At 38.1% G+C, this 281,535-nt stretch overlaps 12 protein-coding genes across 19 annotated transcripts; 4 read left to right on the forward strand and 8 right to left on the reverse strand.

The window, feature by feature from the left end:
* The first annotated feature begins 997 nt into the window (after positions 1–997).
* LOC139149653 (nephrocystin-1-like) lies at positions 998–29,982 on the forward strand. Of its 2 annotated transcripts, XM_070721502.1 has the most exons (28): positions 998–1,145; positions 7,829–7,911; positions 8,683–8,743; positions 9,277–9,351; positions 9,533–9,594; positions 10,635–11,270; positions 13,357–13,656; positions 13,889–14,051; positions 14,322–14,416; positions 15,095–15,164; positions 15,334–15,379; positions 16,137–16,170; positions 17,247–17,289; positions 18,119–18,203; positions 18,520–18,611; positions 19,209–19,284; positions 19,460–19,512; positions 19,698–19,772; positions 20,128–20,200; positions 20,392–20,429; positions 21,341–21,426; positions 21,599–21,675; positions 22,087–22,186; positions 23,054–23,166; positions 23,338–23,411; positions 24,031–24,075; positions 24,513–24,629; positions 28,742–29,982. In XM_070721502.1, exons 1-28 carry the CDS (start codon positions 1,083–1,085, stop codon positions 28,892–28,894), a joined length of 2,988 nt encoding a protein of 995 aa, XP_070577603.1. In that variant the 5' UTR covers positions 998–1,082; the 3' UTR covers positions 28,895–29,982. The 2 variants fall into 2 exon arrangements, with proteins under 2 accessions (XP_070577603.1, XP_070577604.1); XM_070721503.1 differs by lacking the exon at positions 10,635–11,270.
* Positions 29,983–37,788: 7,806 nt separating this feature from the next.
* Positions 37,789–58,450, reverse strand: LOC139149654 (TNF receptor-associated factor 3-like). Its single transcript, XM_070721504.1, has 6 exons — positions 58,310–58,450; positions 51,231–51,432; positions 48,047–48,344; positions 42,101–42,554; positions 39,024–39,157; positions 37,789–38,281 (listed from the first exon to the last, which is right to left on the reverse strand). Exons 2-6 carry the CDS (start codon positions 51,374–51,376, stop codon positions 37,925–37,927), a joined length of 1,389 nt encoding a protein of 462 aa, XP_070577605.1. The 5' UTR covers positions 51,377–51,432; positions 58,310–58,450; the 3' UTR covers positions 37,789–37,924.
* Positions 58,451–65,462: 7,012 nt separating this feature from the next.
* LOC139149655 (TNF receptor-associated factor 3-like) lies at positions 65,463–108,069 on the reverse strand. 4 transcript variants are annotated; one of them, XM_070721505.1, is made up of 9 exons: positions 107,984–108,068; positions 86,138–86,379; positions 84,456–84,792; positions 82,659–82,736; positions 81,934–82,008; positions 79,281–79,556; positions 78,539–78,743; positions 77,204–77,547; positions 65,463–70,662 (listed from the first exon to the last, which is right to left on the reverse strand). In XM_070721505.1, exons 2-9 carry the CDS (start codon positions 86,338–86,340, stop codon positions 70,435–70,437), a joined length of 1,746 nt encoding a protein of 581 aa, XP_070577606.1. In that variant the 5' UTR covers positions 86,341–86,379; positions 107,984–108,068; the 3' UTR covers positions 65,463–70,434. The 4 variants fall into 4 exon arrangements, with proteins under 4 accessions (XP_070577606.1, XP_070577608.1, XP_070577609.1 ...); XM_070721507.1 differs by lacking the exon at positions 107,984–108,068 and adding an exon at positions 96,131–96,262; XM_070721508.1 differs by lacking the exon at positions 82,659–82,736 and having other exon boundaries at positions 107,984–108,069.
* On the forward strand, positions 101,825–102,826 carry LOC139150617 (uncharacterized). The gene has a single exon (XM_070723052.1). The coding sequence runs from the start codon at positions 101,825–101,827 to the stop codon at positions 102,824–102,826; it is 1,002 nt and encodes a 333-aa protein (XP_070579153.1).
* On the reverse strand, positions 104,286–106,565 carry LOC139150619 (uncharacterized). The gene is made up of 2 exons (XM_070723055.1): positions 104,831–106,565; positions 104,286–104,617 (listed from the first exon to the last, which is right to left on the reverse strand). The coding sequence occupies exons 1-2, from the start codon at positions 105,921–105,923 to the stop codon at positions 104,286–104,288; spliced, it is 1,425 nt and encodes a 474-aa protein (XP_070579156.1). The 5' UTR covers positions 105,924–106,565.
* Positions 108,070–117,852: 9,783 nt separating the features above from the next.
* Positions 117,853–130,609, reverse strand: LOC139149660 (enolase-phosphatase E1-like). Its single transcript, XM_070721516.1, has 6 exons — positions 130,253–130,609; positions 127,319–127,420; positions 124,131–124,342; positions 123,542–123,674; positions 121,718–121,841; positions 117,853–120,248 (listed from the first exon to the last, which is right to left on the reverse strand). The coding sequence occupies exons 1-6, from the start codon at positions 130,361–130,363 to the stop codon at positions 120,094–120,096; spliced, it is 837 nt and encodes a 278-aa protein (XP_070577617.1). The 5' UTR covers positions 130,364–130,609; the 3' UTR covers positions 117,853–120,093.
* A 329-nt stretch (positions 130,610–130,938) lies between these two features.
* On the forward strand, positions 130,939–183,475 carry LOC139149656 (ribosome-binding protein 1-like). Of its 4 annotated transcripts, none has more exons than XM_070721510.1 (22): positions 130,958–131,184; positions 132,153–132,873; positions 143,428–143,564; positions 144,945–145,017; positions 145,788–145,945; positions 146,650–146,801; positions 152,688–152,862; positions 153,099–153,260; positions 154,436–154,540; positions 155,405–155,574; positions 156,143–156,254; positions 156,823–156,918; positions 158,608–158,700; positions 159,134–159,208; positions 160,074–160,169; positions 160,373–160,465; positions 160,936–161,007; positions 168,953–170,647; positions 172,795–172,977; positions 173,812–173,976; positions 176,329–176,467; positions 179,654–183,475. In XM_070721510.1, the coding sequence occupies exons 2-21, from the start codon at positions 132,171–132,173 to the stop codon at positions 176,425–176,427; spliced, it is 4,614 nt and encodes a 1,537-aa protein (XP_070577611.1). In that variant the 5' UTR covers positions 130,958–131,184; positions 132,153–132,170; the 3' UTR covers positions 176,428–176,467; positions 179,654–183,475. The 4 variants fall into 4 exon arrangements, with proteins under 4 accessions (XP_070577613.1, XP_070577611.1, XP_070577610.1 ...); XM_070721509.1 differs by having other exon boundaries at positions 176,329–176,391; XM_070721512.1 differs by lacking the exon at positions 154,436–154,540 and having other exon boundaries at positions 130,939–131,184; positions 176,329–176,391.
* Positions 183,476–198,596: 15,121 nt separating this feature from the next.
* LOC139149659 (carboxypeptidase B-like) lies at positions 198,597–208,234 on the forward strand. The gene is made up of 10 exons (XM_070721515.1): positions 198,597–198,920; positions 201,078–201,153; positions 201,613–201,813; positions 202,175–202,276; positions 203,659–203,763; positions 204,017–204,133; positions 204,747–204,837; positions 206,126–206,334; positions 206,697–206,781; positions 207,959–208,234. The coding sequence occupies exons 1-10, from the start codon at positions 198,856–198,858 to the stop codon at positions 208,165–208,167; spliced, it is 1,260 nt and encodes a 419-aa protein (XP_070577616.1). The 5' UTR covers positions 198,597–198,855; the 3' UTR covers positions 208,168–208,234.
* A 6,355-nt stretch (positions 208,235–214,589) lies between these two features.
* LOC139149658 (carboxypeptidase B-like) lies at positions 214,590–223,991 on the reverse strand. The gene is made up of 10 exons (XM_070721513.1): positions 223,837–223,991; positions 222,067–222,148; positions 221,164–221,391; positions 219,565–219,666; positions 219,073–219,177; positions 218,060–218,170; positions 217,239–217,329; positions 215,614–215,816; positions 214,952–215,036; positions 214,590–214,831 (listed from the first exon to the last, which is right to left on the reverse strand). Exons 1-10 carry the CDS (start codon positions 223,911–223,913, stop codon positions 214,644–214,646), a joined length of 1,272 nt encoding a protein of 423 aa, XP_070577614.1. The 5' UTR covers positions 223,914–223,991; the 3' UTR covers positions 214,590–214,643.
* A 4,775-nt stretch (positions 223,992–228,766) lies between these two features.
* LOC139149662 (carboxypeptidase B-like) lies at positions 228,767–238,692 on the reverse strand. Its single transcript, XM_070721518.1, has 10 exons — positions 238,462–238,692; positions 236,032–236,107; positions 233,641–233,868; positions 233,105–233,206; positions 232,618–232,719; positions 231,340–231,450; positions 230,875–230,968; positions 230,297–230,502; positions 229,604–229,688; positions 228,767–229,046 (listed from the first exon to the last, which is right to left on the reverse strand). The coding sequence occupies exons 1-10, from the start codon at positions 238,524–238,526 to the stop codon at positions 228,859–228,861; spliced, it is 1,257 nt and encodes a 418-aa protein (XP_070577619.1). The 5' UTR covers positions 238,527–238,692; the 3' UTR covers positions 228,767–228,858.
* Positions 238,693–242,562: 3,870 nt separating this feature from the next.
* Positions 242,563–252,201, reverse strand: LOC139149661 (carboxypeptidase B-like). The gene is made up of 10 exons (XM_070721517.1): positions 252,073–252,201; positions 249,801–249,876; positions 247,915–248,142; positions 245,960–246,061; positions 245,643–245,744; positions 245,033–245,143; positions 244,426–244,519; positions 243,875–244,083; positions 243,359–243,443; positions 242,563–242,836 (listed from the first exon to the last, which is right to left on the reverse strand). The coding sequence occupies exons 1-10, from the start codon at positions 252,135–252,137 to the stop codon at positions 242,646–242,648; spliced, it is 1,263 nt and encodes a 420-aa protein (XP_070577618.1). The 5' UTR covers positions 252,138–252,201; the 3' UTR covers positions 242,563–242,645.
* Positions 252,202–261,331: 9,130 nt separating this feature from the next.
* On the reverse strand, positions 261,332–279,378 carry LOC139149663 (carboxypeptidase B-like). The gene is made up of 10 exons (XM_070721519.1): positions 279,207–279,378; positions 274,011–274,092; positions 273,190–273,432; positions 271,891–271,992; positions 270,702–270,806; positions 269,427–269,537; positions 268,968–269,058; positions 268,447–268,658; positions 267,368–267,452; positions 261,332–261,964 (listed from the first exon to the last, which is right to left on the reverse strand). Exons 1-10 carry the CDS (start codon positions 279,287–279,289, stop codon positions 261,768–261,770), a joined length of 1,311 nt encoding a protein of 436 aa, XP_070577620.1. The 5' UTR covers positions 279,290–279,378; the 3' UTR covers positions 261,332–261,767.
* Positions 279,379–281,535: the final 2,157 nt, after the last annotated feature.

The following is a 281,535-nucleotide window of genomic DNA, read 5'->3' on the forward strand; positions in this document are numbered from 1 at the left end:
AGTTGTCCTTGAATTGGGGTGGTTTTTAGGTGCAAATGCACAGTAAGAAGTGTTTGGTGATTTAACATCTACGCTTCTTCATACACAACTTTCAAACCATGAATTAAACGCAGCACATTTATATTGATTGTCATGGTGGAAACTTACACAAAAAGCTTTTCTTGCAATGCGTAAAAACTTTCAAATATGCATATTTAGGTTCCAATGGAAGGTGTTAATTGGAAAAGGGGTAATTGTTTACTGGTAAGGTCAGTGTGTTACCTACTGTCATGAGATTAATAATTCCTAATGCATAGTGCATTGGAATTCTGCTTCCTGATGAATGAAAATATAAGATAGAAATGATGGTATGAAATCTGTTGTAACTAAATTTTTAAAAATGTATTCGCTACAATTCGTCCAGAACAAGCTCCCTATGTGGTGTACCTCTAGGTATTTTGTTATGGCCATCATTAATTCATGCAAGATTTTAGAATATTTCAATTGTTGAAAAATCCTTCTTGTCTCTGCTGCTTCTGGCAATGTGAACAGCTTAGAAAATATAACAACACAGTTATGGTGAACAAGGAACTGTGTTTGAGTCTTTTTTTTTTGTTCATTACCTGAAAGTAACAGCCGCAGTATTGGAGACATTTTTGGCATTTGTATATGTTATTATTTATTTATGTATTTAGCCGTGTACACATATGTGACATTGGCATAAAATGAATTATGTTGCAAGATAAAACAACAGCAAGAATTGTTAACAGAAGCAATATCATTTAATCCCATATCCCTGTGCTTTTTTGCCCGCATTTTCTGAGTGTACATGCATTGGCGATATACTAGTAATATTCCGTAAAAATTCACTTTCATGTTCCATCTGTCCATCTACTACGAGAACGTTTTGTTCAGAGGCCGTTATTATAATTTGATTAGTGAAAAAAGTTTTACACTATTATTCCGCGTGAGGGCGTCCTTTACAGTGAATTATTGGAGGAATGTAAGAACAAGCGGACTTACAATTCCTGATTCAAAAATGATCGTGAAAATTTGACTCCCTACCATTGACGTTCTCGAGGTTATTTTTCCGCTTAAAGAAGATGGCCAAGGATAAGGGCCCTCTGCATACTGCTCAAAGAGAAGGAGACGCACTAAAGAAAGAGGTAAAATCGCTAAACTATGCAGCTGCTTTTGACAGCGGAGCGAGGAGGCTGACACTGACCTCCTCTGCTCTGGCAACTATTCAGCGTTCATAACAACCAAGATGGACGACAAGATTTGTATCCAGCCTCCGGTTCCCAGACACTTCGCACCAAAACCACTTCGCACCATACCATCTCGTCCCATACCATTTCGCACCAAAACCACTTCGCACCAAAACAACCTCGTACCAAAACCACTTCGCCCCAAAAGTAATGTCCCCCAAACCACTTTGCCCGAAACTTATCGCTAACTGGCAGAGCTGAAAATAACCACCTTCCTGTCATCCTGGGACTGAAATCTTGAAAGTGTACGCATTTCGCGAAATTGACATCGTGCAATTCCGTGCACGGCACCTGAGTTGTAGCATTTACGTGTTTCTTTTTTCTTATTCTATCGTTTATGGTTTCATGCAACAATAAATGGTTCGTGGTAGCCAAAATGTCCTATACATTAAGGCCGTGGCTATTGACAGGCGCCTGTCAATAGACAGAATCCGGCTATTGACAGGCGCCTGTCAATAGACAAAAAATGGCTATTGACACGCGGGACGTTTTTCGCCAAAATTCACCACATTTTAACGAAAGAAACTGCCCCATGCTTGTTGGAATGCTTTGCAAAGCCTTTTTTCACTGAAATATTGACAAAGTCGCCGCATTTTTGCGTATTGCACAAGTTAACCTTGCACGATGTTGCCTTAACACCGCGCCTGTCAATAGTCAAAATCTGGCTATTGACACGCGGAACTCGTTCGTCAATTTTTAATGGTTTTTAAAGTAATAAACTGGACCATGCTTCTCAGAATGTTTTACTTAGCCTTCTTTATGCATGAAATTATGGAAAAGGCGCCGTAGACTTCAACTTTAGGCCGCAATTTAACGTACACACGTAAACCCGGCATGTCCGATGTTACCACACCACACGTGCACCGCGCCTGTCAATAGTCAAAATCTGGCTATTGACACGCGGGACTCATTCGTCAATTTTTACCGGTTTTTAGCGAAACTAAGTGCCCAATGCTTCTCAAAATGTTTCATATAACCTTCTTATGAATGAAATTATGGACAAGGCACCATACACTTTACCGTATACGATGTTTCATCACCGCCTGTCAGTAGACAGAATCCGGCTATTGACAGGCGCCTGTCAATAGACAAAAATTGGCTATTGACACGCGGGACTGTTTTCGCCAAAATTCAACTCACTTTAACGAAAGAAACTGCCCCATGCTTGTTGGAATGCTTTGCAAAGCCTTTTTTCACTGAAATATGGACCAAGTCGCCGCATTTTTGCGTATTGCACAAGTTAATCTTTCACGATGTTGCCTTACAATGCGCCTGTCAATAGTCAAAATCTGGCTATTGACACGCGGGACCCGTTCGTCAATTTTTAATGGTTTTTAAAGTAATAAACTGGACCATGCTTCTCAGAATGTTTTACTTAGCCTTCTTTATGCATGAAATTATGGAAAAGGCGCAGCAGACTTTACCGTATACGATGTTTCATCACCGCCTGTCAGTAGACAGAATCCGGCTATTGACAGGCGCCTGTCAATAGACAAAAAATGGCTATTGACACGCGGGACGTTTTTCGCCAAAATTCACCACATTTTATCGAAAGAAACTGCCCCATGCTTGTTGCAATGCTTTACAAAGCCTTTTTTACTGAAATATGGACAAAGTCGCCGCATTTTTGCGTATTGTACAACACGCGGCACTCGTTCGTCTATTTTTACAGAATTTTAGCGAAACTATAGGCTAATGGCTATTGACAGGTGCCTGTCAATAGACAGCCGGCGATGTTGATCGGCCCTACTGACAAACATAATTTTCGCTCTCGATTGCGGTTGACAACATTTTGATCTTTCTTTTTGTAATTCGCCGACCTAGCTGCTCAATAACACATCGGCGTGTGACAGTACAAAGGCAGCTTTACACTGTGATTAGAACACAAATTTTCATAAACATGAGTCGCTGCGCTGCGGTATAGGAATTTTCATCAGTGCTATGTTTATGGTTTTCGGTAAAAGTTGCAAGGCACACTGTGGAAAGGCATTCACATGTGTCAGTTCAGTCACCTGCTCGAAACTTTCAACCCCGGATACCCTTACGGGCCGCAGTCTTGAACTAGGGCTTCCCGACTATAACGGCCTCGTTATAACGAAATGACCTTTGACCGCATGTGGTTGTTACAAAGGCGAAGATCTGGAGGCAAAACGATGTCGTCGATGTCAGTGCTGAGGTAGGTTTATTAGTTATTTCCTGGCAAAAGTAAATTATAATTTAAAGTTCAGCCATCAACTTTCGTTACTTTGTTTTAGTTGTACAATTGGGAGGCCTGCGATGTAGGGGGGACTTAGAGAGTGAAATGACACAAAGGCTACCGAACTGTCAAACGTGTCAAACGTACAGCAAGTAATACTTTGAAGTTGACCGGTAGCGGCAAGTGTTTGTAGGAGTGGGAGGTATGATAGGATGTTGACAGTTTAAAAGTGTATGAATAACCGCGGCCTGTTTATATATTGTTCAAGTTTGGATGGAATGAGCTATTTGAGAAACTTGTCATGGACATGAAGGTACATAAATGTTTCTAAGAATTATCCATCTCCATAATTAGCAGTGTATAATTAAGTATGCATATTAGCTGGAAAGTGTATATAAGGAGATGCATCAGAGCATTCTTTCCCTCTCTGCTGCAGATTCGACTGAGTATCATACTGGTCATCTCTAGCCGTGATAATTCCAACTGCTTGCTGTGATCCCGCTTGACAGACCGAGAATACCAACAAGTATATTTGCAATTTGTGAATATTTTCATTCTTCAATAATGGCTACCTTTTCCTGTCTTATTGTAGGTGATTCCATGGTCAAGTATCTGCAAGACAATGTTTATCCTGTTGCAGGTATCACACCTGTTGTTCTTTCCTTCCCAGGAAAACGTGTTGAGCAGATTTTTGAAGAGATAAGCGACATTGTTCATCAATTTGATGTTTTGATTTTTCATGCAGGTATCAATAACTTTGGTGAGAGCCCTGTTGCAGTAGCTTCCAAAGTGAAGATGTTTTACCAACAGGTGAAGGCAGTGTCCCCAAGTACTTACATTCTCCTTTCTTCTCTCTTGTTCAGGTGTTGCAGTGCATACACCAATCTTCGGCTGGATTTCATTCAGAGTGTTAATTATGAGTTTGTCATACCTCTTAACCGACTCTTGCGAGATTTGGGAAAGAAGGTTACAGACCTAGGCTTTATTGATTCACTTTATTATTTCTCTAGGGAATCTGTGGAGATGAAGAAACTGTTGGCAAGGGATGGTCTTCATCTAAACCGACGTGGTGCAGCTTTGTTGGCCTCTGTCTTTTGCAGCGAATTGTCAACAGTGAAAAGAAAGGTGTTAGCTGACAAAATAATGTCAAACTTTGATTCTGTTTGCAGATCAGATGGTAGCAGTGTCTCCAGGCCTAAGTCTAAGAAGTCAGAGGTGAAAGTGGCTTTGCCTGAGAAAACTAACCATGATTTGTTTACTTGCAGGGAACCTGAGAGCAGTGTCTCCAGGCCTAAGTCTAAGAAGTCAGAAGTGTTAACTTTGCCTGAGAAAACTAACCATGATTTGTTTACTTGCAGGGAACCTAAGAGCAGTGTCTCCAGGCCTAAGTCTAAGAAGTCAGAAGTGAAAGTGGCTTTGCCTGAGAAAACTAACCATGATTTGTTTACTTGCAGGGAACCTAAGAGCAGTGTCTCCAGGAATAAGTCTAAGAAGTCAGAAGTGAAAGTGGCTTTGCCTGAGAAAACTAACCATGATTTGTTTACTTGCAGAGAACCTAAGAGCAGTGTCTCCAGGCCTAAGTCTAAGAAGTCAGAAGTGAAAGTGGCTTTGCCTGAGAAAACTAACCATGATTTGTTTACTTGCAGGGAACCTAAGAGCAGTGTCTCCAGGCCTAAGTCTAAGAAGTCAGAAGTGAAAGTGGCTTTGCCTGAGAAAACTAACCATGATTTGTTTACTTGCAGGGAACCTAAGAGCAGTGTCTCCAGGCCTAAGTCTAAGAAGTCAGAAGTGAAAGTGGCTTTGCCTGAGAAAACTAACCATGATTTGTTTACTTGCAGGGAACCTAAGAGCAGTGTCTCCACACAAGTGGATAGCAAAGTACCTAGCCACGTACAAGTGGGCGGAGGAAATGCAATCGCTGTAGGCTCAACATTTTCCACTTATTCAGACTTTGAGGTTTCTTACAGGCAGTGGTGTCAGGATAATTGCCATCCAATGAAAGTGTCGACGAGTCACAGAAATAAAGGCGCCTTGGATCCCAAAAACTTTCTGATTCTGCTGGCTGACCCTAAATAAATGAATGTTCCTTTTAATTGCAAAGGAAAAGATGATGAGAGGTAATGCTATTGCAATTGGCGAATCAGGAATTTCTCCTGAATGGTATCATCTTTTAAGAATAGTTCTGAGAATAATGTTACAAAGTAAACAAAACATTTATTAGGTAAAGACATCAACTTTGTTGGGGCAAGGCGACTAATTGCTTCCCTAGCAAACTTGTTTTCCAAGTATTGATCCATATTGAAGAACTTTTTTGCACATTGAGAAGAAAAGGCATGATGTTAAAAGTGATAGCAATATTTACTACGATGTTCGAAACGAGAAAAAATTGTGACCAAAATGTTTTAATTTCCGGGTACAGTTTTGTCGTACCCAAGGCCATTAGCTTTGCTATGCCACAGAGGCAGCACAGCAGTGCTGACCCGAACTGGGGGGTCAAAGGTTACAATGTCGGCTCCCCCGTACATTGAGACTCCTTGTATCTTTCTCTCTGGGTCTTGCTTCGCGCCGTTCTAGGTCGTGAAGTTACGCTTCGGGTATGTTTTGCTTGCTATTTTGGATTATGTGACGACGATATAGAATGTTGTCACCATCGTAATAGTCGTTTCTCAATGCAGGCATGGCATGCGGAGCTATGTTGAAAGCGATCAAGCTGTCAATGTCGCGGCCATCGGAAATCGCGATGTCTGTCATGACAGTTTTCTGACGTGAACTACTCAGATTTTCCGACTTTTACACTGCAAAAACGGACTTCATCATCACTAAAGAGTGCCATTGTACACAATAAGTATCACCAATCGGCAAAAATACGCGTATGCAGGGCCGTTGTTTTGCTAGAGTGACACGGTGAACGCGTACGCCGAACGCGTGCGACGTACCGTGCGTGACGGCTTTCGCTAGCATTGCAAAATGCTGATTTTCCGACGTATTAGAACTTATTTTGTAATTACTACATGGCAGAACAATGTCTTCTTCATTTACATGGAAGAAGAACAGTTTATTTCGCTAAAATTTGGTGAAATATGGCAAAAAAAGTCCCGCGTGTCAATAGCCAACTTTTGTCTATTGACAGGCGCCTGTCAATAGCCTGATTCTGTCTATTGACAGGCGCCTGTCAATAGACACTCCGATACAATTAATGCTTCCAAGTTGTAGGTAAAAACAACCTTATGATACGTCGTAACATCGTTGTTTCGGACGAGTTGACGGTACTGCACTTTGGGCGAAGTGGTTTTAGTACGATGTGGTACTTGGGGCGAAGTGGGGTTGGGCGAAGTAGTACTTGGGAAGAGGTGGTTTTGGTACGAAATGGTTTTGGGACGAAGTTGTGTGGGGCGAACTGGTTTTGGTGCGAAGTGTCTGGACCCCCAGCCTCCTATGGGTAGACTTGCTGCGAATCCGTAGCCTCTGCCACTCGGGTAGGTTGGTCATTGGAGTGCACTCCCAGCAGAACACGTCAAGGAGTGGCAGGGCTCGTTTTCGCAGCAATGGGTAGACATACTCAGAGAAACTTCATATTTCAATCATCCTAATGCTTTCTTATGCAATACTATTGATCGTAGGCTTATTGTGATTCGATACACGACGAGGACCCCTATAAGCATTACACCTAATACTTACAGGGCCCTCGCCGAGTATCAAAAGACCAGCTCAGTGACAGTAGCTGCAATACTGTGGGTATGTGGTTCGGAGGGTTTTGCCGTCCGACCCACATTCCCCGGGGAAAATCTCGAGCTACAGTACTGCAGCTGCGCGATGCGAACGACAAGCAACTGTGATCGTAGACTCCTGTACCGCACAATTATTACAAGTTATACAACCCCTCTCTCTGAGACAACAGAGCTGGGAGACTACTGAAACACCCTCGGATATAGCTGCAAAATTGAAATTTGTTCAAACACGTCGATCGCTTTCCGAAAACATTTCTTGGAGCAGCCATTACAAAATTCCGGTAATGGCGGCTCCCAGTAACACGGATGCCCCACGCTCAATGTTTATGGAATGCGATCGACGTGTTTGAACAAATAAACATAAACATAAACAACAAGGTTAAGTGTAGTATGTGTTTAGTCTTCAGAAGTGATAAATCGGTACGACCAAATGCAGTAAATATGTAGCATTTCACATCAACACGTCTAGTCCAGTGGGATGCCGTATTTTATACTCCCTAAGGCCATCGGCATTGTACCGCTACTGGTGAGCAAAGTCGCAAAAAACAAAAATCACCGACCGCCTCACCGTAGCACTACAATTTTGCAGCTACCTTGGATATCACAACAAATCTAAAATAACATTCACCATATAAATATTTCTTTATATCATACAGGTTGATACATTTCTAAGCCACTATCAAACTGTTGTTGAAGACTCAAGTCATGACCAGAAAGAACTCAGTAATCTTCACAAACAGTGAGTAAAAGTGAACAACTGTAACTGATGAATTTATTACACACAACTACAGTTACTTCATCTACCCCCCGGAGGATGTCAAGATATACAGTATTCAGCCTGTCAACTCAGCCTGTACAAGTGCAAACCGCATTATTATTGTTGAATGTTGTGAAGTGAATTCTTGTCTGGACTGGAATTCAAATGTAAACAATGATACTGCATTTGCACATACAAAGGCTGTGTTGAAAAACTAAATAGTGAGTCTTTTAACATGCTTTTTGGGAGTAGAACAAAATCTTGCAATTGACATACAAAACAAATACAGTGAAAATGTCATCAAAAGCTATAGCTACCAGCCTTTCAAATTTTACTTCAGATGTTTACGTTCTTTGCCTAACTTTCTGCTCAAGCGACTATTTTTCAACAAATACATTTAGATACAGTGACATTAAATTAATCTTCATTCAGCCTGGCAAAAGACTTTTCATGACTTTTACCTGCCTAAGCACTGCCTTCTTCATGAACAAATTATCCTGGTAAATTTTGTTGACAAGCAACTGTACAAATGAGAATATAAAAGAACATTCCCTTGGGTCAACAATAAACATAATTTCTTGTTTTCTGCTTTTAAAGAAAATCTGTTATGTTTATTTTTCCAATTTGTCAACATCATAACCTAAAGTTATAAACCAGACCGGTATATTCATAGCAATTTTAGAAAAAGGAAATCGTATATAAACTCGTGAATACTTGAGTCATTAAACATTTTTGTCTTTGCTTCTTACCAAGATCTCAAGAACTTACTAAGAAAGTGAAAAGTCAGAGCAAAACGGTATCCAAGCTCCAAAAGGTGAGAAAATTATGATCTGTTATGATTTGTAATGATACTGTTTCATCTTACTGTTTATGCAAATGCTTCTTTGCAACTAAACTACCACTAAAGAAAGAAAGAAAAGGTTTTGTTTCTCCTCCATTGGTCACAACTGCGTGCGTTGATCTTAACTAGCTATGTAGACCTTTTTTGACACTGCCTAAAAACATTTAAACAAAAAAAATGAAAGTAAAACACATACGTCAGAAAATAATAGTACCTTTAGATGTATGCTCTGTACGGCTCCAAACAGTGACCTTATCACTGTCATCATGCTGCTGTGCATGTTAGAATTGCTACTGCAGGTCCCAGTTTCATAATTTTCATGTCCGTAGTTTGATCTTGGGAGTTAGAAAAAGAATAAAAAAGTCCATATTTCTGAATTATTTTTACAATAAACCTAGGATGAGAAGCAGACTAATGGCATAATTTGTTGAGGCTAACACAATAACATCATTTCCAATGTTACAATCAGAAGTGCTATTCGATAACTTTTCATACTGAACTTTCAGGGTAATGAGCCTCAGAGTGTGAAAGACTTTGATGGTAAAAAGGAACAAGAATTGTCAAGACTAAAGAAAATACAGGTAAGACTTACGTGAAGATTTTCCCTCATTGCCAAGGACAGTGGGTAGACTTGAAGGAACACACGTGCCATCAGTTAACAATGTCTGGGGAAAACTTTCAATGAATCATACCCCTCCACATTTAGAATATTAAGCAATTCAAATCAGAATTCTGTTTTTTCTATTTCCCTTTTTTGTGTAGGATCAGTTGTCAAAAGTCAATGATAAATTGAAACCTGACCAAGTTGAGGAAGACTACCTCAGGTAAGTTATTTACCTACATTGTTTGAATTTATTCACTGAAGTGTGGATTTTTGTGAGTCGTGAGTGCATATTATTTGATACTAACTCCAGTTTTATGGCCACTTTGGTGTGTTGTGCACTGGATTTTCATAATATTGCAGTGGACCACATGGTATGGACATTGCTTGATGACCTCACCGGTGACGTTTCCCATCCATACCTACATACATTTTATACTAACTCTGATTTTCTCAGTTTGTCATGATTTCATTTGGAGAAGACAATGGACACTCCCCAACCGGTTCTGTGACATTTGCATGCGACATGCATACCATATTTGCATGCTGTACTTTCATAAAAGTCATATGCATGTGTACACTTAGGCATCATTTAAAAAGAAAGCAGGCAAAAGATACATTCAAAATTTTTCATTTCCTCATTGGGGCTGCGCTTTTGTAAAAATTTTCTCAGTTTGGTAAATGTGTCAGATGTACGTGTATTCTTTCAAAGCCTGGCTTGTATGGTGTCCTGATGATTTTAAAATGGTTAGGATTTTCTGGGGTTTTTTTGCCACGTGTGTGTTTCATTTTCATGTGTGTCGCTTGCAAGATTGATTTTACTTGACCTCAGTATTAAATCAGTGGACATTGTGACATGTGTATAGTATGCAATGTGGATACATGCAATTTGGACACAAAATGATCACAAAAAACTCCACACAAGCATTAGATCACTGTCCATCCACTGTACGGACCAGGCTAAAGACACCACCCGGTGTGTAAACATTTTGACCCATTCATGATTATCTGCGGCTTACAGTATGCATGCATGCGTGCAAACTATCTGTGCACCAACCAAATTCCAACACAACTCACACTTGAAATTACACCGAGTGTTGTGCTTTTAAACTGGTATGGCTTGAAACTCTGTCGTTTGTCTTTGAAATAGCTTTGGCTGTAGCCGCTGCATGATTGTAGTGCTGTATACTGCGTGAGTGTTCTGCATGTCTGTAACAAATGCCACCAGATTTCTTTGCATAACTGGCATTTCCCCCTTCTCAGAAGAGTATCCCAAGAAGGTATTGATGATGATGATGACCTCCCCATTGAGGATCTAGAAAATGAGGAGGAGGATGAGGAGGAGAGTGATGAAGTTTCTGATCTTGAGGACACTAACGAACACGCTCGAAGCGAAAGTCCTGATCCTAGAGACACAACAAAATCTGATGAGAAAAAGAAAAAATTTAGCATGTTTCATAGGTCCAAGTCGCCAGAGAAAGAGGCCAACAAAAAGGCCAAGGAGGAGGCTAAGCTAGAAAAAAAGAAAGAAAAGGAGCGAGAGAAAAAAGCTAAGGAACAGGAAAAGAAAGAGAAAAAAGAAAGAGAGAGACAGGAGAAGGAAAAGCAGCAGAAGGAAAAGGAAAGGGAAAAAGCGGATAAGAAAAACAAAAGCAAAGAGAAAAGTAAAAATAAAGATAAAGGTAAAAAGGGCAAAGTTGAGGAGGAGGTTAGAGAGAGTGATGATGAAAATCAAGAGTTAAACGAGACAAACGCTGACACTGAGAGTGAAGGATCAGAGGACGATCAGGAGGAGGTGGCCGAGCAGAGAACTGACGCTAAGAGCAAGAAGTCGGACAAGTCCAAGGAAGAAAAGAAAGAGAGGAGTAGCCGATGGAGTATGTTCAGAAGGTCTGACAGGTGATGGAAAAAAAAAGAAAACATCATCTCTTGCATTTGTTCTTACATAGCAAAAATGTGGCTTGTATATAGATGGCTTGCGAGAACTCTATACACAAGTGTCTCTCTCTCTACATTTTTGTTATGTAAGGCTGGGGGACATTTTGTGTGAAGGTAGCATTAGACGTGCATGGTGCAGTTTTATTTTTTTTAAGGGACAAGGCACGCACACACATACATGTGCACACACATCATATTTTCTTCATCAGTCAACTGCACTAACAGGTTACCATAAATGCTGTGTGGATCTCATTTTATACAACTTGGTGTCATCAGTGGAGTTATTGTACATGTGAGATGTCTGTCATTGTGCTCATGTTGGTGTCTCATGTTTGTTTTTCTGTGCGGTCTCCAATTGTGAGGGTCTTGCGTCAGTAACTGCATGTGGTCAGGTGCCAGCTGTTGCCGTCGGCTGCAGTGCTTGGGGTGTAAACCTGAAAAATGCCACAATTGTGTGCAACAAATGTCTCGTCAATATACAATGTTGTATATCCTAATATATGTGTGTCATCATGTATTCTAACAATGTGGTTGTCTGAAACCCTTTTTGTATTACCTTAAAACAAAATAATAATTTTACAGCTATTTTAGCTTGTGTTCTTTAAAATAATAATGTTTTGTGTACTCACGACCATATTCTTGTATCATGCATACTAAAAATATCATTCTATGTCATGACTTTTTCTCTTTAAGGATTTAAATTTCTGTTCAAATATCATCCCGTTTTCTGTATTTATTCATATTACTAACAGCTCTCCATATTTCCTTTCAGACATTCTGTGTTTAATCGTAAATTGTAACTTTTCTCTTGTTAAGACTCAGAATAAGATGATGTATTTTGTGTTTTCTCTTCTTTGTACAGGAACGCTCTCTGTCGTTAATCTCAACAAGTATCTATATTCAAAACTAAATGAGGTCATTTGAAAAATGTGAATTTCTTTTGGTGAAAACAAAATTGCAGTACTTATTTTGAGCTGTCACAATGATAGTTCAACAGCAGGGCCAACAATTTTGGAATATCGTCATAATCGGTATATGGTACCATGATGTAATCTTATCTGAGATCACTACAAAATTTTTGTGGGTAACACTATTTTTGTTTCAAAAAGCTGAAGGTGGTATTCTGTACACTATTACGTTCAGTACCTGAATCTGGCCAAAAGTGTTTCTGTTTTCCAGAGTTTGTGCAGACATGTTGTTTTACAAATTATCAGGGACTGGGTACTAGTAAAAAATTGGCAACCTTCTCCATGCTGTCCCTGAACTCAATACGACCTCATTTGTTCTATTTTCTCTCCATTCCTTCCATCATTATGAACTCATTTTGCAATCATTCCGTCTTAGTGAGATTTGCAGGTAACAGAGTCTCATTTTAATAATTATGTATTTAGCCCACTGGCAGATGCTTTCCTTGCAAGAAATCAGTGGGCATATAAGCTTGAATAAATGCATTGATCCTTTGATTTAAACACATGAACTGAATAAGTTGGCATCTGGCTGATCAAATTGTACCAAAACACGAAAAAAATAAGGTCAAGGGAAAACTTCATGACAATCGAAGAGGAGACACTCAAATTGTATGTCACTGAATAGACAGGAGCGAAATGAATTAACATTCCCAAATTTGTCATTTTTGTTTGAAATTTCAACAATTGATTTATGAATTGCATCTGGCCATTCAGATCACAGGCACTTACCTGCAAGTCTCCTTTCGTAAATATGATAATTCTCTTGCCATTTCAGATTCTGTTCTATCGACATTGAATTATATTAAGTAGACTCTTCAATTTGACCGTTGAACAGTAAATGCAAATTCTCTTTCTTTGAGTTGAAATAATCATAATGTGTAAAATCATAAAACATGAAATCTCAGTAATCTTAAAGGATCTTCACCAACATTTGATCTCTCTGTCATGACCCTGAAATCCTCAATCATGACCTTGAATTTGCTGCCAAATGGATTGCAATCTTGATGGCTTAGATTCTCAGTTATCATGGCCTGTGCAGCACTACCTTGAGTAATACCCTGTAACCTGGCTTTCTGTAGGAAGGCGAAATCAGGAAAACATGTAGAGGAGAAAAAAGAGGAGGAGGAAGAAGAAGAGGAAAGTGAGGAGGAGGATGAGGAGGAGGAGGAGGAAGAAAGTGAAGAGGAGGAGTCAGCAGTACAAGCAAAGACACAATCAAAACGAGGGGGACAAAGAGATGATGAGGATGAGGAAGAAGAAGAGGAGGATGAGGAAGAAGAGGAGGAGGAGGAAAGTGAGGAAGAAGATGAAGAAGAAACACCTGTGAAAACAAAAAGCAAGAAGAAAGTGGTAGAGGATGAGGATGAGGATGATGAAAGGTAAATTATTTTCCTTGTAGTGTTACAATCAAAATCTTTCAAGCTGCAAAACTTAATTGGCCAAGGCGTTGTTCTAATCAATGTGTATCAGCCATTTTACAACATTACCACAGTAGGGCTGGATGTAGTCTTTACATCTAATCAGCTACATGCTCTCAGTTACACAACATACTACGACAGTAGGTTATCTACTTCATTACATTGTGATTCCACGTGTCTTCATTTTCAACAGCTATGATGATGAGGAGGAGGAGGAAGAGGAAGAAGATGAGGAGGAGGAGGAGGAGGAAGAGGAGGAGGAGGAAGATGAAGAAGATGAGGATGAGGAATCTGAAGATGACTTTGATCATTCCAGGGAGTCAGATCATGATGATTTAGATATACTTGATGAAGGAGTAAGTTTGGTACCATGAAGTTTATTCACAGTTTGTCAAATTGTAGATTTCTTCGAAAGGGCACGTCATTTACAATTATTTCCATAGTGTATACCAGTTGTTTCAAATTGCCTCTTTCATATGTATACCATATATATGTACTACAAAAGTTACATAAGTAACAAGTAGATTTATTGAAGATGTTGCCCTAGGTATTATTTTTATCCATGTCTGTCTGATATCTGAGGAAGAATATGCAGAATTTTGTTGATTTTGGGATCTCTTCTACAGAAGAAACAATTTGAAGCTGTTTGTGACTTTAAACGTGAACAAAAAGAAGACTTGGGTTTTAAAGTTGGAGATACACTGACCGTATTGAGTACAAGGTAAGAGAGCTGCTGAAATGTATTCTGTTGTGTGCTAGTATGGTGTACATAGCATGTAGCATGTATTTTCCTTTTTTCAAGATACATGTCTGGAGAAAACTGAAGTGAACAATATCAATGGACATAAATCCCTGTATTGTTTCTGTCTCTTTGAGTTAAAAATGATAGCAAAAATGACAAAGAGTGAGAAACTCTTTTCAGAGTGCACATATCAATGCCAACATTAACCTTTGAGCGCTGTACTGTTTCCCACCAAAATTTTGCTGCCTCATTTTGCCAATTTTTATGAAATTTTTTGATAATTTTTGACCAAATGGACATCATATTTCATTGGCTACAGTTTTTTACCAAAACTTTGGCAAAAATCTGAGAAAAATTGACTAGGGTATAGTCTGTAAGAGGGTGAAAAATTTACTTTGGCACTCGAAGCGTTAAATAAAGATAGCTGCTGAACATAAAATGCTTGTAACAACTTTGCCGATTTGATTGATTCAACAACAAGTACTACAAGTAAAAACCATATTCTGTATCACAAAGTAAAGTCCAGAGTTAGCTATAGTGGTTTGTGATATCTTGATGTTCCAAAGGAGCAAGAAAAATACTTCTTGCTTTGAAGTAAATACAGTAAAGCATGGACATTAGCTAATCATACAAGGATCTTTTTCTTTCAACTCTCAGGGAAGATGGCTGGTGGCTGGCAGAGGATGAAGAAGGAAATAAGGGTCTCGTACCGAGTACATATTTGAAGGTTAGTTGGTTTTGTCTGTCAAACATGTCTCTGTTTAAGACCCCTCCCCCAATCTCTCCATTTCTATGTCTGTCTCTGTCTTTCTCACTCTTTCTGCTTTTTCCGCCCCATGCCTTTCATAACCTCATCATCGTTCCAATTTTTTTTTTTAATTTCATACTGTTCATAGTTGAAGAAGGATTATTCTGATCATAGGGATTTGCAGTCTCCAGAACGTGAGTATAACAGCAACAATCATGGTGCCACCATTTAGAATTCAATACACAGTTAATAAGTTTTATACTCTTTTTTCCTCTGTCATGAACATACTTTAGCTGTTACATGTTGAAGCAATGAAACCCATCAGAATTGTCTTGTATAGTGCTATGTTACATTACTAGTACATGAAGCTGACAAAGCAGTGCTCTAGATCTTATAATAATTCAATATTTATTGATCACATTTTCTTTCATCCAAACTCAAGGTACACATTTTTTCAGGTTCCTCTGATTCCAGACTAGCAAAGTATATTCTTAATAAAGTCACACTGAGCCATCTGTTAAAACATAAAATCGCTAGTGTACATCCATACTTTACATCACACAACTTGGTATTTACGTTAAGGTATTGCTTCATAAGCTAAAAAATTAAACAAATTGCCAGCATGTCTTTTTATATTTGTGGGATATCAGCACTGGGATGGTATAGATCTTGCTTCACTTGCGATTGCATGTATGATGCCAGATAAATGTATGGAGTTTGTATCATATCGGCTTGAAAGCATAGCATGATAGAACAATCAAGGGATAACATTCCATTAGAAGGACCTCTCCCTGCTGCAAAGTTCAAAATATGTATTCAAATATATCTTAAATGTGCATTTTTGTCAATAATTGTAACCAACCCCCATACATACACATCACATTACAGGAACATTGAGTTTTTCTGCCTGCACATCACACCATATCATGTTTAATTTTTTTTTTCGCGTAGAGCCTCAATCACCAGAGCCAACAACACCAAAAAGGTCAGAAATGTTTGAGAAAGGAAATCTTTCTCCCGACCAACATTTGAAAAACCGTTTTGAATCCGGAATCATCCATTCAGCTTTTGGGGGATCATGGTAAACAATTGCATGGGGCATCTAGCATCAATATATATATATATTATTGAGTCACAAAGTCGTAGCATGTGCATTTTGCATGTACTGTGAGATATGCATGTTCTCAAATCGCATTATGGGTCATAACATTTGATAATTATGTATGAAAATATATCAGTAAAAGCTGTCATATCCCACCCTCAAAATTTATCAATTGCATACTTCCCACCCCCCTCAGCTGAATGGATGATTCCAGCAATATCAGAAAATAACAGCAACACCCTTTCTTTTTTTCATTTTCTTCAGTTTCATCATCGAGCAAATCATATTTCTGACCGCACTGTTCAGTTTTGACTTCTCTCATCCCAGTTTAATCCCACAACAGCACTTTCATTACTAACCAATTTACGTTATATCCTTTCTCTTTTTTTCTTTCTCTTATCAACGTGTTCATTTCGTCCTACTCTCTTCCTCAAACCCTTTCTACTGGATCTGCAATCTTACATTATTATTTTGACGATGGTTGGCACGACTCGAGTAAGACCTTCTATCCTTCTAAGCATGGTTGTATCATATCACTCTGTCCTCTAATCAGTCAATGGCCATATAATTTATTGTTCGATAAAATAGACATTTCAGTAAATTCTATGTACTTTTATCGTATATACATTTTTATTTTCATATGTTCTTTTCACAATGAGTTGGTATCCTTACATATTTATTTCATAAGTTTATGTCATATATTAAAATATTTATTACAAGCATGCTTTTGTCACCAGTTCATAAATATTTTGTTAAACAGCTAGACATTCAAGAGCCGTATTTCTCCATACTCAGTTTTCAGTACATTGTTGACTTATTTTAGCATTTCTCATTTGTTCTTATATTTTCCTTTTAAATATGTTTGGATTTTAAAAAAGGGGAAGGATTATGATTTTGTGGAGAAGTAGGTAACAACTTCGTGAGTTTTGATGCATCTACATATCTACTTTGTCTTTCAGTGGTAAAATGTTGTGGAAAGGTCTCAAAGCTGCAGTTGCAGAGGTAAACCTTGGAACCTTGGATTTTTATCACGATACATCCAAATTGGGCTAATATGCAGCGTCTCAGAAGCTGTTATCCTATTGGCTGAATCTGACCATTATAATTGAATAACACAAATAGACTCCCTAAGCTGCTGTGAATAGGGACAATCAACCAATCAGATATAACCTTCCGAGCATGCTGCACATCAGCAGTCCAAATTCAAAAATCTCACACCTCAAGACGCAAAGCAGACAAATCTTTAGGCAAATTTAATGTGTCGGAACTAGTGTGAAAACTCCGTTGTGTCTATAAAAATGAATCATTTATCTGATACTTACTGTTTTATCAAGCACAGGTTGTTTACACATCAATACATATGATGTTTATGGTTTATATTCACTTATTTTTTTTGGCACATATGTGAAGCAGTGTGTGTGGAAATACATTTTATACAGTTAGCATGAAATCAATCCTTTGTGAAATCTGTAAGAATAGGTTTTTGTTTCCAGCTGTAAAGTATTGCCCACTGTTGATAATGCTGTTGATAATAGCATATAGTTTCCCCACTACCCCATAATGCCATGGGGTATAATGCCCACTGTTGATATTGCCATGGCCTATATTGCCCACTTCAAAAGTACCACTTTAACGTGAAAAGATTACAGGAATTGTTATGATCATCGTTAAATTTTATGTGTTTTTACAGTACACTTGGAATGTAAATGGCTTCATTGTAAGCCCTCCCTGAATTACATGTAATTTTAGATGTAGGAATTACATTGCATGACGTATGTACTTCAGAAATTCTAACAAACCATTGTTTATCTTATGCTATTTGTTTCCTCAGACCAGCGTGACTGACGTGTTGACTGCCATGGGTGCTATACCAGCTGGGTTCAGACCGTCAACAACAGCCAAATATGTGAAAGATCGTAAGTACTGGAGTACCCTATACCCTAGTGATCAGTGTACATGAAGGCCAATGGCCTATAGTCCTGAATGAAATATCACTTCACAAGTTAGTGATCAGTGTGCCTGGAACACGGAGCATCAATATCTAGATTCTTTATCTTCCATTGAAAGAAATCATTCTTCAGGAGGACACCTCTTCCTTAGGAATCAGTGAACAGGAGGAATATTCAACAATGGATCTTCATGTCACTGTATAAATTACAAGTTGATAATAATTGGCTTATATACACCAACATGAAGTAAATTACAGCACATTGCATTTAATCTTTCTTACAGCTAAGTACAGTACTAGTTGCTATTTGTTACCAAAACTGAGTAAGTCCAAGATGTGGTTTTCTGACTTGCATTGGAGTCCAAAAGCTAATCAGGTACGTAATTTATGTAATATGTCTACTCACATTTCACGTCTTGAAATCAATTTGATAAATGATTGTGTTAAAAGAAAATTCCCAGTAGTTTGTATTGAAGAGAATGTTCAGATAACTGCAACCATGTGAAATGTTCCCCACCTAACGACACTGCAGTTCCCTGTAATACTAATAGGTATTAATCTTGCCACAGCTACGTATACAAAGTAATTATTCTCTTCAACAGCAGTACTTCGAAATTCAAGTTCCACCCAGTTGTTCAGTTGTAATACCAATCACATAAATAGCAATGTTTAAAATGCAAATGAAGTCAAGTGAACGGCATAGTCTCTTTGTCAGAAATGTCTCGCAAAGGCCTGACTTTCTAGTAACTTACCAGAACTACCCCTGTATACAGGGGTTTAGGTCTGGAAGGGTTAATTTATGGCACTACTGTGTTTTTGTAATCTTGTAGAAACATACTGTCATTTACATTCTTGCTTTCCTTTCCTGCAATGACATTGTGACCATCTCAGATATTTGAGTTTAATACTTATTACCTTGGTTTAAATTGTGTACTGACAGATACTGTCTGACGTTCCTTTTTTCCACATTCAGATCAGAGCCAAGGCAGTCAAAGTACAGAGAATGGTAACACTATGGGCAGTCAGAAACATGCCAAAGGTTGGAGTAGGTAAGTATATACTCATTTGCAGACTTTTCATAAAAGAAGAAGCTGTCGATGTCCCTAAAAATGTTTAGATTGCTTCCATTTAGGTGACAATCATAGAACTTTTATCAACTAATAGAAATCTCTGTTTTCTAAAAATTCAATAATGTCAGTGTATTTATTTTGTTTCCATCCGTAGGTCTAGAGGTTTTGAGCAGACATGTTAGGATATGTATATTTGATGGTGAAAAGGTAATTTATTTTTTGACATCTTTCAATACATTGTCAAAAAATCTGTGTGTGTCTTCTTATGTCTTCTCCCTCCTATGTATTGTGTCAGACACTCTGTAGAAATACTTCGTCATCAGTATTTGTTTATTTACATGTAACATAATAGAGAAGTTTGTCTTTTGAGTGTAAATTACCTCTATTTTCAGATTTTGAGTAATGTTCACACAGTCAGAGCCACAACAACAGGTCCTGATGGACGAGAATGGAAGTTTTCACCTAAGGTAAATACACGCTCTGTATTCTTTGGAAAAAAATGTCAGGCAAAAGAGTCATATACTCATATGCACTCGGTTTGCATATAAAGAGAGAATAGTATCAGCCACTATGTGGTGTGTCCTGCAGAGTAATCCACTCTGTTATTGTTACCTGTTTTAACTGACAGCAGTAATACCATAGACCACAGAATGTAACATGCCAAGACTCTTTCATAATTTCTTTACCATTTTGAAAAACTCTTATCTCAACACTAATAATGTCTGAATACATTATGACTTGTTGGTTGTCAATCTTTCCACATGCTCATGTATTTAAAAACAAAGGCAAAGTTTCTGATTGTTTTTCTTTTTTGATGTGAAGGTGACTGGAATTTTGCCCAGTTTACTTGATGGAGACTGTTTTGTGAGGTCCAATGATTCTGAAGAGAAATTAGGTGAGAATACCAATGACTTTTAACTATTTTTCGACGTCTGAACAGAATCAATGTCCATAATGTGATGTTACAGTTAGACATCCACCCAAGCATACACCATTGCTATCTGAACAAAATATTCCTGCTTATTCCAAGTGCACATGGAATTTCATGGTTTTTACATGCTCTGTTTTCTGCCGTTACTTTTCCAGGAATCTTGTTTGAACTTTGCCTCTTCTATGTCAGGACAGTAAGTACCTTGTTTATTTTCATTCCATCAAAGACTGCAGCAGTCTTTATCAACTTCAGTATCAATGTTTGTTGGGTATTAAAAGGGTTCTCACAAGCAATTATCAGTCACAAAGGCAACTCATTGTCAACTTGTGGTTGTTGATTTGTGTTGATATTTGCCAGGGTCCTATATTTAAAGCCACAAGTTACCATAAAAAGATAAAAATCACCATAATAGAGGAAAGAAATGCATAAGTTTATCCATAATTATTAAAATATTTGGTCCTTTAATTGGCACTGAAATATTCATTAGAAAAACAACATATGTTGCAAAGGAATATGTACAGACCTGAATGCATTGAAATATGGGCATGACATTTCAGAATTATGCGGCTCCGAGACTTGAAATTGAAAATCTGATCTGAAACTTCTGCTCAAACTTTCCGTAGGAAACTTTCAACCATTCCCTTTTGAAATCAGAATAAAAAGTAGGGGTTATCATCCAAATATGGTACTAGAGAAACAAATTACTAAATTTTTACTGACATTTGAATTTCAAAATGGCCACCGTCCATGTTTTAATTTTGTATTGGGAAAAATGAAATTTTTGATTTTCACAAAAGCCAGTGAAAACTCTTTCTTTGCTATGGGCTTCAAAATGAACCCCAACAAACAGTATTGTAAAACTGAGGCAGTCTGGAGATATGTCCCCAGGCTACATTCTATCCTAATTTTGTAGTATAAACCAGGCATAGTACTGAAACATTTGTTGATTTGTTACAGCTTAATCCTCAGACGACACAGTAGCTTTGTTATGTCCATGTTATGAAGTAGCCTGTCATCACACAAACTGTTGCAGTATACTTTGTGTGTCTACAGCATTCACAGCTGTGTAGTCTTACACCGTACTCTTTTATTGAACTCCTTCAGAAAACTGGAGAACGCGGAGAGTTCTGCTGTGGATGGCATCATTTACCATTGTTTGATGAAGAGACAGGTGCACCTATCTTCAGCAAGTAAGTCACCATCAAGACAGCTGACTGCTACTGTCTATGCTGGCATGCGCATCTTATATCAGTCTAAAAGTGAAACCAAACTCTGTATTCTGTGTAACTCCCATGTCCACTTTCTGATTTCTTTTACATTTTATTGATTGTATCAATGATCTACTGGTCATCACACTTGCAGGACTTACGAGTTGATTGTAAAAGGAGGTACACCGTATGAACAAGATGTAGAGGTGGATCCGTCAATCAGCAGAAAAGGTAGGAATTCTCTCTTACCCATTTACATATGTAAGTTAATTGTTGCACATCGTCATGGAGTGACTACTGGTAACATGGGTGACTAGTGTGTGGGATAAATTAAAACCGGTGGTCAGCAGTCAAGGATACACCGTGTTTCTGTGCCTGGATCAGTTGTTAATTTGGAACAGTATTGATCAAGAAGAGTGATAATTTGCAGAATGTGATACAGAGTGAGTGAAGTTCAAGGACCAGCTAACCTAGGTTGAAGCACCAGGTTGAAGAACCATGGGGGCTACCCTTGATATTTGTCCCTAGACCTCTAAATGTTAACTGGATTTGCTCAGTCTGTCCAACTGCACATGTTATGTATACAGACCTGGCCCTGTTGCATGAATGCTAAATCAGCAGTTTTCATTCATATTTTCACAGCCTCTACAAGTAAACTACGGTCTATGATGTCAGCCAACAAACAGCCAAGACTCATTGTGAAAATCATAGCTCCAAACAAAGATCAGAAGACATATTTAGAGTAAGTTGTGTTATATCACTTCACCATCAAGCATGCTTCATGTTGGCTACTTGAAATGCTTGGTTAAAACCTAGCTGCCAATACTGAGTCTTCACGGACATGTGCACTAAAAATATTAAGTTCATAATATGGAGAGTTGAACAACTTTTCAAAGTCATTTTGAACTTCCAGCAAACAATACATTTGTCTATTGCAAGAATAATGTTTGGGTCTAATCAGTTCATTGATTTATCATTCTATTCTGTGAAAATTCATTGTTTTTTTTGTACAGAAATACAATGAACAAACAGTGCTAGTGAATTACCTTTGTGTATGTCTGTGTGTGTGTGTGTGTGTGTGTGTGTGTGTGTGTGTGTGTGTGTTGCGATCTTAAGATGACATTCATAAGGAATATAAGTGAGTCTCCTGTAGTTACTGGTAGGGCAGTAGTTGACTAGTGGTAACGGATTCCATACCATATCCTGCACTATAACTGTTTCAGAAATAATCACAATTGTTGTCATTCCTTGGTCTGAAATCAGAGAAAATACTGAAGCATTATAGTAGTGAGTGTAACACATGCTACACCACAGTGGGCCTGGCATAGACTAAGGCCTTGTTGATCATGATTAAAGCAGCACTGGGTGACTACCAACAATCTAAGACATACTTTTGTTTCATAATTTGTTAACATATTTTCACTTGTGTGAAATTTAAATGTCAGTGATTCAAAATTAGAATGAAAATAAAAGATCTTGAAACTCTTCAATCAGATCCTGATCAGCTGTATTCCTTAAAGACAGTGTAGTTTTATACTGCCAACTAGATGTGCAATGAAAGACAATGAAAGATAACTGAGTTTGTTGGCTTTTGTCCTTTCTTTTCCAGCCATCTGCCAAACACTTTGGTCAGCAGTGCTGGCTATTTACCGTTCTTGTCATTTTACCGTAAAGTACTTGCCGACTGCGTCCTTAGAGATCGAATCAACATGGACACTACAGGTAAGTGATAGTGATTCACAGAGAATTGCTACGTCACAGAAATACCTTTTTGCTGTTCACACTGTATGTTTTAAACCTTGACCTGACAGTATGGTATTTTGGGATGAATATTTACAAACTACCCCAACTGCCTGCAGAAGGATAACTTGGTGGTTTATTTTTCTGTTGTAGATCTGATCCACCATCCTGTCCTCTCATCATTCCCAGAAGCCATCAAATATCCAGACATCATGGATGCACTCAGAGTAAGTTGTTGAGCAATTAAAGAATTCAAATCCAGGTTACATAACAGAACCCATTGAAAAATTCAAAAAAAATGTTGTGCTCACTTTTTGCATGCATGTCACCATAAATTAGGATGCCGCTGTTGAATTTGATTTTAAAAAGTGACAGTTTGAAGATAGGTGAAATGTAGGCAAGGTGATCTCAATGTCGTAATCATACTGATCTTATAGACCTTGCATTTAGTTCGGTGCAATTTTTATTTAACCCTTTGAGCGCCAACATCAATTTTCCTTCTCTTTACAAAATATACCCTAGTCAATTTTTCTCAGATTTCTGCCAAAGTTTTGATAAAAAACTGTAGCCAATAAAATGTGATGTCCAATTGGTCCAAAATTATCAAAAAAAAATCAGAAAAATTCAGAAAAATTTGCAAAATGTGGCTGTAAAATTTTGGTGGGAAAAATTACATCACTCAAAGGGTTAATAATCAGATCACAAGTTGCAACACGTGTATGTATCTATATGCATTGTAAATCCTGTTGCTGAGATTTTTTTTTTTCAGTTCAATACATATCGTAGAAAAAAATAAAATGCATCATTAAAGTTAGTTTATTCAAGTTTTTCCATTTCATCTTACAGAGTACATGGGCAGATAAAATGAAAAATGTGAAAAAAGCTGACAAGGTAATGCACAATCTCTTATAATCTTTCTCACATGTTCCTCTACATCAGAAAAATACATTTCTAATAAAATCATATATTTCCTCTTTTATTGTCATCTAAATGTGATTGTCTGGCTTTTATGAGCATGCATATTATTTTTCATTATTTGTGATTAGAAAGGAGCTGACTGGTAAACTTCAGATAGAGGTTTTACATATAAGGCAGTCTGTGGATTTGAATGAAATTAACTGTAAAAAGTCAAAAGAAAGTATGTGTTGCTCTGGTTCTACTTTTCACACTCATGCTTTGTAAATCATCTGCCCCATGATTGCCTTTCTACCAAGTTGCCTAGTGGCTATACCAATACACCATGGGTATACCTGTAAACACAATGCTAAAGATTGCCAAACTACACAGATGGGCATAGATTTCACATACTCTTTGTGTTGGTATTACAGCGTGATGGCGAACACATGAAGGAGTTTTTCTGTCAAATGTTCATGGAGACCTGCTATCCTCTCCTGCACTCACCAACATTACCACCGCCAAAGTGGGCTGATGCAGGCACAGAAAATGTAAGAGAACACCGCAATTTTCTTGAAACTTAGGTCAGAGGATGGGAAAAGAGATTCAATATCCCCATAGCTAGCAATGAAATTAGTGTGTGATCCTTGGCTGCTGTTAGGAGACTCAACAGACAAAATTACCAAAGACCTGTCTTTTATTTTTGGTGCAAGAATGAATACACAATATGCATGTACATGCTTGTATGCATGTGAATCTGACGTGTGTGTGTAAGAGCGTATGCATCAGTGCTGTAGGTTTATTAGTCCCCACGGACACCGTCCGGGGGGACTTATAGGTTTGGTCATGTCCGTGCGTGCGTGCGTGCGTGCGTGCGTGCGTGCGTGTGTGTGTGCGTGCGTCCGTCCGTTCACACAGATATCTCAGAGATGCAAGAAGCGATTTCATTCAAACTTGGTACAAGGATTACTTCATATGTCATACAGATGCGCGTCGATTTGTTTTGGGATACGATCCAATATGGCCGCCAGGCGGCCATTTTATTACAATTTTTTCATGTACAGAGCCATAACTCAGACATGTTTCAACCAATTTTATTCAGAGTTGGTACAAGGACATTGACCAATGTCATAGATATGCACGTCAATTTTCTTTGTGATACGATCCAATATGGCCGCCAGGCGGCCATTTTATTACGATTTTTTCATGTACAGAGCCAAAACTCAGACATGTTTCAACTGATTTTATTCAAAGTTGGTACAAAGACATTGACCAATGTCATAGATATGCACGTCAATTTTTTTTGTGATACTATCCAATATGGCCGCCAGGCGGCCATTTTATTATGATTTTTTCATGTACAGAGCCACAACTCAGACATGTTTCAACCGATTTTATTCAACATTGCTACAAGGACATTGACCAATTTCATAGATATGCACGTCGATTTGTTTTGTGATACAATCCAATATGGCCGCCAGGCGGCCATTTTATTACAATTTTTTCATATACAGAGGCATAACTCAGGCATATCTCAACCGATTTTATTCAAAGTTGGTACAAGGACATTGACCAATGTCATAGATATGCACGTCAATTTGTTTTGTGATACGATCCAATATGGCTGCTGTGTGGTCATTTTGTTACGATTTTTTCATATACAGAGGCATAACTCAGGCATATCTCAACTGATTTTATTCAAAGTTGGTACAAGGACATTGACCTATGTCATACATATGTACGTCGATTTTTTATGTGATACGATCCAATATGGTTGCTAGGCAGCCATTTTATTACGATGTTTTCATGTACAGAGCCATAACTCAGACATATTTCCACCAGTATCATTCAAAGTTGACATTGACCTATTCATACATATGCTCGTCAATTTGTTTCACGTCATGTAGCAGTAACATGTCAATTATTGAAGTTTCGTAAGTAGGCTGATATGTCAAGAAATATGTACTGCATCAAATTCATGAAACTTTATACAGATGTTAACCGATGTTAAGCTCACATTGCTTTAACATTGAAAAAGACATTTATCAGTGTCATTTTAATTAATTTGTAATTGCATAAGTAATGAACTTTCCTAATTAGGGTGATATAGCCAAATTAATACAACGTCAAATGTGATGAAACTTGATACAGATGTTGATCTCATAGTGTTGTAAATACTGCATCAAACTTTATGAAATATGGTACCAGTGATAATCTGTTAAGTGTTAGAATTGTATGCAAAAATGTTTTGCAACATCCTGTTGATTAATTCCTAGTTGACTCATCTTATGAACTTTAGGATGGTGGCCTACATTGGTTTTATGTTTTCATCACCATGGAACTCATTCTTGGCCATTGAGCGCCATCTGTATCAAAGTATTTTTATCACAGACCTAATTAACCCTTTTCCTGCCGAGCGCCCTTGTCCGTTATTCTCCCAAGTCAGTAGAAAACCGCCCCATAATATGTGCCTGCAAAAGATTGGCTCTCCTGCATGTTATCCTGCCAGGCATTTTGGCAGAAATCGCCCATTTTCAGGGTAGTTTTAGCCGTACTTATACGTGTTAGACTTCGATAATTTCTACATGCCCGTAGACAAGGGAAGGAGCTCAAGGGTTGCTGCAGAAAAAAATTGAGGTCACCGGCTTTGTTTGCCCCTGGGAGTGCGTCATTTTATTGCCGTTTCATGTTTATTTTTTCGGAAATAAACTCCTTCAGTATTACGTACGTCCGCTAGGCACAAACATCACCTCACTCTTCTGTTAGTCAGAGACCCTGAGGGTCGTGCTAGGGGTGCAGCAGCACCGTCAAACCTGTCCTGTTTCCCCAGGGTAGGGTCAATTGAATACGTACCTCCAACGACTTGGCAGTGTAGCACAAAAACTACGTTTTTGCCGTTGTATTAACGACATGGCTGAGCCATTGAAGCACAGCTTTACGTAGTTTTGCCAGCTCAGTTGGGAGTTGGCTTACGAGTGTTACCGTTCATTACTGACTTAATCGAGTGGTCCTCAGTCAGGTACGGGTTGTACCGACATGGCTTGGGCTGCAGCTAACCAGTGATAACCAGTCACTACCCCAAGTCTTCAGTTCACTTTTGCGATGCACGGGTGCAACGCAATATGCTTCCATTGTTCTAGCCATCGACGTGTCCACATGCTGGCAGCCATATTGTACTGCTAGCTGGTTTGCATAACAAAAGCAGTCCCTGCTAAATGCAGGCGGTATCCCCGTACATGTAGCATATTGACCTCATGTCACCTTTTGAATTCTCTGTACGAAAACAGCGTACGTAGTTACCAATGCGTCGGCAAGAGGATACGTTTGCCTGCAAACCAGAGCCAATACTTCGGACGATGGAATAAATAAAAATCCAAAGCTACGTCCATTGAATGGCATGGCCAAGGCGGTGAAGGACGTTGCCTGGCTTGAACTTGCAGAGCTGAAGCCCAGCTTAGTACGTCGGACACCAGTTTGTAATGGTATTTCCGAGTCGTTCATATCCGTTCCATGGGAGGAACAAGTCAAGCCGTCCCGTCAAAAATACGCTCTCATTTTCAGTCACGCACAACTGAATAAGTGACTTTCGTCTCGCACCATCGGCATATCTGCCAAGTCGTTTGCAAGAGGTAGCCTTCTAGATTAGCATTGCCGAGTTGGTCAAGTTCGGCAGCAATCTCTATAGTGCCAGGCAGCCAAGTACGTCCAACTCCGCCAGAAAACGTCACCATGCTATCCTGCCAAGTCCGCTAAAAAGCGGTAAAAAAAAACCAGCCCCCCTCGGGTGTGGGGGACTGGCGGACAGGTTTCTGCACCTTTCCCTGTCTATCGACTCCCTGCGAACCCATTTCGAGGGGAAAAGGCGTTCCTTGTCAGAAAACCTGTCCTCGGATGACCCCTAAACGCACAGGGGATAGCAAAACGTAGTTCCGTCGACTAGGCAGGAAAGGGGGTACCAAAAAGTAGCCCGATTTCCACCGCCTTAGGAGGATAACGGCCGTGGCTGCTCAGCTTCTAGCTACACCGAATTTCAAGCGGATTTTCACCCGCTTGGCAGGAAAAGGGTTAATGACGAGGACTCTATCCTCTCTGAGGACATGTAATCAAAGTACCCATTATTAACAAGTGGGGACTGTGTCATCAACGATGACTTGTTAGAGTGAAAGCTTTGCTATCACACCTGTTTATTGCATGCATGTGAAGGTGTGCCTTTGAAAGGCAAAGGAACTCTGGAGGAAAGTGACGTAACACAAAGAAGACCCCCAACTTGGCCATATGGGAACTTGATGAGATAGGGCATAATTTTGAAATACAATATTGATAAACACAACCCAGTGGCTGTACACAACCTGGGAAGGTGGTGCAAATGCAAAACTGGTGCTGATGTAAAACCTGATATTCACATGTCAGTGTGTTTGTGTATGTGTGTGTGTTTTTGGCAAAAGATTTTATTCTAACCCCTTCAGAAGGTGTCTTTCCATTCATGAATGACAAAAGTTCTAATGGGAAAATAGAAGGCCAAAATTAGTCAATTTGTCCAATGTATAGCTACAGATGAACACCCTTGACTGCTGTTGTATGTACTTTTATCATGTATTTATCAGGCACCAAACCGCAATCAATGCTATTCATTGATGATGTACTGTTTTGTGTTGTATTACAGGCAAGGTGGGAAGAAATCGCGGGATTTTTGAAGAGAAATCGGGAGCAGGGTGGAGTTATAACACAGCTTCTGTCACCAGACAACATGCACGAACCTTTCAATGTCCAAGAGGTGACCTTTGACCTTTTGGCAAGTTACCATGACTACAGATAGAAACAGAAAGAAAGTATAGCTATGCCAATAATGTTAAGTTTTTTCAACATTTAGATTACTCAAGATTTTGAGTTTCTGAGTTTCTCATGAACCAAAACTGAAATTGCTGAATTTATCAAGGTCTGTTTGCTGTTTGTCGGCATGAAACAGCATTGGTAGAATTGACCAAGCAGTAACAAGCAAAGGTAAAATATACAAACAAGATCATAAACGGTTTCTCTACTTCAATAATGTACAGTGATACAAAATTTTAGGGTTTTTTTGAACTGAAATTGAAGGCATATGAATAATATTTACTCAAAAAGGAAAACGAAACTACTACATGATCACTGAAAATTATGAATAACTTGATAAAGTAAGTTATTTTTGTAAAACCAAAATAATGGTTAACTTGATTTGCAAACTTGATTCACAAGTTCACATAATGTAGCAAATTTTTAATTTAACGCAGTTTGTGAATATTGTCAGTGATTATGGCGTAAATATAAAATAGAAATAATTTATTATATCAGTATAGTTAGCTAATTTTTGTAAAACTTAAAAAATGTGACGAGATTTTGATGTTCCTGTTTGTTTGATCAATTTTTTTTTATAAATTTATTTGTTCTTGTACTCCCAGTAATTATCATCAATATGATTTTCCATATTTGTGTTTTATGTGAAGGTTTATAAATTGTAATTTATTGAACCATATCTGTACAATATCTGCAAGGCTTGGCCTTAGCATGTCTGTTTCCATTTTGATGGTGTTTTTGGTTCTCATTCCTGTCCTTTTTTGTCCGTCCATCATTTTCTTTCAGCCTTTATGATCAAAATGCAAAAGTGGTTTTTTAAAGTTAAAAAAGAATGTCACAGAAAGAACGATTTGTGATTAAAACTGCGTGAATTGAATGAAACGTCCGTAATTCATAGTCATTCGAAATTCTTTACATGCCCATAAAACATGTCAAATAATTCTGGTGATGGTTTTTCCTTGCCTAAATGCTCAATCAGACATCTCATTATTACTATCTGTATTTTTATAATGTATATGAGGGTATTTTGCAAATAGCCGTCCATGATAATAAACTGACTTAATTTTTCAGAAAGTTTGGCTGTCTCATTTGTTAGCCTGTTAGTTTTGATGTAATCTTTTCGACAGATGAAAGCAAAACGGTGTCATTGGATTCTACAGCAGTAGATATACATTAGTGTAGGGCTGTACATTAGCTACAGGTTTCGATTAAAGGAGATAGAGAAAACTAGGCATGGTCAAAAGTTCCATGAACGGCCTGAATAAAAAAAGCCGGCCAAAATATTGCCCTCCTACACATAACCAAAATGTATTTAGCTCATTTGTCATCCAGGCTGTCTATGCCAGTGTAATAATTCCCATGTCTGATTCCTGAGCCACTTTCCAGTGATAGCCTTCAAAAGTGTCAGCATTTTTGGGCCTTCATAGTTCTTAACAAATAGTACCATAATCAATATAGGGCTAGATCTGGACTGAAAGTGTTGATGATTCAGTTGCTGATCGCAACTAAGGTGACCTTGAACTTGTTGTATCCAGAAACCTTGGATAATGGAAGTGGAATGTTCCTTTAGTTTATAACGTTCCTTTCCTTGCAAATCTTCTGTTGAACAACTAGACATGATCTTTCCATTGACTCTGCATAATACCCATCTATCATGATTGTTTCTCTAGTTGGTTTGTAAACAATCATCAAACTCAAATACATCATCAGTTTTGGAATAAACTTGAAGTCATCCCGGGGGACATGACTATTCAAATATCAATCTATCACATTTTCTACATTCATTTCCTTGTTTGTGGAACTAGCATATTCAATTGGACGAAATCTTATTCCAAGAGCATGGTGCATTTTCATATCAAATGGCACGTGATGCACACTGCAGTTTTCAAGTTTATGAATGGATGGACAAACAGGCCCTGCATGTGTACATTCATAAATACTGATACATCACTTCCTCAGGAAGCTGAAAAATAACCACATTTACACCATAATTGGCAAGAGAGGAGCATTTTATTTATTCGGCAATATTAACAGATGAGGTATGTTTTGTGTATTTTTGAATCCAGTTGATATTGGACCAGAAGAAATAAATAAAAATACATTTTATGAAAAAAAATAGAACACTGTACACAAAAATATATACATATTCTGCTTGAACTCTCACACATGTGCAACAATATTTCACAATATTTTGATGGTGTCATGACTAGCTCTAGTATGCAACATAAACCACACATCATCAGTTTAATAGTAGTTTCTGTGGTTCAAATGACAACACTGCTGATGACTATTACAGTTGCAGTATGCAGAATACAGTGAGCCTCTTCTCAAAGCACCTTGACAACAAATCTCTAGAGATAAAATTCAGTCTCTTCTGTGAAAAAGATTGTAAACTGACAATTACAATACATTGCTCTGCAGTATGTACATTTACATTTCAAGGTTGTAAATGACGATGATAGCTGTAATGTTGAATTACAAAGGTTTAACATAAGCACAAGGTTTCTCCATAGTTTGGAAAAACAGAGGGGTGGTCAATTCACATATAAAAACATAATTTGCATATTCTTTTGTTGTGAAAATATATTCTTTTGTATGGTTATGATTGCATTGCTCCAAAAAAAGGTGTATCACACCCCTCAAAATTCCTTTGTGGAGAAGCTGGTAGCATTGTACTATGTTACACAAATGTTCATCAAAAATACCACACTTTCATGCTACGATTCCAAATTCACTCCATTTGATGGAATTATTCTTTGTAATCCAAACATCAGCTGCTATCAACATACCATATAGGAAATAGCGTCATATGAAAAATATATCATACATTGTTACAAATTCTGACTATCAAATTTCTAACATTACATTGTGATATGCTGATCAAGATGACTGTGGTATCAAAGTCAAAAGTACCATGCATTGCAAAGTGATGTTAATCATTATCTTCATATCATCTGCCTTTACAAATATAAATACTTTCATCCGACACTGTTCATAAATAATCCTGTCATTTGCTGTGGTGACCTCTGACCTGAATGGAGGAATGGACAGACCTTCTAGCAACATGGCATTTTGTGCAAAAGTCATAGAAAATGTGTAAGTTTTAAATTGAAAATACCCTTTCAATGATGGCCATGTGAGATATTGCGGTATAGTTGAGTATCAACTAGTCATATTTCAGTTGTAACAATGTATCATGTATGATCAAGTTGAATGTTGCAAAAGCATGGGCCAAGGATTGTAACTTGACGTGAGTACATACTCAAACAATTGTTCATTCAGTTCATATACACTTAGAATGCCACAACAGAATTAGACCTTGCAATACAGTGTGGTATTGATTGAGAATGAGTCGGTTAAACAGTGTCAATTTGTAACAATTAAGAGTTACATTGTTTGAGTAATGCTACAAAATGGTTTTCTGTCTCATTTCTGAAAAGGGCAGCTGACTTGGCTGTTCCAGTACTGTATGACGGACTGGAGAAGTCTTGCAATTGACTGGTACCGTTCAAGCTGTAACCAGCACTCACTGTGGCTGCCATACCCAGAATATAGTTCATGGTAAAGATTATCTGAAAACACACTTTAAAACTACAGTCAGTGAGTTTCTAATAGCATGAAATTGTCACCAGAGAAACTGATTCTATAAAAGTTGCAAAATCACTGTAGAGCTGCCATTGAAGTACTATTCACTGTTCACAGTCCCTTGTGCCTGTCATATTTGTTAGTTAATAGCATCTTTAGTCGCACATCCCCAGTGGGCAAGTACCGTCTGTATATATGATTTAGATAACACAGTCTAAGTTGCTGTGCCTTACAATGCAAGTAACTGGCAATGCTAAGTACAAATTTAATGCAATATAATATGCCACCTGCTGAAGAGCATCAAGACGGATGTCATCATGTACTTTTAAAGACTGGACGAAACAGTTACAGAATTATCCAATGCATTTCATGAATACGCATACTGGCACATAATGTATTATTATAATTTTGTAGTATTGAGTTACGACATAAGTACAGCTGACTGGGCACGTATCCCCTTTTAGAGGTGAAGACAGGTCGGGCAATGTAAGTCATTCAAGTTGTTCACACCAATAGACAGGCAAAGTTGGGTCAAATAAACACAGTACAAGGAAGTACAGTACAAAGAACATTTTTTGCCAACAAAATATCACAAGGAGTTGCACCGAACAACAATCATAAAGACCTGTATACTGAATAAATGTAACTTTACCCTGCAGCTTGAAAATTGCATCATAAAATATTCCTCTCTTGCAAATTTTGATCTATCTTTTACATTTTTTATTTGTTCTTTATTATAAAGGAGGAAGGAGTTTTCAATTTTTCTGCTCTGTGGTTTTTATATGGTCTCTTGACAGGGTTTAAACCAAATTTGTTTCATTTTTATAAAGAAAAAGTCATCTCTGATGACACAGTCCCCATCGCACCATTAATTGACATGCACATCCACACTACAATACAATATCTGTTTGCCAAGTTTGAATGAAATCTGTTCAGGGATAGTTGAGTTATGGTTCAAAAACATGAAATATTCGCAACAAAATGGCCGCCCAGCAGCCATATTGGATCGTATCGTGAAATACATTGACGTGCATATGTATACCATATAACTTTATCCTTGCATACAGAAAAAAAATCGGCTCAGGGATGACAAAGAAACGTACAGCCAGCTGCTGATAGACAGACAGATGGACGTACGGGACCCAATATAAGTTGATCCCTGCCGGAATGTGTTCGCGGGGGACTAAAAGAACATCAAAAGCGATACTTGGTGATACATATCATCATTCATCATGTCAATAGAAGAGAGAAGATGATCTGTTTCATTTTTCATATTACCATCAGGTTATCGTTCATGTATCGTGATGTACTATTAGCTGAGCTGGAAACGGCATATTTTATGCAAATAACACACTATACTGATGTCACAGTGTACCAAATTGTGATATGCAAAGTACACTTAGCTGAGATGGAAAGTAGCATATTTTATGCAAATAACACACTATAATGCAACTGTGTAGCGAATTATGAAAGCTGTGCTGGAAAGTGGCATACCGTATGCAAAAATCACACTGCTGATATCAGAGTTCCACCAAATTGTGATTACGGGCCTGATACAGCTTTTGCGGCCTGAGGTACGTCGTATGGCGGAAGTGCCCAAGCGTGCGAGGGCCAGTACGCCATACGACCAAGGCCCGCAAAAGCGGTATCAGGGCCATAAAGGTTTTATCATATACCTTATGGAATGATAAATATGTAGTTTACACAATATCCAACATTGTTTAGGAGATAAAAATGCGTGCGACATCAAAAATTCATACGATGAAATGGCCGCTTCCCATCGCAGACTGACATACATAATGATGTCATTTGTTTACCTGCAGAATTCTAGAACGTGCAAAGCAACATGCGTACTATTATGTGACCAACAGAAATCCAGGCTGACATCAAGGTGTAAGAAGGACAAAAGCGTCATGTCAATTTATTGTAATTCATACTGTACAGGCACGCACTAAGTATACACAGGATTTCACAAGAATTTAGAAATAAAACCCGATGTCACCGGCGCGGCTCCACTGTCACCACGCGCAACTACAATCTGAGCGTTTTCCTAATCTCGCGCTGGCTTAAAAATTTGTGAACGAATGGAACATTTGCAGATAGCAACGCGCGTAGCGATCAGAATTGCGGTAGTTCAGAAATGCACACGATTGCCCATATTTGGGCACCAGTGATACGTAAAAAAAATGCACGGATCTGAGGGCGCTTTCTGAGCCATAGCTTTACAGTCAGGCACGTGAATGTAGGTATATGATAATGCAAAGTGATGTATTGTCAGCTGAGCTGAAAAGTATATTATATGCAAATGACACTGAGATGACACAGTGATGACACTACACATTAAATCACTATGCATGCCATACCCACCAAAAACTAAACAGTTCTTGCCATTTCCGAACAGAATACGTGCGTACTAGATTTCATGCAAATCCTATCCATTCTTGAGATAGCATGGCTTCAGACAGACAAACAGATAGCAAGACAGACATCAGTGACACATCTGCTAACGTATTTGAACACACAAGCTAAAAAGACACTATTTCAGATACCATTGGAATTTCACTGTAAAAGTTTGCAATAAGGCAAAACAATGATTATAGTGAATCTTCTTTTCATAGTTAATTTTCTTCCAAATATGAAGATAAAGAAATAGTAGAAAACTGCAATCAAGTAAAACAATGATTATAGTGAATTCAGGGATGTAGAAAATTTTGGTTACTCATAGCAAACATAAAAATATAGGAGGTTTATACAAGTGGTGTGTGAGAGCACAAACTGTCTGCAAAATGTCTTGATTTTTTACTGAAACTAAATTTTCACAGCCAGCAAATTTTAGCTAACAGCTGGTGGTTTTTTGCCGGCTGCCAGCTATTTTCTACATCCCTATGAATGATAGTATTTTTTTGGTGTTTTGGGGTTTTTTGGTTCTTTTTTAGTTAATTTTCTTCCAAATATTATGAAGACAAAGAAATAGTAGAAAACTGCAATCAGGCAAAACAATGATTATAGTGAACCCTGTCTAAACTGGAAACCTGTCTAAACTCAACTCTTTTCCCAGTCCCATTCCAATAGAACTCTATGTTAAAAGGACCTCTATGAACCAAACACCTCTCCAAACTGAAAAATTTTCTCAGTCCCTGAATGCGTCAGTTTGGACAGGTTTCACTATATTTAATTTTCTTCCAAATATTACAAAGATAAAGAAATAGGAAACTGCAATCGGGTAAAATATTGATATATAGATAATGATTATATTTTTTTTCTTCTTTTTAAAGTTAATTTTCTTTCAAATATTATGAAGGCAAAGAAATAGTAGAAAACTGCTATAGGGAAAAACAATATTTATGGTAAATCTTCTTGTTCGCTTTGCTATGACCATAGTTAACCCTGGAAAGAGGCATGAAGACAAAGGCCAAGACCACTGAATGCCACCACACATTGATTCGCCTTATCACTGATTATATTTACCCTAGCTGGGTAAAGTTGGGTCACTGTAATAGACCCATTTTCGCTGCAAGATGGCCCAAAACTATCTGTGGCAGGGTTGACCTTTTGATGACCCACATAGACACACGCTACCCCGCCACAGATAGCTGCATTTCCATAGCTACCCCAGACATAACACAACCCATGCCTGATCCCTTCCATCATTCATTGCTATTTATCTACTTGTGTCATATCCTATGAATCATAATAATCTATGCTGTGAATTCAAAAAAATTGTGCAACTTCCCCAAAAGTTGCATTGTCTTCATTTACATATATATATATTTTTACATTTTTATAAACATTTTTCATTTTTATACTTTTTATATTTTTCCATATATCTTATTTCAATGTCAGCAGTCAATATTTGACCCTGATATCATTGGACTGAGTGAAATTGACAAACTTTGGATGCCATGGGGAGCAACCCTAAGATCTGCCGAGGTCTCATGACTGCATTTTTCTAAATTTTGAACTGACACTTTCAAGTTGACTGATATACTTAGCACTAGGAAGTCAAAGGAAGTTAGGCACATATAATGCCACAACACAGTGTTACACATTATGCTTCATTGGTCAATAGATTACAAAAGATTGATCAAGTGACAAATGTTCAACTTACTGAACTTAAAATTCCATTGGCAATTAAGATGCAAACTTCACAAAAAACGCTATCAATTTTCTTCAAATTTCCCAAGATTGTTGCAAAATTGAAAGGTAAAATACTAAAGCCCCACTAGCTGTATCTTTTAGCATTATTTTTATGATTTTACTTTCAAGCTAAAAGAAGTTTCAATTGAGAGAATGTACTTTTAAATTTAGGTGCGTGTATATATTGTGATTACATTTTCCTCGCTATGTAATCTGTGTTAATGAAGGAAGGGACGCTGTACACGTGTCATGTTTTTGCAGCCTCCACCAGCGTCTCTTTGCCATGTTTATGTTTGAGCTTTGCATTTTTACAGTGGACATTGAATCATAGTCGCTAATCCCTTCACTTTATTACATGCAAATGTATTCAACCGTGACCTTCACCAAGGTTTCCTGTTGCCGTTCATTCCAAAACTGAGCATTCACGTGCTAGCTGCCGCACTGAGCTTTGCTTTCCCACCATCCCACCCTTGTACACAACATTTTTTTTTATTATTTAATAAAGAAAGGGGGTTGCCATCACAGAGCCTGCTGGGTCTGTCATGGTACCACGCCATCTGTCACGTGACTTGAGCCAGTGAACTTCAGGCCCTCCTCATGTGCCAGGCTGCTAGCCACGCCGGACAAACCCACTGTGTTGGCAGGCTTCACTCCGACACCACGTCACCCCTCTTCGATGCCACTCAAATCTGCGATTGCCACCGCAGGGGAGGTGCACTACGACGTTTGTGTGGAGTCCACCCCCAGATTTCTGCAACGCCACTCTCGTGTCACTGGGTCTTCTTTCATTAACACTTATTATTAACTAACCATGGACTGTATTAGCAATTTTGAACAAGACAAAGATAACACTGTGATTAAATATTTGCCCAAACATTAAATCGTAGCCCCAAGCGGAAAAGCAAAAACCGTGGCTATTGTGCATATCTGAACTGAAATCTTCACATTAACTGCAAACAGTAGTCCATGTAATGCATAGTGGTGAATGTTTTCAACTGTGACATGTTCCATTTCCTTTGTAGTACTACAAATGTTTGAAAATGGTGGAAAATCAGAATGACTGTTAAAATTTGAATTTACTTGTCAAATGTTTACAAAGGAATTTATGGTTTCCTAATGCACTGAAAGCCCATATCCCTTTTAAAAGGTAGAATTCGGAGAAAACCAGAAGAGAATAGACAGATATTTTGAGGTCAACAAATTTAAAAAGTTACAGCTAGTGGGCGCTTTAACCTCTGGTATTAACCCTTTCTGATTCAGAATAACAACAACATGATCAAAGACAACAATCAAATCATTTTTTCTTTTGAGGACAGTTGGCTCTGATATGACCTATCTGATCACAATTGAAACAGCGTTTGTCTTGTCTAGCTCTAGTATTTCCCTTCTTTTGTTTGGCCATTGGTGGTCTTCGTACTGGCTGCAAATTGGGAGTTGATGACAAATTCAGTGTTAATGATGTATTTTGTGGATGGTTCTTGACAGCAGAAGAGTATGACACTGATATCTGTCTATTGGTGCAGGAGCTGCAAGTTGGAGGACTTTGTGGGTCATCACCTGCGGTAACTGAGACATTACACACTGACTGGTTGTCATTAGTGGAACACAAGCTTTCTAAATCATCCACTTTCCTTTCCAATCGTTGCATACGCTGAAAACCAAGAACAGACCATATTCATGGTTAGTTCAAATATTTTGTCAGATTTATGCCAGTTTTGGCTTAAAGTGATGGAAGGAAAATGAAATCCCCATCTAAAACCCCTTATTCATGAGTGTATAAGCAAATGAATACTTAACGGGATCTTAATGATCCAAAATACAGGTTTGGCTTAATATGCAGGATTTTCTAAAACAAACAGAGTTATTTCTATTTCATTCACTTTTCTCTTCTGTTCCTCTCTATATAGTATCTCTTTTCTGTCATCAGCAACTGCCAATCCCGTGACCCTTTTCCTGCCAGACAATAACTGTATCACTTCCCCATCAGCCAAGTCAGTAAAAAGCGGTATTGAGCCAAAACATGACGTATTTTCACCCACTTGGCTTGGTATGTTATAGCATCTTTTGTCCAAAAAAAAAAATCAACTTTACAGTATTATGTTTTCAACAGCCTTCAAATGTACAGTATTATGTTAAAATACGTCATATGGAATACGTCGTGTTTCATTAATTTTAACCATCTTGACCTGATGGTGAAATATGGACTTTGCAGGAAAAGGGTTAATTCTCATGAAGCCATATATACATATCATCACTTTCTTTTACTCTCCCAACCAATTTGACGGCAGTGACTTTCAGTTTGCAAACTCTTTGAAAATCATGCCCTGAAAAATAAATGACTTGCAGGTTGCTTGCAAATTTCATTGCTCACACCACAAAGGTGAATTACTTACCTGATCTAAATTTGCGTCATTTTTGTCAACACTTCTGGAAAGATCATTTCGGAAGTCAGTTCCTGCTGTTCCACTTGTACAGTAACCATCATTTGGACAGCATGCCCCAATGACTTGGTGTGATATGTTCTCACCTGTGAGAAACAGAAACATTATTGATGCTAGTGTTTGTTTTTGATATTCTATGTTCAGCAAGAGCTGAATCATGCTGACCACATTGTAACAGTTTGAAAGTGAAATTTGAATCTAAAAACCAACGGAAACACACTTGTTGACATCAAGTGTTAGTCCCAATACTTTTCAGATATTCCCAGAACCCTATCATCACTGTCCCAAATGGCACAGTCACCAAACTTAACAGCTATGAAATCTGAAGTTTTAGAAAGAATGAAAGAATTTGATCGAACATCTTATTTAAACAGATTTTATCATTTTACAAAGATAAGACATCATCCCTAGCAACTTACAAACCAGATTTAATAGCAATTTGATGAGTGCCTGTTAAGAAAATGGGGTATTTGACCAACAAGTCATCGTTGATAACATAGTCCCCACTTGTTAATGGGTACTTTTGATTACAAGCCCTTGGAGAGGATAGAGTCCTGTTAATTAATTAGGTCTGTGATTAAAGATGAAGTCCATGGTGGTGAAAATGTAAAACCAATGTGGGTTATACCCCCCTAAATTACAAAAGGTCATTAAATAAGTCAATTAGTAATTAATTGACAGGATGTTGCCAAACATTTTGCATTCTATTATACACTGACATCTCAACATCTGTATCAAATTTCATAAAATAATTGGTGAACCATTTCTCGCCATATCAGCCTAATTACGAAAATTCATTAAATATGCAAATCAGCAGTTAATTGACAAGATACTACTACATGTCAATGCATTCCATTACACCACTAAAAGATCAACATCTGTGGCACATTTCATCAAATTTGATGCAACATTTCTAAACATATCACACTAATTATAACAAGTCATTGACAATGACATAGTCCCCACTTGTAATAGGAGTATTAGTCTTGATGGGGAGGGGAAATGTGGTCATTAAGAAGTATCACTGGAGTGTATATGTTGAGATCTATGGGCACATAGGTCTATGTTGTTGTTCCCAATTTGAAACACATGAGGCATGTCTAAGTTATGGTTCTAAATCGGGAAAAAAGATCAGACCTCTTGCAGTATTGGCCAGCCAAGAAATACATATGCGCATAATAAATGAGGTACAAGATGTGAGATCTTAAGGTCTATTATCCTATCAAAATTGAAGCGTAAAGAACTTGTGGTTACTGAGTTATGGATATATATGCATAATCAAGTTCAAAGGTCATCAAGGTCACGTGACATTTTGAAAAAAAAATTGTATTGCTAATTAATCCATATATGCCAAAATTCAGACCTCTAGCTCTATTGGCTTGCCCACAATTATATATGTGCATAATTAATGAGGTAAAGCATGTGTTGTCATTAGGTCTCCCATCCTACTAAATATAAAGGACATAGCACTTGTGGTTTCTTATTTATTGACATAATCGTGTATTTTAGGCAAAAGGTTATCGAGGTCACATGACATTTTGTCAAAAAATTTCTATCCTATAGTCTATCCCCATATACCAAAAATCATACATCTAGCTCTATTGGCTCGCTCAAAATTAGATATGCACATAATTAATGAGGTACAATATGTGGCGTCATAAGGTGTCCCATCATACCATCATACATTAAGGGTGTAGCACTTGTGGTTCCTAAGTTATGGACAAAATATGTATATTTGAGGTCAAAGGTCACCAAGGTCACGTGACATTTTGTCAAAAAAATCGTCTTGATAAGTTATCCATATATACCAAAAATCAGACCTCTAGCTCTATTGGCTTGCTCAAAATTAGATATGCACATAATTAATGAGGTACAATATGCGGCGTCATAGGGTGTCCCATCATACCATATATGAAAGGTGTAGCGCTTGTGGTTACTGAGTTATGGACAAATATTTATATTTGAGGTCAAAGGTCACCAAGGTCATGTGACATTTTGTCAAAGTGTCTGAGATATCTACGTGAAAGGATGGACTCACAGATGGACTCACGGACGGACATGACCCAATCTATAAGCCCCCTGGACTTTATCTGTGGGGACTAAAAACTGTGTCACTGCATCCTTTTTGCAATATGAATTCGATAAGAAACTAAATTTTTATTTTTCTTGGCCTTATACATGGGAGTCTATGGACTGCCTTATACATGGGAGTCTATGGACTGCCTTATACATGGGAGTCTATGGAGGTGAAAACTAAAAAGTCCTCTAACACAGCCAAATTTGATCGCATTGTGAAACAAATCGATGTGCATCTGTATGAGGTAGGGTATATCCTTGTGGAAAGTTTAAACGAAATCGCTCAAGGCGTCTCTGAGATATCTGTGTGAACGGACGGACGGACGCACGGACATGACCAAACCTATAAGTCCCCCGGACGGTGTCCGTGGGGACTAAAAATTCATCAAATATGCAAATTAGCAATTAATTGACATGATACTGCTTAATGTCTTCACACACTATTAAAGTACTGCAAGATCAACATCATGTTTCATCAAATTTGATGCAGTGGTTCTGGACACAGCTCACTAATTAGGAAAGTTCATTAAACATGCAAATTAGCAATTAATTTGCATGACACCACTAAGCGTCTTTGTAAACTTATAAGAGATTGTGTGCTAAAGATCTGTACCAAGTTTCATCAAATTTGCTGCAGTATTCCTAGACATATCACTGTAATAACAAAAATTCATCAAATATGCAAATTAGCAATTAATTGATGCAATACTGACATATATGTCATTGTGTGTTATCAGAGCCCTGTATGACATCTTTCCAAAGTTTCATGAAATTTACAGCAGTCGCTCTAGAAACAGAGCTCTTTTTCAAAAAAGTCATTGTCAATGACATAGTCCCCGCTTTTTCAATTAAATGGCCGTCACACGGCCATATTTGGTTGGGTTGCAAAACAATTTGACGTGCATATGCATGACATAAAGAGTAATCCTTGTACCAAGTTTGAATGAACCTACTAGTTGTACATGGCCTTTCTGTTTCTTCAATGCCTGCTGCAACATCACTACTGACTGTCCTCTCTTCTTCCTTTGCATCTAAGTAATCACCTCCATCTTTCATCATCTGAAAGCCCAAGTTTTGTGGTGGTTGTGGTTGTAGTGGCGATGATGCATGGTTTATTGGTCTTGATGTTATCTCTTCCTCAAGATTGTGATTCTGCTCTTCCAGCCAGCCTATGTCTTTCCTCATCTCTCTTACTTCTTTCTGACACCTCTTCAGTTTGTCAGGGAGTTCCTTCAAACGTTGCAGTTCTTCATTCTGTTGACTAACCACCTCTTCCATTTCTTTCGCACTCTTCTTTAGTTTTTCAACTTCGTCAGCGAGTTCCCTCAGATGTTGAAGTTCTTTGCTCTGCCTATCAAGTGTCTCTCTCATCTCTTTTATGACCTGGTTTTGCGTATCGATGGCAGCCTACCAACAAATGCAAGAAAATTAAGAATCAAGCAACCAATGCCACACTGACATGCATGCAGACGCTCAAGGGCATAAGGTACATGCAGGAATTTGTTTTGTGTATTGTTTTACATTCTAGTGAAATATGGCATATGTACAGCTTGACTGCGACACATACAATACAAACTCCAAACGATATTCAAATTCAATGTGTATCAGATCTATGATATCTGCAGTGCATTATTGCTATGTGTTACAGGATGTATAACCTCATTCTGGTTCTCATGCAGTCAGCATGGTCTGAAAGTAATAAAAAGCATGTGTCTGGAGATTGAATTTTGAGTGGTACAATTCGTCTCATTTCTTCTGTTATTGCTTTGGAAATGAAGACTTCTTAGAAATGCTCCATATTAATCAAAAGATGAATGATAAACTTCCAGTCATAAGTATATTTTATACAACAGGTGTGAACTGAATATGCCTTTAAGCTTGTTTCACGAGAAACAAATGTCCTGCAAATTTCTTTGTGTACTCATAGGGCATAGTTCACATGTCCATCCCAAGGGACGGGGGTGGGGGAGGGGGAGGGTAGAGGAGTCTTGCACAGCACAAGTTTCTTGTTGCTATTATTTCATTTTAATACGTTTGATTATGATTTGTATTCCCTTGCTAATAAAGATTTATACTATCAACCTTAGTGTCTTGGTTTCATCTTAGCACTGGTTTTGCAAAGATTTCTTTTTCTCCTTCACTGATTGTGTTTGTCCTTCGACAATCTTGTTTTATCATTTTGTTGCATCTATTATTAATGCGTTTGATTGCTGAGTAATGTCCAAAAGCAAGCAAGGGTAAATTACTAATCTGTGGATGCTGTCATCAATTTTTCACCAGATTAACTTTCACAAGTCAACAACGAACGCACCCGGCCAGCAAGGGTATAACAGAGGGAAGGGGAGAAACTCTGAAAAGCCATGTACAGAAGTGATCTTTTAACACTGTGGACACTTTTATGCATTCAGATACAAAACAAATGTGAATATTCATTAATTTTGTAAACGAACAGGCCAGAAAGCTCAGGACCTCTCATGAATGCATGGTATGTGTTCAACGTACCTTGGTAACGTATCAGAGGTATTCAAACTATTCCAAGTGGCCAGGAAAAAATTGCGATGGTCAATGTGTCTAACACAGCATCGAACATAAATAGACAATAGGGGTCACAGAATTTTCTTACTAGTTAAACTAATAAAATACTGGTCATCAGTGTCTAATATTGTATTTTCACATTTTACACCCTTCGCTGTAAAGTTGTTTTTTTAAATACAAAAACACATTTTTGGGAAAGGAGACGTGCAAGAGAAAGACACCAAGACTGGGTCCGATAGCAGAGCAAAAAACTATTCACAATCTCTGCATCTGAGTCCGTGTCTGATGTGTACATCTCTGTAGGTGATTTCAGTTGCTCAATCGAACTCTACGTGAAATCGTAGTATAACTCTCAGCTCATTCCTGCATGTAATAGTGAGCCAGCTAGTGGCCATTGGATGGCATAAACCGTGCATGTAGTCCACTTTTTTCCCGACAGCTGAGTCAGACATACACTAGATAGTTATTATATTATGCAGTTTTTAAAGCATGTCTAAACAGTGACATAAAAAGATACGTCCAAAAAGTTTTGTTAAAAGATAATTATTATATTGTCATGCAGGTCTTAACGCACGCGCATGCCCAGGTTCAAAAACTGACATAAAAAGATATGATCTCAAAAAAATTTTGTTTTATTGAAATCACTGAATCATCATCGCCTCTAGGCATGATGTTTTCATTTGGAAACAGTCCAGGTAATGTCCATATAGAGGATAGTTGGGAAGAGCCAATGACGTACTGTATATGTAATGAAGGTTAAAGGTTACGTGAGTTCGCTTTGAAATGTTATTCTGAGATCGGATCTGACCTGACAGATCTGCCTATCGACTGAGACTGTTGGCTTCCCGGATGTGTCTCAGCCCGAGTCGATTTGCGACGTTCTACCATGCTAAAAATTGTAAGGATTTCTTCAGGAATAGTTTCCTGAGTAATTCTCTCCCCTAGACCATATTCGACAAAGATTGGATGCTTTTCATTCTCTTTTCAAGCTGCTGGTTATTTTCTCGGCGATTGATCCAGCGCGCGTGTTTTTTTGAGCGAATTCAGGGTCAATCGTACCGGGAAATGCATGGTGATCGAAAAAATCGTGCTCCATCCTGCTCCGATGACCGACAGTTGACCCATCGTTGCAAAGATTGAAACACTGTCCGTACTACAGATGGCAAGGTTAAATTAAAATTTGACCAAAAATAGGCAATATTTGGCGACAAATAACTTACATAAATTTACAAGGGTCAAATCCTGATTACATGGAGTTTGTATCAGTGTTGTGAAATTGCTGGACAACCTTTTGACTGATAAACTTACAAGCATGACCCATGGTATATTGGTGTGGCAGCTACAGTCTGAATGGCCTAGAATAAATGAACCTGGACAAGGGGCCTGAAACAAGGCTGGTGAGATCAAGTGTCGTGTGAAAGAAAGATGGGTAGCTAGATAACGGGTACTAAGATGTCTACATCAGAGTTGCATATTGGCTTCAGGACAGCTGTAGTCTAGCTCTGCGGACTTACAAACTAGATTTGTGTTATCACATAAATCTCTATATAAAATTAGTAGTATTATTATTCACTTGACTTTGGATCTAACAAAGAGATTATAATACTCGCCGAGAAGTTAACCAAATGCTGGAAGAGAGAATGAAAAGCGTCCAATAATTAGTATTATTGCAATAAAGTATTATTATTTATTATAGTATTGATAAATCGCTGTTGGATATATCACCTCCATCTTTTATTAGACTTGTTCCACGTTCCCTTCCCGTTTATTTATCTCAGAATATAAGGTCTTTCTTATTGTACTATTCTGGCATCATTTGCCAGACATTTATTTCACCCATTACTGCTTTATTGGTTGAAGGCATCCTCTGAAGACGACCGATAGAGGATAGAGGGACTGTGTTCAGACCAATTGCAATACGTGTGATTCAAAATTTAATAAAGATGCATTTACCGTGTATAAAACATTTTGTAGATGCAATCTTATTTGGAATATGAGCAATTCATGCATGATTGCAAACAATGAGATACAGTTTTTAAAGTGCAGTTCTTGTTTGAAGAATTACTTATACAACACTTTGCCATCACACTATTTCATAGACGTGCGAAAGCAATAAATTGTCTCAGCTCTATATACATTTAGTCTGCAGGATCAAATGGTTGAGCTTTTGTGGAAACGTGATACCACAAGTTAGCACGAGCAAAGTGTGAAATAGACGTAATTGCTCTCTCAATCTGTGGCAATTTCACTCCCTGATTTCTGACTTTAATCTAGCCATCTATAGATGTCAGACTGTACAATTAAGCATATACCCACAATTAATATACATGTACATATATATCTGACTTACACTCAGCAGTATTAGTTTCTTCACAATTTCTGACTTTGACTGCAGTCATCTGGTTAGTGTGCACAGTTAACCCTGTAATGATGAACTCTGGCGAAGACTTTGGCTATTGTAAAGTTATGTAGGTTTTGCTTATAAGTCTTGGAACTTGGTAAAGTTTTTTCTTACCTGAGGCATGTGCAGTAGGATCTGAGTATACGCATTTTAGTTCTTTTTTGAAACGATACTTTGTACAGGATCTGAGTATACATTCAATCTACTTTCCGTCATGTTTTTTTTTTGGTAAGGGATGTGAACTATAGTTTTAGCAATTAATTGACTCAATACTGCCTTATGTCTTTGTGCACTACGTGGAGCTCTGTATGACCAACATCTGTATGAAGTTTCATCAAATTTGCTGCAGTATTTCTAGACATCTGATACACTAATTATGAAAGTTTATTTATAGTCTTTTGTAGATAAGAATGGACAGTGAAATTGATCTAAATGTTATCACACTTGTGTAATTAATTTGTAAAGTTGTTTCAAAATTTACTACAGGATCGGTAATTGTAGTCAAGTTAATTGCAGCAAACAACAGACCGATGATAGTATTGTTTCACAGTAGGCTTCCTCTGTAATTGTTGAGATAGAGTGACAAAGCCTATCTGCCAGTAGGAACTGATTAGCGTCTGTGTGAGTAGGGCAAAGATTTCCTGACTTTCCATCCTGGTACATTTCAACAATTTTCTCACATACAGCTTCTGGCGTATGTACACCTCTTTTCCTGTGGATCATATTTTTGCCGAAGAACTTCATATCATGCAAAGGCAACTGGAGCCTATAATGACAACTAGGCTCTGACTCGGCTGTGATACAATCACAGGGAACCCAGGAAAAAACAAACAAACAAGCATACGAACAAACAAACAAACAAATAAAAAACAAAAAATAAACAAACATACAAACAAGCATACAAATAAATAATAGACAATGCGGCAAACATAAACAAATAGATAAATAAACAAACATAAATACAATATCATAGAATGTTGCATAAATAACAAAAACAAACAAATAAACAAATGTATACAGTATATATATATATATATATATATATATATATATATATATATATATATATATATATATATATATATATATTATATATATATATATATATATATATATATATATATATTATATAATATATATATATATATATATATATATATATATATATAACACTGTCACAGCTGTACATTTGACAGTTGGCCGGCACCAACTTGGTCTCTTCGATGTTTGTAACATGTGTGACATGAGTTGTGATTGGTGAACCAATTTTAAAGTTGCAACCCACTTTTGTCAGATGACATAGCAGCACAGGGTAGTTATAGAGGAAGTAATGGACCTGTGCCAGTGGACAATGAGTGTATATGTGCATGCAGGCCCCATGACACATAAAAACCTGATGATACAGTCTTGTGGCAAGACCATATGGTAAATTGAGAAATCATCTCTGCATATAGTTTCAAATTCATTTCTTCATTCTTAGCGAAAAAGTGAAATACACGCTACTGCTCCCTCAAGAATGTGATCTCATTTTGTCGCTGGATGATTAGATTTAATAATAATAATAATAAAGTACATTTGTAATGCGCCTAATCTCTGAACAGAGCTCTAGGCGCAATAGTGACAAAAATAAAATATAACAGAGGAAATGTTGAACCACTGGGACTGGAGACGAGGTAAACGAAAAAGGTTAAACTACTGTTTAAAGAGATAAGTCTTGAGGGAACGGCGGAAGGAAAGGGTAGAGCTGGAGTGGCGAAGGTCAGAAGGAAGTTTGTTCCATAATGCAGGGCTAATGTAAGAGAAAGATCTCTCGCCAAAAGTCTTTGTGGAAACTCTTGGAATACTGAGAAGTCGAGAATCTGAGGAAGCTGAGAGCCTAAACACAGAAAGGGGAGAATATTGTGTCATTCTGAATGTTTATATATATTGGTAATTTTGTATTTAAAATATTATAATTCCTAACCTTCACTTCCTGGAACACAAATTGTTCCTGGCAGTTACTGCATTTCACAATGCTATGAGGACAGTCATTCACACAACCTTTCATCTGGAGTCTGCTTGGCTCCATGCCACATCCATCATTGGTACAACACTGCACCTTCTCATGAGATTTTACAAAGACCTGCAATTCCCCTTCCCAGCTGTTGCACTGCTTGCATATCACGATTTTCTCCTGTATTTCTTTATGTGCATCTGGGTCTTCCTGGAGATAATTACTGGAGAGAGCTTCTTGGCAATTACCTGCTGGACACTTTTTCTCACTGCAATGGGTAAGAAAAAGAAAGCATTCAACTTGTGTCAGAATATAGTATCTGTTAAAGTTATTAGAATATGGGGAACAGACACTGAGATTTTCAAATGTTACAATGCTTTACTGTCCTGCTGCTTGTACTTGTTTTGCAGCCTAGGGAGTAAATGAAAATTTCACTTTTATATTATTGTTTTAGTACTGTAACTCAAAAATTGAAAATTTCCAGTAAGAGTTATCAAGGTATACATGAGGCATCTTGACTTGGAAATATTTGTTTCTTTCTATAATTTGTCTCTCTTATTACCAACTCTGCCAGGTTGCTCGTCATGTTTATTCTTGATTATGAAAGAGAATTGTTTTAGATTTCAATTTACACAGAGGAAACATGTACCCTTCTGTTTCAATGCAAATAGTCATTTCACATTTTCTCTAGTTTCCAAGTTTAATATAACCCCTATTTCTGATGTGCTTTCAAAACTGTTATTGTCCCTTGGCGAGGAGAACACTTCTACCCTAAGTTTACTCAAAGGCTTCAACAAAGCTTAATTTTTTAGATTCCCCTCATACCCTCAAAGACATTACAAATCTCCCTCTCTTAGATCAAAAAATTTGAAATCCCCAACCCCACACTATACCATGACTAAACATTTATTGAGCCAATATTTAACTAAAATTTTGATATCTTTTTTTCAGTAGTTTAAATTTGCTCTTTGTATCAACTCCAATCTCTTTTTCTACACCTTATCATGTTGAAATATTCAATATTCAGCATTTCAACACAGCCTGAACAATGTGTAATATACATTGCCATCCAGCCATAAATTATACTGTTAAAATATTTGCTTGCTATTGAACGCTGAAGAGTAATTTCATCAAGAATTGCCTCGCAAACGAGTGAGCTTTTTAAAAAGGTGAAGGTAACCCAAACAATAGACTGAAAGACTCAGTCGCGTGCGGGCGCTCCGGCGCACTGCGACCTACGACCATTTACCACGACTGAAGGCACACTGTTGAAATCCTGTTCCCCAACAAAATTTTGTTGGAACCAATCGTATTACAGAAACGAGTTAATTGACAGTATGTATAGGGTAACAAGACCGCCCACATCTCTCACTCAGACCACTGTGTGATCGTGATTAGCATATTCAAAACTGTCGTCAGGCTTTTGTCCCGCCTATATCATGTCTCGTTTGTCAACCAACACAACTAGGGAATCCCAACGTGTTTTCTGAAACTCAAAGTATTGACAAGCGAATGGCCAAAGCTATACTCATGTTGACGTATGTGTCTAGCGTTCCGATTTGATCATTATGGCCGAACAATCGCCGACTTGCATTGCCGAGGCAGTCAGTAAATGTTCTGATGTATATAATGTTATGTTGAAAACAGCAAAGAGACGCACTCAAGAGTTTTTGCGGCGGCAGATTTGCATGTGTTTGCTATTTTACCAACACGGTATGGGAAATCCATGATTTACACGCTGGCACCCAAAGTTACGGACGCACTTAAGAACCATTCAGGATCGATCGTTCTGGGAATTTCGCCCCTGATTTCACTCATGAAAGATCAAGTGCAGCGAAATGGGTGTGAAGGCGGCTTTGATCGGTTCAGATCTCCAAAACGACGTACGTACCAAGGAACACATTGTGCATGGTAAATTCCAGGTTGGGTTTAGCGAGAAAGACCCTATGGAGTTTTTTATAGGCGTCACTTGAACCATACAGACAACTGCATCTCAGTTTTCTCTCCAACATGTGGCTAGCTCTACACACAGGTGTCGTTGTTTTCATTTGCAGAGTAGAGCGATTATGCAATGTCGGCGCTGCCGATGCAGTTGATTGACATTAATTGTTGTCTTGACTACCGCGTGCTCATTATGTACGTAAACAGCCCACGTGAACAATATTCAAATTACACTACCGTGATTTACATATTTTAGAAGTCTATAAAGTCAGTTGTGGGCGGTACTTTTTTTTCTTTGAGTTTGCCGCGGCCAAGTACGGTGTACCTTCAGTCATGGTAAAGGGTCGTAGGTCGCAGTGCGCCGGAGCGCCCGCAAGCCACTGAATCTTTCAGTCTACCCAAACAATAGTACTCCAAGTGATGGCAATTGTGATGAGAATAAGGATGGTGTGATGAAGGTGATAAACTTGACAAAAAGGTTGATGATGGTGGTGATGATGATGATGATGATGATGATGATGATGATGATGATGATGATGATGATGATGGTGATGATGATGATGAAAGCGGAGGAAGTGATGGTGGGGACAGTGATGATGACAACAGTGCTGAGGGATCGAGCAGGAAGAGGATAGAGTTTGGCTGAATGACACTGAAAATGTAGATGAGGGTATTAATGTGTGAAAGATATGGAAGACAATATTCAATATTGTTTTACTCCCTATGAAAAACAAGTATTTGCTTGTCAATTGTATTGTAATGAGCACCAGCCTGGACTCCAATGTACTTGTAAAATAATAATATACAGCTTGTGATGATATCACATTATCAGTAATGAATACCTGGTAAATCAATACATGCTATAGAGACCAGAATAAAATATTCTGGTTTATAAACAGAACAAAAGTAAGGAAGATAAGTCTTTAAATTCCATTGCCAAAAATTGTAGACTTGCTTGATATTGAGTTTGGAGTCAATTGCTTCATGCTATGTTACAGAGTCTTTATGTTTTTATGTGTCAGTTTTTATGCATGTTAATGACTGCATGGCATATAGGAAAAGTACTCTGATTAACACAGAAACTTAAATAGCGTTGCTTGAAGGCATTTAGAGAATGAACAAGGACCATCAGATTCATATTATGTGTCTGTAGTATGTTTAGCGAGCATGTTAATCCTTTGAAAATCACATTGTTTCATAATAGAGGACAAACCTGGCTCTCTCATCAATACAGGTTTTACAAAATCTATGGCCGCAACAACTGTTGAGGTAAGGTTCTCTCATCGGCAAGTCACACAGAGGACACAGATAGTTATTATTTGCCGCTTCCTTGAAGACAGCCTTGTAACCACCAACCATGATGGTGTTACGTCCCCAGACGATGGCTGATATTCACAGGTGGCTTGATAAACTCTCTGGATAAATAAAGGAATGATTTTGTTAAATGCAATGCTTCCATAAATAACAAGTCATTGACAATGACATAGTCCCCACTTGAAATAGGGGAGTATTAGTCTTGATGGGGCAGGTAAATGTGGTCTTTAAGAAGTATCACTGGAGTGTATATGTTAAGATCTATGGGCACATAGGTCTATGTTGTTTTTCCCAATTTGAAACACATGAGGCATGTCTAAGTTATGGTTCTAAATCGGGAAAATAGATCAGACCTCTAGCTGTATTGGCCAGCCAAGAAATACATATGTGGATAATAAATGATGTCCAAGATGTGATGACATCTTAAGGTCTAATATCCTATCAAAATTGAAGGGTATAGAACTTGTGGTTACTGAGTTATGCATATATATGTATAATCAAGGTAAAAAGTCATCGAGGTTACGTGACATTTTGAAAAAAAATATATTGCTAATTAATCGCTATGCCAAAAATCAGACATCCAGCTCTATTGGCTTGCTCAGAATTAGATATGTGCATAATTAATGAGGTACAGTATGTGACATCATAAGGTCTTCCATCATACAAAATATGAAGGGTGTACCACTTGTGGTTACTGAGTTATGGACTAATATGTATATTTCAGGTCAAAGGTCATTGAGGTCACATGACATCTTGTCAAAAAATTGTATTGCTAAGTTATCCCTATATACCAAAAATCAGACCTCTAGCTCTATTGGCTTGCTCAAAATTAGATATGCGTATAATTAATGAGGTACAATATGTAGTGTCATAAGGTCTTCCATCATACCATACATGAAGGCTGTAGCACTTGTGGTTACTGAGTTATGGACAAATATGTATATTTGAGGTCAAAGGTCACCAAGGTCACGTGACTTTTTGTCAAAAAAATTGTTATGCTAAGTTATCCCTATATACCAAAAATCAGACCTCTAGCTCTATTGGCTTGCTCAAAATTAGAGATGCGTATAATTAATGAGGTACAATATGTAGTGTCATAAGGTGTCCCATCATACCATACATGAAGGCTGTAGCACTTGTGGTTACTGAGTTATGGACAAATATGTATATTTGAGGTCAAAGGTCACCAAGGTCAACTGACTTTTTGTCAAAAAAATTGTATTGCTAAGTTATCCCTATATACCAAAAATCAGACCTCTAGCTCTATTGGCTTGCTCAAAATTAGATATGCGCATAATTAATGAGGTACAATATGTGGCGTCATAAGGTGTCCCATCATACCATATATGAAGGGTATAGCACTTGTGGTTACTGAGTTATGGACAAATATGTATATTTGAGGTCAAAGGTCACCGAGGTCACGTGACATCTTGTGAAAATATCTGAGATATCATCGTGAATGGAGGGACATGACCCAATCTATAAGCCCCCTGGACTTCATCCGTGGGGCTAAAAACTGTGTCACCGCATCCTTTTTGCTATATGAATATGATGAGAAACTAATTTTTATTTTACTTGGCCTTATACATGGCATTCTATGCAGAGCTGACTTATACATGGGAGTCTATGGACTGCCTTATACATGGGAGTCTATGGACTGCCTTATACATGGGAGTCTATGGACTGCCTTATACATGGAGTCTATGGACAGCCTTATACATGGGAGTCTATGGATTGCCTTATACATGGGAGTCTATGGATTGCCTTATACATGGGAGTCTATGGACAGCCTTATACATGGAGTCTATGGCAGCTGCCTTATACATGGGAGTCTATGGAGGTGGAAACTAAAAAGTCCTCTAACATGGCCAAATTTGATCGCATTGTGAAACAAATCGACGTGCATCTGTATGGGGTAGGGTACTATCCCTGTGCAAAGTTTGAAAGAAATTGACCCGGGCATGTCTGAGATATCTGCGTGAACGGACGGACGGACGGACGGACGGACTGACTGACGGACGGACGGACGGACGGACGGACATGACCCAATCTATAAGTCCCCCCGGACTTCGTCCGTGGGGACTAATAAATAACAAGTCTTTGTATTAGTGACATATGGTCCCCGCTTAGTCAATAAATTTGGAAACCAAATAATGCCACAATGATGGGGAAGTGACATTGCAATTGGTCAAAACATATCCGGAAAACGGCTAAGAATTGATGAATGTACACTATTTAACATCATCATGTACCAAGTGTGAATGGAATATTAGTGTAGCTTACATTGGGTAATAGATGAGGCTATATGTGTTATGAGAGAGGGTATGAAAAAGTCAGAACAAAATGGCTATTTTGCAGTACATATAAGATTGTAATGCGGAGAAATTTCTATTTGTCACGCATACATAAGGGAAGTATTACATGTGAATGTCTTGCATGCAAATTAAGTATAATGAAATTTATCCGGGCATATGTGAATATATATGCCCTTGGACATGGAAAAATGATAACTAGTGGCTGCCTGGCAACCATTTTGGATCATATTGCTGAAAATATTTGACATGCACGTGTTTATCATGGACTGTGCTGTCCTTGTGGCAAATTTGAAAGAAACAGGTATGACATATCGTCTGTGTAATATTGGCTAAGTTGTGTAAAAATCTCAACAAAATGGCCACCTAGTTGCCATATTGAAGCATACTGTGCAATAATTAAATGTACACATCTGTGGAGCTGTCTCTGTCCAATTAAGTTTGAAAGGAGTCAGTCAAAGCATATCTGAGCATATTAAATGGCTTTGAAAAATGGAAACAAATGGCCACCTGGCAGCCACATTGGATCGTATAAAAAAATTAATGTCATGCCATAGTGTTGTGTCAAGCTTGAAAGAAGTTGACTGATGATATGTGTGTGGAAAGAGGGCTGGATGGACACAGCTAGTGTTAAAGTTCCAAGGACTTTGTCTGCCGCTACTAATTAAACATTCCCCATCATTTTTCAGTGGAAAGATTAAGTTGACATGTGGGTCACATCCACTCGGCTGAATTGCTGAAGCTATTATTAAGTAGCCAAGACATAACTATGGTAAAGAAGCTTAGCAGCCATTAACTTGCACGCTACTTTCCTCCATATTTTGAAGGCACGTGCACATTAATCTAATGAAAAAGGCTCCTTGTACATGTATTAATACAAACACATCCTTCATCAATTTCTTTGCATAGATTATGCAAATTAAACAACACTAATGGGTGCACAATGGTAATAACCTTCAGACTATAGTAAAACCTGATGCTGTCTGCTAGAACAAAATTAGGAGACTCAGTGTGCATCCATTTCATAGCCTGTCCTGCGCATACAACCAAACAGACTACACATGCCTAATACCTATGAATCCATTTCGTTGCATAAATTATCGCTATTATAATTAGCACCTATATGCCACCTCGTGCCTGTAGAACACAATTTGCATTGTCTGTTGGAAATAAATGAACTGTATGCATCGGTTTCATCTAGTCTGCAGGGTTCTAAAAAAATTTTAAGTAGGCGGAAAATTTAGAAAAGTAGGCAGCTATATAGCTTCTGTGTGCAACCTGAGGTTCCCTGGGTGGTGGGGGGGGGGAGGTGTTAAGGATTTTTTTTAATTTGAAGACATTTCTGAGTAATTTATGCGTTCTTATACAGTCTATGAAAGGCAACACCATGCATACACACTGGGGAGGGTTTCAGTTGGGGGGTCCCCCTCCCTGTGGGCAAGACACTTTAAATTTAAATTTTGAAGACTTTTGGAGTAATTTCATGCATTCTTGTACTGTATGAAAGACCATTTCAGCATACAGAATAATTATTACCACAATCATGATAAACAACGAACGTAACATGGTTGAAGAAATAGAACTGTAGCAATATATAAAAGAAAAAATATACTCCGGCATCAGCAAAGGGGAGTCACCAATTTTGGCACTTGCATAACCATTATCTGGTATATCATCCATCATCTCAAGGCCCAGCTGGTTCAGTATGGATTGCAAATCCTCCACCTTTTCCACCAATTAAATCCTCTGGTATGATCTCATCAGTTGTTTGAACAGCAGCATCACTCAACGATCGCGATCGAGTTCACATTGCATAAATTTCAATATGGCGGCGGCCATGTTGGTCGACGGGTTTATAACGTGTTGACATTGATACTGGAGTCGCGTGTGGTGCCACTCTGACACGTCCTCTGAAAGATTTTACACCTGATTTTCGAGGGATTCTAGTCGTACTTAGTTCATGTCTTGTGATCATCTTGGTGGTATTTTTAAAATCAAGAATCCGAACGACGATGTCCAGTGGCAGTGAGAAGTTAGGGGGGGGGGGGGGGGTTGAAATCTATCCCCGTGATGAAAAATTATTCACGGTGTTTGTCGTTCAAAAATGATATAAAACTCAATTACATTTGAATTGTGTAAAGCTTAAACTTGTGAATTTTCCTCTTTGTTGGCAAGTTTTGACAATTTATTAGCAATATATGTATTAATGAAACTCCAATCAGACGAACCATTTCTTGCTCTCAAAGTTTCAATCTGAATCTTCTGATTTAATTGCAATTGTAATTACAATACTGTGATGACTTATTTAAGTGTAATAAAGAGTTTCCATGATGTTCAAACTGCACACTTGTGTGTTACCATTGCATTTTGTTGTGAGTATACATGTATGTGTGGATGCATGTGCAAGCTTACATCCATATGCAAATATAAAGTAATGATATGCAAATGATTATGCAAATTAGCCACTACGCTTTAGCGCTTTAACTGACCCTCCTCCCTCCCTTGAGGAGGAGAAAAAAGAAAAAAAAATCCGCGTCGCTGCACCATTTTTTTAAGAAATTTAAGGCCTGACCAGAAACATTTTTTTTTTTGGGCCTTAAAATCTTCATCGCAAGAGTTACGTGGACATGGTTTAAGACATTGATGTTTGCAATGTAGCAGCCTGGCCATATGGTCTACAACGTTATAGTGTACAGAAATTTGATTGATCAAGTATTATACAAATGAGGTCAATTTTAACGCTAAAATCCAAGATGGCCACAAGAAAAAAGGGTCTAAATATTACTGATGTGGACTGTGACATGTAGGGGAAGGTCACTGCTGGTGTGCATGAAAATATAGGGGAGGTCACCAACACTTCTGAAGGGTCAATATTTTACGCATAAGCGTCATTTTGAAAAAATGCTTGCCCTCCCTCCCCTACTTTCTCTCACTTCCCTTACTCGCATGAGGGCGCTGTAATAACGGGACAATTGAGAGCTTATGGCGAAGTGTTACATCGAATAGACCATCTTTTTGCTGTTTGTCGGATTTGTTCATTCTATATAATATAGAAATAAAGGGCGACGCGCTGACCATTAACGTTTATTTGTGGGCAAGGGCGAGAGGAAAGCCAAAAATTAACGGGCTCGGCAAGCCTCGCCTGTTAATTTGGCTTTCCTCTCGCCTGTGCCCACAAATAAACGTTAATGGTCAGAGCGGAGTCTGTTATTTCCATTATATTATCAGCGAACCCAAGAAAACCGTCAAAATTTCCGAAAATTTCAGGAGCGAACGACAACTGGGCCCCAACTTGGCAAACTGAGCAATACGCGACGCACTGTCACGCGCGCTGTAAAATTGAAATTGGCAAATCCGGAGATGTTTTCAGAAAAAAGTATCTCAATTTGACCTACAAGTGCTCCATTTTATTTTGTGATTGATTATGATTTACGTTTGAGCTGTAAAGTTACAACACTTTGAGTTGTTAATCTTATTATTCATATTCACGGGGATGTAAACAAACCATTACTGTGTATTTGTGGTCAGTCACGTGGTTCAGCTCGCCCAATCAAAATGCGACGGGCAGGGAATGGTAATATAATTCAGTTTCTCACTATTTCTTTATAAATATTTGAATTTACTACTCAGTTTCTTTATTTCTTCATTTCGCCATTTCACAGTTTCGCTATTTCGTCGATTATAATTTGCGCAGACAGTGGGACTACACGTGCCTTTTTTCTTTGCATCAATTATCTCTATTATAATAAACACCTACATGCTAGCTTATGGCTAAAGACTACAGTGCATGGTTTGCTTGAATGAAAGAGGTGCATCCACTTTACCTAACCTGTCTTATACATCCATCCATCAATTTTTATGCATAAATTATCTTTAATTACTTAATTTCAATACTGAGCACGTAAAGGTTTGTCACGATATTATTAATTGATGCTGTTATGCTAGCATTCTGTTGCTGGTGTTGTTTCAATCACTATACTTAAGTAGGTTATTCATGGAGCAACCAAAAGTGTAGCTCCATTACATTCAAACAGCATTCACGTTTCTGATGCAGGTCGATATATACCACACAGCCTGCAGCAGCCGCCGTGTATTCACAAACGACTGTGATACCATCCTACGCCACCGTCTTGAGTGGGGTGAAAACACACGTAATTTTTCTCAAAGCTGAGATTTCATCATTCATAAAAAAAGTTTCAATGATCGAAGCCAGGGCCAGCGCACAGCTCAAAGCACAGGCGCTTTAACCGTCGCTACGCGAAGCCGGCCTGTATACCAGTAGTATAAAGGCCGGCTTCGCGTAGCGACGGTTAAAGCGCCTGTGGCTCAAAGAGCTATTGCAGCAAATGCGTTATGTGGATATCCCATCAGGCAGTTTTAGTGTAGAGTTAGGCCACGTTCCCACATTAACGTAGTGGATAGTCTACGTAACCAGGTAACAGAGGGCCGGAACGTAGCCTAACTCTTCACTAAAACGACTGTATGTGCAGAACATTCACGTCGCATGGCAAAAAACACAGGCTCTTGACTCAATGCAGGCGAACCGCTAGCCGTCACTGATGCAATAAAATAAGCTTGTGTATTTTATTTTTATTGCATCAGCCACCAGTGACGGCTGCATTGAGCCAAGAGCCCGGCCTGTGGCAAAAAAGCTAATGTACTTTACCTTGTGTAAAGCTACTGTGATTCCAAACACACTTCAACACGATGAACGGTTCAATGTGGTTTAACTGAGATGCGTGAAAAGTTTGGGAAAAAACGAGGAATTTTTTCCCGAATGTGACTGCGTCGAGCTTTTCGCTTCGCACTGCACTCGGGGGGGAATCCCCCTGTATTATGCATGACACTCCAGATGCCTTTTGAGATGACGCGTGAAAAACTTGCGGTGAAACCTGGGTAGAATTAAATTCTAAGTAGTTATAGTCCAGTCAAAATCGAGTTAGACCACCACAAATTGCAACAGTATTTTTTTTCTTCAGAATGCATTTTAAAGAGGTACTCAGAAAAAGTTTGCAAAGACTGGTCCCCTGCCCCATTTCTACCGCTGGCTGCGCTGCTCATGAAAATAGGCAGCGCAGCCAGCGGTAGAAATGGGGTAGGGTAGCAGACCATCTACCTTGGAGAATTACATTCCAGTTTTTAAACAGAAAGCCGTGTCCTCTAGTGCAATGGTTTATTTTTTACGATATGATTTATGAGTCTGACATTGTTTGCAATAGTGCTAAGTTTGTTGTTTTGTGTGTATTGTGGAATTTTGTTATTTTGGTCATATTGCATTTTTGTTTCTTTGTTCTTATTAGCTATTTTCTGTTTATTGTACTTTTGCTATAGTTATAAGTAGTGACTTCTTGTCTATCATCTAGGGGTGTTTACTTAAAAATTCACTCGTCCATACTAAGGGGGTTCAGTCTAAATAAAAAACAAAACATTCTGTACATGTCTTAAACAGTACACATTACGGATTACATTTTTTGTCATTATACTCGGAGTACATAACACCCATATGAATTACAAATAATTCCGTACACAGGTGAACCCGATGTTACATTCAGAAGAAAATATATTATTCAGACAAGTAACAATCATTAACAGTTGTTATATATAGAAAAATCACACAATAATTAAAATTGCATAACTTTCTTGCTTCTTTAATAGTAAACAAATACTTGTTTGTAAGTCATATATGTAAGTCTGTCAAATCAGCTTGAAAGTTCTTTTAAAAAATACAATATATTTACAGAGTGTTTAAACACATTCAGGTTCCACACTCACCAACTATATGATAAACTTTCATTCTTAAAAAGATCGTTATTATAAGTTATAGCATAGCATGAATGCTTTTAAAAATAAATGTCCAAGGACTTAACAGTTTCTTTTCTATAGATTCCTAGTGCTAAAATATACCAGAACCTTATTTATATAAGAAGCTATTAAGCAATGGGGCATTAATTTGACAGCCTTATTGGATTTATGTAAAGTACAAAAATGCATTTGTAAAGCATTGAGCCTCCAAAAGTGTTTCTTCGTGCCCGACAAATGTATTTAAAGTTTAAAATCTCTGAAATAGCTTGTTTAATACGTTGTATTGACCGAAAATGTTATTAGTAGGAATGTTAGCAGCCATATTGGATTTATGCATATTATCAAAATACCTTTGCAAAACATTGAACCCCCAAAAGCGTTTCTTTGTGCCCAAGAAATATACTTTAACTGTAAAATCACTGAAATGGCTTGTTTATTATGTGATCTACAGGCGAAAATGTTATTTTGTAGAAAGGTTGGCAGCCATATTGGAATTATGCCAATTATCAAAGTGCTTATGTAAAAGTATTATATATCCAAAATGATTCCCCGTGCCAAATAAAAGGCATTGAACGAGCTTGTTTAACATGTAATATATAGCCAATCATGTTATTTCGTTGAACTTCTGGCAGCCATATTTAATTTAGGCAAATTAAACGTATTTCCCATTGGTAGATTTCAGTAAACTTTTAATATGTAGTTCTGGGTTCCTCTCCAAAATGCATTCTGAAGAAAAAAATATGTTGCAATTTTTATTGTGGTGGGTTGGATGCCGAAATCTCGTAGACTGACTGGACTATAGTATCAGGCTTTCAGAACATGCAGGCCGCCCATAAGTTTTCGGGTTGGGACAAGATTATTATATTTTATCGTCCTTAAAAAGAGTTTGGTCAGTGATACATTTTAGGAGGAGGTCCATGAGCTACATGTGACAAACAATGTAGAGATTTGCCTCCCCTCTTCTTGAGAACTGAAATTTATGATCATATCATGTTTCAATCATTGTACGCTCGTACTCTTACCAGTAAGACAGCAGACACTCCACAAACATTATGTAAGATGTATACTCAGAGATGTTGCCTACTAAATAAAAAATTAAGAAAATTTGAAACTTAGCGCTCCAATCTACTCATTTATACATCCATACCTTCATTTACAAACAGTTTGCTGCGCGCTGCGCAAAACCTGCTCTACACTGCGTAAGCGAAATCATCATCCGAGCATGATCACTTCATTTGATAAGCTTAGAGATCTAGACGGAATGATAATTGTTCGGGATTAATTAACACGATTGGCACTTTAAATTTGGGGTAATTGGATATTCATATTTTTCAAATTTCTCAAAAGTGTTAGGTGACATACAACTGAGTGTTGCAATATATATTACAAATTACTTATAAAGACAAGTGTGTAACTCAAAAAGAAAAGTAGATGAGCGTACGTACATTTGCAGGTTAATACGACCTTACTTCACCATCCAATTATCCCAAATTAGTTTCAATCGTGTCAATTATTTTTAACCAGTATAACAAACCCTTGAGCACAAAAAGCCAAAAGCAAGAAAAGAACAATTACAAGTTATTTGAAATGAACAGTGTCTTTGAAAACGAGTTCATGCAAGTGATCGCTTAAAAACACTTAAAAAGGCAACATAGCCAAAATAACCAAAATGAGCATAATAGTCTGTACGCAGTAGTTTTCGAAACGGATTGAAAACTGGCGCTTAGCAATGAAAAAAGCGACAGCTCAGTAGAAGCTTTAGATTTAAGTATACCTGTCAGGCACGCTAGTCCCAGTTATGGGTCATTTCATAGAGTAGATGCTGCATCACTGGAGGTCGCATTAAATAACCGATCAAATTCCAAAGGTATGAAAAGAAAAGAAAATGATACATTTTTTATCGGAGGTTAATTATTATTTATCCAAACTCCAGTGGCAATAAGCTTACTGTATCGTGAATATCCTGGTTTGTAAAGGAGTGCGTTGGTTTGGCCCATGTCTATAGTCAACAATATGCGCAGTTGCGTGCAGACACATTTAAACCCTCCGAACTTCACAGAAATGCCACATTTTTTCAAAATCTTTGTTGTACTGCTGATGATACAGGATTAACGTTTATAACGCCCTCATGATGATCAAGGTCGTCTAAAATTCCAAGTTATGACAGTAAACGTCACATTGTTACAATTCTTCGAAGCTTCTTGCAGTGATACCGGTGTTCATAGTCTACAATCAGATCGGGGCAAGAGGATGAACAAATTATAGTACATGTAGTTTTGTAGTCATCGTCATACCGTGAGCAACCGCAGGTCAAAATACATCGGGACTGACACTATTCCGTTTATTTCTAAGTGAGTTAGCTATATATTACTTCGACACTTGACATGATGGATGGGAAATTAAACCGACTCCTTTGACTCTACGTATCATTCACTCATGCTGACATTGGTAGGGCGCTATTAAATCAAATCATATCATATAGAGTTACACATGGCAAACATTTCGAATTTAATACCTCGTTGGATTAAACAGGATTCAGGAAGTAAGCAGATTTGGTCTAGAAATTAAGTTACTAATCAAGGGGACATTGGGGAAGGAGTGAATGATCAAAGGGCTACTAGACCATTAATCGAACGACCTGGAGTAAAATCACGATTTTCGAAGCAGTTGGTTGATTTTCACATGTTTGCAATGTTTTGATAGAGTTTATACAAGGAACGGTTCTGTCTTTCCAAATGGTGTTTTTTTCGGGGTGAAGGAACGCATTTCAAGCTACTCTGGAGTGTAACAAATCAGTCTAGTACTGTACACCTTGGAAATAAATTAAGTGTTCACGATCTAACACATAGCAATGTCAATATTCCTATAGTATTTCATTTATATGTAGTGCGCATTTTTCTTATTAACAAACACGGGATCATTGAGGTGTCTTGCAGGGAATGTATTATTAATACGTCATCGGTTGATCTAGTTCTGTCGAGTGGGTTCGCCAAACAACAAAGTTTGACATCAACCAAGGGAACTCAGAAAACCGTATGTAAAATGCCTTTCGTCCTGACCAAGAAGGGTTCAAATTGGGATGAAGACAATTACAGAGGTATATTGTTGTGCGAAACCTTCAGGGATACAAAGTCCGATAACTGGACTGATTGAAATGGTAGCTGATATTTTCATCAGTGTGTGCGGCGTTATGAGTTTAATTTCAGACGAAAGTGCTATACCGTATGGCCGAAATATATCTATCATCGTTTGTCCAAAACCAGTTTGACGGTTCGAATTAGATACATTTATGTCATTGTCACAATGTGCTTTGAATGTTACGTCACCACTGGGAAGCTGATACTTTATCGTCAGTGGGGAGAAGATGTCTGTATTTGAGCAGTAGAACCTGTGTTCTGGTGATTCGGTTACAATTGTTAAGCTTATGGTAGAACCACAGGGCCTCATAAGTGCCTATTTAAGTCAATATTACAGCGTTTTTCTTTCTTTTTCAATGTCACAAATAATCCAGCTGAAGAGCACAACACTTGTGTAGCTGTCTTTTGTGTAGCGTGTATTGGCATGTATAGTGCGTCCTCGTAAATGTGACCTTTAGTTCCGTGACCTCTAGGCCCGGCTCTAGCCATGCCTACTTCCTGCCCTGCCCTCGCTATGCTTACTGTACTAATTTCACAGTAAACACAGCGACGTATGTACACGTGGCCAGAAGGCATGGCCAGAGGAATTGGCTAGAGGTCACGGAACTAAAGGTCGTATTTACATATGATCACATTCCCCATTGAGGGCGCACTATACATGCCAATACAAGCTACACAAAAGACAGCTTCACAAATGTTGTGCTCTTCAGCTTTATTTGTAACATTGAAAAAGAAAGAAAAACGCTGTAATATTGACTTAAATAGGCACTTATGAGCCCCTGTGGTAGAACGCGCCTCGGGGACAGAAATTCGGGCTGTCAAATTTTACCAATTCTCTTCTGACTTACCACTTGTGGGGGCTCATTTTAAAGCTCCTGACGAAAAAAAGTTTCACCGTCTTAGTTTTTCGAAACTTGAAAATTTTGATTTTCAAATATCGGGAAATCTTAGGTAATTCGTCTCTCTTGTACCAAAGTTTGCACGGTGACCCCCGATTTTTAGAGAAAGGTCGAAAGTTTCATTGAGGAAAGTTTGAGCGAAAGTTTAAGTCTTTCACTTTCGAGGTGCATATTACCTCAATATACTAATTTAAAGGGGTGGTCGTCGGAACTCCGCTCAAAGGTTGCCAGGGACCCCTACGCCCGCTGTAAATACTCTATCTAGGGTACGTTGGCGATTGATGAAAGTTGAAACATGTTTGTTAACAATGGATATCGTAAACTTTATAAGTTGCAGGTATGTTGAGGTGATGCATATAGATATGCATGAAATGCATTGTTTATGAACAAGAACGTCGCACACGCGCAGTTCCGACGACAACCCCCCCCCCCCCCCCCCCCCGCGCGTTGTCGTCGATATGCAGGGACTTCAGAGATGATCTTTAGAGGCATTGGTCAGGATGCCATCATAGTTTTTTTCACGTTCCAAACTCTTGACTATTTTTTCGTGTTTTGCACTATGTGCATTTACCCTTATTTTCCAAATCTACACTTTTTTCCGACCAATTCAGGTAACCTGGGTTTTTTCAAAATTCAACTTCTTGACTGAAAAATACTTCAACAAATATTTGTACTGCATTTATACCAATTTTGACACCCTAAAGATCTAATGTACCTAGGTCCTTGAGTAACGCTGCGCAAGAAACAGTTAATCGAACCTGCGAAGTAAATTTTACCGAGGGCACAATTTTACAATGTCTCTCCCGTTCTCTCAATTGCTGGTTACAAAATAATGTAAAGGCACATACAGCGAAACAGCCATAGTGTTAAATAAGAGTCACAGACACAGGTTGGTTGTAAAGATCTTGCCAACATCATCAGTATCAGAACAGAATGCACGAGACCCTCGGCTCTGAAGCTCTCAATCGGGCAAGCTATACATCAAAATTCATAGCATTCATGAACTCAAAACAGTGCAGCAGGCACAGGATGTCTCAGAGATGACCAGGTCTGTGTCTTTAGGAGATAAATTTTGTATCTCGAGAGGATTGTACATTTGCCAAAGTTTTGATTCTGTTGACAAGTGAGTTTGACTTGGTTCAAGTCTGTGATTTGTGAATGTTTAAGTGGTTGATTTGTGTTCTGTTATGAAACGCGTGAGGGGGGTAAACGAGTTTAGTGGGGTGAACCACGCGGTCCCTCTTAACTGCGGGTGAACGCTAAACAGGGGAGTTTCTCCATGAACTGGCAAAAACCGCTTACTCAGTACTGCGCAGACTCAAAGTTAATGCCTTCAATCGCTAGGAAAACCTGGCCTGCCAGATTCCAATTAGGTTCGTATGAAATAGGAGAGACGTAAGAGAAACTATTAAAATGATTTTTTTTTTTAATTCACCGACTTGAACCAAGTCTAAAATGAGTTGTATAAACTCATGGGTGGTGAGCTGGGTTTGTTCAAACTGTCAGATGAACTTATACATATGCACATCTTGCCATGAGATGGATCGATATCTCATGTGGAGTTCCAGCATATATTATCATCAAGATAAGTTATGTATTCACCCTGCTATGCAAATCAACCTTGTAGATGACCGAAAAAATGTGTATTTCACATTATTGCGAATATTTTGAAATGTTGGACACTATAGGGGGGGTTTATTAATTGAAAACCTAGACACTTTGAGACTGTTACAAATTGTTTATTTGAAAAATTATCTTTGCTCTTTGCTTCCACTAAAAACTGAACTCTTGTCTTTATGACTGTGTGAACTATAGTGAAATTCTGGAAAACAAATGAAAGAGATGAATACGTAAGTCAACTATCTCTAATATTAACTGGCATATTTGTCACTATAAGCGGGTAATACTTCCACTTCATACAAGGATAGTATATCATAACTACTATGAAATATGCTATAATGTAAGAACAATAACACAGAAATGTATTTAATGTCTTTATTTTGATAACAAATATTAATGCAGAAAAAAAAGATACATTAACTGAAAGGTCAAATAAACATTGTACCTAAATTACAAATAATTAAGAAGTAAAAAAGAAACTAAGAGGGAAAAGTTCCCCAGCAAAGACACAAAGCTAAACATTAGGTCAGTCTATCAGTTATCATAGCGCACGTCACTATTGCATACTTTGATTTACAGGTAATACATTTCAATTGTATATTTTTTGTCATGAAACAGACCATTCAAATATCCACTAAACTATGTGATCTCACTGAGTACACCTTTTCTAACAATCGTCATGAGGATGTGTATTAAACCTTGCTGAAATAGTAGTAACAAACATTTACATCTCACAAACCAGAAAGTCACATAAGCGACAGACACTGTACAGTTGTAGACTGAATTTGCTGGTCTTGTGTCTACTACTATGAAATTTTTGCAGCACTTTTTCAAGTTTAATGAGGCTCTTTTGATGTGACTCGGGCAAAACATTCATCCTGGCCTTAAATTTGGTTGAGAAACATCAATCATTGACTGGGATGAAGATTGAAGAGACTTGTAGATTATATTCTCCCAATTTGCTCCTGTTCTTGAGAAGGGTATTTTATCACAGCTTGAACAAGTCTGAATAAGACACCCTTAGGAACTGTACACAAAACGTCTATACAGGGACAGTAGCTGTAAGTTTTTGTTATTTTTCCACTATTTTTGTTATTAATATGTAAGTATATCAATTGTAGTTTTAGATTTACTCCCTATGTTAAAACTCCTATTATTTAGCTTATCAACACCATGTCAATACATGTAAATGGAAGCGTTTAGCCAACTTGTTGGCTGAAATGCATTGTTTCCCATTATTTCAAAACAGCCAATCAAGTCAAAGATAGCGCCAGTTTTAGACTCCTTAAGATGCTGTATATAATGACACTTTCCTTAAGTTGCTTAATATAATGACAATCTACCAATCAGATATATGTTTTCTAATTGCTGCACATTACCAGAGTATGTTTTTCATGGGGTTAAAGGTTTATTTTATCGACCCCTCTTTCAACAATTTGCTTTTGTCAAGCTCTGAGCAATACAGTTGCAATGTGATCATGCCAACAATTGACCAATATCACTCAATATCACTGACACTCAGACATGGTTTCACATACTCAGCTTGCAGCAAAACTTGATCAACCTTCAAAATGTTCAAGAATGTTTCCTCAAATACAAGTAATAGTGAGATATGGAAGCAGGGCCACCAAAAAGGGCTCTTTGATCAAAGCACTGCGCTGCAGGCTTCGAATATGTTCACACCATGATGATAGTGTTGTCATATGCTCACATTTTTATCATGTAAAATTGATTACTTTCACTTTATTTCCTTGGTAGTTTCGTTTGTTAATTTTTTTCTTGGTACTTTTATTTTGTATGTTTTTTTCCTTGGTACTTTTTTTTAATTGTTTTTCCTTGGTAGTTTTATTTTGTTTTTGTGGGAAGTTTTGTTTTTTGTTTTTTTTCCTGGGTACTTATGTTTTGTATTTGCTTTCCTTGTAGTTTTTTTTTTTAATTTTTTCAACCCCACTGTGAATTTTGGGGTTGGAGGGTAAAATGAGACTAGGTTATGTTATTTCAATATAAAAAAAAATTGTTTGGCATGTGGAGCTTACATTTACAATTCTGTTTCATTTTTATTTTCATAATAAAAATAGATGACAAAAAATACAGGGAGGATAAAGGTTGTAGAAATAAATAAATCTGATAACCTTTACTAAATCTGTTTGAAGCATATGATAATATTGTTTTCTAAGGGGGTATCCCTTGCAACACCAAAAGGGTGACCATAATGATAAGCAACATTTTGTCTTTGACAAGTAAACGCAGTGTTTTACAGATAACTTTAACATACAGTTGCATCTCCAATGAGAGAAATTTGTATAGACTACATCCCAGCACCAGCAAACCACATCTCTAAAACTTTGGTCGACACTCTAACGTGCTATCTTAGATACATGCTGAGGTGTATAAAGCATTTACACAAGTACTGGAAAAACTTCTTCACCAAAGAAGTCCCTGCAAGAGCTCCTCCGGCTCCTGTACATTGACTTTAAAAAATATGCAATTATGTTACCCTGTACTGTAATCTTACTTGCCTTCTACATACATTATGGCAAAAGTTTGTCATTCTATCAATTGACAGAAAATGATATGCTCCCGTCGACAGATATCATCGTTTACCCTGTGCTCTCATCATATTTTGATGACATTGTTTGTTTTGAAGTGCAAATATCACTTTTCTTATACTGTATATAACTTGTAAATGCAATGCTTTTTATTTTTACTACTAATACAACATGCGACCTAAATTACAGGATGAGATACCCATGAACTCACTACCCAATGGAGCAATGAGGAGTAAAGTGCCTTGCTCAAGGCCACAAGGCCATGCTGGAATCTTGAACTCAAACCTCTGACAGTGAGTAAGTCCGTTAGACTGGACCCACTGGGTTTCGAACTCACCATCCTTCAATAGAAAATCTCGTGCCCTAATCACTGCCCCACAGTGCCTCCTTTGTGCTCAGTTTTCTTTATTTTAATTAATGTTCAATATTGGTATTCCTTGCACTTGTATTGTTGGTAGGACCTAAAGCAAAAATATGTACAAATCCAGATTGTTTAGGCCAATCTACAGTATGTTCTTGCTATGGGCGACATATTACTCTCTCCATTGGCATTTAAGTTGCAGTCTAGCACAGGGTATAGCAAGCAATATTAGTCTAGAAGTTATGGATATGATCAATAAATGTCATGTACTAAACTTTCTTTCATTATACAAGCCTTACCTGTGTCTAGTGTGTACCTATTACTTTACCCTGGCTATCTGTGTATAGTATTTCAAAGAAAACAGTCTATATCTGTTAATTGCCCTCCCCAATCCCCTACATTAATTTGTTCTGCCGATCATCAATGTGAGGGTTTATCGCCCTGACCAAATAACTCGTTAGCAGCTCATAAGGTGGTACCTTATTAGCTGCTAACGAGTTATTTGGTCAGGGCAATAAACCCTCACATTGGTGATCGGCAGAACAAATTAATGAAGGGGATTAGGGAGGTCTACTACCTTATGGGCTGCTAACGAGTTATTTGGTCAGGGCGATGAGCCCCCACATTGGTGATCGGCAGAACAAATTAATGAAGGGGATTAGGAAGGGCAATTAGCAGATATGGACTGTTTTCTTTGAATTACTATACAGAAATAGCTAGGGGAAAGTAACAGGCACACACTAGACACAGGTAAGGCTTGAATAATGAAAGTTATTGATCACATTCATAACTTCTCCACTAATATTGCTTGCCATACCCTGTGGGTCTAGGATCACAAATTTTTGGATTAGGATCTACTCCTCTTCATCAAACATGTTTACACAAATTTATTCTGAACGTTTAGCACCTTTGGGAGAGTGTGAAAGAAATAGGAAAGTACACACAATATGTTTGGTATCGACTATCAGGAATTGAGAGCTGTCCTAGAAACCACTCAATCTAACGAAAGGGGTTTTCGTATGACAGAAATTGCACTCTGCTTAATTCTTCAGACTGAAAGTCTGCATGATCTACGGTAATCTAAAAGTAATAACATTGAAACATAAAAAGCAAAAATACCGTCAAGGACAGTGTGCTCATATTTGGTTTGAATTGGTCCATCAAGAAATATTTAAACCAGAAAAACAAGAATGACAAAAGTAAATAAGGTCTGAAACTTAAGTTACTGGAGGTCAACTTTAGGAACAGGCTTAGCAGAGGAATGTTTCAACACAGTCCTTCATGGTTTCAGCAGGTCTGCCAATATGTTATTAGTTCATGAACAATGACAGGAAATGACTCAAGGTCAGTGGAGTAGCCTGTTTAAGTCACTGCAACCACTCCTACAAATAATAGGTACACTGCATAAAAATAGGTTAGAGATTACAGAATCTCTAACTCAGATGTGTGGGCTGTTTGAGTTAATGCCACCACTCCTGCACATTTTCAGGATTTCCCCTTTTCATACCTCATTTGCATATTTTTGACACTGACATGTTCATTTGAACAACATCACATCTCAACCCCTGGGTCTACCTGTACACCAAATACTGTGATGGTAGCTGCGGCGGTTTGGGAGCTTTTGCGTGTGATGGACTTACATCCGCACATACATACATACATACATACATATAGGCGCCATCGACTCACCATATAAGCTCTATTTGGTATTTATATACATACCAAATATGAGCTAAAAAATGTTATAGCTTTTCGATTCTCTGCTGCACACTCTAGCGGTCAGAAAAATAATGTTGACTTGCGGTTATGATTTTCACAAATTTGCATGAATGTGATCATGGCACTAGATAAACATGAAAGAATATAGTAATTTTACATGGCACAAAGCAATATACTAAATATTTTTTTACACAAATATTTTCTGTGAAACTGCAACGTTAGATCACAGCATACACGTTACAGCTACTACTATAGCCGACTGATGAGCGCAAATGAAGATGAGCCGATCATTGTTTGGATCTGTTTACATAATCAACATGGATTAGGATAAATACACATCTGGAGATTCACCCTGTGCTTTGCTCAGCAATTTGATTGACAGTGATTTACGGTACAAAAGCGATCATTTCTTATCTAACTTTTCAAACAAAATCGATGAAATGTAGGTGTAGCACATGTCAAATTTAAATAATTCAATGATAATGATGACAACAACATCGGTTTTCGTAACTTTTTCATTGAAACAAACTCGATAAGCTAAATCTTCTGAAGCTCTGTCCCCCGTGTTGCTTGGTTGGGGGCATCTCGTATAATGAGTGTCGCCGTCATCTTGCCCATATTTATATCCTGCCAGTGCCACTTTAAACTGCAAAGAGTTGTGTTTAGTGACATCCTTTAATAACAACACAAGACTTGCATGCAGCTCATGGTCCATACAAGTCTGATGTATCTACGATCACTTTGATGTAGAGGGTGTCGTTCTTAACGTACGCTGGAGTCTCAAGAGAGGACTGTGATACAAAGAGTGGGCATCCAGATGCAATATTCATGTCAGAGGTTGGCTGCTTGAAACTGGTGCTCGTTGGATCAGGTCTGAAAGTATCGGACAAATTGCGATGACCGGTGTCTTGGTCTAGGAGTACCAATGTCACCTGAAAGATTGGTGAACGAAATAAAATGGCTTAGTAGTGCTGGAACTGATCAACAATTGCTTTAAGATGAGTTAATATTTGTATTTGTCTATCAGGCCATACACCCTGTGAAAGTACATCCAGGTCAATCCAACAGAAATACTGGTAAAAAAACCCCCAAAGCAAACAGGAGAAAAGACTGAACCAAACAGAACATGTTACTTTTGAATCGTAAATGAACCTTATACCCCAGTTTATACAAATAAACAGAAAACACAGGTTTTTCTGTATATTACACTACTGACTGACCATAACTGAGTAGTTAATAGTCGTGATAACATCAACTCAGCCTAAATTGCAGATGTTACAAGTGAGGAGGCTGTGAATAATTAAAGGGGACTATTACTGTATCGACAAAATATTACCTGGTTAATTATGCCATTTTGACTGTTTTTGCGTGATACTCAACCTCTTTTCGAATTTTGTTGAAATATTTGACAAGTTGTCATTTTTCATCAACTTGTTTCTGCAGAATTTAGGGATGTTAATAGATAAGTTCAAATGACAACTCATTTCCTGAGTTTCCAACCTTTTAACTTATGTCTGGGGGTGGGGTGGGTTGCATTTGGGGGGGGGGGGGTGGGTTGGGTTGGGTTAGAGGCCATATGCAATGAGCTTTGCTTGCAATGTGCATGTATTAATATCCATTGTCTGTAAAATGGTATAATTTCTGGTAATTAGAAACTGCGGTATGAAAGAAATTAATGTGTTACATCTACAATCTGGGTGACAGCCAGTTCTGTAAGCCAGTATCTTGGGATTACTAAATCAACAGAATAAAAGAAATCACTTTTCACAAGAGATGGAAATAATCATCATGGTAATCAGAGTTAAGGTATTAGAGATGTCAACTTTGACCCCATCACCGATAGGCTGTCAACTCTGAAGTGCATATGCATACCTTTTTTGCCAAATCTTAAAATACTCTTTAAGGTCCAAAAATGGAAGGTTTGATATAGACCAGCTGTGTTGGCTGTTGTTTTTAATGTTTACTTGAAAGAATATTTACAAGAACTTATGGTGCTTTTTACATAAAAAATGTTAATATCTGTAGGATCACATTTACACACAGTTCATTTCTCGGTCTGAACAGTAGGTGTACTCAGTGTCAAATTTCAATAATTTCAATGATTACGATGATGACATCACTGGTATTCAAAACGTCACTTTGTTTCATGTAAAAATTCCTGTCTTCTGTACGTAACTGCATTTTTGTTTTTACACATCAGTACTTGGATCCTGTGATCTCACATAGAAAACTGCATTGTTTTGGTATGGGACTGAGAGGTGAGAAATAAATCCATATATTTTTTGGCCTAAAGGAATTTATATTTCATAGAAAAAGTTGCTTGAAGGGAAAACAAAGACTGTCCAGGTGCAAATTATATGTACACACATGAGTAAGATGTCATGTGATCAACTTGGTACAGTTGAGAGCAGATATTTCTTAGGTTTTGTTAATTTGGTTTCAGTGTGTACGTCAGTGGCTTCCTTTGTCTTTGTGTCTAAAAACGGGATCAGTGACTGGTGCTTGTGAATATTGGTGCATTGATCAAGTCAAGTGTGAAATTCTGACATGAAGAACTACATGTAACAGCCATAACTGCACAGCAACAAAATCATATAACATATGAATATTGAAAACTTTGTTATTTGCGAATATTTTAATGTTGATGTGATAAATGTATAAAAATAATGTTCTCCTTGAAAAGTATTTTATTCTCGGCAATAAGGTAATATGCATAGGCACAAAGTACTTGAGGTTGTTGTTAATACACACACACAGGTCCACTTGGTGCGGTATAGGCATAGAGCATGACAGTTCACAAGAAGTAGACACTGTAGCTGAATACCCTATTTCCAATGTTTGATGCAGCACCAGTGTCATAAAACAGTCACAGATTCTTTTATGGTGATGGTCTAACTTGTGTGATGGGTAAAGCCAGGTATAGCCATGCATATGTTATGTTATTGACAAGCATACATTCTATCAAAACAAAGTAAAAGCAGATATCTGTTTGATAAGATCACGGTCCAATCATAAAACTAGTCAGGCTTTGTGTGATAGCAGGTGACGCATAATACCATGGTGCACATGAAGTAAGCCTTCCATAGCAAGTCTCCGGTACCAAAGACATTTATTTTACAATGTGGTGCAGACGTCTCACATGCATTACGTGTCAAAATGATTGCCTGTCCTCTTTAGAAAGTAAAGCTAGAAACTAAATTGATTTTTCTTTTCAACCATTCAGGATAGGCTGCCTTACGTACTGCTCATTATGGTTGTGTCCTGTGCCTAGGGTTGGTTTCGAGTCTGTGGATAATAAAAATCATTTGCATTCATGACACACTCAATCTGCTGGCCAATAAATGCACTACTGATAGCAGAGGTGAAGTCATTATTTTGTCTTTGTTCAGCTGAATGCTGATCCATTTCCATGACAATCTTGGTTGGTTTCAGGAAAGCACTTTCAGGAAATCATTGGCATCGATGGCATGTTCAAATAAACAGGATATGGCCATGCTCTCAAAACAGCAGTATGTTATTTCAGCTTAAACAAGAACTTCCCCTATAAAAGCCGGATTATCGTTAATCTATTCAAATGTGAAAAAGCCACACTGCTGATTGGACATGCCGTATTTAGTCCCAGAATCCCATAATTTTGCCATATTTAAGGCGTTCATTGTCATTGAATCTTGCAATCAGCATATGATGTCTGTGAATATATAGTGACTAAACTGGAGTTGAAAATAAACTAAAAAATGTTCCTTTTTCTTGTCGGAGAACGCATGTTTCAGAATGTGTTCTCTGTATGACCCTTTGACCCCTCTTTCCATATGTTACGAAAGTGCCCATCACGATTATTCAAATTTCTTATACAGTCAAAGCAATGCTATGAGAATTCAAAAACTCCCCCCCCATGTATGCAAGTGACTGCGTCATCAGTAATCCCCCTATTGTGCGCCCATGGTCCCGTAATTTCCCGTTTAAGGTAGAACGTGCCTCGGGGACAGATATTTGTACTCTCAAACTTTTACAATTCTTTTCTGCTATACCACTTTTGGGGATCATTCTAAAGCTCTTGGTGTAAGAAAACTTTTCACCTCCTCAGTTTCTCTAAATTCTAAAATTTTATTTTTCTCCATAGAGTTACAACAGGGATGGCAGCCATTTTGAACTTTAAATATCGGAAAATCTTGGGTTATTTGCCTTTCTAGTACCAAAATTTGCACGGTAACCCCCGATTTTTATTCTTGATTTGGAAAGAGAATGGCTGAAAGATTTCTTACGGAAAGTTTGAGCAAAAGTTTAAGTTCTTCACTTTCAAGGCACATATCTTCAAGTAATTTTCTTTTCCTATGGGAATGCATGCGACCAACTTTACCATTACTTCACGTTTTCGAAATATTAAGCAATCAAGTAACTTGATAGTAGACGGCACCCTAAGACATTACCTTGGATGGTGGACAAAATCCCAGAAGTATATTAAATAGCCTTTTGCTAATTAATGAGAACCGTTTCTATCTATCTATCCAACTAAATATAGTGTTTACATATGCATATTTATTTTTCACTGAGAAAACAGAGGATACAATTACAATGAAAGTTGATTTTAAAATCGTCAACTGTGACCTTACCCTTGGCCTAGGCTTTCAAGTTTGTTTACAAAAGTCAGCCTCTTTCAAAATTTTCTGTATTACAAATTTAAAGCCATTTTTTTTTGCTTTTACGACTTCTTCTGCCATTTAGGAAGACATTTAACCTACAAATAGACATGTTCCATACCAAAAAAGTGACTGAAAGCAATTTCATAGGCTTCATATCTTCCCTAGAAAAAATCACCTGAGAACAAAATGGCATCCATTCAGATTCTTGAACTCACATTTAGCCTTAACCTTATGCACATGTGACTTGGATATTACTTGGTTATCTTGGCCATAAGATATGCTGTTCCAGCCACAATCAGCATTCTTTCACATAAATTCACACAAAGAGTAACCGTCTATACTGAATAGGAGAATATTTTCAGTAGATCAGAAGGTAATGTCGACTAATCCTATAGGCAGTTCCATGCATCACCAGCACTCCCTCCACAAACTAACATAAGCAGTATTCACTCAGTCCAACTTCACACTGATGTCACATATGATTGTATCATGACATTTGCTACTCTGCAAGAATTGCCCCAAAATACAATCTTGCTAATTTTGCCTTAGCATGAACTGAGGTCATCCTTGTGATAATCTACACTAAATTTCAAACACACAGACATGCAGATTTTTGGAGATGATTTTTTGACCAAAAATGGTTAAAATTGTCCCAACCATACAATCTTGTCAATGTTGTCATTGCTGTACACTGAATTTCAAATTCATCGAGCCAGTAGTTTGTGAGAAACAGATGTTTTACCAATAATGACATTAATTGCCTTAACAAAACAAATTTACACATTTCATCACAATTCAATCAAACCTAAATAAGGTCATCACTTGGAACCTGTGTGACAAGTATTCATGCTGTTATCCCGAGGGTCCTCTGTACCAAATCTTATAACATGCCGAAGTTCAAAGCAATCAGATGTGTTGTTTCAGTTGTTTTTTTGACAAAAAATTGAAAATATTGCCCAAAAGACACAAAAATGCAAATTTTGACATAATTTAAACAAATTTAACAAAGGCCACCCTAAGGAGTCTGCAAATTATATTTTAAAGCAATCAGACCAGCTGTTGTAGAAACTTGGAATGTGTAAAGTTGACAGACCCCATTGTACCTGCTGCCACACACAATAATCTACCTGATAAATGCCATGTCATAGATAGTTGAGCTAAAAATTGTACAAGCGACCTAGCGGCCGATATAGCTCCGCTGTGTTTATGTAGAGAATAACTATTTTTGACACATGTTGATGAAGAAGGTGGAAATCTTTGATAGCTCAATGCAGTGGCCAGAAAAAAGTGGCTAAAATAGCTGCAAAAATACACAATTGAAGATTTCATCATACTTTAAATATATCACATCGGATCATCCCTAAGAACATGTCAACCAAAGCTATCTGATGAGTAGTTTTTTGAGAATAAAATTTTCTGACAAAAAATGGCAAACAATTGCCCCCAAAAATAAAAATTGCATATTTCATCATAATGTCAATAAATATCATTAAGTTAATCTATAGAAACCTTTATACCAAATTTAAAAGCTATCAGATGAGTAATTTTGGAAATACATATTTTTTGACCAAAAATGGCAAAAATTGCCCCAAAATACAAAATTACAGATTTCATCAGAAATTCAATATATATTACTTAGCTCATCTGTAGAAACCTGTATACCAAATTTCAAAGCTATCAGACCAGTACTTTTTGAGAAACACATTTTTTGACCAAAAATGGCAAAAATAGCCCCATACTTACAAAATTGCAGATTTCATCATAATTTCAATAAATATCATTAAAGTGATCTGTAGGAACCTGTATACCAAATTGCAAAGCTATCAGATGAGTAGTTTTGGAAATACACATTTTTTGACCAAAAATGGCAAAAATAGCCCCATAATTACAAAATTGCAGATTTCATCATAATTTCAACAAATATCATTAAAGTGATCTGTAGGAACCTGTATACCAAATTGCAAAGCTATCAGATGAGTAGTTTTGGAAATACACATTTTTTGATCAAAAACGAAAAAAATTGCCATACAAGTACAAAATTGCAGATTTCATCATAATATCAATAAATATCATTTAGTTCACCTGCATACCAAATTTCAAAGCTATCAGATGAGTAGTTTTGGAAATACACATTTTTTGACCAAAAATGGCAAAAATTGCCCCCAAAAAACTAATTACAGATTTCACCATAATTTCAATATATTTTACTAAGCTCATCTGTAGAAACCTGTATACCAAATTTCAAAACTATCAGACCAGTACCTTTTGAGAAATACATTTTTTGACCAAAAATGGCAAAAATTGCCTTAAAAATGCAAATTTGCATATTTCTGCACAATTTGAACAAATCTGAAATAGATCATCCCTAAGGACATATGTACCAAATATCAAAGCTATCTGACTGGTAGTTTTGAAGAAGAAGATTTTTAAAGATTTATTTACCAAAAATGACAAAAATTGCCTTAAAAATACAAATATGCAAATTTCACCAAGATTTGAACAAATCTATATGAGGTCACCCTAAGTAAACTGCATATCAAATTTCAAAGAAATCGGACAAGCGGTTTCAGAGGAGAAGATTTTTTTACCAAAAAACAGCAAAAAATGCCCAAAAAATACAAATATGCAAATTTCACCACAATTTGAATAAACTTAAGTGAGGTCACCCCAAGTGAACTGCATATAAAATTTCAAAGCAATTGGACTTGCGATATCAGAGGAGAAGGCAATTAATGACGGACGATGACGACGGACAATGACGGCAAATCAACCTATTTGATAAGCTCCGCGTTGCTGACAGTGGAGCTAATAAAAACTCACAGAAATTTCCTACCTTTTGTCTGAATGGCCAGGTGAGCAAGGTGTCATAGTCACCGCGCATCACAACAAAGAACAGTGACATATGGGTACCTTTACCCATGCCGTCACCATTCAGGTAAACCCTGGCACACATCTTGTATCCATATCTGCTGGTGTAGAAGGGCTGACTGTACAGTGACAGTGTCTTTCCGACCACTGCATCATGTTTTCTCCTTGTGTAGTCCTTGATCTTCCATATCAGTATGCCGTCGTAAGCCGATGTTTCAAGGACTTGAAATCTCAGGTCTTGCTCAGCCAGTCGGATGTCATGCAAGCCTAGCTGAGTTCCAATTTGAGTTAGAGTCTTCCTCATTTCCGCTGAAAACGTGAAAAAACAGGAGTGTGTGACAATCGTACCTTTTTGATAATGATTTAGATTCTTCATATTGTTGATGGTGTTTGTCTTACAATCTATAGCAGTTGAAGTTCTTTTGTGCAATCATTGAAAAAGTAAAGGTTATCAGTTGCATCAATCTGATTAAAATCAAATGTACAGACAATCATATTTCCATCTCAATGCTTACTTTTTGAAGTTCTCATTAGCTGATGGTGCCCTCACTACATCTCATCTGACACACCGTTCGTTACATGAGATTCCATTCAAATCTCATGCTTTACAGCAGCAAATCAAATTGTTTCAAACAAGATTCACACGTGAGTACGAGGTGAGATAACTTGGCAGTTTCTATTAGCTTATTTGACTTGATGCAAGCAGACTGAAAGCCAATCTTGTGTAATATGACTTAGTTCACATTTGTAGACTTTATGAAACACCTCAAAGTTGAAACTAAGTCAGTTGAGCAATTAAATTGCAGCTTTTATCGGTAGCTTCATTGTCAAAAAGAAAATGGTAGGTTGAGTTGTGAAAATGGTAGTTGGGCTGGACTGTCTAGAATTTTCATCAACAGTAAGCATGGTAACAACAGTTTTGGCGATATCAAACTTGCCACCATTCTGGATGCCACCATACTAGCATGATAAATATGTTTTGTTTTGTAGACAGAAAAATCCATTGGCAGACGCACTTTTGATAATCCATGCCTTTCATGACACCTACACAGCGATTATGTAAATTTTAAATGCAAATTTTAAAGTGAGCGATTGGTGACACTTGCAATTTTTCTGCTGTTGCAGTCATTATCAATCTAGTAAACATAATCCAAGGCTTCCTTTAAAAAATGTGAAATTCTCCAAAATCCATACATGTCGCATTGACATGTAGAAACTCTACATATACCAGTAGTCAAGTACATTTTACCTTTGATTCAGCAAATTTCAGTGTATTTACCGGTTTGGGACAGTATCTTACCTATCTCATCTGTATGCACGCTACTTCCTGTCCTGGCAGTCATTCTGTCATTTTCCATTCTTTCAACTCTGTCGTCCAACTTACGGCACGACTCCTGCACCGCCATAGTGAGCCTCCTGCATTCTACGATTTCGTCTTTTTTGGCCTTGTCTTTCAAATCGCGTTCAACTCTCATGACCCTGTCGTTTTGCGTGGCTACGATTTTCTGCCAAGAGAAATTTCATTAGAAATAAAAGATGGAGAGTTTGTAAAAAGGTATCAAAACAATCAGTCCTACTCAAAATTCAGAACCCTGAATTTCTTGAATGTTACCGATTTCAAGTTACCCATGTATCATTTACCAAGGTAGCGGCAAATCTGGGATATGAGAACTTAAAGCACTTGAAATGCCAGCAAATCAATAAACAAAGCAAATTTAAATTGACAATATTATGTAACTGGTATGAGGGAAAAAAGATTAAAAAAACGTGAAATTGCAGAATATGTGTATTCCGGCTTGAATGTACCATTTTCTTCAGCAGAATACTATCCAATGTTCTGTAAAAAGTGAAATATGTTAAGAATGCTGTTGTTCAGTGCAAAATGAATACTGAAAAAACAAAAAAACTCACAGTTGGTTCAGTTGGTTGGTTTTCGAGAGTTGTAGGAGATCATGATTAGCTCTCTGTGTTCATAGTATCAGTCAATACTGCAGGTATGTATACCCTTGAAATTGAAATTGAAAGTGTCAAAGGTAACTCACCTGTGCATCTCTTACTCTGACCTCTAATTTCTCACTAAGACTTTGCAACTTTGTCACTTTCTCTTCAAGCTTTACAACTTTCTGCCTTTCTGCTTCCAGTTCTGCACTCTGTTTTTCAAATTTGTTCTCATCGATCCTTTTTTGGTTTTCTAGTTCTACACATCGCCTGTCCAGCTGGACACACTTCAGTTCAAGTTTGGAGTGGCTACCCTCAACAAGGCGAAGATGATCGCTTGCGGCGATGTTGACATGCTCTTCGATCTCAGAACCAGTTCCCTTCAAGACGCAAGATCAAAACATGAAAGAATTGTCAGAAAACGAAACCCTGGAAGGTGCACTCATTGCAAGGAAACACATCTTGTACTTGTTCGTAAACTGATCCATTAACAATAAAAGCTATAGTTGGCATACACAATTACAGAGAAGACTTCAAAATTAAGCCACTTCTACATCACCTTGAAACAACGTTTTGTGTGACTTGGTCTCAAGCATGATATCAAGGATCAGTTGCTCCCAGGATGCATTGCTCTTGTTCATATCACACCATCTTGCACACAGATTTTTGAATAGCATTTCCCCAGACTGTCTTGAGGGTGGCCGGCTGAGAGCCCAAACGTACAGTCTGGGTAACTGAGATCAAATCATGTCATGCATGTCTGCATGCTCACAATGTTGCAAGGATAGTCATCCAAATATTGTCAGGATATTTTTGCCATGTTCAATTTTTATTTGACACAAAGACAGTTTTGAAAGTTGTTGAAAGTTAATGAACTAGGACTTCAGTGACTTTTTGAGTGAAAATTCCAATCAACTTATGTCCGTGACAATTATAAATAGAAGATCATTTGAGGATTGAGCAGGCCAGTGGTGAAAAACTATCGGTACAGACCTTGACAAGAATATATTAAGGTATATCAAATTCCACAGAGAATTTCCTTTTTTTGAGGTCTGTGTCCCACTTTTGCCAGTGTTTAGTATATTTTGACTCTTTCTGGGTGTTAAAACCTTTCAAATAGTTGGAACAATATTGCCATTGATAAGCGGCCTGGCAGTGAAGCGAAAAAGTTCAAAGGTGCATATCCCTTATGGATGAGAAAGTGTTTTATATGAAATAGACAGTCTAAATTAGTGAACAGGCCATCAATTCATCTGGTGTCTTGCTAAAAATGAAAACACATATACCGGGTATGTGACGGATGCTGTGTGATCCTTTAATAGCAGCTACTGCTCTGCAAGTATGGCATGTGTGAAAAATCTGGCTGTGATGACCAAGCGAAATCTGAGAGTTGTCAATCATTTTATACAAATGAAAATACAAAAAGGGTTCAGTTGATCTCATTTTATGAGGATAAAGATCAATGGGCACAAGTCTACAAGTTCATGGCCAGGTTATACCCATTTGGTTGAGAATTTCCTCACAAAGTTCAGATTGACATCCTGAGGAATCTGCATCTGTTTTATTTCTGATTTTGTGAATTCTATCATGGCAATATCATTTGCACATCATTTTATCGAGTTTTAAAACTGTGTTGTAGTGATGATGGCAAAAACTGTCGTATGCATTTTTGAAAGATCATTTTATACCAAAAATACAAAACAGCATTAAGCATAAGGGTTCTCTGTAGAGTTTTCACTCCGAAACAAAATTGTATTACAGTGAACTATGATAAATTATATCATACCAGTATATTGATGGTGCAAATGCAGCGATTTGATTGGTTGAGCCACGGAAAGAACCGTGGTATATTCGTGATATACCACGGCTGGCACATGCAAGAGCTGAAATCCTTTTTTTGACATTCTATGCCAGATTTTCAATATACTGTTATGATGTAATAGCAATAAATCACACCCAGCAAAGTTATACCACGAGATTTTGACCAGTTCACTTCATACATGCACTCGTTATCGCTCGTGCATATATGTCGCGAACTGGTCAAAATCTCGTGGTATACCATCGCTGGGTGTGCTTTATTGCTTAATTATTACACCTCACGTATTTTCCAGGTACTGTGATTGGCTGAGCCTCACTCACGTGATATAGAACAAAAAGTGATAGAACATGGCATAGGTGATATAGCCCTGTCGAGTGCGTTGATATAGCCCTGTACCGCGCATCCTTTCTGCGCATACAACATCATCGCGTACATTTGCTTGGGATTTTCTGTAAAGCAATAGCTTTTGAAAAGATACAAGAAATTAGCTCGACCTGAAGTAGACGACATTTAGCAAAACCTTAACAACACTGTCTTCAATTTTAGACGTTAAGTTGACCTTCAACTTCATGTAGCATTGCGATCGAGCAACAAATAGAACGTTTCACTGTGGCGAGTCTTGATCGACACTTGACTGCATTCTAAGCAAAGTTTCGAAAACAAAAATGTTTGTTCGGTGTAATGAAATTAATAACACACGCTAGCACGGGCAAGATCATGATTTGTTGCCTGCCCTCGGGCTGGTGCTCATGACGGTAATATTGATGATACCCTCGCCTTCGGCTCGGGCATCATCAATATTTCCGTCATGAGCACCATCCCTTGGGTGGGCCACAAATCGTGATCTTGCCCTTGCGTGCGTGTGTTATTATTTAAATATAGCCCACTGCAAAGGTAGGACAATTTCACCAGACTGAAGTATGTACATGAACACTTACTCTAACTGGACATCCATATTGACTGTAGGGACATGTGCTTCGCTGCAGAGGACACTTCAGCAGATGTTTTTCAATCTATTTGACAAGAAGACAACACTATTGGATATTTGTTTTCAAGTCTTCTAGTTAACGCATGCATTCAATGAAACAGGTACTTGTGCAAGAAATAATGAAAACATTTCATCTTCTAGTTTTTTTTACAGAAATGAACATCTACATTAGAAGGTCAACTTTAATTTCATTATCAAGGTCAAACTCTTCCACCTACACAGATTCAGAAAATTTATCTTTTCCTCATCATGTTCAATGCTTTTCCATAAATGACAAGCGTTTGAGGACACAGAAACACAAAACCACTGACTGTTGTGTGCTGGGAAAATGAGGAAAAATCATCTTCTGCATCGATGTTCATTTTCTCATGACAAAAGAAAGTCAACTCAGATGGTTTCTGCAAAATGCATGTCCGCAGTACTGATCTATCACCTCTCATCTATTTCAGTAAATTTGAATTGCAAATCATAGGGCTTGAAATTCATATTTTAGAAGTGTGGCTGTAAATTAAAAAAGGTACACTGCAGCTGTATAGGTCTCAGAGGTTTTCCAACATACTGAGTTACAAGAAAACAAGATCGATGTATGCTTCAGAGATAAATTGATGTTAACTTCAATTCATCTCAGACTGGGACGCTTTCAGTATTTATGAAAAAAAAATCATCTCCATTTACCTCCTGCCTTGTTAAATTTTTGACACTACATTTATTTGGACATTCAACTGGAGCCATGTAACACTCTTCTAAGTGATGCTGCAAATATAATAAAAGAAGGCAATTCCTAAAACTCTCTCCTCTCAAAATTAGTTAGTTTGTGATTATATTAATGTCCTACTTTGCCTTTGCACTGCAGAGATAGGGCATTGCTGATATCAACTGTATCACATGGTTTTCAAAGGCAGAATATGCATTATTTACATAGAAATGTAAATCTGCAAGAACTTTAAATGAAAAAAAAGTTGTTGATAAAAAATTGAGAATGTTGTGGCAAGAACATAGACTACGTGGATATTGTGCCATTTAAAATGATGACATCTATACAGTTCTTTCATTATTGAAATATGAGGCGTTTGCATGCATATCCACAGTGTCTATATTCATTAGAAGTAAATGCTGGGCAGCATTGAACTGCCATTAATACTAGTAATGGCAACACATTGCTAAGGTTTGGGAACTTTAGTGCTATAGGACTGCATCAATTGGCATTCCAAGGGAAATCAACTCAACAAAAACGATGTGAATGACAATATATACACACTTCAAGGCTTGCATATTTATTCAGGTGATGACAAATAAAAGCAGTGTCCGTGATGTAGGTAGGATGATCAAACCTAAATACTGCTCAGATCAGTCATTTTGAAAACATGAATGTAAGCACATTAAGAGAATGTGAATTCAGCTACTTCGGATTTTGATTGGTCAGATTACTTGTAATATTTCTATCTGTTGATACACCAGCCATTACACATTCACGGAACATCAAATTTTTGTAACATTTTTCAAATATATGATCTATTTCAATGTTATACCCTGCTTTCATGTTCACTGTAAAAAAATACGGTCGATTGTGTTTTGACTATGGTCAATCACTGTCATTTAACGCAATCATTTTCTGACCATTAAAATTTGAACGGGATCAACCGTAATCAATGACAAAGGGTATATAGAACTACATGGTCACTTCATTGTGAGATCGTGGTCAGCCATTTCATGGTCATTGGCAGTATTCATGGTTATAGAAAATGATCAAGAAAATGACATAAGTAGTCCATATTCATTGTCCTTTATGGTCATTGGGGTCAATTCATTGTCATTGGTACATGGTGGTCAAGTTGTCTTGTAGTTAGTTCATTGCTTTGTGTGGTCTTTGGCGGTCAGTTCATTGTCGTTTGCAGTCAAATGATTGTCATCAGTGCTCAAGTTGTTGTCGTTTGTTGTCATTCGTGGTCAATTTTTTGTCATTGGTGGTCAGTTTATTGTTATTACCAATGTTTTGGCCTGCAATTATGAACAGAATAGGGAAAATGAGAAAGAAACCTTGGTGCTACCCTCCTGATCTGACATTCGAAAACTGTGTCTAATTTTATGCTGATGTGCCCCAAAGGGACTTGTCATCATTCTTACTAATTCTATCAAGGGGAACTACAGTCCTAGCGCCCCTTTAGAAGCTACATGTAGGCATGCCACCATGGTACACACACTAGTTTTCAAATGAATCCTAACTCCCCAGCTGAGTTATTTGCAAGTGATTTTTTGAATGTTCCATCTTCAATTGGGTCAATCGTCAAAACTGAAACTCAATGGGTCAATTGTGAGCTTTTCCAGGAAGGCCATTGCTATGATTTTGTAAAATGTAAAATATTGGCTGTTAGAGTCATAAAAATATGTTTAAAAGATAATGCAAGATAGCAATGCAACATCAGTTCACTTGAAATGTGAATATGCCATAAATTTTCTAAATAATAAACTTACTTGTAACTCTTCATTTGTTGTTGATTCCCCACAGTATTTGCATGTCACCTGTCTGTACTGACATTCAGATTTTAAATGCTCTGGGAGATGTCTCCTCTCAAGCCGTACTGAGCACCCTCTGTTCTTATACATGCAGTCAATGAGAGCAAAATCACACTCCATTTGATGCTGTTGGAGTTCCTTCAGTTTGACTACAACAGAGCAACCACTGCTTTTCAAATCACAGTACACCTTCATCTGGTCAATTTCTCTACGTGCAGCATGGTCTCTGGAAAACCCTTCTTGGTCTATTGGCTCTTTGCAGTCATCTACACGACAAACTGGACTTTCTGACTCACTAGAGAAAACAAAAAAACACAACTTATGCTTGGGAAATGGTCACTTTAGATGGCATTATATTTGGCCTAGCTTCAAATCACACTCCTATATCTGTAAAATTTCTTTGTATAATGTACATGTAAAATATAGTGGTTTTACCAAACATATTAAAGACATGAGATGTGCTTCTGCTTTGACTGAAGAAATCTGGCGACTATGGCAGCATCCTCTATTACCGTAATATAACACACGCCTGCATTTTGATAGCCAGTTCACTGCGAGAACCTTCTTTGATGCATGCAAGTTCTGGACAAGACTAATTCATGTCTTGTATGATACTGATTCAATGAATCAAACTGTGATGCCCTCATGTTTATAGTCTTTCTAAGTATTACGAGCCATAAACTGTTCATAGGATGAATAGTAAATTTGTATGCCAGGAGAATATGGCATGTTATTGCCTCTTATTAGGTATGCAACACTTTCAGAGAACAAGTTCTCATCCTACACATTCATGATTCAAATTGTTTGATATTTATCCCTGTATATTTTGAAGGACAATAATGTGCTCATATTTAACATGCAACATGCAAGTGCCACAAACAAGACAGGGTATTTTGCCATGGAAATACAATATGTTATGATGTAATGAACAAACTGGAGTGGACAGAGAAAACTGTACATAAACTATGCCCTCTCCTACCTCCCCCTCCTGCCAACAAGCTCCATTAAACAGGAACTTCCCCTGTAAAACTAAAGTCAGATTATTGTAAATCTATACAAATGTAAAAAAGCCACGCTACTGATCAGACGTGCCGTGTTTAGTCCCAGAATCTCATGATTTTGCAATGCTTCAGGCGTGTATTGTCATTGAATCTTGCGAATATATAGCGACTAAACTTGAGTCGAAAATATACTGAAAATGTGTTCTGTTTTGTCGGAGAACGCATATGTTTCAAAATGTGTTCCCTGTACGACTCTATGACCTCTCTTTGCATATGTCACGAAAGTGCCCGTCATGATTATTCAAATTTATCACATGGTCAAAGTGATGCAATGAGAATTCAAAAACTCCCGCCCAGAGTATGCAAATGGCTGCGTCATCAGTAATCCCCCTATTGTGCACCCACGGTCCTGTAAGTTCGTGTTTAAGCCCTCTCCTTATTGAAATAATGGCGGCTTCACTTCTCTTTTCTCATCATCCTAATCAATCCCAAAGAGCATCTCTGAATCTGATGGACAAAATGAAAAAAACGTCCCACAATAGCTCTTCAAATTTTGTACTGACAATGTACAGATGGGCCATTTCAAACTGAATTAACATATTATTTTATCAAACTTATACTATAATAACTTACACTGACCTTATAAGTTTGTTGATGCAACCATAGCAATATCTGTGTCCACATTCCACTTGATATGGTGATCTGATAACTTTTTTACAGTATGGACATATACAGCTCTTTGGAGGCTTACTCACAAATATGCTGAGAGGGTATCCATCTTCCATGGAATCAGGGGGTATCAGTGATTGGAATGAAGATGCACTTCCAGACAGTGATGCCATTATACCATAATTATCAACACATTAAATCTGGAACAGAACCTGAAATCAAAGTATAGTGGAAAGCATTTTCTTTTTTCACCATCAGTAACTTAACTCTTTCGTACACTCACATGTCAAAGGTTCCTGAAAGCATTAGAAATATTTCTTTACCCTACAGAGACCGCCATGTGCCAGACAACATGCGAGGGTGGATTGTGATTAAAATGCAGTTGCTGCTGTGTCATTCATAGCATACTTACAATTACGTGAACAGCCTGCACTATCTCATGCTAAGTTTGAACTTCATCAGCTGAGGTAACATGACCTGTTTAAAGGGTGCTGGATGTGAAAAATTTCATGTTGCAATGGCTACCAGGCAGCAAATGTTGGATCGTATCACAGAATTATATGAATTGTATCCCATGTGCAATTTTATCAGTCTTCACGTTTGAATGGCAATATCTCAGAAACAGCTGTAGCGAGACAGACAAGTGGATCAGAGAACCTACTTAACAAGTCCCCGCAGACAAGTTAAAAATAGTCAATAGTGACGTACGAAGCCTCGTCTCAATGTATATAATTTTTGAGTTGCATGCATATGAAGCAGTGTGACATGTTAGGAAGCCTTATTTGTATCATTATTTTCTTCCTGTACTGATCATTTTGGTCAAAAAACATTTCCTTTGTCTAAACCTGACTACAAAAATAAACTTTGAAGTAAAAACTTGATAAAAAATTCAATTTTTTCCGTCAAAAATGGTCAAAATAACTTTCGTATTTATACCAATTTCCTTAAGCCAACCCTAACATATCCCATCATCGCTAAGTATTCAAGATATACAGTGGCAAACTTTATCAGAGATGTTTATTGCTAGTATGGATAACCTGTTCCTACTAGACAGCTAAGCATATTTGACTAATATAGTGTCAGGAGAACCAAGCAGGCCAGACAACAGACTCGATGCACAATGACATGATCAGAAACTCACCAATGCTTTAAGTCCCAATAGCTGCAAATGTGTGATAAACTGATCTCAAAATATCCTCAATTTTTCAAGAGTATTCAAGAGTATTAAAGACTGAAAAAGTGTAATATTATACATTGTCACAAGTGTCAAAAGTGGTATGTAAATTCAAACGTTTTAACATCATTTTAGATTTCCTGTCATTTTCAAAAACTAATCATATGACAAAGAAGAAAAAGATTACAACAACAAATGTTGGCCATCGTGTACGTGTGCGGTGCATTCAAGTAAATGGCATCATGTTTGTTTCTAGTACGATCACCATGTGGATGAGCAAGAAACTCTGCATTTTTTTTTTCTTTTATGTGGGGGCCCCATTTTATGAGTGCGGCACCCGTTTATTACTTAACTTGTTCAAACATGTAGGCATGGTCCCAGTCAGCAAGCAGTGATACTTCTATGCATTTCCTTCAGTTAGCACATTTACACAAACGAACTTTGGTTTGAAAATAAAATCATGAAAATATGCATAAAATTCGCAGCTATTGGGGCTTTAATGATTTTTAAAAAACACCAGTTTCCTTGAAATTATGCATCAAATATTATATTTCAGCTTTGACAATTCCTGTGAATTTTGTGACAAGTCCCCCCCCCCCCATTATCACTGATAATGTATCAGATTATTCAACATTGTGGCAAAAAAATGTTTACTACATCTACAAATTCACTGGCATTGCCAAAACTATAAAATAATAACAATGATGTACCTCAGTCTTACTGGTAGATAATGGATGAGAGCAAACTTTACACTCCATAATATACTCAGCTTTGCTTTGTACATATGTCATCATGCACTGTTTGCTTTTGTCCATTATGGACCAGTAGGGGGGTATATTATTGTATAAATTAAGGCCTAGACTTTTTGAACTTGGAAACTTTATTCTATCCATATAACCCATACTATCTCTGCAGGTTGCATGTCGAAAAGACCTTTACTGCAGCATCATCATCAAGTCATTTCAATGACACAGTCCCTACCAAATGTAATTTCTACCACTGTGTACTCAGTGAAAGTGTGCAAATCTGATTGTACACTCAGTGTGACAGTTTTCGGACAGGGTCATAAATGACGAGCAGTACGGAATCTTATTACCATACCCTTTGAAACTTTATTGTGTTTCTCCTTAAACTGTTAACATGACGGAAGTGGTATTTAAGGGTTCAAAGTTGCCAAATTGTTGACTTCATGCTGAGTGCGTAGAAATCGGACTGCTATCGTGGTAATCCGACGTCATATTTTGAATGTAATTATAGGGGCTAAATATTGATATTTTGAAACTTCAAACCCCTGATTTTCAATTTCGATGTGTTTAGAAAACTGTTTATAAAAATTTCATATAAATTAGTTATGTTTATTCCATGGACGACGCAACTATATTTCGATGTGTATAGCGCTTAGATATTGGACATGGGCTGTCTCTGTGTGTTGCTTTCGACACCTTGTATCGTACGGTGTTGTTAACTTTGCCAAGTTTGTAGCCCGAAATAGCTTCTACCGAAAAAAATTACTATTCAAAACAGGACAGCACCGTCACCTGACTTAATATGTGGTAACATGACTTGTAAAACGCTATCAATACAAAGCGAAGTGAGTACAACCAACAGCATGTCATTAAATGTCCGAAAACTGAGGTTGTCCGAAAACTATCACACTGAGTGTAAATGCACTTCATAAGTCCAGAAGTGGCTGGATACACAAATGCATATGCTTTGTCTGTGGATGAAGGCACTCAAATATGCTGAAACTGCCTTGTGTTCATTTGAATAGATGAGGCCATGATTGTGTGTTTGTGTATGCCCAATCTGATTGAAAATCACAACAATGTTGTGTCAGGGCTTGATTGGTGTGATAACAAGGTCGCAGACAACACCAAGGCTGGTGCTGAAAGCTGAAACTGAGGTATTTTTAAAATTCTAAAGCCTCAGAAAATATGATAAAACAATCATTTTAAGCAACGCAAGTTGCAAGATATTACTTTAATAGATTCTGCTGTGTTAAACATTTTACAACTTGATTTACAACAAAGTTCGGAAAAAAATATTTGTTTATTTATTTGCGACTACAGTGTAGGTTTACACAACAGCTTGAACAGACACAATCGATGAGTGCAGTACAGTGCCGTAGTCAGGCTACAGACACTACAGCTATGCAGAAATGCTTCAACACTGAGCAGTTCGGGTAATGTCCATATAGAGGATAGCTGGGAATAGCCAATGGCGTACCGTATATGTAATGAGGTTAAGGCAAGAACCAATCACGTACTTTATATGTACTGAGGGTTAAAGGTTACAAGGGTTCGCTTTGAAATGTTATGCTGAGAGCGCGATCTGACTTGCATGACTTGACAGATCCAACGATCGACTGAGACTGTTGGCTACCCGGAAGTGTCTCAGCCCAAGTCGATTGGAGACGTTCTACCATGTTAAAATTGTTTAATGTAAGGATTTCTTCAGGAAGTTTTCTGAGTTTCTTTCCCCTGACCATTTTTGGCAAAGAGTTATTGGACATTTTTCGTTCTCTTCTCAAGCTTTTGGTTAACTTTTCGGCGATTGATCGGGCGCGCGCTTTTTTAAGCGAAGGGTCAATCTTAGCAGGAAATGCATGGTGATCAACAAATCGTGCTCCGTCGTGCTCCGATCACCAACATGAACAGTTGACCCATCTTTGCAAAGCTTACATATCTAAGAAAGCCGCACCAAGTTATGGATTGATTACAATGTTTGCCATATTGCCGCTGTTAAAATGGCAGCCGATCTATCACAAGCATACCCACTTACCAAATCTAACACGCAATAAAAGGTCAATTAATCTAAGTTAAATATCTGCTGAATATTGAACAGGAATTACAAGCTGTATTGAAATCACATTTGATCATGATTTTCTTGAATTGGGCTCAGCTACTGTTATCTCTCAAGCGCACTTGAGAACACTTACCTGTACGTGTGTATATGCCCACACACTATCAAATGACCAAGATCTAGTCTACGACGTTGCTAGCAAAGACGAGAGCTTTTATTTCCAGAGGCCCAACAGGAGTCCAGTCAACAATAAGGCAAGCTACACAAATCTACAGCTTGCAGAGCAATGCCCACTGCATCAAGAAGAATCTGTTTCGTGGGGTCTGCGTGAACGTCGGTGTCAAGAGAACCGGGTATATGGTGCGCCCCACGGCTGTGGAGAATTCAACTCCTCCAGTTTGCCCCTGTGATGTGGAGCAAACGAGAATGCCGAGTACAGATATCATGTCAAGTGAAGGGCCTTTCATAGGTCTTTTAGTGGTGTATTTCATTTGAACGAGGATTCAGACCTGCCTGGCAATCTGAAGCTACTACAACAAAGTTTGCGTGGCACCGGTCGGTCTACAGTAGGCCGTTCGATCACTGTCATGACTGTTGTAGTCACAGGATATCTCGACATGTCCCTATGCATATAGCCGTGCAATTTTCCGGTCAAATGCCGCAAAAACCTGCTCGTTTTGTCTATTTTTTCCTGTCATTTGACTATTTCTTGCCACATACTACTAAAAGAAGTCAGCGATGGTGATCAACAGTGGGTCGTGGGTCAAGTCTGTCGCAGGCTGCTACGTTGAGGGACCGTATTCTCTTATATCCGTGTACATCACGCGGTGACCGTCTCCCTTATCGATGCAACAGCATCTCTCATGTCCAGCTCTGGCTTGCCGATCATGGTCTTGGGTGTAATTTTTGTGAGGCATTGTACTTGTTGCTGGCCTAAATATATATACAATGTTGATCATTTTAGTGTTGTTTTATTACTGTACTGTACATAGAATACCAACGTGAGAGATTGATGTGTGAAATGGTGCAATCTGAGAGGGGTTTCAATTCATTTTGCACCAAAAATTGAGTAACCAACCCCCTTCTTTCTCTCCACATTTTGAGTAACCCCCCCCTCTTTGTAGCTTTCAATTATTTTGAGTGACACCCCCCCCCCCCAAAAAAAGCCGTAAATAATGTCGGCTCCCTTTTAAAGGTTCATTCGGTATGTTGAATGAACAGACAGAGCCTGCCTGGCTTATGCACGTGGCAGGACTGTATATTACCGGCTACTAGAAGGCGTAGCCAGTAACCTGGCAGTAGCATACAGCCCAGCCATGCAGAGCTCAGCACACCCATGGTGTATCGATTATTCATCATGTCTGCTATTTTAGCTATGGCCAGGCATGTATTTAGTGAGCGGGCCAGCTGAGAGGCCTGAAGCAAAGTGCAGCACAGAGGGATGCTCAGTACACCATGGGTACGGGTATACCTTCCACCCCTGCATTTAGGCTGCGTTCAATAAAAATGCTGATTGGGGGAGGGGGGGGAGGAGGATTCGAAAATTCTGGGGGTAGTCGAGGGGGGACTTGGTTCTATTTTGGTTCTAAACATTTCCATGTCATCCAATGGTTCTAATGTTAGTAATAATTAATCTCTGGAACTGTTTTGTTGCATTTTATGACTTTAAAGAGGCATTCCCACTTGGTAACATTTTAAAAACACATTTTAATGCAAACGGTCAATATTTGACGTGGCGACTGCGCGCGGTTCGCGAGATATCGACAAAAACATGTCCTAAAAAAAGTAAGTTTGAATTCCGGTGGCCCACCTAAATTCAGCTTCCAAACATCGAACGTTCGGCACTGGTGCCATTGTCAACTAAGCTATGGAGTACGAGTCTACGCTGACGCTGCTGTACGCCACACTACCACTCGCGTCGGTGATCGGTGGTGGCCGGTGGGAGAAAGCTGAGTCTTACTGACTTGGCGAATAAACGAAAAACAATTTTTACTGATTCAACCAGAATTCGCATAGGTTACTAGCACAGTTACGTGCGGTTGATACATAGCGGCCGCCGCGTGGTATGCATAGACGCACACCACGCGGCGGCCGCTATGTATCGAACCACGCGTAACCCTGTGGCAGACGACAAAATGTAGTCATCAGAGGCGGCTAATATTTTACACGTAAAAACTGATATCTATGTGGTATTGGTTAAAAATATAATAAATACAACTGATTGAGAATAATACAAACGACAAAAACTAAGGAAAACTTTTAAAAAAACTTATCTGAGGTAAAGGCATAATGCTGTATATAAAGTCTTCGCAGTGGGAGGTAAACTATTTGCGTCATTCTAACTTATTATGGACTCCCTAGAATATCGTCAATCAGCACAACAACAAACCTTCGGGGGATTTCGGGTCATAATCAGAAACGATCGTAAAACTTCGGATGTGAAAAATACGCTCGGGAAACGACATGTTTCTATCTATATCTCGCACTCCGCGTGCAGTCGCCACGTCAAATATCGACCGTTGGCATTAAAAATATGTGTTTTAAAAATGTTACCAAGTGGGAGTGCCACTTTAATCTCGAAAAAAATCTAAAAATGTATGAATGCCATTAAATTTTCATAAAATCAAGTTGGCCTTGTAACGGGACAGGAGCTGCAATTGTTGTATAACTTTTTCAGCATTTCTGTGCAATGTATCAAATACAGTTTCTTGGTGTCTCTCTATGGCATGCTGAAAAACACAATATTCAGTTTGTCAATAAAGCCCGTTCATCTAAATATTGGTGATAATTGAATTAGAGTTCACACTGAAAGTCATTCGTCAATGATACAAATGTGCGGTACGTATTTACAGGCTGTGTTGGCAAGCTGAATACTGGACAGTTCAACATGCTGTAGGGAGTAGAACAAGAACGCAGTTGTATATTAAAACTGAACAAAAAATATTGCCAAAATACAAAGTTTGTACAGCTACTGCCCTGCTACTGCCTACGGTACGGGCAGTGTCACTGTCACTACATATCGGCAGTGACAGTGAGAGCTCTAACTCTGATGTAGTTGCCGAGTTGAAGAAGAGTTTGGGTCAGGGCGCTCAATTGACAGTGAAACATACTTGTACACAAGATCAGGCCAGAGAGCAACACATGGAAGACTAGGAGTCTTACAGTACATTTACCAATGATTTTGACGATGAGATACAGCTGGATATTGATACACTACCTAATTAGGTTTGTCAGTTTGCTCTCAAATTTAACCTTTTAGCGGTCAACTTTTACAACTTTGCACCAACATCAGACAGACTAAAACAGCAGGTGACGCAGCAAGATGTCTGTAAACTAATTTACTATGTAGTATGTTTATATCTTTACAGCAGCTATCAGTTTCAATGGTGACACACACAGAGACTGGTTGCCAAGTTTTACAAGCAGTTCAAATTCACGGAGAGGTGGTAAAAGAACAACGTTACTGCAAATTTAGACTCGGAGGACAGTGTTCTTTGTAGTTGAATATCAATAAAGTTCATGACTTCAAAAATAATAGAGTGATGTGTGATGTGATGCATTTTTTGTCTGGTTCAACGTCTGTTTGTACAAATGTACAGATCATTATGCCAGTGAAACTGATAGCTGCTAATTACGTGTCAGCGTATGTATACAAAGCCCCACCATGGCTGGCAATACCAGAACATCTCGTTGTCTGAGTTTTATTAGACTAGAAAGTTGCTGACTCGAAGCCCTGACTTCCAGACATTGCTATCGCTACTCAAATGTTCTGATTCTTTCAGATCGATTTGTGTTGTTAGTTTTAGATTTTGTTTGAAGTCATGAACTTTATTGATATTCAACTACAAAGAACAGTCTATTTTTTTGTGTTTAATAAAAACGTCGGATCAACTAGAAATGATAAACACTCTTACAATGTTGCAATGTTTTTATCGCTTGTCGCTACAATCTTGTCAATATAGAAAACAAATGACGTTCACGAAATAGCCTGAAACCCCTTAGTTCACTTCGTACTGAAGTAGGCCCCGATGTCAGCTCATTGAGAAATGTGGTGTCATTCATTTGTTGATAACCAAAGTAAAGTTTGTTCATTTTACACATCACTCTATTATTTTTGAAGTCATGAACTTTATTGATATTCAACTACAAAGAACACTGTCCTCCGAGTCTAAATTTGCAGTAACGTTGTTCTTTTACCACCTCTCCGTGAATTTGAACTGCTTGTAAAACTTGGCAACCAGTCTCTGTGTGTGTCACCATTGAAACTGATAGCTGCTGTAAAGATATAAACATACTACATAGTAAATTAGTTTACAGACATCTGGCTGCGTCACCTGCTGTTTTAGTCTGTCTGATGTTGGCGCAAAGTTGTAAAAGTTGACCACTAAAAGGGTAAATTTGAGAGCAAACTGACAAACCTAATTAGGTAGTGTATCAATATCCAGCTGTATCTCATCGTCAAAATCATTGGTAAATGTACTGTAACAGTTGCCATGGATTTTTGAATTCTGGCATATGAGAAAATTAGAAAAAAAAGATGGATCACCTTGCTTGATTTTATACAAATGTACAATGAAAAGTCAGTTTTTCTTGAAAATCACTTAAAATCAATATATAAAACCATTTATTTCAAGTTCATGCAGTGAATGAAATTTTCACATCTCATCGCACAATAACACAAAAGTAAACCTATGAACATTAAAGACTCTAATTTAAATGAAAAAATGTGTGACGAAGTGGCATAATTATTTATATTTTACCAAATTTGCCATTATTACACCCAAAATTTCTGAGATTAAAACATTTATTCCATGGAATATTTTAACCTTCCAGTATTGTCAATTTTGTAAAATATTCATAAGTAGTATCCAAATTGTACATGTCTTGTACTTTTGAATTTTTTTTTCCCGAAGGTCTATGTGCTCATTTTTTCACAATTTGGCAAAATGTAGCCAGGAATTCACAATTTGCATACTCTCTCATGATTGTCACTTTGTGTGCTCTTCAGCTGGTGTCATTGACCTGGCCAGAGTTGGATAAACTCAAGTCGGCTTAGACTGATAAATCCAAAAAGTCAACAGATACATTTAAAAATGAATGAATTTAAGGAACTGGCTTAACAACCTGCTAATAAGGTGTGTCGAACACATGCGTGCAGAACTACACAATGTTTATTTTTACTCTGTCTGCATTCCTAATATATATGTGGCTATATGATTATGGGGAGGGGAGAATTGAAAATTTTAGATCATATTAGACAGGGGGGGGACTTGAAAATTTTTGAGGGTATTGAGGGGGATCTGAAAAAAATAGGATTGTAATCGCGATTCCTCCAGCCCTCCCCCCTCCCACCATTATTTGAACGCAGCCTTGACATAGTAAACCCAACTTTACAATTTTTGTTCATATATAATATTTATTGAGTATGAATCTATTCAAACTGTTACATACAAATGAGAGCGTCCCCTCTGAATGTAGCCGAGCATCAGGAACCCACACAACAGGTCTCTCTTGCTATGCATTGAATATTCCAAAATCCAAAATTTAAACTGTAAGCTGTATACCGAAAGTTGACACCGCGGCCAAGCAGCTTCATATAAATGACGGGACGAAAACTATTATCATTGGCAAAGTTTAACGGTGACTGGAAAGCATGGATGGAGGTAAAAACACTGCTGCCACCTCCATGTTGGAAAGCTACAATACAAATCTGGAAAACTATGAACGTGCATCAAATCACAGTCCCCTGGGACTGTGATCAACTATTGTGCTGAATTTGCTCCACATCCATTGCCAATTTCTGGGATCGGGAAATAGCAATGCTTTATCAACAAGAATATTAATTGCTCTGCCGGAGACGGGGCGACACTTCTCCATGAGACGGCGAACTTGGCAACAAGCCCGAGCGCTTGCGTATTCAAGTAGGTAAAAAAGGTGGTGCATTCCAAGAAGTGTTATGGCCACAGACATGACAGATGACATCATACCTGCCAAAGACAAAGCAGTCTCGTATTGGCGGCACCGTATCCTGTCATAGTTGCGTACCACGTCTTGAATATTGCCCACTTTTCAGCCCCCAGTATCAGCCTAATTTGCAGATGAAATTTCGGAAACGGAGCCCGGCATGTTTACTCTCAGTCATCGAGTGTTACGTCGTATAAGCTTACAGCGTCACAGGTTTGCGTTGAGAGCGAGCACAGCGTACGTTATTTGACAAGTCTTATTGACTTATTCGTATTTTCGCGCGACAACAGATACCACTACTTCAGATATTGTGGGCTTTGCAATAGTCAACTTTGCCCCAAAATACAGTTTAGAAAATTTTAAAACAGCTCACAATTTATCAGTGGTGTTCTTTACATTATTGCTTGAAATAATCATGAGGAAACTGTGAACAGAAATCTTGAAATAGGCAGTCATCAATCTCTGCGTATATACTATCGCACGGTAAGCGTGATACTCCGTTTAATTTCTTGCAATAAACCTTTACAGGTGGTTAAAATTTGTTTTAAAAGGTACGTTTACCCTGTACAAATTTGTAATTAAAATTTACTTTTGTTCTCATTAAAAAGTAGTAACTCCACTGGAGTAACATCTCGATAGGCATATCGTGCGGGCAAAGTAGTACGTCCGATCCTGAGATACTGCGCATCGCTCGAGTATATTGAATTACGTAGCCAGCGAACGCCATCATCGACCAAGAATACCGAATTAAATACTTTCGTTTTTGTTTTCAAAATGTTTCTATCTATGGACGTGAGATCGAGGCCTGCTTACTTGAACAAAACTGTCGTATATTGCGACGATGGATATCGAAGCCTGCAGCCAAAATCAAAGAACTCTCTCGAAAAACTCCGAAAACTAACGTTAAGCAATTTCTTTTTCTGAGTCTATCCAGCAAGTGGAAAAAAGTAAGAAAAAAACATGTTCAGAAAATTGGCCAACTTTCATCATTATTTATACAAAACTGAATGAGCTCATCGTTTGAAACATATAACTAAAAGCTATTGATTTTGGATGAAAATATTTCCGAGGAATGCCTTCAAAAAGGGGCATCTTTTGAGGCCATCCCTTCCACTGTTTAATTTATTCGTAGCAACAGTAGATTTTAAGGCAGTGATATCTTTTAAAACAAAATTATGAATTTTTGAGATAGTTAATGTAATATCCTATTATTTATCTTCATGTAACATAGACAATGATGGTCTTTTACTACTATGCTGTAGCTTAGTAGTAAAAGGCTTATACTAGCCAAAATAGAGAGGTACAAAGAAAACTGGCATGTTTCCTAGGCGTAGTAATGGTGTTCTTGTCATTGTGGTATTTGACACTATACTTTTACTCATTTTGAAATATGGTTCAGAACTGTGGAGCTTCAATGAATATGAAAGCCATTACTTTCTAGGTGTCAATAAAATGCTCGATTGTATTAGTCCAATTTACGTAGGTATGGTTAAATAATATGTTATCAAGTTGACAAATTTTGCTGTTAGAAGACACCCTGCGATGGGTCTCTTAAAAATATATTATGTTACCCCATTTCATATCATATTGAAAATTCAAATATCAAGTCTAAATCAACATGGGAACATGGCGTAGAATTTCCTAAAAGTTGTAATGAATCAACTTGCTATGAACTATGGTGGCTCCTACATAATATTTAAAGGCATTTCTGGCGATCCCTGGGATCACCTTTGTTCTGGTCTGTAAGAGGATATGGAGGTGTGATAGCCTTTTTTGTTTTACATTTAAATTATAATCTTGTGGGTAAATTTTCTGATGAGACAATCTGGTGCCAACGCATGCCTTTAAGACTTTTGTTCATCACATTGACTCTATTGCAGGTTAAGCCAATCACATAATTGGTCTCATTAAACGCAATTTTAATTTGATTACTCAAGTTGCTGTCCTTCGACACCTGTTCATTACTATGGTGCGTCCAATTTTAGAATATAATAGTCATTTTCAATTCAATTTCTGACAGTCAGGCAAACTGTATTGAGTCAATTCAGAAACATTTTCTTAGATATTTACATCATAAACAGGGATGTCACAGTGACTCTTCATCTTGGTGTAATTGTGACTATAACTTGCTCTGTAATCTTTTTAAAATTCAACCTTTGTTCTTGTGTAGGAAACTATTCGATTGTATGTTTGTGCGTAAATACCTTTTATCTTCTTATGACTCTACAGATTGTACAGGTTTTTATGGTCTATGCGTGCCTAGATACTCTGCTAGACTTAGACCTCTATTACACATCCCTTACTGTAGAGTTGATGTTACAAAATGGTCTGATTGGACGTACATCACGACTTTTAAATGATTTGATGGATAAGGTTTGCGATGTCGATGTTTAGGATGAATCTCATTCAACTTTTAAAAGACATGTTAATTTGTTTTTGTCATTGTTTGATGTTTAGGGTACTTTTTTGTTTGTTTAAATTTTAGTGTATTTTATCCTTTTTCTTTTATTTGTCGTCTGTAAGTGGCTGCCTGATGGCGCTGTTGATGAGCAAATAAATCAATATGTAAATGATGTAAGCTTCAGAAAGACATTCGTCACTAATTTGAAAATTATTTGTCTGTAATAAATAATAAATGTTCAGTACAGAGATGTAACAGTGTTTTACTCTAGACAAGTCAAAATGTTGCAAAAAATGTAGGACTTCTCTGGAAACAGAATGATGTTTATTTATGTCTACTCATACATGTATCAGAGCATGAAACACCAGGATGTACAACAGAAGTCTGTGTCACCTTGGCGCAGGTACATTGCCAGACATGTGTGCGTAGGTGTTTTTGACCAGTAAAATTTTCACATTTTTAAAGTTTTGTTGAAAACTTGAAGTCCATTGATCAAACGAAGAGGTTTGATATGTATGAAGATGCCTGTGGCCCTGCAAGTACGCTGAGGTGCAAAGCTGGCAGAAGAGAACCCACAAAACACACAAAAAACAGCAAAAATTGAAAAATATGAATTGTGTAAGCATGGAAGAACAGAACTTGTGTGGGATGATTAGGAGGTAGCTCAATACTTGATATTGATACCTTTTGCATGCTTGGACCATGATAAAGTTTTTTACTGGTTCCATGATGCATTGTGTGCTAGGGTATACGAAGTGTACGTTACTCCTAGAACTGTTTACCCATAGGGTACACAGGGTATGTTACTCATAGAACACTATGGCAGGTTACACCCCAATCTATATTTTCATCGCCGATGGATACAAAACCACAAGGTATTTTTTAGCGTTGTAAATTTGTGTCATTCTTATATAACAATCCATTGTACAACACAAAATCGGTATGTTTTTGTTGTTTTAAGTGTGTACATGGTGTTTGATACAGTCACAGCAATGCATTGTGGGATAACCAAGAAAAGGTACAACCCAGTCAAGGAGGTTCAAATCGATGTAAACCTGACTGTAATGTACACAGGTCTGCAACAGTTAGTTTAGTTAGTTTTTTATTATAGTGATAGTTTCACATACCTAAATACATACATCAATAAACTTAAACCCTTACTACATCAAAAGTAATTACTGCTAATGTGAAACACCAGCTGAGGCTTATGAGTCGCTTTTACTTCAATGGGACAAGTTCCATAATGCTTTTGCATACCAGGGTGACAAACTTACTACATCTGTTGCCGTTGCTATCCCGCATGAGATATTTGTCGCAGATTGAAACTCAAGGCACAAAACTCTTTAGCATCATGAACTGCATAATAATGGATTAATACCATACGTGTACAACAAAAAACACCATGTTTCGTTTAAAATGCACAGTTTGAAATGGTTGCTGTCATGCATTGTGAGATAACTGGGAGGTCTATTTGTGTGGTTAGTACACAGTAAAACAGCCATTCTCAGAGTTTCATGATGCACATTGTCAAGTATGGTGTAGTCCTTGATGTTGCCATGATCTTCAGATGCTTTTTTCAAAGTTCATTTACCCTCTCCATTCCTGATGGTAATTTTCAAATTCCCTCATTTTTTCTGCACCTAATAATATCCTATTCAAATACCCCCCAAAAAATTGATATAAATGTCTTGTGCATGTTTCTTGGATGAGCTTCTGTCAAAATTTAGATATTAGAACAGTTTGTTCACATAGTGTGTTGAACTGCTCTTTCAGTGGCCTAGCCTAGAACCTCTCTGTAGTTCTGGTATTTTTGTACCCTAAAAAGTAGGTTTCAAAGAAGTCAAGTTTGCACTGCAAAAGTGAAAGACCTTAACTTTTGCTCAAACTTTCAACCATTCTCTTATCAAATAGAGGATAACAAAAACAGGGGTCACCATGCAAAGTTCGGTAGTAGGGAAACAATACCGTAAGTTTTCAATTGTGAAAACAAATTATAGGTCAGGAAGAATAAGAAATTGTTTCTTGAAATCTATTCTACTCAAGCCAATTCGGAATATGCTGAAATTGTGGCATGTGAGAACCTACTTGATTATGACTATATAACTTTGCTCAGATCACAGTACAGTGTAGCGAGACTGTGTAAAATTTGGAGAGTGGTAAAGAGGCTAAACATGGGATCAAAGTAAAATAAAAAAACACAAATGTTATTTCTCATCTAGGGCACGTTAAAAGACTATACTGCAATTGTTGTTGGGCATTTTTGTTGTACATATTTTTATTCTGGGAGCATGTGAAAATGCTCAGAATTTGCTATGTCATCACTGTTTGTATATGCCTCTTGTGGACAGTTTGTTTGGGAGGTGGATAAATTTTTTTAAAATTTTTTAAAAGTGGCTGACCTCCCATTCCAACTTAAAGGAAGTGTGACCCCTACCAAGCCAAAAGGTAATAAAAGAGGTGAAAAATTATATATTTATAATATTTATTACATGTTTTGAATATCAAACGTCGCATGCTTCATAGGATTTAATGGTAACTTGTCGATGATGTCATGGGCCGCTTAGTCATCTTTACACTGAAAGTGAGCCATAACTATTTTCAACATGACAACTTCTGGATTTCAAAATGATCTTTTTACATTTTTTACATAGAATATACTCCTTTTTCAAAATTATGCATAAAAATTCAATGTACCGTACAACAGTGATCTAAATATATTATTGTTATTTTACGACTTATCCGGACACCAAACTTGCTAATTACCCAGCAATGTCGCTGACGACATTGAGACTTTGATCGGTAATTACCAAAGCACTTCGTTGATTCAAGTTGACACTAGAGTGAAGATCGGGTTGCATTCGCTTCGTTGGTGGCAGGGAGCTGATAAGATAATTTTCACGATGGCATGAACTATTTTGTTACAGGGGTTTATGCACCCCTCAACACTTTTGTATTATACATATAGATATTTCAAAAAAATAACGACCGGTAATAATCAGAAAAAAACTAGTGATGTGTGATTTCCGTGGTCTTCTTCGTTTCAGTACCAAAGATAATACACACACGTTTGCTCTGCTTTATAATGTAACTATTTCAAATGGTTTGTTCGAATTGTCCACTGTGTTCATCGTTCTTTACGCGGCAAAATTCAACGGTTTTTCAGCATAGCATTTCAGCATAGCATTACACGCACCGTCTGCATTTGCCGCTCTCCACACGCTAGTACGCTGTCATTCGCGAGAGAGAGCGTGTGTGTTTGAATCCGTTATTTCCTAGTGCATGGACGGTGACTGCAGCTCTTGGTTCGAAGTTCAGTATGTCTAAGGAAACTGATATAAACGTACGAACGAAGATCGTTGAACTGTCCGCGGACGGAAACAGTATACGTAAAATCTCTAAACTGTTGCATATACCGAAGAGCACAGTGTATGACATCCGGACTCATTTTGAGACAACAGGTTTGGTTCAAGCTTGGAAAAGAGGTAGAAGGCGACGGTCTAAAAGACGACCAGACGTTGTTGAATTTGTTGAGTTTCTGAAATGGAACAAACCATCGATTACTTCCTCGGAAATCCGAAGACAATTACTTCGGCAAGGATTGTGCAATGACGAAAATCTTCCAGGAGTGTGCACGATAAGCAAAATCCTACGCGATGATCTCAATTACTCTTTCAAGCGGATACAGAACGTTGCCAGAGAACAGCAAACGGAGAGAAATTTGCAGAGAATTTTCGAATATATCGACGCGATGTCTCAACTCAACCCTCAAACCGTACATTTCTTCGACGAAACTGGTGTCAAAAAAACAACTGCAAACAGACAATATGGTCACAGTCGAAGGGGACGTCCCGCCGTGGAAGTTCAACGCTACACTTCCGATGTGAATTACACGATCAATCTACTGCACTGTGCGCGTGGAGTAGATCATTTCAATGTTCTCGACGGACCGTCCAACGGACTCGAAATGATTCATTTTTTCGAGGAGGCAATGGAAGTCACCGATGAAGATGGACAGCCTATTTTGATCCCTGGCGACACAGTTGTAATGGACAACTGTGGCTTCCATCACGGCAGATTGGCGGAACCCTATTTGCGCCAACTTTTACAGGAGCGGCAGGTTAATTTGGTATTTCAACCACCGTACTGCCCTGAGTTCAATACTTGTGAGTTGTGCTTTCGGTCCATCAAAGGATATCTGCGTAAACATGACATTTTCGCCGTAGAGTTCACCGAAACTGCCATCATTGAAGCAGTTTCTGAAATCACACCACAGATGTCTCGAAATTTGTTCAGATGTTGCGGATTTCCACTCTTTTGAAACCTGTGCAGACTTGCAGTGTATGTGTAACAAATAGTTAGGGCATATTTAGCCCTGCGTACGATGCTGTGTGTTCCGCTACAGCTAATAGCCCCGGGGCTATTCATATCGGGCTATTAGCTGTAGCGGAACACACAGCATCGTACGCAGGGCTAGGGCATATTTAGCCGCGCTATCTCAGGAAGAGACGAGAATGTGAACATGTTCCGTAATGCTCGCGTCACATACTGATTACGCTCGACTCGATGTTGTTTCAAAGCTTGTGATGAGAATAAAATTTGTCATTGACATGACAAAGTATTTTAATTGTAATAATTTCGTTTTGGTTTCGTTTTGGTTGAAATAAAGGCAGTGTTACTGCTTCACATTAAAAATGTTCCATATCTCGATCCTAAATTTGCACTCCCCTCCCACCTTGGATGTTACATGTATTTTACGTCCATGTCCATTCACACAGAACCACTCATCACATGTCATAGAGTACACTTATAAAGCACTTGATAAAATAGAGAGAAGGAACAACCTTTTAATGAAAAAAAAAAACCCAGACAAACATTGACTAATACAACAAAAAACTCCGTTACCAGTTTACAGGTAGAGAAACACTGGATTTACATCCGGATACTTTTGAGAATGTGGATATCTGAACTATGTAAAATGCCTATTGTAGTATTGTATACGACTACAAGTGACTCTTTCGGCAAGAAATTGAAAACGAAACACGCTTAGTAAATACAACATGTAAAAACTCCTCCAACAAACCTCAACAACTTCAATAATAATAGCCTTTATAAAGAAATGAACCTTGTCTGTCAAAAGCACATAACTGTCATCGTCTCAGCTCTCGTCCCACAAAAGTGCGACTTCGTTGAACAGTATATTACACATCGCGAACAACCACGTGAGAATGAACTTGATCAACTGAGACGCAGCGCTTGTGTTTGTCTATTTTGGTACCGTAGTTGGTGTCTGATTCTGAAGGAGCAACGCGGCCTCAAACAGTGCGTTCATATTTGACGTATTTTCAATAGCTCCATCACTGTTGTGAGATACATTCGTTATGGTTGGCTCTGGTTGGGGCTCTGGTTGGGGCGCAGTGTTAGTACGCGTCTCCGTCAACCGATCTCGTCCTAATTGTCGTTGATAATCACTTGACCCCACTTCGGACGTATTACCCGTGTTGTCAGTAAACTGACGAACAGCAGTCATCGTTTCGCTGGTGCGACTCTGAAGCTGGTTGTCGCGGGGACGGGACGGCATTGGAAATGAACTCAAAATTTCTGGGGCCCGAGGTTGGGGATTTTCGACAAACTGACTACCCATTACGTTCCCAGTATTTTGATGTCCAGTGACTTGTTGTGGCAAAAATCCCATTCCATAGCCTGGATAAATTCCCTCCCGAAAAGGCATTGGCGATGGTCTTGTGGGCGGGATAACTTGCATGGGCCGATGAAAGTAGTCAAATTGAGAGTGAATAGCTGTTGGCGGCGACATGTATCCTACTGGTGTATGGAGCCGTACGGATACCATGGTGGAGTGTAGGATAGAAATTGGGATCGTCTCGACTTGCAAAATTCCGATCGGGTTTCGATTTTCGCCGAGGTACAACTTCGTCTTCATCCGATGAGGACGGCAAATTGGCGTCATTTGCACAGGTCTTATCGCTGGGAGGCGGACGGGCGACGGCTTTGCAGGTACTCCTGAGACTTTTTTTGGTGCGCTTGCCCGTGCAGCTTGCTTTCATTTCAACATCAGAAACTACATTGTCTTCACCACTCTTCACAGGAGATGCTGATGAAAATGAAACATGTAAGCTTAGTTGAGTAATCTGTCAGACAAAATAGTTCTTGACAACCGTGTGAACTGACACATTCAAAAAACAAACATCTTTCCGAGGCGAGGCTGATATATACGTACAAGTAAAAATACACTTTCCGCGGCAGATTTGCCAACTTTTTTGCGTTGCCATCTAAAATGGTTATAAAAAACATGAAAGGTACTTACTCATTAAAATGTTGTAAATTTTAGTGCAAGACTCTTCATCCGATTTAGTAATAGTGTCGTTTTCTAACTTCATGAGCTTCATCTGTTCTTTGATAACTCTAGAAAATTCTTCCCGATCAGCTTGAATGGTCGAAGGAGCAGGAATGTTCTTCGCTTTGTTGTTATAACCTTGCCTCAAAATACTGATATCACGCTGGAGTGAGACTTTTCCCGACTGGGTTCGGCAACTGTAACGTTCTGGGAAGGCGGCAATCATTCTCGGTGTTAACGTGGTAGTGAACACACTTGTTGATCTGCTTTGAAAGTCGTGAAGTTGTTTTACTTCGTCTTCTTTTAGTGCTATGTCCTTCGTCAGTTGGCTTTCTTTTTCTTTGAGTTTCTTTAATCGGGCCATAAAGTCGTGTTTATGTTTATCCTGCCGGCCACAGAATATATATCCCTTGCATGGCTCGCCGAGAAGGCACCCTTCACTATTCCTGTTGCCGGTGGATTTGTGACCACGGCGATGACATAGGTTACACGTGCTCCTCAGGTTGCGTCCAACTGGTTTAGCTTCAGTTACCGGCCTGTTCATTTCATTTTTCTGAGCGATTACGGCAACTTTTTCATTCTTTAGTGAAGCTAATTCATCGAGAAGTTCATCTTCCTTTTTTTCCTTCCACTTTTTGGACTGAATTTCTTTCTCGAACTGAGGACCAAGTTCTCTAGCGCGTACACTTCGTCCACTTCCGCTTTCTGTGTGCTCGTCACTTTGATATTCACTGATGCGGGATCGAGCTTCACGTTTGTCCGTCTTGCCGACCATGTGACCTGCCGCTGGAGAACAGCCTTCACTTACGAGAAGTTTCAGTCGTAGATAATCCGCGTTTGGGATCGGTACAGCACATCTGTAAGCATCTTGCAAATCGTAATCATTGTCACTTAGTGTGATGACAGTTCCTTCGTCATTCACATACTGTAATTGAAAGGTCGCACCTTGGAGAGATGGTATTTTCTCGGCTATAAACGTCAAAAGATCGGTGTAACTTTTGAAATTTTCCTCAGTGTATACCTGCCGCGTTCTCCCACGATAAGATATTTGAAACTGATACATGATGTTTCCAGGAAATATGAAGTGTTGAAGTATGCATGCGATGAGTGTGAGACACACCAAAGTCAGACGTTTACCGCTCAAAATTTGAAGTGAAAGCTCTGTAGGTAAATCTTTGGAAACTTACCATTCTCAATGTAGGAGGTTTTGGGACAAGTTTGGCAGAAATGCCTTTCTTCGTTTTTTACAAAGTATTTCAGTATCAAAATGAGGACACAAAAACAATTTTATACGGATGCAACTACTTTTATTTTGTTTTTACAATGTTATTACTATTATTTAGTGCATAAAACTATCTCGTAAACATTGCTTTATTCCCAAGTGCTGTGTGGTTCATCAACCCCTGTAACAAAATAGTTTATGCCATCGTGAAAATTATCTTATCAGCAGCTGCATACTCCCTGGCGCCCATGAAGCGAATGCAACCCGATCTTCACTCTGGTTTCACGTTGAATCAACGAAGTGCTTTGGTAATTACCGAACAAAGTCTCAATGTCGTCAGCGACATTGCTGGGTAATTAGCAAGTTTGGTGTCCGGATAAGTCGTAAAATGACAATAATGTGCCATTGGATGAATGTGTAAATCATTCAATGTTTTCAACAGATTTTCGTCCATCATGGAAATAAAGCATGATTGGTCTTTGCATGCAAATAAAAAAATTTCGAGCCAAAACCATGTAAGAGAGGCATGTAACATTTCAAAATAGCGTCAATATGACACTATATCTCCTCAGTTGACATTTGGTGAAGTAAAGAGCCGTAAATGAAGGTGATATTATCAATTTTCAAAATTTCATTTTACTTTATTTCACATTTGAATAATGTTCTTTGAATGCTATTTATATTGAATGACACACTGTGAACACAGAATTTACATCAGTAATAATAAACTGTTGATGTCAAGAAAGAACTTACAAAGTTTTAATTTGTCCTTGTTACCCATAATATACAATTTTTCTGTACTCTAAAGGGAGCGGGCTCTTGCCATTTCCATGTAGTTATCTGTCATAATGCGAAACAGTTCAATATATCTGTTTGTAGTTTTTATGTTATAAATTCATTCATTGCTTCAACTTCAAATAGTATGTAATGATTATCTCACAAACTTTTATATATCTATGTTATGTGAGTGTCCCGAAAATGAAAAATTAGCATTACATAATATTCAAATTAAAGAAAGCAAATTACTATTTGAATATTTTTAAAGTTGTATGTTTTTCTCAACCAGTACGAAGCTGGTATATTTATAAAACACTCACAATAGATACTCAAGATACATTTCAGTACATATAAAAATCAAGAAGAAAATGCATAAACTTCTTGGAAGGCTGTCTAAATAATCCTATTGTTATGTAAATTAAAGTAATGTTCAAGTCCGAAACTAATTTACATATTTGGGGGTTCATTCTGACAGATTTTTCTTTGCCCATTCCGAAGATATACCCGGGTAAATAGTAGAGTATAAGGCATTCTCGCGAGCCGGAGCAATAATTTCCGCTCCGCTGACCTACGCAAAAATCAAGTAAAAACCTAAAGCTGTTGCCGTAAAGAGGCGCGTGGTTTACGACGATGAGGTCATAGGGTAGACAATGGCATGGTATACTATGGTAGTGTGTGGTGGTACTCTGTACACAACACCCATGGGCCATAGATCTTTGGGCATTTCTGCAGGACCATGGCATTGGGATAGGCACTATATACGGTGTCTTCAATAGGGGTTTGAACACGGCATCAAGTCACCTGGCGGAGAAGCAACAGACAGAACCATGGAGCTACCAAAATGATGGTGGAGGGACAAGTGCATATACTGTAGTCCATGGAGCTATTTTGGGAAGTCCATGGGTAGTCCCGGACGGTATTGCTGCAGTTTCGTAAGTTAAGTTTCCCAAGTTTCGAAAGTTCCGCAAACTGCAGCAAGGAAAGTTTCATGAGAAAGATCTTTCTACCTCCATGGTTAAAGTTAGCCTATGACTTACCCCGAACGACTTTGTGAACAAAATCACCGAGGAAAGTTGGGCAAGGAACTGCAGCTCACCTAAACCCGGTAAAGAAACGCTACTGACCTTGTGTTATGAATTGCGAAATTCAGACGGTGAGTGCTCAAATGCTGCAGAACACATGTTCGGCCATGAGCTAGTCAATGAATGAATGAATGTGAATTCAAATTTGCTGCGCTTGTATAAGCTGCAAATTTGATTGGCTGACCCCGATCCCCCAAATGGAAGTGCTCATGAATATGTAAATAATTTACAAATAATCGCAGTCATACCACAGGGTACAGGGGAAAGTCCCCTGCGGTGGGGAGGGTGTTTTTTGTGCAACGGTTTGCGGTGGGACAGCTGTGGTGTTGACTCGACACGGACAGCGGATTAGCAAGTTGGCAATGTTTTCGGAGCAATTTACAGTGGTGTATACACAAGTTGGAGAAAAGATAAGGACTTGTCGGTAATACTAAAGCAGTCAGACGGTGTAGAGTTGAACTCTTTATTTGTAAATATCACAGTCAAAATTAATAAAATCAAAAATGTAAACCGTTGCACAAAAAACACCCTCCCCACCCCAGAGGACTTTCCCCTGTACCCTGTGATCATACCAATCCCTAATCCAATGACAGTAGGTCAGAATTCGTAATGGTTTCCCCCACTGGCTCTTGACTCAATGCAGGCGAACCGCTAGCCGTCACTGATGCAGTAAAATACAATTTTTTTTTGTATTTTATTGCAATAAAATACAAAAAATTGTGTATTTTATTGCAATAGAATACAATTTTTTTTGTATTTTATTGCATCAGTGACGGCTAGCGGTTCGCCTGCATTGAGTCAAGAGCCTGTTGTTTCCCCCGACAGTTTGGACGGTGGCATGGTGAAAGGTTCTGTTTACATATGTATTGAGTGTTATCAACATGAATGAGAAAATAACAGTAACAACAAAAGTTAGTGTTCTTCGACTTTGCTAACGGTTAACAACATATAAAACTAAAGCAATTTGTTTGATGCTCAGCAAGTTACCTTTGCCAAGCGTATGACGAAATCAGGAGTTGGTAACATTTATTTTTTTACGAATTACTTTTGAATTTTTCTGATTGGCTATTGACTCGAGTCCAATTTGGTGTTCAGTGCACGTTGTCACATGCAAGTGAGCTTAGGCCGTACAAAAAAATGTGCTGTTCCGATAACCCGACCTAACCTATTTTTTACCCGCCGACCCTAAACTTTTAAGAGCTACGTAAACACGGAAGTAAAAAAAGAAAGAAAGAAAAACCTTAAAATCACGCGTTTGTTACTTGGCATTTGATTTTTGCTTGAACGAGGATGTCGTTTACGTTTTTTGCTCACGTGTGAACACGTGGGCATATGTCGCAGCGATGTCTGTCTGTCTGTCTGTCTGTCTGTCTGTCTGTTGGTCCATTTTCTCAAAAACGGCTGAACGTATTTCAGTCAAATTTGGTAGACATCTTCAGAATTCAAATGGCTAGAACTGAAAAGGTTTTGGTGGGCGTGGCTTGGATATTAATGAAGTTATGAAAGTTTTAATTTTTCTGTTACGCCGCGTATGACAAGTGAAAACAATCGACTGTTTGAGGGCGCTGTGAAATGTGCTTGTCCAGGTTGGCTACAGCTGGATAGCCCTGCGTACGATGCTGTGTGTTCCGCTACAGCTAATAGCCCCGCTCACCACAGCCCTGCAAAGACCCGTACGTAGAGTTGGTGACTTCAAATCCATTTTTGGACTTGACGTAAAAAGCCAAATTACTGCCGAAATTCAGCGTTCTTGGGCCCAAGTCGTATCCCTGCCTACCTCAGCTACTCGATCGCTTCCAAAAATGCCAGTCTTTTATTCTTTTTTCGTAAATAACCGTCGATGTCGGCAACTCTCTCGCTAGCCCTGCGTACGTACGCACTGTACGCTGTGCATTTCCTGTGTGCGTTCCTAACACACAGCGTACACTGCGTACGTACGCAGGGCTAGCGAGAGAGTTGCCGACATCGACGGTTATTTACGAAAAAGAATAAAAGACTGGCATTTTTGGAAGCGATCGAGTAGCTGAGGTAGGCAGGGATACGACTTGGGCCCAAGAACGCTGAATTTCGGCAGTAATTTGGCTTTTTACGTCAAGTCCAAAAATGGATTTGAAGTCACCAACTCTACGTACGGGTCTTTGCAGGGCTGTGGTGAGCGGGGCTATTAGCTGTAGCGGAACACACAGCATCGTACGCAGGGCTAACAGCTGGATAGCTCTGGTTTCAACCACGGTCCCTCCGTGTTTCAACCTCGTATTGAACATTAAAAATATGATATTTTATTACTCATTCAACTCACTATTCAAGATAAAATATCGTTTAGCAAATTAGCTTTATCCTTGGTAATTGATTGTTTCCCTCGCTGCTCGATCGCCAGAAATGAGTACATACGTTCTCTACCTAGCCTCATGGCATGGAAGTGCTGATGAATAATAACTTTGGGTCAAAGGTATTGAAGTGTCCAATCAGGTTCGTGCACAGAGTCCAAGGCCATGACCTACTTCATGTACTTCTGCACTGTTTTGATTTTGCTTCGCCAAGAAACGTGTTCGTCACTGTCCATAGAAGTATGTTTGCTCTCCTTTGAGGTTGTTTGTGAAACAAATTCCGGGATAGGCCTTGGAATGCATACGATCGGCATCGCGGCAGTGCATGTAGCTAGCCCTACGAGTATGACGAGAGTGTCCGGCTTTGGCTACGCCGCCTCCCACCTCCGGTAGGCGGCGTAGCCAAAGCCGGACACTGTCGCCATACTCGTAGGGCTATGCATGTAGCGTACCATGCTTGTGTAACTGCCGAGCTCAACGTGCATTCACGGTTGATACTCGTGTACAATCATGATGTGTTCAATTCTGATGAAGATTCATAAGTCTTACTTTTGCAGTCTTTTTTCCGTACGATAATCCCGACAATACGTGTTACTGTTAGACGAGGTGGCCATTTATGATAAGTTTCAATACTGCACAGCTACATAGCGTCACTATCGTGTGATCGAGGTACAGCGTTGTTGAACGGGATACAGAAACTCTGCAGAGGGAGAAACGATCGTTGACATGAACAGTCAATGTACTTCAGCACGTAGTCCGCAGATAGCGGATCGAGAAAATAAACGTGTCCCAGTAAATAACGGAATATTTATGTACATTAACTCGATATTAATCAAATTTCCAGCTCATCACAAAAAAAATGTATTGCAAAGATTAATTTGTCACTGACAAATACTGCACTGTATGGAAACAGTCTGTAGAATTGTTCAACTTCAAGTGGTATTACCCGAGACAAACACTTGTGTTGTCAATTTTGATTTCATTTTATAAACTTCATACTTCATCGAGTATCGTGTATTTCAGCCTTTGTGAAGCCATTTTATTGATATTTTCAATTTTTGTCTTGGCTTTGTTGTGGAACATGTTGAATCGTCTCCGTGGACATGTAGGCAAAAGTGTGACGGGGTCGAAGTGACTTGGGTACCTGGGGCCGACCAAAACCAGTGTGAATTACTGGGGTCAAAGCGGACAGCGGCCGGGATGACGTGTTCCCCAAGCGAGCTACCTTCAGAAGTCTGTTTCATCGCAAAAACGTCAACTTTTAAAACCCGTCATTTATTTACTGATGTTATTCTCAGCATCACAAACATATACGCCTCTGCTATGTATCACAGCAAATAGTTATATTTGAGCGCCCCGTAAATGGGATCCTCGTTTTTTTGCGAACCCGGAAGTGTGTCTTGCTCAATGCATTTCCTACCCATAGCGAGGGAAACTGCCGCGTTCCCATGCTCCCATGCACCCTTTTTCAATGCCAGTGCAACGCCATCTGTGCAAAATTTGTGGTGGTATGCTCCCGTGTGATGGAAAACCTCTCTTATTCTAACAATGACGTAGTTGACTTTGGACTTCGATTTCGTAAATGTGATGTCCATGCAGTGAGTTTGGGTTGGCGCGCTTATAATGCAATCTTCGCCCGCCTGCGGTCCGATATCCCGCATTTATTAGCGATATTTATCTGTTTTGACTTGACCAAAGTTGGCAAAACTTGCTATGTACATTAAAGATACTATGATACAAGATTATTGAAAGTCATTTGACATTTTTTTCAGCCAATTCCCAATATGCATATTTAATGAACCTTCCAAATTAGGGATATATACTGGCATTTACTTGATAAAATTTGGCGAAACATGCTGTGTACATTGATCATTATACCAGGTTATAACAGTATTGAAAGTCATTTTGCATTTTCATGTCAGCTAATTCATAATTTGCATAAATAGCTAACAAGCTTTCACGGTTTGGCATATAGAGCTTGAAGGACTTGACCAAAGGTAATTACACATGCTATATTGTGATACAATGACAGTACTCAAAGAAATTAATTATTTTTATTTCAGCTAATTACATATTTGAATTGATCTGTGGTGAAATTCATTGTGTTGATCATAACACTTTAAATGTAGCAAAGCATGTAGCAAAGGTTCAAACTTGCACATAAATGCAATATATAATGAAACACGTGAGCATTTTCAGTTCATATCTGGTTTGCTCACGTGTTTACACACGTGAGCATATGTCGCAGCGATGTCTGTCTGTCTGTCTGTCTGTCTGTTGGTCCGATATCTCAAAAACGGCTCATCACATCAGAATCAAATCTCTTACATAGATTCAGTTAGCAAATGGCAAGAACTGATTATTTTTTGGTTGGTGTGGCTTGCATATTTTTTGCTCATTTGCATAATTCATGATTTTAGAAAAAACGGATATACATTAAAAACGATTACACACAATTTGATGAGATTTGCTACAAATGTTGATCACACCAAGATATATCAACAGTGCGAACCATTAAGGGGAGACATAAAAGATAGTTGCTAATTTGCATATTTTATGAGCTTTCCTAATTAGGGATATATTTCTAATTTGACTCGATCAAAATCGACCAAACTTGGTATGTATATTAAAGATACTATGATTTAACATTATTGAAAGTCATTGAACAGTTTTACTTCAGCCAATTCCGAATTTGCATATTTAATAAACTTTCCCAATTAGGGATACATATCTGAATTAACTTGATTGTAGTTGTTGAAACTTGCTATATACATCAAAGATACTGTGATATAACATTATTGAAAATCAAAAGACATTTTTACTTCAGCCAATTCCTAATTTGCATATGAAATGAATTTTCATAATTAGGGATATTTATCTGAATTGACTTGATCAAAATTGATGAAACTTGCTATGTACATTAATGACACTATAATACAATATTATTGAAAGTCATTAAGCATTTCCTCTTCAGCCAATTCCTAACTTGCATATTTAATGAACTTTCCTAATTAGAGATATATATCTGAATCAGCTTGACCAAAGTTGACAAAACTTGCTACATATATTGCAGAGACCATGATACAACATTGTTGAAAATCATTTAGCATTTCTACTTAAGCCTATTCCTAATTTACATATTTAATGAACTTTGCTTATTATGGATATATACTTGGATTTACTTGATCAAAGTTGGCAAAATATGCTATGTACATTGATGATTATACCAGGTTAAAACAATATCAAAAGTCATTACACATTGTCATGTCAGCTAATTTATAATTTGCATGTCTAATGAGCTTTCACAGCTTGGCATGTATGGCTTGAAGGACTTGGCCAATGGTATATACCGTAAAGTGGTGATACAATGACAGCAGTAAAAGAACTTTGATATTTTTATTTCAGCTAATTACATATTTGTATACTTCATGACCTAATCGACGGTGATTGTTCATTACGTTGACCATAATATTTTCAATGAAGTTGCAAACATGTGGCAAAGGTTAAAATTTACACATGACTACAGTATATATAATGAAACACGTGAGCATTTTCAGTTCATATCTGGTATATAAAGGTCTGCGCAAAAGCTCGGATCGGGGCTCTGTCTAGTTGGACTTGCATGAAATACATTCTTAAAGTTTAAATCTGGGTTTAGTACACGTGAGCATTTTCAGTTCATATCTGGTATATAAAGGTCTGCGCAAAAGCTCGGATCGGGGCTCTGTCTAGTTGCACTTGCATGAAATACATTCTTAAAGTTTAAATCTAGGTCTATTACATTTTTTGCAACTCTTTACTTGCCATGTTCATATTTTACTATCAGGTCAAGTTGGTTAAAACTAGTGAAGCAAGACATGTCCCATGTGATGCATTTTAACAAAGACTCAAAGATTTGAAGGTCCCTGAAGACAGAGATGTAACATGATTTTTACAGACTAAACCTGCTGTAACATATACGAAGCCTTGAGGGTGAAAATACATATGGTTTTGGCTCAATACCGCTTTAAACTGACTTGGCAGATTGGGAAGTGATACTGTCTGCCAGGTAAAGGGTTAAAGGTCTGCACAAATTACATCAAAAGATTCGGGTCTGGGTCTCTAGTCCAAACTCCCGATGACGTCCAATCGGTCCTCTATCCAAGTCCCGATCGTAGAGTAAAATTATATTAAATGTAAAGAATGTATTTCGTGTAAGGTCCTTTCAAACTCCCAATGATGTCCGATAGGCCCTTCGTCAAAGTCGCGATCGTCAAGTAAAAATGTATTCGCGCAAGGCCTCAGCAATCTCCTGATAAAGTCTCATAGTAAAGTGTACTTTAATTGTGCAGACATTAAATGAGAAAATACATATTTAAAAATGTACTTAACGTATGAATAAATGTAATAATCTTAAACGTACAGAATTCTTGACTACTGACCATGGATGGGATCTCAGTCCAGATTCAAATTTAATTGTGCACAGTGACAATGCAGTGTATACATGTAATGGCTGCAATTCTTCATATGTCAACATGGAGAGTACTTAAAACTATGGCATAGCGTCGCTAAATTTGGAAATGACCAGGGCTGGTGTTCAGTGTATGGGTTCATCATGCAGGCTTTCCCACAACAGTTCGTCACACTAATATTTAATTTATGCAAATCATGAAAAATGTTACCGTCACCAATCTGCAATTTCCTACATAATTTGTCTGTATTTTCAATTGATAAAATAAAATATTCCTATAAACAGTTTATGTAGTTCATTTACACATTCAGATATTTCAGCTTGCAAGTTGTGACAAAATTAGCTGTGTTGATTTTAAGATGGCTTAGCTTTTCAGAATATCCAAAAAATGTTCTACAGAAAATGCTTTTTTGATTGCTTGAAGTTGATCTTTGGTTTTCAGATACCAAACATTTCAGGGAATTTGCTGTTTTATGAGACATTTACAGAAAATTGTTAAACAGAAGTTTTTAAAGGGACAAAGTCCCCTATACAGTCATCGGAACTGCACTCAAAGTCGTATGGGACCCATACGACCAATGTAAACATTGTATCCAAAGTATGATGGTGATTGATGAAAGTTAAAATATGTCTGTCATAATCTAAATCGTATGTCGCAGCTATGATGAAGAGGTGCATCTTGATATCGTAAACGGAATACATTAGTTTATTGTAAACAAAAAACTCGCACAGGCGCAGTTCCAACGATGGTTTCCCTTAAGTACAGTAACCTATTTTAGTGATAAGAAAGTTAGGAGTAATGCGTTTGTGAACAACTTGCAAATAAACTTATTAAATAATACCAGTACACAACAATGGATACTCAGGTTTCTGCTAATTCTTACAATATATATCTTCTTCAGCAGATTAATTATCAGCCAATCCACGAAAGCTTGGCCATAAACCACAGCACGCAGCAGCTCCAGACATTATTGAAGACGGAGTCTACTGTCTCAGAGTACAGGGGAACGATTTTTCTTTTACACACTGAAAGCATTTTTTTCCATGCCCACTGGGCAGATAATTTTGTCTTTGCTATAAATGGCTAGCAACAATTTTTTTTCAAAAATCTCCCATCCCCCTCCCTCAAATCAAATGGTCCACCCCTAGTATGAACTCTGATGTTGACAGATACCGAGTATGTGAGAAAATTGATAACAGCATACCTTCCAGATTGACATACGCTTGCGCAACCTACACACTGTCGTTTCATGTAATATATCTATACACAAGGTTCCCTTTGCAATATCTAATGCCAACAAACCTATAGATTACGGACATCTTTAGCTAAACGCTGAGGTCAGACCGTGAGAACTGAGCAAATAATTTTTGACTTATGATTCTTTTCCTCGTTTATTTTGCTCACTTGCATGTTTCTCATCTAATCAATTTGATTTGTATAATCTTAAAATTGCATCACAACAGGAAGATTTCTACCAAGTTTCAATAGAATCAGGCTTGAACTTTATGAGTTTGCAAGTAGACCATGTCATATTCGTTTCACTGAAATCATTCATTTATCAAACTTTGATTGAACAAATAAATAATTATCATCAAATACTACCACGAACATGTCTACTAAATATTAAAGTTGTAGTAGAACTTTTGGGAGTAAAACTTTTGACCTTTGTTTAAGATTTATTTTGCTAAGACTTATTTTCCCCACTTGTGTTATAATTAGTCATCTTATGATTTTGCATCAAAATAGGAATATACCAACTGAATTTCAAAGCCCCTGGGTTAGTATTTTTGAGTTTGTAATGTTTGACCATTTTGATCGTTTGCATGGCTCATTTGCATATCAGTCATTATACAAACTATGATTTTAACAAAGTGTATCCAAATGTTGTGAGCAGTATTATTATGCAAATGTTACAGTAACAGAGAAAGTACCTCCTGAGTTTGGAATTTTGTGCCTCTCTCTTGCATAATTTTTACTTGTGATCAAATATTTGTCATGTGATCACCTTGGTTTGCAAAAATCTATTACAGTGTTGCAGCCAGGATACACCCTTGCAACATTGTCCCACATTTTCGCATATTGTGGGTCAACTCAAGCGCACTCATGACAAGTCGACTGTGTAGGGTGAAGTCTGTGTGTAACACATGTTACTGACGATGACCTTTGTTTTGCATTATTATTTTTAGGCTTTTTATTTATCTCCTTCGGAGCTGTGATGAGAAGCAATCAAAACTCTGCACTTCTTGATATTATAACTTGCTTGTGGTACGACTAAGCTCTGATTGGCGGCAGATAGGGTATACCGCTATGATTACTTGCCTAAAATTCAAGCACAGAGCCACGGTCCCAGTAGCTTGAATGGTGTTTTGTGGATCTAATTTGTTACCAAGTAATATAAAATTTCATTGACAACTGATGCATGTTGTCCCCAAAATGTGCAAAATGTCCCCAAAAATAAACGGTTCTGGGACACAAGTCTCCTGGTTTAAAACCCTGACTGCAACTTTGCTTCTCCAGCATCAAAATAGGAAGCTTTCCACAAATTTCAAAGTCCTACAGCACAAAGTTTCTAAGTTTAAGAATTTTGACCAAATAATAACATTAATTTTGCTCAATTTGCACAGTAGTCAACCAACCAACTGAGCTTGAACAAACTAAGATCTTCAATCTAATATAACTACTTTTGCAATATTTGACAGGCCAAGCTTTGGTAATATTGACATTTAATTTTTTTACAGTTTCTGCATTTATTTGCTTATGTGCAGTTTTATAGCCGTGGCATTAAGGTCTCAGATATAGTCTCTCTGATGCACATACATGTACATATCAAATTTCAAGCTGTTAAGTGCCAGAGTTTCCAAGAAAACTTGGTGGATGGATTGATTGACATTAAGATATGCAGGCACACATACAGACAGTCTGGGCAGCTACTATCCTATAGCTTCTATCGCCACACTTTGTGGCCACTGTAAGTTACACATTTTGAAGTTAAGCCCTCACGTTGGTGATTGGTAGAACAAATTAATGAAGAGGATTAGGGAGGGCAATTAACAGATATAGACTGTTTTCTTTGAAATACTATACAGAGATAGCTAGGGTAAAGTAATAGGCACACACTAGACACAGGTAAGGCTTGTATAACGAAAAGTTTCATACAGGACATTTATTGATCATATTCATAACTTCTAGTCAAATAATGCCTGCAGTACCCTGTGGTTTTGCCAACCATGATTGTGTTGGTAGTCTGTAAGAAGCACACTTTGGGAGGCAGAGATGTAGTCAAAGTAAACTATGCGATGGTTTGAAAAACATTGATTTGTACTCTAAGGGCATATGTCAAGATACAACAGGTTATAGACAACAACGTCACTTCTGTAGTCACTTTCAGGGACATTTTTTGCACTACAATGTTTAGGTGTGAACATCCAGTACCTCAGTTGTGCCACAAGGAGTTTGCTATTGCACTGAACAATAACAACTTCAGGTAAAACACTGTCGAGGTTGAAAGCATGATTCCAAGTTGACCCTAGTTTAGAAGAGCTGCCCCTCCCCTACCCTCTGTCAAAACAGTCACATGTTCACTGTTAAAAGGGTAAGAGGTGGATCTGTGTCTATGGATCAAAGAGGAACAACAAGATCACACTGGAATTGTTCATTGATATCAGAATAGAATATATCAAAAGAAAGCTACTTCAAACATCTGGCAGTGAAATCTTTAGTATGAAGCACCAAAAAAGTTGGCACATTCAGATCATATGCTTTAAATGTAAAAGCAGAACTGGCACAATCCTTCTTGTTTAGCAAAATGGCTATGATCACCGGCAAAGAGAAAAGGATAGCTAAACAATACTTACAAAAGACACCCTGAAAATAGAATTCTCATAATAAAAATCAATGTACCATTAATGTAACTTGTCTTAACAAGTAAGCAAGGGTGATGTCAAGTGTGCGTTTCAAATTACTGGATATACTTGCGTGTACAATTATAATTTGTCATGGTTAAGTTGTGAACCTTCACTACACCATAGTGAGTTGACAATTTCCAGCGGAAGTTCTTGTTGCAAAAATAAACTTATTTGAGGTATGTCCAGATTGTCTCATTGGCAAAAACCACAGATGAAGGTGTTGAATTCACACATACATATCATGATTTCACAAGTCATTATCAACAAACGTCCTACTGCGTAATTAGCCTTAGTATCCTGATTTCTAGGAGTGAAATTTCTCATCTTCTTTGAAACAAGATCACTCATGAAAGAAACACCAATTATCAACTGACTGTACTCAAAGTTAAAGTAATTATCCATAATTTCTGCAATTTTTCTGCATTCATTATTTGAGTCAGTTTCATCAGTATACAAGAGTTGTAGAAATCAATGCGCCCAAGAGCTGCAATGTCTTGAACTTTTGTGAAATACATTATGGCGAAAACAAACACGTTAATCAAAGAAATCTCATTCAATTATATACTCGTCTGTGTTGTGTGTCTTGTATCTGACTGCTTTCCTGCTGCATTGCCTGGTTGGGACAACATCCACAACCATTTCAATTTATAAATCAAGCCTCTTTAAATCCAGACCTGGTTGCTTCACCAACTGATTCAGCATCACACATAGAAAGTGGTATGAATATTGTATGTTAAGATTGAAAGAAAGAGAGAAAATATGTTGATATGATGTATTAGAAAACTATGTATAAGTGACTGCTAGCTTTGAACGAGTTACAATGCTGGCAAGTCATTCTGGTACAAAAACTGCAGTTGGAAGAGATATCATCAACTGTTAGCTGTGTAAGATGGTGCAATGGTGAATAATCCTGAAGTGTACAGCATGAGATATACAAAAGCATAAGCATAAGGAAGTGTGTTGTATAAAGTTCAGATCTAAATGAGATAAACGGTGACAGTGATTTATTCTGCCAACCAATATTGTAAATCTATGTGCACATTACACTCAGTATGCTTAAAATTGTCTCACATTTCCCATAATGCCTTGACTTGTGATTCAATGATGGCAGCATTGAGGTACACTCTGTCTCACTTTCAGATATTTCTAACAATAGTAAAATCACGGTACTGTTTGCCTTTTCCTTTTTCCTGAATTAACAGACACTGACATTCATATTATAATTTATGCTCTCCACTTTTTCAAGCACATGTCATTCAATAACTTACTGGTTGAGATTGAGATATTCAAAGAATCTTTTTTAAAAACATTTAAAAACTATTGAGATATAATAAATACAGGCAAATGTCACATAAGGATCACATAAGTTGACTGCTTATTCTAATTTACTCAAAATAGTCTAAGGAGATCTTCAGATGTCTTAACCTTTGAAGAAGTCTTTGACAGAACTTTGCGAGTTTTCAACAGCTTTACTTCTTTTTCTTGTTTTGTGCATCTGTTGATATCAGTTCTGAGAATGAATGGATTGTGTTGAACTCAGATTCCTCTTCCTCTGTCAACTTTTCATTTCCTGGTCTCACCACAATGCAAGTCTTCATTCCAGCAAGGCTCGCTGGTCTGGCCTCTATGGGAATTCAAAGAGAGAGAAATGGGTTATCTGATACAATGTTGGGTAATTAGATACAATGTTGAACACTGAGATACAATGTTGGGTAATTTAGATACAATGTTTCAGGCATTTACATGTATAATTCAGTACCTTGTCTGTTCACACAAATGGGGAATGCAGGACTGATATGTGGTCTCATTCTTTAGATTTTGTTGTTTATCATATGGTACCGTAGTTCACACCTTGAAAATGAAAGAAAGACTTTTGCTCAGACTTTCCTCAAGCAAACATTCAGCCATTCTCTGTCAAAATCAGGAATAAAAATCTGCGCGAACGGACGGATGGACGGACGGACGCACGCACACACGGACATGACCAAACCTATAAGTCCCCACGGACTGTGTCCATGGGGACTAACTAAGCAGGTGAAAACTTTCTTTCCTGCATAGGCTTCTAAATAAGCCCCTACAAGTGATAGGCCAAAAAAATATTAAAAGTTTGAGAACAGTTTACTTGTACTTCTTTCGTTTCAATAACATGTCAAAGTTTCGGAAAATTTTCATGGAAACATTATCATGAAAATTTGAATCATTACAATTTTTTTTCTCTCCATTTACAATTGATATTTGCATCAATTTAAATTTCTGATTCTGTGAACAAAAACACTTTGTCAAATGTATTATGCTTCCCACCAAATATTTTTTCATGGATGATATATATTGAATTTCATATATCTCAAATTACAATATCAGGTCATCAGCCTATTTATAGAGCAACATCTCTTTGATTAAATATCAATCGATTTCGAGCCAGAATAAGTTAAATTTTGGAAAAAACAAGGTCTTCTTTGCATAATTCTGTTGAATTATTTACAAGGAGCTGTGAACTATTCATATATCTAAAGATTTAAAATTTCATTTTCCAAGAAAATATCGTGGATTGTACAATGAGATTGTATAAAATTTGCACTTCCATCAATGGGTTTCTTTGCAAGCAGCTCTAGAAAAAACTCATGTGAGGACGTATTTCAATGGAATCCAAGATTTCCTTCTAACCACAGCCGGCACTGCAAAGTAATGGTGGATACACATCGTCATACAGTGCATTCCACTGCTTTCATGCCATATGACGAAGCAAATGACTCAACCTCTGTTAAATGGTTGATCAGTGTATTCACTCTTATCATGTCTAAATTACTGTTCTTTACCTACATAATACAATTCCTAATTCATAAATGCGTTCAAAGCAGATGTTGCAAGACTCTTCCCAATTCTTAAATTTCCTGTTTAGCATATTGACAACGCCTGGTTTCCATGGAAGTACAGACTGCAACTAGGATTACAAAGTGTCAATACAAATAATCTCAGGTGCAATATAATTTCTAGCAGCTCTTCCCTTTTTCTGTATTTAGCGAAAAAGATAAGCATGATGTATGACTGAGTTTGAGTAAATTTTAAAACAACACAACACTGAAGAAGACTCACCTCTGGTGACATCTGTTAAAAAGAGTACTTCTTCTGGTTTACAACCAATTTCTTCACATATATTCAAGTAGCTTGCCTTTTCAACTTTTAATCCAATTTTGGTATCAAAGTGCCCTGAAAATATCTGGATAAACAGGAATATCATAAGTTTACATGAATGGTTTCATGAGATAAAACGAAGCTCTCTTGAGATGAGAAAAATATTCCTGCAACAAACAGTGAAAAAATATTTTTCAAGAACTGCAATACATCCCTGATTTTAAGGATGTGAGATACAAATAAAGAATACCAATCTAAAATTTTGAGAGTGCTCCTTTACACAGTTACACTATAAATTTGTCAGCTCTTTACATTCCATTTTTCTGTAAAGGTTCAGTTGATATTGTAACTAAGTCTTGCAAAGACTGATTGTTATTTGTGTATAAAAAATACCTGAATTAAGGTAGAATGTGCCTCAGGGACAGATATTCAGACTCTAAAATTTACAAAGTTACAATATTCTATTGCCCTACCACTTGACGGGGGCTCATTTTGAAGCTTATGGAGTAAATAAAGATTTTATTGGATTTTTACTCCACCTGTAGATATAACACAGAGATGGCAGCCATTTTGAATTTCAAATTTTGATAAATATTGGGTAAGTAGTTTCTCTTGTATCAAAATTTGCACGTGATTTGAAAGAGAATAGTTGAAAGTTTGCTTGAGAAAACTTTGAGCAAAAGTTTAAGTCATTCATTTTGGAGACGTGAACCACTTTAATGATCATAATAAACATGGGATAAAGCAATTGTACAAAAACACATCAAACAAGCTTTATCACGTTTGGGTACATGTTATTGTGAATTCTATAACCATTGCAACTTGATCAATTTTCAAAGCTTTGTGAAACTAGTTATACTGAACAGCAACACCTGATATTTCACAATTTTCATTTTGAGACAAACGAACTGTTAGTCTTATCAGTAAAACCTCAGACAGGAGAATGTTAACATCTAAAGACCAACAACAATATTGATACTGTTGCTAGTACTACAGCAACTTATATTGCAAGCACTACTGCTATGCTAATATTGCCAGTACGACTACTGCTGCTACTGCTACTGCTACGGCCAAAGCCAGATGAGAACTCAAGCTTTTTAACACTGTCAGTAAAACTGATGCCGGCCAACAATTTTGACAGTCTCTTTCGAGGTGTGCTGTCCGCCACTACTGTAGATACATTTAGTCCTGTGGCAGGTACGACCCCTGTGTACGACTACCTGCGTTTCCAAATCTGTATCAGTGTATCCTATAGGAAATGAACACGTCACTGTATGGAAAACATTTTGAGACATACATGGACAAATGCATTCATCCTTTAAATTCTAGAACAGAACACTAGTAATGTAGTCCATTTCCCGTATTGCTATTGAATATTTTCTTGAATAAAATTCAAATGTGTAATTCTATATGTAAGTTACAGTACATATAGGTAATTGCACTAAACTACCTACATCAGTTGGTATCATCGGTCAATGTTTTGCATATATTGCGTATCCAAGGTACCATAGCCCACTTGAGGATCTCGTTTAAAACTCACAGTGTTGATAAGAATTCGATGATAAACAAATAGAGCAGGTATTCTGTCTCAGTTATGAAGCGCAGACATATTTAGCAATCACAAAGTACACTACCTGGACCGTGCCTCGCTGAATGACATATTTGTATCGGCAAAGTCGTACCAAAATGCATGGAAAATTGCATGGAAAATTTACTACAAGTCAGTGCTAACGCACATGATTGTGCAAAACTCTACCTAGTGATATACGTTCCAATGGTGCCTACCTCTAACAAATCACCTTGAGTTGAATAGCCGAAGAGTAACTTCTGTGCTTGTACACTCCCAGAGGAATAGATATATACTTGTCTATCATCTGCAATTATATGCTTGATAGCTGGCACTACGTCGTCGTAAACTCTGCAAACATACAGTCCAGAGGAAGAAAGTGTCATTTCACAGCCTGCAGTACAATGGTAAATGTCATCACAGCTGGAGCCGAACGACTTATTAAAGACAAAAAAACAAGTAATGAACAAGTGCCTGAAATAGATTATTGTCATAATGTCCATGTTTTCAAATACGTGTAATTATCACTGATTGGAAAATGATCAGGAAAATAGCCAGTCAAATTGAAGATTAGGCATCAGCCAGTCAATTTGTCCAGTGTCTAGCTAAAAATGAATACAGTAGTACCCTGTTTATTACAGTCACCTTAGAAATTTCAGAAATGGTTATAGGCCTAGAACAAGACTGGGACTACACAGTGATTCCTATTTGTAAGTTTGAAAGCTTTCTACACACTGGTGATGAACAAAACTTCACAAGTTCACTGTGGAAACACATCCACTCTTACAAGTATAAACATCAACTTACTCTCCCTTGATATCGCCTGATTTGTACGCTGTTGTCCACATGTGGCCTTGCAACTGTTTCAGGGCTGTTATCTTCCTATCTGCATCCATCTGCCACAGCACATTTTTTACAACTGAATCTCGTACTGCTTTCACTTCTTCTGCATCATCAGTATTTTTATTTTCTTCAATAGTTACAACGCCTTCCATGTCAGCTTCAGAATCAGCTTCAGCCTGTCAAAGATTTGATCAATCTAGTACTGTATTTGTCTTTTGTTATATACGTATTAAAGGTATTCGGTCACCTGTTTTTTAATAGCCAATTACAGATTTTACTCAGGTGGCTGCTTTTTAAAAAGGGCGCCTCCACACGACCAGCCACGGCATACTCAGCAGCGTAGACCACTACCATGTTCTTTGACGTATCAAATATGGAGGGCCGACAGCTACAGGTGTTACGGGGTAGTACACTAAGCCCCACCCCTTCATATATGGAATATGCAAATTTACGGTTACCGTGTACCTTTAAACGATGGATAGATGCTAGGCTACTGATTTGAATACAACAATCACGAGATGACTGTTAATAAAATATTGAAAGACTGGAAATCATAATGTTTGAGTTTTGTCTTTCAAGTACATTCTTCTGAAAAAAGGTTCCTCTACATCATTATTATCAAGGTGACATTAAAAAAGACAATGTTTAGATTTGTGGTGGATGGGCAATTACGATGATGGTGTGAAATCATACTGATTAATACTGTTCTGGGGAGTTCACAAGAAGCAAGGTGTATGCCACTACACTGTACCAGGCAGTGCATTTATTTGGTTCAGAACTAATCCATACTCCCTAGTTCATATTACAGGAGCGCCGGTGACAAACATTCGATCTTCAGAACTTTCAATTCTGTGCTCAATCAAAACGCAAACTTCTCTGAGAAAACCATCAGCTTTTCTATCAAACGAACAATATCTGCATAGAACTGCGAGATCAAATATAAGCCGCTGGTATTAGAATGATGTTTAAAAACTGTTACAAGCTGCTAATGCCATTTAACATGTAAAACTTAGAAGCAAGCAACAAAGGTACCCGGTATGTTGAAACTGACGACACCCTGAATAAAGAGTAATATATAACATTTTCAGATTTTAATATTTCTTTAAATGTATTCGAGTATTGTCTAGATTCAGCTGTAGACCAGATGCCTCCCTGATTTTTCTTTGGTAAACCCACTAGAAAACCTTTAGTATAATATTAGAGTCAGCAATCTCAATGTTTGCCATTCTGAATTTAATCTGTGGACATTTCATATCACACTTACAAGTATAATTATTGATTTTTGTGATTCTGACCATGCATTCAAACAGAGTCGACACCAATCCTTTTTCAATTTCAATTTTCAGTTTGGCATTCAGCACAGGTTAGATTATAATTTTCTGAACAATCGAGGTACAACCCCTTCTTTCAAGCCAACAAATGAAAATCAATACCTTACATCAATTAGGTAAATTGCTCATTTTCCCTATGTGGCTGACAAAGGAACTGTGAGATATATTCCTGCATGACCACAAACAATGTTGGCCTTGAACTGAACCAGACTCAAACTAACAGTTTTGAACAAGTAAGCTGTTGACTGACTGGCTTTATCTGTGTAAAACTAAAACACAGCAACTTTAAGACTACAAACTTAATTTACACTTGTCGACTGCCGTTTTTCAGTAAAATGATAACGGTTGCTGATACAGCAAAGATGGGCATAAGGACAATCAAACATATTTCCTTCAGCGTCTGATACTAAGATAGTTTCATGCATTAATGATTTAATTAATTTATACCTAAGTGTGTTCAATAGTATTCACGGTACAAAACATTATCTCAGTCACAGGAATGCATTGTTGCAATATAGAGCAGAACCAAATGACAAAGGATATCGTATTGGAAACATCATAAATAACTAGAAAACATTGTTGATACATGCATCTTTTTTTAAGAATATGTAATTTTACAAGCAAGTACTCTTCAAAATCTCTGACATGCTCTGTATGTTCACTAGTATATTCTCATATGAATTGGGAGAATATTTAATTTTGGACAACTGAAGAACAGCACATAGTCAACCCTTTATGCTGGGTAAAGATCTTGCATTATATTACCATGCGCTGCCTTTCGCATTTTGATAGGTCGAGCTGAACCACATGACTGACCACAAATACACAGTAATGGTCTGTTTACATGCCCGTGAATATGAATAATAAGATTAATAACTCAAAGTATCGTAACTTTACAGCTCAAAAGTAAATCATAATCAATCACAAAATAAAATGGAGCACGTGTGGGCCAAGTTGAGATAATTTTTTCAGAAAATATCTCCAGATTTGCCAATATTTTACAGCGCGCGTGACATTGCGTCGCATATTGCTCAGATCTGGGGCCCAGTTGTTGTTCGCTCCAAAAATTTTTGCAAATTTTGACGGTTTTCTCTGGTTCGTTGATAATATAATGGAAATAACAGACTCCGCTCTGACCATTAACGTTTATTTATGGGCGCGGGCTCGAGGAAAGCCAAATTAACAGGCTCGGCAAGCCTCGCTCGTTAATTTTTGGCTATCCTCTTGCCCTTGCCCACAAATAAACGTTAATGGTCAGCGCGTAGCCCGTTAATGCGTTATTTCTATAATAATATGTCACAGACACCATCCATAGAAATATTTAATTAACACTGCTTGCCTATGGTTTGCTGAACTAATTAGTTGCATATTAAGACTGTTATTTGTACCTACTTGTACTCTGAACAACATCTGTGACTGCACGAAAAGCAAAATATGCTTCTATATTTAACCAGCTGACACAGTTGAACACCCACACGAACTAAAAATGAGCACCACATAGGCACTTATCTATACATAAAAAAGATAAAGCCTAGGAAAGTATCATAGTGATTTTGATGTTGTGTTCAGATACAACCAGCATTATTTTTTGAATTGTACATTCAGTAAATAGTTTGATTTCACAAGATGTAGTGGAACTCTCCACTGTGATGTGAATTTCATGATGGAAGCAGATGTGGTCCCTATGGTAACAGTGGCAGGGAGAATAATGCATTGGATGTTTTCATGATGTCCTCCATTCGACTTTCTACTCTGAAGACTACCTAGAGCTGCAAATCACTTGACCAACCACTGTAGAATTCACACAAATACGTGTATCACCTGTTTTCTGAGTTCATTGACATCTGCCTGACACTCTTCTTCATCCCAGTGTTCCTTGAGGTAGTCTTCAATGTTCTCTCTGATGTACGGAAACAATACATCCTGAAAAAATTATAAATGAAAATAAAAACTGTTAAACATCTTTTGTGTATTTAAGTGCGTCAATGCTGACAATCAGATGCATGTTGAACATCATAGTATCACTTCTTTAAGCCAACTGCCCTCAAGAACAATGTTGTTGTTACTCTAACATAAGCAAGTGATGTAATCTCTCAATATCAGAAAAACTAAACAAGTCTACGCTATCTGAGTTGGTCTCAAAAGTGTCATCATCAAAACACATATTTTTTATCAAATTTCAACACCACCAAGATCTATAGTTCAATGATACGTCCCAACCCTATATAACCAACCCTATATAAGATAATTATCCTGAAGGTAAAAGTAGTCTGATGATTGCAAGTTGCAACATATATATATATATATATATATATATATATATATATATATATATATATATATATATATATATATATATATATATATATATATATATATATATATAATATATATTATATATATATATATATTTTTTTTTTTTTTTTTTTTTTATTTATTTTTTTTTACCTATTACAAATTTGAGACAAAATCGACAAACTTCACAAAAATTGGGACAGATTTTGAGAAGCATCATTTCAGTAACAGGTATCAGGTCAAATGCACTACCTACAGAATGTACCAGAAATGGCATCTCCCCTTGCTCTACATGGAAGGGCTGTTTGTTACCAGCTATAGGCCTCCATGGTGGGAGGCCTATAGCCGGTAACACATAGCAGAGCAATAATCTGCCAGTTCCTTTACAGTTCATAAAGCATAGCATTGAAGTCCCTTTTCTGCAATATCTCTCATTTTTTCGACCCTGCTTCTGGAAAGAAACACAGAGCAAGCAAAGTCACAGATTTGTGTGGTATTTCAAAAATACAGTACATTTATTCAACCAAATAGCATGATAAATAAATAAATAAAATTTGGAGTGCACCATTTTACACAACAATCAAGTCTCCCCAGTAGTTGGGTACCTCTACAATCCGAATAATAAAATTTGTAAAATTACTGGATACATTAAATGCAGTTCTGCATGCAGGTGTGACAGTGTGCGTTGTGAACAGTGGCACACAAACAAGTTTGTAGACCTGATGTAGCTCTCTCTCCAACATACACACAATGACACCGAGTGAAACAGCGCCAACATGACAGAAAATGTTGGTGCGTAGTCTGAGGGCTACAATTATTGCAGCTAAGGGACTGGACAGAAATTACATGGGGGGAGGGCTGGTGGTTTTTTGGGTAGGTTGCTATTTTTTGGGCAAGAATTTTTACACAGTCATGAAATTTACGCATGCCTTTGTGGGAGGGTCACCATTTTTTGCCTGAACTAGAAGCCAAGATGTAGCCGATATAGTGCTTTATCTATAAATAAAAAAATCATAACAAAGGGAGTCTGTTGGGCAAACTATTAAAATTTCCCGCTGCAAAACAAGCTATATCTGTACTTTTACATATATTCGAAGGGTATGATTGTGATTATTGATTCACTATACATAATAGTCTATGATAAAATTATGAACGATGTTTTCCATTATAAAACTAGCAATATTTGCTCATTTATAGGTGCTGGATAACTGATATAAACATAGTTGTGGTTAGACTAAGGTGCTTATAAGTGCATATGTGTACACGAAATTTGATTTTGGAATTTCACCAAAAAAGTGGTTCACTATATACGGGAGTCTATGACAAAACCGTGAATAATTTTTTACAATACCAAACTAACTAAATCTGTGCTCTTATAAGTGTTTGACAATTGGCACAAGTGTACTTGATCAGAATAGAGTGTTTTGAAAGTGCAGATATGAACAACAAATATTATATCCGAATTTCATCCAAAAATATCAATTCACTTCTCCTGGTTGTTTAAGGGTAAACCATTGAACATTTTTCTAGACAAAATTTGCTATATCTGTACATTTATGGGTAAATGTTGTTCAATTTAGGCTGTAAAAAATTTCTAGACAAACAGTAGTGCTCTCTGTACAATAGCGCTGATCGCAAATGACGTCACTGTTCTCTCTCATTAATATGCATAAATAAACATTTGTCCACATTTTCCGCATAAACGACGAAAATAAAACCTGCGAGTGTTAAAAAGGCTATTTAGCGTCACACTTATTCGTATGAATTGATGACTGAGACTACAAGCTGCAACAACAGCCGAGCATACAACAAAATTTGTCAGAATTTCAGTATATTTGTCTGAAAGTCGCGCACGTGCAGCTACATTTAGTAACAAATCCGAAATCGTGATCAACGCTATTGCATGCTAAACTATGTTGTTGATAGAATTATTTATGAGACGTGATCTTGTCATCAAATTACTTCAAACCTTGCATAAACGTAATTATTTGTAAGAGTTAAAAAGCATTAGCTGAAAGTTCAAAGGTCAAATCAGAAACTGACATGGCCTTCGGGGTCATTTTATTGCCCATGAAAACGGGGGGGGGGGGGGAGGGTCACGGTTTTTCTTGCAAACACTGCTGAAGGGTCACTTTTTTCGCTTTGCGTCATTTTGAAAAACACGACCCCCCCCCCCCCCCCGCGAAATTTCTGTCCAGTTCCCATAGTGTCAGTGTTTATCATCTTAGTCAACTGAACTTGCACAGTATACTATAGTATTATTGCTATTCCTACTAATCCTACTAGAACCACTGTTAGTTGCGTTGTTCTCCGGGGTTATGCGCATGGCATGGGCCACAGGCTGTTGACTCAATGCAGGCGAACCGCCAGCCAGTGATTACATTCTATTGCATCAGTGACAGCTGGCGGTTCGCCTGCATTGAGTCAAGAGCCTGTGGCATTGGCGTAAACAAGGAGTACCTTAACAAATGAAATCGGAGTTGTCGTTCCCTCGATGTCAAGGAGAACTACTTTGATGTCTTCGAGAAGGCCGTCAACGGCCTGGCGAGATCTTTTATGTTGATGTGACATCTGTGTTTCACCTTATTTGAGGACGTGTGTTTACACAGGCATGAGCAATGTATACGCAAACTACGTCGATGCGGACAAGGATGTTCAGCACTGAGATGCACGTGTGCTCGACTTCCTATTAGTGTGTTTGTCGATTCTTTCCTCAGCATGCAAAAACTTTCTCCTGCCTGGTGATGAGCAAAGTAAAACTGCATTTCGCGTTCATATTCTTGATGTCGAGAGACATACTTTACAGGTAAAAAAAATAATATAAACATCCGTAAGTGCATTTCATGAGGCATAGGTGAATCTTCGAGTTTTCTATCAGCAAATTTCCAGGAAAGCCTTGCATGTACCACTACGTGTCAGGAAGGTTGTGAGCTGTTATATCCACATACCTCACCCCTTGTAATAATAACTAATAAACGAAACAAAGTAACCTTTTGGGGGCTGAGTATGGTCTTTTAACATTTAAGAGGACAGAAAAATGTTCATACCATATATAGAATGAGCTTACGTGGGTAAAGACGTTCTACAAATATAGTAAACTGGCTGTAGATTATCTCGACAGAGGGTACGACATTTTCCACCATCTTGGAATTCCGTGGCCAATCCAAGCATTTCCTGCTACAGTAGGCGTGTTTCTCATGCTGCTCACAGTATTGTTCCCACTGTGACCCACAGACGCCCGACACGTCTGCGTTTGTGTGAAAACGTACTCTTTTGAGCGTAATTTTCTGTCACCGTTTCCGTTTGAGTGACACAACCGAAAACGATACGAAAGTCTCGTCCCTATCTTCAAATCACTGTTCGAGTATTGAAGTTTCTCTGAAAAGACAGAGGTAAGTCTGTTGACACGTCACATTGTACGGTTATCAATACTAAATCAAGGTTGAGGCCTGGCAAGCTAGCTGTATATTTGCACCACATTATGCACCAAAGGAAGTCGCGTAGCGCAGTCTCATGAAGGAGGGGACCGCGACTGAATAGGTTTTAAGGTTATGCAGCATCCTTTTTGTACTCGCGTACTGGCATGTCATTACTATACGCCTTGTCGTTAGTAGACTGGAAATTATAACGGGAATCTCTACCAGACATTTTACAACACCAGATGACCTGTCCAGATTCTTGTACACTATTGTTCACATGTTGACGTACCCGATCAGCTGGTCTGGTCGATGACCAGACACTGCATATGATATTGTATTGTACGTACAGGTCGTTTTCCATCTGCCGTAGTTTTGTTCACATTATCACTAAAATGAAACCCTCGTTGATGTGTGCTCACGTAGAGTAATTCGCAAAATAGCCAATTGCAATAAGGCGCGCATGGAAAAAAACATCCCGTCTCAACTTTGTATTTAAACTTTGCGTTGCAAATCCCCAGACTTTGCATAATGTTGGCATTGTATAGCTGCAGTCCCGCCGGTCAGGGCGTACCACGTTGAAAATTAACGCAGGCGGTAGGTCCATGCTATAACTAACTCCAACTTTTACAGTTTAAGCCACTTTATTTTGAGATTTGACGTGGTTCCGATCAAAGTGATTTGAGGTGCAGGGACTGAAGTCTTATCAAATCAGCTACTACAACCTTTGCCTAAAGTCAAAGGAATGACGAATCTTGAATATTTTTTCTAGATGGTAGCTCACAGCTCTAGACAAGTATAGAAACATCTGAAATCTCTTGTTGCAACAAAGGTATAGGCTTGCAGTTCGTATGAGCATGGAGTACATAGTTTTGCAGCAAAAGCTGCCACGCAGGTAAATTAAGTAGTCTATTGATTGTTCTTTTTGATCTATTTTTACTAAGGCTACCCTTATAAAAAAGATGGAAACACTTGATCTGTATGATCCCCAAACACTGGGTGTTGCAGTTTTTGCTGGATTTGTCGTACTGTCAGCAGCAGTTTACCTGGTATCAGCTTATGGTATCAGAGAGAAGACCTATGAGGAAGCCATAGCTGAACAGAGGATGAGGGCAGAGAAGGAACAACTTGTCACCAAAACTGAGGCAAAACCAAAGAAGGAGAAAAAGTACGGCAGAAGGAAGAGAGATAAACCTTCTGCAGCTGGAGATCAAGGGGGTGGAGGGACTGTGCGGTTTGAAGAACCACCTGTGCCAGAGCCTGATGTTCCCTTGCAGCAGGAGGCAGAAGTGTTCAACCCGCAGGCAGTTCTGGCCGAAGAAGAGCATAGAGTTGAGAAGTCTCCCAAAGTGGAGAAACAGAAGCAGAGGCAGGATGTTGCAAAGGAGAAGAAGAAGAAAGTTGAGAAGGCTGAGCGTGAAGCTGTGGTTGAAAGCCTGCAGGCAGCTCCTGCTAAAAGCACACAGCCAGTGAAGCCCATTATGAAAGAGGACAAACCGGCTAAAGAAGAACCAAAGGTTGTAGAAGAGCCTGCTATAACCTTCAAGAAATCGAATGATGTCGAATCCAAGAAGGAAGTGAAAGAAGATGAGGAAGATAAGGGCGTTATTGGATCACCAGCAAAGAAAACTTCAAAATCTTCCAAAGAAAAAAAAGATAAATCAGGTAAGTGTTTGACTGAATGATCAATGATTAGGCAAGAATTCTGTCTAGGTAAAATTAAAATGCCTAAAATTGAGCCATTATTGGCCCTATTCTATTCATGAAATCTCAAGTGTATTCAATGCTGGCCATACGAACCAGCGACTTATTGGCCAGCTCTTTTTATTCAATTTTATTGGATATACTGCACACCTGCGAATCTTGTCTGCCCATCGATAAGATATGGACCTCCTTGAAAAATATTTAACTCCCTGCATGAGTAAGGACAGATATGCTGTATTACATCATGTTGTGAATGTGATGTTGCCACACTTTATTATTCTTTTGATTTTTCCTCTGGAATCTGTGGTGTCTGTATGCCAAGTCAAACACCTTCAACCCATGCATTCGATGTGTGCTACTGTGATACAATACAATGTCTGGTGAAGGCAGGTTATCTCATAAATTTTGCATATAATGGTAATATGACATGCCTCCTAGTTTAATATTAAATTGTTATATCTCTAAGTTCAGTGTAGCAACCTGAAGTAGAAGAACAGAGAGTTACCGAACCAAATCATATGGTAATGAACTGGCATTACCTTTGCAGGATTGTAATATGCAGGGCTTCTGGACAAGTTTTGAATGAGACAGAAAGGGCATTTAAATTATATAATACATATACTGTAATAGGAAAATTGTAACATCCTTGGTTTATGTAAGAAATCCCACCACTGTCAGACATCACCCTTAAGCCATTAGCGGGAATATTGCATCAGTTTTTATATTCTCCCCCCCCCCCCAAAAAAAAAGAAATGCGGTGTGTATTTTGCATCTACACACATCTGTGCTTTGTAAAGTTGTCTCTTTTAAAAATGAAAGCTCTGTATTAGTCTACTGCAGGTACTTCACTCTGTTCAGGCAAAATCTATGGAATAACTTTTTATTGAGATCGAAAGAGGTAATGGCCTTCTCAGAAGGAGAGTGGGGACTTCAATACCACAATTGGACCATTGTGTAGGTATTGACCTTGAAAATTGCATTGCGTGTTGCAGTGGGACTTGAAGCAGTTGTAGGAAGGTAGTTCACAACTTGTGGTTATAAATTTAGTTTGAGATAAGGGTTTCATTTTTTTAGTTTGAATATGTTACAAATTTGTGAAGCGAATATGGGAGCTGCTTGAAAAGAAAGTAGTCTGTACTGTATGAGTTATATGATGCATAAATGTTTATGAAGTAAATTGTTTTTCGTAATTCTGAATGAATAGAGTGGAGGTGGTAGATTGGTACAGGTTTTCATTTTGACTGATTGCCCAGCTTGATACCGTCCTTTGTGGCTTGCTTGAACTTTGAACTGGTTTGAACCCCGGCAGAAGTTATCAGTAGTGGTGGAGTGATTTACATGACGATTTGAGATGCAATAAAACCTAGCAATGCCTGGCCAATTCTTTGTGAAACGTGCATGTAGGCTAGTAGTCTCGCCGTGCCAGTTTGGTTTTATGTACACCAGGGGTTATTGTCCTCCAGAGCCATAAATTGATGGTGTAGTTAAATGCTCACATACAGGATTAATGATCTTGAGTTTGTAAGTGAAATAATTTGGACAGTCAAATCTGAACCATTTGTAAGAGGTAACAGGTTGGAAGAGACGATCGTCAAAAATTTTCCAATTGAAGCTGCATCGGAATTAATGGCTGTACTGTTACTTTGTATGACATCGTTTGGTTTCTGCCAAATGTTTCTCAGACAGACAGGCTATGTTACAAATGTCTCAATGTACACACTTTCCTGTAAGCTGCCTAAGGAACTGCAGTAGACAAGCTTGCAAAATTAAACTGTGACGATGGGAACTTCACAGCATTTATGGCTGCAGTAACTTTGTAAAGATGCCTTGTAGAATCGGCACCTTGCGGCACTTGTTATTTGGATGTTCTCATAGGTTCGTCCAAGTTGTCCTTTGTACAATGGTATATTTAAATAATAACACATGAGAGCGAGGGCAAGATCACGATTTATTGCCTGCCCAAGGGATGGTGGTCATGATCGAAATATTGATGATGCCCGAGCCGTAGGCGAGGGCATCATCAATATTTCGATCATGACCACCAGCCCGAGGGCAGGCAAAAAATCGTGATCTTGCCCTAGCTCTCATGTGTTATTATTTTTATTACACTGAACAAACTTCTTCGAATACAGTTCACCTTTCTGCATGAGTCCGGACCTCAGCGTAAAATGTTGTCAGTGCCAAGTATAAGGTTGCCGCTGAAAGTTTGCCGATCTCCTCGGTGGCGTATCCAACTTCGTTGCTTGCATAGTCGCTGAACACAGAAATTGCATTCCTTGTTGCTATTTTTGTTCGTTTGCTGTTTACTTGCATCAAAATATCGTCTAACTGTGCCGGTGACAGCTCTGCATAAGGTTTCGCAGCCATAGTTGCCGACTGCAAGTAGGCCTACAAGCGAACGACAATTTGTTACGCGCAGAAAGGTTGCGCAGTAAGTAAACTGACGTCATCCATGTAATATCAAATGCAGAGGGCATCATCAAGTTCGCAGAGGGCATAATCACGTTCGCAGCGGGCATCATCACGTTCTTTTACATGTCACGTGAGTCGTGTTTAACCAAATGCAGTGCACGCTGAATGAGTGAGGTGTAATAAAATCATATATTGTACATCAAAAAGAGTGTTCGTACATCATCTTCATTGATTTCATACACTGACTAAAGAATGTACATACAGTAGTGATCCTGAAACATTTTGGAGGACTATGAATTATGCTCTGGTACTATGAAAATTTGAATACATGTCCTTGTCTGTCTGCATAGGCCTAACAGTCTAAACCATGAGAACAGCATTTCAATACCAGAAGCTTTTCAAGTTCACTCAAATTTTTTTTGCCACAACAAGATTTATATCGTCCATCATACATAAACTAAGGAATTCCAAACCTCACACTACATTGTATCTGTCCAGTTTTAGAATTGGCAACATGATGGAATATTTTCCCAGACTGCACAGTACCGGGTCCACCCAGTAGCTTGTTCATTTCCTTGTGTTATGACAGGTAGACAGGAAGCAATCAGCTGTGATGGCGCCATGTCTGAACGGGTCATACATTATGTGTCTCTCATCTGTTTTTATGGCATTTTTTGAATTGGAAAATGTGAATGCCAGCTTTGACTGCCGTAATTTAATGTTTCACAGATTTTACGTCCTGAAAAAATCACCCAGAGCGACAGTCTTAAAAGAATGCCATTGCTGTGTGGGCCAAAATAATATTACAGTTTACTCAAGATATTAAAATTGTCTATGTGCATTGTGGAGAAAATTTTTTACTCTTGTGATATTTCAAGGATGGCGCCAACTCTCAACAACTGCTACTTTTCCGCCTTTTTTGGTTTGTGGTTCTCATGGTTGAATATTGCTACCATAGCAACTGGATCAATAGCAAAAACTCCAGTAGGAGACATATTTAACATCTAACAATGGAGTAAAAGCTTGCAGGAAAGCTACCCATATCATGTGATGTGACGATAATAATGTGATCAACTTGAGGGATTTCGAAACTGTGATAGTGAAGTTGAAAATGTCAGTCTGTATTAAACTTAACATTTGTTTGCAGCAGGTTAGGTAAAAAGAAAATATTAGCAGATTAAAAATATTAAAAATTGTTACACAATTGCAATCATAATGGTAGTGAGAAAGATGTTGTTACTGGCCCGTAGAGACCAGTATCAAATATTAGCATTGTCTGCTGTGAGTCACCATTAAATGTTGTTTGGAAATGTGTTACTTTCATTTTCAAAATTACGTGAAACAGTATAAAGTGACCAACACCGTATCATTTCAGAACTGAAAACTGCCTAATAAAGCAGGCATTTAGTAGATGATCTCATATCACATTTCTGAATTCATCTGTATTTACATGTAACCCCTCTCTTGTCTGGCTGTATATAATTATTTTTTTTTTCACTGCTCATACCAGTACAATTCCACAGTATGTGTATACTCAGAATGGAACACTTGTAAAACCAGAAGGTACAGGTAATACAGAAAAAACTAAACATAATAGCCAAATGGTTAAATCAGTAATTTTTCATGTACTTCCCCCACAATCAAATAAGTAGAACATTTAAACAGTAGTATCTGTCCAACACTCTGGCTTTTAGTAACAGACATCCGCCAGAAACGTGACTCATAATTGTAAATTTCTCTCCACCATCATTGGCTGTTTGGCAGAGGATAATCAGTCATCTGAACATTTGCAATGTGGTCTTATAAAACCTGGGAATTTCAGGGAAAGGACCTCGTCACCTGAGCCCCGGAAACATTAGCTATGAATTTGTTATTGTGAAATCCATGCATGCATGGTTCTCACACACAGCTAAACCAGTGTAGTAACAAAACCCATTACAAAAGACATGTAATTGGGAATTCATACTTAAGTGAATATTTTTTACTTTATCTTTTTCTTCTCTAATTGCTGTATAATGTGTCCTTACAGTAATTACCATTGTTCGATGCTATTCTATTCTCATATTTTTCGTACATCCGGTTCATTGTTTAGTAAATTTGCATGATGTGAGCCCTGTTAATCCTTGCATAGTGACAAGGGTGATTCTAGAATCCAGCTTGCAGAAATTCACATGAAAAGCAAAATTTCAATTTACAATGGCTTAATTTATAGGACATTTTAGTTTCCAATGGCTTATGCCTTTTGTGGAGGGACCGTGCCTTATCCGATTCAAGTTGATATCCAGTGTAGTTAATTTTGTTATCAGGAATATATCACACCTGCTTGTCTGTTTTCCAATTTCAATTAAGGATTTCAAGGATGTGTAGATTTTAATCACAGGCCACCCATTAAGCTAATGACAACAGAATATGCATATGTTGCTAAAGGTAAACCGAAAGTCCAAGTATGTGTGTTTGCATATATTGCAATGCATGTGCTTATCACCGTTTCCGCTGTAATAGGAATGTCTACAGAAACACATTGGTCATGAATGTGAAATCAAAATGAAAATGACTCTCTACCATAGTACAGTGTCGCTCTGGTGTTGACATTAGAAGGCAACCTGCGGATGCAAATAAAGAGATACCAGCGAGACAATTTGGATACAATTGAGTGATTCTCTATGGTTTGTTGGGTTCATGGGTCGGCCGTAATTAGAATGCTATTCTTTCTCATGCAAATTAGCAGTGTGTTGATGACCTCACATGCATCCATGCCTGACACGTGTGCAAGTTGTGCTAATAGGGAATGTAAAATGTGTGACTTTTTCTCTTTTCGAATGTCTGTATACATACAAATTAAGCAGTATGGAGCTTTCTTGCTATTGCGCCCCCCCCCCCCCCCCCCCCCCTTAAAAAAAAAAAAAAAAAATCCCAAAAATTCTTGTATTTTCCACTGTAGTGTTACGAAAAATATCAAGACTGTACCTTCTTTTCAAAGCAAAAATATGGCTTGTTTGAAATTAGGGAATTCAATATTTCTTTGGCAAATTTGGATGTCTGTTAATATAAATAAATGACAAATAAAAAGGGCGTCCCAACAATTTTTTTTCTGGTGTCAAATGTAGTAAAACAAAAAATTGGATAACATAAGTATAAGTCACAATTTTAGAGTATTGCCATGTGGTAGAGAGGATTCAGAATTTTCATATGTGAATATTGTTTAGAGATTACTGCATAGAGACCCTTCAACAGCAGACACACAGTTTCAGTACCATGTCCACCTCTCTGTACCTGTATACATATGGTCTCACCCATTCTTAAACATATTTTAGTACACTCCTATTGTTAAAAAAGGGCAGGTAGACGTGTTCAGTGAAATAGAGACTATAGAGACTAAGAGTTTAACTTGTATATTTTAAAATTGTTAGCTATAGGAAGGAAGATACAAGTTATTGAGGTATTTTTGTCACAGAAAGAGGGAAAGAGAAAGAGAGAGGGCACACAACAGGTTGGTTTGGACTTCCAAAGTTTCGGATGTCATACTTTTATCTCAACTACTTACTATGCTCAGCTGTTTATCTCCAAGAATGGTCTTTAGTAATTGTCCAGAATTTACTAATTGTATTATTGTATTTTGGAGCAGCATGTGCACCAGGTTGGCCATGTTTAATTTATTTGTTAACAGCTGGTAGTGTTACTTGACACCATATTATATATTGAAACATATACAGAACAACTTTAAAAAATGGACTCGGATAGTCATTTGTAAGTCTATAGTGGAAATGCAACAAACTAATGATATTAAAATGCTCATTTGACTGATCTTTCAGAGAAAGTTTATGCGAACACTAAATTTCTCCCACTTTTAGTAACCTTTGACGTTTTCATCCAAACCCCAAAGTTTTGTTCGTATTTGCTCACTTGTACAAAATCTGCTTAATTTATGTAGTCTGAGAACAGTCAACATTGTCCGAGGCACAAAGGCCTCGTTTATCTTTTAGAGACTCTCTATCCTGCTTCTAGATTTCATGTCAACAAAGTTAGATAGTCCATCACATTTCAGCGGCACGGGTACTGAACTTTACATTTGGTGTGTGAAAGGTTAAACAGGTAGCAACGTGTACCTGAAAGATTTCATTGTCTTTCCTTAATGCCAGTTGTCAAGTGTGTTCTGTCCAGCACGTCAAATGTATCCCACAGTAACCTTTGTGTTCAACGTCACAAATCCTGCTGCACTCTTTGTCAGACAAACTTAATACAAACACGGCCTACATTTTCGAAACCATGTTTCCCTTCATGTTAATCATAGCCTTCTATTGAGGAACTGTTCAAATGAACTTTGTCATACATTATTCATGTAAGACTTTAAAAATTGTGTGGAAAATTAAAATGATATTTGTTATTCCAGTGGAAAGGAAGCCACAACAATTTTTTAATTCAAGTATACCTGACATGAAACCAATGTTTACGGTATCCACCTCGGTGCAATGTGGAAGTAAGGCGCTCTCATTCAAAATTGACAAAATTTGACTCAAAGTGAATAGAACCAGGGAATGTATGTACCAATGCCATATGGCCAATATTCATTCTCAAATTTTTTATGTTTACAAAATTCATGAATTTTTGTATGGACCGTGTGAAACAAATTGTGATGGTACACACTGGTGAAAAGTATGTGTACACCCTTTGTAATTTACACTGGTTGGCTAATCCCCTTGGCAAAAGTAAAGGTATTTTTGTATTGGTGATTTTCACTGAAAAGACCCTCACTATTCCTGTCTCTTTTCATTTCAAACATGATGCACACTATATTCTATACCAGAAAGTGTAAAAGACTCCTTTGTGCTTCTTTTGTATGAATTTTAATTTGCACATCAGTAAAGTTGGTATTGTTTTCATGTGCAAATGATATATTTGCATTTGTAGCGAGTACACTGTAAAAATAAATTGAAATTTACCTTATCTTATAACCTCAAGAAGTTGTTCTCAATCACTCTGGAAACTGCCCAAATTTTTTGTATACACTCACATTTACAATGTTAAATTTAATATTCTTCATATTGTATGAAATGAAAATGCATTAACTATAGTACATACTACATTGACCATAGTTTAAATAGAAAATCAATCTGATTGTCCTTATACATGATGAAATTGAGCAAAACACTTTCAATGGTGGTCTGAATTACAATTCAAGGGAAAGTGTTAAATATGTAGGTCCGTCACAGCACAATGCAAGACCTTAGCATAAAATTCTAGAAGAAAGAGACCCTTGCTGCTGTTTATAACTTTGTTTTTGGTCATCTGTTCAATAAATAGCCCTCAATATTTACTGTGTAACTGTGTATACATTCCTCACCAGTGATTTTCCCAAGGAAACATGCCCTAGGTGTTGTAGGACCTTCATAAGGATTCATTTCATGTTGCTTCTTAATATTGGATACTGTAGACAATCTGCTCAGAAACTTCACACCACACATTTACACATACGCTTTTATGCGTAGTTTGTCTATGGACAGGATACTTGTTCACGTTTCCCTTGAAACAAACAAGGACTTTTTATATTCCTGACAACAGACATAAATACCCAGCAACAGATATCCTGCTTCCATTGGTGCTGGCCTTGTTTCAAAGGATTTCAACAATCTGATGGGCGTTTTAATGCAGCCTTTGTAAATCATTGCTATAGTAAATTTACAAAGCTTCTGATTACAGTGCCCTCCATCACTTCCACTTTTATCTCATCTTATGAGGAGCAAAACAAGTTCAGTTCATGCTGTGTACTCAAATGCAGTTTTTTGTTGTTTCACATTTATAAAAGGTTGAAAACTTTATATTCCAGAATTTGGTAGTAATAGTAATAAGTTTATTTTGTACTGTTTCAATTTCAGTAAGCTTAAAACCATGCGTTTTTCGGAGAAATTTCTGTCAGCACACCTAGTGGCCTGTTTGTCGAGCAGGAATTTTGCCCACACTTGAAGTCTCTCTGACCTTGTCAAGTTGTAGATTTCAGAAAGGTGTGCCACATACCTCAAATGCCTTGTATGACAGAAAAATTTATGTGGAGGGGAAAATCTTACAACAGAGTACACAGCAGTTTCTGATTGATAAACCTGATCCCAGCATTCTCTTTCAAGTCTTTCTGAGCTTTTATATGTGGTGAAAAAAATACTGTTCATGAATACAAAAATTGGGCATTGCGCAATGTGGAGGAGGTGTCATGGAGGTCACAACTTCTCACATTTCAGTTATTTACAGAAAAGCACCTATTCAGAGCCATGGCAGGACTACGTGAACCCTTGTTTTCTTGAGGTAACGCGTGCACAGTGTTAGGATGGCCTCTTACAAGACCTCTCGCACAGCAGTACATGCTATCAAGTCATGATGAATGTGTAATTTGCAAGTTTCCTGAAGTGCATTTAGAATATGTTGACTCTTACTGTGAGCGAGCTTAGTGGTGAGATGTAAATGGGATAAGTTTCAGCCCTGTAAAATAATCATCCACAAATTATAAAGTCATCATTTGTATAAATACACTGGCATGCTAATAGAGTTGGGTGTGTACCCGTAACCATGCTGGCATACAGAACCACAATGCAGTCTACCTGATTAGGTTTTGATGCCATGTCATTATTTTTTCTGGAAATTTATCTTTCATACACTATTTACAAAATGCAAAATTTGTTGCATCAATGAGAATTTTCTCGAGTCTAGTTTAGTTCCATTTAGCCTTGAGGACAGATTAGGCAAACAAAGATGTAACAATCAGTATCTACATGAAATTTGTATTGAACAGCTATATGTGATGACTGACCTGAAATCTGCATGTTGTATAATTCAAGATGGGTTTGATTCCACATTCTTTGCGCGTGGTCTGCATAATCTAATGTGATTGATTGAATTTTGAAAGTAATTCCTGACTAGAAAAACATCAACACAATCCAACAATTTCATGTCCCTCACATCGAGCGATTGAAAGTTTAGGGTGATGCAACTGACATGATATAAAAAAAATTACATGAGAGTATTGGTAAATTATCAACCTATAAGATCAGGTTTGTATTAGACGATAAGAGGGAAGACTGCAACTGCATCACGTACACTGAGTAAGCAAAGGGCTTAGCGTTCTCATAGATCAGACTGGTCTAACCTCTGCCATCCATGAGACATCAACTGTGCAGTGCTAATGTAAACACAGACATTCCAAATATCCCAGAGAAGGTATGTTTTCATTGAATTTTGATCAGGCGTTTTTAAGCTCTGTGTGTTTTGTGTCATATTGATAGATTTAATCTACAGGTTGGGTTTTATTAAAAGACCACCATCTATGTGAGTAAACAGTTGGATAATGGAGTAGTTGGAAAAACCGAGTGTTAGTGGATACATGTCAAATAGAATTTGAGTGTTGTATTAAACCCTGTACACAATTGCTTTTCCCAGGTTTGGGGAAGTGAAACACTACCTTGTCACGCAATGTGCATGCTGTATTGCGTACAGCCTTGTGTTGAAATGTTGTTTTGATTGATGTTAACAGACCGACCTCATCAGGGAGAGTATCACATTTTTCCTGCTATTGTCTTCTTACAATAAATTGTTATGGCACATTGTATCATACTTTGAATGCGCTCTTTGCAAAGTGGCCTCAAGCCTATTCTGCTGAGGTCAATGACCCATCGTTGCTGGTTTGTTTAGCCAACGTTTCTTTGACCCAGAGCTCCAGTGTTGTTAACCCTTTGAGCGCCAACATCAATTTTTCCCACCTTTGTTTTATAAAAAACTGCAGCCAATAAAACATGATGTCCATTTGGTCTAAAATTATCAAAACATTTCAGAAAAATTCATAAAAGATTGGTAAAATGTGGCTGTACAATTTTGGTGGGAAAAATTACAGCACTAATTACAGTTTATTGAAATAAATTATTGCCAGAAGCCTGGCGAGTATTCTGCAGAAAACAATCCACATAAAACTATGAAAATCAACCAAAAAAATACTCATTTTATGTACACATCTCTTGTACTCATGGGATACGCAATTTCAAATTCACCAATGTTGACTGTGACTGAGCTAAAATTACACAGTTCACAAGCATGCTGACTTGTTGCATATTTGGTCCTTTCCAGGTGAAGCCAGCAGCGTGCGTCTGGTGTCCACTCTGAAGACAGCCTCTCTGACAGATTCTGAGATTCAGCAACTCATTGATATCTTACTCAACAAGCAAGGTGGCGGCGGTGCCAGTCCTGCTGGGGAATGGACCAAGGTAAAACAGCTTCCCATCAAGGGGTGAACAACTCCAGCCAACCAAGGCCCAAGATTGTATATAGTTGTGTTGTGTCCCAGACTACATTTAATTTACCCTGTCTGGTTCCACAGTCAAATGAATAAGAGTAAATAAAAGCTGCAGCTCAATTATTCAGGAGTGAAAAACAAGACCACCAGGTCAGGTTGCAGAACTACATGATTGGTGCCAATAATGGACCCGGGCACCAACAAACTCAGAATTAGTTTCCCACCACTCTGTAGTAAAAGAATAGCATGAATAATATGTCGTCTGGCTGAAATCACAACAGTCTAGATACCGTTCATTGTGTTTCAAATTGCAGTGGTCTCTGCAAGTGTACAATTCAGCTAATAGCTCCCTGTTATCTTTTCTCTGTACGTCTGTCGCAGACAGCAGCAAAAAGGTCCCTGCAATGAACACTGCATCTGTTGTATTCTAATGGCTTTCATTCTCCACTGTCATGGCATACTTAGATGAGGGGAGTTGTCAGACAGCTGTCAGGTTATCAGAGAAAATGGCGCAGAAAACCTAAAATTACACTTGTCGTCTGGGAAACGTCTTAATTTTACATTTGAATTCAAGGAAGTATGGGGGAATTCATGAGTGAGAGTGTGTGCTTGGCTGTCCATTGTGATGTTTCCCCAAAGTGTGAACATGTCAGAAGATAACACCATGTGATGTTTGCATTGTACAAAGAGTGGGTGAATGGCCTGACAATTTGACAAATATTTCATGTAGGTGCATGCTACGGGAGTAACCTTTGATATGTTGTTACTGTTATTTTTGTTCCATGAAACAAAAGCGAATTTTCTTATTGTGCTCCCAAAACTGCATTGAAATACTCTGTATTAGCCTTGTCGACTGAATGCATTGCAGGCAATGTAAAGTGTTATTCAACCCAGTATTGACTATCAACAATAATATTTTACATTGAAAACACACAGGCGTTGCTGACAACTGAACACCAGACGTTTTGACATGATTTTGGGAGTAGAACATGAACTGCATTTTACAAACACAATAAAACTACTGTGGATGACACATCAAAATTTGATTGAAACTGGAGCTTTAAATGATCAAACCTGAAGCTGGTGCACGCTCTATGAAACATATGAAAAGAAATAGAATAATATTCAGTACACATGTAATACATATCTTGTTCATATAACCAGCACAGATTTTGAGAATTCAGTTTTATTGAACGTTTTGCCTCACCAGCATACTTGGAACTTGGAATGAAAATGTTACTGTCTGATTCCAAACCCGGTGACTGCATTTCCCCCGCCAAACACGTTGTTTGAAGTTTTTCATGAATATTCTGTCCATAAATCATTTCTTTTGCCATCTTTTTTTCTCCAGGCGTCTCAAAAACCTGACCCTGTTGCAGCCCTGAAGAAACAGTTGCAAGAAAAAGAGCAGGCCTTACAAGATGGTTAGTACCCGTGTACTCTGAGCTCTCAATCAATCTGATTCTATTTTCAGAACAAACTTCGAAAACATGTTTGTTCTAAACAAACTGTACAGCTACAGACACTGATATCTCATCCGTCATGGCATAGGATACACAACATGATCCAGACAGTGTATACTGTCTACTGTAGTTCCTTCGATCTCTGAGGCCTACACTTTTCACCGCCAATGCAGTAACTTTAGCCATTATCACAGGTGACCTTTGACCCGGGGCAAGCTGTACTACTTAGAGAATCGTAAATAACCACACAATCCTCCCGATTGTCTCATGTCTGCAGTCTAAGGTTCCAGCCAGCATGATGGCAATTCCTCACCCAATGATTGGTTTTCAGATTTGAGACTTTTCAGTCCAATTATAAGTACCAGTACAATTTCAAATATGCCTTTATTTAATTTATATCAAATATGAAAATACCTCAAAATCGTACATATCGCCATTGTGGCAGGTCTCCCAGCTTATGTAGGTCAGGGTGAGATAGGAGGCACAAAGTGTATCATTCCATAGAAATTTGATATACTCTCAGCGATGAAATTAGCAGTTGAACTATGTCACAGTATGACCTCTACAGTTTGTCAAGGTCTACTGATTAATTATTAATTGCCTCCTCGAAGACCAAAATCTCATAAAATACCTTTTATACTGCACATCATAGAGACTCTCAGTATGTTATAGCTTTCATGATGTAATTCAATCCATACCATAACATAGCAAGACCTGATGTCTGTCCACAGAAATGAAACGGGCACAGAGCTTGTCTTCCAAGGTGAACGACATCCGACAGGAGCTGGCGGTCGAGAAGTCGAGATATGCTCAACAGGAGGCCAAGTACAGAGACAAGATCAACGCCCAGACCAGGGATATCCAAGCCTTGCAGGCACGCATGCAGCAGGTAGGTCAATTGTTGATGTTCTTGTGTGAACTTTTTACATGCAACTAAAACCGCCCTATTACACCTGACTTATGCACGACCTCATCATTTTCAGTAGGTTTGGTGAATCTATATACAGGGAAATAGGGATGGAAGGTGAACATGTGGTCTTTCAGAATTGAAAGAGCTAAAGTCACACTATTTTTGACGATATTTCCATTATGTTTGTTTATTATCAGAAGTTGTGTAATTCTGCTGGCTGGAACATGCTTTGTTATCAACTGTTGAAAACTTTTTTATTTTTGGAAAATGTAACACAAATATTTAGTTAGAATGCCTAGTCACATTTATATCAGCCAGAAATTGCATTTTGAGTGCAATTTTGATGACATTGTCACTGATAAGCGTGTGAACCAGAAATTACATCACTGAAGCAACTTTGATGGTATTTTTGATTTGTGTTTGTACTAGAAAATTCATCACTGAGAGGCAACTTTGGTGACATTGCTTCCAGTAAAGTGTGAAAAAGTGCATTCAAATTTGGAGTATGCATCTGATGTGGTTGTTGACAGGGCTTGAGGTGAACTTTGACAATCAACATGACTTCTTACCATCAGAATCAACTTGTAACTTAACACATGAAGTGAAAACGACCATGGTAATCAAACAAAGATGGCTATATTATTTCTATGGAAAGAATACATGTCAAATTCCTCTCCCCATAGACTCATGAATTACACATGTCAGAGACCCAGAGCATGCAGACCAAACTGAAACAACTGCAGAGTAATGTAGACCAAACAGGAATGGAAAACATCAGGCAAATGACCGAGGAAAACAATCGACTCAGAGCTGAAGTCGCACAAGCAGCTACGCAGTAAGTGTACATTCGGTTCAGCAATGAATAGTTGAGGCTTGTACAACCATAGTATTGACAAATCTTTGATATGGAAGTAGTGGAGAATAACATGACCGTCTTGCCAAAAAATACTCACAAAATGATAAGATAATGCTGTCACCCTCATACAGTACAGTCCACGCAGAACCTGTCATTGTGCTCGCATTATGCGAACACAATGCCAGCACTTTAAGCGCATTATGCCAGCACAATTGGGTGTGAAGTGCCAGCATTTTACGAGCACTGTGCGAGCACTTTACGGGCACTGTGCCCGCACTGGACAAAATGTGCCCGCACGATGCGGGTATTGAACTCAAAAAATGTGTGCCCAGAGGTAGTTGTCGGTGACAACATTGCTACACTTGCCTAACTGAAATAGCGGCGGCTGGGAGTAACTGAATAATCTTGAGTCCTAAAACCAGCTCCAAACTCTCTTTGTCTGCCTAAGGCAACTCTAAAATCCATAAAAAAATCTTAGTCGTAGACAGGTCACAGTAAGATATTATCACATGCGTACAGTATGCGTACAGCTCTGAAGAAATCTACCTCAAAACTCTGCTGGACCTCGACACTAGACCTCTCACGGATCGTGGTCTAAGGTTGGAACACGGACGTGTAGACCGTGGTTGGACGTGCTTTGTGAAAAATTGCAACAAGTGAACATTATTGTGGCCATTTACAATAAATAAAGTTCATGATAAGTATTAGTAATATCACAGGCACAGACCACATATGCCAGGGGAATTTTCTGAATGAATTCGTCATTTGCCGTATAGTAGACATCGTACATGAACTAAAGCATGATTGCGAAACCTGATACATAGAAGAACCAGATTGTAAACCATTTTATATTAGGGAGGGTGAAGAATAACAAGTTTTGAATTGTTTCCCGGTCAATTTGTTGTATTTGAAACAACGCATCCTTTTTACACAGGTAAGGAAACGAGAGCGCCCAGGAAATAACAACCAGCATCGAAATAAAATTTGTTTTTGAAATCAACAGCTTGTATTTTTGTCCTGAACTTTTTACGATTACACGAACAACTTTGCTCTGGATCCGACTGTCTATAGTAGACACTGCAGTTAGCAATATAGAGTCACTATCATACTGAAGTAAAGTCAGCGGTGATGGCGTAGGAAAATGCAAGTGTTTTCATTGGCTTACTGATTTTTCGTGCTAATTCTGCCGTGTTTGTCGCAAAAAAAATCGAACTGAAGTTTCGAAGGTAGCCGAATCGGCGAACCATTTTGCTGAGATGCCAAGTCCGAGTTTTGTAGAGGGACCGTGGTCCATGATGTCACGTACAAAACTACATCCGCGGTCTGTCCGGTGCTTGTCCCTTTTCAAAAATCTGAGCCATCACGCATGCACTGTGTTGAAAGAGGGTCAGTAGTACACTCTACGACTAAACCAGGCACTGAGATGCCAGAATGTGAAACGAGAAAACCCATTCCAAAATGACCTAGAAGTCGCGAAAGTATCCAGACTGCAAACTGCATGCCCTGTCCGATTGGGCATTTCCAAGCAAATATGGCTACCGCTAAGCCCGAATGTAGTCATTGTGTAAAATACAATTCTAGGCTTCGGTGAATTAAAGCAGGCGGCTTTATCCGACCGGGAAATATGACGACAGAAGTTCTAAACATTTATACAGGTCCTGTATTGTATTACGATGTACCGTCCCTCCAGTTTAGTGTAGAAAGTTAAAAGCATAACATTAAAAAAAAAAAAAGTTATATCGATGCGATACATACTATTAAATCTGAGACTCTTTCTGTCAGTTTTGGGCTGCTGGTCTTCACAGCAACTTGCGTCTATCGGCTTTAAAAAACGTTCAAAATTTTCGGGGTAGACGAGTCGATAGTGCACCCCTGCGTGAACGTCCTTGGACCAGAACTGCGACCTTTGTTTCGTGACGAGTCAAACATACATTGAAATGTAAATGTACCAAAATTTACAAATTGAAGTGACTTGACTGAAGTAATTTCGTGGTCAACATGTATTTGACGTTCAGAAGTGACAGACAAAAAACGTGAATAATTCCATTTTGTCGAATTGAAAGCCCTCTGTGGGACCGTGGTCCGATAAAGTCCCATGGGAGCATAATGCTTCGAGGAATTCGCCTGCTATTCTTGGAAACTGCTGGTTTCCATAGCGACCATGCGACGTATAGACCATTGACCGATGCGGTTTCGTTCAATAAAACATTTTACATGCCGAACTTTCACTTTGAACCAAAGATTCGAGTCATATAAAATGATGAAAATAGCAAAAAATACCTCAAAAGTTGTCATTGTCTGAGTAAAAACGCACCATACATTTTCCCATACATATCAAGGCTATATACTGTCAACGTAATTCAATTCTGCAAACTCAAAGACGACGAACATGTTCTTCAATAAATCGCATAACCTGTGGAGAATGTGTCATAAACAATACATTTCCAGAAGTTCTCCGAATGGTGAAAATGGTGTCATACATGCATCTCCGCGTTAGCGCCCCGACCAAAACTTTTTATTGCAGTTTTAATCAGGTGTAATATTCAGACAATCGCCGGTTCAGATTTTTTAATTTTTAGGGGGTGGAAATAAAAACATTATCTTTGAAATCCTTGTGTGAGTCTCATTTATTCCAAACTTTTACTCGTAATCCCTTCTTCAAATTTGGTGGCCCTTAAAAGGCCAACTTGTTATGTGGCACATTAACTTTATTTTCTTTTAGTTTTTGAATAGTCAAATGCATTGTCGACATTTAAAAACTGCGTCAAACAACGATTTAATCGCAAGTATTTTTAAATCGTACCGACTGTAACACGAACCTCGGAAAGTTAGAGAATTTTTTGGTGCTGATGTATCCGTGGATCAAGGCTGATACCAGCATGCATTATCAAAAACATCCAGTACGTTAGTTGTTTCTACAAGTAGTGATACGTTGCATTACTTCAACACTAAAATGTCGCGTTCTTTGACACGTTGATGCGAGAAGCGACATCGTTCTTTCGTTACGACTACCCATTGCACTGAAGTTATGACTGAAGTTGGCAGTGGGGAAAATGCCGCCAATGGTAAGAGTACCCATGTTTCAGCGTGGTTGAGTTCATCTAAACAATAACCCACTTGCAGATTCGAAACGTTAAGTTCGTGGATTTATGATTCCTTCAAAAAATTACGGAATTAGTTTTGTAAAAAAGTTATTTTTATTCCTTTAAAAGTGTTTCCGAACTTGATAGTATACACAAGCAATGTGATCGCAATTATTTAAACAATCATGCCGACGCGAATCTTTACTGTAAATTGTTGCATACTTCGATGACCTTTGTGACCATCGCCTGATCATGCTGATTAGTGCGTAGACGCTATTGAATAGGCCGAGGACAATGTCTGCTCTGGGTGGCGATTGCAACCCACGTCAAGTCTTCAAGGTCATCTGGACGACAGTGTAGCAAAATTTGACGTGTTTCCCGGGCAACTCTTCCCGTTTCGGCCCCAGCTTTTGTTCACAATGTCGTTCTTCTGGTACCTCAATGTATTATTCGATGTGGAGGGAATGTCGTCGCCCGAACGACTGTCTGTCACAAAATAAAACGACACTGAAGACCTGTGGTGACGTAATAGACTTCACTGTGATATACTAATAACGTTCAGAGTCGGAGTACGATTTAGAACACACTGCACCGCGCGTATTTTACAGAGTTTGATTTGATCAACGTAAAACACGACATGAAAAAGACATATTTTTCTGCAGCAAATAGTTGGGGGCGGGAAACATTTGAAATTCGGTTCGTCAGGTGTCGACTCGAACGGAAAATACTATCAGAAACTGGCACAGTGTTTTAGTTTTGTCACTAAAAAGTTAGGGTTGGAACAGTTTTGAATATCGGACTTTTTTGGCATGGTATTGTCTGACATTATCACAAAAAAGACGTGATATTTTTTCAAGATTTTTGGCCCCGATTTCGTTCGGAGTGCATGGGAACAATTTGACAAATGGACCTTATCGGGTATTAGCTCATATGTAAAATATAAGCAGAAGCCGTATTTTTTTGTAGTTTTTTTTTTTCAGATGGTCGTAATGACCCGGGAAACAAATTTTAATGTTGGACTTTATCGTGAAGCACCGGTGGCGATGAAAAATTACGCGGCGTCACTGTAGTTTGTATGATTGCGTTGGCAGTATGATGATCATGACTTTCTCTACATCGACTACCATGTTGTCCATTTAATATTTTTCGTACGGAATATCCGAGGAACGTATCAAAACTTCATTGAGATTTCGGCATGATCGGCAAGAAACAAAAAGTCGAGCGCTGTCGCCCAAAACGAATATTTTGTTTTCATGTCTGTGGAGAAAATTCAAGTTATTACTTACGAACATGGTCAGTTTACTCCACTCACATTAATCATTTTATTTGTGCCACTAATAGTGATAGTTGGCTAGAAAAAATGCTGATAGAGACGTTCGGCTTGTGAAATCATTGAAATTTACGAGGACAGGTTTACGAAGCAGAACCTCAATCGCGATTTTTGTGCTTCTCAGTTCAATCGTTCCGTACATCGAAAGGAAAAACCAAACCATATAAGAGTATGCGTCTTGTAGAATTTTGGTCTTTCCAGGCGTCACACAAAACAACCTCACCTGCATCTACATACCGGTAATATCATTGTGATAGAGGGACCGCGATTACTGTATATCGAGAAAGTATGACGCGCTACAGGGAGTAAGCAACGAAACGTAATTTCTGACCTCCTTTCATTTAATTGTATGGCATAAACATGATAATGTGAACCGAAAATGAGAGTCACGATTACGATTAGGCATGAAAAAGAGGAAGAAAGCCGTGAAACTGTCACAGAAGTTCAGCATTTTAGTTCTAAATCGTCTTTTTTGACAATTGAAAAAAAGAATATGAGCTCGTATAGACTAGAGTGATTCAAGTTCACAGGCATTCACTTCTGCCATGATAAATCGTCTTCCTGTTATAAAGTACACATTTTGAAAATAGAAAACAGATCAAGAATTTTTATTGTTGTGTTGACTTGTCTTCTTACGATGCGTTACGGTTATGGCAACAACTTACATGTACCTATCGTCACCATCACAGCCTCACTCAGTTTCTTCAACACCACGTCTCGCGACCAGTGATGTCATCTTTATTTGAGAAATTCGATAATTTTCGATCGGACTCGATCTTCACAGCGCACCAAGTCAGAGTAAGAATTTCACAGTAACAGATCATGCATTGTACGTAAAGAGTTTTCACTTTACCCCGGCCTAAAATCGTACTAGTATTTGTAAATGACACTAAACGTCGCAACTCCCACCCAATCAGCAATGGGTGAAAGTTCGGCTGAGCCGATGACAAAACCCAGCACTACAGTAGCCACTTGTACGTCCACTTGTTGCAATTTGTCCACAAGAATGAAACTCTTACAACTTACATTCTCATGCAACAGCGTTCAATCAGCCATACATTCAAGGTCAAGGTGTGAATGTGTCTCACACTGCAACAATGCCCGCACAGTGACGATGCGCGAATCGTGCCCGCACACTGCGGGCACACTGCACTTTATCTGCCCGCATACTGCTGGCAATGATGCTCGTTTCGTGCGCGCACAATGCACTTTTTATGCGGGCATTGTTCCCGCACCAGTGACGGGTTCTGCGTGGACTGTACTGTATAGCTGTTTGCTACCCATATTTATGCTCAAAGTGTGACAGGAAAAAATCAACAAATTTGAAGCCATATAACGTTATGGAGACTGCTGATAAAGTACAGTATTACCTGCGGTATCAACACGTTACTGCCAAAATTGGTATTTGAGCTCAGTTTTCTACTTGCGATATTTGTGTTGTCGTCTTATCAGGAGGGAGGCAGCGGTAAATGCAGAAGTAGCAAAAAGCAATCACGAAATGCAGACACTGAAGGAGACGCTTTCATCTGCTGAGGCCCAGCGTCATAGTGCTGAGGAACGCTGTAGAGAAAGTGAAGCCAAAGTTGCAAGCTTTGAACAGCAAATCAAGGCCCTAGAAACTAACCAGGTGAGTTCAGTATGCATGTGGTTATAACATATGCAATTTTTCATTTTGTTTCATTTTTAGAAGAAAAAATTCCAGCATTTGCAATGTATCTTTACTGTAGTGGCTGTGTATCTTCTGCTTTCTCCTCGTGTCCCAAAAAATTTGTTCCTTGCAAGAAAAACGGCCATATTTTGTCATCACATGGCCATCTTTGATACGTAATTTGATGAGGGCGCTCTTCATATTTCCTGATGCAGAAAGAGAATGAAAGCATGCTATCCAAGCGTCTTGGTGAAGTGAGCGAGGAGCTCCGCAAAGCCGAAGCTAGGAATGCAAACATGACAAAGGACATGAACAATCTGGAGTCATCTTTGCAAGCAGCCAACGATCAAGCTAAATCTGCAGAAGAAAAAATAAAGGTAAAAAACAGAAAATTTGGTTACTGCATACAAATCTGCTGCCATTGAACTTGTTTTGATGCATTTGTTGTGAATCAGTTATCTGTTCGGTGAAAATTTGCCATTTAACTCTGTAGATAGTTTTGAAGGTGTATGTTTCATCCCAACAGTCATCTGTGAACATCTGTTGTTAAGGTGGTTGGAAAGGCTATTTTTGCACCAATTCTTTTCTCAGAGTTAATGTCAAGTTTCAAGCGTTAAAATCAAGATATTTAGTTCAAATTTTCAGGATAACTCCCTTAGTTAATATTTTCTCCAAAGTATATAAAAATTGTATATTTGCAGCCATGATTTTGAAATATGACACCAGTAAATATTAAAATTCAATTTTCATATTTTTTTTACATATTTGAATTTAATAATAATTGGATAGTGTTAATAATATCAAATTAGTTATAAATATGTTGACACTATTTATTGTAAGATTTGTACGGCAGGATTTGTAAATAAAATTTGTTTTATGATTTTACATGGGTTTATATATCAAAAAATTATTAAAAATTCTTTCAAATTTCAAAATGTTATTTTTCAAAAAGTACTTCAAAACAGGAAAATGTGCCGTACAAATCTTATCTGTAACCTTGTTAATAGGCTGTAAAAATTCCATGTCCATATCTCATTTCAAAGTTGGATTAAATTGGTATACAATTATGTAGGAAAACTGTTATTCTGTCAAAAATTTTGAAAACAAGCCATATTTGCACCCTCTTTTGAAGTCATAGAGCAGTTTTTTTGGTTAATCTCACTTTTGACACCTCTTGACACTCAAAGAATCTAAAAATGCATTTACAACAGCAGTCACTCACTCTGAATGCCAGCACCACCTTGTCAAACTTTCCTGAAAAACAGCAAATAATGACTTTCCCTTTTCAAACATTTTATTAACAGCTAGGGGACCTCTACCATAGTTAATACACTAAGGACTCCCCAACTTCTTCTTATTTGGTCAGTTTTTCAGAAGTTTTAACAGGCTATAACTCTGCAATGCCTTTGTGCCCAAATGTCTAGTTTTTTTTATTCCACAGAGAATGTTGACTACTTTTATATTTTAATAGTTTTGTTGAAATTTATAACTGACGCTCTAGCCTTTCCAACCACCTTAAGATCACAGTTATGTACTTTGGTTCTGTGAACAGGAAATAGAATCAGCCAAAGACACATTAGAATCGCGCATCAAAGCGCTGGAAGCCCAACTCGAAGAAGGACAAACTTTAAATGCTTCTAAAGATTCGGAAATCCAGGTTTGTCACGTGATCAAAAGATAGATGTGTGCTAACATTGTACTTAGTAACAGTGTAATTCAGACTTTTCTACTAATGCTTTTATTAAGTTCATGATATCATCTTTATGCAGCAGAAAAATGCGAAACAACTTAGCATAAACAAAAGGTCTTCTTTCAGTTACTCTCTTGAACTATAAATTATTCAGACATTCCAACATCCCATCTGCACAGGCTTTCACTAACCTTTAAAAGCTAAAATTATCAAGATTCCCTATTGCTCATCAAAAGACAAAACACTTCCACTCAGTAAATGCATCCTTGTAGCAGTAGTTGCATTCACTAAGAAATTCTGCCTTTTAGTTTGCAGTGTGGCCATATTAAATACACTAACATTCACTGATATACTGTACCCTAGCTACTAGTATCTAGAAACTGTGTGAACCAGTGATAAGGTAATTCGCTCCTCAAAAATTAAAGACTTAAACTTTGGTCAAACTTTCCTCAAGCAACTTTCAATATTCTCTTTCAAATCAAGAATAAATATAAGGGTCACCATGCAAATTTTGGTACGAGAGAAACAAATACTCAAGATTTATCGATATGTGAAATTCAAAATGGCCGCCATTTCTGTGTTTATCTCTATGGCAAAACTGAAATTTCTGATTTTCAAAAAATTAAGCCAGTGATGAGCTTCAAAATGAGTTCCCACAAGTGAAGTGGTAGGTTAAAAGTGAAACTCAACTAACTACTTTAACTGCTGAAATTCAGTTTACTCTCGGCACATTTTCTGTGATTGGAACTATAGCACAAATAGCTGGTGAAGAAGGGTTCCAAATACTGGTATGTGGTAATTCATTAGCATGAATGATTTGTTTCCCTCCAGGAATTGAAGAAAGAAAATGGAGAGTTGTCTCTACAGTTGAAGACCATTGGCACACGAGTAGAAGCAGAAGGACAGGAATCAATGACTCATCCAGACGGCGCACCGAATGGTGACATCAGTGAAACCACCAGTGACAAAAACACAATCTCACTTGAAGAACACGAAAACATGTAAGTATCCTCTGCCGCTGGTTCCAGGTGTGAAATGTGATTTCTCAGTGATGTTGTGGTTTTCAATCCATGACAAGGTATTTATATACAAAATCCCTTACCACTGATTTGTCTTAAGTACATTTGCCAGCCTGTGCCTTTCCAAACTTTGGTTTACCCTTGTGTTTTCAAAGGTATGATAAGGACGGCACCCATTACAATTGAAGCTGAAAAAGTCTTATTCACAAGTAACACTCTTTGTATATGCAAAGTCTCAAGCCGTGGTGAACTATTTGTAGCATTGTAGGCAGTTGTATATGCAGTAGACGTTTATGTATTGATCAACACATCATTGTGTTCTGAACAGTGAATTCCTTTGGATACAGAAATCAACCAGTTATGAGGGCCGCATATCTTCCAAAATTTCAGTTATCGTGAAGTACCTTAGTATAGATTGTTCAAACCTGTTAAAACATCCTTTATGAATCCCATTTGTACTAAACTAGGTCCCTAGTATCTAACTCTGATATTCGCATCCATCAGCAGACTGCATTGATTTATGGAATAACCTTTTTGAAATTTCCTGCAGATTGGGTGAAAAACTCAAGGCGATAGAGCAATTGCAAGAGGAAGTGAACACGAAAAAGGATGAAATCAGTCAACTCAGTGAAAATTTGGAACAACAAAAGAAAAAGAATAATGTAAGTTAATGAAAATATAATAAAACGGAAGGTCAGTAGTAACAGAAAATGAAGCAAGAATTTCTTAAATATAATTGCAGTATTTTTTTCGTGATAATTTTGATGGGAACTTTTATTTCTATAATTTGGTTGGATACTTATATTTATAATTTTGATAGGTATAGTATACACACTACAAGCATCAAGGTGATGTGTGAAAACACAAAAGAAACCAAACACAGAGCAAGAAGCACTGTTGCACTCTGATTTGTCCTGTCCCATCAGAAACTGTCTAGAGTTTACAGAAACGCAATTCATTCTACCACAGTAAAGCAGCATTGCTGTGAATTATTACAATGTTCAGTGGAAGTAGTCGAGCATCACAAGATACTGTACCCGAGAGATTTGAAGTAACCTGTGTTACGTTTATAATACATGTATGTACCTCAAATTGTACATTCTTGGCATGTAGTTTACTAAATAAAATTTCCTTGCAGATAGTCAGATGACTTTCATTTGCTGACATTAACATGTTATGTTGCTCAAATAGCAATGAACAATTAATGAAATTGTTTTTTTGTGTTTGAAGGATTTGCGTGAGAAGAATTGGAAAGCCATGGATGCGGTGGCTGCGGCCGAAAAGTCCACAGATTCAAAAGTTACAGAAGCCATCAAGAGTACTGAGGTAAGTCTTTCAAATATGCTTCTTCATGAAGTGAATCTCTTTGTATTACTTCTAAACCATGAGAAGATGACAGTCTAGTTTTGCAATATTTTTCTAAGAGATGATGGTAATGTTTCTTTGGTAAACTATTAATTCTAAATTCCAAAGTGTGTTCGGAATGTTCTAATTTGTCCATCATGTACACTTCTATCAGATATTTATTTTCCTTGTTACTTGAATTTTTGTTCTCTTTTTATTTTGATTTTCAAGTTTGCATTTCACATCATTTGCCTTGATGTTTTTTTGTTTTCTTCATTTCATTTCATATGCTTGCAAATCACTGCCTGACTCTCATATAGCATGTGAGTATTTATATAAGACATGCAGAAGCTCTAAAGTCATTGCTCTGCCACATTTCATCAGTTTCTGATGTTAAACCACTCACTTCACAAATAAAGCACATTTTGCAGGATCATCAGTGTGCAATTGTGTATGGCTTTGATGGTCACTGTCAAATGCAAACTGCTCTCACGGGAAACTTGCATCTGCATGGGGTTGTCAAGGTTTTAAATCGGCTGTTAGGTGTAGGCGTGTAGCAACATTATAGCAAATTTCACCTTAACTGTATGATGAGATAGACAAATACCTCATACAATCTTTAAAGGGGCAGTCATCAATCCCTGTTCCTACCAATTCGTGGTTGTTGACATTGACTGTTCATGTGACTCCAATGCTTTGGTCTCCTTTGAAAGTTGTGCTAATAAAAATTCTGCCCCCTTAAGCTACGTTCTGTACTTTTGTATCCAAACGTATTAAAAGTTGCGTCAATAATATTGCCTGCTTGCAGTGATCCCAAAACAAACAATACAACACATTTTACACCAGAATGATGGAAATGAAATAACCACATACCTTTGTAAATGTTTGCGTGGTTATCATCCCAACAGCCCTGTAAAATTATGGAAAATTCTGTACAATAAGTGGCATCTCAAAGTGGGATAATTTCCAGTTACAAACAAATACGACAAAGTCGGACAATTCTTTGTTAGAAACAAACTGAAAGTTGTGTAAAGTAAGGTATTCGGATATCTCATCGTGAAGTTTAAGATGAAGTTTGCTTTAATGCAATTAACAGCATGGTACTGAAATAAAAATGGACATTTTACCTTTGAAAGTGAACACTTGTGCTTAATATTATCTTTGATTGATTGAGTTCAATGACACTGTGACAGATACATGTGTCATGTTGTATAGGTATTTTTTTAATCCTTTTTAATCAGTGTGTCTTAGGTGATGCGGGGATAACATTGGTGTTGCTGTCTTTGGTGTTTCATTGAAACAGAAATGAGGATACAATTTCAGTGATAGAAAAATCTAACAAAACAACACCTACCTTTAAGAAAACAAGTACACATAACCAGATGGCACTGATTCACTGTGTCACCATGAATTGAGATAACATTTCTTATTAACACCTCATGCCTATTACTACATACACTCTTGAAAACTACATCACATCAGTAACAGTGAAGATGTTTCACAGGTCTTCCTAAATTGAAAAAAAAATCTCCCTGGATTGAGTCAAAAGGAAAACAAAGCGCTTCTTTCGAATGGGTTTCCATTTGTTGGCGGGGTCGGTAGATAAAGAGCATTCATCTTCAAGTTGTATATAGAGTGCGAAATTCACATTAAAAAATTTCACTGTTTCAGGAAAAACTGCAAAGCAGTATTGCAGAAGAACAAAAACTAGCCAAAGATGCCTTGCAAAGGCTGTTCCCTGAAATCAATGTAGAGTCTTCCCTGGTAAGTGCTGAATTCATCACATAGAATCAAAAAGAAAAAACCTTAAGATGTTGTTTAAAAATATACTGTTATGATTAATTATGTCACTACAACTGCAGTTATGATTAATTTTGTCACAACAAACCACTGAAGGAAGTTATGATTAGAAGAGGACATCACAGAAACTGATGACATCGTAATTTTGGGATTCCAATAGAGCCAAGTTTCTCCTCAAAACTCTGTTTAAAATTTACATGGTTAAGATGTAGTTAAAACATGTTGTTTGCTGTTTTCTGTGTTGTAGATTTGTCTGTTACAGAGCCAATTACAAAATTATACTGAAGGAATATTAAAAGACAACAAAAGACTATTTAGTATTTAACTCTTTGAATAATCAGCGTTTTTCTGTTTGAGTCCAATTGATTTGTAAATTTCTCTTTCTCACACGTGACAGGCCCATAAGGAATGGGTGGCAGCATTTCAGAAAGAAGCTGCCGTTGTGTTGGACCAACAAGCTTCCAGTACAGAAGTGAGTTTTTCTCTCTCTTTCTTTTGATCAGATGGGAAAAAAAAATACACCAGAAAGTTTTGTCCAATTTTAATACCTTGTGCAACAGCTCCTCTTAGTGGTGGTGTTCTCTCATGAGTTTGCCTTTACTGGTCTTTGCAGCTTTCATATCACCTCAAATATATCGATCAGTAACCTTGCTGCCAGTTGTTATCCGACAGTGTTCACTGTCAGTATCTTTTCCTAATGTTGTGTAATATAGAAAAATATTTCGTCGATTGTTGCGCATCCCCTTATGCTGTGATGCCACTCTATGAAAAATTTAACTCTGTTTTTGTTTGCACTTTTATAATTTTGCTGAAATGGCATTATCCTGCATGTGACACATTTGATTTGATTACTGATGGCCAATACCTGATCCCACAATTATGCACAGCAACTGCACATAATCAAGAAAAAAGGGATGATTTCCAGGTGTGACCCTCAAAATCTGATTTCTGAAAGCTGTTATACACACATGTACGTCTATGTACATCTGATTGATCATGTTCTTTGGGAGTCCCCAGCAAGCCAGCCATGTGCATAGATTGTGCCAAGCTGTGCATTCAGTGGGTTTTGAATACATCTTGACTCCACAGCTCGATTTGAAAAAGTGTCAATTACAAATGGTTGTTGTTAGAACTTAAAATTCTACAGGCCAGAGAATTGTATACTTTTCCAGAACCGAAACTGATTTTTAAAATATTTTGCACAAGCCACACACAATTGAAAGGTCAAATTTAAACTTTTGGTATTGAGATGACATATTTGAAATATGTTATAAAAGAACAATGCCACCATCGCCACAGTCTTCACTGATTTATCATACGTTCCTATCGTGATACAGGTTGAAGATTTGAAAGCCAAGCTTTCAGAGGGGGAGGAAGAAAAGAGCAAACTGTCTTCACAATGTCAGCACTACCAAACTGTCCTAGCAGATACTGTAAGTGTTATTGTCGATCCAGTATTCTCCCTACATTGTCAGTTGAAAAATCCAGCAATCTGGAACTGTGAATGCTGTTGCAGGGATGTCGTCGTATTCTGTACACCATTTATCCACACAATGCAATTTTCTTCTATGTTGATATTAATGTCCAAGCTGTATTTGAACATGCTGAAAGCAAATTTTTTTACATCCGTCCACAGGAATCAATACTCAAAAAATTACAGGGTAGTGTTGAATCTGAAGAGAAGAAGTGGAAAGATAAGATGGCAACTGTTGAGAAAGATCTTAGCCAGGTAAGGAAACTAACTATCAGCCAAAAGTCCCCCTCTGCAGTAACCTCAACAGATATCCCATTTCATCTACTATGGCAACTTTATTTTGTGCAGGAAAGACTCTGATGAACGCTTTATTGTAGGTTTATATGCATACTTGAGAGCACTACACACACATATACAACAGACTGATACATGATCTACAAGTTGGTTAGCTATGTAGAGCCCTTTTCTGTTATACTGAAAGTGAAATTTGTCAAAGCTGGCAAACATTTATGTGCTCTTTGAGATAGTGGAGCTGTGAACAAAGGTAGCATTTAAAAGTTATGGAAACTAAAGAGAACAGGTTGTGTCATGAAAGACAATATTCTATTTCAGAACAGTGTTAGAAAATCCACAATCGCTGCTATTGCTTAAGCATGACCCCATGTTCTGTAGTTGGCCTCGTACTAAGCAGGTACTTTGACATTGACAGATAGCTTGTCTTGCAGGCTAATGGTGAAATTAAAAATTTACAAGAGCAGTTACAAGCAGCCAATGAGAATTCAAAATCACTTGAAGAGGTGAGTCGCTCAGAAAGCTAGTTTCTTATTGTTTTGCTGAAGTAGTACACTGCCTTACATGAATGTCAGCAGATACTACAGAATATGAGAGAGTGTTTGTTTCACATTCTTAAACCGGTATTACTTTTCGTAATGCCTGTGTTAAGTTTTTTTCCCAAAGAAACAGCTCTGATGTCATGCTGTGTCTATTTATGAACAAGAACTCTTTTCTGCTCTGTTGTTGTTTTACAGATAAATAACTACACTTCCCCTAACTTATGAAAGGGTCAAACCGTTGGCTTTCACTTCGCATTAGAACTGGAAATGTGCAAAACAGTGTACAAAAGATCAGTGATAATTACAAATGGAATGACATAATCAACTTCAGTAATTTCTAAGTCAGCAAGGCTGGCCCATTCAATTTCTGAAATATTCATGTTTGACATATCTCAATATTATATGATGTGTAACGCATCATGAAAGACATTTGTGCATTTTAACAGACATTCAAAATCAGATTTTTATGAAGGAGGAGAAGTGTACTGCGGCATTTTGTAATACGACGCATTTTGTAACAACTTACGCAAAATGTAATAAGGGTATCAGCATTTTGTAATAAAATGGTCTACGCATTTTGTAATAAGGGTATCAGCATTTTGTAATAAAATATTGTTTGCACGATTTGTAATAAGGGTATCAGTGTTTTGTAATAAAACGCGTTTTGTAACATAAGTTAACACATTTTGTAATAGTTGTAAACATCCGTTGATATTGTATGTATTTCAAATGCTTTGTGGTTTCTAAATACGTAAAAATGTAATAGCATATAATGATGTCGATATTATATCTCACTACCGAGGCTAGGTTATCATAGTAACGCCATATAAAGGGGGTCTGAGTTGATAGTCAAAATGCAATTGAAGACAGAATGAGATTTATTGTATGCGATTTATAATTGAGAAAACAAACTGAGAAAGTTTTAGTAGGTTTTACATATAGTACTGTACTTTGAAAAGACAATATACTGCAAACCGTTCTGCATTGTTTCTCTTCAATGTTACTGTTGGTAGATGGAAAGAGAAAGGCTTGGAGATGACATGCAGAGCTCAGAATATGATAAAAGACAGCGACATCATCAACATTGACAGTGTTGTGTTCTAAGACCTAATTTTATTATACTAATGATGTACATGCCACAAAACCCACCTTATCCAGAAATGGTTCCCTTGTGACATTTTGAGGGTTTTGGTCTGATTTTTAGGGCGTTGCTACATTATTTTTACTTTTTTACTAAAGATAAACAATAAATATTGTTTTTTGGTTACAATAAAATTGTGTATTCTTATGTTTTTGCATGTATATTGGATGAAGTTTGCAAAACTCGAATAATCAAATTCTGAATTTTGCAAAATGATTGTAATGTTAGTGTACACTGTGATTTGAACGAAGCTTTTATTGACTTCATAAAAATGATGTTAGGCCAGAGAAAAAAAAATAACTTGTTCATCGGATTTTTTGGACCAAGTCCCAGGAGCGGCGAGCGAAATTTTTTTTAAATTTTTTATTAGGCCGAAGGTAAACGCGGTTCTCTGGCATTTCTGCACAGATGCAGACGAGGCAAGATAACTGTTTCCCTTTTTACCAGAAATATATCAGACAAGAAACACTGATACTGGTAACTTAATTCAATACTATATTTCCCAACAATAAACGATGTTAGTGTTTGCACAACATATTCTGAGTATTCTTGACCGCGGACATCCGGGAACTTGCGGTTTTTCACGTCATTTTTGCGTCACACTGCCGTGAGAACAAAATATTGAAGTGTGGATTTTTCAACCTTTACACCAGTATTCAAAGTTTCAACATTATGTCAATGATAAACACTAAGTTCTGTCCCTTGTCACATAATTTCTGCATTGTTCACTGTCCTGTATAGTCAAATCCCAATTCACCTCACTCGTGTGCGTGAGGTGAAAGTGACGTCACTCCGCGGTCAAGAATTTCAACATTCTCTCAGAATAAAACTGAAATGTACAGCAAATCACTGAAATCCAACAATTCAGTATTGTCCTTTAATATTGTCCTGGTGGGACCTAGCATCTGAGTTTTTTCATTTTACTTTGGCCCCATGTTTTGGCCACTTTACCACTGTCTCTACACATTTTACACAATGGCCTAACAACACTTTACTGTGATCGGAGTGAAGTTATATACCAGAAGTCATCATTCAGATCGTACTTTAACATCGACGCAACCATGTGTTTTGTCATTGCCGTAAATGTTATACTTTCGATGCAATTTCATTCAATCAGATGCACCGTCCATCTGCTGTCACGATCTTGCAGAAAAAATTGCCGAACGTAATATCAGGACAAACACTGAGTAGCGTCTTTTGAACTAACTGTTGGCCATCACGTCGAATGTTGGCGATCAAATTAATACTCATGATGTGACATGTACTAACCTTTACAAAACGAGGAAATGCGGAAGTAAGAATTTGCCGCGATCAAAAAAAAAAAATTCCAATATGCCAAAGTAGAAGCGGCGATTCCGATGAACAATTATTTTTTCTTCCTGGCCTTACAAACATTTTCCTGGAACCATCAGTTGTAGACAACAGAATCTAATATACATTTAGACATAATCGAGAAATGGGTAGTGATAAATTCTTTAGAATGTCGTCAGAAAGAGAAGCAATATGTGAAAATCATTGTAAATTTAGAATACTGGTGGCCATTCTGAATATTTAATGAGGTCATGTGACCAGTATTTGCATATTTTTGGGGCAATTGAAATACAACAATTCCAAAAATATCTTGTAACTGTGGACAAAGTTTGATAAATTCAATAGTCAGATGATATAAATAGGATACCTTGACCTGTCTGACCCCTATTAAAGGGCGCTGTGTGTAATTCTTGACTTATGAGTGATGACAAGAAAATCTGTGTAAGGTTTATCAAATCTGTGTAAAGTTTATCATAATGTATAAAGTTTACATCAAAGTCCATGGTAATGGGACTAAAAAATGTGATTTAGCATTGGGATATGATAAAATATGGATTATCTTTTACTGGAAAACTGGAAAACATGTAAAGATAATGATAAATTTATATGTTTGCGGCCATTTTGAATACCTAATTAGGTCACATGACCAGTATTAGCATATTTTGGAACAAGTGTGTCATTGTCATTCAAAATATACATACTTACTGTGGGAAATATTTCATAATATTAGGTGCTGGATGTTATGTTACATTATGCTTTGACAGATCTAACACTTATACAGAGCCTTTGTTTACATTACACTTAGCAGGTCAAAATGATACAAAATATCAGTGTTTTTTTCAAAATTTTTGTCACAATTTCATTTCAGTCCATGCATACGAGATAGAAAACAGGTTTGGTGATGAAAATTATGAATTAATGAGGAATTCCCATGAAAATAAAGAAATATGTTAAAAAATACAATATTTTATATATTGGCGGCCATTTTGAATACTTAATGAGGTCACGTGACCATAATTTGCATATTTTTGGGACAAAGTATTTTATGGTGATTCTAAAAATATAATGGTATGGGGGACAGTCTTTGTTAATTTAAGAAGTCAGACGTCATGCTAGATGGTACTTCCAAATGTCAACTCCACCCCAGGGCCTTAGGGTGCAAAGGGTTAAAGTGGAAAATAAATGTACGAAAGGTTGCAGTATTCTAAGCAACTTCTATACGTATGATATGTGTTTCTCTAAAGTTGATTGTCGATTATTTACGGTAATAAGATGGGAGGGGCACGTTAATATGTCAATGCTGACAGCTGATATTTATCAAAATATACTGATAAACACTGACGTGAAGCAGTCAATTAAAATACTGAATGATAATTTATTTTAATCATCCCATAGACAAGGACAAAATAAAGCTCTATCGACAGACCAGCCACTTTTCCTTGTATGTAAAAGGTGACAATTCATATCTACTGAGCCATGGTTTTGTTTTCTCAGATCTATTTCTTTCCTGTTGTGTTCCTCCTTTAAATCTACGCTATCGCCCATTGGTAAAATTTGTCTAGCCAACGAGCTAGGATAAGCTGCCCTGCAATACTATGATTAAGCTACATTTGATTCGCTATCCTACTGGTTATACCTGCCAAATATCCGCCATTATCATTAAATAACAGCCATAGAAAGATAGATGGACAGACAGACAGACAGACAGACAAACAGATAGATAGATACTTAGATAGATAAATAGATAGACTCAGGCACTCTTTCCTCCCTTCCCCCTCCCTACCTACATAGATGCAGACATACATACATACATAGATAAATACATACATACATACATACATACATACATACATACATACATACATACTCAACAGGTCAGATATACTTCCGCTTTAGTAGCTAAACAAGTCAAATCACTAAAGCATCAGATTATTCTGACTATTTTATTTTCGTTTAGTTTAGTTTAGTTTTAGTTTTGTTTACGTTAGATTACTTCAGTATAGTTAAGGTTATTACGAAAATAACGCAAAGAATGTATAAAGACACATACATGTAGTCATTAGCGCGCGTTAGCCCGTCGGGCGATGAGTTGCACTAATGTCTGAGTGTTTACTTTGCGGTTTTTCGTAATAATTATTATCATACATCTCCTTTTTATCAAGAATATATGCACCCGTCGTTTCCGATGCATTATTAGTCCCCACGGACACCGTCCGGGGGGACTTATAGGTTTGGTCATGTCCGTGCGTGCGTCCGTGCGTGCGTGTGTGCGTCCGTCCGTGCGTCCGTCCGTTCACGCAGATATCTCAGAGACGCCTGGAGCGATTTCGTTCAAACTTGGTACAAGGATAGTACCCTACCTCATACAGATGCACATCGATTTGTTTCACAATGCAATCAAATTTGGCCGTGTTAGAGGACTTTTTAGTTTTCACCTCCATAGACTCCCATGTATAAGGCAGTCCATAGACTTCCATGTATAAGGCAGTCCATAGACTCCCATGTATAAGGCAGTCCATAGACTCCCATGTATAAGGCAGTCCATAGACTCCCATGTATAAGGAAGTCCATAGACTCCCATGTATAAGGCAGTCCATAGACTCCCATGTATAAGGCAGTCCATAGACTCCCATGTATAAGGCAGTCCATAGACTCCCATGTATAAGGCCAAGAAAAATAAAAATTTAGTTTCTCATCGTATTCATATTGCAAAAAGGATGCAGTTACACAGTTTTTAGTCCCCACAGATAAAGTCCAGGGGGCTTATAGATTGGGTCATGTCCGTGCGTGAGTCCATCCATGAGTCCATCCGTTCACGCAGATATCTCAGACACTTTGACAAAATGTCACGTGACCTTGGTGACCTTTGACCTCAAATATACATATTTGTCCATAACTCAGTAACCACAAGTCCTAAACCTTTCATATATGGTATGATGGGACACCCTATGACACCACATATTGTACCTCATTAATTATGTGCATATCTAATTTTGAGTGAGCCAATAGAGCTAGAGGTCTGATTTTTGGTATATATGGATAACTTAGCAATAAGATTTTTTTGACAAAATGTCACATGTCATGTTTGTCCATAACTCAGGAACCACAAGTGGTACACCCTTAATATATGGTATGATGGGAGACCTTATGATGCTTCATACTGTACCTCATTAATTATGCGTATATCTAATTCTGAGCAAACCCATAGAGCTGGATGTCTGTCATACATATACACATAGATTTGTTCTGTGAAACGATCCAATAAGGCCGCCATGTGGCCATTTTATTACGATTCTTTCATGTCCTGAACTACAGCTCAGACATGTATCAAGCGAATTTATTCAAAAGTATTTTTATCACAGACCTAATGAAGAGGACTCTATCCTCTCTGAGGACCTGTAATCAAAGTACCCATTAACAAGTGGGGACTGTGTCATCAATGATGACTTGTTCCATATACTTTACAGGCATATTCTGCATCGCCCTCTTAACTGCGAGCGGGTTAAGGGTAAGCGCCATCTTTGTTTACATCGCGCGCTCATCCAACATTCGATGTACGAGCCGAGCAGCGATGTCGTGCCATATTTGTACAGTGCGGTCTTGGTGAACTTTCGTTATTACCTCATAATATTTTTCGCCCTCAACCTCATAATATTTTTCGCCCTCAAACAGTCGTAATACATTTACTTCTGTTTCTTTTATCAGAAGTTATTTTCAAAGTACAGTATGGAGTTTCAGTATGGAGCCATTCAATGACGCACTGTTTATCATCAAATATGAAAGTAAAGGGGTTATTGCATGCCCGTTACGTGCCCGTTTTTAAGGAAGCTCGATTGTATTGTTTGCGAAGGCAGATGTATAATAATTTATTTTATGTTATTATATTTTATTTTATCTGAATATCAACCTGTTGGTTGCTGGTTGTCTGCAATACATCAGAAAGAATGTCGTTATCCTCCATTTAATAAATCAACTGACTGTGTATACCAATGATTCTCTCAAATATATAATAATAAACTAGTCAAAATCTAGTAATTACCTGCCTCAGATGATCAGTTGGTAAAAATACTGATTGCCAGCTATCTACAATTAAGTCATTCTAATTTGAAATGGAAGTCAGGAAGCGATCAATTTTTGTACTTACTTAACGAGTAAACACACACTTTGTAATACCATTCCAAAGTCAATAAAATATCTGTTAATGCTTTAAAACTGGGAAACGTTTTTTAAAATTATTACAAAATGCGTTAACTGTTATTACAAAGTGCGAATTATTACAAAATGCTGATACCCTTGTTACATTTTGTGTAGACAATTCTTTTATTACAAAATGCTGATACCCTTGTTACAAAACGCGTAGACTGGTTTATTACAAAATACTGCAGACGTTATTACAAAATGCGTCAGTTGTTACAAAATGCTGATACCCCTTATTACATTTTGCGTACGTTATTACAAAACACGTCAGTATTACAAAATGACGCAGCACAAGAAGTCAAACTTTCTAACTTAGAAAAATGATATAGCAGGGCTTGAAATTAACCTTTTGATGAGGAAGTGAAAATGGACAATCATTTCTTGAAATTAGTTGTCTGGAAATTAGATAGTTAGTTATCCTTGTTAAATCAGAGTGAGTTACATGAATTATGCTAATTTATTTGAATTACTTGTTGAGGACAGTTTTAGCCTCCAGTTTCATCTCCCGTTTACCTTCAGTTTCACTGAGTCAGCCAGAAGACACACAGTGACAAATGCGTGAGAATAGAGAGAGAGCTATGGTCACCTTGAAGTGAAAAAGTTATATGATATTGTATTGGGAATAATCAAGTTTTATTTTTGTATTAGCTATTCACGCAACGTAAACTAAAATAGTTAAGTAAGTTTTGACATGGTCAGTGACATTGGTTAGCGAAGTCTGCAAACCAGCTTGGAGCAGACACTTGAAGGTGGTTTTTGCAGCATTCAAATGTTAACTATGTTACAGTATGGGTTTCTACTTTATGACATGTGTGAACAAGTAGTAGAGCATAAGACAACTATTTCCAGAAATGAATAGTCCAAATGAAAGGTGTAGTTGTTGCTGAATCTTGGACAACCAGTGACTTCAATCCCTTCGTTTATGTGTTTTTTTCAGTCAATTTATTAGCTTTTGATGTACGTTGTTTTGTAGAATCAAAGCTGTTTACTATCCATGTCAGTCTGATTGACATCACAAGCTGTGAACTTACACTTTCTGTTGTAGTTTTCCAATTGTATTCTACTTACCTACATTACACTTGAGTGTCTTTGGATGTGTCACCGAAATATGGTAGTCTTTGCTGATAACATGCAAATTTCAGTCTAGTGTCAGTTTTGAATGCATAGCTTCACCACGGGGTATCGTTTGTGTTCTAATGTGTTAATGCATGTGTGGCTTTCCCTTCTCATGTCTCTGTTCCCTCCATCACTTCTACTTAGCTTCGGCAAAAACTTCAGTCCCGAGAAGTAGAAAACGAAAAACTTGCTGCAGAAAAAGAGAAAACTGCAGGCGACTTGCAGGTGGCCAGCGAGAGACTAGAGGTACTGCTGCTTGAGAAAGAAAAATTGCAGAGTGAGGTTGAATCTTCGGGAGGTGGGGATCTTGTCCAAGAAAAGGAAAACTTACTGCAGCAGTTGGCCGATGCCAGTAATAGCATGGCTGAGTTACAAGCTCAGCTTGATGCGGCAAGGAAGGAAAACAGCGAAGTGGAAAATCTCAAATCTGAGAAAGAACAGAAGAACGAGGAGATAGCCAGTGCGAATCAGACTATCGAGCAACTGAAATCCGAACTCGAAAGCCTTAAATCAAAAACGAGTGACACTGTCTCAGAGAGTGAAGAAAGCCTCCAAGCTGAAATTCAGCGGCAAGATGAAGAGCTGAACCAATCCACCAAGACTCTGGAACAGTTGAGGGCAGAACTTGAAGCCTTGACACAGCAGAGGGATAGAACAAACAGTGATATGGACCAGCTGAAAGCAGAATGTCAGAGCAAAACAGCAGACTTGGAGGCTGCCAATGAGAGTGCTGAGAAGCTAGAAAAGGACTTGGAAGTGTCGAAACAGAGTCTGAGCGAGACCAACAATGACTTGCAGCAAGTAAAACTGGATGCTGAACGAAAAGCGCAGGAGCTTGAGCAAGCAAATGCTAATGTTGAAAGGCTGCGAGGAGAGTTGGATGACATCAGAAAAGAAAGTGAAAGCAAAGTGGGCGGGGATGATTTTGACAAACTCAGGGTAGACAGGGATACAATTGCCAGTGAACTTGAGGAAACTAAGAAGGCGATCGGAAACCTTCAAGGTGAACTTGAAGAAGTGAGAAGACAATCTGAGGGAAAAGTTGAGGTGTCACAGTTAGAGCAGGTGAAGTTGGAAAAAGAGGACGCCGAAAAGGAGGCAGAGGAAGCCAGGAGAAGTGTAGAGCAGCTGAACAGTGTGGTGGCAGATTTGAGGGAGGAATGCAAGAGCAAAGTCGATGCCAGCGAAGCAGACAGGCTGAGAGAAGACGTGGTGCAAAAGGACAATGAACTGGAATCGGTCAAGGCAAGCCTGGAACACATGAAGGGTGAGCTGGAAGAGTTGAAGAAGCAGCTGGAAGGCCAGGTAGACGTGACTGAAGTTGAGACTTTGAAATCTGAGAACCAATCCAAGACTGAGGAGTTGGAGGCAGTCAACAGAGAGAAAGAGCAGCTGGGCGCAGACCTGGCTGATGCCAAGAAACAGCTGGAAGACAAGGTGGATGCCTCAGAAATAGAGAAGTTGAAGGATGACTTACAGAAGAAGTCCGAAGAGACAGAGTCTGTCAACCAGCAGATTGCAGCAATTCGTGTCGAGCTAGAATCAGCCAAGAAGGAACTAGAAGAGAGACCCGACATGGAGGAAATTGCCAACATCAGGAAAAAAGCAGATGCATTTGAGTCCACCAACAGCTATGTGGAGCTTCTCCGCGCCGAAGTCGAGAAAGTGAAACAGGAGACGTGCAAAAAGGATGAGGAAGTCACGGAGGCCAACAAAGAAAGGCAGAAAACGTCTGAAGAGTTGGCGTCCCTGAAGGAAGAGCTTGAACAGCTGAAGGCTTCACTAGATGCAGCCAAGCTGGAGTGTGACAGAAAAGTTGACCAATCAGTGGTTGAATCTGTGAGTATACCCCTGCAAGGGTAGCGATGGTGTGATGTGTACATGGGCCATACAAAGCAATGCTTGCATGTAAAAAAAAAAGACAAGTGTGTGGAGTTATACAGCATGCTAAAGTGCCCATCCTACTCTCCTAAGCCTCCTGCTCTATCATAGCATCATGCCATTTCACCAAGTTTGTAAACGTTGGCAGCAAAGGCCTCCTTTACGCTCTGTGCCTGCCAGCCATACCTGCGTTTACAGCTCATTCCCTGAGCTTGCTTTGACTATACGGTCAAGCGACTGCCTTAATTTTGTAAGGTCTTATTTGCGACTCACAATAAGCATTTAATTTGTATTCAGATCTACTAATCCACAACTGCTGTGTATAATTTGTGATTTGACAGTGGTTGTCGTCTCTCTGCCCTTCTAAGTTGCTTTTACTTGGTTTTCAAAACATATGCTGGACACTTTCATAACAGGTATCATCACTCAACTTTGTTTTTTCTGGCAGCTTTTTGGCCAATGTTAAATGCAGCAAGCTGCTAGGACACTGTTTTTTGCCTATCTGTCATATGTTCTAAGCTGGTGTACATCAAGTTTTATTTGCAGTTTCTCATGAATTTTTGTAAAGGAACTGAGCAAAATTGCATATCAACACACTGTTTTATAGAGAATTGGTTTGTTTTGCTGTAAAGGAATATGTTTAATCATCTTGTGATATATATTTTCTTACATATTTCTGTGTATCCTTTATTGAAGAGTTTGTTATAATGGTGACTTCTTTTACAAACAGCCTTTGGCTGTTTTCATTACACATACCCGCAATGTTAAATCACTTGCTAAAAGTGTTTCCGGGATCATCGCTAGAGAATTTACCCACTGTATGTGGAGATTTAGGAGAAGAATTGCCAGCCAGGAGGCAATTCTTCAGCATTACTGCTACCATTTTCAAAGGGATCTGAATAACTATTTAAAAGTACTGTTGAATAAGTTTCTTCCGTTGTGTGTTTATCATCCAAGTGAAGACCCTAATGTCACTTTCTGACTCGATAGTCAAATGGTATCAGTTCATTGAATGTTTGAAGTGTGAGAAAACAAGCAGTAGAATAGATGAATCAAAACTGACAACCTGGTGTCAAGGTCATAGTTCAACAATACATATGTAGATGCAGTAAATGTTGATGGTTGATTTTCATTAATTCTCACCGTAGGAAATCGTAAAGCTAATGAATTAGTTTTCATTTTGCTGGTGTAGTCTGCTATTAATGAGATCACACATGAAATCAGCTTGTGCCAGGTCATTATTGCAGAGAATTTTGCACGCTGCTTAGCTGTGCTGCCAGTTTAAGTCTTCATTTAGTTTCCACGGCAGACTGAACAGCCTTACTGCACAGAGTATTGAAACTCTATCATGATTGTTGCATACACTTTTACATAAAATTCATATCACAATCATTCTGCTGTGATGTGTGACCAGTGGTACTAAAATGTGGAGGGGATTGCAATTTCATTTATGTTGCACCGAAATGCCTGGATGAAAATTTTCACCACAGTACCAGTGTGAAGTTTTGGACTGTTATTACATACCCTAATTCCTTTGAATGACCCGCCATTCTGCGGGTTAATATAGGGCTGTGCAAACTCTGAGCCCCAAATTGACCAGCTCAGCACTGGACTAATGATAGCTGTTGGTATCAAGCAATGTGCGCCATCCTGTGTGGCTGATATGCAGTGAAGCGTGCATTACATATATAGTCATGCATTTTTTGGCTCAAATGTACATTGTATAGTGACTCACAATTGCACTTTCATCAGTTACAGCCTAAGTTCGACATTTCACCCTTTTGCACAAATTTCACTTTTTGTGCATCTCTCTGTGCTGGCTGGCAATAGAGCCTGTTATGTCCCAGTAGGCTTTGCAGCATAACTAACAGCATGAAACTAAGGTTTATCGAGTGATACCAATCATTACCAATCTCCTCCTCTGGTATAGACTTATAGATTCGTCGCCTGAGGGCGCTCTCTACGCTCCCCCCTCAAGCGACAGATCTTTCAGTCTACCTCTGGTATTGAATGAATATTGGATTGCTCCTCTTAAAGGATACAGTTTGAGGTGGAATAATTTTCTAGTGAGTTTTACAACAAGGCTGTTGCATTTTCCTCCCCAGCTCGAGGTTCAGCTTAAAGTGAACAAGAAGGAACTAGCTGAAGTGATGGAGCAGAGAGTGGCACACAAAAGCCAACTTGAAGCTGCCAATGAACAGGTATCACAACTGAAGAGTGACCTTGAAGCTGCCAAGGCCAGCAGTGACAGTGCTAATGATGGTGCTAAAGTTGCTGATCTCCAGAAGGTAAAGCCACAGCTTCAACTATTCAAATGTAGACGTTCAAGTAATATATTCATTGGTTTACCTGGCATTTTCAGTAATGCAGTGGGTTCTTAGATTTGCCTAAACAGAGTTATTGATCAGTTTGCTAGTATGTGTGTGTTACAACTTCTCACAGGTAAAAACAGAAATGTTTGAACTTTGATGAAGGGGTGATAGAAATTTACCAAGGTGTACAAGTTCTCACCCCAGTTCTCACCCATCTCCGTTGCTTACCAGTTCATCTCAGGATTGACAACAAAATTTTGCTGTACACTTTCATGGCTATTCACAATCAGACTCATGCGTACATCAGTGATCTACTCCAGCCCTATATTCCAACTTGAACACTCTGTTCATCAACCATGAAACTTTTAACATGTACAACCTACAAAACCATCCCTTATGGTGGCTGTGTATTTTTGTACACTGCACCTTAACTGTGGAACACACTACCACTCGACATCAGAGAATCCCCAGACACGGAAACTTTCAAAAGAAAATTGAAAACACATATGTTCTCCAGAGCATACAGGGTGGTTTAGCCATTGACCGTCACAGAGCAAAACACTGTTTTTGGATGTGGCACTATATAACTTTTCTGATTGATTGATTTATTGAAGATGTTCACCTTACATTTAACCAAGCTTGCTGTCAGTATACATTGGTTTCATTCCCCTTATTTTGATCGGCTCAAATTTTTATGCTTGAGCTACATAGTGAATAGAATATATTCCTAAAGTTTCTGTGACAGAAATAGTTAAAGTGAAAATATAGCCATTTGGATATCAATAATGTGCATTTGGTATTTTTGAACAGCAAGTAGAAACACTCTCAGAAGACCTGAAGAAGGAGAAAGGACTGACCAAAGATTTGGGCACAGCGGCGGCAAAACTTCAAACAATGCTCAAGAAAACTCAAGCATCACTGGTCACCGAGAGGGACAACAACAAAAAACTACAGGAACAGATGAACAGCAAAAAGGTAAGTACCACTCTTAGTACAAATACACAATCAAAATGAATCCTGGAATTCACAGAGTTTATGGTAGTCAACAGTAAAATGAGTCACTTTTGAGATGACTATGTACTCCGTGATGGAAGCCATATACTTTGCATACTTCTAAAAATGTTCAACGTGCTGACATACATCGAGAAGCACCCTTCTCTGAAAAAAGTTGCATAATTTTGTGAAAATGAAAAAATTTGGTAAATATTGGTATTGGAACTATTAAAGGGACAAAGTCAGCCATTTTTCATGAATTTTGTTTGATACGAGATACTACTTATATTGTTTGACATGTTGAAAGATAATGAATGGGTGACAATGCATGTATTCAACCCTGGATTTAGACAAATTAAATGAAACCATCGCAAAAATGAATTAATCATTTTCGCTATGGTTTCGTTTATCATCTTTAAAAGCGGGGTCAAATATATGCATGGTCACCCAATTCATTCAGTATCTTTCAACATGTCAATCAATATAAGTGGTATCTCGTATCAAACAAAATTCATGAAAAATGGCCGACTTTGTCCCTGTAAAAAAATTGTGAACACGCAGTCTCAAATGTAAGGGTATCAGGGACGGTTACTTGGCAGACATTTTTCACACAGACTTTTCTTACCCATCAGTTGGGGTAAAGTGTCTGGTGGAAAAAAATGTCCTCGGAGCAACTGTCCCAGGTCTAGAGAAATTTTTCCAAAAGCTTTCGAGACCACACATTGAATCTACACTTTGTGTTTGCTAGAAACTTATTGCATCGATGTATTAAAAGATAGCATCTCAATTTCATTATTCCTGTTCTGTATATTTTCACATTGCTGTGGTGTAGACAACAGGAAGAAATGTGTGCAGTTGACAATTGCTGTTCCAAAAAAACACTGACACTTATCAGCCAACATTCTATGCATGGTTTCTCTCGGTATGCATGTAGTTCACTAGAGGGCTTTCATGGGAAGTTCATCTGAATGTACCATTTGTTTACCTCTTCCCATGAATGATGAGTAATGAATGTTTTGTTCTGTAGTTTCACTAGTTTTGACATGTGTCTTGTCATGTTCACCACATTATATGGCACAGTGTGTTTCACCGAGAAAATCTCGCACATTTGGATTTTGTGTGATTTCACCTCAAGTATGCTTGGATGAATATTTGTGATATCAAAATAAGAAAACTTTCAGCCAAGAAAGTGGCACGTCAGGCTTAAGTCAATCCACTGCATGACTTCCATGTCAAAACTAGAGTCAAACTGAATTAAATGTAAATAATATATGTTCAGATGATCACATGATTATCACATGGCACTAATCCTGAACTGTTCACTGACAATTGCATGATTTAGTACCCTAGACAAAATACAACTCTTTCTGCAAATGGATTCATGCCTGTGATTAAGACTGCAATCTTGGTAACTTTAATGGTAACCAGAGAAGTGCAACCAATTTGGGGAGTGCATTGCTGTAAAATATGCTTAGGTGCTTTAAACTTTGTAAATAATCAGAAATTAAAAAAAATCTAAACTCTATGAACCAACAAGCATGTCAAATCATCATTGACATTACCTAGTCCGAGCTAATTCAAATTAAATCATGATGTAAATGTGTGCTTGTCAAAATAAATGCCAATGATGTAAGGTGAAAGGTACAGTTCTAGGTGTGGTGGTTCATGTTACACAATTTCACTCAACAAACAGATAAAATTACTCATTAATATGTGAAACAATAAGTTTTCAAGATGATTCACAAGCCTTACATGTCCGTTTGTGTAACTTTCAACATGATAAAAAACTTGGGTAATACTCAGATAATTATATTGGCTCCTTCACAATGTTTTATGTTTCTTCAATTTTAATGTGATTTATGCAGGCAATGTTACTAGTTCCTGGCTTTCAAGTCTCTGAGAAATAACACTACTTATAGCTGTAAAACAGTGAATTAAAAACATTTCAACCAAAAAAGCACCTGTACCCCATAGACGGTTTTAATGAATCATTATACTATAAAATTCTCATAGAGAATTTATTATATTAGAAATACTCAAAGGAAAATTCATTCACTTATGAAAGTTTCTGGAAGCATAATTTGAAACCAGCAACTACAGAAAGTGTGGAATACAGAAGTGGCCAATACAGAAGTGCCCTTATGTAAAGGCAGTTTATATTTCTTCAATGAAAACCGATACCCTTTCAGCCTATGTTTAGTACTCAGTTGATTCTTTTTACTTCAAGTCAGAACTTTAAGTCTCTTTCACTTTTGTCTGTTCTCCTTTTTTTCGTCGATTTTTTTTCCCTTTCTTTTTCTTTGCTGTTCTTCTGTATCCTGATATATTATGTAGGAAGTAGAAAGTGCGCCCTCACAAGTCCAAATTGAGAAGGAGTTAGCTGAAGCTGCAGAAGAGGTACTTCTCCCCACAAAAGTTAATTTTCTGACGTGATTCTGCCAAAAAATGTCAATTTTTTTAAGCAGTAGAATAAGTATGATCATTGTATGCTTTTCTAGATTGTTGGGTGTTGGTCTTTCAGTGATGTGTCACTGTGTTGTAAAACTGTCTGCTTCTCTCTCCCACTGTCTTCTTTCTGCATATTGTCATATTCATCCTTCGTAACCAGACAGCTCTCCTCATTCACTGCAGGTCATGTCTGATGGCTAATAATTTTCAGATCTATTAACGTCTGTTTTAAAAAATTTATGAGCTCTTGTACATTTTGTTCTGCAACTCTGTTATCAAATCAGAGAGAGCATCGTTCCATAAATATGGAAACATTCAAGGGCCATAATCTTTTTGTAGCATCTTTAAACATTGTACATTACAGCAATTGTAAATACAGTCAATGTTTACCTTGCAATTAAGAATGACGAAAGACAAAGAACAAAAATGATTTCTACAAGCAACATTCATTACCAGAATTTTAAAGACAGTTTCTGATTTTAGCAGACCTCAAAGGTTTGTCCGATTGATGCTGTTCTAGGGAGTCTAAAGCAAGCAAGGTGCATAGCAATTTGCCATGCTATCTGCTCACCTGTTTTCAGATGTGTCTGTAGAAAAAAGTTGTTCTTCAGAATTAGATATTCTCTTTTGCTTTTGAATAGCAGATTTCTGTGAAGGATCTACATGTAATTTGTATTCTACTGATTTCTCTCTGCACTCAAATGTACAGTCAAATATTGACTGTTTGTATTTAAATAAAATGTTTAAAGATCTTACAAAAAGGAATCAAACGTAAAACTTTGATAAACACAGATTTGTACATATACAGCTTGGTGATGGATCTGTCTCAATGATTTCTTTTCATGCCAAAACATGACACTCAATTTTTGAATAAATAACCTAGTACAAAAACCATGTCATTCTGTAAAGAAAATTCACTCAGTAATCAGTTGCCACTGACCTAAGGAAATAAAGTTGAGCAAAATTGCCCTGCCATTTACAAATTGACTCCTGTTCGATCATCACATATTCCAGGCTATTCTTCCTTGTGAATTTTTTTTCTCGCATACAAAACTTGAGTAGCATCTGCCTCCATTGTCATTACAATTTAGGCGATTATTATCTGGTAGACATGTTGAAGTAACTACCAGTGTTTCAGTAGTAGGGTAGTGTTAACAAATATTGGAATTTTATTATGGCAGTTTGTTCCGCGCCTCTTGTTGAAAAGGGAAAGGTAAACTCTCAGAAAGTAGTCAATTATTTGTGTATCAAAGTTAAGTACATCCAAAAGAGTCTACGATTTTGATATTGACATAAGGCTTGGCAGATGTTACATGAAGAGTTTTGTAGTGAAAAAGAAATTCCATGACACGCTACCATTGTGTGCTCTCTCATCTCAAGCCATGCATCATAGGCTGTGTTCTTGAAAGTCTCGGCTCACATACCTACCAAAGGATACTGTATGGCTGTGTGCACACATTCATTCTCTACTGATCATTGTACTCAGCTCTGTCTTTGTGCGTGTAGCTCTTTTACATGTCTGCTTTAACATCGCAATTCCAGCCCTCTCATGGGATAGGTTGACAAAAGTTGTTGCCACTGTACAATATATCCTCTCCTCGTTTCTGAAGATCAGGACTTCTTGTTATTCATCATATTGGGAAACCAATATCACTGGTACTTACGTGCAAAATGATCAATACAAATGCATTACCATAGTTGTATGTTCCCTTATGAAGGATAGACTATTGTAAATTTATACCTAAAAAATTGTAAACCATATCAGAACATTGACATTTTGTCATTATTTAATCTCCATAGTTTGGGTTGCCATTATGTACGCTCAAGATTGCAGTAGTCTCTTTTCTTTGTGCATCTCAGTCAATACTTCTGCAAATTTGTCATATCATATCACTTCATATCAAAATGCAGGGTGATAACATTTTACAGCTTGAATCCACATACCAAACAATTATGAATTTTTAGGTTCGTTCTGTTTCAGTTTCACTGTCATGAAAACCAAAGTTGCACCCCACCCTATATGAGTCACTGTCTGTAAGGTTGAACAAAGTGTTATTCAAACAAGAACAGGCCTTGCCATATCATATTCAGCATAAAGTATAATACGTCCTTTCCTAAATTTGAAGTCCCTGCCTCAGATTTGAAATACCTCTCATGTTTACAGTTCATTCATCCCCTCGTAGGCTTTAGATGTGCAGATTTTTTTCACTGAAAGTTTCATATACGAGCATCAGCTTTTATTGAGTAATATTACTAGTACATCAGCAAAAAGTCATTTCAGGAAGCGTAACATTTCAAAATATATTGAAAACTAGGGAAAAAATCAACTTGATAAAAAAATCAGCATAGATGTTATATTCAATGTGTCCTTATCTACAGATATTTATGTGATGTCCATTATGGTAGTTGTATGATTGTAATATGGGCAGTGGCTTGTTTCAGTTCAGTGACATGCTTCAATTGGTGACAAACACTTCCTCTGAGTTGCCATTCTTTGACAAAGGAAGGCTTTTTGGCTCTTGACTTTCTGCACTTATATGATCTGATGTACATTCTGTTTTCACCTGCCTGTGTAATCTCACTTACACAAACACACACACGTACGCACCATTTGATGTAGCACAGTAACAATATCAGGGTTTGTACACTCAAGGAAAATCCTGAAATTTCACATATATCCTCGAAAGTTCCAGGAAGATGTTTAATGCTCCCTTTTAGGTTCGGAAAGATCAATATCATCTTGTGATTGTCAGTTTCATTGGCTGTTGTACAGAAGATATTCACAAAATTGCCTCATGGACACACCCAGAAAGTCTCTTTCATCCCCCAAATGATCCTGGAATTGTTGAACTTTCAGACTTTTTGAGTGTATGGACCCTGCAGTACACTTGCACCTGCATGCGTCATTTTGCATGGTTAACCATAGATTGCTTCACATGCCTCAGACACACATGCACACATGCATGCCAATCACACTTTGGGTGTACATGCAAGTTCTTTTCCAGCAAGTGGTATTGTTGTTGAATTTGTTGCTGCGGCTGCTTCTCACAGATACCCTGTGTTTGGAATCGCAGATAATCCTACAGCCAAACACTACCTCACCCTATCCCCTTTAACACACCGCTACCCCTCAACCCAAACAAGTAACAAAGGCAGAATGTCTACACAGCAGATGCTTATCCGGCCCTATAACTTCTCTTTGATCTTTCAGGCCACAGAAAAGAAAGAAGGTGACGCTGGAACATCAGTATAACAACAGTTATCTCTGAGACTGGTACCAGCCAGAGCTATGGAGTTGCCATCTTCAACATGAACTTACAAATTTCTGGTGTTCAACACCTTTTTTTTGCAAGCAGCATTCTGACTATATCAAAATTTTGTAATAACCGTTCAAAGAAAGAATATCCGATATATTATCCAAAGTACTTTTTGCGTTTTTGTTCATTTTCACAGCTGTTTGTCGATTCTCCTGTGACTTTTTCAATTTCTGAAATTGTTCATTGTACTGCACTTTTTTATTAGGCTTTTTATTTTCCTAGCTTTTTTTCTTTTTATTGAGAATGGGAGAAATTTGTTGTCTATTGTGGAAATTTTTTGAATACTAACAGTGGGTTGCAGGTATAGCTTTGGAAATAGACTTGTCCAGTGCATGTTGAAAAAAATATCTCTTGATGAAACTCACTGCATAGAAATCTATGCTTCCATAATGCTTGAATGTTTCTTCTTTTTTTTTTCTTTCTTTTTAACTCAATTGTTGGAACTAGATTCTGGTGTCGGATCCGTTTTATGACTCTCCATGTTCCATTTTCATTTTTTCTGTGGAAGTAAAAAAACTATTACTAGTAGATCTTATCAGAGGTTATGATGAAATCAGTATGGTGGGCTGTCGAGTCTGATGTAAGCTGGTTGTATTGAAGTTCTTGTGATGCATTGATGTGGCCACTATGATTTCACATGTGGTTTTGCCGTGTACACTGCAAAGAAATATTTTGAAATTCAGTCATGCACAGCGTTTGCGTGCAGCAGAAAGCGAAATGACCAACACAAATTTTGAAATACCTTTTTCAAATGTTCCTGATGCTTTTTCCTTACAAGAAAGTCGTGTATCGGGGAAAAAAGCTCGTCAGCTTGTGGCCACTTACCGATAGGTCACGACCTCCATACTTGTAATGCTCAATGTGCAATGTTTCTTGTATTTGAACTTGATTATTCAAAGGTGCTGAATCTGTTATGAGCCTTAATGTGATGAAGTGATGGCTGTCTCATATACTGTATGGAGATGTTGAGCAGCAGAAATGCTTGCATAAAATTCCTAGATACTTAAAAGGAAAAAAAAAACTGGGCAGTGAATGTTGCTTTTATTTCTGTTCTACTTTTTACTTTTACCAAGTTTTTTCCGAATGAACTTTCCATGTTTGTTAGAGAATTGCATAAATATTCAATTATGTTTGGAAAATCCAGAATGCTTTAGATCCGTTTATAAGATGGACTTGTTTGATTGTTGTTGAGTTTGGTATTGTGCAACCTCGAAGTTGCTGCTAAGGTGTGTTGAACCAATGGAGGGAGTCTTGTTTTTTGAGAAGTATGACACAGCCACGTTTAAAGAATGATATCGCAGATAACATAGATGCCAGCGTGAGAGACCCCCATGGTGTACGCTGTGTGTCGTATCAAACAGCAGTCTGAGTGGTGAAATGTTTTGTGTTTGACAAATTTATCGACTGACCTGTTGTTTCTTGAAACCTGTTTTGTTGACACCATCTGAAAGTCAAGGCTGTGAGTCATTGTCATGCTAAGCGGCCTGAAACCATACAGCGAGAGTTTGAAGAGTGTGCATCCTGTGAAAACAAAAAACTCAGAGCATTCAAGATTTACAAGATAGCAAGAACAGTACAAATTTCTCCTGCCATAATTTCTTTTTATTTTATAAAAATTTCTTACCTCAATATCATTATATAGAGTACACGTCTATGAGCTGATCCAGCCTCATGGATTATATCAGTGTTCAATTTGCATATATTTGCCTGCTCAAAGAATTTAAAAGTTTGCTTTGAAATATCCGCTTCTTAGATAAATTTTAACAGACTGATTTTGTGCCATCATCTTTGATGCATGTTATGTGTTTGGTAGTAACGAACACAGACAAGTGCATTTTTGGGGAGGGATTTGTAGCAAGAGCCGTTAATAAATGTTGACAAGACCTCAAAAATTCATGATTTCTCAAACCTATTTACCTCTACTAAGCATAATTTATCCAAGATAATAGTCTCCTACATGCAGGCTATGAAAAAGATTTGCAAAAGACAAAACCCACCAATGGCGTGGTATGGGAGCAATCGTACCTGAGATGAGATTAATTTTTCCATTTTATCCAATATCACGTTGAAATGTGGTCTGTGTATGCCTGTCCAGTTAGTCACCGATTATATTTTGTGAAAATGTTTTCTTACAGTGACAAACATTTTGCGTTAAATGTCAGGTTTGCAGAAATACAAACATGAGTTCAACCTGTGCTTTTATTCCCACCAGATAGTAAATTTGCTTGTTTTCAGATATTATTCACAATAACTTTATTTACCTATGAAATCTTCCTGAAGGAAAAAAAAAATTCTATTTAAATTTAAACACCTCATTCTCTTGTTTAATTTTCCTTTGCAATCAGTTACCTTAATAAAAATTTTTCTAGAAGAATACATATTCTAGAGGATAGGTAATCTTTGAGTGACGTTGGTGATTATTATTTTAAGTCTTAATATTCATCAGGTCAGTTGTGATGTGTCTGTAGAGCTAGTTAGAGGGATGTGTGTCATTGCCATGACCTGTTTACAGGATAAAATCATAATTTTTTTCATTATAATGTCAAAATAAATTTATAGTGCCACCAAGCGAGATTGAAACACCGGCAGTGCAATGTTGCTGCTGCATTGATGTATTGAACCAGTGACAACAAAAATAGGGGCCAGTAATGTATATCTGTACCAAGTTGAATCTTTATGCTTGTTTCTGCAGAGTGTGAATCCCCTCACTCTGTGTTTATAAAATAGGTAAATCATTTAGGAACTCTGTTCTGTTGTTCACCAATATTCCTGCAATGACATGTAATATACCTAGGATGAACACTATAATAATTGGCATATAATCGGATTGCTTCTACTCACTATAGCAATCTTCACATACAGGGGAAGTCTCCCAAGAAAATGTATCCCCAGAACTGTATAGTATTATGGAAATTCCCATGAGCAAACATGGCCGACAAGTGTCTTTTTTACATATGCAAATTTGTGGTGACTGAAATGCTTCGAAGAATGATCATTCTCTGCTGTTGGAATGACATGACTGATATAAGATTTAACAATATACATGCCTGACAAAGTTGTTTTTTATATATCATGTCAATGGATGGCCTCTTTCATGGGTAGTTAATGGCTAATATGGCTAAAGAATTCTGTTGTTACAGTTTTTGCATTTTGCGTGTGAATTCTGCCATTCTGTCCTGGAAAACATCTTGGCAGCTTCTTTGAATGAGCTAAGAACTTGAGAAATTTTACGTAAAAACTGTGGCCTTGTTTAAAACCACATAAATTTCTTGATGTCATGTGCCCTGGTGGTGGTGGAGGATTTTGCATTTTAAAATGTCATGATGTCCACACATTTTGATGTTAGATTTTGAATGTCAATCTTATCTAAAGATAAAAACCTACTGGATGTTACTGCTCAACAACATTCCAGCTATGACAGTTTCAATACATGTTACAAGATACAGTGATGTCATTTAGTGTCAATTCGTCAACTACACACACTTTCCCACCATCTAAATCTCATATACTCTTCACTTAGACAATAAAATTGCATTTTTTTTGGTTTTGAAATTAAATCTTTTGCTCTGTATTATTTTTAAAAAGTTAACTATTATGACTGTTACAGTGATATGCAGATGCCAGTGTAATTACAATGTACTGGCAAACCTGTAAATGTACCCATCTTTTATGAAGAGAGAAATAAATGAAATGTTATCAATGTGCCCAAGAAAGAAGTTAGTCTTTGGTTATTGTCCCAGTGTTCTTATGAAGTTGCTGTCTTTAAAGCCCCAGTAAAGCAATATCTATATCTATGTTCTTAAACTGACTAAGACATCTTTTGAACACTATACATAGCCTTTTTCCTTGTTTAGCCAGGATTTCTTGTGTCTTTGACCAGATTCCTGAACAAGACAGGGTCAGTCCGAGGTAATTGAAATATGGTACTGACTGAATTTTTACCCCATTCAATTTCCAACTTTCGTAAGATTTCAGTCTTCCCCCATTCCTAAAAACCACAATTTTTGTCTTAGACACATTGACTTTAAGTTTCCATCTTCTACAATAAATACATAATTTGTCAAGCTGTCTTTGAAGTCAATTACGGAGTTACTTACAATAGTTAGATCATCAGCGAAGCAAAGATACAAGAGCTTCAAAATTCCTACATATACACCATTAAAGATGCCACTTTTAAGGGTTTCACCAAGATCATCAATAAAAGATTAAATAATAAAGGGGACAATACAGATCCTTGCTGAACGCCATAGGTACATTGAAAAAAATCTGTGATCCCATGCGGTGTTCGTACACAGGATTTCACTGTTTTGTACATAGATTTTAACACTATTAGCATTTTACTTTTCATTTTACGTTTCAGTAACTTATAAAACAAGGAATTGCGGTCTACCCTATCGAATGCTTTCTCGAAGTCTATGAATGCACAATAGAAACGTGATTTATGTTTTGAAAGATACTTCCATATTGTAGTGTCTAAAATATAAATATTGTCAATGGTGCTGCGATTCTTCCTAAATCCAGCCTGAGCTTCAGACATTGGAGAAATAAAGTTCAACAAAATCATTAAAACGTTGAAACATTACATTGCAAAATACCTTACCAATAACAGGAAGAAGTGTGATTCCTCGATAATTACATACAGAGTCGTAAGTCCCTTTCTTAAAAAGAGGGACAATCATACCTTTTACCCACTCTTCTGGGAAAATACCAGATCTAAGGATACCATTGAAAAAATCACCAAAATAGCTTTAAAATCTTGGCTATAATACTTAAATTATTCAGCCGGAATACCATCAACCCCTGTAGCTTTACCTAATTTCAGCTTGATAATGGCAGAATCAATTTCTTCTAGGGTGATTTCACTATCCAAAACACTAATATCAATATCTGTGGTTTCATCATCCATATTTACAGAATTATGTAATGAAAATGCATCATTTACAAAATCATCGACTTCCGTATAAAAGTCTTGGAAGTCGTCATGTAAATTGCCAGGAGTATTAAAAAGAGCAGAAAAGTAATCTATCCATTCTTTGGCAGTAATTGTATCGGGGGGACCCGGGGTATAGGGTCTTAACATAGACCAGAAACGCTTAGAATTGGGGTCCATGGCAGCTTCAGCGAAACGTCTTTGTTTCAATATATCGTAGTTCTTCTTCTTTTGTTTAACAAGTTGTGATAATTATGTTGTGTGGTTTTATAAACATTAAATGAAAAAGGAGTGGGGCTGGATTTATGGATTTTAAGTGCATTCTTAACCTTGAGTTTAAATTCACGGCATTCATCATCCCACCAATTATTCCCTTTACCACCTCGTCTACCCGTATCACCTGTTTTCATACATGAAAGTGAATTCCAAATTGTATCTCTCAGACAGATAGCAGCATTTTCTATCTCCCCAACTGAAATAAGCCTATTGATTCCGGTCACATTGGGGTTTGAAGAAGCGTTGTTCCAAAAATTATTAACAACATTGAGCAACTTATTATCCCATTTACAAATAAATCTTACCGTATTATTAACATTACTGCCATCAGACTTAACTGGGTTTGTTCTGACATGTTCAGACAAATCTAATTTAAATATCAATGGTTGGTGGTCAGATTCAACTCTTACATCAATATACATATCTGTTAAAAGGTGAAGATCATGACAATATAACAAAAGGTAATCGATCACACTGCCGCCACTTTTTGTGAGAAATGTATACTCGCCACTTCCGTGATTCTTAAAAAATCTCCCATTAACAATTTTAAAATTTGTGCTGTTACAAAAATCCAGTAAGAGTTTGCCATAATCATTTACCGTTGAATCTCTCGACTCACGAACTGGCAAAGGTTGATTTACATCACAAACATCAATTGGCAAAAATCTCGAATCAAATTCTATGGTATCAGATACGCAGCCAGTGCGGGCATTGAAATCCCCGCATATAATTACAGGAGATCCTTCGTGAATGGTTGAATATGTTGCTAGTTCATTTTCTAACGCTTGAAACATTTCTGGATTTGCATATTGTGATGAGCCTTCTGGTGAAAAGTACACAACACACATTAACAACGAATTAATTTGAAAGTTATCCTTTAGAAACAGCTTAACCCACAGAAAATCCTCAGACACACTTGGCAGCTGTTGAAAACTATTACAAATGGTGTTCTTTACAAAAACAGAAATACCCCCTGAAAATCTCCCCAACTGCATGATCTTTTTTCTAGCAAGGTTGATAGAAATGTAGTTAGGAATGACAAATTGATCTGAAGTGCGGGCCCACGTTTCCGTCAAACAAATCACATCAAAGTCCGACTTTGTTAAATATGACATGAAATCAGAGTCTAAAAATTTAGATCTTAAACCATTAATGTTCCAGCAGATAAACTTGGTGTCTCTTTGAATCACTATTGTGTCTTTCACATCACGTTGGGAGTGTAGGCGGGCATTACGCGTGTCTGCATCATGTTGAGTAGTATGGCTTCGGCCGGACCCCTAGGAATCGCGACGATTTCTGTGAAAAGCGCGGATGTCATTCAACGACTCGTCGAATGTATATAGAGTTCCATCAATCTTTAACTTGTCATAATTCAAAAAGGCGCGTTTCCATCTTCTCTGGCTTTCTGTAGAAACGGTCCAAGCTTCTTCTAGCCTCGCGTACCTTCGGTGCAAAATCTTCGGAAACCCGGAAATTTGTGTTCCTCAGACTCCCTCGTGCTCGCTGCAAGACTTGTTCCGTTGCTTATAACGTGTAAATTTGGCAATTATCGGCTGCGGGTGAGTTTTCGCGTTAGTTAGACGATGAACCCGATCAAATTCGAAGCTATTTCCATCTAGGTCTAATTTCTCTGATATAAATGCTTTCACTTTGTTTTCGGATTCGTCCCAAGTTTCATTAGAAGACTGTTCAATGTTGTGAAATAAAAGATTGTCCCGTTTCATCCTACCTTTTATATCGTCGAGTTCTCATGACATTGAACTTAAACTATCCTATAAATATTTGTTCTCTTCCGCCAGTCGAGCAGTTTCCTTGTAGTTTTCTTTTAACTCATTCCGCAAACGAGTTACTTCATCCTTCAACTCGTCGACTCTTTCATGAACGTCGTGAACGGAAGAATCAATTTGTCTTTTCAGGTCGACTTTGAGTTCACGAATTTCGCGTATAACATCAGCTAAACTGGCGTCATAAGATACTTCTTGTTCACTCGCTGCAGGATTCGAATTCGATCTATGTTCTCTCTGGGTAGTACATTCTGAAAGTTTCATCTGCTTTGTCGTTTTTGGAGGACCTGGGTTCAGTTCAATATCGCCACCCATGGTCAACAGGAGCGGTACGAATGCGGTGTTACCTTGCAGACCTCCAGATACAACGGCACTGGTAACCAGACGCTGGTCAAAAACAACGAAATGTTCGTATTCCATGTGATTATTGGTATCTTCATAGGAAGAAAAGTTCGCAAGCTTATCTATTTCTCTTCTGGGTATCAAAAATCCAGCCAACAACGTCAGTTCAATAATGAATAGTGTTGCTGTAGTTCTACATAGAAAGTCAAGTACTTTTATTTAGTTATGGTTTTGGCATTGCATGGGAGACGCATGCTGTGGGCAATGAATATCTTTTTATTTCCACTTTTAAACAAAGATGTCTTGATATTGGGCAACAGTTATGGCATAGTGAATTAGCCAAATCCACAAAGATGGATTCATATCGTTTATTTAAAAATAATTTGTCATATGAAAAGTATTTGAGATGTATAAATATCGAGATATTTAGATTATATCTGTGTAAATTTAGAATTTCGAATCATAACCTACTAATAGAGAGTGGACGTTTTGAAGGTTTGCCAAGAGAAAACAGATTATGTCAGTTGTGTGATTTGCAACAAGTTGAAACAGAATTTCATTTTTGTTTAATTTGTCCAGTTTACAAGGAATTAAGGAAAAGATTCCTCTCACCATTCTTCTATGATCAACCATCACTGACGAAATACTCTAGCCTTTTAAGCTCGGAAAATACTCATACCATATTAAACCTGGCAAAGTTTATTTATTATAGTTTCAAACTAAGGGGTAGCCTTTTAGAGAAAACTTGACTTTCTTCACGTTTATCTCTGTACAATTTCAATAGTAGTTCTTTCACATGAAGCCCCACCATTCTTGTCTGTATATCTATTTTTCAACCTATTGTATGAAAGGCCGGTGGCCTAAGATACTGAATAAATTATCATTAAAGCCCCAGTGCTGCTAACTTTGGATGTTTTTTTCATTATTTTATTTTATAAATCAATTGCAACTTCTTATTCTACTGCCCAAAGAATGTTGCAACACCCACTATTTAGCTTGTCAACTTAGCGTCTATATGTGTAAAATGCATGGTTAGTGTTTACATTTGAATTCTAGTCCGGACCAGAAGTCAGTTTTCAACAATAACAATGCAGTTTACAACCATAGGGGCTGAGTTGACAAGCTGGATACTGTGTATATCAACATTCTTCGGGGAGAAGAACAAGGAATTATGGTTCACATTCAAAATAAAAATGGTGAAATTATCATCAAAAGTTATTAGCACTGGGGCTTTAAGAAGAAAATCATCAGAGGACTTACAGTATCCAGAGTCCTTGTAACAGCCTGAATCAGTTTCCTATTCACTAAGAAGCAGAGCTGTTTTCAGAGGGTACATATTCACTCCTAGATATAGACAGCTATATAACACCTGGTGCAAACTATAATTTTCCTGACAACAGCCACTACACTGATGAAACAGAATTTTATTTCCTGCAGACTGAGGTGATTCATGGATAGTATATCATTCCCGAAACTTGCAAATTTTGTCCTGTAATTACCATTACAATAAGCAGCAAATGTCCCATTACAGGTGACGGGAGAGGGGGGACATCTGCAAACAGACATTACAGATTTGCATGAACTTGCCTTTGCTTTAGTGCTTTTCATGCTTTTGGAATGCTGTATGTAGTTCATTCAAAGCAGAAATATTGTCGAGGAACATATCATAGATGTAAACATATCAACCCTCAAATTCTCGCTGTTACAGCGTTGATTAGGTCTGGAATTTTGATTGAAGTTTTTAGCTCCGCTGTCAGTGACGCGGAGCTTATCAAATAGGTTGATTTTCCGTCGTCGTCCGTCAACAATTGCCTTCTCCTCTGAAACCGCAAGTCCAATTGCTTTGAAATTTTATATGCAGTTCACTTGGGGTAACCTCACTTAAGTTCGTTCAAATCCTGGTGAAATTTGCATATTTGGGGCAATTTTTGCTGTTTTTGGTAAAAAAATCTTCACTAATGAACTAAGTAATAGATATTGAATTTATGATGAATTTTGTATTTTGGGGGCAATTTTTGTCATTTTTGGTCAAAAAATGTGTATTTCCAAAACTACACATCTGATAGCTTTGAAATTTGGTATACAGGTTCCTACAGATGAACTAAATGATATTGATAAAACTATGATGAAATCTGCAATTTTGTATTTTTGGGGCAATTTTTGCCATTTTTGGTCAAAAAAGGTGTTACTCAACAAGTACTGGTCTAATAGCTTTGAAATTCGGCATATGTTTCCACAGATGAACTAAGTAATATATATTGAATTTCTGATGAAATCTGTAATTTGTATTTTTGGGGCATTTTTTGCCATTTTTGGTCAAAAAATGTGTATTTCCAAAACTACTTATCTGATAGCTTTGAAATTCGGTATACAGGTTCCTACAGATGATCTAAATGATATTTATTGAAAATAGATGAAATCTGCAATTTTGTATTTTTGGGGCAAGTTTTTCCATTTTTGGTCAAAAAATGTCTTTCTCAAAAATAACTGGTCTGATAGCTTTGAAATTTTATATGCAGGTTCCTACAGATGAACTAAATGTGATATATTGAAATCATGATTAAATCTACAATTTTGTATTTTTGGGGCAATTTTTGCAATTTTTGGTCAAAAAATTTGTTTCTCAAAATTTGTAAGTCGATAGATTTTATATTTGGTATACAGTTTCCAATGGATTATTTTAATATATGATATTTTGAAATTATGGTGAAATCTGGGGGGCAATTTTTGCCATTTTTGGTCAGAAAATTTCTTTCTCAAAAGACTACTCGTCAGATAGCTTTGGTTGACATGTTCTCAGGGATGATCCAATGTGAGATATTCAAATCTTCAACTGTGTCTTTTTGCAGCTTATTTTAGCCACTTTTTTCTGGCCACTGAAATAAGCTATCAAAGATTTCCACCTTCTTCATCAACATGTGTTAAAAATAGTTATTCTCCACATAAACACAGCGGAGCTATATCGGCTGTTAGGTCGCTTGTTCCATTTGTGGTCAAAAAATGTGTTTCTCAAAACGTACTGGTCTGATAGCTTTGAAATTTGGTATACAAGTTTCTACAGATGAACGAAGTAATATATATATATTGAATTTCTGATGAAATCTGCAATTTTGAATTTTTGGGGCAATTTTGTCAATTTTTGGTCAAAAAATGTATTTCCAAAATTACTCATCTGATAGCTTTGAAATTTGATAAACAGTTTTCTACAGATGGTAAATGATATTTATTGAAATTATGATGAAATCTGCAATTTTGAATTTTTGGGGCAATTTTGTCAATTTTTGGTCAAAAATTTGTTTCTCAAAAAAAACTGGTCTACTAGCTTTGAAATTTGGTATACAGATTTCTACAGATAAACTAAGTAATATATATTGAATTTCTGATGAAATCTGTAATTTTGTATTATTGGGGCATTTTTTTCCATTTTTGGTCAAAAAATGTTTCTCAAAAAGTACTGGTCTGATAGCTTTGAAATTCGATATGCAGGTTCCTACAGATGAACTTAATGTGATATTTTGAAATTACGATGAAATCTACAATTTTGAATTTTTGGGGCAATTTTGCCTTTTTTGGTCAAAAAATTTGTTTCTCAAAAACTGCAAGTCGATAGCTTTGATATTTGGTATACAGTTTCCAAGGGATTATAGTAATATGTGATATATTAAAATTATGGTGAAATCTGCAATTTTTATTTTTAGGCAATTTTTGCCATTCTTTGGTCAGAAAATTTTATTCTCAAAAAAAACTACTCGTAAGATAGCTTTGGTTGACCTGTTGACGATCCAATGTGATGTATTCTAATTATGATGAAATCTTCAACTGTGTATTTTTGCAGCTTATTTTAGCCACTTTTTTCTGGCCACTGAAATGAGCTATCAAAGATTTCCACCTTCTTTATCAACATGTGTCAAAAAAAGTTATTCTCTACATATAAACACAGCGGAGCTACACCGGCCGCTAGGTTGCTTGTTTCTATATTGCCTTACAAACCATGACCTTTGAACTTTAAGAGGTGTCAATTGTACGCCACAAACACTGAAAAAATGATGAGGAAGCGGATAATGGGTCTGAAACTTCATAAAGTGTGACATCTTCCCGAAATAAAGCTGCAACGAAACTCAAAATTAAGCAAGTACAGTGATAAGCTCATATCTTGTTGCAAAAAAAGACTTGCCATCGAAATGTCTCAAGAAAAGTGTTACAGTCCTTCCTGTACTGGTCACAGTGGGTGTACAAGATGTGATGGAGAAGTTTGAACTGATACTCATCTGTTACTTTCTCCCTCACTGTCTGCTGGGCACTAATCTGCGTCCTCAAAATATATTTTCGCTAAATTGATAGTAATAATTTATGCATAGATTTAATATCAGACGCATTATACGTGCCTAAGGACGTGACCTTCAGAATTGGGCTAAGTTATTGGATTGTCTTGACCATTCCATAAGAATTTTGGGCTAATTTGTGCCGAATTCCTTAGCTTTCAGGCGCTGTATGTAGTTGTTATCTTAAACTCAATCCAAGGAAAGGCGTATTTCTCAACGTCGCAAGAGTTTCCTTAATTTTCTTCAGTGAACGAGCACAGTGTCTGTGTGGTTTAAGATTCCATTTCAAGAAAATCCTACCACATTTCTCTGTGAACTCGTATGGAAATTGATCGACAAGTGCGTTGAGCGCGATCGGGGGGGAGCGCGAGCGCCACTACCGACATTGTGGCTTGAGTAAGGCCTGTGTGTACGCCGCAGCTGTCGCGTACTACGTAGTCAGTTTGGGTGAGTGTATATTCGCGTAAAATCAAAGTAGTTATTCGTAGTTTTGGAAAACTTGAAACCACTGTGATTCAGAATTTACTTCAGAGGATGCTTTATAAAATGAGACTTGCAAATTTTCGTGAACGAATGAAAATACGACTTATTTATTTATTGTTAACAAATGCTAATAAGGGAGCATTCGTTATTTACGGGGGGTTGGTGGATATCAGGGGGGGTTGACTTTTACAAAACCGCTTTTTAGGGGGGGGGTCAAATTTTACAATCAATGATTGAAGGGGGGTCAAATTTTACAAAGGTTTGTATTGAGTTATGGAAAACAAAATTGACTTTGGAATTTCACCAAATGTTGCTTGTGTAACCGATGTTTCGAGACGGCAGAATAATAACCGACCGAAGCTCAGCCAAATTTATTTCTCTAGCAGGGCCAACAAGTCCGAGACTGGCGTTAAGCTCTCTAGAGCAGCAACAGAGCATGTAGCCCTGAGTAAAGGTCTGTGTGTTCCTGGCGTATACGGCCTCCACCACAGCCCTGCAACGGTCTGTGGAGATAACTGGGGTCTCTGCAGCGAGATTCAAAATGGGGATCTCCATGGGTAAACAACTTGTCGAGTATGTTATGTTTCAGAAAATGAGCGATTTTGGACGTTAGGAGAAGTCAATCGCATCTTTTCTGGGATTGGTTAGGAGGTAAAGGGGAAAGGATTTTGCCCCATTCGGCCAAAAAGACCCTTTAGTCTTCATTGCGGTCCAGATCCAGGCCGCAGAGACCTCAAGTCTGATCAAAGACCATTGCAGGGCTTTGGTAGAGGCCATATATGCTGGGAACACACGTGCACACACCTGTACGCAGGGCTACACAGCATGGGGCATGAAATGAGGAACCAACACACAGTCATATAATGTAACAAACAACTTCTGTATATTACTATATTGTGTCAAATATCAGGGTCTACATATAAAATAGTAAAACCGTACTTCAAAACTATAAATATTACTCCATGGTAACAGTAACCGTACTGATCGTCCTCCCGACGGCAGGAGTCGAACACACTTTCAGAACAAAACTCTGTTCAAACCCTTTCTAAATGCTTAACAATTTCTATGGTAAGCTTAACGTTACCGCAGAGGTACCTCAGACTTGACCACGCGGCTGGGAAACACAAATAGTTCACACACGACTTTAACTAATGTTCGATGATGAGCACAATTGTAAGTCCCGTGTAATGTCTGCACACGAAAGTCGGCGACAACACACGCAATTCACTGCTAAGCAGCGTCCAGTTCAGCTACCACGGGAGCAGCCATCTTAGATCTTTTGTTTACTTCCGGTCGGGACATGCCGAACTAATCTGAAGTCTTCCTCTGCTAACTCCGCGCATCGACAAAAGTTCAGTGGAACGATCATAAATAATGTTTTCATGACAATCTCAGACATCTGACTGAACTCATAAACGGAATAAAGTTCACAGTTAACACACAATTTGCTGCAGAAAGATCAGCTTTCAACTTGTGGTGATATTATCATCTTAGCGTGCAGTGCGTATATTGCAAATATACGGCACGGCTTTCACTTGTGTGAGCAATGCTCGTTCCATCGCCTAAAGTAGAGGATGCCGTAGGGTTTAAATAAACAGTCCGATCCGCATAAAATCGATCTCTGCCACTCACCGGTTTCTTTACATATCTGCTGACTTGAGTAAGACTCAAAATAGAGAAATATCTGACTTAAAAGCACACGCTGACACTCAAACCTTCCAGTGCCAGTGAAGCATGCAACGTAAAACACTCTCTGGAAAGTTCCCGTCTTGGACTCCCTAGGTATACAGTGATAACACACAAGAACTCCCAGGCAAAATAGAAAATACACAGGTCCTCCATACATAATCTATGAGAAGCTATGAATAATTTCTTTTAAATACAAAACTAGCTAAATCTGTGTATTTATAGACTCTTGATTATTGATATTAATGTACTTGATAAGACTAGGGTAGTTACCAGTGCATGTGTGAGCAAGAAATTTGATTTTGGAATTTCACCGAATCGTTAATTCACTATCTTGTCAGAGGAAACTATGAATAATTTTTTTCCATTACAAAACTAGTTAAATCTGTGTATTTATGTACGCTTGATTATTGATATTAATTTACTTGATTAGACTAGGGTGGTAACAAGTGGATGTTTGTGCAAGAAATTTGATTTTGGAATGTCACCGAAATGTTGATTCACTATCTTGTCTATATGGAAACTATGAATAATTTTTTTCCAATATAAAACTAGGTAAATCTGTGTATTTATGTACTCTTGATTATTGATATTAGTGTACTTGATTAGACTAGAGCGATTACAAGTTCATGTGTGTGCAAAAAATTTGATTTTGGCATTTCACCAAAAATGTTGATTCTCTAGTATGTGAGGAAACTTTTTCAGCCCGGGGCCACAGGGTGCGAAGGGTTAATGAATCAAATCTGATGAAATTTTTTTTCATGGGGGGGGGGGGGGTCACATTTTACAATTGATGAATTGAGGGGGGTCAAATTTTAGAAATTTGATTTGGAGGAGGGGTCGCTTTTTACGTTTCATTTGTCGCTCAAATTCCACCGCCCCCCCCCCCCTCCCCGTAAATAACGAATGCTCCCTAAACATCGGGTGGCAGTTCGCAGTATGGAAAACGAACGAACTTTGATGGAAAATTTTGACCTCATGACATTAAAATTGGGGGTAACTGGCTTTCTGATTATAAAATTTAGTTCATAATCAGTAAGATTATAAACTTTCATGAAAATTTGACAGGCGATTTCGATAGAAATTGATCGACAAGTGCGTTGAGTCAATTAGAAGCGCGAGCGCCACCGACGTTAATGACCGAGCGAGGCCGTGTGTGTGTGCTGCATATACAGTGTATATATTTGCATAAAACAAAGTATTTTCTCATAGTTTTGGAAAGTTTGAAACCACTGCGATTTAGAATTTACATTAGAAGATGCTTTGGGACTGATAAATTTGGGTGAACTTAACAACGTATTACTTTTTTAATGTTAACAAATGCAAATAAAAATTTAGTGATAGTATGCATACATTGCACACCAGGAGTGGTTTTGATGGGCTAGTCTGGAAACGATGATTGTAGTACGTTACCCATTCAGCTGACATATTGCTAATTAAGGAAACTAACAATGATTAAATCTGTTTGAAATGTGTTAATTTGCATAAATTAACATACCTGAAAGGCTGATCAGGGAAACTACATAAGATATGGTCAGACATCATTTTGAACTTTAATGAATTTATTAAATTCAGCATGTTTGAAAACTTAAAAATTGAAAATTCTATGTCTCTATGTGGTAGAATAATCGAGATATTTGTTTTCTGCATATTTAATTGGATGGACTTAGTTTTTCTGTGAAATCACCGTTTTTACGGTCGATGAAAGTTAGATCATTTTCAAATTTTGACCGCATATAATTTGTGGATGAACCAGTTTTTTCAGAGTGAATGGTCATAATTGGTTTCAAAAGGAATATTGCTACAGGTTTTAAGCTCTCATCAAAGTTATTAATGTATTATTTATGATATATTGGCATCAAAACTTCATTAAAATTAAAAACGTTACAGAATTTTAATGAACGGCAGAAAAAACCGAAAATTTATTACTTTAAAAATCTGTATCTCCTGAACTACTCATCCAATCTTGATCATTCAAGGTTTTTATTCCACTCACTGAGATCTTTAGATTGAAGTACATTCCAATTCTCTATTCCTAATATTTAAAAATGGCCTGACATGGCTACTCGTAAAATATACAGCCAGCACTGTAGCCTGAATAAATTGCTAAGGTAGGATTTTGATAATTTACATAAATTTACATATTGGCATAGTGCAAAATGAGGGGGGAGGGGCCCTGCCAGTTCCTTGTTCGTCTCCATAAACTACGTCAAAATGGTTTCATCTTACGAACACAACATGTACTCTGTGTGTAGTGCCCTATATTGTTGTTGACAAGGCAAGTTTTGTTTAATTTTAACTCAAATTGTCACTTTATTGTGAACAGCTTTTTTTTTCTCATTTCTCCTTTTTCCACTTGCCACGGCAAGTCTTGTGCCAAATGGTTTTGTCGCCTGAGAATTAGTGGTCAGATGTTTCACTTTTCAAAAGCGAACTCGATCAGGTTTAAGTCTCCCTTCTTACAAAACAGGTCAGATCATCAAAAATGTAGTAAGCTTATATTTTCACTCAATTGATGATATGGATTCTGCGACTCTTCTGTGGGAATGGAAGTTAATGCATGGCAACGTTTTCCCATAAGATGTATATTGGGGTTGAGTCATAATATGCGAGTAATTAACAGATGTGGTGAGAAGAAGACAATATGTCTTCAAATATATTTTATAAGAGAATTCGTTCCAATTCAGGTGTGAAATATACGTAGGCCTAAATGTGAACTGGCCAGCTGTGTAATCATTTCTGTTTTGATAACATACTCTACACATGCACTCCAATGCGACATATCATCACTTGGTATCATCGCGATATTCCCGGATAACAATGAGACAAACAAGCGAAAGGTGGTTTTAAAGGGCGCCCTCAAATAGGACACTGTGTCCCACCAAATCTATGTCGATGCAATATTCAACTGTATCTTCAACAGAATAGTATGCCGAATAAAAAGTAAAAGGTATACAGTTAGTTTGCGTTTCTGATGGTTGACACAAGTTTTGACATGGACTATCCCAAACACCAAGAACCGATCTTTTTCCTTTCTTTCCAGGGCAGTTCCTGTCATTCTCTCTGCGGCAGCTGGTGGGATCGACCATTATTACGAGGGGGGGGGGAAAGATGGAAAATTGTAATCTGCGAGGTAATACTTGTGAAAAAGTTGTTCTCTTGTTACTTTGGCAAAGAAAATATTAACATAACAGGGCACATAACAGTGTAGATTTCTGGAAAAAGTGTCCTTGCTCTGCCGACTCCAAATGAGTTTGTTAAATATTTAGATTGCACAAAAAAGTTGACGACATTATTCTAAAAACCCCTCTAATTTCTAACGATGCACTTAGTGGAAGCTCGTATGAACAGCTTTTTAGCGAACCAAGGCCTCAATGAGAAGTGTCGAGAGTTAATACAGTACACAGGATCGATTAGAAGGGTATCCAAGATTTCTGTTTGATGATAATGGAGGGATGCTGCTGTAAAATAAATATGACAACCGCTTTGTCGGCTGAAATGATTGCCCTTTCTGCAACGCCTCCTGGCGGGGGAGGGGGCGTCATGTCTGAGCCACTGAACTGTCGCAAACTGTTAAAAAACTCGTTACATGTCTTCAGCCTTCGCGTTAAACAGGGTATAGATTTTCACATCCAATCATCGAACATGGCAGCAACAAGACGATCTGAAGTTCTGTTTAGTACAGTTTCACAGGGATCAATTTTAGGTCTACCTCTCTTCTTGATTTTTTACAGGTCCTATAAATAATTCAATTTAGATTATTTGGTGACGATATACCTGTTTTATTCAGGGATGAAAAACCGATAAAATTGATGTGAATATTCTGAATACTGAGTATTCTATAGGACAGACCTGGTGTGGGTCCAATAAACTTATTATTAAAGTCGATAACGCACTTTATCACGTGATTTAACCATTCAAAGTGTCTTCGTCTGCTGTTTAGATCGGGGTCATTCTTGATTCGTCAAAGGCATAATTGTCAAGACAATTAGCCCAAAAAGTAGGTTTTACTTCATATTCACAGTGTTATCTCCCAGGATCGACAATTTTATCGCTGCTTATTCTTTCTCATATCATGTAATAGGTGTGAAAGATACTTAGATCGTATTTTAGCAACCTTTTTCTAGTCCCAATACACAGTGCTCCATTTTTTCGACAACTTGGCTTTTGCAGTATTTGCACACTCTGTAAACTCAAAACATTTGTATTTGTTTATGATTAAAAACGCGTATCATATTTTAGGTCAGAGAAAAGTAGTGCCTCCGGGCATCACGTATACTCGACCCACTTCTCGTTCTCCAAGTGACATAAACCTCAATCTGAATGTTATCCATGGAAGTGGTAACTTTGAATATAAACAGCCCGTAAATGGTTCGAACGTTTCGGATTATTTTTCAGTTTCAGCATAATAACGCATACAATAATTCATGTCAAATTCCACGATCTCCATTCTTTATCTTACAGATTGTTCCTCTGAAATTAACAAAAAAAAACTGGAGCGAATATCGTCCGATTCTTTTTATCGGGTAAAATGTCAATCTTCCAGTTTGATTCGCTGTAGTCCAATATATCTTCATGTGTACAGCATGTGACTAAAATAAATTCTTCATGGCCAGGCTACAGAACAGGCCACCTTTGGAGAGATTGGCATCTATATACCCGTACGTCGTGGCAACTTTGTCTATTTGCACAGCGAGTAAAATATGTTCAAGCCTAGACATGCCTACTAATTTTGCAGTGTATTGTCACGCTCATGATATTTATATCTAATATTATATCATAATAGTCCGAAATATTGTGTCGTTCTTTTTCGTTCAGGCAGAATTTAAAAAATCCTGCTGCGAAAAAAGAGAGCATGGTCTTTGATCGATGTAAAAATCAAAAATACTTAATTACTTTAATTCTACTTTCATAACTTTTTCATGACATGCACCTACATGTCAGTTCATCTATAAATCCTGGAGTGAGGCCATGGTCTATGATTAATATATGGTCTATGATTAACATATGCTTTTGAAGTTGTTCAGTTACATTTGAACCAGGATTTCACTGATTAGAAGCTCATGCAAGTGTCAATTACCTGAATTCCAATTTGCTCACCAAGCTAACACCTTGCAACCTGTGACGTTTGATATCGCGTTCGTAAGCAAATGACAAGATTACTTGTAATTAGCATAAAGCTATCCCATCCTGCACGCTGCTCCTCACTTTATCGTGGTACGACGAACGCAAAGGTGCTCTAACTGTCAGTGGTGACACTATACACAAGCAAGATGCAGCGGCTCGTAGTGTTCTCGTTATGCCTAGTTGCATGTATGGCGATGGAAAGCTTTGATGGGTGAGTATAAATGCCACAGAGTTCACACCGATATTCGTTTAGCCTCATACATTACAGGTTGAAGTGTAAGTAGACTGAGAGATCCAGTCGTGTATTGGTGTCCGCAAACTTCAAAATCCCAGCCACGACTGAAGGCGCTGTGTAGGTTACCATGGTAAAACATGACAGGATCTGTCAGTATTAAGTGTGACGAAAAGAAAACGCAATAGAGTGAGATTTCAACTTTTCTTTTGAATGAAGTAGCGTAGATATACCACAAATCTTTTGATTTCATGCAGTTCGCACGGTAATTCGTCCCTAAACGAATAGACAGCGGTTGAAGAGCCTCGTTCCTTTTCGTCGAGATTTCTAAAATTCTCCCTGGTCAATTAATTTCCATTGTAAAGATACACATATGGTTACGACATATCAAATAAAGACAAAAAAGGATACTTTCATAGATAAACAAATAAAACGTGAACAATACGAAAAATCAGCAATTTTCAAATTTATGACAAAAACAAACCAAAAGCCCAATTCTTTGTACTTTATTTATCCCTCAAAATGTCTCATTTGTCGAATATAACATTTTACTGCGTTCAAACAATATTCTTTTATGACAGAATAGGCAAGTAAACTTAACAGTGTTTGCTTTATTTTAAATTTCTCGCAATTTTCGAATGTTGCCATATCGTAGAGAAAGCAGAGAATACGATGTCACGGTGGATGATATTCTATGTTGTTTGTACACAAGTACGACACCCTGTAGGTTTTGCGACGATACGAATACAAGCATGCTCCATATCCACCATTGTCTACTTGTTTGCACGGAGGCAGCCATATTTGATTTGGCAAACGTTTAAGTCATTTATTTTGTTCTGACACGCACATGCAGTATAACAGTCAGTGGTTAATAATACTTATAAACACAACACTCAGTAAGTACATTTAATTTTACTAGAGCTAATTTTAATTTGAAAGCATAAAAGTCATGAAAATATTGAAATGGAAAAAATGCAACTCACGGGCTTTACAAGAAAAACATTTTCTTCAACCTTTATCATGGAATCAAACCGGGTGACTCAACTATCCAGCATGCTGCAAGCGTTCGATCAAAATTCTTTTACTTTGATCAAATTTCTTATACGATGTCTTTTTTGTAAATTTTACGTGCTACAGTGGCAATATTACAACAGTATATTTTCTTTTCTTCAACTTTAATGTTACAATGTACTGAAACTGCATTTAAACGGTCTTTTAGCTGTGAGGTGATGTATTGTTCCAGTTTTCGTCTATCTGCAAAATACAGTTTTTTTCCTCTAGTAATGTCGAAATTCCTGGTTTTTCAACATGGCAATATATCAAATACGTGTGCGATGTCAAATGGTATCTTCACAGGAGATTTTCGGTGCGGGCGAAAAAAAAAATAGTTATCAGGAGACCCAAATTAATCACAAACATTAAAACCCAACTGTGATACACTGCGTGACTTATCTGGGTCAAAACTGAGAAAAAAAAACATCTGGCACTTGTCACTTTAGTCATGGATGCTCCACACTCAGATGTCACATCTCCACATCGAGCGCCTTATCCGATTTTCTTTAACTGTGCTCTAACAAATGGAAATACACACATATTCAAACTCTCAAAAGTCTTCGCTGTCTTCAGTTAGTGTGGTGTCATTCAGAAACCTGTACAGAACATTTAGTTTTCGACGTCTCGTTTTGACGAAATCAACACCAATAATATTTTGCATCGACGTAGAAAGGGGGATGATAACCGTTTGACTTTAAGATTTCGAAAACTCAAGTTAATTAAATTAGCGTCTCCACCCAAAATTTACACAATGTGACCCTTGACTTCTGTATGGCTGAGAAAAATGATAGTTCGTTATCGTATTGCATCAACGTCATTCGAAGAATTGAAGGAAAAGTCGCCCTGCTTTGGAGAAACGTGTTTCCATAGCGAATCATCTCACATCCATTGCAAGAGACATAGCGAGAGCAAAACACAAAGCTATTGCTGTATTTGAGTTAGCATTCTTGTCGCGAAGCCACTTCAAATTAGTTGTTCAAATTGTGATACGATTTAATAGTGCCAACATTTTACCTTTAGGGCTCGAAGTCATGAACGCAGCTTTCTACCACTGTATGTGACCATTTTATCTCACTTCTCCAGGTACAAGGTTCTTCGCATGGAAGTAACTTCTGAAGAGCACATTGAAATCATTAGTGAGCTGGATTTCGACCATGAGGTAATGGCAGATCAATATCAAGCATAAACCGTACACAGCATCCAAAGCTTCGGCCAAATTCACATACAGTTAGCTCGACACATACGTACGTCTACAACCATACATACAACCATACATACATACATACTTACAACCATACACACAACACACACATACACACACACATACATACATACATACATACATACATACATACATACATACATACATACATACATACATACATACATACATACATACACACATACACACATACACACACATACACACACATACATACATACATACATACATACATACATACATACATACATACATACATACATACATACATACATACATACATACATACATACATACATACATACATACATACATACATACATACATACATACATACATACATACATACATGTATCGACGACTCCTTAACTTTACGGACGCTTGATTTGTTTTCAGCTTGATTTCTGGGATTTTCCACGTGACCTGATGGTACCTCCACACTTGCTGGAATTCGTCCAATTCTATCTCAAGTCAAACGAAATAAATCATGTCGTCTGGATAGAAGACGTGCAAGCCAAAATCGACGCGGCTGTTTCTGAAGAACCCCATATTGATGTTGACGGTTTTGATTACTATGTGTACCATAATTATTCTGAGGTGAAAACAATACGCGTTTGTTTTGCTTTGTTTTTCATCCTTTGTAGGCTAGTTGGCCTATATCCATTTACAATGGGTGTCCAATCTACTGTATGTATTACAAAAACCTTCAAAATAATCTTTTCATTTTGATGAAATAACAAAGTTTTATTTTTCGTTTTCGGATATAGTTTTCGCGGCTAATCAATTTTCAAAAATGTTTAAAAGCCTTTTGTTGATAGGAAAGCATTATTTTCAATGCTTGGAATGGATTTCTTACCCCTTTTCATTTTTCAATGAATAAACAATAATTGTCATTCGTCTATGTAAATCGTATTTCAACATGTTACTTTTTTAACCCACCAATTTTTTCACTGTCCAGATCATGGTTTGGGTGGATTCTATCGTCGAGGCATACCCAACGCTAGCCTCCACCTTCAGTGTTGGACTATCCCACGAAGGCAGGGATTTGAAATGTCTAAAGGTACGTTTACGAGAACTCGATAAATCAACTTAAAATAATAGAGGTTGGAGAGCATTGGGAGGCCAGTACAAGACGTCTATCTCTCACCTTACTATTGGAGGACACCACTCCAGTTTCTTCGGTAGGCGGATTACGTCTGGTACTTTCACTAACTTTCAAATTCATACGCGTACGGGCAGTCGTTTTTTTCATAACACTTGAAAGGTTTCGATATTTCCATATTCCGAAAAATAATTATCATGTCATGATCAAGACTAAGCAAATCTCTATGAATGCCTGAATAACAACGACAATGTAATCATTCCTTGTGGTAAAAACTCAGATGCTTGTTGGTACTCCGAACACATTTTAGCGGTGTAAAGTTTAAGGTGGAGCTGCACGTTGCCAACAGTTTTTTTTTCAAAGCAATATTTCTCAAACATCTAAGATGACAAGAAAACACCCTATTACTATATATTTTCAAGAAACAGAGAATCTAAAGTTTACTATGGTAGCAATAATTTACTTGAAGGATGAAGGAGGTATATATCTGAGGTGGAAAACCTCAATTTTGGCATTTATGATAATTATTTAAGTCAAAAACTTGACACTATTTTCTGAAATTTGATATTTCACTTAAAACAAGAGTATATGTAGAAAAAACGACAATTTTATTTTGCATTATCTATCCTCATTCTAAAATGGCAGGGGTTGAAAGACTGACACTCAAAAAAGTGATTAAAATCATGATAAGCAAAATTAAAATGTCTCTTATTCAAAATGCTTGAATTATATTGCCAAGGAAAGAAAAAAGTCGTTTTGTTGAATAGTATTCAAAGAACATAATGCGAAAATTTCAGAAAATTTGACCAAGTCAGAGTGATGAGTTAAATTTTTAGAAATCTTGAAATTGGGAGAATAGAGAAGGCAGGGTGATTTGCATAAATTTGCATAAATTTACGCTTATTTATCACCCATTAATGACTGCTTGACAAGCTAACACGTGCACCCAACTAAAATTTTCAAAATAAAGAAAAAATTCGTTAAATTGAATGAATATTTGCAACAAAGTGATTTTGAGCAAAATACCCTCTGTAACGTGCATCACCCCCTTAATTTATTTCAGCCTGCTCTTCTCTTTCTAGCGAAAATTTGCTTTCTTAGAATTTTGATTTTTAAAATCTTTTATGTGGGATACTTTTCACATGTGCCTAACATACCACCGCTACTTCGTCCATTGAGTTTCAGCAGAACTTGACATGATGTCGACAATCTCATTTCTGAAATTTTGGATGCATAATTCCATTTCTTTTGAACACTATTGGGGGTCATGAAAGCTAATCCCTACGACCCAGCAACCATGGATGACATTCGATTGACATGCATGCTTTTGGTTCCTGTAGATCGGTATTGATACTGGGAAAACAAAGAGAGCGATCTGGTTCAACGGAGCCATCCACGCCCGTGAATGGGTCTCCCCTGCCACCGTAATGTGGATGACCAATGCCGTAAGATTATTTAGATATTTTTTGACGTCATTGAAAGTATTAAACATATACTAGTGTTCCTTACTGAAGGGCCAGTAACTTATTGAGATGTGGCGATCCTGACGATTTTACCCATACCACAGCCCAAGAGATTCAAACTAGTATGTTAACTAATAGTTGGAAGTTGTGGCGGGTGTAGGCGGGGGATAGAGAATTTGGTCGTTTGGTTTATTTCTTAGTTTGATGTCAAACTGACGTCTTCATCATTTCACAGCTTTTGTCCAACCACACTACCGGTACAGATGAAGATGTTACCTTCTTACTGGAGTCTTTTGATATGTATATCTTACCTGTGATGAACCCAGACGGCTACGAATACTCGTGGACAACTGTAAGTCACGCAAATACGCTCGTTGTTTTTGTTCATTAATAATCTCCGATGCACTACCTCTACCAACTTCAAAGAGAAACGGTATTTGGAACATTTGATATTTTTGGTAGTTTGGCGTACATGTAGTTTATCACGTACCGTTTCCTGTTGTACTCTTTGAAATATCTTCTAACGTTGAGTATGCACTTGAATTTGTAATGAAATGATTCTTTACATGAATGTATGTATGTATGTATGTATGTATGTATGTATGTATGTATGTATGTATGTATGTATGTATGTATGTATGTATGTATGTATGTATCGCTTTGTTTAAATATTTTTGAAAGGCGACTTAAAATAGAGCAATATGTTATTAACGGTTTTCAATGTCATGCCATTTGATTGACTGAAAAGTTTACTTGACAGTGTGTATACACGATAACTCATCGTTCTGTTGTAAGAAGAAGAATTGGGTTCGTGCTACAACAGTACCGTAAGCATAGCTATGAATGGTTATATTGTCCATTTTAAATGAGCAGCTTTCATCTAAAGCATGCTGGCAATATCAAGTATATTTGCCAAGTGTTTGCCAGTAAGTGAAACACGGCTATTATGACAATTATGGTTTCAGAATCGTATGTGGCGCAAGACGAGAACTCATCATCCTGGTGACCTGTGTTACGGTACAGATCCAAACAGAAACTTCGATTATATGTGGGGAGGTAAACATTGCATCTATATTGCATGTTATGACGTGTAATAGCGATATCAATTGCAAACGTGATATTAGGTCCCTCATGTGATGGCCCACGAACCTGACTCATCCCTGTGATCTGTTAGTCGAAAATATTATTTTATGCGGTGTTGTCGGTACGTGTAAATAGTTCCTGTTTTGTTTTGCTGTTGTTTTTAGCACGCAATTTACTCGTCCTTGTTAGTGTCAGAACTCGATTATACAACTGTATCAATTTGAATGATTGAAGGAATGTGGATTTCCCCCCTAATATGGTTGTCCTGAAGAATTACAGAATTCAAAGTAGTTTTTGTAAAAGTCGAGCTGGACATGCAAAATCAAATCAGAGCCTGATAGTAATTCCATTGAAGAGAAGTAATCCAACCAACCTTCACATCTCAGTATTATTGGTTCGGTTGGCCTGTCGCGGCGCAAACTGGGCCAAATAATCCTTACGAAGGCTATCAACTTAGGGCGCCCATAGCTTTGTAAGGCAGTTGAACTCCCTAGGATTATGTTTGTTTGCTGGCCCAGCATTATTTAGTCTTACTGCCTGACTGCCATGGATGAAAACTCGTCGAAACAGCACCAAGGTTGCATGATTTTGTTGCTCCCAAGTTGAAACCCCCCCCCCCCCCCCCATCCGACGCGATCAAAATGATCTCACATAGGGTCAGTATACATCTCCTGGTCATCCAGAGAAAAGATTGTAACATTTCAGTGGAAACTTTTCACGCATTCCACTATTGCAAGAAAAGCGTTCCGAAGGGGAGCGATATTGAAAAAGAATTAATTTTACCGGGTTACAATATTTAGTGTGTACATCTTGTTAAAGTTCAGCTTCAGCGAGGGAAAATGACTTTCACTTTCAGTGATGTTTTCCGACAACGAACTCCAATGGCGGCTGAACCGTTAACGAAGATCAGAATTCAGACAAAAACCACTACCATTCTTGTAGCTCACTTTACTGCTCTCCTGAGCCGTTTGTCCTCTTTTGAAACTGCTCTCGTTCACGGCTAGTCCGAAAAAGATACTGCTCAACGGTTGCACTGATTTCTCCATGCTTCAGTGACAAAAATTAAGCGAAAAATCTACCCGACCAGTGGCAATTGGAACACGACCACTGTGCCTAGTGCACGATCCAAGGCACATCAATATTTTCCATCGATAGTGAGTGATCAAGACATTTTGCATGAATGAATAAAGTGCGTTAGAGTATTAGATGCTGAGGATATATGCAACACATTCGATGGATTTATGTGTTTGTTCTGTTTAAGGTCTCGGCGCCAGTAACGTGTCCTGCGCTAGCACATATCGCGGACCCCACGCTCTGTCAGAAGTTGAAGTGAAAAATGTCGTCGAATTCATCAGACAACAGTCTCAATCTCAGACATTCCGATTGTTTATTGATTACCATAGTTACTCACAGATGATGTTGTCGACATGGGGACATACATACGACCTGCCACCAGATTACGACCTGATGGTATGTAAATGATCTCCTGGATAAACTCCATGAAACTTGATGAAATTTTACTGAACTCGTTTTCATTGCTCTTTCAATTTACCGTAAGATGCGTATTGCTGTAGGGAAGGGAATTGAAAAAACAAGAAATATGCGACAGTGTTCTCCAAAGTTTTCAGCCGATACAAGACTTTCTTTGGTCACGTGACATGAACACTTAGTCATTATTCCCTGACGTGCAACTGTGAATAAATGATGCATTGCACACATAGAAAATTAGATCTACAGTGAACACTATAATTTGGTTTTGTGATGAGAATTATCCCTAAAAATTTGGTAGTTTGCAAATTTGTATTGATTCTCTCCACCACTCTCGCACACAGGAGGAACACATGAAAATTCACACCGAAGCAATTCACGACGCCTTTGGAGCGAATTACACGTACGGTCCTGGTTCTAGAATCCTTTGTAAGTTTCCTACCTAGACAATCTTCACGGTTGACTGTTCACCCTGAATGTGACAAAAAATATAAGTACCTTCACTAAGATCATATTTACCAGCAAGGTACGTGGGGCGCTCTCAAATTTGTAAGTCAAAATATTTTATCCTACCGGGTTTAGCGTCGAAGAAACTTTTTATACTGATAAGGAGTAGTGTACCAAGTAAGAAAGAACTTAATAAAGTGCCTTTAACGAGAGACTTCGTTTTTCATACAAGGATTTTATTCTTGTAAGAAAAACTCTGTGGGGACATTTTGCGCGTGTCTGTTTTTCCATCAAGAAGCTGTTGACAACCCACAGCTGTTACTTGGACAACGCCAAAGGTGAAGGCAGTGTAATCCACAGGTGCGTGGAGTTGCCATTTAGTATACATAGAGAGAAGGGGCAGGTTTGACAGGACTTTCCCCTTCTCTCTATGTACTATGTACTCCACGCACCTGTGGTGTCATCCACAGATACAAGTCTAACTGCAAGAGAGGGTATTGACGAAAAACGAAAAACGGTCAAATCAGTGAGGGGAGATTTGTATAAATTTGTGAACCAGGCAGTTTTTCAACAAATGGTTTCAGACGTTTTGAAATGGGCGAGTAAAGCTACGTTTCTTTTTCTATCGTGGTGCTCGCCACACACAAATCTTTAAGTCAAAATATAAGACTGGTGAATTCTTACGAAAAAGGTCATCTGTGAATTCACTCAAGGTAAACCATGCCTGGTACAGCCATGTTTGCCAAGATATCGCCATACTGATATACTTTCAATTAACCTTTGCGATCTTGTACGCAATCAGATTTATCCCGTAAATTTCAGTTTTGAAAGGGGGTTAATCTAGGTACATACAGATAGCAAGTGATCGTATGTCGAGTCATCATCTCCGTATTGCAAGCGTGGTAGTAAGCCTACCGGCCATCTAAATTTAAGATTATTCTAGGAATAATGAATAATACATATATTGAACACTTCACAAAATTTATTTTCTTGACTTGTTTACGTTTCATTGCTTAAGATTAATCTGGGAATAGTACGATATATTGAACACTTTACAAGTTGTTGAGCTTGGCTACCTCACAACACTTAAATCGACAATGCCAGACCTAAAAGCCCGATTCATTTACTTTAAGTTGCTCCTTACCTTTCATGTCTACAGATCCCGTGTCCGGCGGTAGCAGAGACTGGGGTTACGGCGACCGTGGAATCCCCTACTCCTACACCATCGAACTCCGCGACACCGGAGAGCACGGCTTTCTGCTCCCCGAGGACCAGATCTACGAAACCGCCTTTGAAAATTATCGCGGATTAATAGCCGGACTGCTGCACATTGAAGCTACGCCCGTGCGCGCGCAGAGACATGTATGAGGTTTGGATTGAATTCTCAGTATTAAACAGAGGTTAATTTTCTAACCTCGTAGGATGATAAAGCTTATGTGATTTGCATCATCATTGTTTTCATTTATCTGTCTTGCAGCCGGCACGTGTTGATTTCAAATCACAGATCGTCTAGTGCTGCGTAACATTTCATTGAATTATGAGGTCACGGAATACATTCATTGAAACACAAAAAAGTCTTGGAATGACTTTCGAATCTGATATATGACAAAGTGATGATTCCGTACAGTTATACAAAGAAAACAGAGATATAGATTGATTGGTAATTTAGATGCGTCATCATTGGGGATTTTATTCATTATATGATCATCATCTTAAGAAACTGATTTCGTAACTTGAAACTTCGACGGAAGTATAAAATAGCTCAGCGTTCATAGGAAACAGACACCTCCGTTAATTCGTGAGCCAAGAATTCGACTTGTGCTAGCTGTTCATCAGCTGAACTAGTACAGTAAAGGCTTGTGGAGTCTGAAGTACGTACAATCCATTCATCCTAAAACAAGCACAGTCCATAAGCATACTTGTGTATACACACCTGATACGATATGTTCAATGAGAAGTAAGAATATCGATTCTCCTTGTCAAATTTGACATTTCCACGTCGTATAACAGTTACATCGTGAAAATGTCATCGCGTATCTACATAAAAAGATTATTGTTAAAACTGAAAACTAATTCTGCAGTTGGAATTTTGTTATCGCCATTGCATTGGCATTTAAAATCCAACGCATTAGTTTCACGATGTTTGACTAAAAATATTTCACACAATTGTACTTACTGAAGGGTGTGTATACAAACATTAGTGGTCTCGGACTTCAATTTGGTGTACAAGCTTGAAGATGCATACCCACATACATGATACCGCCTCCATGCAAGTATACGAAGAGGCCAACAACAAAAAACGTGGACACGGTGCATTGGAATCCTCACAGAAACAACATCTTGTCATTGTACGCATGACTATACAAATGGCATTTCATTAAATTTCCTGGTCTTGTACATTCCCTTGTATGTTTCTGATTGTCTAATCCTGACAATGGGATAGTACATGCTCTTCGACTACTTGTTTCCGACTGTCAAATCCTAAAACTAGAAGTTAAACTATTATACTTTTGGCATCTGGATGCTGAGTTGCCAAAAGTCAGAGATTTGGCTGTTCATCACCACTGCCTTTAAACACTTCTCAACATTTTCTGAACAAAAAATGCTTTGGAATCGAGGGACATTTAGGAAAAGTCAGGGTTAATCGAAAAAATCCCAAAATGTGTTTCCAAGATTTTCTGATTTTATTTCCTCATACATTTTCTTCTCTTTATCCTACTGTTTCATTAAAGACATCAGTCATATTATGACCACGCGCACCGTTCAAATGTACATGTTACTACAGTGTTTCAAATGCGATGAAAGCAATGTAAACAACTTCACTGACTGTGGTGGACTCTGCGATCTTTTCACGAGAAGTTAGCGACACTATCAATCATATTTCCCCACGAGCCCTTGGTCAAGGTCATATCCACAATTCGCCTTCTCACAGCCATTCTCGTAGCCTCGACAATTTTCAAGAAAATCCCATATCCACAATTTCGATGCAAACTTGCGCTGGGTGTCGGTTATAAGTAGCATGATTAAACTCAAAAACAATGGGAGGATGTACGTCTCAGAGAACATATCTTATCATTATTCAAATTGAGGTCATGACACATCCAAGTCTCATGGGAAATGAACAGTTGGACTTATTCGTGTTTGATAATTCTGTATACACAACAATACAACAAATTATCTCTCAGCATCATTGCGACTTGGATAAGAATGAAGCAAACCAATGAAATGATAAATTGAAATGTTAAGTGTATTCGTTATGTTTAATGCTTTTGGTGAGACATTACAGATTGATGATTGTGTCCCACCAGTCCCTACACTCACTGTGGTCCCACCACTCCAGATGCCACCGTATGGAAGGTCTGAAGAAAATTATATGATCTAAACTGGCTACTTTTATTAAAGAGTTTTCAGTGGTTGACAGAAGGGGATTTCTGTTTTCGGACATTCTTCATCATCAGTCACTAGCACAGTCATATCATACATTCTGTGCACACAATTAGGGATTGAACATCGGATCTCAGGCGGTGATGGTCATAAAGAAAATAATCGGCTGGCCAAACTAACGGTGTGAAATAAATTACAGCGTAGCTGCTTTTTGCAAAAGAAACATCCATGCCGACAACAATCTTCAAGGATCTAGTGGCCACACCCTGAGTGGATGCATGTGTAGCGTTGTTAGTTCAAATCGTGGTGAAATTTGCATATTTCTATTTTTGGGGCATTTTTTGCTGTTTTTTGGTAAAAAAATCTTCTTCTCTGAAACCGCTTGTCCGATTGCTTTGAAATTTGATATGTAGTTTATTTAGGGTGACTTCAGTTAGATTTCTTCAAATCGTGGTGAAATTTGCATATTTGTATTTTAAGGCAATTTCTGTCGTTTTTGGTAAAAAAATCTTTAAGAATCTTCTTCTTCAAAACTACCAGTCAGATAGCTTTGATATTTGGTACTGTGGTAGCTTGCGATGCGAGGCTTTTCTGAAAAATATGTATGAACTATCAGGGGTAAATTCCCAGCGTAATCCAAATATCACTCGATGAAGGTTTCCATTACTGACAAAAATCGAAAGTCTTCTTAGGTGTAAACACGTATGAAACGACGATTCCACACTTGAATCAGTTGCCCATTTCTACGATACCTCTTCGAGGTCATCCCTGAGCCATGGAACTGTCGCAAAAATTTGGAAAAACTCATGGAAAACGTCTTCGGTCTTCTCGAGTACATATTCTCACACCTTACATCGTACATGACTCGAACAAGATAAGACGAACCTCTACCCGGAAAACCCTTTGTAGTGCGTCGGCGATAATATAATACAAGCGGTGTACTTATTCGTCTGATGGTCATTCGGAGCTTCTTTCGACAATATAAGATCCTCCTTATTTTATAAATGTTCTTTTAGAATTATCATTTAAAGTAAACACTTACAATAACAGTATGGTTGAAGTGGGGCACGCGTTTTAGGTCAATCAAAAGGGATACCGCAGGCCATTATGTGATGCATTTCTCATTCCCCATGTTACAGAAACGTGACAGACTTATTATTCATGATTACAATAACGTTTGAATATGAAAACTTCATTGGAAAGTTTTTGTGTATGTCGGATTAATTTGCCATTTTTTTAAGGTAATGATGCAAATTTAACAATATGTGTCAAATGCCATTGTACTTTATTCGTGTGCCTGGGAGTTTAATCATAAACTGGATCGAATATCGTCCGATACGTTTATCAGCTGGCATGTGTTTCTTCCCATCGGAAGCACTGTAGACCGGTACGTCTGTCTGAAATAACATACGACTGAACGAAGTTCGGGTTACCGGGCCACAGGACATGCAGGTTACCTTTGGAGAGATGGCATCTAGCCGTACGTCCTGGCACGTGTGTGTATTTACACAAGTAGCGAATACATTCCAGCCTACATATCAGTTGAGAAGTAATCACTCTGAAGAGCAATGTCGTCATAGTTATATGTCATATGCCAGTTATGTCAATTGATCATTTTTAAAAACGCCATAGGAATTCATGCTGCAACATCAGCGAGAGTAAAAAGTCATAATGCTTCAGGCTCCAAATTGAAACTGTCGTTCGACGTACTAGAGCATTGTCTCGGTTACCCAGACTGCTCTGCGGGGCTCTCATCCCCGCAGTGCAGTCTGGGTAACTGTCAGAGACTAACAAATGCATGGACGTTTATCATAAAGCTATCCCAGCCTGCACGCTGCTATTCACGTCGTCATGGTAAGACGAAGCGAGAGATGCAGCGGCTGGTGGCGCCCTCGTGATGCGTATCCTCCATGGCAATGGAAAACGTTTTAATAGCGGAAATGTATATTTTGAAGGTAGAGTTGTGACCAAAAAAAATGAAGGAGCGAAATTGATATCTTAGCCTACTCTTTGAATTTAAAACATCGGATGGTAATGCAAAGCATTCTCTGTCTTCAAGATGTTCACAATTATTATTCAACCGGGGGAAAATACAGAGCTGATTGAAGTTTGGTCCCTTCCTTACCATGAAGACTTGTAAAACTTTCCTCCGCACAGGAATTTTCTATATATATGGAAACACAGATTGGTTACCAACCATTAGATGTAAACAAAAGATCAAGCAAACCACGTGAAAATAAGTTGTCAGCAATATTTCTTTCAAAGGTGACTACAATTTTCCGTCTGCCGTACACTTTCAATATATGAATTTTACCAGATTATCCGGGAATATTATCCAACGGAGATGATATATTTTAGTAAAACCATTAATCTGTTTCGTTTATGAAATTTTCTGAATGTCGGTAAGGAATTACACAATGTTGGAATCCCGTACTCCTACACCATCGAACTCAGTGTCACTATATAACTCCGCGACGAAACAGCGTTCGAAAATTATGGAGGGCTAATTATCGTCATAAAAACACCTCCATAACTCCAGTTACTTCAAAGCTGCGCTTCTTGCCACGCACACAAAAACGACAAAGCATATCACACCTGTGAGGCTGGATCTACACTGTTACATATTTCTGTAGCCACAGTAGTGACGTCTGGCGCGGACTTTCTTCTCAGTATACAAAGGTTAATTTTCTGACTTCACAGAATTATAAAGACTACACAATGTCGACACCCCTGACTTGTACCAAATGTCGTCTTTTCGGAGGTGTACACATATCAAAATTATTTAAATTGTTCAGTACATAGCAGTGGCTTCAGCGTCCAAGAGGTTTTGAGTCGCTTGACCCGGCAAAACAAACTATAGGTCTAATTCAAAGTCTGGCCCGTGAATCATGAGCCAAGGTTACGTTTAGGTCATACAACTTGAAGCTGTATACAGTGAAAACCAATGTGCGAGGTTGAGAAATATCTGGTGAGAAGAAAAGTCCGTCGGGGTATCATAGTTTTCAAGGTGATTTATGAATAAAAACACAACGTTGACAGTTGTATAGAGTTTGAGTAAAATATACGAACCATTAATAGTTCACTTTACACTGGATGGTTTAATTAGCTACTTAATGAAATCGTGTTTCCAAATTTGCCGGTCAATTGATTCACCCTACTGTAAATCATAGAGAAACATAGATGTCTTTGTTTCTCTGTGTGTAAATGGAGTCGGCCAAGAGTATGTAGTTTCACTTGCGCCCTCTAACAGCGAGAAAATGTGCACCTTTTGTTTCATCATCCAGAACTTCACAACTTCTCCAACAAATGACCAAATACTCTCCGACGGGATATTGCTTCGCCACTAGTGTCTGCAGCAGGCAAGCGCCACCTTCGGAGATGTTGTCTATTATCAGATCTTAGTAAGCAGTTGATTCCTTCGATCAAATATTCAACGAAGGAACGAGAGCAGCGTTCATAGTTTACACCATCTTCCACTTGGAGAACAGGGAATTAAAATACTTTGTCAACTCATAAACCAGTTTGCATAACCTCTGCCCCTCCTATTCTCTCAATTTAAGCGGGTGGAAATTTTCTTATTAAAATTACCAAAGTTATAGCTCTTTTTACGACGACGACGATGATATGGATTGGGGGGCTAATTTTGTCTTTCTAATCAGATTCTATTTTCTTGGGCTTCAGCTCGTGAATGCAGGTGATATCATCATAAGCTTCAAATGCACGTTTTGATTCATACTAGATACGAGAATTACACATGATACTGCTTACTGCATCTTCTTCTTTTACACTTCGAACATTCGGAATCAGTCTTCCAACGTCTCAGCCTAACTAGCTAACGGGGTCTCTTCAGCCAGAAACCCTCCCGTGAATGTTGCTACGCAGACCTAACCAAGCTGAGCAGACCGGACAATGGCGTACACTGTGTCGACGTCATCCCAGTCTTGCTGAATGATCGGTTCGTATACGGAATTAAAGAGGCCCTGTGGTTCCATAAATGTCACTCTACTGGAGAGACGGTCATGTCTACTGCATCATACGTAATTTAGCGTCACTAAATACACACCTCGAAACTCTCCCTCACGATTTGTCGAACGAATTCTAACACCAAACTCCGCGCCGTTTAGTCGATGAAATGTTAGGGAGATATTATGAGCCAACGATTTCTGAATTATCTCCATTTGATGTTTGCAAAATTCGTGTTACTCTCCATCAGAAATTAGAATACTTGATTATTTCTTCAGTAGGACATGTCGTACATCTTTCGTCTTTTAATCAAAGTTCGAAGCAATACTTCAAATTTTTAATCTTCCACATAATTGAAAATTGAACTGCATGGTTCAAATAAAGTCTTATTAGTCACCGTCAGTCCGTTCGTTCAGCCAAGACCATGGCAAACTTCCGTCAGCTAGTTTTCAATATTTATTTTTCAAATCCTCTCATTATTTTCAAATACACGTCAACTAAAATTCGTCCAAAACGTACTTGACTGCCTCCTTAATGCCGGCAAAAGTCTCGATGGCGGTCGGCTCAATTTGATCTTCCGGAAGCAAGAATCCGTTCTCTCCGGTGTCACGCAACTCAAGGACGTATGAGTACTTCGCGTTGATCACTCCATATGCCCAATCAAGACTCGAACCTGCCGATACATCTGAAATAAAAAAGCAAATCCGTCAGATCGGTAAACATTTTCACACTTACTTTTGTGTACTTCTCGTAAAGTTATTGGCAAAATTTGTAAAACGTACAGAGAGGTTTATGGTGTACTCACAGAGTGTGTTTGCGACATCGCCGTACGTGTACTTGGTTCCGTACACCGCTTCCAGGGCCGCCACACCCTTGGCTGCGTATTTCACCTGTAAGGTTGTATTAAGATGAACTGTGATAAACTGTGATAATGAACTTCAACGTTTCTCCAAAGAAAACAAAGATACTCTACAATGGAGCAATGGTGCTCTGACCATATATATAATATATATATATATATATATATATATATAATAATATATATATATATATATATATATATATATATATATATATAGATATATATATATAGATATCAAAGTATACAGTTGTCCTCGTGAGAAATTATAGTGCTCGATGCTAAAGCAGCTTTCTCCAAACACAACAGAGCGTGATGTCTCTGTACAAAATCACAGAGATTGAGAATTAAATCATTCGCCTAATTAAATATTATCAGGTGCCTCTGCAAATTAAGAGGTAGAGGATCTACACACTTAAATCGAATTCCCTTGGCATGATTTGATCCACCGTCCAACTGTAAAAATGGTGCATCTGTCTTTTATGACGTTTTCAGTATTAAGCATAAGATTCTTTCATAACTTTCTCTAAATCTTCACAAGACATGAAGACGCAATATGAAGACGTCACTTGAGCTGACATTGGACTACACTTTGGCCAAGTTCTCACCTGTTCAGTATAATCAGCCGGGCGTATTCTCCTGTAACCCCATGGTGACAGCCATAGCTGAGAATACGAGTGGAAATCTATAAAAAGTTTCACTTCCTGGTCCAGGTTGCGTAAGTAGTCCGTCACACCTTTCACTTCCGGTTCCGACAGAGCATAAGGACCGCGGTAGTCCGCAGCACACGGGTTGGTACTGGCCCCAGCACCTGAAAACGGTCACGTGTCGGCCTATGTCATTTAAACCGATGGGCGATATGCTCATAAAAGCGCTTCAAATTTGCTAAATTTGAACATTTAATATGCGAATAATCTGTAGTCATCAATATAAGTTGTAACCTTCAGGTTTATCTGCATGAGCCGATGGTAAAGTGTGTTCATATAAATTCATGGGTGACATTTTACCTATCGCAGGTCGATGGCGGTGACGATCGCCTAGTTTTAATCAGTCCGGGTTATGTCCATATAGAGGATAGTAGGGAAGAGCCAATGGGGTACCGTATATGTAATGAAATTAAGGCAAGAACCAATCACGTACTGTATATGTAACAAGGGTCAAAGGTTACGTTGGTTCACTTTGAAATGTTATGTTCAGATCGCGATATGACCTGACAGATCCACCGATCGAGTGAGACTGTTGACTACCCGGAAGTATCTTAGCTCCAGTCGATTGGCGACGTTCTACCGTGTTAAAAAATTGTAAGATTTCTTCAGGAATAGTTTTCTGAGTTTCTTTACCCTTGACCATATTCGACAAAGAGTTATTGGACGTTTTTCGTTCTCTTTTCCAGCTTTTGGTTAACTTCTCGGCGATTGATCCGGCGCGCGTTTTTCTGAGCGAAGGGTCAATCGTACCGGGAAACGCATGGTGATCGAAAAATTCGTGCTCCATCGTGCTCCGATGACCGACTAAAACAGTTGACCCATCTTTGCAAAGCTTGAAACATTCTCCATACTGCAGATGGCAAGGTTAAATTGAAATTTGACCAAAACTAGGCGATATTTGGCGACAAATAACTTACTGTAGATTTACAAGGGTCAAATGCTGATTTCTAGGAGCCGTACCCGGCCAGGAAATTCATCCAAATAAGTAATTTTCAATGTACTAACCACTTGTGTCGGTCACCATCTCGGCCGCACTGAACTTTGTGCGTAACGTCTACATCTAAAAACTACCCAGTGCTAAAATTAAGGGCGAAATCAAGCCGAAAAGTTCCAAACTCGTTGCAATGTACGAGCCAAGGTTTGCATGTTAATTATTCATGACGTTGGCGGCGGCGGCAGTTCGCTGATTGGTCAATCGTAATATCCTCTCTATGGACATAACCCGGACTATTATTTACATAATCAATGGATCATGAACGAGACTGTTGCATTTGGGTTGTATGTTAAACCATTCAAGGTATACTGTCACCTGTTCCAATTTTGCCACAGTTACCATGGAAAGAGAGAATCTGACCAATCGCAGATTTTAAGTGGGTGGCCGCTTTTTAAAAACAGCGCCCTCACATAGGCATTTTGAATACCAAGGAACGTCCCTTCCACCATATATGGCCATATTTAGATTACAGGTGACTGCATACCTTTAATGGTATTCGTTGGATTTCTCAAAAGGTTTTGCATTGGCTTACCTCCCCATTGGTAATCCCAGTTTCTGTTTGGATCGGAACCTATACATGGCGAGTTGGCATTGGGTTGACGTGTCTTACGCCACATACGATTCTGCGGACAAAATTTATAAGAGGGATACCTGAATGAAACAAAAATGCTTATCACATAAAATATCACCGACAGTTTTGTTAATGATGATAACTTTACGTGTCCATGACCATCGGAAGAAATGATGGTCAGTATAACGATTGACTTCATCGGAGTTCACTGTGCCATTAGGTGTGATGAAGCAGCACAGAAAAAAAAGCAAAAAAAAGAGGAAACGATCACTGAAAGTAAAAGGCATTTAGTTGCAAATATTTTTGTCGCAAATATCCAGTTTCTGCATTTAAAAATAAAAAAATGCAGAATTGTTACTTTTTTTTGGATCTGCTTAGGTGAGGAAGATATATCGGCAAGCGCTATACATGTACATAATTGACGATTACCTAATACTCAAATCGCCTACAGTGCATTTGAAAGCACTATACAACTGAATTACATAGTGATTGTTTAGTTCAGTAGCAGACAGAATGACAAGAATCAAAGCAGATTTGCTTACTTTCTAATCTCAAAGCACATCAACATATTCACGTTAAAGGTATACTGTCACCTGTTCAAACTTCGCCACAGTTGCCATGGAAAGAGAAAATCTAACCAATCACAGATTTTAAGGAGGTGGCCGCATTTTAAAAACAGCGCCCTCGCGTGAGCATTTTGAATACCAAGAAACGTCCCTTTGACCATATATGGGCATATTTAGATTACAGGTGACTGTATACCTTTAAGCTATGATACTTACATCCGTCCTACTGTATTCGTATCCATCTGGGTTTAATTGCGGAACTATGTACCAGTCGAACTCATCTATCATCCGGGTAATTTCATCGTCTTTACCGTACCCTTCAAGTATCTGCGAAGATGAATAGGTCCATTTAGTACATCAGGGATTTAGCAGAGCGACGTTGACTACGTATCTTCGCTACATGTGGAGTATTGGGGTCCGACCGTATGTCGTGAGTTCGAATCTGATCGAGAATTTACTGGATTACGTAAGAGTTTGGACTTAGGGACTGTAAATTTTGATCAAATATTCTCAATTTTTTGTTCAAGAGAGCAAAGACTTCTCATTCTGCTCTTTAGGGTTTTGTTGAACATGATGAATGCAAAAATTCAGCTTTGCAAACAACGAACGGTCTGCAGTGTGAGATGTTATTGTTGACGAACAATGATGTGGCTTAGTGAATTATATTCCGTACTAGAAATACGATGTCAAAAGTAACGTTGGACATTTTATATGCGTACATGTCGTTTTGATAAGTATAACAACAGACATGTCGACCATGGGTTTGGAAATAGAAGACGGAACAGCATTTTACAGACCGAACACGAGACTTGCTCCAAGTCTTTGGGCATGTAAGTATCAAAACATATCATAAAGTGAAGGACTAAACATCAGCAGACCGTCGCGCTAATGGTAGGCTTTTGCGCAGATCGTGGGGTGAACGCCTTGGCTTGGCCAGCTAGTATAACTCAGCTGCCGAGAAAAGCCAGGCAATTTGGGGTCAGTCTAACCGCACACCATTTTACCGTCAGAACAAATATACACGAAAACTTACAGCTTATAGAGCATCAATAGCCTTGGTGATGGAACGGAAGAACTTATATAGGACTCACGCAAGAATCAGGAAGTGAAGTCTCTTCGCATGCGGTACGCCAAGGAAGCAAACTTTTGACTTTTGGAATGATATATAGGCAACACTTGATGAAAGTAAAAGATAGTAATACCCCAAAAAATAATGGTGACATACTTACATACTTGGTCATGTATATCAGGGTAGCGGGTGAAATCCATTCCCTGGCGTGGATTCCAGCCTCGAACCAGCCTGCTGGTTTCTTGATGATGGACGAGGTTGATATCTAACGGTAGAGGCAATCGTTAGAAAAGGTGGAATAATTGCTAGGGATAACGAAGTTAGTATGAGAATAGCATTTTGTGGAAGTTAATCGACGATTACCGGGATATACGTGTGCCCTGAGCAACAAAAAATCAGAAAAAAACATCATTTGTCCAACTCTATGCATGCCTACCTGTAAGTCTTTGCTTTTATAGATATGCACGTATGTCTCCTTCCGTCTAACTGTGACTGATGATCTTGCCGTGTATTGACGTCATCTCGCGGTTGAACAAATTGTAAAGTAAAATAGGCTCCAATCGAGAGACATGACTGTCTCGGAAGTGAGTGGTACTTATGAATGTCGTATATTAAAATGGGCGTTTCATTATTTGAATATCACGTGACCTACCTTGAGGCCCCTGATTCGTCGTCCCTCGTAGGATTTGGTTATCTCGAAAATCTCGACGATATCTTTGTATTCATTGGCAATGTCAGTGATCCATGTATCGATCTAGGGTATGAATGAAGAAAAATGTTCTACCCCAGAGACACTTTTTAAAGAGATTTTTTTTGCTTGAGTATAGGAGAGAACACCTCAGGCTTTGTTGACCATTGGAAATACGCGCCTCGCAAAACGAATGTTCTAGGTTTTGCTCAAACTGTCCCGGCAGGAAGACTTAAAACCATTCTCTATCGTAATTAAGGATACAAATAAGGGGTCACCATGAAAAAAATTGGGATCAGAAAATTTATGAAGCATTAACCGACATTTTAAATGTAAATGTTCGATACCCCCTTGTTAACTCTGAGGGGAAAATTACAGAAGAACCCAACAAAAAGGCTGGGGTGTCATTTGCTCAACAGACTGCAGTCTATACAGGCAGAAGGTCAGAAACATATCGTAAAATTTGAATGTCCGAAAAAACTGTCCCCAAGACGCATTCTACCAAAGTTAATACGAGTTCAAAACTGTAGAAGTTCCCTCGATAGCAAATTGCATGGAATGCAATTTAGAGTAATTTTAATTGGTGTGGTGTGGATGGTTAGAATCATTGCGTTCTGTCAGAAATAAGACGAGAAGGAACTGTTTGAGAGGCAGTTCCACAAAAGCACCAAAGCTGTGGATCATTACACAGTCACCTGTCTTCTAAAGTTGCGCTCTGCGTCTACGCGCCCCATAGACGTGTGTATCTTCTCAGGCATATATGGGCGCGTAGGCACAGAGCGGAATTTTAGAAGACAGGTGACTGTGATCATTATGTGGCCGACAAGCGGAAGCAGTTCAACGATGGGAGTGACACCAGATGCCAGCGTCAGCCAAACATGTACGTTGATAATCAGGGTGGGTCGAGTCTTTCACTTTTCCGAAAGCATATGAAAATATTTGAATCGATATCTACTTTTATCAGGTATAATAGTAACAAGGAATTATCAATACGAAATATTTTTCTTTAACTAATCGTCGACTATAAATGATTTTCAACGTACAAAGTTTTACTGTATGTTATCGAATGGTGGAAAATATGGCGACTCATTTTATTACGCAATTTGATAATACATCTCTGGGGGTTTTATACTATCGTCGCAATGAACGTGGGGCTTGAATTTTAAAATAACGTAAAGGCATTGACATTCTCACAAATCGGACATCCTTTAAGTCTTTTATAGTATCCATGGGATGCGTTTTTACAACAAGTGACAACTGTGGCACCTTGACTGTACGGTGACAAATCATCGCGGATTATGAGTCCGGCCATATGGTGCTTAGGGAACATGCAAATTTCTTTCCGACGGTGGTAGGTCCATGTTCCGCTTATCTATGACGTTTGCTAGACCAGACTCCAAAACCATGGTAACGAGGAGCGTCTATTTTCTCAGCCATTCATCAAAGGAGTTTAAATTGTTCCAGATATTGTACAGCTGCGGGGCATTATTTTAAACTTTCAGTCACTTTTTATATCCCCTCATACGTAAAAACAGCGAAGTGCCGACCGTGGGCGTCCCTTACCTCGTCATACGTGTGATACCGATTATAGTCAAACGTGATATCGGCGTCCTGTTGGGAATCTTGCGACGACGTCCGTTGACCGTCGATCAGCGTTTGTACGTCACTGATGAATACGATGTAGTCTATTTTCATCAATCGCAGAAACGCCGTCACTTCAGGCGACAAACTTGGCGGGACCATGACGTCGACGGGATAGCCGACGGCGTGAGGCGACAGCCAAAAGTCCACCTGTGAGAGACAATGGCGAGTTAGGCTGTTCATATCATTGACGTGGATCCATTCGATTCGCCCACTTTTCCTGACCACAGACAGCTTCTCTCCTGTATGTCCTGACCAAGTTGCAATGGTTTTCTCAGTGCGAAATTATCCCATATCTTCTGCCTGTCTGTTGTAGGTTTAAGTGAAGTCGAGAACTCCACCTTCAAATAATGCTCTAAAGACACGGCTTAGCCCTATCTTAGGTCCTGTATATTGTATCAAGTCATTTTCTCCCAAAACATCTTAAATTTTCAGGTGCCGCTGACATGAATGAAATATTGAACCTTAACGAAGCCATTAAGGATACGATTTTCCTAAGTTAGCCTTTAGTTACATTGTTTCTTACTGTATAGCATTGGCGCTAAAAATATGACTGAACCGACAATACAGACTCACTTTCAGACCATTTACAGAATATGCAAATTCAGAATGTGGACTACACAGTATCGACAGTCGTTTTTACCTGGGCACTAATGTGCGGTTTCTTCATCATGACTTTTCTAATCAACGACTACTGTCTTAAAGAGATATGAAAATTCATGCCGCGTTCTCGCTAGATGGCACGTTGGCTAGATCACGTGACTGGCGACTTTTCGTCGATTGACACCTAAAACACTTTTCAGATAGAACACAAATTATGCTCACCTTGTCACCGACTTGAGTCTTTAGTTGATGCAAGAGCTCAAGCTCATCGTAAGTTTTTGGATTTATTCGCAAAACCTGGTAGCTGTAAACATAGACAGTAAATAGGGAAACTTCGTTTGCGAGTTCATGCGCATGCGCGAAGCATGACAATGATAGGTGAAACGACATCTAAACGTGTGTTAAGTATGGTTCTTCATCAAGGATATGCTCGTTCACAAAATATTTAGCTCTAACATAGACTAGCCAAGTGTCATATAACGGTCTATTTAAATTCAATGTGTATTACTTCAACTGAAACTTTAGGCATATAGCTTGTCTTAGGACCTGGTTGACACACTGGCAGTGATATGCAATGGAGTGCTACCTGACATTGAGAAACACTTGCGCAAGGAACGGTACACCGACATACATGGCGACTGTTCAAAGGCCGCAATTGCAGATGTGGGTCCACTAACTCCTGAGAAAATAATACGGCTACTCTCGAGCCCGAATCTGACCTCATCGCGCGCGGAGCTGCACTACGAGTTTAATAACCGTTCGTGTACAATAGTCCGCTCGTCCAGCCCCTATCCGAGTTCTCAGAGGGCATTCAACGAAGCCTGTAACTTATCCATATTCTACCATTCATCATATGCATGGATGCTGGGACATGAGAGAATATTGTACGACGCGTAATAAGAGCAAATATGGAACAATTCACATGTTAAACAAAAAACATAATACAGGTGACGTTGATAAACACAGAAGATACACTGGATCGATGACTTTTCGACGACGCAAAGACAACTTTCATTATCTTAGAAATTGCATTAAGTACTTCGACAAATTTCAGACTTGTTTTTTAATTCCCAAAGTTGAAGTTTCCCAAAGGTGCGTTTTCACCGTCGAAGTCAGTGTTATAGCTATTAGAGTTTTATGCAACACTTGCAAATTTGTTTTACTCTGTCATCTCATTACACGCAACTGACATTCGATGGCCCCTTTTCCAAACGCTGTCCCTCTACACAGAAAGTGCGCAGGTATAGCTTAATTTCAAGTTGCTGTAACAGTCATTCGCTCGTCCTTTTCAAACTCTGTATCACAAATGTTTCGTTTTTTCCTATATTGTTTTTTATCACTGCCCCTGGTGCCTCATACATGTTCTCAGTGTTCGAGTTCGTTCTACGTCATGAAAATACTTCTCTCAGTGTCACGGTCAAATAGTACGGTTCACGAGCGGTAACATGTCAGACAAAAAGCTGGCAGCGATTGCAAACCCCAGGTGACCAATTTTAACCGATAGCCTATCACGTCCACATGGGCATTCGTTACAGAAAGCGTTGATTGGTGTACGTCGACGTCTGGCGTTTGTAAACTCCAATTTGATAGGTCAGCGCGAGTCTTTAGATCTTTGGCCTGAATGTGAATTCAAAATTCAGGTTTTTGCTAGTCGTCTGCTGTATTATATTTTACTTTCGTTCTTCGAGGTGCTAGTTACTATGGGAAGGGACAGCGAACTAGTAACTTTTACAAATCAGATGAAAAATGATGAACGTCCATCGTCACCTTCGTAGGTGAGTCTAAGCAAAGTCTAACTCATTATTTTTATCATTCTTTTGATAGGCAAAATTTGTTAACCAAAAGTTATTTGACGAGGGGACTAAGGAATCGGTACTTTTCAACAACAAGAAGACGAAACCGCGCTTTACTGACCTAACGAAATGACCGAGACGATACTTCTGTCTGGCAGTCTGTGGACTGATCTCGATTTAAAATGTCAAGTGTACTTACCCGTCAAAACGAGACGGTTCGCTGCTTGCAAAGGTCAAAACGGCAAGGATGACAATGGTGACCCTGAGTGCTGCCATGGTCTACTATCTCACAAATGCCGACACCACGTCCGGATACTTCGCCGTGTCTTGTTAAGTATTGTCGGATAACAAAAAATTACCGTGCGCAAAATAAACAAAATCAACCGAGCAAAGTGATAAAAAAATATTAATCTCTCCCTTCCTGTCTTACGTAATTCTGTCTCTCAAGTCCGCGAAGACGTCTTGTTTCATGTAGTAGGGGCGGTCTCGTGATGTAGTTCATCAACAGTAACGACATGTGATCAGAAACGACGGATCCGAAAAATCATCCGGCACAAAAGATAATGCTATTTTTATAAGCCGACGGAGAAAGGCTTCCATACACAAGAACATGCATGCCAGTCTTCCGGTTGATACAGCGAAGGACACATCTGTGCCTCTTCTATCGAAGTAACACGCGGTTCACTTGGGACACAGCACAGGTGACAAATTTGCTGGCTGCCGAGGCAACTGCTTCCCGGGGATCGTGCCCATCGGGTCCCAATGCACTGGAAATTAACGTGTGAATGACATCACCTCAATTGTTTGAATTATGACAAAATTTGTCGTATTTACAGAACTTGAAACAGCTCAGACATTACATGTGAAACAACTAGACCCCGAAAAAAAATTAGGGTCTATGGTGAACAAAGCTGTTTGTCTACTATATTTTACTGTAAACGTCTGAAGATATAAAGATGGCCGAAATCATTCTGTGTGGCGATTTTCGGAAACTATGTCACAAACAGGTATTTTATAAAATAGCTAGTTTTACTAAATTCTAAAGCTGACGTGGGTATATATTTGGCACGCCAAATTAGGTAATTACCAAGCAACTTAGCCAAGCAGTTTGCTGTATGCGATGGCATTTACCTAAACAAGAGTGAGTTTTATTGTCCGTACACTGATAAGGAATCCACCGAACTCAGAAGGCAGGTCCTTACTGAATAAACTGATATGGGAATATTGGAAGAATCCAATTGTGTATACGCATGCGTGTCACATATCGTCAAATACGAGTACATGTATCGTGTTACGCTTATTGATCTCCGCTGTACAAATTGCTGAAACCGTGAGTTGGGCGTAACTCGAAGTATATTTGGTGTTTGGTGAGAAATAGCTCGGTAAAACTATCTGCATGACATTGCTAAGCAACAATAATACTTGAATGAGAATCAATGCAGAGCGACAATAGGAAACGCTGCAATCTAAGGTTTCTTGACAATGCTTTAACAAATAATACCCCTGTCCTCTGAAACTTGTTCACTGCGATACACCAAACCACAGGCAATTTTTCTCCTTGTCTATGACCAAACCGATACAGAAATAGACAGAAAGATTCAGCCGTGTGCGGGCGCTCCGGCTACGCTACCTCTGAACCCGTACAGGTCTAATGGAGAAAAACTATGGTGGAGAACTATGGACATGTTACTCTGAGAAATTTATCAGGACACATTTAATTTCTGAATGAGTTAGGCGAAGAGTCGATTTTGAAGGAAGGAAAGAGAGGCAAAAGCTTTGAGAATTCATTCGATGTTTGATCTGGTAAACAGAGCTGACTTTGATGATTTTTTATTTCTGTAAAGATGAAATAAAAATGTCGAAGAAAATTGTGAAAGTAAGGATCACGTGACTATTGGTACCCACCATCCCATGTTTGAATAAATGTTTCTAACTAACTGAGAAGCCGTACATGGATTTGCTGAGGTAAAGGGGAGTCTTATGTTACGATAAAATTTGACCTAACCCAATTTTTAGGCTGAATTTTGATTATCTTGCTATTTATTCTGCAAATTTGGCCTCGAGTATGTTGACATGGCGCTAACGTGGTTAATGACATCATACTTTCATTTGGTATCATGGTCAAACTAGTCGTTATACAACTTGGCAGAAAGGGTAAAAAAGGATGCTATTATTATACGTCCGCATACGTCCGTATGATGTCTTAATATGTCCGTACAATAATTATGTCGTGTGTATGTAAGAAAGGATACGAAATAACGTAAGATGTGCAGTGACAGATCTTTTACAGCATGAAAGTGACTTATCTTTTTCTAACTATTGTTACTTCACTGACATTGATGCAATATCGCGTAAGATTGAATAAGTTTCTAAGTTTTCATCTCAATCTCACCCCATCAACAAATAAAATAATGCGTGCATTGTACATACGGCATATAATTCAGAAACGCTTTCGGTAGTTCAACTGAGTTTTTTCCATAAAATCCGTACCTTGCAGGATGACGATCATTCAGCAGGTTGTCCAAATAACACCGATCGAAGCGTGAAACGGGTCGGACGAAGTGGAACCGTCAAACATTGAGCCTTAAAGGTATACAGTCACTTGTAATCTAAATATTCCCATATATGGTCAAAGGGGCGTTCCTTGGTATTCAAAATGCCGTGTGATGGCGCTGTTTTTAAAAAGCGGCCACCCGCTTAAAATTTGTGATTGGTTAGATTTTCTCTTTCCATGGTAACTGTGGCAAAATTGGAACAGATGACAGTATACCTTTAAGCTAGGGTTGTCTGAAGTGAGCGTGAACAAGTTTAATAAAGGCTTCTGTGTTTTTTGTATTATTGACGTAATACACAAAAGGGTTTCTTTTCTTAAAACTGTCAAATGTTAGGAGGGGGACACTCTGGAGACACACGTCTGCATGAATACGTGCGAAAAGGGATGTTTTCATCATTTTGTAAAAATCATGTCGGCTTGCAAAAACATAGATTATGGTGCAATCAAAGTCATCGATTTTGAACAATTCTGACAGGTAGAGTGAACAATTACTCCGTAAACTTCAAACGTCAGAAAACCAAGGCAGCTTTGCCCTGCTCTCAACAAAAGAAATTAGTCTCCCGTAGACATTATCTTGTTTAAGGGACTGGTCAGTTTCTTCGGGGTGCCGTGGGCCGGTGGATTATTGCCGACATCAAAAAGTGACCGACCCCCCTATTCAAACTTTCGGAAACAGGATGACTCCCCTCTTGCGACAAAGGTAAAATAAAAGGTGAAAGGTAATATATATATATATATATATATATTATATATATATATATATATATATATATATATATATTAGTGTGTGTGTAATGTTTTTTATATATTTTAAACATTCAGTCGTTCTGTGTTTTAAGGAAATAGATGACCCGCCCGAAAAATGCAACTGAATGATGAAATTCGTGGCCGGTACGATGTATTTTAGGCAAGTATGACCCCGTGTTGTAATTCAAAAACACACTGACCCCCTTTTCAGCATTTCAAAAACATGGTGACCCCCACATAACCAAAGTCAAAAATAGGGTGACCCCCCATTGAATGCACCGCCCCAGGCCGAAGAAACTGACCAGTCCCTAAGAACGATCGAGATAAATGATCTCGTACTTTCGTAGCTTTGAAGAGACCAAGACGTGGATTGTGCCGTCTTCGACGGCAGCCAATTAGAGATTATTACTGTCACGTGATGGAAGGACAGTTGAATCATAATTGATGTAGAACCGATCATCGACATCCGAGGCTGGTGTTCAAATTCTTTGGCATAGCTTCGCCTATGACGTCAATGTTCACGGTCGTTCACTCATGAATCAGCGTTCGGTTCACGTCATTGTAAATAATATATAATATTCGGCATATGAACATTATCAAGGCACAAAGACGACCAGGTGACACGGGCTGAGTCACAAAAAAACTGATCAAAACAGAAATGTCACGTCATCATTACGAAGTATTTTTATGGCAGAGAGAACAGATTTACAAACCGATCGTTCATAACGCTAGCATGGAGCTCCCAAGCATGGATATGTTCTTTAGGGTCTAACGGGAAATGTTCGTAAATTCAAATCGACTGGAACACAAGGTGTAACGACTGGTTCGATAATATCAAAAGGGAATTGTTGCTATCCTATCTTCTGTAGTCTTAACTATTACATAGGCATTCAGTACAGTTATCCAATATTAATTACATACTGATGTGAGTAAGGACATGACGCACAGTCCTGAGGACTCATACGACAACGAAGAAATGTTTTTGATGACAGAACATTTCAGTAATGCTATTATTCAAATTTATAGTTGGCACAGTTGGATATAGCACAGGTCTATCTCATCTGCTTCATATTATTACATTAATTTGTTCAAATTCAAACTGCTGTTAACAGCTGACTCGCTCGTTTTTTCATTAAGACACCAATTCTCAGACGACAACTCATGAATTGACATAACATATTTAACGTAATTTTCAAATATAACGTAATTTTCCGAACCGCCGAACTGCCTGTCGCATTTTACATAACAAGGCAAATGCACGGGGTAAATGTTACACCAACAGATCAGAGTAATTCACGAGACATGGGTGTTCAGATTTTTTCAATGGTTCTTGAGGTACTGAGGGAATGCAGAGGACTGTTGTCGCGTACGTCACAAGATCTCAGCACAGTTGGAATATTTCCCGTTGTTTTGTCAGAGAAGTATGATACCGCCCGACTCGTTAATAGTTATCGCCCCTGACATATTCAGGGAGATTTACTTGCGCAACTGAGGCAATACATGAATATAGTATTTATTACAATTTTTGTCCAAAATACTCATCAAATTCGGTTGCATGGTCGTTAATGTAACGAGGGGTCTACATCAGGGTTACGAACACATGATTGGTCTATGAAGTGGCTGGTAGTTATATGTGTTGCTTGTGTTGTGGAATTCATTGCTCGGCGAAAGCCAACAGCTAAGCTTTCATAGAATTAGTTCTTCTTATGGATTGGATTAATAGCGCTATGTTTTACGCCAGGAAGTTTAGAGTAAGCATAACAAATGTATTCACTTCCCTGCGAAGCAAGCGGAATCCCTTTCAGGTAGAGTTATAACTTAATTACTCTTTATATCTTTCTATATATATCTTTATTTCTGATTAATGTATTTTAACATCGTTACGCGACATCAGAGCAAATGATGTTAACAGCAACACTACTACAACTCATACAGAGCGATTTTACTAATTTCTTTTACGGCTTCAAATGTCTCTTCGGCTGTTGGTTGGATCTGATCCTCAGGTAACAGAAAGCCATGTTCACCAGTATCACGAAGTTCAACGGCGTGGGAAAGCACAATGCTCTGGTTGTCGTAGCCCCATTCGGCAGAGTTACCATTGGCGAGGGCTAAATTGGAAAAACATTATTAAGGCATATCTCAAAGTACGTCACTTAATTTGAAACAAGACAGTTCTTCCTTCTTGTCTGTGAATTCAAAAACTACTTAATGACTCAATATGTATTGTGAAACTTTTAAAGTGGTTAAAACTTAGGTGTGCATACTGTACAGATAGAGTTTAGACATAATTTGTGTGTACACGTGGATTTCTACCTATCAACACACACACACACACACACACATACATACATATATATATATATATATATATAATTCTGTGTATACTGCTGTGCGATACAGCACTTACTGCACGGAGTACAATATATAAAGATCAGATAGATAGATAGATAGATAGATAGATAGATAGATAGATAGATAGATAGATAGATAGATAGATAGATAGATAGATAGATAGATAGATAGATAGATAGATATGGGAAGGCCAGGGTTTTTATAGGATCAAGGTTTTCGCACGCTGATTCAAAATCACCTCTTCAGATTATACATGTATTTGTCTTGCGTATGACTATGTACTCAATTAAAGGTACACGGAACTTCAACTTACAGAGGGTGTTAGCGATGGTTCCTGTGGCATAGATTGTTCCATGGACAGCTTCAATGGCTGCGGCACATCTCTCGTTGGCTTCGATCTGTCGATGAAATGTGCAAGGAACTTCATATTAACGGTGACGCCATTATCCCATGTTGTGCACAGCCCCCTACTTTGTGCAACTAGGACTTGCCGGGTGAAATTTCGCGCGAACCAGTTTTGGAAAAGGGTATTCGATAATCGAAACGCAATACCATTTTTTTTGAGCAAAATTATTATTATTTTTAGGTAGTTTGTTTCTGTAATACCAAATTTGCATGACCCTCATTTTGTACTTGGTTGGAAAAAGTTTCCTTGAGAAATATTTAGCTAACATTTACGTCATTCACAGGTGCATACTACCTTAAAGGTATACAGTCACCTGTAATCTAAATATGCCCATATATGGTCATAGGGGCGTTCCTTGGTATTCAAAATGCCCATGTGAGGGCGCTGTTTTTAAAAAGTGGCCACCCGCTTAAAATCTGTGATTGGTTAGATTTTCTCTTTCCGTGGTAACTGTGGCAAAATTGGAACAGGTGGCAGTATACCTTGAATCAGAACAGTTCAAAGAATAAAGTGATAAGCACTGTACTATTCCAAGCAAATCGCGTTAAAATGCATCGCACGTACTTTTTTACTTCAGGCGCACGGATCAAGTTAACTGACCTGTTTGGTGTAATCAGGCTCCGGTGGCAAATCCCTGGTGTAGCCGTACGGACTCATCCACATTTGAGAGTAGGAGTGGAAATCGATGAAGACTACAATGTTATCCAGTGATTCCACGAATTTGGCAGTTGCATCAGTTTCGGCCTCAGAGAACGGTTCTGATCCTCTGTAATCTTCGAAGCAAGGAAATCCACTGGATCCAGGGACTGAAAATCAGAAATTTCAAGGCAGCTTTAAAGTTTGTATCTGACCTTAACTTGGTCTATGAAAGCAATGAAGTTATCCTTTGGCCTAATTACACCATTATTGGGTACAGCTCTTACTATATTTGCATGACCCCTCGCCACCCCCCCCCCTCTCTCTCTCTCTCTCTCTCTCTCTCTCTCTCTCTCTCTCTCTCTCTCTCTCTCTCTCTCTCTCTCTCTCTCTCTCTCTCGTATACATCTATCAATTCAGTGTTAATGGTAAACAAATCTATACTCTGTTCACACACTATGGAATGAAAGCCTATAGAGCATTTCTGTAACTTCTCGCGAATTGTAAGTGCCAAACCTACAAAATCTTCAGTGGGTACTCACAGGTGCCCCAGCCGACACTCCAATTTCTGTTCGGATCAGTGCCAACACAGTTTGAACCAGCGTTTGGGGATCTTGTCTTACGCCACATACGATCCTGTGTACAGAAAGGATGAAAATTTCCATCTGTCGATGTGCCTCGCTGACCTACTTTGTTCAAAATAACTCTCTACGGATACTTCACTTTCGTTTATAAATTTAACATAACTTGTCACGTGTTCATAGATTTAAAGATAACATTTACCATTGCGCAGAGTCATATGATGGCATAGATATATTCATAAGGTTACCTGTGAGTAATTCACATGTATGAACAGTGTGAACCTTTGCCCGAGATTTGACATATATCTGAAAAGACGAGTGAATTCGAGCAGTAACGTATAGGACGCGATTATTTTGTGTCTCTCATCACGTGTGTCAAGGAAGTAGGTACGTACCACAATATCTAGAGACATTAAGGCTACTTACATCGTTCCAGGTGAATTCATATCCGTCTGGGTTGGATACTGGAACGATGTAGTAGTCAAAGTTGTCCACGTAGTTTGTAATATCAGGTTCGGTACCATAGCCTTCTACCAGCTGGAAACGTTATTGAAAATAGTCGAACTAAAGCGATGTCTCGATATAACAAGCTTGCTGAAGTGATGCTGAGTCTTGATGAAGCAAAAACATGTCCAACAAGCGTCTTGAACAAATATTGCGCGAAAGTGAAATCTTGTCCAAAATGACATTAAACCTTTCAACGTCTAGTGCAAATGATAGCCCACAACATGAGATCACCGACAGAGGATGAAATCACTCCTCACAAAAATATCAAATTTCAATCGTTGTGAAGATAACAGGGAGAACCTTTTATTTACATTTTCATAAAAATGAGAAGGGGTCGGGGTTTTCATTCCAAACTTTAACAACCTCAATTTTTATTAAAACGGAGACAGTAACGACGTCTCTGTGTGATGGAGCTAGTGACCTCAATTTTTATTAAAACGGAGACAGTAACGACGTTTCTGTGTGATGGAGCTAGTGAGTTCACGATGTTCATCTACGATGCATGGCGGCCATCTTAGGGAGCCTTCAGTTATTATGAGGGGGTGGGCCGGAGGAGTTCGGGGATGGTCACATTTTACAAACTTGCACCAGGGGGAGGGTCACATTAATATTTGCATTGCTAAATTTATGATGAATGCAAAGTCTAAATGAACTGAGTAAAGAAACTTCAAAACAATAGTTCCATGTCACTGAATATTTTCGATGAAATTCAAAAAATCAAATTTCTACACACATATGCACTTGTTTACCACTCTGTTCTAATCTAGTAGATTTATATCAATTATCCAACGTCTATAAATGCACAGATATTGAAATTATTTTATTTGAAAAAAATGTCCATAGTTTCCTTATAGACTCGCATGTATAGTGGATCCACATTTTAGGCAAATTCGAAAAAAAATTCTACACATGCACTTGTAACCACTCTATTTTGAACAAGTACATATTTTATATCAATTATCAAACGCACAGACATTGCAAGTTTTATGTTTGAATAAATGTTCATAGTTTCCTTATAGACTCGCATGTATAGTGGATCCACATTTTCGGGCACATTATTTTACCTGATGGACCACCCTCAATTTCATTCGGCTCACCCCCTCATAATAACTGAAGGCTCCCTTAGACGACGGTTGATGCTTCCAGTTGGTCTGAGCTCGACGCTCCATTCCTGAGCGAACAGGGTAGGCTACTTACATATTTCACGGTATAGATCATGGTGGACGGGCTGACCCATTCACGGGCATGGATGCCGCCGATGTAATATTGAGCTTTTTTGCCTGTACCATGTTTACCAACCTAATCGAGAACAACAACGGCCTATACTTGAGCATATCAAAATCGTGTAAAATACCAAAGCGAACGACAAAACAATATATAACCAAAAGAAAGGGGTGCCAGAGGGCAGGTGACCATTTGCCCGACGTCAGGATGTATACAGTGCCTTGTTTGGGCAACAAGTTTTCACTGCATGCAGCGTTTGTGTTTTATCCTTAAATATCAATCACCTGAGCTACACATGTAAACCGTGACATTGTCGTTACCAAATGACGAGCACGTGGTCGTCTGCAAAGTGTGGTACACGCGGTACGCGCACGTTGCCCGTCAGCTAGAAATTTGAATACGCACATGACCGGATATGACATCATTTTTTAGAAAAGAATTCACAAACATTAGGAATTACCTTCACTCCACGGAATTTGCGCCCTTCGTATGAAGTACCAACGGTGAAAGGACTGGCAATGTCTTGATTGGCAGCTGAGATTTCATCAATCCAAGCGTCGATCTGTGGGAGGACAGACAGAAATGCTCAGATGAGCGTAAATTTTAACCACCAGCTATTGGTTTAAAAGCCACCTTCGATGCGTGAACACTTTGTAATTTATCATGGTCATGCTGGCAGTTTCTACAGAATAGTTCATTGGCACCGAGTTAAGGAGCGAGTAGCTGTGACTGTAGATGATTTTTGTCTATTTTTGTCATGTTTGTCACTTGCAATTTTTTTTCTGTACTCCCTAAAGTACGTTGAAACGTTGATGATGATAATGATGATGATGATGATGATGATGACGGTGATGGTGATGATGATGTTGATGTGATGATGGTAATGATACGGAGGACGAAGACGAAGACACCGGATCATTGCGCGTTCTGAATTTGAATTTTATTTTTTAATGTACATTTTCTTCTGACCGACAAATCGAAAAAAAACCCCCTTACCTCATCATACGTATGATACATATTGTAATTAAAGGAATCATTGTTTATGCTTCGCTTTTCAGCGTTCTCTACCATTTGTCTATCAATGACACTTTGGACATCTGTCATCATGGTGTTGACGTCGAATCCGAACGATCTCAGTTGTGCCTTGAACCTTCCGAACTTGTTCGGAGGCACCATGATATCAACTGGTCTTCCGGGAAAGCTGGCTTCTTTCCAGAAAGTGAGCTGTGTGTAATATCATGTACAAAAAGACGAAACAATATCATATTCAGTGGCGAACCTCTTCTGATACTACTGGAACTAATTTGGGAGAATAGGATCTTTTCATTGTTCAAATTTCTCAAAAGTGTTAGGTGCCCTACAGCTGAAAGTTGCAATATTACAAATTACCAATGCATAAAACAAGTGAATTGCAAACAAAGAAAAGTGGACGAGCTTAAATTTCTGATCAAACCAACATTACCACAATATCCTATTCTCCCAAATTAGTTCTAATCGTGTTTTCTGTAAAATCTCAAAAGTTAAATACATCGTGTTAACGCCGCTCGTCAACAACTTTCGGTATGGATTTGGACTTCAATTATTGCAGACAAAACTTATGTTAGAGATTCATTAACTGCATCTTCTTCATACTAGAGTCAGGACTTTTGCTTCAAAGGTTTATCTCACATGCGCAAATAGGGTTCTTGGGATAGAGAATGAAAGTCGAAGTATCCCACATTTACCTGTGGTTTTCATCTTGTTAATATTCCCGCAGATACACATCTGCTTGTCAGCAGACGCAGAAAAAAAAACACCAAGATTTTTGTGTAAATAGCATCACTGACTATACAGCTTCACTAAAGTTGAATTATGAGCATTATATGTTTGGCGAGTGAAACCAACAATCAAAGACATGAAAAAAATACTGTTTTGCACTGACTTACGGACACTGTTGGAAAGTTTGTTTTAAAAACTGTTACGCAAAGAGGCACATGGTAGTTTGAAAATGGCGTTCAACACAGTTTTTTTCAAAAGAATCTCATGACAATATGACAAGGAAGCCCCCACATACCGTTTATTTTCAAAAAGCAGAGAATCGAAATTTAAGTATTGTAGCAATAATTTACTCGAAGGATGAAGGGATAAATATTTGGGGTAGAAAACCTCAATTTTGATATTAATGATAAATATTAAGTAAAAAAATTGATACTATTTTCTGAAAATTTAATATTTCACTTGAAACAAGATTATGTGTAGGAAAAAATGACTATTTTACTTTGCATTATCTATCCTCATTCTTAATTGGTAGGGGTTGAAAGAATAACATCGTGACTTAAAAAAGTGATTAAAATCATGACAAGAAAAATTAAAATGCCTCTTATTCAAAACGTAAGAACTTTAGTGCCGAACAAAATAGCATTTCAAAAATATAGTGTGAAAATTTCAGTAAATTTGACCAAGCCAGAGTGGAGTTAAATCTTGAAATTGGGAGAAAAGAAAAGCCAGGAAATTGGGGTAATTTGCATGAAATTGGGAGAAATTAGAAGCCAGGAAATCAGGGTAATTTGCATTAATTTGCATAAATTTACACTTTTTTTCTCTCACCAACTTACGACTGCCTGACAAGCCAAAAGGCATACTCGACCAATGTTTTAATCTTGGGTTAACAAATTACTTAAAATTGAATAGTGAAAAAGTGATTTTTTGCAAAATACGCTGTTTTCAGTCTTAAAATCGGACTTGAAATGAAGGAAGTATTTAAAAGAAGTGAGAGCAAAGTTGAATTGTATATCGCGAAAAGGTTACACTGTAGGCTGTAGTTAGTGTCAGGATGCGCCTGCTGGAGATTCAATGATTGATTTGATTTCAGTTTTGGCGCTTTGCTCATCGATCTCGATCCCTGATACTAATTATTATCATAATTTTGTCTTTGTCTACATGTAAGTATGTCTGTTTCTCTACCCGTCTGCCTATTTCTGCAATTACTGCTTCTCTCTATTTGTTTCTCTATCGGCCTCTGCCTAAGTATCTCTATCTTTATTTGCCTGCCTGTCTGCCTACCTCTCTATCTCTATTTGTCTTTTTATCTGTCTCTGTTCGTCAAAGTCTCACTTTCTCGAGTCTGTGTTTCCCAGCTGTCCGTCTCTGTCTTTATCTGCCTATCTGTCTGCCTGCATCTCTTTCTGTGTCCCTATCTCTGTCCGTCCAAGTCTGTCTCTCCGACCAGCTGTCTGTCTGTCTTTCTGTTTGTCCCTCCCTCCCTCCCTCTGTCTCTGTCTATCTGTCTGTCTCTGTGTGTCTGTGTGTCTGTCTGTGTGTCTGTCTGTCTCTGTCTGTCTGTCTGTCTGTCTGTCTGTCTGTCTGTCTGTCTGTCTGTCTGTCTGTCTGTCTCTCCCTCTCTCTCACCTCAAGGTCTTCCTCCAGATTACGCAAATACTGTACTTGGGCATCGCCATTCGGGACGATACGTAACACTTTGTATCTGAAATGGAATTAATGAGCTTTGAAAACTCACATGAAAAACTAAATGTACACATATTCTTTGTAAACATGGATACAAGCGCGAGATTATGACTTATGGCTTGTCACAGCCATACATCAAGCCACTTTGTATAAGGTTCAAATACTGATAGGGCCAACGACTGTAATTCTTATGATAATTTATTTTACAAGTAAACGGACAGGCAATTAACCACACACTCAACACACTAACATATGTTACCTTTACTGTTTTTCTAAACAAACACAAGATGAGTCTGCAATTTTTATGTCTTTTCTATTCAACACTCTTTGTGTAGGTTTGAAATCAAAACATTGGTGATGCACGTGCAACAGTAAAGAGTGTGAAATCTACTGTATATAGCTTGAGATTTCATCACAACACCGATAAGTCATTGATGTTCCATGCAAACAGTTTTTGCTCGCTGGCGATAGTTTTTTCTTATTCAAAAATTCAAAATGTACCCGGTGATATCCAAGATATAATATGACCATAAGTTGCGCTATAGGTTTCTGGACTTAAAGGCGGAGCCCCCCTTTAAAAGGACGCCAAGGTATGGCGGCGTTCATCGTGTAAGTGGACACCAAACAGGCAACACGTGGGCACACGCTCCAGAAAATGCCCTTTTTAAGTTTTAGTTTTCCCCGGCCACAAAAAACACAGACAGACTGCAAAGCGGTCAGCGTGAAGTTGCTGCCGATCGAACTCTGTGGTTATATTCAATGTCTAACGCAACTGGAAGACAATTTTTTAGGAAATTCGAGCGTTTGTGGCGGGGAATCAATGACCGTTGGCAATTTGAACTGACCGTCAATCAAAAGCTTGCATAAACTCTGTTTGCAGGATTAGCAAAATGTGACTGAAGGTTGAGGTCAGTTTGTGTAATTAATGTTATAGAAATGAAACATCATACTGGCCATGTGTTTGAATGGGAGGAGAACTCCACTAATGCGAGAACCTTGGATTGAAAAGTGCGGCTTTAAGAGTCCTTCTTGAACTGCTGTTGTACAAAGTGTCGGGGATGTGAATGATGCAACCTACAGGCCTGGTGTACTTCACTGCTTTCAGTGTTGGCGAAGGAGTCATATCATTCTGTGATATTTCGATGACAGTATAAAGGTTGACTGATGGGTGAGCCAGCCATAGAACCCCGCTTCTTATTTGACTGGCGTACGTGTAACACTGGTTGAAAATGATGCCGGCAGTTCGCGTTGTAATTCCATACGCTAAACGCAGTTTACCAAATTTCGCTAAGATTTGAACAAACCTAAGTAAGGTCACCCCAAGTGCTTGGACAAAAAATTATCTTTGCGGCCAAAATTTAAAAAAAAGGGGAAACATTTCAAGAACAATAAGCTTCGTCTTTGTGCCACTAAGACACTGATTGGCAAACAAATCATCGTGCAGTTTTTAGTGGACTACTCGAGAGAATATCGAACGATCGATATTAACAAAACCTTTGAAAGTAGATTACGTTTAACACATGCGTTTCTGAAAGAAAATGATTTGTAGACATTTCACAAGTAGACGGTAGTGGGATTTCAAACTGCTCCCAAATGAATTTCTTGAAAATAAAAAAATCAGCAGAAATGATCTCGCCGTTTTATTTCAACACGCCCTTCAACACGTCATTAACATACCAAATTTCGCGAAGTCTGAAGATGTTCATATACTAGAAGGAAACCCTTGAAATTGCTAAGAATGACACTAATGTTTCTCGCCTTTCTGAACAAAGTGACTTCAGTGACGTCGTTAGTTTACACTGAACAATAGGCGATTTGAATTTACTATAAAGTCATAACGACCAAGATTTAATGCCCTCCTGTACATGCAATTTCCCAATATCTACAAAAGGAAACTTGCAATATATATTTCAAAGGTGGTTACATTCTCAAGAACAAAGGTGTGTCACAGGAGCCTTAGTACATTATATTGTCCTGTAGGTCTGCTAACAACGGCCCGGATGACGAATGACTGTCAAAACACCCTGGGTACTCGGTTTCATACATGAGTTGCTGCTCTGAAGTTTTCAATGAATTTATATGAAAATTTAAAGTATATGAAGTACATGATATGTTTGATGCACTCAGTAATCTCCACTGGCATCGGCTATTTTAGGATTTGCCAGTTTGATATCGCGCTCAGCTTGAAAATCAAAAAGAACAAAAACGTTCAAGAGATATATGAAATAAAGTTACGGCAGGGTGTGTTGTAGGTCAGCTGCTACGACCTGGTTTGTTCGAAAACACGGACAGGTAGATTATTTTTTTGCTAAAACTGAAAACTGTAAAAACTCAGAGAATCATATATTGAGAGGTGCCGGAAGACAAGCTTACCCGTCATAGCGTGTAACTGCCTCGACTAGGGCCAGACTCAACGAGAAAACCAGAATCTTCCACATGATTTTTCAGTACTTCGACCAAATTGAACGGAAAATTTGTTCTAGCCAGACGAAAATGTTACAGTATCTTAAGTAAACCGCCGAATTCACGGGGGTTATCAACTTCTTAAAGACTTGGGAAAGTTTGCCGTAAGGAAACCGGACACTTTCTCGAAACATATAGGTTACATATTGTCACCAACTAATATGTATGCCATTTTATAGGCATTTATCAACTTCAGCGTAATTACTTGCGCTGCGATCCTATGATCACATTTGAAATGTAAAATTTGCATGACTTCCCCCGGACTGGAAAGCGCAAACCGAATCGGATCTGAACCAAATTTGTACAAGATTTCAACAAACAGGTGGATTTGTCATTTTCATATCTTATCTTGGTTTCTGATTACGCAAACTGAGCCCGTTCTCCTCACTTCGTTATGTTAGGCTACTGTCCAAAATGTGCGACAATCGTACGATATATTTTTTTTATCAGTCCATCATCCAACGGGCGTTAGCCCAGTTACAGGATGAAGTATACACATAACCCACTAACCCCCAATGGAGCACTGAGGAGTAAAGTGCCTTGCTCAGGGGCACAACACCGTGCTAGAGTCTTGAACTCACCGTCCTCCGACAGTGAGTCCATTACTCTGGACCCACCGGGTCTTGAACTGGGTCTCGAACTCACCATCCTCTGATAGTGAGTCCGTGGCCCTAACCACTGAATAGTAGTTACCACACTATGCTCACGTGACGTACAAAGGTCGACACGATTCTCCACAGAAAGGCACACTACGATAAATTACACACAATTCTCTTTGATTTGTATCATCCAAGGTTACTTTTCTTATAACTTTTTCAATTCTGCATAAAAACAATAATGTGCAGCATCAGAATAACTGCTAAATATTATCTAGTAAAAGTACGTTTATATATTTCAGTTAAAATTTCCAAATAACCATTGAATAACCATAAAAGTCACATTCTTTAGGTACTACAAATGCCATACTTTTAGGCAACAAGTTATGACAAACTGAAGTGGTCATTTTCTGATAAAACTTAAAATGCCAATTTCTTTTGTCATTTCCATTGGAAAAAATCAACATCCTTTTGTTTCATAAAACAGGTGCAACTAGTCTCTCCGCCTACTTTTCATCACATTATTCTGTATAGCTGAAGACACAATCAGTGGAAAATTTTACAAAAATGCTATCTCCTCTCTGAATCAAACATAATTTTTCAAATCCTTTCAAATGAGAATTTGGAAGAATGGTGTCCTTAGAGGTATGGTTTCAGAATTTTATGAGTTATGGGAAATCTACAGTATTGTGAAAGGTGGGGTCGGCAGGCTGGGGACGTACAATGCTTTAATGGACAGCTCCACTGATAATTTTGTTTCCATGCATGCACGCACCTACACGCGTACTGGTGTACGAACGTACTCGCTTTCTAAGATATGTACGTATGCAGTTCGTTGGAAAATATGTATTTATGCATCTATGCATGTACGTGCGCGTGCACGAATGGGCGTACGCAAACACATATACACCGACCTATTTTATGATTTATGGATGGAAGGCTTGATGGATAGAATGCATAAATTCATTTCTGTGTTACATATGTAATATCCTACATGTTTTATGATAAATCTATGGAATTTGCATAATATTGCACGAATCATTTCATATAAACGACGGATATTCATTGTTCTTTATTGCTCGACTTGATAGTAAGGCATTGCCGTTTCGTCGTAAAACGAAATACAGAAATTATTTCATATGTTTAGTGTATTTATAAAAAAGAAGCAATATTAATTCGCAGTAATTACATGTTGATGGTGAGATAGACTCAATTTAAGTGAGTAATATTCTGACCGACATGGCTCGAAAAGTGAGCCATGGAAATGTTTGGATAATTCCACAGTTTGAAATTATAAGTACAAAATAATGTGAGGGAGCAACAGTTAATCAAAAGGAACAAAGTCGCTCTTTTTGACCTCTTTGTGGTAAACTAATTTGGAATGCTGGCAGAAAGTCACTCAATGTGCAGAATGACGACGGTGTATAACTGCAAAAGTGTCAAATATTATCCCTTTGCTGCGTGCAAACAGTTGATTTCGTTTGTGACCTCCAGACAAAATTAGTTTTCCTATTACTACTTGCTTTGATATGACAAACGAACATTGCTACAATGTTAGGGGAAGCTGGTATCCTTATCCATATGAAAGGCACCGCCAATTGAGATTCCATTGCAAAAGCTTGCATGAGGTCCAAACTTTGTGTAACAGTGTATGTTCAGCCATGCATGGTGAGAAGTGTGCACGGAACTTTTTTTAGTCCGGTCCGTAAAATGTCACAAAGCATGCTGAATCTTGTATGGAGGCTGCAAGACGAGTAGAGGCTTTGAACAGTTGGCCAATATTTCAGCATGTTTCATGAAGAACCTTAATCCAGAATTCATTTACTACGTCCAGACAGGAAAAAATTGGAAACGTTTCTGTGACACTGTTTGTAATTTGCAAACACAGGGGATTAATAGTCTGAGTCCGCATGTGTCCATACACCCAAAATTAAATCTTCATGTTGGTGTATCAGACAAAATTCATGAAAAGAGTTCAAACAGGACATACTTTGTACCTTTACATTGATAAAATGCAAACGCCCCTTCACAAGACTGACTTTTACGTCAGTATTTGATCCACTGTATTATATGCAGTGAGGCATCCGTGGAATTTAACATATGTTTGAAGCTACGAAATTCCCACCAATGTGTCGTTGTTGAAACGCAGCTATCTGTGGCGGGGGTAGGCTGCGTCTATGCGGGTCATCAAAAGTCAACCCAGCCACGGATATCCGTGACTGGGTTGAACTACCACTTGACATCAGAGCATCACTGAACTTGGAAACATTCAACAGAAAAGTGAAAACGCACATGTTCTCCAGAGCATACAGTGTGGTTTAGCCATTGACCGTCACAGAGCAAAACACTGTTTTGGGATTTTGGTGCGATATAAACGTTTGCTGATTGGTTACAATTATGGAATAGTAATTACATACTGTTACGTAAAGGCAGGACGCACAGTCCTGGCGACTTACACGACAGTAAAGAAATGCTTTTGATGACGGAAAATTTCAGTAATGCTGTTATTCAAAAAATATAAAATTGGCACGGCGGGATATAGAACACGTTCACCTCATCTGCTTCGTATTATTTCATTAATTTGTTCAAAATTCAAACGGCTGGTAACAGCTGACTCGCACGTTTTATCATTAAAATACCAATTCTCAGATGCCAAATAACTCATGAATCGACATTACAGTGTCCAGAAATCATTTTATAACATCCCCCAAGGCATCCACTTTGTTTAGATGGAAATAATTGCGCAAACGGACCACCATGTCAACACCTCCCACGTTCTACACAACAATTACAGATTACACTGGGTACATGTAGATGTTACAGCAACATATCTGGAGTATTTCATGAGACATGGGTGTTAAGATTTTTCCTTTGTTCCTGATCTGCAGAAGGAATGTAGAGGAATGTTGACGCGTACATCACAAGATCTCAGCACAGCTGAGATTTTCCTTCCTTTTTTGTCAGAGAAGATAGGATACTGTCCAAACATCACTTGTAAATAGTTACCGCATCTGACATGGTCATCGTAGATTTACGTGTGCAACTCGGGAAACAAATGCAGTGTTTATTCCTTCAAGGATTTCTTAAAAAAAACGCTCATCAAATTCTATTCCATCGTCATTCATGTGACGAGGGGTCTTCATCAAGAGGTTAATATGAACTTCTGATTGGTCCATAAAGTGGCAGGTAGTTACGCATTGTCAAAATTGTTGCTCGGAGTAACCCTCCAAAAGCTTAGCATTCATAGTCTAGAATCAGATCATCTTACGGACTGCATTAACAAAACCTTTTTTATAGAACGTGATGTTTTACGCAGGAATTTTGAAAATAGTTATGTGCAAAATGTATTCACTTCCCTGTAAAGAAAGCGGAACCCCTTTCATGTAGAGTTGTAAACTGAATAACTCTTTATATCTTTCTATATATATATATCTTTTATTTCTGATTATTGTATTTGAACATCGTTATACGACATCAGAGGAAATGTTAACAGCAACGCTACTGCATGTTCTCCAGAGCGATTTTACTAATCTCTTTTACGGCTTCAAATGTCTCCTCGGCTGTTGGTTGGATCTGATCCTCAGGTAACAGAAAGCCATGTTCACCAGTATCACGAAGTTCAACGGCGTGGGACAGCAAAATATTCTGGTTGTCGTAGCCCCAGTCGGCAGTGTTACCATTGGCAACGTCTGAATTGCAAAAAAAATGAGGGATGTCACAAAGCACACGACTCAATGAAACAGAGGCAGTTTCCCCCTTTTTCATGAATTGAAGAACTACTTTATGACTCAATATGTACTGTGAAACTTTAACAGTGGTTAAAGGTCAGGTGTGCATATAGCAAAGCTAGAATTTAGACCATGTATGTATACTTGAAGTTCTCTCTCTCTCTCTCTCTCTCTCTCTCTCTCTCTCTCTCTCTCTCTCTCTCTCTCTCTCTCTTTCTCTCTCCACACACACACACACACAATATATTGTGTATACCGCTCTGCTATACTGCATCCACTGCATCGACTACACAAGTGGTAGATAGATAGATAGATAGGTAGATAGCTAGCTAGATAGATAGATAGATAGATAGATAGATGGGATTTTCTTACTGTAAATGTTTTCGCATGCTCCCTGATTCAAACTCACTACTTTGGATTACATTTGTCTTGCGTAACTATACGAATTCAAAAAATAGCAGGGTACACGAAACGTCAACTTACAGATGGTATTAGCAATGGTTCCTGTTTGATAGACTTTTCCATGGACAGCTTCAATGGCTTCGCCACATCTTTTGTTGGCGTCGATCTGTCGAAGAAATATGCAGATACTAGTGGGTGACGTCATTATCCCAAGCTGTGCACAGCCCCTACTTTGTGCAACTAGAACATGCCGAGTGAATTTCACGCGAACCAGTTTGGAAAAGGGTATAATTTGATAATTGAAACCCAATACCATTTTCTTTTGGAGCGAAATTATTATAAATTTTAGGTAGTTTGCTTCTGTAATAACAATATTTGCATGATGACCCCCGATTTTGTATACTTGGTTGGAAAAAGAATGGTGTAAAGTTTCCTAAAGAAAAAATTGGCAAACGTTAATGTCATTCAGAGGTGCACGCTACCTTAATGGTTTCATCAGAAACGTTCACAGAATAAAGTGATTAAAGCACTGTATAAGCAAATCGCGTTGAACCGCATCACACGTACTCTTTACTTCCGGCGCACGGATTAACTTACCTGTTTGGTGTAATCAGGCTCCGGTGGCGAATCCCTTGTGTAGCCGTACGGACTCATCCACATTTGAGAGTAGGCGTGGAAATCGATGAAGACTGCAACGTTAGGAGCAAGTGATTCGACGAATTTGGCAGCTGCGTCAGTCTCGGCCTCAGAGAACGCTTCTGGGCCTCTGTAGGAGGTGGAGCAAGGATTTCCACTGGAACCAGGGACTGAAAAACAGAAAACCTCGCGACGCTGTAGCAGAAACCATCAAAATGAAGACAATGTACGTATTTGTCAGGCGGCTTTCTATCTGAACTCAACTTGGCCAATGAAAGCAATGAAGTTATCTTTTGATCCTAATGACACCGTTATTGCATACATACAGTTCTTTCTACATTTTCATGACCCACTCCTCTCTTTCCCCTCTCTTGTACACATCGGTTCATTCAGTGACAATTGAAAATCAATCATAATTTTGTACATGATTCACTATGGAATGCTAACTCCCCGGTGCATTCCTGTAACAGTTAGCAAATTTTAAGTAGCAAAACTCCAAAATGGGTACTCACATCTGCCCCAGCCGGCACTCCAATTTCTGTTCGGATCAGTGCCGACACAGTTTGAACCAGCGTTTGGGGATCTTGTCTTACGCCACATACGATCCTGTGTACAGAAAGGATGAAAATTTCCATCTGTCGATGTGCCTCGCTGACCTCCTTTGTTCAGAATAACTCTTTACGGATACTTCACTTTCGTTTATAAATTTAACATAACTTGTCACGTGTTCACAGATTTAAAGATAACATTTCCCATTGCGCAAAGTCATATGTGGGCATAGATATATTCATAAGGTTACCTATGAATAATTAACATGTATGAACAACGTGAACCTTTGCCCGAGATTTGACATTTTCAACCGAGGCCAAATATTCTTAAATTTCCTCTACTCAGCGAGAACCAAGAACAAGAGCAGATGATGGACAGCAATCACCTAGATTGAATCATGTGATTAGATAGGAACATGGCAGAGGTATATCGGAAAATCAGAGATGCACAAGAGACTGAATAATTCATTAAATGCCCAAAGATAACTGGTGACAGGGCTGATTACTGAAAAGTCAACTGTCGATAATGTAGGTATGCACCATAATGTTTAGAGACATTGGAGCTACTTACGGTGGTCCAGGTGAATTCATATCCGTCTGGGTTGGATGACGGAACGATGTAGTAATCAAAGTTGTCCAAGTAGTTTGTAATACTAGGATCGTTACCATAGCCTTCTACCAGCTGAAAACGTTATTGAAAATAATCGAACTTAAGTAGTGTGTCGATATAACAAGCTAAAGTGATGCTGAATCTTGAAATAGCAAAAACATGTCCAACAAGAGTGTTCGACATTTACTGCGCGAAAATGAAATCTTGTCCGTGAGACATGCCGTTCAACGTATGAGAAAACGCTCAGTGCATATGATAGCCTATTGCATGAGATCATCAGTTGAAGATGAGTTCAAGCCGCATAAAAATTATCAACTTTCATTCGTTTTGAAAATAACAAGGAGAACCTCTTACACATTTTCGTTTAAGAGATAAAGGTGAGGAGGGGTCGGTGATTTTCATTCTAAAACAGCATCATTTCTGATTAGAATTGAGACGATAACGATGCCTCTGTGTAATGAGGCTAGTGATCTCAAGATGTTCATCTACGATGACTGACGTCTTAGACAGCCGTCCTTGCATGCAGTTTGGTCTGAGCTCCATTCGTGAGCGCTCAGCGTAGGCTACTTACGTATTTCACGGTATAGATCATGGTGGACGGGCTGACCCATTCACGGGCGTGGATGCCACCGACGTAATATTGAGCTTTCTTGCCTGTAGCCTGTTTACCAACCTAGACGAGAACAACAACGCCTTACTTGAGTATATCAAAAACGAATGTAATGCAATAGCGAGTGACAAAACAATATATTATAGCCAAAACAAGGGGTGTGCAAGAGGGCGGGTGACCATTTGCCCAACGTCAGGAGGTATATAGTCCCTTGTTTGGGCTATAACGGTTTCATTACATGCAGCATGTGTGTGCTCTTCACCGATATGAAGAATTACCTTCACTCCACGGATTTTGCGCCCTTCGTATGAAGTACCAACGGTGAAAGGACTGGCAATGTCGTGATTGGCAGCTGAGATTTCATCAATCCATGCGTCGATCTGTGCGATTATAGACAGAAATGCTAGGGTAAGCGTAAAGTAACCACTGAACCAACTGGTTCGAAAGTCACTTTCACCACGTGCAAACTCTGTGATGTATCATGGCCATGCTAACAATCACTACAGAATAGTTCATTGGCACCGATTTAAAGGGTCATTCACTGTAACTTTTGATGATTTTTGTCAATTTTGTTCTGTTTGTTACTTGCAAATTCTTGTTTCACTCCCTGAAGCACATGTATTTTGGAACACCATCCATTCAGCTGGTCCACGCAGTGTCTATGTGTGTAAAATGCACTGTTATTGTTTACATTTGAATTCTAGTCCAGACCAGATTTAACTTGTCAACAATACCAGCGCAGTCTATATGCATGTACAGGCTGAGTTGACTAGCTGAACACATCGTATGCGAACACGTGCTTCGGGTGTAGAACAAGAAACTGTGGCTGACATTAAAACCAAAAAATAGTTGAAAATCCTCAAAAATTACAGTTACTGGTCTTTTTAAATACTAGCTATCTTTGGCCAGTCTCCCCATCAATGTAATATGAGACAAATTGTGAACATCGCTATATTTTTTTGGATAGAGAACATTATTATACAATCTTTGCTAAGTAGGATCAATGGAGTAAACGCGTCAAAATTGAATGATTTAAACTTTTGGTGACTTTCCTCAACGAAAGTTTCAACCAATCACTTGACAAAGCTAGAATAAAAATCAGGGGTCAAACTTTGGTACTACTTAAGACATTACCCGACGTTTACCAATATTTGAAATTCAAATTGGCCGCCATCCCTGTATTCACTACATGTGGGAAATATAATTTTCAATATTTCACAAAACTGAAACTTTGAAAGTTTACTTACTCCTATATAGAGCTTCAAAATGAACCACAATAAGCAGTAGACCATTAAAGAATTGTCAAAATTTGAAAGTGTGAATGTCTACCCCTTAGGCGCATTTAAGATTTAATTACATTTTGAATCCCGAGAAACAAGAAACAGGTTTGTAGCCCTGCTTGCAACACAATGCAATGGTGTTGTTGTCGTTGTTGTCGTCGACCATGACGAGGATTACGGTGATAATGATAATGATGATGATGATGATGATGATGATGATGATGATGATGAGGAGGATGATGATGATGATGATGATGATGATGATGATGATGATGATGATGATGATGACGATCATGATGATGATGATGATGATGATGATGATGATGATGATGATGACGATAATGATGATGATGATGATGATGATGATGATGATGATGATGATGATGATGATGATGATGATGATGATGATGATGATGATGATGATGATGATGATGATGATGATGATGATGATGATGATGATGATGGTGATGGTGGTGGTGATGATGATGATGATGATGACGATAATGATGATGATGATGATGATGATGATGATGATGATGATGATGATGATGATGATGATGATGATGATGATGATGATAATGATGATAATGATGATGATAATTATGATGATGATGATGATGATGATGATGATGATGATGATGATGATGATGATGATGATGATGATGATGATGATGATGATGATGATGATGATGATGATGATGATGATGATGATGATGATGATGATGATGATGATGAAGAATGATGATGATGATGATGATGATGATGATGATGATGATGATGATGATGATGATGATGATGATGATGATGATGATGATGATGATGATGATGATGATGATGATGATGAAGGTTGTGGTGGTGGTATTACGGAAGACGTAGATCACTGCGCATTCTGAATTTGAATTTTATTTTTCAATGTACGTTTTCTTCTTGCCGACTAATCGAAAAAATCTCACCTCATCATAAGTATGATACGTGTTGTAATCAAAGGAATCTGGGTTCATGCTTCGCTTTTCAGCGTTCTCTTCCATTTGTCTATCAATGACACTTTGGACATCTGTCATCATGGTGTTGACGTCGAATCCGAACAATCTCAACTCTGTCTTGAACCTTCCGAACTTGTTCGGAGGCACCATGATATCAACTGGTCTTCCGGGAAAGCTGGCTTCTTTCCAGAAAGAGAGCTGTGTGTAATATCATATACAAAAAGACCAAAACAATATCACATTCAGCGGAAAACCTCTTCTTGAAATTTCCGAAAGTTCAATACGTAAACGCCGAACTTCAACAAAGTTCGGATTTAGACTTCAACTCGATACAAACCAAACTTATTTTAAAGTTTCATTAACTGTGTCTTCTCCATACCAGAGTCAGGACTTTTTCTTCTTCGGTTTTTCTCACAGGCGCAAATAGGTTGCTTTGGGTAGATAATGGACGTCGAAGCATCCCACGGGATGTTAAGATTTCATACGGGAACGGATCGCGAACGGATACGTCATCACTTTCTGCGCGGTCTTATCATGTTCTGATGATGTCACACGTTCTCTTGTCGTTTGCCAATCGTTTTCTACGTGAAACGGCAACTTTTCACGTACACCTTTTCCGAGAGCGATTCTAATGCTCGCTTCGCCATAGACTTGATGTTCAATACTGACATTTTACCTCCGCGGCTTTGCACAAGTGCTAAAACATAAATTAAAATTTCAGTATTTCAAGTTTTTATTTCTGTGTTCTATTAACCTGATATCAGAGCAAAACTCTTTAGACAATGCGACTGTGTGAGCCTGGATGGGGGGGGGGGGTACTCCCTTAGAAAAGGTATACGGGTATGTGCCGCCCGAATGGGTCTCTTTTTGACGAAAACACCCCTAAACATCTGAAAAACCTATAAACATTGGTCAATAACAAAGCAACTGTCCCATGATTTGAGAAGACCTTCATATCTGACGTTTTAAAAGTAAAAATTACCAAATTTATCAAAGAAATCCCTAATGATGGATCATATTTTTGGAATAAACATGGGTAGATGTTTTCAACTCGGCCGGCACACCCCCATATGAAGATATCAAGAGTAACCCCCCCCCTCCAACCCGGGTGTGTAAGTCGGGTGTGTGAGTCCATGGAGCTAGAAACGGAACGTCTTAATCTTTGCACTCCACTCATCGATCTCAAATTTGAATCCAAGAGATAATGATACTTGCCTCTGTCTACGTTTACGTATGTCTATTTCTCTACACGTCTCCCTGTTTCTCTACCCGTCTACCTATTTCTGCTATCACCTGCCTCTCCCTATTTGTCTCTATATCGGCCTCTGTCCTCCAAGTCTCTATTTTATCTGCCTTTCTTTACGCCTGCCCTCTATCTCTATTTGTTTTTTCCATCTGTTTCTGTCCGTCAAAGTCTCACTCTGTCCCGAGTCTATCTGCATCTCTGTTGTCCTTCTCTCTCCGCCCCTCTTTATCTGCATAATCTGTCTGCCTGCCTCTTTTTCTCTATTTGTCTCCCTATCTCTGTCCGTCCAAATCTCACTCTGTTTTTCTGTCTGTCTGTCTGTTTGTCCGCCCGTCTCTCTCCCTCTATCTTTCTCTCTCTCTCCATCTGTCTGTCTGTCTCTGTCTGTCTGTCTGCACCTCTCTCTTTGTCTGTCTGTCTGTCTGTCTGTCTGTCTGTCTGTCTGTCTGTCTGTCTGTCTGTCTGTTGTCTCTGTCTGTCTGTCTGTCTGTCTCTCTCTCTCTCTCTCTCTCTCTCTCTCTCTCTCTCTCTCTCTCTCTCTCTCTCTCTCTCTCTCTCTCTCTGTCTGTCTCTCTCTCTCTCTCTCTCTCTCTCTCTCTCTCTCTCGTACCTCAAGGTCTTCCTCCAGGTTACGCAGATACCGTACTTGGGCATCGCCATTTGGAACTACACGCAACACCTTGTATCTGAAAAAGAAATAATAAGTTTCAAAACTCACGTAATACACAAATTTACACACATTCTTTGTAAATATAATAGGTAAAGCGCGCAAAATATGACTTATGGCTTGTAACCGCCACACATCACGCCACTTTGTATGAAGTTCGAATACTGATAGCGCAAGCGACTTTATTATGATAATTTGTTTTACAAGTAAACGGACAGGCAATTAACCACACACTCAACACACTAACATAAGTTACCTTTACTGTTTTTCTAAACAAAGACAAAATGAGTCGGCAATTTTTACATCTTTGTTATTCAATACATTGTATGTAAAAAGAAAACGGTGATGCACATGCCACTGTAAACAGTGATGTGGAATCTGCTGTATAGGCCTATATTGCTTACAATTTTATCGCAAGAACGACAAGTCATTGATTGATGTTCCATGAAAACACTTTTTGCTCGCTAGCGATTCAAGATTCAAAATGTACCCAGTGATGTCCAAGATATAATATGACCATAAGTAGCGCTACAGGTTTCTGGACTTCGAGTTCTACTTGAACTGCTATTGTACAGAGTATCGGAAATTGTTGAATGATGCAACAATACAGGCGTACGTGACGGCTTTCAGTGTGAGGGAAGGTGTCAGTCATATCGGGTGAATTCTGTGACATTTCGAGGATTGTATAAAGGTTGACGGTTGAGCCAGCCATAGAGCCCCGCTTTTCATTTGACTGGTGCACGTATTACCGAGTTCGAAAGTGACGCCATTAGTTCGCCGTCGTAATTCCATGCAATAAGCACAGTTTACCAAAGCTTAAGGTAGAACGCGCCTCGGGGACAGATATTCGGACTCTCAAATTTCTACAATTCTTTCCTGATCTACCACTTGTGGGGGGCCCATTTTAAAGCTCTTGGAGAGAGAAAAACTTTCATCGGCTAAGTTTTTCAAAAATTCAAACTTTTATTTTTATCCCATAGAGTTAACACAGGGATGGCGGCCATTTTGAATTTCAAATATCGGTAAATGTTGAGTAATTTGTTTCGCTAGAATTCCGAACTTTGCACGGTGACCCCTGATTTTTATTGTTGATTCGGTAAGAGAATGATTGAAATTTTCATTTAAAGAAGTTTGAGCAAAAGTTTAAGTCTTTCACTTCCGAGGCGCGTAATACCTTAAGAACAGAATTTTTCAAACGGTGCTAATCTCATAAGTACAGAAATGCTTGGACCAAAAGGTTCCTTTGCAGCCAATTATTTTATAAAAAAGGAAAAAAAAATCAAGAACAACAAGTTTCGTCTTTGTTCCACTCAGACATTGATTGGAAAACAAATTATCGTGCAATTTTAGTGGACTACTAAAGAGAATATCGAACGAGAGTCTATACGACCTTTGAAAGTAGATTACGCCTAACACGTACATTTCTGAAAAAAAAATGTTTCTTGACACTTCATACGAAAAGGATGGCGGAATTTCAGACTGCTCTTGAATCAATTTATTGATATTAAAGTCGGCATAAATTATTTCGCTATTTCATATCAGTGGGGTTCTTCAATGCGTCACTAACATACCAACTTTCGTTAGGTCTGAACACTTTCTCATACTACAAAGACTCACGCTTGAAGTTTTTAAGAATGACGCAAGTAGTCACTAATTGTCGACTCTCTGAACAAAGTAAATTTAGTGACTGAATGATATAAGATTTGAATTCACTAAAAGTCAAAGCGACCTAGATGTAATGCCCTCATTTCAAAGGAGAATGAAGTACGTTTACTCTCCTAATATCTGTGAAAGAAAACTTGTCATATACACGAATTTCAAAGGTGATTACACTCACAAGATGTCCTTTTGGTCCGCTTATCTAAGCTCCGGAGAATGAATGATGCCAACACCATGAGTACTCTGTCTTAAATATGAGTTGCTGCTCTTAAGATTTCAATGAATTCAGAAGCTTATGACGATTTAAAGTTTATGAAGTACAGGATATGTTTGACACATTCAGCAATCTCTACCGGCATCGGCTATTTTAAGATTTGGCCGCTTGACGTAACGCTCAAAAATTCAAAAAGAACATATGAAATGAAGTCACAGAAGGGTGTGTTGTACGTGAGCTGCTACGACCTGTTTCGATCGAAAACACGGGCAGGTAGATTTTGTTGAAAAAAGTGGCAACAGTAAAAACTCTCAGAATCTCTTAACGAAGAGACAGGCTTACCCGTCATAGCGTGTAACGGCCTCCACCAGGGCCAGACTCAGCAAGGAAACTAGAATCTTCCACATGATTTTTCAGTACTTCGACCAAACTGAACGGAAAATTTGATCTAACCGGTGGAAAATGTAACAGTATCTTAAGTAACCCCCCGAATTCACGGGGGTGTTATCAACTTCTTAGACTTTGGAAAGTTTTCCATAAAGAAACCGGACATTTTTCGAAAAATGCAGGTTGCACATTCTAACTCGCTACTATACGGTATGTTAATTCATAAACATTTTAGGCCTATGTCAAGTTCATTGTAATTGCTTGCACTGAAATCATATGATCACCCGTGAAATGTAAAATTTACGTGACTTCCCCCGGACTGAACGTAGTTTGTGCAAGTTTTCAACGCACAGGTGGGCTTGTCATTTTTATATCTTATCTTGGTTTCTGACAACGCAAACCTGGCTCGTTCTCCCCACTCACAACTGTATCACTTTCCAAAATATGCGACAAACGTACGACATATTAATATTTACCATAATTTGCTCTCGTGACTTACAGATGTCGTCACGAGTCTCCATACTGATAGGTAGGGTCTAGCATGCCGGGGACATACAATGATTTACTGGATGAATACGCTACTAATTTTGTTCCTATGCATGCACGTACCTCCGCGAGTATCGGTGTACGAACGTGCCCACTTACTCATATATATACGTGTGTACTCATTAGGTATATATCTATATATGCGTGTATGTGCGCTTGCGTGAGTGCAGGATTGGATGGTGGATGGGTGGATGGATGGATGAAAAAAGTGAGTGCAATGGACGAATAGACGGACGGGCATACGTAAGTATATACACACCGACGTAATTTATGATTTGTGGATGGAAGGCTTGATGGATAGAATGCATAAATTTATTTCTGTGTTACATATGGCACGAATCACTGTATGTGTTTCATGTAAAAGGTGGATTGTTCATTGTTCATTATTGTTCGAATTATGTAGTAAGGTATATTCGTCGTAAAAAAAAATTAGAAAAATATTTTAGAGTTTTGGTGTATTCTTGAAAAAATGCAATATGAAGACTCAGCAATTACATTTTTATGATGGGATCGACTCAATTCAAGTGAGTAAAATTAACACGATTGGAACTAATTTTGGATAATTTGGATAGTGAAGTAATGTCGGTTTGAGCAATTTGTAATATTGCAACATTCAGCTATAGAGCACCTAACACTTTTGAGAAATTTGAAAAATATGAAGATCCAATTATCCCAAATTACTTCCAATCGTGTTTATTGTATATGAGTATGACTGACATGACTCAAAAAGGTTGCCACGGAAATTATTAGAAAATTCAACGGTTTGAAGTTATGAGTACATAGGAGCAACAATTAATTTAAGGAACAAAGTCACTTTTTTGATATCTTTGTGGTGTCGAGAATACTTACACAGAGTCACCAAGTGTACAAAATGACGACGGTATATAACTCCAAAGGTGTAAAAAAATTATCCCTTTGCTGAATGCAAACAGGTGATTTCGTTTGTGACCTCCAGACAAAATTAGTTTTTCTATTACTACTTGCTTTGATATGACAAACGAACATTGCTACAATGTTAGGGGAAGCTGCTATACTTATCTATATGAAAGACATCGCCAATTGATGTTTAAGGTAGTATGCGCCTCGAAAGTGAAATACTTAAACTTTTGCTCAAACTTTCCTCAAGGAATATTTCCACCATTCACTTTCAAAATCAAGAATAAAAATCGGGGGTTACCGTGCAAATTTTTGTACTAGAGAATCAAATAACCCAAGATTTATGGATATTTAAAATTCAAAATGGCCGCCATCCCTGTGTTAACTCTATGGGGACAAATGAAATTTTCGAATTTCGAAAAACTAAGCCGGTAAAAGGTTTTCTTACACCAAGAGCTTTAAAATGAACCCCCACAAGTGGTATATCAGAATAGAATTGTAAAAGTTTGAGAGTCCAAATATGTGCCCCCGAGGCGCATCCTACCTGTTCAGCAATGCATGGTGACTCTCGTGCGCGGAACTTGATTTTGGTACACCCCCGTAAAACGTTTCACTGAATTCGATGTTTAATCTTGTCTGGCTGCAAGCAGAGTTGAGGTTGTGAACAGTTGACCAGTATTTCAGTATGTTTTAAGAAGTCAAACAACACAAACTATTTTTCATCTCAAACAAAATTCAACATAAAAAGCAAAAAAAGAGCGACTTTGTCTTTTTAATTCTATCCTTTAAATAACATTGCTTATATTAATTAATGAAATTCAAACGCCTCTTCACAGGACATACTGTACGTCAGTATTTGATCCATTGAGTGCAGTATCATTAAATAGCATGAGGCATAAGCGGAATTCAACACATGTTTGAAGTCACGAAATTCCCACCAATTTTGTATAGCCGAGTTGATATCTCCAGTCTATCTAGATGAATCGCCATTCCATATTTACAGACTTGAATCAATCGTGTACAGTGGAGAAACCGTCGTTATCTTAAATGTTTCTGTGTATATTGAAAAGAAAGTTCACGATGTCAGTAACATATTTCAGTCCTTGATAAACAGAGAATAAATTTAAGGTCACTTTCATCATTTTTTTTCGAAGTTTGGACCAGGGGTAGCTTGCAAGACTACCGATAAATTTCGTACTATTAACTGCGCCATATTGTGTGCATTTTGTAATGTTCTGATGGTGTGTCAACGATGTAACATAAAGACACCAGCCCCCTGGTGCTGTCATGCAGTCTCATTATGAAATTGTCTTGGGGTAATAGCCACCGCCTATTTTCTCCATTAAGTCTGACTTGACGATAAATATTACACATATCATAATTCAGATGGAAAATTAATATAACACCTATAAATTAAACCTACTAATAAAACAAGGGCAAACAGCAATTTAAAGCACAACTATTCAAACCAATGCTTTTCATTTTTATGATGATTTTTTCCATTTTATATTTAATTTATTGAAGGAAGGGCAATTTCGTCATCCAAAACGTGTCAAAGGTCAGTTATGAAATACCGATAGCCTGATGACGTCAGCACCTTCCTTTGCTGGCCCGTCATTCTTTGCGAGACCAGTCTCACTTACTGCTAGTGGTCAACAGCTTTACAAACGCTGATACGTCAACATCTACGTGTCCATGATTCAACAAAGGCAGACAAAAATGATATGACCATACGACAAGACCAACATTTGCTCCAAAATGTACTCTTGGTAATAGTTGTTGGCTGGAGGGACTGTGATGTAATGTTTGATATTTTTCGATATTTGCGATATATAAGATATTTTTTGTTCCAGAAAACGACTAAATTTTCTCACTCCGCCTTCTAAGATATTTGAAATACGAACTATTGGCTTTGCAAGGGCAATGCATTTTGTACAGTATGCGATGTTCTTGTTGACAAACGAATTCAAGTCCGGAATATAATTCACCATACAATATGATAACATTGGAAGTTACGCACATAAAGACTACGTCGACGAGTCCGACACATATAAGGCACTTCATGACGTTTGGAGGGGAACTTTTGACAATACTTTACAAACAGAAAATACGTCAAAACATACCGCTTTTAGGGCTCTTTTTATTCAGGGCATGATTTTCAAGAGTTATAAAAGCCTGCCATGAACCATTTTGAATAAAACTGTGAAAATAGCAACACATTTTCACAAGAGAACGGACAACAATTTATTTCTTCCCGGTGGTAAGAACGCACGCGTCGGATATGACGACGTTTAGGAGTCGTTTAGTGTATAAATGCTCTAGAATATGAAAAAGAATCATGAGAAAGTTTTCAATTTGTCAGAGCGCAGAGCTGCAACAGATTTATTATTGTACCTAATGTATATGTAAACTTAGCCAAGTAAAGTAATGTCAGTGGACATTTTTCCATTGCTTATATGCGATTTATAAAAAGTTGGTGTGTATGAACTTTGACCCGTATCCTCCGTCGCAACACTGCAAGTCTTTGATATAGGACACCATCTTTTTTGCCAGCTTGCATAATTTTACAGGGTTACAAGGAAAACTGTATTTTTTGTCAGTTGAACCAACAGTCAAAAACACTGCAGAAAAACAGAAACACAGAAAAACACTGCTTGTATCACTCCAAGGTTTCGACGTTGGACTGAATGTCCAACGTCGAAACTTTGTAGTCATACAAGCAAACTTTTTGAACCGAGTTTCCCCTCTCGGCGTTCAGTAGTCGTTCAGTTTTTAAATGTCGACACTTGCAAGTGAGATCTTCAAAAATGCAAAGAAACATTATCGCGATTGATTAAAGTATTTTGAAATTTGAAACAGAATGCGCCGCGCCTTGGGGACAGATTTTCAGACACTCGAATTTTTACAATGCTTTTCTGCTCTGCTGCGTGTATGAACCCTGTTTGAATGGTTTGGATCAATTGATCTTTGTAAAAATTGCAATTTTCCACATCGATTTAATAGAGAGAGCAGCGGCCATTTTGAATTTCACATATCGGGCAATTTTAGATTATGCGCTTCTCTCTAATTCCAAATGTGCTGGTTGACGCCTGGTTTTTTGTTCTTCACTACAAAACACAATGTTTTATAGTCCCTGAATGGGCAGAAGATTAAAACTCTTTGTTTTGAGGCGCGATTTATTGTAAAGTAATACTAACAACTAAGGTCCAGCGTAAAATTCTAGCTGACTCCTAGTCCACAGATCTTGATGAATCATTCACACAAATCTATATTGACTTGTCATTGGTTGCTCGTTCTCGTATGTTCTCGTATTAAATAAATAAATAAATAAATAAATGTTCCAACACACATTGTTCTATCACGCCATTTCATGACTAAAACAGCAGAATTTCGCTGACTCGACCAATACATCACAAGACTCTGGCATATCACATCTTATCATATCACAAGACGTGTCATAAGACAGATATGCATTTGCTGCGGGCAGATGACAAGTTCCCACCCGTATTTGTCTGGGCTGATTCAGCATTTGGATAAAGTAAAAGATAACGCATCAAATCGTTCGAGAGCTAGCCTGGATAAATTATATCTTGATGTTATCAAGTTATTGTGAGCCGAAAAGTAGATCTTACACGCGCCAAGCTTCCATTACTGTGCACAAATTCCTAAAGTTACAGAGCGTTACTGGGACTAGCTCATCTTGTCAGCCTACAAGGGGAGGGGCCATGTCATGACTCTTTTCGTATGTGAGTATGCGTGTCGAAATTTCTGTTCCACTCAGAACTCAAAATGTTAACAATCTCAGCTGGGGAATTTTGTATTTAGGAAGTACTTAAGTAGATCTAGGTACGATTAATACTTGCAGGCTGTAGCACGCATAATTGAGACAAAATTGTCTAATTAAAATATCATTTGCATATTCAGCGAATTTCTGCAATTATATCCGAAATGAACATTATATACTGATTATTAGCTCAGGTCGATTCAAATGAATTCCTCTCATCACATCACATATCAATACTTACTGCACTGAGCTTCATGGGACTTCCGATATACCTTGGTAATGGTAATTCAGTTATGCCGAAAAGAAGATGAGATTTTTGAGTTCGGCACTGAGTTTCGGATAAGCAGTTATGTTGACAACCGCTCTAAAACTAACATGAAATTATACAGAATGTGTCAATATTTATTGGAGTCTCTAATTACACGACCAATCATCGGTATTTCTGTCTAACATTCACACGTTAGCATTTTTACCAAACGAAATAACATATGTTCAAGTTTTCAAACATGGCGTTTTTCTACTTAATGTGTTATACAATGCATACGACAAGGTTTCAACCGTTGAGGCAGCAAACGCCCCTTAGGGAGCCGTCATTATTTACGGCCTGGGGGTCGGACGGAGGAATTTCATCTGAAACTCCGAAATTCCGAGTAACACCCCTGCCAACCACGATGAATTTGAGTACCCCCTCTCTAACTGAGAAATTTGACTGACCTCCCTCCCATACTTAGAAAAATTAAATACCAATATTTGTAAAATCTACAAGATACATGTAGGGCCTACAGCAATAGCAAGACCTTTCAAATCCTTGTGTACCCTGCTAGATTATCGTCGGTTATCTCATGACGGTTGAAAAAGGTGCAACCAACAAAATGAAATTCAAAGTGACAACAAAATACAGACATAAAAGATCACGCTAAACCAGTATCCAACCATATAGTATTTTTTAATTTGGATGGGTATCATGACAGGGTTTTCACTAGGATATCTGACAGGGCAGAATTCTAAAGCAGAGGGGGAGAACACGCGAGAGGCTGAGGGGAAAAGTGTCAGTGGGGCTGTCCCCTGTCTTGAATGGAAAATTTTGAGAAATTGATGAGTGCAATTTTGTGGAGGGACCGTGGTGCAATGGTGCAGTCTGATGCAATCTGAGAGGTATTTCTAATTTGATTTTTTATTTTAACTGTTTTAACACCCCAAGGGGAGAGCACGAGAGGGGGTCCCCTTCTCGTATCGAAAATTTTGAGAAATTGATTTTACAATCTGAGAGGTGCTTCAATTTTTTGGCACTCTGCCAACTGTTTGGAAATAACATTGGACACTGATATCTTCATTACATTTTTGCATGATCAGTGTTTGGGTCACAATATTCAACAACAAAACAATGACAATACATTTTGTAACAGTTCTCAGTTTGCCAGAGATTGAAGACCAAAGAATATGCAGGAGTGGAAAATATTTGACCTTCTTGTATCATTTCTCCAGCTGTCAGCTTCTAAATGACAGGCCTGAATATGGTATGGTTAAATGTCAAAATGGTTATTGACCTGAAGTCAATTAAAATATATGTTTCTGTGATAATAGGGGTGAATTCACAACAGTTCAGTTTTGTCCTAGATCCTGTGAAAATTTTGAGAAATAGATGTGTGCAATGGTGCAGTCTGGTGCAATCTAAAAGCTTTTTATTCACTTTATCTTTTACGAGTAAAACTGTTAGAAACAACCAAAAGGGGGAGAGCGCAAGAGGGGGGTGTCCCCCTCTTGCATCGAAAATTTTGAGAAATCGATGTGTTGAATGATGCAGTCTGAGGGGTGTTTCAATTTATGTCGCACAAATAATTGAGTAGCCCCCCTCTTCCTCTCAACATTTTGAGCAATCCCCCTTGAAGTTTTTAATTTTTTGAGTGACCTCCGGGAATACCTGGGTACGTATTGTTGACACGTCTTGTTGAATGATCCCTCACATTCCTCCGACCCCCCAGGCTGTAAATAATGACGGCTCCCTTATCTTCTAAGTTCATGTTATCTTTAGTGCAGCTTCCCGTGATGTGGACGTCGCGATTCGCCGTCATCCTCTCAGACTGAGCGCCCTCAACGGTGCCAAAAGCACAATACCGATACATTTTCTAATTTATAGTCCAGCGTTTTTTTATCCACATTTTTACTAGATCACTGAACCAGCTTAGCTAAGCTTTTCTCTTAAAAAATTCTACCATGACACGTTGCGTAGGTAGCTACGTGGCGCTACCTAGATGATTTATGATTAGGGTAGTGAAAGCTGGACTAGCCCTCACACGTCCCGAATATACTCCACATTTCTTAAATAAACAACAAATAATGACTAAACACTGTACATAAACAAAACGATAAATAAATAAATAAATAAATAAATAAATAAATAAATAAATAAATAAATAAATAATTAATTAATTAATTAATATATAAAAACTGAACTTGTAGAAAACCTGAAATTAATAGAAAGGGTTCCAATTTTGATCACTCGTACGATTGTGTCTCAGTGCAATTAGGTCAAATCATGATTTGCTGCCGAACTGAATTCTATCCTGTGTCGAAAATACTGGGTCGGAATAAAATAAAAAATCATGCTGTTATTATCTGTTTGGGTGAACTGTGTTACTGATGCACTTGCTTGGCAGATTTATAGGGCGATGAAATCATAATAGTTTGTTACCATCATCATTGGCGTTCGTCGTGAGTGTTCTCACAGTGTATCTTACTGTGTCTGTCATCTATGCTGTATGTGACCTAGCTCTGTGTTCTCAGCGTGGCGGTCGCTCATCGCCGGTTGAATTCGCAGCATGCGTTCAACACCAGCTGTAACCTTTAACCATGTGCGCAATCTGTCCACGCTCTTCAAATTAAATCAGATAAAAGGGATGCAATTTAAAATACAAATATGAGAAATTACAAGCGGTAATATAGGAAATAAAAATGCGACCCCAACATACAAAAAATAAGGATGAATATCGAGCATGTGTTTTTAATTATCCAATTGCAATGTTTTGATCTGATTGTCATGAGTAATAAAAACTGCAAGATGTTTGAAAAAATACAAATATATCACAGAACAGATTTTCAATTACAAAGCTGAAGCGTACTCATAGTGGACAAAAACACTGAATAGCTGTCGGTTTCTCCGCCTTTATTAGGAGTTTACTCACCCTACACAGATGCATGTTTATTTTACAGTTATCGTATTATTATTATAACTTCATATTATCGTTCCGAATAAGATCAATAACTCAAAATTCGATGAAAAAAACATTACAACTGCAAATTAAATACGAACAGTTTTGCAGACGGAGCCGCTGTTTTAATGTATCGTGGCTCAGGCGGCGGTATCTCCACCATATCAAAATACTCCAAAATTGGTGTTGTTTGCCGCATGGTGACACATTGGTACACTCAGGTGTGATGAACAGTGAAAATTCTATCAAGCGGAGTGTCTCGCATCATCGTCATGGCAGAAGCCGAGTATCGAACGGTTGAGAGCCTCCCGATATACCAGACATACGTATCTGTTGAAGCGAATTTACAATTCCAATTTGCAATTCGCCTCGACTCTTTCGTTGTTCTGTGCTATTTGAATAAGACTCTGAAACGAATTGTGCCGCACTGGTTAGGGCAGGACTGAAACAAATCGGACACATGCTAAGAAGTCGTTAATTTCAACTTTCGTAAATCACACCAATAATTAGACTGCTCTGATGCGACCACCTATTTTTTTGAAATGTACTTTTTTTACCTCTATCATTTCGTGTTTTTTTTATCTCTGTCAATCGACCGCCTACACCGGTCACCATTTTATTCACCTCGACTCTTTGTTACTATTCACCACGTTGCGCGCAAAGACGATGTTATCATCAGATTAGTAGCATTAAAAGGGACTTTCACTTATAGTCAGCCATGATTAGCATCGAACCCAAAACGTTGTGATGAGTTCTAAATATCAGTCGAATGAAAAAAAAACCGCCATAAGGGTATTAATTGTATTTAAAATCTTACAATCTTTATTAAAATAGATATTTGATATGAAAATGTTTATAAAAATACATCATACATGTACAAAAAAGTTAGAATGAGAATCGCTTACAAAAATGCGATGACATCGTAGTAATGTGCCTGAATTCTGACAATATTACTGACAAATCTTGACTCAATTGGATAACTTTTAATGTATACAAGTAATGTTTTTACTAATAGTCCATTAACTTGAGTCGCTGTTGTAAAATCACAGTGACATTACTTATTACGGTTCAGTTAAGTATGCTTAAGAAATAGTTGTAGATGTGGTTTATCGTCAAATACAAATGGAGATCTTCACGCCGAAGTCTCGGAGTACCCCGTCTGTGAAATCTTTGCCGCTGCCTCTTCGGGACAACCGAATGCATCATTGATGAACGACTTGTGGTGGAATCCTGTCTTATAGTTCATTCTTCAGGATGTACATGGCTGCCGCTTTCACCCCTGCCCAGGTCTCCTGAGCGGTCGGAATGATCTGCCTCTCTGGCAACAAGAAGCCGTACGGTGAATAAAAATGGTCTCGAAGCTCGGCGGCGTAGGCGTGTTTCACTCCAAGAGCTCCGTGAACCCAATCCAAACTTGAACCGGAAGCTGGATCTGGCCATGGAAATCAACGGTGAATTTTAGAATCGGTCAGGATGGAGAAATACATCGATACGATCGAAGCGAAAAGTACGAAATGTACGCATTATTCGGTCGACTTTTCAACAATGTTTTCACATATACTGCATTTGTACACTGCGCCCGTATAGTCCAGTCAATCTACGCCAAAAAAGGGGTCAACCTAGGACTAATTGCAACAGAAATTGTTTCTTCACCATGCATTTTGGAAAGGTCCTAGAAATAACATACTAAAAGTATAATAAAATCTAAGGGGTGCAACAGTGCCTAATTTGCATAAATGTAAAGGGGGCTCATGGGTATAAATTGTCGCTGATAGATGGTTTTTACTTAAAATATGTGGCTAAACATGATTTTAATACAAGTTTTTTGGCTTATATGCCTCGTTTTACGTCTAGGCTAGGATGTTGAAAATATTTTGTCGTCATAGAAATATTCCTCATTTGCATAAATCCAATATGGCCGCCACAACACTTCACTTTTCTTTGTTTTTCTCTAATTAATAACTATTTTTAAGCTACTACTAACAGCAATAGAATAATTTTTTCACATTGTATTTTAGAGAAGTCCTAGAATAACATACTAAAAGTCTAGTACAATCTGAATTGTAAATAGTGCCTAATTTGCATAGATGTAAAAAGATTATGGTTAAAAACTTAGTGCTGGTAGAATGTTTCTGCTGAAAATAATTGGCTAAGCATGATATGTTATGCAGGTTTTTGGCTTATTTGCCTTGTTTTTGGTTTAGGTAATGTTGATGGAAATATTAAGTCGCCATAGAAATATTCCTCATTTGCATAAATCCAATATGGCCGCCACAACCTTCACTTTTCTTTGTAGTTTTCCCAATTAATAACTCTTTTTAAGCTACTTCTGACAGCAGCAGAATTATTTATTCACTGTGTATTTCAGAGAAGTCCTACAATTACATACTAAAAGCCTAGTACAATCTAAAAATGTAAACAATGCCTAATTTGCATAAATGTAAAAAGATTATGGTTACAAACTAGGTGCTAATAGAATGTTTCTACTAAAAATATTTGGCTAAACATGATATATGCAGGTTTTGGCTTATTTGCCTTGTTTTTGGTTTATGCAATTTTAATTGAAATATTTTGTCGTCATAGAAATATTCCTCATTTGCATAAATCCAATATCGCCGCCACAACACTTCGCTTTTCTTTGTATATCCGTAATTAATAACTATTTTAAGCTACTTCTGACAGCAATAGAATTATTTTTATTTGTGTATTTTAGAGAGGTCCTAAAATGACACACGTAAAGTCCAATACAGTCTACGGGGTATAACATTACCTAGTTTGCGTAGATATAAACGAATAATGGGTGCAATACATTCACTGATAAAAGAAATATGCGTATTGAATTGAGAAAAATGCGACATTTTGTTCAAGTAATGTATGCATTAATCTTATTTTTTGACCAGGCAATATTTTTGAATACATTTTATCACCCGAGAAATATTCCTAATTTGCGTAAATCAAGTATGGCTGCCACTGTGTTTCACTTTTCACTGCATTTCACTTAAAAATTATATTCAAGTAGTTTTTGTTTCCACTCTATAGAATGACAAACAAAATGACTAGTAAACTCTAAGAGGAAGAGGTAAGACAGTGCGTAATTTGAATAAATATAAAACTTAGTAATGGAACAATATCGTTGCTGTTAATAGATTTCTTAAAAATATATTGAGCAAATTGACATTTCATTCAATCAATTTGATTATTTAATTTATTTTTTTGTGTGCAGGAAATGCATCATATCATTTAAGATTCCTCATTTTACATAACTGCAATGTGCCCCTCCTACCACTTTACTTTTCCCTTTCTTTTACGTATAAATGACAATATATATTATGTTAAAAAACAACCGAGATCATTAGAACTGTTTCTTCATTGTAAATTTTAGCAGGGTCATGGAAATTACATACCGCAAGTTTAACGGCCTTTGTTGGCACCACATTGTCTCATCAGAAAATTTACACACCAGATTACAATTTCAATGGAAAACAAAAGGCTATCACACCTCCATAATCCTCTGACAGACTATAGAACAAAGGCGATCCCAGGGATAGCGAAAAGTGCCTTTAATGAAGTTGTACATAAGACAGCTAATTTACCCAAAGGCTAAATGGCTCATAGATGCTATACAAACCTGGTGCTGATAATCTACATACGAAAGTGATTCAAGAGATAAGCTGACATTGTAATGACTATGTAAGATCATTTTTTTGTTTTTAGTTTAGGCAGTTTTCAAATATATCTTACAGCGATAAAAAAATTCTTATTTGCATTTGTCCAATAAGTCAACCATTTCACTTCCTTTTTCTGATTGGAACATGAATTATTTCTCACCTTAAATGCTGAAAGGTCCAAGAAAAGGTATATTTAAAGTATAATACAATCTACATTGTGCAACAGGGCTAATTGTAAAAGATTTTATAGGAAATACCTACACTCTATTAAATATAATACTTGAAACTTGAAATGTTATACAATATCGTAAAGAGAGATTGGAATTTTTTACTAACATTGTTTAATATATTTTACCTAATTTTAAGCGATTCCTCATGTGCATAAATCCTATATGATAATCATAAAAATAATTTTCAGTAATTTTTCAAATTGACGTCAACTTATTTTAATTAATTATATTATCAGTAAAATGAGAAGTTACATCAAGAGACACTACTTGTTTAAGTTATTTATTACTTTAAGTACTTCCTATCGAAAGATGAACATTTTATAACTTGAATGAACATTTTGCTCAGTACAAAGAAATTGACATGATTATTTTCTGTGTATTTTAACTCATTGTAATGATTATATACTAATAGGGAATACAGAATGAAAAGCCCTGTAAAAATAAACAATGATTGATTCGTATAGTTCGTTTCAATTATCTAGAGAATTTGCATAGTGTCAATAATATTTGGAACTTACTGGCAGATTTGGATTATCTTAATGCATATCAAAATACTTGACCAAATAACCAACGCTTTGTACTAAGGGAGGCTGAGGAAAATTTGTGTTTCAGCTCTATTTTCCTCTATTTTCACCCTTGCCGGTATTACTAATATAGATTAAGTGTTGGTAAAATGTAATTAAAGACCAGGTTATGTGGTCACTGGTAAATCAGATATACTTTTGACTGTGTGTAACTTGCCTGTTAATGCCACATACAGAAATTTATGATAATAATGATATAGAAATACAATTATAATGATCATGGTGATATAGAGGTACAATTATTATACTATACTGTCAATTATCATGAAATATGTGATAAGCAAAGCTGTTCCTTAAACAGCTGAAAGACATTACGATAATCAAAGGACACTGCATTTCTCAAAATTTTGAAATTTCTTGAAGACAACAATTGAAAATTAATATAAAGTCATATAATGGACTGAAGAGAGAGATTTCCTGTTTAGTCGTACAGTACACAGCCATAGCATTTGAGGAAAAACTGAAAAAAATCTGTTGACTGAATCATGATAATCTAAATCACTGGTAAAAGCAAATCTAGATACTTTTCATAATGTTACATGGTCTAGCTGCTTTTTCTAATTTTTATGACCGTGAAACAAGAAAACCAAAATGTGAAGGGATTTGCATCACAGAAGCTGCCGTTAACAAGTTTATCAATTAAGATATCAAATTTTGACATCAAATTATCATATAATTGGTCATCCTGTATTTTGAACCTTATGGAAGTCTCACCTCAGATTGGCTAGACTGTCAATTCCTTGAATGATCGATCTTATTCTTAATGATACAAAAGTCTAATAATCTGTAAATGGAAAGTCCATTACATAAACAGCCCCATGAGTGATACTTGCACATCTAAGATCTGATATGATACGCGGTACAATTATATCATCCCTTGCTTCACATCTTTCAATTGAGTAGCCCTTCCCTATTCCTATGGGTTCTACAATGAACTGCAGCAGCCTCAATAACCCTGACAGAAAACAAAATCTAGACTTTCTGTTGTCAACGAAAGGATTCAGGCTGTAAACAAATGAACCACCTAGAGGAAGATGTGAACAGGGAGGAAGAGGAAGAAATTTATGATATGATAATGATCATCATAATCAATGTCATCACCACCACTATCATGGTGATTCAAATGATGTTGGTATTTATACTAATCAATAGTTCAATGATGACAAAGATGATTCACAGGCACAATTGTTAAGTGTGGTGAACCGTTTATTAGTAACTGAATATTTCCGTCGTCATTGAAAAAAGTGACCAAAAGCATAAAAAATTCCTTCAAAAAGTTTACTGCAATCGAACATGTTGTAGGAGAAAATGACTTAACTATTGACAATGGATGTCAAAAAATTGAACACGTCCAATGATTTTCCATGAATAACCTTAACGTCGTAAAAGAAAGAAGAATATCCAAAGAAAGTATTCTGATTCCCTTTATTTAAACAGTAATGCTCTGAAACTCTTCTCTTTATTCATTGCATTTCTGAATAACCAGAAAATGTCAATGGAAGCTATTGTAGTCTTATTGTATTCAGAAGACCGTTTTGGTCAATTATGCAAATTAGGTTTTTTGTATCAAAATAATTAGCATGCAAATTAGGTCAACCTCATATTTTTTCGGTATGGAATTGGTAATTCTTGCAAAAACTTAACAATTTCATAGAGAAAAATTTGTTTACATACGACCTTAAACATTAATTTTGTCTGAAATAATGGAAAAACGGCAAATATATGCAAATTAGTTAATTTGCATGATATTTATTGTTCAAGACATATAGAAATAATTTGTTGAACCTTACTGAATTGTGTTGCAATGAAAAAAGTCACTTGAATTCAGTTTACATGCCCAAAATGTGAGTGTAGCATCATTTTAAGGGCGTTATATAGCTAATTTGAATATATGCAAATTTAACCAATTTGCACCCCTTAGATTTTCCTATACTTTTAATATGTCATTAGTGAGACCTTTCCAAAGGTCATGGTGAAGAAATAATTTCTGTTGCAATTAGTCCTAGGTTAAACCCTAAATTGACTGGACTAGTACTGAAAACTCCCAACACTGGCCTATTGCCATCAAACGAAAGATAAAAACAAAAGAAAGGAAATGAAACCTGACAGTGAAGATAACTTTGAAATAAATTATAATACATATCTTTCAAAGCATTGAAAAGTGTGAGTAACAAACGCACACTTGTCAATAATGCGAACACTGGTCAGTCACAGACATGAGAAAAAATCCACGTAATCACACAATCTCAATGCCTCTGGTCCAGAAAAAACTCTAGAAATCACAAAAAAACCGCACAGTAATTCGTGGTGATATTTGCTGACTCTTTTTTGCACCATTATTTAATTTACTTACATATGACGTGGGACGTTGGGCCATATCGGTATTGCGTTCCGTACCACGATGTCAATTTGCCGACCAGTTCTTCTGCCAACTTCAGCTGCGTCAGACAGAAGAAATATAAAATATGCTAAGTCAGCCAAGTGATTAATGTTCACTTTGCTCCATGAATCGTTATGAATTAAGACGCTAAGTTGCGGTAGCTTTCGCGATCGATCGATATTTGGTGAGTCTACGATATGTTATGCATGTATTCAGGTTGGTTTGTCAAGCGGATAGGTACTGGACTTCAGAGAAGAAATGCTTTTAAGGTATACAGTCACCTGTAATCTAAATATGCCCATATATGGTCACAGGGGCGTTCCTTGGTATTCTAAATGCCCATGTGAGGGCGCTGTTTTTAAAAAGCGGCCACCCGCTTAAAATCTGTGATTGGTTAGATTTTCTCTTTCCATGGTAACTGTGGCAAAATTTGAACAGGTGACAGAATGCTTTTAAGCTCGTGATGTACAAAAATGGGCAACTGCGCAATGTGGGCTTGAATTCGCCCATGTGCAGTTGAGTGAATGAAGGCGACGTAATGTAATGTACGAAATACATTTACTTTAGGTAGTTCGCGCTTTGAAAGTGAAAGACTAAAACTTTTTCTCAGACTTTCCTTGAACAGTGTTTCAACAATTCTCTTTCAAATCAAGAATAAAAACGGGGGTTCACCGTGCAAGTTTTGGTACTAGGGAAACAAATAACTCTTTACCGATATTCAAAATTCAAAATGGCCGCCATCTCTGTGTTAACTCTATGGAGAAAAGTAAAATTTTTGAATTTCGAAAAACTAAGCCGGTGAAAAGTTTTCTTAGGCCTACACCGAGAGCTTCAAAATGAACCCACACAAGTGGTATATAAGAAAAGAATTGTAAAAGTTTGGGAATCCAAATTTGTGTCCCCCGAGGCGCGTTCTACCTTAAATAGAAGACCATTGAGCGAAAGATTGCCCATGCGTTCATCAAGATGTGAAATGTAACGAACAGAACAGACTTAATCAATTCACAAAATCATCTGATGATACAGGTTTCGAAAAACACAGTGTTCCTTACATGGTGACTGTAATCCTCGGGGTAATCGTATGTGAACGCCCATGGCGCCAACCACATTTGGCCGTAGGAATGCCAATCAACGAAAAATGCTAGCCCCTGTTTGGTGTGAAGATCAGATAGGAACTGCTGAGTGCCGTTGATTTCAGGCGTTGAATTTGGACCGGCTCCGTGGTAGATAATCGTACACGGATCGTCTGAAGAACCGCCAGGAGCTGTGGATTGAACACATCATCACGATTGAATTGATAGATGATGATGATGATGATGATGATGATGATGATGATGATGATGATGATGATGATGACGATGATGATGATGATGATGATGATGATGATGGTGATGATGATAATGATGATGATGATGACAGCGACGATGCTGATGATGACGATGATGATGATGATAATGATAATGATGACTATAATGAGTTTGATGATGACAACGATCATAATAATGATAATGACGACGACGATAAATTGTGACAATGGGAATGATGATGAAAATAATGATGGCCTTGTGTTTACCTGCCCAGCCAAATCCCCAGTTTCTGTTCAGGTCAGTGCCAACACATGGGCTACCTTCATTCGGTTCTCGGGATTTACGCCACATTCTGTCCTAATATATAACGAATTCGAAGAATATGCCATGTTAAGTTTTAATTGGATTGCCAGTTTGTCCGAAGTCCGAGACACCTCATGAGTGTTACGGAGTTGTCTCCAGCAAGAGGATAAAAAGGAAGTGGGAAACGGGGGCTCGGCATTGAATTGAAACAAATGCCACTCTGAACCGATAGCATCAACTGAATCGACAACAATGTGTAAAAATAAGGGAGACATTTCATTATTGTACACTTATTGTTTAACGTTCAGTGTATATACATCAGAGTTGCTTCCCATAGGCTCCCACAGCACGTGAATGACACAGGAAAGGCCCCCCTCCCCCCCCGGGCCCCCGCACACAATCGTGAAGTTCAGAATACCTACTGTAGTCCACGTATAGATATATCCATCCGGATTTAACACGGGCACGATGTACCAGTCAAAGAAGCTCACCAGTTTCCTCACAACGCGGTCACTTTCATATTTCTCCAAAAGCTGTATGAATTAAGTCATAAAGCATGAACGTCATATGTGAGTGAATCTTGCGATTCCATACATTTGCAGTCGACAAGCCGCATGACTTAAAACTTCAAGCTTGGGTGTCGCGGAAATTCTCTTCAAGAAACTGATGAATGCTCGAGGTGTTAAAAGGGTACGACGATTACACAAGAGGTTGGGTTATGTCGGACACACTCATTTGATCAATCTAAGAGGGGTCGATCTGTGTGTAAAGCTCATGTGAAATCCTGATTTTCGTGTATTACAATTTAACATGACATAATTTGGCTCATCCCACAATGAATATGCTTCGGTTGCAATGCATAGTTTCATTCGCGACAAAATAGCGATGAAATTTTCCTTTTTTGTCAAAGTTACAACAGATTTTTAGCAGCTTCACCGAGTTCTCATGATAGCGACAGGGTCAGAGATCTGAACACGAACCACAACGTTTATGCAACACAAACAAATCGAGATCTTTTCTGAAGGTACATCCAACAAAGCTCTGCATTTTGCAGATATTAGAAAAATGTTATTCAGAGGTTGTGATACAGTTATTTCTATTAACAATTTACTAGAAGTGGGGTGATCGACCAGAGCACAAAAGAAAGCCACAAACCCATTCTGCACTGCAGATTGTGACCTCTTGCTCGGTTGATACCGAGCTAGTTTTGTAGATGACTTCTGTTTGCAAGCAAGCTGAGTTCTTGCAGTTAACAGTCAGTCGAATGTCTGTATCTTTGCTACTGTACAGTCGGGGAGAGGGGTTCCAGGACAATTGCTCCCCGAACATACCCTCCGGACACCCAGTACCCCAACCTGACCCAAGCTCAATCATGGTGGTTGGAAATCTTCACGTGTGACCTTCGTAACATCGCATAGAATAAGGTGTGGGCAGAGAGAGGGCGATATCAAAGCATCTAAAAGGCTTAAATACAGTTCTGCAGTCTAGTCACTTGAATAGGACAAGTGGCATGATCCATGAGCAGGCATGCCAGCCCTACCCATTAATCACAGTCGACATAAACATTTTTCTCGGTGGATATAGACAGCTGGTGCATAATTCTATATGTGTAATTGCTGCAACAGTTCTCTGTTATCGGTTTAGTAGACAATTTTCAACATCATCGATGGCATGTGTTACTCATTGAAAATCCTCACCTCTTTGATGAAGTATAACATAGTAGCCGGTGAAATCCACTCTCTGCTGTGGATACCACCTTCAAAAAAGATTGCAGGTGCCTTCCTGCTTGAAGATTTACGGATCTGTATTTAAGAGAGAGAAACAGATTTGTACTATTCAATATCGCATTTTAAGTACATGTAAATCAAAAGGCCCCGATGCGTAGTGGACCGTGATTGAACCACAGGGGCAGCGAATGGGTATACTTACGCTGTACTCGGGATAAATCAGGGACAATAAAAGTAAAAATACAGTGACAACAAAAACATCGATGATGATGATATTCATGATTTTAATGATACTGATGGCTTTGATGATATAGATGATTGAGAAGATAAAGTTGTGATACTAATGGTGAATAAATGATGATGATGTCATAATAATGGTGAATAAGTGATGATAATGTGGTAATAATGGTGAATAAATGATAATGATGACGTGATAATAGTGGTGAATAAATGATGATGATGTCATAATAATGCTGGTTAAATGATGATGATGTGGTAATAATGGTGAATAAATGATAATGATGATGACGTGATAATAATGGTGAATAAGTGATGATGATGTGGTAATAATGGTGAATAAAATGATAATGATGATGACGTGATAATAATGCTGGATAAATGATGATGATGTGGTAATAATGGTGAATAAATGATAATGATGATGATGTGGTAATAATGGTGAATAAATGATGATGATGTGGTAATAATGGTGAATAAATGATAATGATGATGACGTGATAACAATGGTGAATAAATGATGATGATGATGTGGTAATAATGGTGAATAAATGATAATGATGATGACGTGATAACAATGGTGAATAAATGGTGAAGATAATGTAATAATAATGGTGAGTAAATGATAATGATGATAATAATGGTGAATAAATGATGATGATGATGATGATGATGATGATGATGATGATGATGATGATGATAAGAAGGAGGAAGAGGAAGACGTTGATGATGATGATGATAATGATTGTTGTAGTTGTAGCAGTTTTGTGTTTTCGGTTTCAAACATATGACTTTTACTCTTAACATCCACGAAGTCTAGTCGGTAGGCGATCCGTGTGGCACAGAAATGGCACTCTGGGGTCAATAAAATCAGTCATTGAAGCTTGTCGCTGACAAGAGTCGGTGGCAACGTAAAACTCGCCTTTAGTCCCCATACTTCTCTTCCTTCATAGCTTTCCATGACCGTGATCTTTTCGGTTAGGTTCGGATATGACGTCACCATATATGTCATCCAATCATTTATCTGGAAAAATGAAGAGGAAAATTGAAACATTGAAAGTCCATCATGTTATTGAGAAGAACGTGAAGAACTTAACAATACACACGTGTAGTTCGGATGACATGTATGTTTTAAAAGTAAGATATGATGTTTGTGGTGGTGTTTAACCCTTTGAACACAAAGACAATTTGACGATAAAGGTGCCTGGACCGATTTTAATAGAGGGAAATGTCTATGCACAGATCTTTCGCTTGAGAAAGTATCTCACAAAAGAGCAAATGAATGATTACCATGGTTTGAATGAGATGATACAGCATATGGAGGCCAAGTAAAAATATATTCTGCATCAACATGATCACAATTGCAAAACAGAGCATCTTGACTAAGACAAATATGGCACCGAACACTCGGTTTCGCGGGTTCGTACTCAACAGTGTCTTGTCAGTGAAGCCACAGAGAACACGTTTATGGGCAGTGTCTGCTGTCATGTGAATTAACTGAATTTAGAGATGAAATGCTATCATTTCGTGGATGCTGATGAATGCGACCTCTTAGTGGTTGTAACGCATGTAAACGTCACCCCTAGCTGGAAGCAAATACACAACTTGCTGAAATGACAGCCACGTTTACACTCTACTGAATATAAACCTGACCCGATAAGGTTCAGTCGTTGTCATAAATTAGCTCGGAGTTCAGGAATGTGTGAAGAGGGTACGATCATGGGGCTTCCTGAACTTTTTTCCCTGACGCAAACTATTTCTTGTGGTTTAATTGGTGACAGTTCTTCAATTTATAATAATGTAAACGAGATATAATGACTAACGTACATACATTATCCGACCTTTCTGTTTCAACGTGTTTTGTTCGGCTTCTCCGTGAGTTGTGCACCTGGGTGCAGCCTTGTAAACTGACCCACATACATATTCATATTCTGTAAGCTAATCACTGGGCAGTGTATAGGTAGTCCCCGGATTGCTCCAAGAACTGTGATTTGGGAGGGCATGTATGCTTTATAATTCTCAATCGGTGCGGTCCATCAAAAACAGCAAAATCTAACAAAAATCATGAGGGTTTTTTTTAATATGCGAAAAACAGTTTGGGGTCGGAGGTTTCAAATGGGGTAGGTCGAGTTAGGAATCACACATTTTGTTCGATCTTTAAGTGGGACAAAAACCATTAGATTTATACTCTTCAGGTGCTTAGCGCGCAAACAGTTCTTGCCTCGTCCATGGTATGGTAAACGCTGTAGTCAAAGTTTTCCAGCGTGGTTCCGGAACGGCGATCGTCCTTTGCCTTGCTGGCCTGCTGGATCTGCTCATCGATCATTCCCTGCACGTTTTCCATGATGGTGTCGTAATGAATCGTGTTCTGCTTCAGGAACCTCAAGATTGGAGACTGCAAGTTGGGTGGCACCATGACATCGATAGGTGAGTTTGCGTGCATGGGCTCGGACCAGAAATCAAGCTGCGGGTATGGAATAAAACACACAAATGGACAGAAGAAATGTAACATCATTATACAAAGTATAGCATTTGTCCCGAGTTGACAATTCGCGTAACACAAACGATGCATGACGCGACAAGAAGCCAGACAGACATAAATGAGAATAGTGGTCGTTAAGAATGTCTTTGCCTCGAGTAAAAACCTGAACAATTGTCTCTTGCCGGGGCCTTTGCTCAAACATTGCACACAGATATGTTCACGAATTCGCTTTTTAAATTAAAATTATGTGAAATTAAAAAATTGAACACAAATTACTTTAATGAGGCGTCATGAGGAATTTGCAACTTTAAACGAATTCATATCAACGACCATATGAGAAAGAAATAGTCCACAACCGTTCAAATAACAGAGGTCAAATAACCTTAGAATGGGGCGATCCTTCACGGGCAGTGCATTCAGAACAAGTAAAACTCAAAAGAAAGATTGATTGCTTTGACAATTTTCAATACATAATGCCCTACCCTGGCTTGACCCATGAGGGACAATTGTCACTCTATACCCTCACGTAAAGTTAACCAACACCATAGGCCTAATCTTACCTCACGCGGAAATCTGGTGCGAAGTTCTTTTATGACGCCGACTTCATCTTCTGTTTTCGGCACTATTCGAAGAACCTGGTAACTGAAGAAAGTTCCCTTGGCTGTTCATTTATTTGATGGTCAAGTGAATAAATAAATATATGAAGACATGGGGAGAAAAAACGGACCGCGGCCAAATGTATGGACAGACTTGGCCCAAGACACTTTGCACCAAAACCACATCGCACCAAAACAACCTCATACCAAAAACTCTTCGGTCCAAGAGTCACGTCGCACCAAACCATTTCGCCCCAAAACAACGCCACTTGCATCAAAAATCGCTGCCTTCAAAGTTTTCGTCACCTTTCAATCATCCTGCAAGTGAAGTCTTGAAAGTGTATAATGTCGAGAAAACGACGTATCGCAATACTGTGCAGAGCACCACTTAGCAGTTTAGCTTTTACAAGTCGTATATGCAGAGAGACGGCGTGTCATGACCCTACAATGTTACCCATGGGTCGATGATTTAATGTACGCAGGTTCGCCGCGCAGTTTTGTTCTTCTTTTTTCTAATTCTATCGTTTATGCTTTTGTAAAAGAATAAATGGCTCATGGCAGTCAAAATGTCTTGACACAGTAAGGCATACAGGTCAAAACAGCACTATGATACATCGTGGTTTTGGGACGAGCTGGTAGTATGGTGGTACTCTTCTTTGGGTGAAGTGGTTTTAGTACGATTGCGAGGTTGTCCTGTGGCCGTAGTGGCGTAGGACCAGGCAGTACTTGGGACGAGCTCGAGGTGATTTTGGTAAAAAATTGTTTTGGGACAAAGCTGTGCGGGCAGTCTGGTTTTGGTGCTTTGTTCGGACCTCTGGATAGACATGTCAAAAAGAAAATATGGCTGTCCCGTAAAGCGGTCTACAAGTCTAGTTCTGGTCAGACGAACGCGTTTACGATGGGGGAAGGGGAGAGAGAGAGAGAGAGAGAGAGAGAGAGAGAGAGAGAGAGAGAGAGAGAGAGAGAGAGAGAGAGAGAGAGAGAGAGAGAGAGAGAGAGAGAGAGAGAGAGAGACAGAGACAAACAGACAGACAGACAGACGGACAGGGAGACAGACAGACAGCGAGATGGGAAGGAATGGATAATAGGGGAGAGAGGGGATTGCAATGGTGATAGAGGGAGGCACATAGAGATGGCCAGTAGATTATAGATGAATAGACTCGGATAGACACTGTCAGACAGAGAGCTATCTATACCTAAATGTATTCGACGAAATGTGAAAAGTACATAGAGGATTGCCTATAGGTCCTAGGCCGATCGGTACTACAATCACTAACTGCAATGTTATGTATTGAAACTTTGAAACCGTACACCGATCAAGTTAGCGAATTAATTTGGCTTGACATAACACAATCTGACTGTAAATTCAAATTTAATTCTTGTTTTAAAGTCACTTTCTGTCTTGAAAATTCGTCGCTGTGAAATTCAGCAGAAAATCGGTCCGTTCCGAGGTCAAGATCACCTCTTTACCGCCTCAACCATTTCCACCTGTGTCCCGCATATATCCTGTCACTACTGTTCTAAACAATGGGGACTTGCCTAAGCTATACATACAGACATAAATATATGACCCCAGTTGTAGGGCTTTCACCATTGTCCCGCGTGATTTTATAGAACAATTTTTTTTCCTCTATCAAACTTCCGTCATTCAAAGCTGGATAGTTAATGTTAATCTAAATTTTAGATGGAGCGTGTAAAATATTCGAGGCCGATGCATAGCCAATATTTAACAACAGAAAGCAAGTCGCAGAATCAGAAACCGAACTCGAACAAAACGCCTGCATTTTCTCCGCGATGTTTAAATATTATGACACTGTTTGTAATCAGAGTAATGGATTCCATCCATGGCCAGAAGTCGGGATTTTTTCATTTTAGACATTTTTACATTTTAGTAGTGCATGTTTGACATGTTAGGTCGGAACTAACGTGACCAAAAAAGCCAATCGTGCAAACCTATCGTGTATTGTGCACGCCAAACATGGATGCACCTATCGTGTCTAAAGTGTCTAACGTGTATATCATGACTGTACGATTGACATACGGTACCATTCGACTTACCTGGACATACACGTTAGACATTTTAGACACGTTAGGTCCGTACACGTTGGGTCAGCACGTTACACGATAAGTTTGCACGATTGGCATGATAGATTTTGACTCATGTGGAGAGCCTAACGTGTACGGACCTAACCTGTCTAAAATGTCTAACGTGCATGTCATTTTAGGTTCTCCAGATGGGTCAAAATCTATCATGCCAATCGTGCAAACTTATCGTGTGTCGTGCAAACCTAACGTGTACGGACCTAACGTGTCTAAAATGTCTAACGTGTATATCATGACTGTACCCGGCCATTCAACTTATCTGGAGACGTTAGACATTTTAGACAAGTGTACTCGTTAGGTAGGATATGTACGATACACGATAAGTTTGCACGATTGGCATGATAGATATTGACTCGTTGACAACCTAAAATGACATACACGTTAGACATTTTAGACACGTTAGCTCCGTAAATCTTAGGTCGGCACGTTATACGATATGTCTCAAGATTCACGTGATGGCCTACAAACACGGCAAGGTCTCAGGCCAATCGTGCAAACCTATTTTGTATCGTGCAGACGCAGACCTAACGTGTACGGACCTAACGTGTCTAAAATGTCTAACGTGTATGTCATTTAGGTTTTCATCATGAGTCAAAATCTATCATGCCAATCGTGCAAACCTATCGTGTATCGTGCAAACCTAACGTGTAAGGACCTAACGTGTCTAAAATGTCAAATGTGTATGTCATTTTAGGTTTTCATCATGAGTCAAAATCTATCATGCCAATCATGCAAACCTATCGTGTATCGTGCAAACCTCACGTGTACGGACCTAACGTGTCTAAAATGTCTAACGTGTATGTCATTTTAGGTTTTCATCATGAGTCAAAATCTATCATGCCAATCGTGCAAACCTATCGTGCACGGACCTAACCTGTCTAAAATGTCTAACGTGCATGTCATTTTAGGTTTTCATCATGAGTCAAAATCTATCATGCCAATCATGCAAACCTATCGTGTATGGTGCAAACCTAACGTGTACGGACCTAACGTGTCTAAAATGTCTAACGTATATATCATGACTGTACCATTCAACTTATCTGGAGACCCTAAAATTACATACACGTTAGACATTTTAGACAAGTTAGATCCGTACTCGTTAGGTATATGTACGATACACGATAAGTTTGCACGATTGGCATGATAGACTTTGACTCGTGGACAACCTAAAATGACATACACGTTAGACATTTTAGACACGTTAGCTCCGTAAATCTCAGGTCGGCACAATATACGATATGTCTCAAGATTCACGTGATGGCCTACAAACAGGGTAAGGTCTAACTCTATCATGCCAATCGTGCAAACCTATCTTGTATCGTGCAGACCTAACGTGTACGGACCTAACGTGTCTAAAATGTCTAACGTGTATGTCATTTTAGGTTTTCATCATGAGTCAAAATCTATCATGCCAATCGTGCAAACCTATCGTGTATCGTGCAAACCTAACGTGTAAGGACCTAACGTGTCTAAAATGTCTAATGTGTATGTCATTTTAGGTTTTCATCATGAGTCAAAATCTATCATGCCAATCGTGCAAACCTATCGTGTATGGTGCGAACCTAACGTGTACGGACCTAACGTTTCTAAAATGTCTAACGTGTATGTCATTTTAGGTTTTCATCATGAGTCAAAATCTATCATGCCAATCATGCAAACCTATCGTGTATCGTGCAAACCTAATGTGTACGGACCTAACGTGTCTAAAATGTCTAACGTGCATGTCATTTTAGGTTTTCATCATGAGTCAAAATCTATCATGCCAATCGTGCAAACCTATCGTGTATCGTGCAAACCTAACGTGTAGGCCTACGGACCTAACGTGTCTAAAATGTCTAACGTGTATGTCATTTTAGGTTTTCATCATGAGTCAAAATCTATCATGCCAATCATGCAAACCTATCGTGTATCGTGCAAACCTAACGTGTACGGACCTAACGTGTCTAAAATGTCTAACGTGTATGTCATTTTAGGTTCTCCACATGACTCCAATTTCTATCATGCCAATCATGCAAACCTATCGTGTATCGTGCAAACCTAACGTGTACGGACCTAACGTGTCTAAAATGTCTAACGTGCAGACTTTTACAGTGTTTAGTCATGCACGTTTGCCTTACACGTTTGGGTTCTATAATGTACAATGGCATACAACTCCCCATAGCACGATAGCTTCAACAATGTGAAACGTGCATTTTTACCAACTACTGGCCATAGCTCATGGATTCCGAAGACAAGTTCCAACAGCGAAACATTAACAACTGCAAAATGTGTTGTCACACCTTGTATTTGTGAGTACTTACATCATAACAAGACTTGAATATTTCAGGTGTGTTAGCTGTATTTCCACAGATAAGGGAATCAGGGGTTCTATTCAATAAAGACAGAATCCTACAGCACTGGCGGCTACAATATCACCCCTTCAACCATTTCGCAGAGCCCAGGGTTTTTTGAAGTATCGGACTGAAATTTGATAAATTCAACTCTGCCTTTTGTTAACATGGAAACCACTCCAACATTTCTGATGTCGCCTGTACTGCCACCATTGCGATGATTGTTGCATAGGCACGCTAATTTAATATATTCGCCTCCCGTTTTCACATAACTACTGTGAAGTGTGACGATTAATCACCCTGGATCTATGACTAGACAGGGAGAGAGTACCTTTACACGATCTCGAAAGCGCCTAAGTCGTATTCTATTGTTTTCTCTTTGCAACGACAGTGTTTATTGACAGGGTATTGTGAAGTATGGCACAAATAAACACTGCTATGGGTGAATTGAGTACTCGCATTCTGTATGCGAGTGCTTGATTATTTGAGGTGCTCTCTTCGCAAAGCTTTCCTCGGCGTTGCAAACATAGAGAGAATTACCCCACAATTGATGGTAATTTCTCCGTGCAAAACTTTAGAAGGGTGTCAATAAGGATGTGTAGCAACGCGGTCAATCTGTTAACCACTATACGAGTTACCTTGAATCGATTGGGAGTACGACTGTGGTTTTCTTGCGATCGTGGTGTGTGCTGAGCAATGCTATAAGGGATTCGCTGTGGCCACTTACTTGTCATATCGTTTGCGAGTCCAGGCAGCTACGAGTACAAGAAAGCAGCATACCGCCAAAACCTGCCGAGCTACAGCACCCATTTCCAACCATCAACACAGCACGCAATTTGCACAGCGCAAACACAGCATGCAGCACCTCGCCTCTTGAATGGTTGGATGCGGTTGCGCTTCACGCCAGGGGGCCGGGGGCCACGCACCTATCAACTCGATCTCACGCGGTAAAATGTTTCTTTCTCCACTGCAAGTGAGAAGACTAATGTTTCTTTCTTTCTTTCTTTTTTGTAGCACCTTATAAACACAAAACCATTTCCCAAAAGGAGAGGTAGAAACTCACGCAAAATGTTTCAGATTGATTAAAGATCAGACTTAACAGTGTGCACGGTACGGGAGAGTCGTCAATTAGCCAAGTATAATAATGCGGTTTCAATATGGTCAAAGCAATGTATTGTAAGAGACATTGCTTGTGACTGTTTTGACTTCAACAGAGATGTTATACAGTTTTGCTTATGCTGTAAACTGTCAGCAAAGGATGCCATTGAAATCACATGGGGACTAGTATCAACATTAGCGAAAGAAAATATGCATTATTGTCACGTGGACTCAATCAGGAATATGACGTTTGAGTTCTGACAGGCCTTGGCGATTCCATTGACCCAGGGTTGCTCACATGTTTACACTTTACAAGAAAGGGAGGTTTTAGAATGATTTTCGACTAGAACAAATAATCTTGTGTCTAATTCTGTGTACCTGAATGTCTTGGTTTAATTTATATTATTGCAAACACAATAATATCTGCGATCGAGGCTTATGTTTATTACCCAGAACTCTCACGCCACTGTGATTTCTCCATGTTCACTGTAATTTATTTCGGATGAGGACCCGAGTAATGCTTTCAAGCTGCTCAATCCTGACTGCAGATGCTGCAATTTAATATCTACAACAAGCAGATACCAAAGAACGCAAAGTATGAATGATAGAAATACTATTCTCAACACCGCACCGTTGTGTATGTCTACGCGCCGAGCAAACAACCCTCAAAACGCCAGGTCGAGCATGTCACTTGACCTCACTGACCTTTACAGGTCGATGATGGCAGCAAACACACAACAATGTTTTTTTTACGGTTATTGTGTTCCATGAAACGAATAGCACAGTGTGATTGTCCAGTCGGTATGTGAATTGCGTCACATTCACAGTCGCGATTGATGCGTGATGTCTGACCTTTGTCCATGCATGGTCCCTCTGTCAACATAGTCGCGCAAGCCGCACAGAAACCCAAGCCGCACGGCCAAACTCACCAAGGCAACAGTTATTGCAGCTATCATATAGACGATCCATGTGAAAACCGTGACGGCAATCGTCTCTATTTCCAGCGTTCGCAATCAAATGCCTTCGTTCGTGTGGCCGGTGTCATGTACTGTTCAGGCAGAGGTTTGTATTAAGGCTGCGTTCACATAAAAGGTGAGGAGGAGCTGGAGGAATTCGGGGGGGGGGGGTTTCGAAAATTTTGGGTAGTAGAGGGGGGCATTTGAAAATTTTGTAATCAGTGAACTTTTTTGATTTATCAGTCAAAGTCGATTTGAATTAATCCAACTAGATCTGGCCAGGCCAATGGCATCTGCTGAAGAGTACACAAACGTTGTAGAAATGCGCAGTATCTCATTTTTCGCTTTCACCTAATTCATTTATGCAAATTGTGAATTCCTGGCTGCATTAGATGCTACTTATAAGTTTTACAAAATTGACAATACTGGAAGGTTGAAATATTTTATCAAATAAACGTTTTAATCTCTGTTTTTAGTGTAATAATGGTAAAGTTGGTAAATAATTCCATAAGCCACTCATTTTTTCATTTTAATTAGAGTCTTTACTTTACTTTTGTATTATTTTACGATAAGAAGATGAAAATTTAAAAAATCAAGCATGGTGACCCCATCTTTATTCTTTAATATTTGATTATTCTTATATGCCAGAATTCGAAGATCCCTGATAACTTTCAAGTCTCCTGGTTTTCCATGTGTTGCTTTCTGGCCTGATCTTGAGTGAAAGTATGTTTCACTGTCAAGAGCGTCACATGATCTGAACTCTTCTTCAGCTACTTCATAGTCAGAGCTATCTCTGTCACTGCCGGTATGCAGTGATACTGACACTGCCCGTAGCCAGTAGCAGGGCCGCAGCTGTATTAACTTTCCGTTGATAATTTTGACAATGATTTTGTTCAGCTTATACAACTACATTCTTGTTCTACTTCCTACAGCGGGTTGAACCGTCTAGTATTCAGCTTGCCAACACAGCCTGTGAATATGTACCCCGCATGTGTATCATTG

Source organism: Ptychodera flava, chromosome 14, assembly GCF_041260155.1.
Source record: "Ptychodera flava strain L36383 chromosome 14, AS_Pfla_20210202, whole genome shotgun sequence".
NCBI lineage: Eukaryota > Metazoa > Hemichordata > Enteropneusta > Ptychoderidae > Ptychodera > Ptychodera flava.

Bases quoted from the DNA above. Each gene is read 5' to 3' on its own strand.
- LOC139149653 (XM_070721502.1), top strand. From the start codon at position 1,083: ATGGCCAAGGATAAGGGCCCTCTGCATACTGCTCAAAGAGAAGGAGAC. The intron at 7,912-8,682 runs GTGAGTAAAAGT...CTTCTTACCAAG, and splicing joins CTCAGTAATCTTCACAAACA to ATCTCAAGAACTTACTAAGA. The intron at 11,271-13,356 runs GTGATGGAAAAA...GGCTTTCTGTAG, and splicing joins ATGTTCAGAAGGTCTGACAG to GAAGGCGAAATCAGGAAAAC.
- LOC139150617 (XM_070723052.1), top strand. From the start codon at position 101,825: ATGTCTAAGGAAACTGATATAAACGTACGAACGAAGATCGTTGAACTG.
- LOC139149654 (XM_070721504.1), bottom strand. From the start codon at position 51,376: ATGGTTGGTGGTTACAAGGCTGTCTTCAAGGAAGCGGCAAATAATAAC. The intron at 48,345-51,230 runs GTTTGTCCTCTA...TACCCATTGCAG, and splicing joins TGTATTGATGAGAGAGCCAG to TGAGAAAAAGTGTCCAGCAG. The intron at 38,282-39,023 runs GTAAGTAATTCA...CTTGGTTTTCAG, and splicing joins ATGACGCAAATTTAGATCAG to CGTATGCAACGATTGGAAAG.
- LOC139149663 (XM_070721519.1), bottom strand. From the start codon at position 279,289: ATGGGTGCTGTAGCTCGGCAGGTTTTGGCGGTATGCTGCTTTCTTGTA. The intron at 274,093-279,206 runs GTAAGTGGCCAC...AACTTTCTTCAG, and splicing joins ACTCGCAAACGATATGACAA to TTACCAGGTTCTTCGAATAG. The intron at 269,059-269,426 runs GTAGGTATTCTG...GTTATATATTAG, and splicing joins ATATCTATACGTGGACTACA to GACAGAATGTGGCGTAAATC.
- LOC139149655 (XM_070721505.1), bottom strand. From the start codon at position 86,340: ATGGCATCACTGTCTGGAAGTGCATCTTCATTCCAATCACTGATACCC. The intron at 79,557-81,933 runs GTAAGTGTTCAT...TGCGTCTTGAAG, and splicing joins AATATGGATGTCCAGTTAGA to GGAACTGGTTCTGAGATCGA. The intron at 78,744-79,280 runs GTGAGTTACCTT...TTCTCTTGGCAG, and splicing joins TCAGAGTAAGAGATGCACAG to AAAATCGTAGCCACGCAAAA.
- LOC139150619 (XM_070723055.1), bottom strand. From the start codon at position 105,923: ATGTATCAGTTTCAAATATCTTATCGTGGGAGAACGCGGCAGGTATAC. The intron at 104,618-104,830 runs GTAAGTACCTTT...CATTTTCATCAG, and splicing joins AATTTACAACATTTTAATGA to CATCTCCTGTGAAGAGTGGT.
- LOC139149659 (XM_070721515.1), top strand. From the start codon at position 198,856: ATGCAGCGGCTCGTAGTGTTCTCGTTATGCCTAGTTGCATGTATGGCG. The intron at 202,277-203,658 runs GTACGTTTACGA...TGGTTCCTGTAG, and splicing joins GGGATTTGAAATGTCTAAAG to ATCGGTATTGATACTGGGAA. The intron at 206,782-207,958 runs GTAAGTTTCCTA...TCATGTCTACAG, and splicing joins TCCTGGTTCTAGAATCCTTT to ATCCCGTGTCCGGCGGTAGC.
- LOC139149661 (XM_070721517.1), bottom strand. From the start codon at position 252,137: ATGTGGAAGATTCTAGTTTCCTTGCTGAGTCTGGCCCTGGTGGAGGCC. The intron at 249,877-252,072 runs GTAAGCCTGTCT...TTTCTTTTTCAG, and splicing joins GCCGTTACACGCTATGACGG to ATACAAGGTGTTGCGTGTAG. The intron at 245,745-245,959 runs GTAATTCTTCAT...GTTCTCGTCTAG, and splicing joins GCAAAATCCGTGGAGTGAAG to GTTGGTAAACAGGCTACAGG.
- LOC139149660 (XM_070721516.1), bottom strand. From the start codon at position 130,363: ATGTCACATCAACATAAAAGATCTCGCCAGGCCGTTGACGGCCTTCTC. The intron at 124,343-127,318 runs GTGATACACGTA...AATCTTTGACAG, and splicing joins TCAATGAACTCAGAAAACAG to GCTGAAGCTGATTCTGAAGC. The intron at 121,842-123,541 runs GTAGGCACCATT...CTGTTTATCCAG, and splicing joins CTCAAGGTGATTTGTTAGAG to ATATTTTCAGGGCACTTTGA.
- LOC139149656 (XM_070721509.1), top strand. From the start codon at position 132,171: ATGGAAACACTTGATCTGTATGATCCCCAAACACTGGGTGTTGCAGTT. The intron at 145,018-145,787 runs GTTAGTACCCGT...GTCTGTCCACAG, and splicing joins AGAGCAGGCCTTACAAGATG to AAATGAAACGGGCACAGAGC. The intron at 159,209-160,073 runs GTGAGTTTTTCT...ATCGTGATACAG, and splicing joins AACAAGCTTCCAGTACAGAA to GTTGAAGATTTGAAAGCCAA.
- LOC139149662 (XM_070721518.1), bottom strand. From the start codon at position 238,526: ATGTGGAAGATTCTGGTTTTCTCGTTGAGTCTGGCCCTAGTCGAGGCA. The intron at 236,108-238,461 runs GTAAGCTTGTCT...ATTCCATTTCAG, and splicing joins GCAGTTACACGCTATGACGG to ATACAAAGTGTTACGTATCG. The intron at 233,869-236,031 runs GTGAGAGAGAGG...TATTACACACAG, and splicing joins ATCTGGAGGAAGACCTTGAG to CTCACTTTCTGGAAAGAAGC.
- LOC139149658 (XM_070721513.1), bottom strand. From the start codon at position 223,913: ATGGCAGCACTCAGGGTCACCATTGTCATCCTTGCCGTTTTGACCTTT. The intron at 219,667-221,163 runs GTAAGGGACGCC...TTCATACCCTAG, and splicing joins GGTATCACACGTATGACGAG to ATCGATACATGGATCACTGA. The intron at 219,178-219,564 runs GTAGGTCACGTG...CTCTACCGTTAG, and splicing joins GACGAATCAGGGGCCTCAAG to ATATCAACCTCGTCCATCAT.